General features: G+C 42.5%; 8 protein-coding genes across 14 annotated transcripts; 5 read left to right on the top strand and 3 right to left on the bottom strand.

The window, feature by feature from the left end:
- The first annotated feature begins 5,122 nt into the window (after window positions 1-5,122).
- nos1 (nitric oxide synthase 1 (neuronal)) lies at window positions 5,123-72,259 on the top strand. 3 transcript variants are annotated; one of them, XM_046346741.1, is made up of 29 exons: window positions 5,123-5,284; window positions 11,945-12,712; window positions 17,713-17,842; window positions 20,809-20,946; window positions 22,657-22,802; window positions 24,092-24,254; window positions 25,723-25,814; window positions 32,052-32,193; window positions 32,487-32,626; window positions 34,324-34,498; window positions 52,128-52,229; window positions 52,488-52,682; window positions 52,870-52,955; window positions 53,901-54,045; window positions 55,153-55,257; window positions 55,393-55,451; window positions 55,884-56,000; window positions 57,040-57,214; window positions 60,369-60,504; window positions 60,658-60,736; window positions 60,916-61,112; window positions 61,391-61,560; window positions 63,440-63,650; window positions 65,675-65,762; window positions 66,129-66,250; window positions 66,517-66,665; window positions 67,549-67,743; window positions 68,449-68,567; window positions 69,133-72,259. In XM_046346741.1, exons 2-29 carry the CDS (start codon window positions 11,976-11,978, stop codon window positions 69,146-69,148), a joined length of 4,329 nt encoding a protein of 1,442 aa, XP_046202697.1. In that variant the 5' UTR covers window positions 5,123-5,284; window positions 11,945-11,975; the 3' UTR covers window positions 69,149-72,259. The 3 variants fall into 3 exon arrangements, with proteins under 3 accessions (XP_046202697.1, XP_046202698.1, XP_046202699.1); XM_046346742.1 differs by having other exon boundaries at window positions 60,919-61,112; XM_046346743.1 differs by lacking the exons at window positions 5,123-5,284; window positions 11,945-12,712; window positions 17,713-17,842 and adding an exon at window positions 18,579-18,679.
- Window positions 72,260-72,756: 497 nt separating this feature from the next.
- On the top strand, window positions 72,757-88,947 carry lrrc74b (leucine rich repeat containing 74B). 2 transcript variants are annotated; one of them, XM_046345175.1, is made up of 11 exons: window positions 72,757-73,068; window positions 73,412-73,610; window positions 77,367-77,509; window positions 78,214-78,346; window positions 78,992-79,198; window positions 86,589-86,698; window positions 87,107-87,222; window positions 87,508-87,586; window positions 87,816-87,911; window positions 88,039-88,155; window positions 88,350-88,947. In XM_046345175.1, the coding sequence occupies exons 1-10, from the start codon at window positions 72,907-72,909 to the stop codon at window positions 88,153-88,155; spliced, it is 1,362 nt and encodes a 453-aa protein (XP_046201131.1). In that variant the 5' UTR covers window positions 72,757-72,906; the 3' UTR covers window positions 88,350-88,947. The 2 variants fall into 2 exon arrangements, 1 of the variants encoding a protein (XP_046201131.1); XR_006838338.1 differs by lacking the exons at window positions 87,508-87,586; window positions 88,350-88,947.
- Window positions 88,948-103,444: 14,497 nt separating this feature from the next.
- On the top strand, window positions 103,445-140,943 carry LOC124034046 (cytosolic arginine sensor for mTORC1 subunit 1-like). The gene is made up of 9 exons (XM_046346745.1): window positions 103,445-103,738; window positions 132,254-132,324; window positions 135,336-135,529; window positions 136,060-136,195; window positions 137,932-138,055; window positions 138,323-138,433; window positions 138,657-138,739; window positions 138,847-138,941; window positions 139,611-140,943. Exons 1-9 carry the CDS (start codon window positions 103,626-103,628, stop codon window positions 139,677-139,679), a joined length of 996 nt encoding a protein of 331 aa, XP_046202701.1. The 5' UTR covers window positions 103,445-103,625; the 3' UTR covers window positions 139,680-140,943.
- An 11,921-nt stretch (window positions 140,944-152,864) lies between these two features.
- Window positions 152,865-156,250, bottom strand: LOC124034049 (SREBP regulating gene protein-like). Its single transcript, XM_046346749.1, has 5 exons — window positions 155,565-156,250; window positions 154,884-155,040; window positions 154,490-154,641; window positions 154,058-154,171; window positions 152,865-153,933 (listed from the first exon to the last, which is right to left on the bottom strand). The coding sequence occupies exons 1-5, from the start codon at window positions 155,655-155,657 to the stop codon at window positions 153,850-153,852; spliced, it is 600 nt and encodes a 199-aa protein (XP_046202705.1). The 5' UTR covers window positions 155,658-156,250; the 3' UTR covers window positions 152,865-153,849.
- A 3,612-nt stretch (window positions 156,251-159,862) lies between these two features.
- LOC124034050 (RING finger and transmembrane domain-containing protein 2-like) lies at window positions 159,863-167,256 on the top strand (the record flags this gene model as incomplete). Its single annotated transcript, XM_046346750.1, has 7 exons — window positions 159,863-160,142; window positions 160,416-160,489; window positions 160,708-160,808; window positions 161,037-161,065; window positions 161,305-161,440; window positions 163,258-163,323; window positions 166,746-167,256. Coding segments are annotated over 7 exons (747 nt in total), but the record flags the coding sequence as incomplete, so codon positions are not given.
- Window positions 167,257-167,436: 180 nt separating this feature from the next.
- fbxw8 (F-box and WD repeat domain containing 8) lies at window positions 167,437-197,075 on the top strand. Of its 2 annotated transcripts, none has more exons than XM_046346746.1 (11): window positions 167,437-168,025; window positions 168,115-168,219; window positions 168,386-168,550; window positions 168,717-168,805; window positions 171,333-171,490; window positions 171,779-171,975; window positions 172,283-172,528; window positions 178,072-178,199; window positions 192,753-192,926; window positions 193,269-193,385; window positions 195,432-197,075. In XM_046346746.1, the coding sequence occupies exons 1-11, from the start codon at window positions 167,576-167,578 to the stop codon at window positions 195,595-195,597; spliced, it is 1,995 nt and encodes a 664-aa protein (XP_046202702.1). In that variant the 5' UTR covers window positions 167,437-167,575; the 3' UTR covers window positions 195,598-197,075. The 2 variants fall into 2 exon arrangements, with proteins under 2 accessions (XP_046202702.1, XP_046202703.1); XM_046346747.1 differs by having other exon boundaries at window positions 172,298-172,528.
- Window positions 196,976-210,357, bottom strand: tesca (tescalcin a). Its single transcript, XM_046346748.1, has 8 exons — window positions 210,099-210,357; window positions 203,000-203,069; window positions 201,942-202,022; window positions 201,526-201,665; window positions 201,029-201,090; window positions 200,722-200,829; window positions 200,024-200,071; window positions 196,976-198,028 (listed from the first exon to the last, which is right to left on the bottom strand). The coding sequence occupies exons 1-8, from the start codon at window positions 210,160-210,162 to the stop codon at window positions 197,945-197,947; spliced, it is 657 nt and encodes a 218-aa protein (XP_046202704.1). The 5' UTR covers window positions 210,163-210,357; the 3' UTR covers window positions 196,976-197,944.
- A 342-nt stretch (window positions 210,358-210,699) lies between these two features.
- LOC124034051 (F-box only protein 21-like) lies at window positions 210,700-221,319 on the bottom strand. Of its 3 annotated transcripts, none has more exons than XM_046346754.1 (13): window positions 221,064-221,319; window positions 219,126-219,261; window positions 218,750-218,844; window positions 218,334-218,455; window positions 217,843-217,989; window positions 217,424-217,560; window positions 214,453-214,589; window positions 214,050-214,229; window positions 213,923-213,937; window positions 213,695-213,827; window positions 213,202-213,392; window positions 212,766-212,923; window positions 210,700-212,255 (listed from the first exon to the last, which is right to left on the bottom strand). In XM_046346754.1, exons 1-13 carry the CDS (start codon window positions 221,288-221,290, stop codon window positions 211,978-211,980), a joined length of 1,956 nt encoding a protein of 651 aa, XP_046202710.1. In that variant the 5' UTR covers window positions 221,291-221,319; the 3' UTR covers window positions 210,700-211,977. The 3 variants fall into 3 exon arrangements, with proteins under 3 accessions (XP_046202710.1, XP_046202707.1, XP_046202709.1); XM_046346751.1 differs by having other exon boundaries at window positions 218,750-218,859; XM_046346753.1 differs by lacking the exon at window positions 213,923-213,937 and having other exon boundaries at window positions 218,750-218,859.
- Window positions 221,320-231,469: the final 10,150 nt, after the last annotated feature.

Genomic DNA, 231,469 nt, shown 5'->3' on the forward strand with positions numbered 1-231,469 from the left:
CTAAATTCCATATTAAAATTCACAGAAGAAGATGGGATGAAGGAGAAGAGATTAATCAAAGAAAACCAAAAACTGACTAGATTTTCCCCTTTTATCTGCGGATTAATTGTCAGAGTAGAGAACACACAATTTTGTATGATTCAAAATGGGCCAAAATTCTACATAAGATTCAGCTAAAAAATGGACCATAAGCATTTCAGGTAAAATAACAACCCAATGTTTCTCTCCCAGGACAAATTAACTAGCAACAGCAAGCTATCTAAATGTCCATGAATCTTTCTTGTGTGTTTCGACCTGTCCCCAAATGAATATAGTTGGTTCACAGTATGTTTTGGTATTTTAACCTACCGTTTCATGAATGCATCTGGTGGGGATAGACAAAATCAACATGGCGCTTGCAGACACACGCGTGGAGACGTTTTTTTTGGAACCCTGTGAGGCCACGGAGACTTGGTATAAGGTGCTCTTTGAAAAGGGTAGTCTATGACTGGCAGAGAAAACAAGGGAGATAGAAAACCAAATATGTATAAAGATGAATTGTGGGGCTTACTTTTCCCATCAAGGCACTCTGTGGTTATAGTTCTAACATACTAAACCTCTGCAGGGTTGTTATTCTTTCTTCTCTTAAGCAAGATGATGATCAAGTAATCAAAAGCTACCTCAAACCGATGTAAACACAATCCAATGGATTCCAATTACCTGACACGGCCAATAATAGCATCCATCCATCAAAAGACATATACAAACAAAACACAGTGAGAAAGAAATGTATTTTGGTGTAACTGGCAATAACGAGAAGGATCCAACAGAGATACCTACACCAAAAAAACATTATGAAAAAGTTGCCATAGTAACCAAAAAATTGAAAACACTTCAAGGGATGTCATGGATATCACACCTGACCAATTAAGTGAGCTCTATCCATAGTTTGACGTTGAGTCAAATGTTGAGAACAAGGAAGTGAGAAAGGAACTAAGTATGTGTCATGCCTTCCTAATATTGAGTTGCACCCCCTTTTGCCCTCAGAACAGCCTCAATTTGTTGAGCGTGGACTCTACAAGGTGCCAAAAGCATTCCACAGGGATGCTGGCCCATGTTGACTCCAATGCTTCCGACAGTTCTATCAAGTTGGCTAGATGTCCTTTGGGTGATGTACCATTCTTGATACACACGGGAAACTGTTGAGCGGAGGAAAAAAAGTTATTGACACACTCAAACAGGTGCTCCTGGCACCTACTATCATACCCCATTCAAAGGCACTTAAATATTTTGTCTTGTTCATTCACCCTCAGAATGCCACATATACACAATCCATGTCACAAGGCATAAAAATCCTTCTTTAACCTGTCTCGTCCCCTTCATCTTCACTGATTGTAGTGGATTTAACAAGTGACATCAATAAGGGATCATAACTTTCACCTGGATTCACCTGGTCAGTCTAGGTCATGGAAAGAGCAGGTGTTCCTATTGTTTTGTACACTCAGTGTATGTTTAGGTATCATATATGTCAATAACCCATGCATGGAATGCGTGAATCTGGATGAAGTCATCATATTTTATCATGAGAGGATCATGTGACGCAACCCTCCCTCCAAAAATGACCCCCTTGTCATCACTTTCTGCACACACCTATGAACGTACACACACACCCTCAATCTCTCTCTCTCACATTCTCTCTCTCTCTGTCAATATTCCAAAGACCTCGCTGGCTTGGTTTCCAAAAAGGAGGGTGGCAGGGGTGAATAGGGTGAGTATAAAAAGTAACAGATGTAATTTTAGTTTGGCTGGTGAGTTGGTGAGTCTTAACTCTAGTGATGTGATATGAGGCCCAGCAGCCGGGCGGCTGGTGGGGCTAAGCGGGGGCTTTGCACAGTGATCCGCGGCGCGTGGCTTTATTAGAGGGCAGATGGTACCACTCAAGCAAGAAGTGATTGACATAATGACACGGCCGGGGAAGTAGGCTGAGTGTGTCAGGCACAGGAGGCTGCTGAGGGGAGGACGACTCATAATAATGACTGGGATGGAGTGAATGGAAGGAATTCGATACCATTCCATTTATTCTGTTCCAGCCATTACTATGAGCCGTCCCCCCCAATTAAGGTGCCACCAACCTCCTGTGGTGTCAGGATGTGTGTTTGAGTGTCAGTGTGTTTGTGTGTTTGTGTGTGAGAGTGTTATGTTTTTCACTGCAGCACAGAAATGTACCAGACTTATAAGTTGGGTTTCTATCCAACTGGCGACAGATTTTCATGCAAGTATTATAAATACAAATTTTTCCACCAGAGATGTATTTCCATCAAATTGACCTGTTTCGGATTAAAGGCTGTGCGTGATGATGTAGTGCACATACCCTTTACAGTTAAATTCCCAGGTACCAAATAAAGAATACAAGTTAAATGGGTTTCCATCACTTTTTGAACTCTACTGATGGTTTTGTCAGCAAACATAAAACGGTTACAGTACATTGTGAACGTGTCCACTCTGGTCTTGGCACATGCCTTCTAGCCAACAGCTCGCAGATCGGATAGTCTACATCAGCGTTTCCCTAACTCGGTCCTCGGGATCCCAAGGGGTGCATGTTTTGGTTTTTGCCCTAACACTACACACCTGAATCAAACGATCAAAGCTCGTTGATTAGTTGATTATTTGAATCAGCTGTGTAGTGCTAGGGCTAAAAACAAAACGTGCACCCCCTGGTGTCCCGAGGAACGAGTTTGGGAAACACTGGCATGAAATTATGGACAAAAGAGAAAGATAATTGTTATTTGTCAAAAGGCAGCCAAGCATCGGTCATCATGTCTCCAGAATAAATCCCTCGATATTTATTGGAAAGGAGCATCAATCACTGCGTGCACCACGGGAGGTTGCTGAGGGGAGGACGGCTCATAATAATGGTTGGAACAACGCAAATGGAATGGCATCAAACACGTATGTGTCTGAAGTATTTGACACCATTCCACAAATTCTGCTCCAGCCATTACTATGAGCCTGTCCTCCTGTGGCGTGCACGTTCACCACCTTGTGAAGTTCATCAAAACTTATTTCATCTGTAGCCTAATAAACTGCATTCTTTCCCGAGTCTTAGTGGAAGGACCACACAACATATCACAACATACATTAACCTAGAAGCCAGTCGCACCGCAATGTGTCAGAGGAAACACTGTTCAACTGATGACCGAAGTCAGCCTGCAGGCGCACGACCTGCCAAAAGGAGTCGCTAGAGCGCAATGAGCCCAGTATAGCCCCCCCGGCCAAACCCTCCCCTAAGCAGGACGATGCTAGGCCAATTGTGCACCGCCCTATGGGATTCTGGTCACTGACGGTTTTGACACAGCCTGAGATCAAACCCGGGTCTGTAGTGACGCCTCAAGCACTGCGATGTAGTGCCTTAGACTGCTGCACCATACAGGAGGCCTGCATAATTAATTTTACAGATGCAAAAAGATCCCACCTTGTCTAGCATATTTTCTTTTCTTTGTTGACATTCGGAAAGTTTAACGACAAATTTGCTGTTTCCATCAGGCCTGTCGTGACATTTCTTTTTATCTGACAGCTAGGGAGCAAGTTGGGTCAAAAGGCCAATGCTGATTGGCAGGCAGTAATGCATACAGCATCCTTTGTCCCATATGCTTTGCTAGTCAGTGTGGACAGCAGTGACCTTAACATCTGAGTAATGTAGAAGAAGCTCTTATTCAAAGCGACTTAGATGGTGAGTACAAACATGGCTTTGCAAGCACCATGCTTTACCAAGTGATCCACACAGGACACTCTTTAGCTGTGGTTGCACCAACCCAATGCTTTTAACTGTGAGGGGGAGTGAATGAGTGGACACTTCTGAGTGAAGGGAAAGGAACTGAAATGTAATCCTGGTCTCTTACCATTAAATACCAGGGTTGACATCCTTGAACACTGTGACAGCTGGGTATTCCTGGAGAGTAACTGCCTGAGAATTAAAAAAAACTATACCCCAGTCACAAAATATGATTGGAGTTCAATGTCAAGGAACTCCATGACTGGTGAAATCTGTATCATTATCTAACGTGAAGGTGACGCTAACCCACCTTCACGTCACCTTTTCAAACACAGGATTTCCTCTTTAATTGGTTGTTATATCTGTGAGGTCAAAATGGCCTCTCCTCTACCTGGGCAGATAACAACATTGGACAGGGAAAAATAATTGGAGAGCCAACCGAGGCAGTTTATATACAAACAGATTACATTAATTAATTTATCAGATACTCTCATCCAGAGCAACTTTTGTAAGTATAGCCTTTTTCTTTAGTTACTCTACTCCAATGTGAACTGATGGCTAAGGGCATTGTTTTGCCTATTCCAAGGAGATCCTTCAGTGGGCTATTGTTGGAAATAAAGGTTAAGTTTGTGTCACATAAGGAAAAAACAGGGTTGTGGTGTGTGTGTGTTTGACATTGGCAATGACATCACTTATCTGTGCAAGGAATTTTGAACATTTGCCACATTCAAAACAACTGGGAACTCGGATATCTCTGAATTCCAACTTCAGTGCATTCAAGACAACTGAGAACTCTGAAAAAAACGAGCTCTGACTGGGAAAAATCGTTTTTGAAAATGTCATCCAACTCAGAATTCCAAAGTCATGACGTCATGATTTGACCTCGTTTTTATCTGAGTGCCCAGTTGTCATGAAGGTACCAATAGTACATACAAGTGTCCCACTGGCTATTAAATGCCATAAACCTATAGTCCTGATCAATCATTTCAATTAATATAACACATGCAAGCAAATGTAGTCTAAAATAATTTCACGAATTGATATCAAGGGCATGGGCCACACAATTGGCAGAATTGCTATTTTGGTGCCATTAAGCAATCTCCTTATATTGCCTACACACAAGTCAAGTTTTGAAGTTTAAAATGGAGTAAACAACATGTGGGTAAATACAAATATTGGCAATAACATTTGCAATGGGTGGGACGTGTGTACTCAGAAGGGACTAGTGTAGTTTGGTGATTAAAGAAGTGGAAACTACACCGACCAGGGTATAAATGCCCGCGCACGACCCAATCTGCGCTCGTCACAGTGTCTCTCGTGCTCCATATTTATACGGCACCCTGGCGCGCAGAGAAGCACAGGCATGCCGCGACTCTAATGAGACAACGCACACAAGTGGGACTTGAGGAGCTCGAGCGAAGCGGACAACCTGTGTGTGCAGATTCCGAGGACAACGAATACGCACGAGAGGAGTTCATCTGTCACTTGTATTTGCAACAGTTCGTTGTGCAAGTGAACTTGTTGTTCTCTGAGGTGAGTTTCTTGAATTATTCAAACAACGCACCATACAGAAAATTACGCATTTTATGACGGTTTAGTGCTGTTGATTATGCATCACTATCGTTGCTGTTTCACACATTATATACTGTCAAATCGAATGTAACAACTGCTCAGTCTTACTGTTTATTTCTTTGTCGGTTAATAGCTTTCCAAAAATAGTGGATAGCGCATTACTTTGACAATATTTACTTTGAACTGTGGCACCAGTTAAATCCAATAATAAACTGTCTGCCAAAGTCTCACCTTGATTAAATGATCACACTTGTGCCTTTAAAAAAAGTGAATTTAGAACATCTGAACATGCATGGAAGGATGAGGAAATTACGGTTAAAGGGGCAATCTGCAGTAGCTACATACATTTTTAGACTTAAATGATACTGTATAGCCATTGATTATTGACGAATATAACTTATATGTGCCTTGTGAGTTTAGTTGAACTGTTGTACCACATCAGCACCAAAAATATAAGCTTGTTTTTCTCCTTTGTTTGTAAACAATGTACATGTAAAAACAACAAATCTGTATAGCAGGGGTATTCAACTCTTACCCTACAAGGTCTGGAGCCTGCTGGTCTTCTGTTCTACCTGCACCTACCTGGTGTTCCAGGTCTAAATCAGTCCCTGGTTTAATGTAGTCCCTGGTTTAATGTAGTCCCTGATTTAGAGGGCAACAATGAAAGGAAACGCAGTGGATCTGGCTTTCGGTTTCAGAGTTGAGTTTGAGGGCTGTATAGCCTCAAAGCATGGTAACACTATCATTTTGATATCATGAATGTTCAGTCCTTGTATCCACAGCTCTGTCCATGAGTTTGAGTGGTTACATTTCTCCAGCCCCATCCCTCAGCTTTTTACCAATCTAGTGGTGGGGTGATTATTTTTCATTGTTAGAACTACAGATTGCCGCTTAAAAGATGCAAGAGCTGACTACTTCTCACATTGTTCTCTAAACTCCCACAATTCTAAAATTCTGATTACAACAATTGAGCGTGACCTGTTTTATTTTAATTGAACGTTTTTTAAACTAGTCAAGTCAGTTAAGAACAAATTCTTATTTACAATTACGGCCTACACTGGCCAAACCCGGATGATGCTGGGCCCGCCCTATGAGACTCCCAATCACGGCCGGTTGTGGTACAGCCCTGACCTCTGCAAACAGTTATTACGATCCTTTACAGAAAAGTACAAAAATATTAGATCCCAGATTGAAAGTAGCCGGCACCGTACCATCATTTCTGGTCAGGGGGCACTTGAGGCAACTACTGCTTCCTTTCACTCAAATATCCTTTTGAGTTTCTCCTTGATACTGTAGCTCCCATAAAGACCTCCTGCCTCTTGGAAGTGATCCTTTCAAGATGACTAACAGTTTATTTATTTTAATTAGGCAAGTCAGTTAAGAAAAAATTCTTATTTTCAATGACTGCCTAGGAACAGTGGGTTAACTGCCTATTCAGGGGCAGAACGACAGTTATTACGATCCTTTACAGAAAAGTACAAAATTAATAGTTCCCAGATTGACAGTAGCCGGCACCATACCATCATTTCTGGTCAGGGGGCACTTGTCAGCTCGGGGGTTTGAACTTGCAACCTTCTGGTTACTAGTCCAACGCTCTAACCACTAGGCTACCTTACCGCCCCATCATGCCTACAGTTGTCCCCAACATTCTATTGTAAATAGCTCCCTCACTGCTGTGATTCAACCTCTCCTTAAAATGCCCAATCTAGACCCCTCCTCACGGAGTAATTATAGACCTATCTCCAAATGTCTTTTTGAAAAATTTTTAAAATCTAAGATTTTACAAAAATGTGTTTTTTTCTAGCAATAGTTGGCTTATTTGAGTATGAACAACTTCCAGTCGGGCTTCTGCTCACTTCAAAGCAAGAACTCTGCTTTATTGAAAGTCAGTAATGATCTTCTGTTGTCTGTCGGTGAATGCGCTATTTTAGTTATTTTGATCTCAGTGCCGCATTTGATACTCTTGATCTTAACATCTTTGTTGACCGGCTGGGAGAGGTGAGTGGGAATCTCCAGCATTGCCCTCGACTGGCTCAGGTCATATCTGTGGCAGACGTTTCTCAGTGAGCATGGGTGGTTCAGTAGGGTCCCCAGCACCTTTTCACTATGGTGTCTCTCAGGGGTCAGACTGGGCCTCATCCTTTTTATCTGTCATGCTTCCCTTGGTGACATCATCCGCAATCATAACGTTCAGTTCGCTGCAATGCGTATGACACACGGCTCTATTAACCAATCAGACCCAAAGACTATACCCTTCACAAGTGTCTTGCTGACATCAAATGTCGGATGACTGACATTTTTCTCCAGCTCAATGATAAGAAATCAAAGGTTGTTTTATTGACCCCCCCCCCCGTCTTGCTAGAACACAGATTGTAAATAACCTTGGTCATTTGTCCACTAATGTAAAGCCTATGGCCAGAAACCTTGACCATGACCTAAACCTCAAGCTGCATGTAAAGAAGGTTGTCCTGTCCTGCTTCTGTATAATCTAATAAATATAGCTAAAGTCAAGTCTTATTTCAGTCACTGATCTGTAAAAAGTTATGAACTCAGCAAGCATCCTCTCACTGTCAACTGCGTTTATTTTCAGCAAACTTAACATGTGTAAATATTTGTATGAACATAACAAGGTTCAACAACTGAGACATAAACTGAACAAGTTCCACAGACATGTGACTAACAGATATGGAATAATGTGTCCCTGAACAAAGGAGGGGGGGGTCAAAATCAAAAGTAACAGTCAGTATCTGACATTGCCACCAGCTGAATTAAGTACTGCAGTGCATCTCCTCCTCATGGACTGCATCAGATTTTCCAGTTCTTGATGTGAGATGTTACCCCACTCTTCCACCAAGGTACCTGCAAGTTCCCGGACATTTCTGGGGGAATGGCCCTAGCCCTCACCCTCTGATCCAACAGGTCCCAGACATTTATTTGACCTTTATTTAACTAGGCAAGTCAGAAGAACAAATTCTTATTTTCAATGACTGTCTAGGAATAGTGGGTTAATGACAGATTTGTATCTTGTCAGTTCGGGGGTTGGAACTTGCAACCTTTCGGTTACTAGTCCAACACTCTAACCACTAGGCTACCCTGCCACCCCAAGACATGCTCAGTGGGATTGAGATCCGGGCTCTTCGCTGGCCATGGCAGAAGACTGACATTCCTGTCTTGCAGGAAATCATGCACAGAACGAGCCCATAGGTGACATTGTTGCCGGTGATGTCTGGTGAGGACCTGCCTTACAACAGGCCTACAAGCCCTCAGTCCAGCCTCTCTCGGCCTATTGTGGACAGTCTGACCACTGATGGAGGGATTGTGCGTTCCTGTCCCGCAGGTGTGATGTTCGGATGTACCAAACCTGTGCAGGTTACACGTGGTCTGCCACTGTGAGGACGATCAGCTGTCCGTCCTGTAGCACTGTCTTAGGCATCTCACAGTACAGACATAGCAATTTATTGCCCTGGCCACATCTGCAGTCCTCAGGCATGCTGCAAGGAGGCATAAGGCACGTTCAAGCAGATGAGCAGGGACCCTGGGCATAATTATTTTGGTGTTTTTCAGAGTCAGTAGAAAGGCCTCTTTAGTGTCCTAAGTTTTCATAACTGTGACCTTAAATTCCTACCTTCTGTAAGCTGTTAGTGTCTTAACGACAGTTCCACAGGTGCATGTTCATTAATTGTTTATGGTTCATTGAACAAGCATGGGAAATAGGGTTTAAACCCTTTACAATGACGATATGTGAAGTTATTTGGATTTTTACAAATTATCTTTGAAAGACAGGGTCCTGAAAAAGGGACTTTTCTTTTTTTGCTGAGTTTATTTACATGTGTGGTTTGGATAAAGTGCACTAGTCCCTTGCCATGCATAGTTATCCTCCATTTTAGGTGTACCTGACCTTAAATGTTTGCTACCAAGTTGATTGCTTAGGTTGATGCCAGGTGTGGTGAGTTAGGTAATTAGCGAGCAGCTCACCCAAGCTTTGTTTCTGAGTACTATCTCTAATCATGTTCTACTTAATGTAGCACTGTCTTTTAAACTATAGGGTACTGGACTAAATATGGTTATTTAAAGTAATGAATGTGTTTTACTTAAATCATGTTTTTCCATAGGATTGCCTGGTCTTAATTAACAATGTAACATTTGGCTAATTAAATGTACATTCTCATTGGTGAATCATTATGGGTGTGGTTTAGGTGCTACGATATTTATATATATATTTTAACTACATGCTGTCCTTTTCTTCTCCTTGGGGTTGAGCCCAATTTTACAATGTTTGTTGAATCCTTTATGAACTTGCAGTTGATTTTAGATGTCCTGGTAGACTCTTTAGTCCCAGTGAGGGGGAGAGTTGGGCTCTGTTGAGAGTTGAAATCGCTAGTTATGCTGTTTAGCATTTAGTCCTACTCTTACCTGCAGTAGAAACCCTATTGAAGGGCTGAGGTTAGACTCGCCGTCTTCCGTCATTTTTGTATCCTGGATGTTACTGCTATGGACAACTGTTTGTCAAGTCACGTCCTGTTTGCTGAAGTCTACAATAAATCAAGTTCTAATACATCAAGTACTTTTCATCTACAATAAATCAAGTACTATTTTTCTACAACCACGGGTCTTCCTCATTCCCACCAGTCACCTCCCTTGGATATCCAGGGTCCGTTTTGCTACACATGCAAAGCTTTGTTTTAAAAAATCAGAAAACGGATGCGTGTTTCGCAATTAGCGCAATAGGAAGATGCACTTGCTGCATAAAAGTAACAAACTTTAGGTTGCATGGCCACTGGTGCTAACTATATACACCATAGCCTTGTGCTCTCAAACTCAACTCTGGAACTCAAAGCCAGTTGCAGTGCATTTTTATTCATTGTTCCCCTCTAATCAGAGACACCAGGTGTGTTCAGTAAATTATCAGAGAGCACTGAAAACCAGCAGGCTCTGGACCTCGTAGGGTCGAGTACCTCTGCCTAGGGTATGTACAGTGCCTTTGAGAAGTATTCAGAACCCGGGACTTTTTCCACATTTTGTTAAGTTGCAGCCTTATAAAATGTATAAAATAGTTTTTCCCCCCTCAATCTACACACAATGCCCCATAATGACAGGGCAAAACCAGTTTTTTTGAAATTCTTGCTTATCTATTAAAAATAAATTGAAATCACATTTACATAAGCATTCAGACCCTTTACTCAGTACTTTGTTGAAGCACTGTTGGCAGTGATTATAGCATAGAGTCTTCTTGGGTATGACGCTACAAGCTTGGCACACCTGTATTTGGGAATGTGATCGAGGAGAAGTAGGAAGATCAGGGATTGCCATGAAGAGTTTTCATTGTGTCTGGGGGAATATGAACTGAGCAGTCGAACAAGTGCTCTTTGGTTTCCCCAATGGGCAGGATATAAAAAAATAATGAAAAGAACCAAACTTCAAATAATTCCAGTGGACAAACACTGATCTTTCTGGTTCTTTCACTTTGTCTAAGCGATAGACAATGTCTGGCATTTCTGCGTGTGAACAGCTAACTTACATTTTTGGGAAAGTGATTGTAATTTTCAAGAAACATTTAACACTAAATTTATGATACCGTTGGTTACAAACAATACATACTCGTCAAAATATTTAAACGTTTAAAAAATGGTTACGTGAAGCTAGAGAACCCTGAACGAAATTGTAATACATTAAGGGATAATGAGCGACGTCCGTGGTGCTGGATTGGTTATATGCCATAGGGAGCTGTCCTTGGTGCTCTCATTTAAAAAAAAAAAATTATTGATACTTTACCACCCACAAGGACATGTCACCTCACCTCAGTCATACAAATGTAGCCAATTGGAACATTTTGAAAAGCATTTGAAAAATAAAAGAGAAGTGTGGTGAACACTGCTAACTATGTATACTATGTTTTGAAAGTGGTTTGTAACCCAGCCCATCTGCCGTGCAATGTTGTCTGCTGTTTTTCACTCAGCTCAGAGTTGCATAGCCATACAAACGTATGATTTTTCTGTCTGACGAGGGTATCGCTATAAACAAGATGAGTCATCTTGCATTGAGGCCTTTATCTTACTCACTATTTCTAAATAGATAAGAAAATAAATATGTTATTATATCAAACAGATCACGACTATAGCCAACGTTACCAGGGTTTGATATTTTTTTTGTGACAAACTGTCTAAAGCACTTTCCACTGCTCAAACACAACAACCTTACAGCTAAGAACTTAACAGTCAATCAGAAACTGAAATACTGTATGTTACAACACATCCAGAAGAGCAGGGAGAGAAATCGAATAGGTAGAAGTTCACTACTGATCCAGGATCAGATCATTAGTACAATAATACCCCTACAAGTCATTGATAGCTACAGTTTTCATTCAATTAGACAGACTGCGATTTAAAGGGATTGACAAGAAGTCAATATGTGCCAGCAGGCCCAGACGGTAACATACTGGATTATTTCCACAACTAAAATGACTCGAAGACTGTAATGTTCAGTGTAAAATCCTGTTTCTATGATGACTCACATCGGCATCTGTAAACACACTATCAAACAGATCACAAAGTGAAGTCCATGTCCTCTTTTACTAACACAACTTGACTTCACTCCCATTAATTCTTCTTCTGTATGCTACAGATCCCTGAGTGGAAATACACCGCCAGACACCATGCAGGAGTCTGAGCCCACAGTGTGCCAGCTGCAGCCCAACATCATCTCGGTGCGTCTCTTCAAGAGAAAGGTGGGTGGGCTGGGCTTCCTTGTCAAGCAGCGCGTCTGCAAGCCGCCCGTCATAGTGTCCGACCTGATCCGGGGCGGGTCTGCCGAAGAGTGTGGCCTGGTCCAGGTGGGGGACATAGTACTGGCAGTCAACAACAAGCCCCTGGTGGACCTTAGCTATGAGCGGGCCCTGGAGACCCTGAAGAATGTGTCCCCTGAGAGCCACGCTGTCCTCATCCTCCGGGGCCCAGAGGGCTTCACCACCCACCTGGAGACCACCCTGACTGGGGATGGACATCAGAGGACCGTCAGGGTCACCAGGCCAGTCTTCCCCGCTTCCAAGTCCTACGAGCGCTGCTGTCCGTTAAGCCCCCTTATCCCGGGGCAGGGGGGCAAGGACCCACAGCAGCTGAGGGCCATCGAGAACCTGTCCTCCCCCTCGGTGACCCCGTTCCACAGAGAGGCCATGGTCCAGAGGGGAGGGGTGCAGGCACTGATCGCAGCCCAAGATCCCATGCTCAGAGACAGGGGCTGCGGGGCGCTGCTTCTGAACGGTGTGGAGGAGAACAACGACATGCTGAAGGAGATCGAGCCGGTGCTGCAGCTGATCAAGAACAGTAAGAGGGAGATCAACAGAGAGGAACAGAGGACCATAGAGCGCAGGGACGCTGAGGTGCAGGTGGACCGGTGAGCTGACCTATTGAACCCGACCGTACATACATACACATCACAACGCCACAACACAGTGATCAGTTAGTTGGTTAGATGGTATAATGAGAATATTACTGCAGGCTAATTATAGATCTCTACATTTCTAGTGTGTTTGTTTCTATTCACATCAGGGAGCAATTGGTCTGTGACTGAAACCTTTTAATCCATCTGATTCTTGTGGTTATTTTCTTTGGAGAGTTCCTATTGTTGACTGTAACCCACTCAAAGGCCTGCAGTAGTGATTATACTGTAGACACTGACATCTTACACCTCCTGTGTACATGTATCCAATCAAAATCTGAGAGAGCATGGTACATACAGTACCTCAATCAATAGCACTGTGTCAACCCCCTATGTGTGCTCTGCTGGTTCACATCCTCAAATTAATCATAGCATCTTTGGAAAACAGATGTAAAAATGTACTTTAAGTCTACCTCAAAACAAAGCACTGTGGAAATTCTATTGTGGTTGATAAATGAGCTATGGTACTTAACAACAAATTAGCTTGAAATGCCTCCTGTATTTTAGAAGGGCAGACTGAAAACGTGTTGGCATTTGAGACGGGAAAGATTTGGCAAGCTAACCTGATTTCCTTGTTAGGGTTATGATGACGTTCAGACACTGCAAAGCTCAATCACTAAAGAGGCTCTCCAAAGAGCACCCAATAGAGGTGAAGGATTATAGAAAATGAAATGGCGGTATTGACTCAGGGCAGGCTTTCACTGTTATCTCTGACTATTTGCGCAGTATCATCTCGCTAATAAGTTGATAGCTGTTGAATTGAAATAGAACAGCATATTAACTAGAGCTATTTACCAAAAGCTGTTTTCACGCTTAGGGCTCTATTTTCGGCTGGTGCTACAGCGACGCAAGTGCCAAACGCATTAGTTTGCAATTTCGGCACGCTCTGGCGTTTTCCGCACCAGGTTCAGCAATTTACCTGTCTAATATCAGCTTGCTTGCGTTGATGTGGGAGGGGTAGCAATATCTGAAGTGGCCTTGAAAACAAGCGCAAAACTGAGAATTTCATGCAGCGCATGTTGGGAGATTTAAGACCAGCGTAAAGCAGGTCATAGAGGTAACGTGGTTGGTACATTTAAAAAAATAACAAATAAATCCATGTAGGCTACATGTGTCCATATGCCCATCATGCAATAAGATGATACTGGTTGACCTTATATTTAGAACGTAGTTTCATGTAACAATTGCTTGTTTTCCATTTCATATGATTTTAAAAACTAAAACCCTCCGTAGGCTACCCTTGACGTATGCCTAAAGGCTATAACGAAGGTTGGTTAATTACATTTGATTAAAAACCAAAGTTATTCACCATCCTGGTTTTATGATGAGAACTTCCAGTTTGCGTGCAATGGAATTTAGGGCCGTGTGAATGTGGTCTGTAACATGGTTCCAGTATGTTTATAAAACATTTATATTTGGGAGCAGTATAACGGTGAGTGGATATTTTCTTTTTATATTGGATCTTTGTCCAGCTTCTGTGAAAAGTTTTAACGTGGGTAAAACCTTCCATTGTCAGCATTGCCTTAATGGTATATACCCACAGGGAGCAATTATGGTGCCTGTAGGCCTAACAGTATTTTGATGGCCTATTTAAAACAAGTTTGTTTCATTTTGATTTAAATTATTCATTCTCTTGCTTATTAACGTTTGGGATATCCATGGCTCCGCTATAACACAATTTAAAGTAGGCCTAGGACCTATATCAATGTGAATGCTCTGTTTAACAATATATTTCCACACTGAAGCCATTCAGTTATTTAGAAAAATGTGGACTGAAAACATGTTCAATGTATTTAGCAAAGATGGGATAGGCCTATATTTGGTTTCTGTAGCCTATTTAACAACCTAGGATTTAGCGGACTAACGTTCGAAATTGTAGTTGATTATAAAAGTAAATACACTATTTGAACTTTGTGTGTGCCATGGAGCATGTTCTGATTGGCCAGTGAGAGGTCAAGCTTCAAACTTATTTATTCATCAAAAGCCAGCCCTTTTTCTCTAATGCGCTCATAATTCCCACAAATATTTCTAACACACCCTTGACCTACAGTATAGCGCTAGGATTTACCATTGCGTTAGGTTCGTTAAAATAACACCCTGAAACCCACTACAATATAATTGAGTCAGAGTCAATGACAAACTATGCATAGTGCATTCGGAAAGTATTCAGACCCCTTGACTTTTTCCACATTTTGTTACATTACAGCCTTATTCTAAAATTGATTAGATTGTTTTAAATCCCTCAATAATGTACACACAGTACACCGGCAAAAACCCTTTTTTTCCCCCAGACCTTTTACTCAGTACTTTGTTAAAGCACCTTTGCCAGTGACTACAGCCTTGAATCTGCTTGGGTATGACACTACAAGCTTGGTACACCTGTATTTGGGGAGTTTATCTAATTACCTCTCTGCAGATCCTCTCAAGCTCTCAGGTTGGATGGGGAGCGTCGCTGCACAGCAATTTTCAGGTCTCTCCAGAGATGTTCAATTGGGTTCAAGTCCGGGCTCTGGCTGGGCCACTCAAGGATATTCAGAGACTTGTCCCGAAGCCACTCCTGCGTTGTCTTGGCTGTGTGCTTAGGGTCGTTGTCCTGTTGGAAGGTGAACCGTCACCACAGTCTGAGGTTCTGAGCGCTCTGTGACAGGTTTTCATCAAGGATCTCTCTGTACTTTGCTCCATTCATCTTTCCCTCGATCCTGACTAGTCTCCCAGTCCCTGCTGCGGAAATACATCCCCAAACTCCAAGCTGGCTTTCACGTGAATTCTACTGAGGAGTAGCTTCCGTCTAGCCACTCTATCAAAAGGCCTGATTGGTGGAGTGCTGCGGAGATGGTTGTCCTTCTGGAAGGTTCTCCCATCGCCAAAAAGGAACTCGAGAGCTCTGTCAGAGTGACCATCAGGATCTTGATCACCTCCCTGACCAAGGCTTTTCTCCCTCTATTGCTCATTCTGGCCGGGCGGTCAGCTCTAGGAAGAGTCTTGGTGGTTCCAAACTTCTTCCATTTAAGAATGATTGAGGCCACTGTGTTCTTGGGGGCCTTCGATGCTGCAGAAATGTTTTGTTACGCTTCCCCAGATCTGTGCCTCAACACAGTCCTGTCTCTGAGCTCTACGGGCAATTCCTTCGACCTAATGGCCTGGTCAACTGTGGGACCTTATATAGACATGTGAGTGCCTTTCCAAATCATGTCCATTCAATTGAATTTACCACAGGTGGACTCTAATCAAGTTGTAGAAACATCTCAAGGATAATCAATGAAAACAGGATTTACTTGAGCTCAATTTCAAGTTTCATAGCAAAGGGTCTGAATACTTATGTAAATAAGGTATTTCTGTTTTTTGTTTTGAGTAAATGTGTGAAAATGTCAACCTGGTTTTCACTCTGTCATTAGAGGTATTGTGTGTAGATTGTCAAAAACAAATAACGTAATATATTTTGGAATAAGGCTGTAACATAACAAAAGGGGTTTGAATACTTTCGGAATGCAATGTATAATAACTACTCTAGTTTTTTTTTGTTTCTGAGTAGGTCTACAGAATTGTGGAGGCGATGAATATGGTTGTTTAGCAAATTGAAGGAATTAATTGTACGCAGTGTGAGGGAGAGACTGTTTGGCGCCCTGTGGTGTGTTTTAGGGCGAGAGAAATGATCTGACGTGCGACTGAAGATTTACAATTAGCGTGGACATGCGCTCATGAGAGAGGAGATGTGTGGGTGTTGTGAAGCAATGCAAACCTCAAATCACACGCCGATGAGTTTGCTGCTGTGATTATTCACGTCTCATGGGGTTTCCACTGCACACAAAGGCTATGAAAAAACCCATCGTCTATCTAATCTCTGCTTGGACATAGATGGGTCGTTCCACGAAATGAGTCCCATTTGGGTAGTGTAATTTGTTAATTTTAACACTCTGTCATGAATAGCACATGTTCAACTTAATAAACATGTTTTCCCATCACGAGTTACATTTCATATTTTTTTTACTATATTAAGTGCCAAATAAAGTAACAGGTTTGACTTTTCTTCTTAAATCAGCCATAAATTATCTTGCGACAGGCGGAATGGAATCTTATGTGTAATGCAGGCTTCACCAAAAAAAATCTAAATGAATTGTTAACATTTCCAGCCTGTATCTATGGGTAATCCACTAAATATTCCACCACAAAACACCAGGAAATGGCCAAAAAGACGAGAACCAGCTCGCCTACTTTTACACTGATTTAACTATTCGATGCTCAATGTAAAACATTTAAAGTTCAGTCCACGTAACAGGGTTGACCTTAAAATGAGGGAGAGGTTTCTTTTGTTTTTAGCCTGAAATGAATCCGTAATGAAATAAATAATCTTCAGAAATGAATGTCAAAGCAACCAAAATAATTAGGGCCTTACAATGATAGTGAAAACCCAAACATTTCTCCAGTTTAAGTGAGTTAAAATCTTCTACAGTAGAAAGTCAGAGGTACATAACAAAATGCATAATTTTTGCACTTTAACGAGTCTTTATTCATATAAAAAGTATACATTTTCCATATTAAATGGAACTTAATTTAGCAGGCTTTTACAATTCAATATTGGTGCATAATTTCTACTTAACATATCGAAAGAGACTAATTTCATGGAAAGACCCAGATGTTCGATGTAGTTCTGCTTGCCCATAGATCTTAGTTAGATATACTTCCTCTGTATGTTGTTTTAGTGGAATTGTTTCTCTTAGTGCTTTTTGGTTATTGTTTCTATTCTATATGTTTGTCACCACAGCAACTGTCACTGTATTCGTAGTAAATGAGTATGTTAAGCAATTGTTTGGCAAGTTCTCAGTGTTTTTGATTTAGTTCAAGGGAGCATTTCATCTATGTTTTGATCTCGTCTCTCAAAGTGAAGACGTAAATAGTGGGTTTTAATACCAGATGTTAACACACCTACCTTTCACGGAACTGTATGTGCCTTGCAGGGACCTTGGTATGGGAAATGGTATGTCACCCCAGCTGGCGTCTGATAAGAACAGTGTGTGTGAAGACCTGTGGAGGAAGGACAACAACATGCAGACGGTGCTCACCAACCCTTACTCTGAGAAGGACGAGGTAAAAACACTCAACTATGTTTGTGTGCGTGTGCACTCTTCGGTTCTAGTTAGCACCTTTTTTTCCCCAAAGGGTTCTTTGGCTGTCCACATTGGAGAACCCTTTGGGAAAACCCTTTTTTGCTTCCAGGTAGAACTCTTTACACAGACTATTCTTCATGGAACCGCAAAGGGTTCTCCTATGGGGACAGCCGAAGAACCCTTTTGGAACCATTTTTTATAAGTGTGTGCATATGTTTATGAATGTGTACTTACATGCCTTTCGAGTGAACCCGCTTGTGAAAGCCTATCCTCCCATATGTGTGTGTAAGTGCATGCTAGCCCATGGCGATCCCTCTAGAGTCGCACATGACATATGCGTCTAGAACCCCCTAATCTATATATTGTGTGTTCCTTGTTCTTGGAACTCTTAGAGCTTTCTACGAGTGTGACTGTGAATGCGGGTCAATGTGTATCATAACAACAAGGCAAAGCCCCTCTTGGCTCAAGATCTCATCACCTGGGCATTCGATCCTTCCGGCTGATAGCTGACAGAGCATGAAAGCCAGTTTACACGTCTGATATGGAGAGTCAGGTTGTAATTGGAGAGAGAGAGCCAGGGGTCTGGGTTGTGTGTGTGTGTGTGCGCGTCTACACATGCACGTTTGCGTCATAATCCGCACATGGTCCCATGATCCACCCACTTGTGACGTAGGCTGGGCTGCTTGAGCCCCCTGCTCTCGTAGTGAATGAGGCCGGATGGAGAGACATGATCGAAGGAATTAATGAATGTGTGCAGCTGTGGTTGCAGAGGGAGCTGATTCATCTTTCTCCTCTGATTTGGCCCTCTCCAAATTAGGTATTTTGAGGTCCCCTCCATTTAGGTCTTTGAGGTCTGGAGGGATATGTGCGTGTGTGTGTGTGTGTGTAGTGGGTATGGGGGAGGTGTGTGTCTCAGCCAGGCGTACTGGCGCCATCGTAGGTGGCCTACAGTATGTGTGTGTGTCTGCCATGACTTCTGACTCATAGGAGAGTGTAGAGGTGTATGACTAACATGTAAAAAGTCTGAGATAAATATATGATTGTTATAAATTACCTTTTGATTCTCTCAGCCATTTTCCATATTTCCTTGAGAATATGGTGAAGCAGGACACCCACTTGTTGTGCAATATGTCATTCTCCATCCTACAAGAGACGGGAGGCTACAGAACTACCAAATGACACGGTTGTAGAGTTGAAATTCGTATTTCATTTAGACTGAAAGGGCTTGATGACATGATGATAGGCTTGGAATGATTATTTCTTACTTTATGGGGAGGACTGTCCTGGACTCTGGCTGTGTCTTGTGCTGAGCTCACTGCTAAAGCTTCTACTGTATAATTGACTGGTTAATAAGTAGAAGTGGCAGAATGTTCTGTCACGATACCGCCACCGGGTTCTGGAGATGTCGCTTGGCTCTCCTTTGATGCACCTCAGGATAAGAATAAGTAGCACCGTGGCAGAAGTTCTCTTATCCTGTGCTCTTCTGCATAATGTCACTGAAAAGAGTTCAACCAGTCAAACTCTGTCAACTGATAAAAAAAAAGAATAATTCCCCCAATTAATGATTCATGTTCTTAATGTTAAGTTAAGAACATGTTCTCTCTCTTGTTCTCTCTCCTACTTAACATGTAAAGTGTAATTGTACTCGTCTGCCTTCCTCTGGCTGTTTGACTACAGGGGTAATAAGCTCTCTTTCTGCGGCCTAGCTGCACAAAAGGCTTTCTGTATAGAGGAACTTGGAGATGACAATGGCACATGTTTGTATGCATCCTATCGCTGTCTGGGTGGGTGAGCATTTCGTAATGGGCACAGAATCACTTCTCTCTCTGAGGAATCAAATGAATTCAGATGGGTCTCCTCCTATTCTCTAAAAATTCAATGGGCCTCGATTGACGTTTTGCTTTCATCCCCTCAGCGAGCACTACAATTTACGCCTGTTGTTTGAGGTGCTTTCACCACGTGGTTTTGCAATAATGTCTTGAGAGATGATGATGAGCGGTATTACAAGGTGTGGGATTGATTTCCTTTTGATTTGAGGTTCAGCCGCATGGAGAGACCTGAGCACTTCAGAATCAATTCAATACAACAATGAAACTTGTGGTAAATTACATTCATTCAAGCGATCATCACTTAATAACCACAGAGTAGACAAGCTGAGAGAGCTGGCAATTAGCAGTCAATCATGCTAGTGTTAAGGATGCTGATTACCTTTCTACCTTTCTACCTGATGGGGGTGTGTTTCTCCTGTCTCTCACTGGCTGCGTTTACACAGGTGCCCAATTATGACGTTTTTGGCTCCCGAATGGATGCTGTCTAAGGCACCGCATCTCAGTGCTAGAGGCATCACTAAAGACCCTGGTTCGATTCCAGGCTGTATCACAACTGGCTGTAATTGGGAGTCCCATAGGGTGGCGCACAATTTGCCCAGCTTTGTCTGGGTTAGGTTTTGGCCGGGGTAGGCCGTCATTCTAAGTAAGATTTTGTTCTTAATGAACTTGCCTAGTTAAATAAAAAAATTGTCAAAAGATCTGATCTGATTCGTCAAAAGACCAATTGATGGCAAAAAGGTAAGAATTGGGATTCAGACGGCTGAGAAAAGAATGCTGCTGGTGGATTTATGTTGGAGCTCACGTTTTCAGTCCATGATATGGACTTTCTCTATCGGTCTCTGGCTGCGTTTACACACAGCCCAATACAACAAAAAAAATTGTGGATGAGTTTTATTGCCAAAGATCTGCTCTGATTGGTCAAAAGACCAATTAGTGGCAAAAGATCAGAATTGTCAACACAGCCTCTCTCTCTCCTTTTCCCTCTCTACCTAAAGTTGTTATCATCTCAAACCTCTACTCAGAGGTGGGTTAAAAGGCCATTACAGTAGAAGCTTTATGCGCTACTCTACAGACTAAAATGTATTAATTCTCTTAAACATCCGTCTCATCCCTCTAGCCTCCAACACAGGGGAGGATCTCCCCTAACAAGGCTCTTATGAATGGAAGCCCCTCCAAATGCCCACGCTTCATGAAGATCAAGAATGTGGAGACTGGAGTCACTTACAATGACACTCTACACCACAGCTCTAGTAAGGTACGGAACTGGCTTTTCTTCTTGTCTGGTGCTTAACTGCAACCCCCTGGAGCAAGACCTAAGCATTTAGTCATTTATCCGAACAGATAACTGCAGCGTCGGCTTGGTGTTTTTACACCAGCCTAGCTAATTGCTTCAGCAACTTATCGGACGACAGCCTACTATGTATCCCAATGAATAGGATTCTAATGGTGCATCTTCAGAAGTATAATGTATCACAGAATGTTCTGTCTAAGCCATAAAGGACAGCTGTGTGGCATGAATGCTCAGAGCCTTATGGCGAGCGGATGTAGTCAGGCGTTGGATTTGTTTTGTTTTATTTTGAACACTCTGACTCTGCTCATCACCCTCTTTTCCTTTCCCTCTTTCTCTCTTAATATATCTCTTTCTCGCTCTCTCCCTTCCATCACCTAGTCATGCTCACCGGCCATGTAATTGTGCATGTTGTTTACTTCTGGGACTCGCAACTTTAGCGAGCGTCATGTTGAATTGGATGGCTGGGTTGTTTGAGCAGAGCAAGGGGGGGGGGGGGTTTGGGACAAAACCTGACTGGCTGGACAGTGCGAGTGGGTGGCTGGTTCAGCCAGCGTGACTAGACTGCCCATTTTAGCAGCAGCGCTGTTGAGTTACTGTTAAATTTCCACTCTGGGTTTGTGCTCGGGTGACCGTTTTCTCCCTATTTCCTCCTCTGCCTCTAATCTGGCGAATGCATTAACAGCTACCCAAAGTGACGGCGCACTTCACTTATAATTGTATTCCTCTGACCACACAAAGTTGGTCTGGGTGGTGATCAGTCTCCTTTTTTTTCTGTCTCTGTCTCTGTTCCTCTTTCTTCTGGTCTCTTTCCGTTTCTTCTCCGGTCTGTGTGTTCTCTGCTCAATTGAAGGCTGCCACTATGACTCCATGACTAATTCAGCCCTTAGCAGGCACCCGGCCACTCTTTTGGGGAAAAAGCTGAGGGATGGGTTTAGACAAATGTAACTGCTCTCAGATTCGTAGACAGAGCTATAGATGCAAGGAATGACCATCCATGATATCATAATTCAAGTCTTAACCATGGTTTGAGGCGATGTTGATTGACCTTGACGCAATGCAAGCTTATATTTTGGGTTATGATGGGGTACAGTTGAACTAAGCTCATTGGGCATAAGTTATATACCCATTGATTCTTGAATAATTTGTCATTCAAAATGGATGTACCAATTTGCATATTTAATGGAATGGTAAATGAGTGGGCATCATGACGGCAGGGTAGCCTAGTGGTTAGAGCTTTGGACTAGTAACCGGAAGGTTGCAAGTTCAAATCCCTGAGCTGACAAGGTACAAATCTGTCGTTCTGCCCCTGAACAGGCAGTTAACCCACTGTTCCTAGGCTGTCATTGAAAATAAGAATTTGTTCTTAACTGACTTGCCTAGTAAAATAAAGATTAAAACATTTTTTTAAATGACATTTAAGTAAAGCACACTGACTGGTTGTTCTGACAGGACTAGGGGGGTGGGAAGCATTACTCTACTTTAGTCTTACATTAATACATCTGTAGGAGAGAGAGCGTGATAGAGGGAGAACAAGAGATGGGAGGGAGAAGTATTTTCCAGGTGTTATGGAATCCATGTGAACTGAACGAAGGACATGCGTCAGGAAACCACAAGGACATGCAGTGCTTTATGTCATCAGAGCCTTGACGTGATGTCATCCACATTGCCTTTCAGTTGCCGCTCTGCACTGAATGTGTGTGTTTCGGGTCCATCATGACACCTAGCCAGGGGAGCCGCAAGCCAGACGAATCTCGAACCAAAGAGGAGCTGCTGCCGCTGGCTACTGACTTCATAGACCAGTACTACACCAGCATCAAAAGGTAATGAAGTTACACTTACCATATACTTTAGCTACTTTAATAACCTTTGGATGTACTTGCCTGCATCCCTCGTTGCAAACATTCCCATCAGTAGTACAAATGCCATTTTGTTTTTCCTCACATACATTTTATTTAAATATTACTCTAAATGTGTTATTTTAGAGTATTTCTCTCTGTGCTTCTCATGCATCTGTGTACAATGTTTTGATAAAATTTTATTTGTCACATACACACGGTTAGCAGATGTTAATGCGAGCATAGCGAAATGCATGTGCTTCTAGTTCTGACCATGCAGTAATATCTAACAAATAATCGAACCTAACAACTTAACAACAACTACTGTCTATACACAAAAGTGTAAAGGAATGAATAAGAGTATGTACTTAAAAATATATGAATGAGTGATAGCCGAACGGCATAGGCAAGATGCAGTAGATGGTATAGAGTACAGTATATACATATGAGATGAGTAATGTATGGTATGTAAACATTATATAAAGTGGCATTGTTTAAAGTGGCTAGCGATACATTTATTACATCAATTTTCCATTATTAAAGTGGCTAGAGTTGAGTCAGTATGTTGGCAGCAGCCACTCAATGTTAGTGATGGCTGTTTAACAATCTGAGACATAAGCTGTTTTTCAGTCTCTCGGTCCCAGCTTCGATGCACCTGTACTGACTTCACCTTCTGGATGATAGCGGGGTGAACAGGCAGTAGCTCGGGTTGTTGTTGTCCTTGATTATCTTTTTTGGCCTTCCTGTGACTTCGGGTGGTGTAGGTGTCATGGAGGGCAGGTAGTGCAGACCTCACTACCCTCTGGAGAGCCTTGCGGTTGTGGGCGGAGCAGTTGCCGTACCAGGCGGTGATACAGATTGTGCATCTGTAAAAGTTTGTGTTTTTGGTGACAAGCCGAATTTCATCAGCCTCCTGAGGTTGAAGAGGCGCTGCCGCGCCTTCTTCACCATGCTGTCTGTATGGGTTGACCATTTCAGTTTATCCGTGATGTGTACGCCGAGGAACTTCTCCACTACTGTCCCGTCGATGTGGATAGGGGGGCTGCTCCCTCTGCTGTTTCCTGAAGTCCACGATCATCTACTTTGTTTTGTTGACATTGAGTCTTTATTTTCCTGACACCGCACTCCGAGGGCCCTCACCTCCTCCCCGTAGGCCCACTTCGTTGTTGATAATCAAGCCTACCACTGTAGTGATGCAAGAAATACTCGAAATCCAGTTCTTTTTACATGTCCTTTGTGTTACTTCTCTCTGTCCTCGTGGCTGTGTGCATCAGGTTTGGCTCGAAGGCCCACGTAGACCGGCTGGAGGAGGTGACTAGGGAGCTTGAGGCCTCAGGGACGTACCAGCTGAAGGACACTGAGCTGATCTATGGAGCCAAGCACGCCTGGAGGAACGCTGCCCGCTGTGTAGGACGCATTCAGTGGTCCAAACTACAAGTAGGAAACTCAGATTAAATGCGCTGTGTAGGCAGAATTCAGTGGTCTAAGCTATAGGTCAGAAACTCGATGCTCAATGTTAAAGTAACTGCCCATTGTTTACTGATTTTTATTAAATATGACCTATAATTACATACAATATAAGTGAGGTGAAGTTTCCCTTCCAATTTAAAAAAAATTAAGTATGTTAAAGATGCACTATTCAAAAGCACTCCTCCATATCCTGGTTGCTCAAATTCTAATAGTTAGGCTAATTTCAGTTTATGTGAAAAATCAAGCAAGCATAGTGTAGAGAATCATTGTACCATCTAAACCACTGTGAAATACATTTTCCATAACCGGAAATAAGACGCAGAAACCAAAGCACAGGAAACGTTAGAAATGGCACACCTAGAATAGATCTACCTTGCTTTCAATGAAATGACAGATCTATAACTAATTTCTATGTGAATTTGGTTGGGTTACCCAAAAAAGCAACATATTGCAGCTTTAAAAATTCTGTGTTGGAATGGTGTGGGCGTACGTACCCCAACAACAGAATGGTGTGGATGTATACCAGTCATAAAAAATATCCATGCAAGGAGACTACTGATTGGCCAGCTCATTCTCCTCAGGGAGATGACATGTTCTATGAGAAAATGGCTGTTTGAGGTGTGGTTTTTGAAGTGTTTTTATTGTTTCAAATGTATGCTTTGGCCACATAAGTTGACAACATTATTTGGGTATGAGTTAACAGAATATAAACTTTTAAAGTGAGATTTTCACTGGGCAGTCGATTTAAAATAAAATCTTCCTAAGCCAATATGATATCAAGTATGATAAACTTTGCAAATCAACTTGGCTGGAGGATCACAACACATTCCCCACCTCTCGTCATGATCCGTGTAATCTTCATGATCTGTGTAATATAGCAATATCTGTGACGAATGTGCACTGAATTCTAAAAGTTCAAATAAATGCATTGCAGAGTGATGTTTCACTATTTCAAGAACATATTGTCTGTGATGTCGCTACACACGTTGATGGAGGCAGGCCAGGCATTGCAGGTCAAGCGTTAGTAGTGAAACAGTCAAATAAACGCTGATGATGAAAGTGATATCTAAGGGGAATCAAATCACGCTGTTGTGGAGTATGCCGCTATTCAATTTTTTCCCCCCTAACGATATAGTGTAAATGACAACATGCTTTCACTGAGGTCCTTGGAGTCTTTGTGTTGAGTTGTTTTATGAGTGACTAAGACCTTCAGGTCAAAGCATTGCACTCAAACTGTGGTAGCATTTAGTATCCCACCGGGCACAGACGTCAACGTTTAGTTTTGATTTACATTTAGTTGAACAAATGTAGTCAGTTTTCCACGTTAATTTAATGTCCTCACATTGATGGTGGGTTAAAATGACGTGGAAACAACTGTGATTCAACCAGTTTTTGCCCAGCGGGATCTTTATTTCATTACATGTTTTTCTAACAGGTATTTGATGCCAGAGACTGCACAACGGCTCATGGAATGTACAATTACATCTGCAACCACATCAAGTATGCCACTAACAAAGGCAACCTGAGGTGAGTCGGCACTGCTCTGTCTATCCCCGTGACTTTTACTCAATGTTGTCTTTCTGTGTCATTTCCTCTGCTCGTCTGGTCTGTCACCCTCTTCTCTTTGTCCAGTTTCTCTTTCTGTTTTACCTTTCCCCCCTCCCTTTCTGTCACCTTGAACCTCCCTCTTTCTGTCTGTTCCTCTATGTTCCCTGTCAATGTCAACGGCGTCACTCTAGTCTGGTTGACTACTCCCAGCCAGGATCAGTCCTTCATATGTCCAATACAGCTGTGCCAAGCCTAAACACACGTCATGACACCACGTCTTTACTCCCCAATGAGTAAACATCATAGGAGAGAGGGGGTTAGTTGGCCCCACTTTGGTTTTAGGAAAGCATACACAAAAGGGCAGAAACAGATTTTCACTAAGTCAAATTCATTTGTTATACAGTGGTTCTTCCTATAAAAGTTGTCGTACTGCAGCACACCTTGCGGGCTGCCGCAGAATTCTATAACACGTTATTTGTCAGCCATTGTTGCCGTTAATGCTAGTTTGACCACCAGAGGACATATTTGAGAAGCATTTGACAGTCTTTAATATTGGCTGTACTAGAGAATTTAAATCCTTTTTTTTTGTAAGAAAATAGTATATGGGATTGATTTTTAAGAAATGTTGCTTAATTAAAAAATAAACCCTCTGGGTTTTACAACGTGACCGGTTGGGAGTAGGCTACAGAACTAAGAGCAAAATAATCCTAACGTTTCTACACCCAAATTGTAGTCTAACCAATACCCAAACAGAGAAAAAACATCATTGATTAAGCAAGACCATTCCCCGTGCTTGTCTCAGAGCAGTGCAAAATGGTACTGAAATAGTTGACCACACACGGGTAGGCTATTGCTTCAAATCATATTGTTTATCTTCAATATGCTTTAAATGCCACAATGACGCAAATAATTGAACACACATAATTTTTAACTCTGAGAAGGGTAATAGGAGGTGATCTGCACTGCATATTAAACTGACATTCTTATTGATATATTCCACACGTTACTGTGTTTTGATGCTCTCTCTCTCGCACATGCACTTGCTGTCTTGACCTCTGAATGCTCGGCTTTGAAAAGCCAACTGACATGTACTCCTAAGGTGCTGTCCGGTTGCACCTTCTATAACCACTGTTTGTATTATTTGACCCTGCTGGTCATCTATGAATGTTTGAACAGCTTGAAAAATTATCTAGCCTTTATGGCCATGTACTCTTATCTCCAACCTGTTTGCATTTAAGTATAACTTTTGTATGACTGACGCCTTTAGTGAGAGGTCTAATGCTTTAATATTGAATCATTTCTGCCCTCCGAATTCATATTCATTATATAAATAGGCCCATGTGCACCTTGATATTGGGGGTGCACCATGTGGCCGTGCCTAAAGGGGAAAGGGGGGATTGAGCCGGTCGGGCACAACCCAGGCGAAAAGGAGATGCGGGGATCCGAGCTCGGGCGAGAGCCGAAGCCACCCTCCCGGCCCAGAACCCCGCGCAGAGGGAAGGGAGAAGCGGAGGGCATGGGGCCCCTACCCTACCCAGTCCTCAGAGTCATAGATACTCCAGCCATTTACCCGTGCTCCATTGGTCTGTTTCGCTTGATGGCCTTCCAATCTGCACTTGTTAGATGGCCCTCCAACTTGCAATTCTACGGTTATGTGTTCCCTTTCTTGGAGTGTGTCTTATTGCCCGTTTTACTCTCGTCCTGGGCTTATAGATCGAATCAATCCTTCATCAGGTGAATCGCAACATGATGGCTAAAGCGATTGAATTCATGAATGCATTTGAATGTTTTTAATATTGTGATAGTGAAGAGCAAAATTCCTCTCAAGAGCATCAACATTATAGTTAATAATAATAATAATATATGCCATTTAGCAGACGCTTTTATCCAAAGCGACTTACAGTCATGTGTGCATACATTCTTACACCAACTGGTAGGCTAATCATTGTACAACATGGTAAGAGATCTTGGGAAGGCAGTTACCCATCTACATACACCTTTCTTCACCTCAATCTCTAAATTAAAATACTGGCAGATACATAAGATCCTTGCACAGTAGTATATCTAATTCAATTTAGAGGATTCTAAATGAATATCTAAGGGTTTTTTATAGAATAATGCAGGGGTAATTAAACTGTTTAAAAATGTATATGTTTATTAAGTCGTCTTGCTTGTCTCAGAGCAGTGCGAAACGGTGCTAAAATAGTTGACCACACGCGGGTAGGCTTTTGCTTGTTGGGGGGATTTTCACACTTGCAGTAGCTGGGCTATTAAAGTAATCGTTGGATAACAGATTGGCTCTCGGCGCTCAATTAGCACGTTACTGTGTGTATCAAGAGATATGCTGGACCCTATGTCAGAGTTGTTTTTGGGACCACATCGTGTCTATTGTCCTGCTAATAGCCGTTGTGAAAAACAAATGTTTGAAAAAAGAAATTTCCACTTGCCTCTTCCATTCATTTTGAAAGAGTATTTTCCAGTAAGCAACAATTTGTTTACCTTCATTAGCCTACTTTGTTCCAAAATTTCCAGTCATTCAGTGATATTTATTCCCATAGTAATTAGTTCCATTTTATTACACAGTATGCCTACACATTGATAGGCTATATAAAACATTTTTTTTAAAGAAAATCCACTGAGGCCTCCCGAGTGGCGCAGTGGTCAAAGGCACTTTATTTTTTAAATGCACTGAAACCAAAATACCTTTTAAGTTTTGGTGATCAGCTCAGGCTCATTTCCATGTCTTCTGGTGGTTATAGTCCTAAACATGGAACGGGTAGCACCATAAAAAGAGTCTGGCTCTATAACTGTCTGTAAGCCGGAAAAGGGTGTTCTCGGACCAAAACACACTGCCGCCCAGATTTGCATTACAAAGGAGGGCATAAACTGGGTCAAGATGCAAGCAGAGTAAGTAAACCTTTTATGTAGTAAAATAAAGGTTAAATAAATGAAAGACCTACAACACCAACGGTAGGCCTACAGTATTTCTAAAAAATATATTTTCGACATGTTGGTCTCCTGATTTTAAACTCGATCGAACTTGTTTAGCATCAACTGAAAACATTAATCTGTAACTCCCCCAAGCCTACAGCCCTTTTTGATATTGTCTGGCATGCCTTTCCAAAAAAATGTAATATTTTTTATATAATTTAAATAGGTTGTTCTCAACCTGACTCTCCTCTTATTTTAGTTAAAGACCGTGCTTATTTGAGACCAAAACTAGCGATCAATTGTAGGGTCGTGACTTTTTATAATCGCTTATACAGTATTTTACATTTTTCACGATCAGAAAATGTTGGTGCCAAGGCTATACGACTGCACCATCAACTTGATTATTTAGCAAACACCACTTGCTGAATATATTCAGTCAACACATATATTTTAAGAATATCTTGGAATATAATTGAACATGTTAGTTTCTCTTAGAATAAAAACATTAGCTTACAGCTTCGTCTGACCAAGTAGAAACAACGTGTATTTATTTCCGGTGTGCGTGCAGGACAGAGGAATAGCAATTCTTACACTATTGTTCTAAATTCAATCACCTTCATCCATCATTCAGTTAAAATATTCCCCATCCCGGATTCATGACAAAATTAGCATAACAATGGACATAAATATCCCTAGAAAATATTCCTATTCATGAAAATCACAAATGAAATATATTGAGACACAGCTTAGCCTTTTGTTAATCACCCTGTCATCTCAGATTTTCAAAATATGCTTTACAGCCAAAGCTAGACAAGCATTTGTGTAAGTTTATCGATAGCCTAGCATAGCATTATACCTTGCTAGCATGCAAGCAACCTTGTCACAAATAGAAAAGCAATCAAATTAAATTGTTTGCCTTTGAACTTCGGATGTTTTCACTCACAAGACTCCCAGATAGCCAAAGTTCATTTTTTCCCAAAGTATTATTTTTGTAGGTGAAATAGCCCCGTTTGTTCTTCACGTTTGGCTGAGAAATCGCCCGGAAAATGCAGTCACGAAAACGGCTAAAAATATTCCAAATTAGCTCCATAATATCGAACGAAACATGGCAAATGTTGTTTATAATCAATCCTCAAGGTGTTTTTCTAATATCTATTCGATAATATATCCGTCGGGACAATTGGTTTTTTAGTAGGACCGATTGGAAAAATGGCTACCTCTCTATTTTACGCGAGAATCACTCTGAGAGCCATCAGGTGACCACTTACACAATGTAGCCGCTTACGGGTATTCTTCAACATAAATGCGTAAACTACGTCACAATGCTGTAGACACCTTGGGGAATACGTAGAAAAAGTAATCTGGTTGATAGCCCATTCACTGCTCAATAGGGACGCATTGGAACGCAGAGCTTTCAAAACAGGAGGCACTTCCGGATTGGATTTTTCTCAGGCTTTCGCCTGCAATATCAGTTCTGTTATTCTCACAGACAATATTTTTACAGTTTTGGAAACTTTAGAGTGTTTTCTATCCTAAGCATCTTGTCCTGACAAAATATCCCGTTTAAAACGGGAACTTTTTATTTCCAAAAATGAAAATACTGCCCCTAGAGTCGCAACGGGTTCATTGAAATTCAATTTTGAAGTCGTGCACAATTATCAGTTTCTATTTGGTTTATCGCCCATTCATTGTCATTTAGCGCCTTGGGGCCCAAAAGCATAATCAGTGCTATAACTCCCCCTTGCTCCAGACCAAGCAGTGACGCATGGTAACGTACTAAACCACAAATGACCTCTTAAGTGCCGTGGCATAATCTCAAAACTTTTAATTGAGTAACCACTGTAGGTTTCCTGATGCTATAAACCGAGCATCAAAGTGCATCCTTGTAGCTCTGTGGACTAATATAGTAAAATAGTTTGTCTTTGGGTTAGCTGAGCAAATGGCCACTGTCGTGATTTGACATTAACATTAATCTGAAGATTAATCTTTACCTAAATATTTTTAATTGTTACCAGATTTTAAATGAATCATGTAACAATTAACTCATTAGGATCTGGGGCACCATGAGAGCAGTTCTATAAAGAGTTACCATCTCACAAATTAAACTTTTAAACTCTTTTACCTATCACATCTAACAGTCAACTTATTAATCATAACCTTGTATCATATCATCATTCTGAACAGTTGTAACCTCCTTGCATCTGCAAAAACGTGGAAACATCCCTGTCCCAGACAACTGGTGAATAAATGGAAGGCTAAGTGATATTGAACAGGGATATCTATATCAGAATGTAGGCATACATTTATGATATACCACAGCCCAATTCCATTAATTAAACCTACCATCACCCACTATCACAGGACACTATCACTCACTTACCCCAAGGCGGTTCAACTTACCCTGTCCCTATGCTCAATTTAGCCCATAAGTTGTGCCAAGAGACCGCTTTTTTATGGACAAGCTATGTTTTCAAAACACATGTTTTACATGAATTCTGATTATTTTCAGGGATACAAGACATCCTGAAATATGTAGTTATCTTTCTTAGAAAGAATGATGATTTCCCTTGACGTAGTGGTGCTGAATGTAAAAAATGGCTCAACATACCCCACTCTTCCCTACTGTATGTGTCTGACTCATCACTGCACTGAGTTAGTCACATCACATTCCCAAAGACTGCTGATGCTGTACATCAAATAATACTTAGCCACTGTAAGCATGTAACAGAAGGCTGATGGCATATCAGTTTGCTCTTAAGCCTCTGTCGGGTTTGTGTACGGCATAACAACAAATGAAGGAGTTGGCTGAAGCACAAACTGATCTGCAGCCAGGCTGCTTCTGCTTAGATTCAGACCCCAAAACAATTTGAGTTTTATATAGTAAATTCTCCTCTCATTCTTTGGGCTTGTATTGACTATAGAGGACACTAGTTTCTCCTCTGTAAGGCAAGCATAGAGATTGGTGCCCAGAGATATTTGGGTCCTTTGGGACGAAGACTTACAGCCAGATTAGTAGAATCAACCCTTTTGCCCAGTCATGGCATTAGCTTAACCCAACAGGATAGGTTCAAGTAGTGGGGGACTAAAGGTAACTGAGCTTTGGCCCTGTCAGACTTCCTAGCCTGCCTTACCCACGACCTCCTAAATTAAACTGCCCTAAACCATTAGATGCTATGTGGTTGGGTAGACATTCATTTGTTTCATTGCTAATCTATAGATACTGTCTTTAAACTCTCGTCATTTAAACTTTCTCTCTCTGGGGGCTGGTGGGTTATTTCTATCCAGATCTGCCATTACCATATTTCCTCAGAGGACAGATGGCAAGCGCGACTTCCGGGTATGGAACACACAGCTGATTCGCTATGCCGGTTACAAGCAGCCCGATGGTCAGATTCTGGGAGACCCAGCCAGCGTGGAATTCACTGAGGTAGAGTAAAAAGACCCTGGTCACTGTTATTCAAAGTGAATTATTGTTCGTAACAGCATGGAATATGTGTCCCTCGTGGGATTTGAATCCTCAAACTTTGCCTTGTCAGGTTCAACCCACTGAACCACTTACAGTAGATCACAAAACCTGAGTGTGTTCAATGTCTTTATATAGCATGCCTCCGAGCAAGGCCAAAGCTCTGACTAAAACTGGAGTGGAAACCACCAAACAGGAGTTACACATCTACTTTAGTGAGTCCACGTAAAATGTTTATTAAATGTTTTGGTTACTAGATCTGCATCCAGCAGGGCTGGAAGGCTCCCAAGGGTCGATTCGACGTGCTGCCCCTCCTGCTGCAATCCAATGGGAACGACCCAGAGCTGTTTGAGATCCCTCAAGACCTTATTCTGGAGGTGCAGATCACCCATCCCAAGTGAGTTAGACCACACACACACACACGCATACACGTCCAAGTTTCATAACAGTGATACAGGAACAGAGGCTGGGTTGGGGTGTGTTCCAATTGTCACGCTAACATACCACTAACATACCACACAGACACACACTCGCAATGTCACCAGTCTTCAGGCACAGGGGGAGTTTCATCCCCTGCATATGGCATCCTCTATCAAACAAGCTCCCAGAACTGTCCTTCGCCACCCCCCATCTCCCCCTGCATCAGTTTAGTTGGCCTCAACTCTGTTGCCATGAAGCTGATGGCTCTCTGCTACTGCGTAGACTGTCCCCCATGGGCAACTCCGAGCCTGTGTAGCACCAGGTAGATGGATGTAGGGCCAGTAATTTCAGAAGTGATTGCAGGTGTTTTTGCTGTGAGCATGTGATAATGTTAGTTTTGGCTGCGCTCCTGTACTTCTTGGCTGTGTATCTATTAACTACAGTGTAGGAGCAAATTGCCTTGTAGAACAATACACTCCACATCACAGTAGGCAGATATCTAGAATCTCTTGGAGAAATCCTTTGTACATGCATTTCTTTGTACATGCATACAGTATTTTCTTTCCCTTGACGTGCTATACAAACCTTCAATATCAGAATGTAAGCTTTGTCACTAATCTCTTCCCACGGCTTTTTGCAGTTTGTTGTCATGAATCTTGTCCTGGAGGCACAACTGAGTGATTTCCGCTTAGATAGGCCAACTGCAAAGTCAAAATGGGCTATATTGTAAAAACGTAGCAGTGTGGTTTAAAGTCAGATTTGATGACTGGCTGTGCCAACTACTGGCCGCTTTGCAGAGCTGCCTCCAGAACAAGATCCATGGTAATATGTCTGTTATGCAGGTGAATGAGGACCCAAAAGCGACTTGGCGAAAACAGAGTTTTTAATCCAGTAAAGATACTTTACAAAACAAAAGGCATAATACTACTCGTAAAGACGAGAACAGACTGGAGACTTGATCAAGAACTGCAGGTTGCCTCGGGAAGGCACTTGAACCTAGCAGACTCAGACACCTGCTCACCACGCAGCATCTGAGGGAAACACGACACGACAGGGCAATACATAGACACAGCACGGTGAATTATAGACAAGGATCCGACAGGGCAGGAACGGAAAACAAGGAGAGAAATAGGGACTCTAATCAGGGAAAAGGATCGGGAACAGGTGTGGGAAGACTAAATGATTGATTAGGGGAATAGGAACAGCTGGGAGCAGGAACGGAACGATAGAGAGAAGAGAGAGCGAGAGAGTGAGAGAGGGAGGGGGAGAGAGAGGGATAGAAAGAGGGAAAGAACCTAATAAGACCAGCAGAGGGAAACGAATAGAAGGGGAAGCACAGGGACAAGACATGATAATCAATGACAAAACATGACAATGTCGGCTTTTCACCTTGATAAGAATGCACTTTTACATCGATTCAGAATGTAAAATGTTCAACTCTTAGCAGTATAGAATTGTTGAGATGGAAGCACCTTGAGTTGAACAACAGGAGCCAAGTCAGCTTCAATTAAAGCTGTATATAATATGTACCCTTAAACATCCTCTACATACCTTGAAAACGAACCTATTTATTTGAATCAATTAGTCAAGATATGTCACATTCACCATCACTCCTCCAAAGTTTGACTGTTCATTTGAACGTATCTCTTTGTCTTTCTATGCTTGTGCATACAGGTATGATTGGTTCAAGGACTTGAATCTGAAGTGGTACAGCCTACCTGCTGTATCTAGCATGCTGCTAGAGGTGGGGGGGCTGGAATTCACCGCCTGTCCGTTCAGTGGCTGGTACATGGGTACAGAGATCGGAGTCAGGGACTTCTGTGACAGCTCTCGTTACAACATCTTGGAGGTATTATGATCATTTTCTAAAGCATTTCTAAACATTTCTAAGCATCCCTTTGGTGGTTGGTACATTGGCACCGAGATTGGTGTCAGGGACTTTAACAGCTCTCGTTACAATGGTTAAATGCCACTATTTTGACATTCTAATGAGAGGTATTACATGAGGTATTAGTGGTTACATATGTTATGCATGGGGTTTCGAAGGGAATTTGCAAGAGTTGTGAGTGGACTTTTTACTATACAATTTACTATGATAGAAGTAAATCTAGAATCTATAATATGTTTTACTGTAATCTGTTAGGGCTTTTAAATAAATGTTATGATACGTCTTCAATACTTACCAGTGTGGCGGATTAATCTGATACCATGACAGCATACATGCAGAGTTAACATTCATCACTTGTACTTTCAATATTCATGCAATAGGTTTCCATAACACATCAAAATATACCAAACAATATACCAAACATTAAGAACACCTGCTCTTTCCATGACAAACTAACCAGCTGAAAGCTATGATCCCTTATGGAGGTCACTTGTTCAATCTTCTTCAATCAGTGTAGATGAAGGGGAGGAGACGGGTTAAAGATGGATTTTTTTTAAACCTTGAGACATGGATTGTGTATGTGTGCCATTCAGAGGGTGAATGGACGAGACAAAATATTTGAGTGCCTTTGAATGGGGTATGTGTAACGGCGTTCGTCTGTTGTAAGAAGAGAGTCGGACCGAAATGCAGCGTGTAGGTTACTCATGACTTTAATGAAAGAATTGCGGTACATGAAATAACTGAAACTAAATACAAAAACAACAGAACGAAAGTGAAACTAATTACAGCCTATCTGGTGACACAACACAGAGACAGGAACAAACACCCACAAAATACAAAGCGAACTCAGGCTACCTAAATACGGTTCCCAATCCGAGACAACGAGAATCATCTAACTCCAATTGAGAACCGCCTCAGGCAGCCAAGCCTTACTAGACACACCCCTAATCATACACAATCCCAATGCTAATAAAACCCCAATACGAAACACAACATATAAACCCATGTCACACCCTGGCCTACCCAAACATATAACAAAAACACAAAATACAATGACCAAGGCGTGACAGTATGGTGGTAGGTGCCAGGCGCACCAGTTTATGTCAAGAACTGCAACGCTGCTGGGTTTTTCATGGTCCAGAGTTTCCCGTCTGTATCAAGAATAGTCCACCACCCAAAGAACATGCAGCCAACTTGACAACTGTGGGAAGCATTGGCCTCAACATGGGCCAGCATCCCTGTGGAACACTTTAGACACCTTGTAGAGTCTATGCCCTGAATAATTGAGTCTCTGTTCTGAGAGCAAAAGGGGGGGGTGTATAATATTTTAATTAATTTTAATTATTTTATTTGTTTGATATCAAAATGGATAGTTTTCTTGGAAGCAGCAAGTCTTCACTCTATTGTTGGTCTGACGATATCTTGTCTTTTCACAAACTGTATGCTGTAGCACGGTGACTAGAGCATTGTCAAGCTTAGAGGCTGTAGATATAATACGTGGATAAAATATGTACGGATCTGGTTGTGCTGTTGGTATTCAGCCAACGTTTTAGCATAACCATTATAATGGCGGTAATATTTTGTTTTCAGTTCCCAGGCGTAGAGTAACTTGAGCTGTTCTCAGTCATTTCCCCTCGTCTCATGTTCCCATCTCAAGCCCCATGCACTCCCTTCTGCTAAATGCAGGTTTACCCATATACAAAATTATGATATTGTGAGCTACTATGGTAAATGTTCTTATTTTTTGATGCAGAATATGAGGCACTTCTAAAAGGGTTGTTTATTTTAATTTGAATGTCTCCATTTTTAGAACATTTCTCAATTTCTAGAATGTAAAATTATGTCTTTAGGGTATTCGGGCTAATTGTGAAATGTGATTTGATACTGACTGCAACCACTTACCCGTCACTCAGGATAACCTAATCACAACCTGCTCACATGAGGGATAACATTAGTTGCTTGTCTTCTATATACTGTATTGGATTGTCCATTTTCTATGTAGCTTTACAAACATCAGGACTTACCTGTCACAGGTTTTTCACACTAGTTTACTTGAAGGATAATGTTGAATGCTTATCTTCAATGTAACAGTGAATACGATCGCATTTTGTGAACAGCGATAAGAAGAGTAAAATGTCACCCTAATTGAAATCTCACTTATCCTGTTTGTGCCTTCTGGCAGATAAGGCAGAGACATGATCTCTCCACTTCTGATGGTCTAAAGCTTGTTTGGCAGTATGGCCCCAACTTAGCTTCAGTTCTTTCAATTATCTGTCACCGTGGGGATAAACCAGAATTTTTCAAAGTACCTCGAATAACCAATCATACCCGTCTGTTCGAGACAGACTGGTCGATTTGCGAATGAGGGAGCCCCTAACCTCATATTAATGAGCCACTCGCCTGCCCTCTGGTCATTTTCACCTCTCTTCCTCACAGAACAGTTATACTTAGCTCTCTTCAGCACGGCTCGATGGGTTTTCCTGTAACTTTTCAGTGCCATTAAGGTTACACCGCCGAGTGCAGGGTTATCTTTATTGTTGGGTGACTTCACCAAAAGGAACAGTTTTGCTTCAGGTAGGAATTTGCTTCACCGCTTTTATTCCTTCATCTCCTGTTGTAGCTAGCATCACACTGCTAGCTGCTGAGACTTGGATAGCTTAGCTGCAAGGCTTAGCTAACCTGGCTAGCTCTCGGCAAGGCTAGCTATCCTACCGACTAGCTAATCTACCTGGAAGGGTAGAATTACTAGTTTGCTCGTACGTTTTGTTAAACCCTCCACCGGCGTTGAGTAGACTGTCCATCCTAGCATCACTGCTTATTGGTCGAGAGCCACTCTTTTGTTTGTAAGAGCAATAGCTTCCTTTGGATAACTTTGTGCTAACTAGCTATGCTACCAGCCCATGTGGTGATCGCCAGCTATGTTCACATTGTTTACAGGATTAGCTTATCCTGATAGCACTGTGCTAACTAGCTAGGCTTCTAGCCCAAGTGGCGAACGCTAGTCTCTTTTCCCTTTGTTCTCGGATTAGCTGTTTCTTGGAATCATGGAACCTGCTAACTCGGCCCAGTGGGTACCAAGCAAGGCCCCTGTACAAGCACAATCTTGTCAATGCAGGGTGACCATTTTAGGTAAGGACACACTCCCTGTATGTCGTCTGCCTGGGTGTCTAACACGCGGAAGCAGTGTTCAGTGCCATGCATCCATTGTGTGTATTCTTTGCTGTGAACACCCTCTGCCGTAGAGTGCACAGAGCAGCCCAATGTGGTTCGTCCCACTCTTAACTCAAGCGATGAGACTGCCTCGCAGACCCATCCCTCATGGGCTGGCATCATGATGGCTACCCCAAGGAATTTCACCGACTTTTCCAGGGCTTGGCCCCAGGAGAAGGGGGGGCTCTTCATCGACTAGACAGCAGCGAAGGACGAGGGGCAAGCCGCTCTTCCCCTATAGCGGAGCATCAATGGCATATGGCAAACTCCTCATAGCTATCCCCAGCTTGCCTTGGGAAGATAAATGCAATTGGTATACACCTTTAAGAGGCACGGTCCAAACCAGACTTGTGTGTTTTTAGGCCACCTTTACTCCACACACAGAGACGCGTACACTGCTCTCCCAAGCCCTACATTTGGCAAATCTGACCATAACTATCCTCCTGCTTACAAGCAAAAACTAAAGCAGGAAGTACCAGTGACTCGCTCAATACGGAAGTGGTCCGACGATGCAGATGCTACACTACTGTTTTTCTAGCACAGACTGGAATATGTTCCGTTCATCCAATGGCATTGAGGAGTATTGACGTTGTCCCCACAGTGACCATACGTACATGTCCCAACCAGAAGCCATTGATTACAGGCAACATCCTCACCAAGCTAAAAAGCTAAAGCTGCCTCTTACAAGGAGCAGGACACTAATCTGGACACTTATAATAAATCCTGCTATACCCTCAGATGAACCATAAACAGGCAAAGTGTCAATATTGGACTAAGATTGAATCCGACTACACCGGCTCTGCAGTTCGTCAGATGTGGGTTTTCAAACTATTACGGACTACAAAGGGAAACCCAGACGTGATTTTCCCAGTGACGCGAGCCTACCAGCGGAGCTAAATGCCTTTTATGTTCGCTTCGAGGCAAGAAACACTGAAGCATGCATGAGAGCTGTTCCGGATGACTGTGATCACACTCTCCATAGCCGGTGTGAGCAAGACCTTTAAACGGGTCAACATTCACAAGTCAGAGGGGCCAGACGGATTGCCAGGGCGTGTACTCCGAGCATGCACGGACCAACTGGCAAGTGTCTTCACTGACATTTTCAACCTCTCCCTGACTGAGTCTGTAATAACATGTTTCAAGCAGACCACCAGTCCCTGTACCCAAGAGTAACCTGCCCAAATGACTAACCAACCCGTAGCACTCACGTCGGTAGCCATGAAGTGCTTTGAAAGACTGGTTATGGCTCACAGCACCATCATCCCGGAAATCCTAGGGCCACTCCAATTCACATACCGCCCCAACAGATCCACAGATGACGCAATCTCAATCGCAGTCCATACTGCCCTTTCCCACCTGGACAAAAGGAACACGTATGTGAGAATGCTGTTCATTGACTACAGCTCAGCGTTAAACACCATAGTGCCCACAAACTCATCACTAAGCTAAGGACCCTGGGACTAAACACCTCCCTCTGCAACAGGATCCTGGATTTGGTAAGGGTAGGCAACAACATATCTGCCACGCTGATCTTCAACACCGGTTCCCCTCAGGGGTGTGTGCTTATTCCCCTCCTGTACTCCCTGTTCACCCTTGATTGCTTGGCCAAGCATGACTCCAACACCGTCAGTTTGCTGATGACACAACAGTGGTAGGCCTGATCACCGACAACAATGAGACCGCCTATATGGAGGAGGTAAAAGACCTGTCAGTGGTGTGCCAGGCCAACAATGTCTCCCTCACTGTGAGCAAGACAAAGGATATGATCGTGGACTACAGGAAAAGGAGGGCTGAAAAGGCCCCCATTTACATCGATAGGGCTGAAGTGGAGCGGGTCGAGAGTTTCAACTTCCTTGGTGTCCACATCACCAACAAACTATCATGGTCCAAACATACCAAGACAGTCATGAAAAGGGCACGACAACAACTTTTTCCCCCTCAGGAGAATGAAATAATTTGTCATGGGTCCCCAGATCCCTCAAAGTTCTACAGCTGCAGCATCGAGAGCATCCTGACCGGTTGCATCACCACCTGGTATGGCAATTGCTCGGTATCTGACTGTATGGCGCTACAGAGGGTAGTGCGTACCGCCCAGTACATAATTGGGGATTCGCTTCCTGCCATCCAGGACCTACAGTGGTTCCTCCTTTAAAAGTTGCGAGCTTGCACCGCGGGACTTAGAGGTACCCTGCGTCATGGCTTCATTGCACCAGACCACCACAAGGGGTAGTTAGAGCACTCATTATGCATTTGGGTCCCAAGGTTTTTATATGACCAATCATATTGAGTGGTTCCAATGACGAATTTTGATGAGAGCTTTCCTTGTGGCGTTCTTCAACAAAGGTGGCTGACAAAACATTACGGTGGAACCAGATGTAAGTTGTTATAACATCATAATGAGTCAAGCAAAACATTTACAATTGAGAGGAATATGTTAGTTAATGTAGAGACAAAAGTTTGTGCATATTCCTTTGTCATTAAGTTAATTTACGCAAATCACTATTTAGCAAGTTATCTGACTAGCTAACATTAGCCAGCTAGCTAGTGTTAGGAGAATGAATTTGTAATTCGTGTTTAATGTTTTTGGGACTCCTGAGAACCAGCAAACCAGGCTGTTATCTTGTGAAAAGGTGGATGTAAAGAATCTAGCTAGCTAAAGCATTTACTGCAAATGAAATGTACAATTGTGTAAGCTTGCCTTGCAATGCAGTTGAAGTAACATAGCTAGCTAACTATTTACTTGATTATTGTGTAGTGGAGGATAAAAATAACTATGCCTATGGATGTGTAGCTAGCTACAGTATGTAACCATTCTGTGTATGGACCCTAAAACGTTAGATTGGTATGAATATTAGTTCAGAACCTATGAACCTCAGCTATTATTGTTGTTGTATCAACTTCAAGTCTGAATGGCATTAATGAAGCCTATGGATAGAGTAGAATATAATAACTGTATTGTGCCAAGGATGCAAGTCCTATATACACATGTACTGTAGTTATTACCACGCATGAGATTCCCACATTGTAGCCTGTACATTGAATATATTCACTGATCATGTACTCTTCCTTGGCAAATAAAGGTGCGATTCAGGTATGAATCTCTGAGACATTATTTTTCAGTCATATCAAACACCATTATTTGAATGATGCTGTGTCTGCTTGTATGTATTACAATTATACACTTCAACAGTGTTTACCGCTCCTGGGACATCAATGATTACACATGGTAACTATGCAATAGACTAGAAACATGATTGATTTGTATACATATATACAGAAAAAAAACTATGCATATCTAACTCCCTTCATCTGCATTAATCTGAGGACACAGGATATTAGTTCAATGAGATACTTAATTTTAACCAGTGGAGAATGTGAAACCCTTTATTGAAAGAAGTTCATTTTCCAGGTGTTATAAATGCATTATAATAATTGTAATATTATAAATACAAGTTCATTCTGTACTTCAATGCACATATGGTGTGCATTTTAAAACGAGGAAGAAAGATGAGGTGGGGAGAGAGGTAAGAACAGCAGCAGACAGCATGTGATTCATGAATTACAGTGCTTCCCCAATATTCTCTCAGTTCATCACAATTGCAGTGTCTCCTAACCAGCCTTGGGTCCCCAGTTGGCCCGAAGGTTACCTTAAGTGCGGGTGAGGTGGCGATGACGGGACTGGCTTCCTCTCTCACATCAAAACATACCTGCAGACGAGAGAGCATGATTAAGCCTTTTTTTAAATGTATTCTAACACGGTCAGTCAACTTAAATCAGGAGGTGAAATGCAAAACTGACATTGGGTCATTAACTCTGGGACTACTACATCTCTGTCTATATTTCAATGTAAAGCATCTCTTTAATAATACTTCCTTTTGACCCGACCAAGTGACATCTCACCTATGATCATGCTGTGCCCTCTGTGTCAGCCAGTTCAGATGTGGGAAGGGTTCACCAAAACAGCTGATATAACCTAGATGATTTAGGGAGAAGGGGAGAGGGATGAACATGTACAACAAGACAGGCAGAGATGGAGAAAAAGAACACAGAACAGTTTAATTACCTCTGGTTGTGGACACTTTTGCCAGCAATAAAGCTTCCACCGCCTGTTTCTCAGAGAGTGAACATCTGGCAATATCTACATTTTCGACCCCTTGGTCAGCTCACTCTGAAAGTAAAGAAAACAGAGATATGAAAACAATAACTGAGATATGACCGTTCAATCTAAAGCAGCAGCTGTCATTTTTAGGATACGTCAATACAGCCCAGTGCTGCTTACCCGAGATGCCATCTTCGTAGGTGTCCGCTTTGACTTCCTTTGTGTCGGAAGAAAGTTGCTTTCAGAACAGTTATTTTTTATTGAAAATAAAAAAGGTTTTGCTCTCGACAAAAAGACACAAATGTACCTCCATAGCATATAACAATTTGCCTGTGAATAACCACACCTTCATACAAACCTGCTACAGTATGGAGGATTTGAGACGCACAACCGAAAATGCTGCCATATCCTGCAAGCACGCCCACAAGCGGGCCACTCAGGAGTAGAATGATGATGTGTGGAAGAGGGAAAGGAATGCGATATGAACAGCAATTTGTTGGGGAGCAGGGCTAATAGCTGAACAATAGACTATTCAAGCTTTACTAAAGAATAGTCTAATAGCCGAGCTAGGTGTGAACCACCCCCCCCCCCCTCCTATCACAGACCAGATTTGCCCTAACGACCAAGGGGTAACTTTCTACTCAATGTCATAAAGTAATGACTTTTCAAATAAGTTACCTTGCACGTTATGTTGGCTGACAATTTGTTAGCTACGTTGTCTTTACGAACCACATAGCATATCATTACAACAGTACATCTTCAAATAATATTTTTGTACGAATCTCCTTGCAAATTATTTTGCCGAAGATTGTATCTCCGCCAGGCTGGGCAACCTGAGCTTTTGCTATCTCAAAAATATGTTAGCTAGCTACCTAACGTTAGTAGTTCTAAATCAAACTTGCCAGTATATTTCCATCCCTAACTATAACTTTCCGACAAGATAGAACTCCCAAAGGGGGTGGGGTTAGCCTGCAGAGTTCTGTCTTACTCTCCAGGTCTGTGCCCAAACAATTTGAGTTTCTATTTTTTTTAATCCACCTTGCTAGAAACAAGTCACTCACCGTTGCCGCTTGCTATAGACCACCTTTTGCCCCCAGCTGTGCCCTGGACACCATATGTGAATTGATTGCCCCCGTCGATCTTCAGAGCTTGTGCTGTTAGATGACCTCAATCTCACACAAATGATCAATGAACCTACCAGGAACAACCACAAATCCGTAAACATGGGCACCCTCATAGGTCCTAACCAACCTGCCCTCCAAATACACCCTGCTGTCTTCAACCAGGATCTCAGCGATCACTGCCTCATTGCCTGCGTCTGTAATGGGTCTGCGGTCAAACGACCACCCCTCATCACTGTCAAACGCTCCCTAAAACCCTTCAGCGAGCAGGCCTTTCTAATCGACCTGGCCCGGGTATCCTGGAAGGATACTGACCTCATTCCATCAGTAGAGGATGCCTGGTTATTCTTTAAAAATGCTTTCCTCACAATCTTAAAGCATGCCCAAAAAATATAGAAACACACCTGACTGCCCTTGACCAGCACAAAAACATCCTGTGGCGTACTGCATTAGTATACCCCCGTGGTATGCAACTTTTCAGGGAAGTTAGGAACCAATATACACAGGCAGTTAGGAAAGCAAAGGTTAGCTTTTTCAAACAGAAATTTGCATCCTGTAGCACAAACTCCAAAAAGTTCTGGGACACTGTAAAGTCCATGGAAAATAAGAACACCTCCTCCCAGCTGCCCACTACACTGAGGCTAGGAAACTGTCCCCACCGATAAATCCACGATAATTGAGAATTTCAATAAGCATTTTCCGACAGCTGGCCATGCTTTCCACCTGGCTACCCCTACCCTGGTCAACAGCCCTGTACCCCCACAGCAACTTGCCCAAGACTCCCCCATTTCTTCTTCACCCAAATCCAGATAGCTGATGTTCTGAAAGAGCGGAAAAATCTGGACCCCTACAAATCAGCTGGGCTAAACAATCTGGACACTCTCTTTCTAAAATTATCTGCTGAAATTGTTATTACTAGCCTCTTCAACCTCTCTTTCGTATTGTTTGAGATCCCCAAAGATTGGAAAGCTTCCGCTGTCATCCCCCTCTTCAAAGGGGGAGACACTTTAGTCCCAAACTGTTAGACTTATATCTATCCTATCCTGCCTTTCTAAGGTCCTTGAAAGCCAAGTTAACAAACAGATCACCGACCATTTCGAATCCCACCGTACCTTCTCCTCTATGCAATCTGGTTTCCGAGCTGGTCATGGGTGCACCTCAGCCACGCTCAAGGTCCTAAACGTTACCATAACCGCCATCGATAAGAGACAGTACTGTGCAGCTGTATTCATCGACCTGGCCAGGGCTTTCGACTCTGTCAATCACTACATTCTTATCGGCAGACTCAACAGCCTTGGTTTCTCAAATGACTGCCTCGCCTTGTTCACCAACTACTTCTCTGACCGAGTTCAATGTGTCAAATCGGATGGCCTGTTGTCCGGGCCTCTGGCCTTCTCTATGGGGGTGCCACAGGGTTCAATCCTCGGGCCAACTCTTTTCTCTGTATACATCAATGATGTCGCTCTTGCTGCTGGTGATTCTCTGATCCACCTCTACACAGACGACACCATTCTGTATACTTCTGGCCCTTCTTTGGACACTGTGTTAACTAACCTCCAGATGAGCTTCAATGCCATACAACTCTCCTTCCGTGGCCTCCAACTGCTCTTAAATGCAAGCAAAACTAAATGCGTGCTCTTCAACCAATCGCTGCCCGCCTGTCCAGCATCACTACTCTAGACGGTTCTGACTTATGTGGAATATTTGGACGACAACAACAACATACCTAGGTGTGTGGTTAGATTGTGAACTCTCCTTCCAGACTCACATTAAGCATCTAATCCAAAATTAAATCTAGAATCAGCTTCCTATTTCGCAACAAAGCATCCTTCACTCATGCTGCCAAACATACCCTCATAAAACTGACTATCCTACCGTTCCTTGACTTCGGCGATGTAATTTACAAAATAGCCTCCAACACTCTACTCAGCAAATTGGATGTAGTCTATCACAGTGCCATCCGTGTTGTCAACAAAGCCCCATATACTACCCACCACTGCGACCTGTATGCTCTCGTTGGCTGGCCCTCGCTTCATATCCGTTGCCAAACCCACTGGCTCCATGTCATCTATAAGTCTTTGCTAGGTAAAGCTCCACCTTATCTCAGCTCGCTGGTCACCATAGCAGCACCCACCAGTAGCACGCGCTCCAGCAGGTATATTTCACTGGTCACCCCCAAAGCCAATTCCTCCTTTGGCCTCCTTTCCTTCCAGTTCTCTGCTGCCAATGACTGGAACGAACTGAAAAAATCACTGAAGCTGGAGACTCATATCTCCCTCACTAGCTTTAAGCACCAGCTGTCAGAGAAGCTCACAGATCACTGCACCTGTACATAGTCCATCTGTAAATAGCCCATCCAACTACCTCATCCCCATACTGTTATTTATTTTGCTCCTGTGCACCCCAGTATCTACTTGCACACTCCTCTTCTACACATCGATCACTCCAGTGTTTAATTGCTATATTGTAATTATTTCGCCACTATGGCCTATTTATTGCCTTACCTCCCTTATCCTACCTCATTTGCACACACTGTGTGTATATATACACTTTTTCTATTGTATTATTGACTGTACGTTTGTTTATTCCATGTGTAACTCTGTGTTGTTGTATGTGTCACACTGCTTTGCTTTATCTTGGAAAGGTCGCAGTTGTAAATGAGAACTTGTTCTCAACTAGCCTACCTGGTTAAATAATGGTAAAATAAAAAATAAAGATGAACTATAGGCTATCTAACTTATTGACTTGATTATTCTCGTCCATCTTAGCTAAATGGTGTAGTCTTTGTGCTTTCTCAATGGATATTCGGGTGCTTTTGTAAATTCGCTCTGGCTATCTATAGGCTGGACAATAGAGCGAGTCAAAATTCACCCAAGGCTGAAAAATGGCTTAAGAAAGTTGGCTAAACTGGAACACTAGTGCGAATCCATAAAAATTAATTAAATCTAACATTCGCAGAGCCTGTTTTGACTGGAGTGATGCTTGGAATTCCATTAAATGTATCCCTTTTTATTTTACCACTACAATCTGTTTGTCGGACAAAACTGGAAAAAAAGACTTATGTAGAAAGTAAACATCCGCACCTCGAAAGGTGTCAACTGTGCTTATGTCTGCGTAATGAAACATTATGGAAAAAATAAGCATTTCTAATTATTTCTGGTCTAGGGATCGATGACAAACAAGCTCACTACCCAGACTTACATAATTACAAAGAGGAGATTCTCCTGATTTTAAAATGGCACCCGTGTAACAGTTTTAGCTTTCGTTCCTCTCCTTGTCCCTACCTGGGCTCACACCAGGGACCCTCTACACACATAGACAACAGCTACCCTTGAAGCATCGATAACCATCGCTCGGCTAGAGTTGAGTCAGTATGTTGGCAGTAGCCACTCAGTTAGTGATGGCTGTTTAACAGTCTGATGGCCTTGAGATAGAAGCTGTTTTTCAGTCTCTCGGTCCCCGCTTCGATGCACCTGTAAATCAAATCAAATCAAATCAAATCAAATTTATTTATATAGCCCTTCGTACATCAGCTGATATCTCAAAGTGCTGTACAGAAACCCAGCCTAAAACCCCAAACAGCAAACAATGCAGGTGTAAAAGCACGGTGGCTAGGAAAAACTCCCTAGAAAGGCCAAAACCTAGGAAGAAACCTAGAGAGGAACCGGGCTATGTGGGGTGGCCAGTCCTCTTCTGGCTGTGCCGGGTAGAGATTATAACAGAACATGACCAAGATGTTCAAATGTTCATAAATGACCAGCATGGTCAAATAATAATAAGGCAGAACAGTTGAAACTGGAGCAGCAGCACAGTCAGGTGGACTGGGGACAGCAAGGAGCCATCATGTCAGGTAGTCCTGGGGCACGGTCCTAGGGCTCAGGTCCTCCGAGAGAGAGAAAGAAAGAGAGAATTAGAGAGAGCATATGTGGGGTGGCCAGTCCTCTTCTGGCTGTGCCGGGTGGAGATTATAACAGAACGTGGCCAAGATGTTCAAATGTTCATAAATGACCAGCATGGTTGAATAATAGTAAGGCAGAACAGTTGAAACTGGAGCAGGAGCATGGCCAGGTGGACTGGGGACAGCAAGGAGTCCTCATGTCAGGTAGTCCTGGGACATGGTCCTAGGGCCCAGGCCAGTTGAAACTGGAGCAGCAGCATGGCCAGGTGGACTGGGGACAGCAAGGAGTCATCATGTCAGGTAGTCCTGGGGCATGGTCCTAGGGCTCAGGTCCTCCGAGAGAAAGAAAGAGAGAAGGAGAGAATTAGAGAACGCACACTTAGATTTACACAGGACACCGAATAGGACAGGAGAAGTACTCCAGATAAACAAACTGACCCTAGCCCCCCGACACATAAACTACTGCAGCATAAATACTGGAGGCTGAGACAGGAGGGGTCAGGAGACACTGTGGCCCCATCCGAGGACACCCCCGGACAGGGCCAAACAGGAAGGATATAACCCCACCCACTTTGCCAAAGCACAGCCCCCACACCACTAGAGGGAAATCTTCAACCACCAACTTACCATCCTGAGACAAGGCCGAGTATAGCCCACAAAGATCTCCGACACGGTACAACCCAGGGGGGGGGGAACCCAGACAGGCCGACCACAACAGTGAATCAACCCACCCAGGTGACGCACCCCCCAGGGACGGCACGAGAGAGCCCCAGCAAGCCAGTGACTCAGCCCCGTAACAGGGTTAGAGGCAGAGAATCCCAGTGGAAAAAGGGGAACCGGCCAGGCAGAGACAGCAAGGGCGGTTCGTTGCTCCAGAGCCTTTCCGTTCACCTTCCCATTCCTGGGCCAGACTACACTCAATCATATGGCCCACTGAAGAGATGAGTCTTCAGTAAAGACTTAAAGGTTGAGACCGAGTTTGCGTCTCTGACATGGGTAGGCAGACCGTTCCATAAAAATGGAGCTCTATAGGAGAAAGCCCTGCCTCCAGCTGTTTGCTTAGAAATTCTAGGGACAATTAGGAGGCCTGCGTCTTGTGACCGTAGCGTACGTGTAGGTATGTACGGCAGGACCAAATCAGAGAGGTAGGTAGGAGCAAGCCCATGTAATGCTTTGTAGGTTAGCAGTAAAACCTTGAAATCAGCCCTTGCTTTGACAGGAAGCCAGTGTAGAGAGGCTAGCACTGGAGTAATATGATCAAATTTTTTGGTTCTAGTCAGGATTCTAGCAGCCGTATTTAGCACTAACTGAAGTTTATTTAGTGCTTTATCCGGGTAGCCGGAAAATAGAGCATTGCAGTAGTCTAACCTAGAAGTGACAAAAGCATGGATTAATTTTTCTGCATCATTTTCTGGATGATAGTGGGGTGAACAGGCAGTGGCTCAGGTGGTTGTTGTCCTTGATGATCTTTTTGGCCTTCCTGTGACATCTGGTGTTGTAGGTGTCCTGGAGGGCAGGTAGTTTGCCCCCGGTGATGCATTGTGCAGACTTCACTACCCTCTGGAGAGCCTTAAGGTTGTGGGTGGAGCAGTTGTGGTACCAGGTGGTAATACAGCCCGACAGGATGCTCTCGATTGCATCTGTAAAAGTTTTTTTTTTTGGTGACAAGCCAAATTTCTTCAGCCTCCTGAGGTTGAAGAGGCGCTGCTGCGCCTTCTTTGCCACATTGTCTGTGTGGGTGGACCATTTCAATTTGTCTGTGATGTGTACGCCGAGGAACTTTCCACCTTCTCCACTACTGTCTCGTCGATGTGGATAGGGGGGCTGCTCCCTCTGCTGTTTCCTGAAGTCCACGATCATATCCTTTTGTTTTGTTGACATTGAGTGTGAGGTTATTTTCCTGACACCACACTCCGAGGGCCCTCACCTCCTCCCTGTAGGCTGTCTCGTCGTTGTTGGTAATCAAGCCTACCACTAGTGTCGTCTGCAAACTTGATGATTGAGTTAGAGGCATGCATGGCCACGCAGTCATGTGTGAACAGGGAGTACAGGAAAGGGCAGAGAATGCACCCTTGTGGGGCCCCTGTGTAGAGGATCAGCGCAGTGGAGATGTTACCTACCCTCACCACCTGGGGGGCGGTCCGTCAGGAAGTCCAGGACCCAGTTGCACAGGGCGGGTCGAGACCCTGGGACTCAAGATTAATGACAAGTTTGGAGGGTACTATGGTGTTAAATGCTGAGCTGTAGTCGATGAACAGCATTATTACATTATTACATAGGTATTCCTCTTGTCCAGATGGGTTAGGTAAGTGTGCATTGTGAGTGCGTTGTCTGTGAACCTATTGGAGTGGGTCTAGGGTGTCAGGTAGGTTGGAGGTGATATGGTTCTTGACTAGTCTCTCAAAGCACTTCATGATGACGGAAGTGAGTGCTACGAGGCGGTAGTCATTTAGCTCAGTTACCTTAGCTTTCTTGGGAACAGGAACAATGGTGGCCCTCTTGAAGCATGTGGGACCAGCACTGGGATAAGGATTGATTGAATATGTCCGTAAACACACCAGCCAGCTGGTCTGCGCATGCTCTGAGGACACGGCCAGGGATGCCGTGCGAGGGTTAACACGTTTAAATGTTTTACTCACGTTGGCTGCAGTGAAGGAGAGCCCGCAGGTTTTGGAGTTGGCCGTGTCGGTGGCACTGTATTGTCCTCCAAAGAGAGCAAAGAAGTTGTTTAGTTTGTCTGGGAGCAAGACATCGTGGTCCGCGACGGGGCTGGTTTTTCTTTTGTAGTCCGTGATTGACTGTAGACCCTGCCACATACCTCTCGTGTCTGAGCCGTTGAATTGCGACTCTGTCTCTATACTGATTCTTAGCTTGTTTGATTGCCTTGTGGAGGGAATAGCTACACTGTTTGTATTCGGTCATGTTTCCGGTCACTTTGCCCTGATTAAAAGCAGTGGTTCGCGAATGCTGCCATCAAATCCACGGTTTCTGGTTGGGGAATGTTTCAATAGACGCGGGTACATCGTCACCGATGCACTTGCTAATTAACTTGCCTTCCGAATCAGCTAATTCATCAATGTTGTTTGACGCTATGCAGAACATATCCCAGTCCACGTGATCGACGGAATCTTGAAGCGTGGAATCCGATTTGTCGGACCAGCGGGTGCTTCAGTTTCTGTCTATAGGCTGGGCGCAACAACATGGAGTCGTGGTCAGCTTTTCCGAAAGGCGGGCGGGAGAGGGCTTTATATGCGTCGCGGAAGTTAGAATAACAATGATCCAGGGTTTTGCCAGCCCGGGTCGCGCAATGAATATGCTGGTAAAATTTATGGATCCTTGTTTTCAGATTAGCCTTGTTAAAATCCCCAGCTACAATAAAAGCAGCCTCAGGATATGTGGTTTCCAGTTTACATAGAGTCAAATGAAGTTCTTTCAGGGCCGTCGATGTGTCTGCTTGGGGGGAATATATACGACTGTGATTATGATCAAAGAGAATTCTCTTGGTAGATAATGCGGTCGGCATTTGATTGTAAGGAATTCTGAGTCAGGTGAACAAAAGGACTTGAATTCCTGTATGTTGTTATGATCACACCACGTCTCGTTGATCATAACGCATGTATACATACCTGCAATTCCACACTGGTTACACCTGACTTGAAAAAAATCTAAATTTACACATTGCAAGATATTTGGCCAAATAGACAGACATGCTTATATTTCCCCCATAGAAAACAATGGGAAGACCGCAGAGTTCCAATATTATTTTTGTTTACATTTGAACTATAAAACAACGTGAGCAGGTCTCATTGCCAAAAATAGCGAAGCAGGCATTGTCACGTTGAACAATAAGCTGGGAATAGAACGTTCGGAAGGCGGGTTGGTGCCACGGTGCTCAATTGAACTAATAGGAGCTGTCAGGGTGAAGAATGCACTAAAATAAAGCCTGTTTTTTTTGTGATTACTTCAAAACGACTGCTTTACCAGCTCTGCTAGGGTGAGTAAAATGGTTAGTGGTCTCATTTGTGTCTGGAAGTAGCTAGCCAACATTAGCTTGGGTGCTTGACTGCCGTCAACGCTCAAATCAACCCTACTCTTCAGGGCCCGAACGTCCAGTGTGCGCTCCGAGAGCGAAACGGTCTGAATTTACAAACTGACAAATTTTCTCTGAATGGAAACACCATAATATTAATGAAATGAATTAAGCCAAATTTCTTAATCAAATCCCATATACTATGTTATTACAAAAAAGGTTTTAAATTCTCTGGTAATGCCAATACAGAATACAGTAATGAAACAGGCAGGGAGCAGGTCTCAAACCTTCTAGCCTGAAGTCCAGCTGTGCCGCAAAAGCATGTAGACTCAATCTACTAGAGACCTCCTGGGCACTGTTCAAGGGCATCTTCTTGCAGGAGATTTGTGATGCGGCTTGTTGGGCATCCCCTCCTACTTTTATGAAGTTCTACCGACATCACTGTGCCTTCATTGGCGCATACTTTTGATTTACTGTACTCATGGCCTCTGGGTTAATATTGAGACTGTCCTTCTTCGTAGAGCATGTGTGATTACAGGAGTTGGTCATATCCCACAGTGAGATGTTAAAGCAAATAGTTGAAAAAGTATGTTGATATTATGAGTGAGACATCTCACTTGAGCTGGGCGTCATTGTCAAAAATCCATGTCGCGTTAAATTGCCTGAATTGATGCGTTAACAATACCTAAATATACGTTTATAACATTAATGTGCACCTGTTTTTTTTTTGTACTACTACTACTACGGTGGTTGTAGCTATCAGTTGTCCCATTAACAATTACCCATATTAGCAAATTTATTTCATTTCATCATTTCAAACTTCACATTTCTATAGTATAGGCTACTTATCGTAATGAACGATATCAGCTAAATGCCTGCGATAAGTGATCGGTATGGTCGGTGTCGATCATTTTGGGTTTATCGTCCCAGCTCTACATCTCACCACATTCCCCTACTCGCAAGAGTGTAAGGAAGTTTGACACACTCAAGAATGATCAGAGGGCAGGCGAGGGGCTTTTTTTAGTATGAGGGGAGAGGCTCCATCATTTCCCCACTCGACCTGTTGGCCTCCAACAGACGTGTATAATTGTTCCTTCAAGCTACTTCTGGTGAATCGGCATAGTGCGATGTCTCACTCGTAATATCGGAGAACTGGGGTTACGCAAATAACCTTAATTAAGTTCTCAACAACAGTTATCGTTATTACAGTATTGTCTTGCCCTGTCCAATAGGAAGTGGCCAGTCTGATGGCTCTGGATACCAGAAAGACCTCTTCTCTGTGGAAGGACCAGGCACTGGTGGAGATCAACATAGCAGTCCTCTACAGTTTTCAGGTGATTGCCAAGTGTTCTTCTATTGTATTATCTGCACATTTCTAGACTGTATATAAATTAAAGCCTAAAGCATTATTCTTTAGAAGTCTTTACATTATGTTAGAAATTGTGGAATCTCGGCACCCAGAACCAATGTTAAGGCTGTCACGAGGGACGAGAAATAACGGTGAAATAGTATGTACTACTAAATGTCAACCTGAAACAATTGCAATGGTTGAATTCCTCAGACAGGAACTGATCGCCATTATATGTTCCCAGTCTTCTAAGGTAACCATAGTGGACCACCACTCTGCCACAGAGTCCTTCATGAAGCACATGGAGAATGAGATCAGGGTGCGGGGGGGCTGCCCGGGGGACTGGGTCTGGATTGTACCCCCAATGTCTGGAAGCATCACCCCAGTTTTTCACCAGGAGATGCTCAACTATCGCCTCACGCCATCCTTTGAGTATCAGGTGAGGAGGAAGGAGAGTTTGTGTGGCCAGGTCAAAGTAAAATATTTTCTAATACTTTAGCAGTGTATTTCACATACAGTATGTATTTGACCCCAGGTCAGGATCAGAATATGTCCTTCAAATGTACAGTAATGCCATCCAATGACCTGTATGCTAAGACTATTGTAACTATGTCTCTCTGCTACAGGCTGACCCATGGAATAACCATGTGTGGAAAGTAAACAATGGGACACCCACCAAGAAAAGAGCCATTGGCTTCAAGAAACTGGCCAAGTGAGTAGAGAGAGAGAGAGAGTCTTTTCATTACGCCTTAGGACAACATTATGCTTCACCTAGATTGGGGTCAGAGGTCGCCTGTGCAGCCCTGCTTGCTTTTTAGACTGAAGTGCCCACTTGTTTCCTAGTCATCCATTTGGGACTGAGAACTATGACTAAATATAGTATGTTAGTGATTTTGTATCTTATTAGCTCCACTGTAATGTCCAGAGTTCTAGACAGTCATGGAAATGTATTGTACATGTTGTCTATTTATAGTCTTTGTCATATCAATACTCTGGATTATTCACTACACAACTAGAAATATTAAGTTTTTCCAAAACAGAGATTTATGGTTCTTCGGTTGAAGGGTACAATTATATTATAAGGGGGCCTGCTGGTCACCTTTATGTCTGTTTATCCTCCACTTGCTCTTATGCTCCTTTTTTTGCCACTCGTTGAATGGGATGGGATGAGACGAGGTAGTGGTACAGACACAGGGAGGAGAGGAAGATGATCTACTCAATGGTGTAATTCACTCAATCAACCCCAAAGGGAGTAATCAGAACAATGGTGAAATATAAGTGTTTAGCTTTTTTCGTTCTTTCGTGCGTTGGGTGGGTTCTGAGTTATTATTGGAATTGCCCCGAGGATACGACGAGCTATGATTGCCATCCGCTGTTTAGTCATGACATGCAGCACTGCCTGTCTGCTCGAGCGAACCACACGAGCACGGAAGGAAGCTAGTAAGCTACAGTAGGCATCTGAGTTTAGAAGACTTTGGGGGGGGGGGTGTAACGAGGTCTGTTTTGCCCTTGATTACAGGTGCCTATGATTTAACTTCCGTTTTTTATTTCTGGTTACATGATATCAAACCTTTCATGAATGAACCATTTTAAAGTGTTTATTTATAGCCATTTTATTATGTTGTGAATTATAAATGTATTGTCTCTGTGTGTGCAGGGCTGTGAAGTTTTCAGCCAAGCTAATGGGCCAGGCCATGGCTAAGAGAGTCAAAGCTACGATCCTATTCGCCACCGAGACCGGAAAGTCTCAAGACTATGCAAAAACCTTATGTGAGATTTTCAAGCATGCCTTTGATGCAAAGGTAACTTTTTAAATGTTTCATACAGCTACCACACAAGTTCAATTTGAGTTGATGTGTCATGTCTATTTGTGATCTTGAATAAAACCTAAAAAAAAGCCTACTTCAAAACTTCCCCCTTAACTCCTTTGAGATTTTGAAGCATGCCTTTTTAAGGCAAAGGTAAACCACACAGTTTGACTGAGTTTGTGTCATGTCTTTTTTGGGGGGGACTTTCTTGAATGACAAAACTGAGGCCTGCAGATTTGAAAAAAAAAGCGAGGAGACAGTTTTCACACCAAGTAGGCGAAGTTGCACGGAAATGTGTCTTTTGTCACTTTCCCATTCCCTCTCATGCAGCAAAGCGCCAGGGGACACAGCGACGGAATCAACCCAGCCAAGCGTTGAGCTGTAGTTTAAGATAAGATCATAAAACACTGCGGGCTGTGTAAATGTGTTTGGAAAAAAAAATCACTATAAAAACACACAGCTCTGCGGTTCTCAATCATCTAGTGTTTCCCTCCAGGACATCACATCTTCTGTTTCTTCTTCCTATTTGTTAATGTAATCAATCATACGAGAGGAAAGGATCTTCTTGTACTTGAGTCAGACAGGCAGATGCAGAGCGGATGAATGACTGGGCTGGGTTGTGCATTTCCTCTTTTCCTCCCTGTTGTCTTGTCCATCCCCTGTTTCCTCTCGTTCTCTCAGCATGATGACCCGTAGGCATGAAGGCTGCTAGAGTCAGATGGCGAGTCTGATGCCTGGGTGTTAATTGTATTGCGGCACATTATCACCTTGTTAATGCAAGTAGTGTTCATTAGATACTAGTGCTCTATGGCCTCAGGTCCTGGGCACATGACCTTGTGGAATGTTTATGTGGTCTTTGACAGAGGAGGGAAAGGTTGGAAGATAAGTTACTTCCTGGTAACTCGAAATGTGTAACTTGAAATTTGGTTTTGTCCTTAGTGTCTCTGTGGTATTTTGGTAAAACTGAGTATTTTTCTGTCTTGAATATCTGCCGTTTTTTGTTTGTGGGAAATTTTAAATGCGTTTTCTATTTTGTTTCATTTCAAAATGGCTCTGGTTCACATCACAATGATATCTTATTGACACGCTGCACTACTATAGGTAATGTCAATGGATGAGTACGACATGGTGGACCTGGAGCATGAAACACTTGTGTTGGCGGTGACCAGCACCTTTGGTAATGGAGATCCACCTGAAAATGGAGAGGTATGATTGACCAGTACTGTGTGTGTGTGTGTGTGTGTGTTTAATTCACACAACTACAGTATATAACATCTGTATTTTGGTTACGTTTACATAAGGTAAACCTGCAAATGATTGACTGAGTGTGTTTGTGTATAGAAATTCGGAGCTGCCTTGATGGAGATGAGACATCCAACATCTAACACAGAGGACCGAAAGTGAGTGCCCATTTTTTATGGTATATGTCCCAAATGGCACCACATTCCCTATATAGTACACTACTTTTGACCAGGGCCCATAGTGGGTAGTGCACTATATAGGGAATAGGGTGCCAATTGGGATGTAATCATGGCTGCAGTAATCCTCAGACATCCTCATACAGATTCACAGCTTTACTTCTAATCACTTAACTGCAATAGATATTTTTCTGTGAGAGGGAGTGTACTTGTGCCCTTGCATAAGACCATTAACCCCTAAAATAGCTCCAGGGTGCTGCACTGCGACTGACCCTGTGCTCCTCCAAAAATGGGTGTTTGTTTTTTGCCTGGGGTTGGGTGGAGAACAGAAGTATTTGTCTCTGCAATGGACTAATAAAGTACTATTCTATACTGCGAGTGTACTTGTTGTCCCTGTATCTGCCTCTCTCTCAGGAGTTACAAGGTGCGTTTCAACAGCGTGTCCTCCTACTCAGACACCCGCAAATCCTCCAGTGATGAACCTGAGCCCAGGGTCAACTTTGAAAGCACCGGACCCCTCGCCAACGTCAGGTACAGTAAGCAAGCCCAAGATTGTCAAACAAAATCTGATTGGATGGAAGGGCTAGATTCTATCAGCTCCACACTAGGTGACACCTACATAGTGGTTGTTTTGGCATCGGAGGTGGAACTGCGTTAGATGGAACTGCGTTAGAGCTATCAAATCCTATAATAGGGAAGGGAGTGGTTTGTGACACACAAGCAGCCACTCACCAATAATTACACCTCCAACACTGCCAAAACATCAGCTATGGCGATGTTGGCCAGTGTGTCTTATAGCAAATTCTGCTTGAATCTAGGCATAAATATATTTTTTTTGCATGTGCAGAGTTTAATAGGTTAACAAAACATCCAGACATGTGAGTACAGGTGATAGCCAAGGTGTTTGGACTGATATGACAGGGAGACAAGCCCCTCTGTCTGAGGAGAACCCCCAGGACATGTCTTCTTGAACCTGATGTCTTTTGATGGGTGTACGGTGATGGGAATGTCTCCTTTTACCATCTTCACCTCTGTGTTTCCCAACACAGACGGGATAGACTGCCTGTCTGTATAGAGTTCTGTGAATACTGAGGAAGGAAGAAGGCTATTTTGATCAATTCCCTTGTATGGAGATGGAAAGTGATTTGACAATTTCAAACACAATACAACGACGCATTTAAAATCATCAAAGATGACACACAAACGTTTGAAAAAACACATTTCCATTGTGGTCCTTTTAATTAAATGGTTCAAAAACTTTGCCAACATAAACATAGCATTCTTAGACTACACAGTAGACCTAGCTTACTAGGCATAAATACTTTGGTTACACATTTAACACATAACAAAACATAAGACAGGATGACATTGTCATAGCCATAGAGTATGACTCACTCTGTAGATCAGCAATATCAGGCTCCTATACTGAGCTTGATGATGCAGTTGATGCCAGATCATGGTGATGTATGGTTGTCTGAATCAAATCAGTGTGTCTTTGCATGCCTGTGTACTTGTCATTTTCTCGCTCGTTCTCACTCGTTCTTTCTTTCTGTTCTTTCTCTCTCTCCAGGTTCTCAGTGTTTGGCCTTGGCTCAAGAGCCTACCCACACTTCTGTGCTTTTGCCCACGCTGTGGACACGCTGCTCGAGGAGCTGGGGGGGGAGCGCATCCTACGCATGGGGGAGGGAGATGAGCTGTGTGGCCAGGAAGAGTCCTTCAGAAACTGGGCCAAGAAGGTTTTCAAGGTGGGGTGACTGGGCGATTCCTTTTGGGGCATATAACGCACACACATGCATGAATGTAATGCACATGCATGAATATATATAATACCAGTCAAAAGTTTGGACACATCTACTCATTTAAGGGTTTTTCTTTATTTGTACTATTTTCTACATTGTAGAACAATAGTGAAGACATCAAAACTATGGAATAACACATATGGAATCATGTAGTAACCAAAAACGTATTAAACAAATCAAAATATATTTTTCCTTGATGACAGCTTTGTACACAATTGGCATTCTCTTAACCAGCATCAGGAGGTGGTCACCTGGAATGCATTTCAAACCTGCATTTCAAACCTGAAATTCTTTTTCAACAGTCTTGAAGGAGTTCCCACATATGCTGAGCACTTTTTGGCTGCTTTTCCTTCACTCTGTGGTCCAACTCATCCCAAACCAGGTGATTGTAGAGGCCAGGTCTCTCTCCTTCTTGGTAAAATAGCCCTTACACAACCTGGAGGTGTGTTGGGTCATTGTCCTGTTGAAAAACAAATGATAGTCCCACTAAGCTCAAACCAGATGGAATGGTGTATCGCTGCAGAATGCTGTGGTAGCCATGCTGGTTAAGTGTGCCTTGAATTGTAAATAAATCACTGACAGTGTCACCAGCAAATATCTCCACACCATAACACCACCTCCTCCATGCTTTACAGTGTGAAATACAAATGCGGAGATCATCCGTTCACCCACACCTTGTCTCACAAAGACACGGCAGTTGGAACCAAACATCTCAAATTTGGACTCCAGACCAAAGGGCAAATTCACACCGGTCTAATGTCCATTGCTCATATTTCTTGGCCCAAGAAAGTCTCTTATTTTTATTGGTGTCCTTTAGTAGTGTTTTCTTTGCAGCAATTCAACCACGAAGGCCTGATTCACATGCTCTCCTCTGAACAGTCGATGTTGAGATGTGTCTGTTACTTGAACTCTGTAGCATTTATTTGGGTTGCAATTTCTGAGGCTGGTAACTCTACTGAACTTATCCTCTGCAGCAGTGCCTTGCAAATGTATTCATTTTTCCTATGTTGTTGCATTAAAGCCTGTAATTTAAATTGATATTTATTTGGATTTCATGTGATGGACATACACAAAATAGTCCAAATTGGTGAAGTGAAATGAAAAAAATGACTTATTTCAAAAAAATTCTAAAAAATAAAAACCTGAAATCTAAATAAGATCTGGTGCAACCAATTACCTTCAGAAGTCACATAATTAGTTAGATTGCACACAGGTGGACTTTATTTAGTGTCACATGATCTCAGTATATATACACCTGTTCCGAAAGGCCCCAGAGTCTGCAACACCACTAAGCAAGGGGAACCACCAAGCAAGTGGCACCATGAAGACTAAGGAGCTATCCAAACAGGTCAGGGACAAAGTTGTGGAGAAGTACAGATCAGGGTTGGGTTATAAAAAATTATCAGAAGCTTTGAACATCCTACTGAGAACCATTAAATCCATTCTAAAAAAAATGAAAGGGGGCCTCCCGGGCGGCGCAGTGGTGCCACCAGAGACTCTGGGTTCGCGCCCAGGCTCTGTTGTAACCGGTATGGCCGGTAGGGATGTCCATGTCTCATCGCGCACCAGCGACTCCCGTGGCAGGCCGGGTGCAGTGCGCGCTAACCAAGGTTGCCAGGTGTTTCCTCCGGCACATTGGTGCGGCTGGCTTCCGGGTTGGATGCGCGCTGTGTTAAGAAGCAGTGCGGCTTGGTTGGGTTGTGTATCGGAGGAAGCGTGACTTTCAACCTTCGTCTCTCCCGAGCCCATACGGGAGTTGTAGCGATGAGACAAGATAGTAGCTACTAAAACAATTGGATACCATGAAATTGGGGAGAAAAAGGGGTAAATCCCCCCCCCCCCATTTTTTTTTAAATGGAAAGAATATGGCAACACAACCAACCTGCCAAGAGGGCATTAATCAGAGGCAACAAAGAGACCAAAGACAACCCTGAGGGAGCTGCAAAGCTCCACAGCGGAGATTGGCATATCTGTCCACTTTAAGCCATACACTCCACAGTGCTTAGCTTTATGGAAGAGTGGCCAGAAAAAAATAAGCAAACATGTTTGGCGTTCGCCAAAAGGCATATGGGAGACTCTCCAAACATATGGAAGACGGGTCAGATGAGACTAAAATTTAGATTTTTGGCCTTCAAGGAAAACGCTGTGTCTGGCACAAACCCAACACTTCATCGCCCCGTGTACACCATCCACACAGTGAAGCATGGTGGTGGCAGCATCATGCTGTGTGGATGTTTTCATCTGCAGGGACTGGGAAACTGGTCAGAATTGAAGGAATGATTGATGGCGCTAAATACAGGGAAATTCTTAAGGGGAAACCTGTTTCAGTCTTCCAGATTTTTGAGACTGGGACGGACGTTCACCAGCAGGACAATGACTCTAAGAATACTGCTAAAGCAACACTTGAGTGGTGTAAGGGGAAACATTTACATGTCTTGGAATGGCCTAGTCAAAGCCCAGACCTCAATCCAATTGAGAATCTGTGGTGTGACTTAAAGATTGCTGTACACCAGCGGAACCCATCCAACTTGAAGGAGCTGGAGCAGTTTTGCCTTGAAGAATGGGCAAAAATCCCAGTGGCTAGATATTCCAATTTATGGAGACATACCCCAAGAGACTTGCAGCTGTAAACTCATCAAGAAGGAAAGAAACTCCACAAATTAACTTTAAACAAGGCACACCTGTTAATTGAAATGCATTCCAGATGACTACCTCATGATGCTGGTTGAGAGAATGCCAGTGTGCAAAGTGTGTGCAAAGCTGTCATCAAGGCAAAGGTGGCTATTTGAAGAATTTCAAATATAAGATGTATTTGGATTTGGTTAACACTTTATTGGTTACTAAAGGATTCCATATGTGTTATTTCAAAGTTTCGATGTCTTCACTATTATTCTACATTGAAGAACATTGTAAAAACAAAGAAAAACCCTTGAATGAGTAGGTGTGTCCAAACTTTCACTGGTACTGTGTGTATACTGTACACACACGTACACACACACATACACATACATACACACTCTAATGGTAAAGGTCTTCATAATGGACTATACACAGATATGATTACTTGTCCTTACAAGCGCCTATGGTTGTCTGTCTGAAGGCTGCCTGTGATGTGTTCTGCATTGGAGACGTGAACATTGAGAAGGCACATGATTCGTTGATCAGTAATGATCGAAGCTGGAAGAAGAGCAAATTCCGCCTCACCTACACAGCTGAGGCCCCTGCACTAACACAAGGTAAACAAAATACAACACAAGTTAAACACTGTTTCAATGAGGACTTTGTAAACAAAACCTAACTTTTTAGGTCTAATGTAGCCTCCGTAAACCCTTTAAGGCTTCCAATGTCATATTATGGATGCTTCATATTGTGAATGTGTCCTCCAACAGCACTCTACAGCATCCACAAGAAGAAGGTCTACGGAGCCAAGATCTTACAGAGCGAAAACCTACAAAGTTCCACATCCAAGTGGGTGGATTTTGTTACAATACTGTAGACTAGACTGGAGAACATTTTGAAATAGGACTTTTCTTAGTCTCAATCAGTTGTAGCAAATTGTACTTCATACGCAATTTACTGTAGATTTACTGTAGAACTCCAAACTCAAAAATAGTTACAAACTGTAACCACTGTTCTGAATCCCCTAGCAGTCGCTCCACCATATTTGTTCGACTTCACACAAATAACGAGGACAGCCTGACGTACCAGCCCGGCGACCATCTGGGCATCTTCCCTGGCAACCATGAGGACCTGGTTACGGCCCTTATAGAGAAGCTAGAGGATGCCCCACCTGTCAATCAGATCGTCAAGGTGGAGTTCCTAGAGGAGAGGAACACAGCCCTGGGTTAGTAGTCTACTGGGTCCAAGTTTCATAATCTTAGCCAGCAATGCCCTTGCAGACAAAAACATGACCTTGGCCTGGACACCTTTGGGAAAAGAGGTCTTCTAACATCAATGGGACTTGAATGAATTGAATAAAGCTGAGTTTGATACCAGATGCAATCCTCCAATCATCTTAGGGTAATGTAATACACACAAAAAAAGGCTAATACTGTACTATCAAACTTTTGATGCATCTCTTCTGGCGTTTTTCTTTCCCTGTTTATTTTTGTCCTTCTGAAGGTGTGATCAGTAACTGGCTAGAGGAGCCCCGGATTCCCCCCTGCACCATCTACCAGGCCTTCCAGTACTTCCTGGACATCACCACACCCCCCAGCCCTGTCCTGCTGCAGCAGTTTGCCTCCCTCGCCACCAATGACAAGCAGAGGAAGAAGTTGGAGACTCTCAGTAAGGTAATGAAGGGTTTTAACTGTGTAGTTCAGTACAGTTTATATGAAGTAATTCAGTGTTAGGAAGACTCATGCAACCGACCCTGGCTTCTCTCCCCATTGCGCAGTAGACTGAATCCCGGTGACATCCAGGTGTTTACTACCAATATTACAAAGTATTTATTGTGTAGGCTGCTTGGCCACGTTATCTACCGCTGGCGACATGAGATACAGCTGCCCAGTGGGAAGCAACTCACGTTGGGAAGCACCTTGATACAAGGTGCACTGGTCATTTGCACCGGCTTGTCATGCCTTCCGTGGGCAGTATGTAACGTTAGCTAATAATAGGCATGTGATGGTGACCGATATTACAACTTTTCGCCCTCGCCCATGAAAATAAACAAAACTAACTTTTACAAGTTTTAGCCACTGATGAAAGGGGAAATGTGCCAGGCTGTTGCTGCTGGCTATCCAGCAGGGCTTGGTAGGTTTGTTTGAATTCTGAGCAGAGATAATGGGGAGATTAAGGCTTTCTTTACCAACTCAGGTCTTAGTTCAGACTGTGGGTGTGGTCTTTGAACTGTCACTCCAAATGTATTGACCAATAGTAACAGTTTTTTGTTCGGCCACCTTCTAAACCACACCCCCACGTGAACATTGGTTCAAAAATGAAGGCGTAGGAAAAAAGTATTGTAACCGTAGAAATCTGAGTCGAAGAAAAGACCTGAGAAAGGCAAATGTAGGTGAGGAACACTTGCAAACAAAGCAAAGCAGATTGTTGTAAATGACACACATATATATATATACACATACACATACACATACACATACACATACACATACACATACACATACACATACACATACACATACACATACACATACACATACACATACACATACACATACACATACACACACACACACATATACACACACACATACACACAAACACATATACACACACACATACACATACACACAAACACATACACACATACACATACACACACACATACACACACACACATACACATATATATTATAAAAAATCCTGTTTCCTATTTTTTGCTTGCAATTCCTGGATTTGTTTTTGTTTACAATGGTGACGTTTTTCCTTACAATAATTTGTTTCCTCTCGATATGTATTGGACTTTACAATATTTATTTTTCTGTTTTAAAAATCCCAAAGTTTAACCCAGGGTTATTTTTAAAAATCATTAATGGGATGCCATAGACTTTGCTCTTGTTGAAAATAACCTTAGAGTAGGTGAGTTTTGGCTGGCTCAGACACTATGGAATTTAAGCCCCACGCCTGGTAAACCGCAGGCCTATTCTCTCCCCATACAGTGACTCCCACAGAAGAAGAAAAAGCACGTCCATTGTGTTAAAAACGTTACATTGGCCAGGCGAGTAAGTGACTCACTCTTCACGGTTCAACTCATTCTTAAAAAAACTAAAAAAGAGAATAGAATTTGAAGGGAGGAGGAATAACAAACAACAACAAGCCACAGTGGGATCTTTAGCTACTGGCTGTCCTTGCTATTTCTTTGTCTGTTCAACTCCAGAGCTGCATGGCCCCCAGTGTCTGTGGGTTACACAAGGTAGTCAGGCTAAGTTTATATGACTAAAGCCAGAAAGCCCAAAAATATGTAAAGTCTATAATACATCATTTAATCACATCAGGAGAGGCATTAGATTAGCTTGTTGTGAGTGCCGCATCTGACTGGAATATGTCTGGAATACCTAACTGGAATACCTCTAGGTGCGTGGAGTTGGAGGAACAGCCATAATAACTCCTTTTCTCTGAAGCAATACATTAAAAAAAAATTCCATGGCTCCTTACATTAGTGTATATTGAATGTACAAGACAAACATACCTTCTCCCCTCTTTCCTCTCCAGGGCTTGCAGGAGTATGAGGAATGGAAGTGGTACAACAACCCGACTATGGTGGAGGTTTTGGAGGAGTTCCCCTCTATTCAGATGCCATCCACCCTGCTGCTGACCCAACTGCCTTTGCTCCAGCCCAGATACTACTCCATTAGCTCCTCACCGGATGTCCACCCTGGGGAGATACACCTCACCGTGGCCGTGGTGTCATACAAAACCAGGGGTAAGGGCTGACTACTAGGCTTGGTTTAGAGGTGTAGAATGAATTATGTGTAGATGGGGTATTGTGTATAGATTTATGAAGAAACATTTTTTTTAATCCATTTTAGAATAAGGCCATAAATTTTTTAAAATGTAACTTTAAAAAAAAATCCTCAGCAACCTACACACAATACCCCATAATGACAAAGCGAAAACATGTTTGCAAATGTATTAAAACCGAAATACCTGATTTATATTGGGATTCAGACACTTTGCTATGAGTTTTGAAATTGAGCTCAGGTGCATCCAGTTTCCATTGATCATCCTTGAGGTGTTTCTACAACTTGATTAGAGTCCACCTGTGGTAAATTCAATTCATTGGATATGATTTGGAAAGGCACACACCTGTTTATGTAAGGCCCCACAGTTGACAGTGCGTATCAGAGCAAAAACCAAGCCATGAGGGCGAAGGAATAGTCCGTAGAGCTCAGAGACGGGATTGTGTCTAGGGACAGATCTGGGGAATGGTACCAACATTTCTGCAGCATTGAAGATCCCCAGGAACACAGTGGCCTCTAAAATTCTTAAATGGATGAAGAACCACCAAGACTCTTCCTAGAGCTGGAAATCCAGCCAAATTGAGCAATCGGGGGTAGAAAAGCCTTGGTCAGGGAGGTGACCAAGAACTCAATGGTCACTCTGACAGAGCTCCAGAGTTCCTCTGTGTAGATGGGAGAATCTTCCAGAAGAACAACCATCTCAGCAGTACCATCTCAGCACCAATCAGGCATGTATGGTAGAGTGGCCAGACGGAAGCCACTCCTCAGTAATAGGCACATGGCAGCCTGCTTGGAGTTTGCCAAGAGGCACCTAAAGGATTCTCAGATCATGAGAAACAATATTCTCTGGTCTGATGAAACCAAGATTGAACTCTTTGGCCTGAATGCCAAGCATCACGTCTGAAGGAAACCTGGCACCATCCCTATGATGAAGTATGGTGGTGGCAGCATCATGCTGTGGGGATGTTTTTCAACGGCAGGGACTGGGAGACTAGTCGGGATCGAGGGAAAGACAAACGGAGCAAAGTACAGAGAGATCCTTGATGAAAACCTGCTGCAGAGCGCTCAGGACCTCAGACTGCCATAAAGGTTCACCTTCCAACAGGACAGCGACCCTAAGCACACTGTCAAGAATTCAGGAGTCGCTTTGGGACAAGTCTCTGAATGTCCTTGAGTGGCCCAGCCATAGCCCAGACTTGAACCTGATCGAACATATCTGGAGAGACCTGAAAATAGTTGTGCAGAGACGCCCCCCATCCAACCTGACGGAGCTTGAGAGAATCTTCAGAGAAAAATGGGAGAAACTCCCCAAATGCAGGTGTGCCTGTAGCGTTATACCCAAGATGACTCAAGGCTGTAATTGCTGCCTAAGGTACTTCAACAACTTATGTAAATGTGATATTTTAATTAGATTTTTTTATAAATTAGCAAACATTTCTAAAACTGTCTTTGCTTTGTCATTATGGGGTATTGTGTGTAGATTGAAGGGGGGGGGGGGATAATTTAATACATTTTTGAATAAGACTGTAACAAAATGTGGAAAAAGTCAAGGGGTCTGAATACTGGACAATAACGTCTAAGATCTCTATATTTGGACATATGCTTTACTGGTTTTGGGTTAGTTGGTTTCTGTTTATATGTTTGTATTTGTGCATGCTATTACACTAAATACATTGTAAGTAACCACAAAGATGATTTCTCATGCTTCGACGTGACTTAAATCGGCACCAATTTACCTCAACCGACAGTTATTAAACACAAACAGCTGGGCGACAAGCATCTTTCTAGCTGTTTCTCGTTCTCCGAGATGTGCGTGATGCTGAGAGTGATGGTTTAATTAGCCATTTGCCTACACTGGAGACAAACACCCTTTTAGCCCAGGGACGGCATTATGTGTACTCTACTTCAGTGTTCGTTTGCGTGGTGCGTAGTGGAGAGGAGGAGGTACGCAAGTAAAGTGGATGATGGGCAATTGCCTCTCTTTCAGATGGAGAGGGCCCTATCCACCATGGAGTGTGTTCATCATGGCTCAACAGAATAGAGGCAGAAGAAATGGTCCCCTGCTTTGTTAGAGGGTATAAAACGTTGCTTCGTGTGTGTGCGTGTGTGATATTGCTGCATGATGGGTTTTACTCGTTGAATGGAATACGTGTAATTCTATGATTGTGGTGGTTTGGAGAATATCTTGGACTGTAACAAATGTCAACATTGTCACATGGTGTATTCATAATATATGATTGCACCATATATGATTCATATACAACATTGACTCTGTGTGTGTGTATAATACAATCATTGAGGAAAAACACTTTGATGCTAGGGCTATTAAAAATGGCCTGATTCGTAGTTGAAATTGTGTTTTCTACAATCATTTTGTAAATGTATTTTTTTAATGTTATGTCTTGAATTGTAATTGGATGGGGAAATGACTTTGATTGTAGTGCTCCTACATTCCGATTGCCAAAGGACCACAGAGCTCCGTGTATCCTAGTTGGTCCAGGCACTGGGATCGCCCCCTTCAGAAGCTTCTGGGAACAGAAACTTTTCGATTATGAACGCAATGGTTTGTTTATATTTTAGAATAGGAAAAGCAGTTACTCACCTGATCTCACTTGTATACGTGTGTGTGGAAATGATTTGATAATGATTTGATAAGGACTTAAAAGAAAAGGAGAACCCACACACTGCTGCCAGTATCACTTGTGTTTATTCAACTTTACAGAGCTTGAACACATACATAAACACTAGTCTAGATGACTCCAACATTGTAATTCAGTGAAAGATGAAGTTCGGATCTGAACTTACAAAGTAATGTGTTTGTTACCGTAGGGATCAAATCCTGCCCTATGATCCTGGTATTTGGGTGCCGGCAGTCCCAGATAGACCACATCTACAAGGAGGAGACTATCCAGGCTAAGAACAAGGAGGTGTTCAAAGAGCTCTACACAGCCTACTCCAGAGAGCCTGGTAGACCCAAGGTACTGTTAACATTAAAGATTTAGTTAGCCTAGTAGACTTTAAATGGACTAACGTATGGAATTGTTGTAAGATGGTCATACCAAGGATCGTTTAGCTATTTGATTTTGAATTTTAGGACCCATTTTAGGTATCCCCTCAAAAATGAAATGCAAATCATTCCCATATTAGTGTTTAGCCCAAACTGTTCGAACACTACAGACATAAGTTGTCAGATTTGGCGGTACCTACGTCAGACGAGTCCCGTGACGCTTGTGGGGGTCGTAGAACAAAATCACTGACGCGTACGTGTTTGTAAGTGTTATCTTTTTACAGTGGTTATATTAGTTTGTTGTGCAAACCTGTTCGGACACGACATACATTTTCGGTGAGAAGACCAATGTTTTTTTAGTTTTTTCTCGGGATGTCTCCTGGTTTGTGAAACACCGCTGTAGCTTGACCTCACTCCACCACAGATATTGGAGGATGTGTCGGATTGAGCACAGCTCATCCAAAAAAAACACATCTTTAGCTTAAACAGATTTTTATGGGGATGTTTTTATTACGCTAATTAGATTTCATCAGGGACAAAAATGCACCTGAGGGTTAAACACGAACATGTGTCTCTGACAGTAAAGACACAGCAACACAGACAGAGGTCATGTGGGAGATGTATGTGTGCATGTGGATTTATGAATTTGTGTATCCCTTTTGTTTCCCCTTCACTCCTCACATGGAGCACCATTTTATGCACAACTATCCTCAACCCCAACGCACAATCACTACAATCTGTTCATTGCCTTCAACTGTCTATGAGCCTGTATCTTTCTCTCCCTGTTAATCGCTATATGATTCTATTAAATCTCTCTCATTCGATCTCTTTCTTCCCCTATGTCTCTGACACAGAAATATGTGCAGGATGTGCTTCGTGAGAAGCTGTCAGAGACTGTGTACCAGTGTCTGAGGGAGGAGGGAGGACACATCTATGTGTGTGGGGACGTGGGTATGGCCGGGGATGTCCTCAAGACCGTCCAGCAGATCATCAAATTGCAGGGAAACATGACACTGGAGGACGCTGGGTTCTACATCAGCAAACTCCGAGTAGGGACAATATGCTTCACTATATTGTACAACTGTTAACAAACGAACCAACCTGACGGACAAAACATACAAAGTAACTAAGTCGAGCAATTTAGATTTAGACCTTGGAAGGTTCCCTTTGTGAGACGACTACACTCCTTAAATACCTACTTGTGGATGATTTTCAGAATGTGACCGACGCATTCAGAATGTTGTTCAGTGGGATTCAAAAGAGAACTGAAAGGAGGGCTCTTACATTTAATGACTCAAAGAAAGGGAAACCAAAAACACAACTTTCAAAGATTTTAATTAGCCATTTTAAACCACCAGACAACCAACTGTACAGACTGCGTACTGCACGTAAAATATTGAAATCAAAGGGTCACATGAGCAAAATGGCTAGGTCACTTTTGACTAAGCAGAGGGGGTATATAATCATACACATTTTGAAAGCGCTGCCTGCAACATAAAATGTCCAATTTATTATTGATCAACTGATGAAAGCTTTTATCTAACCCTTGGGGATTTGAACCATTTTTTTAAATGCAATGCTGTACTGTACAGTGACAGTGTAGTGACACATCACTGTATCTGTCTTTTCTATCTGTCCACAGCTCACCACACTGAATCAATGGTATCTTCCTGTGTCCGTGTAACCTCATTTTGTTTATTGTATCATTCTGTGCCCCCATCTTATCTCACAAATCTTATCATCTCTCCTCGCAGGACGAGAACCGTTATCACGAGGACATCTTCGGTGTCACGCTGCGTACCTATGAGGTCACCAACCGGCTGCGTTCAGAATCCATCGCCTACATCGAGGAAAGCAAAAAGGACTCTGACGAGTGAGTCTAGAGTTTACCCCCCCCCCCACAGCTTCCATTCTGTTCCCTTCTAGTTCTTTCACGGTGACCAATTGTCGCCAAGACGTCTTTGATGTCTTTGCATGTTTGTGCCATACTTGTAGGAGGGACCTGCAAAGCTGTAGATACACTGGAGATACAGCCTCTGGTTTGATTTACGACCGTTTTCAAAATGCAGAACGGGTAACCATAGAAATCAGTTGAAAAGGGCTCCAACTCAACTAACCGGATTGCAGTGTTAGCGAGGGGCTCTGTTATGTTCTCCACTCACTCTGCGTTTGTGCTTTTAAAGATAAGAGCCTCCTTTTTTTTTATTCATATACACTTGTCATATGAGGAGTGGAGAATTAAGGCTGACTTGCACAATGCCTCATTAAAAAGCTGCAAAATAACGTATGGTGGCTTGTATAGGCCAGCCACAGTGGTTCTGTGTGAAATGTCACTTGAATTTCTCAGTGTTGTGATCAAAAAACCCTTGTTACTAAGTGAGCTGGATGAGTAATGCCTGTAACCTCTCTCTCACTTGCCCTCTCTCTGTTTCTGTCAGGGTGTTCTGCTCGTAGAACCATAAGTGGGGCTTCCGGATCTTTCTGATGTGGACCAATTGGAAGGGCCGTATGCAGCAGTGGAGCAGGGAAATGAGTGACACTACAGCTGGTCGATAATACTGTGCCAAGTTTTGTACTGTAAAGAATATCTTTGGGTTTGTTTTTGTTCTCTTTTATACCAGTTCTGCTTCGTCATGGTCAGTCAGGCTCTGCACTTAGTCTGTAGTAACGTTTGAAATATTTTATTTTACAAGAACATTGATGTTTTGTTCAATTGATTACTTTCTGATTTCATTATGCATCATAATGTGCACCCAGTATTATACCTGCCACTTTGTTGATGCATGAGCAAGATGAGAATATTAGTTAATAAATATATCATACTGTTTGTTAGCTATTTAATGTTAGTCAAAACCTTTTGCTAAACTTTTATATTTGCAGGACTACTTGTGGTACCTGGAAACAAGGTCACAATGCTTTGATTGGCGAATCAGTTTAAGTTCCATTCCCAACCAACTGACTCTGGGGCATTTCAGTGTATACAAGGCCAAACCCATGTCAGTCAGAGCTGGTCTAGCCTGCTTTGGTGTGTATTGTTCATAACTGGGATTCCAGTTTATTTTTTAAATTATTTTTTTTAAAGGTTTTGTAAGAGTGTGGGAGTGAGAGAAAGGGATGGAGAGAATGAAAGAGGGAGAGAACTAGATACAGACAGGCTATGCTCAGAGAGCAGTGAAAAACTATGAACTGGATTTGGTTAACCTATAACCTCAACCTTCCGGCCACACGGTCATCCAAAACTACAATAGTGTTCAGACTCTCCTTGAAAGTCCATTAAAATGCATCTGCTTCTCTTGTCAGCTTTCTCTGTTTCCTGCCTGTCTGTCTCTCCGTCTGCCTGTCAGAGTATAAGTTGTGTCGCCATTTTGTGGTCTGGTTTCACAACAGTAACTGCATATAGATGTGGATGAAAGCCATTGAAATGTTTGAAATGTCCTGTCATGCCATGGGAAAGCCTATGCATGTGTATCTCTTGTATACATTCTCATAACCAATATTTAAGTATATTACACACAAAAACAACTATGTATAATCTAGAGGGCTCTGCATCTTATAAATGGTATACAATATTATCAAAGGAAAAGTCCATGGTACATATCTGACTGCCTTCCTATCCTATTTATTCGCTAAGACCAAATGCTGAGGTATTGGGGTGCTGTCTAATGGCTTGAAAGTAATTTGCATAGTATTTACAATGGGGAAAGAGGAAGGAACGGATTCATGATTTCAAATTAATCAAGAGGTTGGGTTGCTATACTTTGCTGGTTCTCCTTGACCAACCAATACCATATCCTTGCGATCTCCATTTTTACCATCATTATAACCTTCCAGAGTTTCATACATGGCTATCTGTATGTAACTATCCATGTGAAGGAACCCTGCAGTGTCTTGTCTTATCTGATCTGGATTTAGAGTAGATTGGCGTAAATCTCACGAAGGCATAAATCTCGAATAGAAGAAATCTCAAACAGCAGAAATCTCATGTTATGGTTTTATCGTTCCTTCATGTCTGTCTGCCTCTGTCTGTCCGTCTCCCGGTCTTTCACTCAGTAACTCTATCCCTCTTTCTCTCTGCCACCACCTCCAACTGCCTGCCCACATGACTTGTGATGCTGCCACAGCTCCCCCTCTCCTCCCTGAGACCTGACACCTGTCTGAAGGTCTATCAAGTGCTGTGTGTGTGCGTGCATGCGTCCATGAATGCTGTGTGATAACCACGACAAAATACTAAAGTACTTTTTGCGAAAAACAAAAAGTATTTTGTCTGCATGCATTCTCCAGTCGCTGGAACCATCCACTTTATACCCTTGCATGCTCTTTGTCGAGAATTAAATGAACCTTCCTTCTGCCTCCCCCCTGCACACACACCAACCTTGAATGCTACAGCATGTGTGCCCTCTGCAAACCCAAACAATTCTGATTTGCATTCTCAAGGTCAAGAAATAGATCATACAGGTCATTGCGTTTGAGTGTTGTCATTACAATTCAACTATGTTGAGTTTACTTAATTATTAAATAAGGTTAAGGATGATATCTTAATTCAAATGATATGTTTATTGCTGACGGGTTTGCGGCGCAAGCTCGTGTTAAAGCACTGTTTTTACTTCGTTTCCCACTTTTCACTGAGCATCATTTGAAGGCCATGCCTTTGCAGGGCTGCTGTTTCTATTCTAAACATGTCATTGACGTTTTGTGGTAACATTGGTTATCAGTGGTAACCAACTCCGCAGTAACCTGTGGATTTTCTTTTCTTCCTTAAGTACTTCCTTTGTTTCCAAACTAAAATGGCCACCAGCATGATTGAAACGTAATGGCTTTCTGTGTTCTATCTCTCTGTTACTTACTGGCGCATATAGAGTACGTTTTTAATGGGGGAACATTTTTGTTTTTGTTTTGGGGATAAATAGGCAAACCTGTTTAATTGTTCCTCTTGCTGAATGTTTTCTTCTTCCACATTAATTTGTTTAAGCAGGTTTTGGGGGAATTGAAATGAGGGCTGCCAAAACTCTGTAAAACGTGCAACAACAACAAACAAACACAAACAAACAAAACAAAATATATAAATATAGCATATATACTAAGACAAAAACAAAACTAAACTATTTGAACTAACTTTTTCTAAGAATGTATTTTGATGATTTAATTATTATTATTATTATTATTGTTATGTCTCTTCTGCTTGGTAAAAAAAGAACCCATCATAAAACAAACAAGGACTACAGTGGTCTCCCTGATATCCTTTAGGCACGGGAAAAACCACAGCACCAGCTGAATGCATGATGTACTGTACCTCTGTCCTCCTTTAAAGAAAAGCTCTGTCTACCTACCAGCACTTGTGTCACTCATTACGACTGTGACTCCATCCATCCATACAGTGTGATGGGACAGACGGTTGATGTGCTCAAGGGGTTTCTGTGTTTGTATCGCTGCTGCTAAACTCCAACAACCCAAACAGCCTCTGCTATATGCTCCTTGGTGTGGAATTGATCGACCTTGGCGGTTTCCATTTTAGTGCATACTGCAAGGAACTTTGCATTTACTTAATAAAAAGAAGCATTAACAATATGTCAATACCGTGTTTGTATTTTCTTTCGTTTTTTAAAACTAGTGTCATGGGACCAAAAATGAGTGAGATGTGGATAGTGAAGTTTAAGGTCAGCTTGGATTGTTGTTTCAAAGATTAAGTATGTATAGGAGATCTATTGTGTACAATCCATGTCCTGTGCCTTTTTATGTGTTGAACTGATTTATAATTACTGCAATCTAGCCAGCTCTGTGTGCTTCCTGCTCTTGTTGTCATTCTCAAAGCCTTCACAACAGGGTAGGGACTCTGGTACAATACAGGCACCGAGATGCAGAGTGTAGGCAGTGGCACTCAGCTAGAAATACAATCCAGCACCATGGTAACCTAACAACAAAGTAAATTAGTCCAACATTAAATCAGCCCCTGTGTCCTCAGCCTCCTGTGGATTGGTGGGTGTGAGCCAGAGTGAAAAGCCCACAACTTCCTAATTAGCTGAATCGCTTGCCAGTCAATAGTTTTTACTAGGTTGACCCTCCTACTGAGCAAGGTATGTTGCGGCAGCAGCCAAAAAGTTTACTGCACTGATTTCTAACACACTTAGAGTTACATCAGCAAAACTACCTGTGAAAGCTTACAAGCAGCAACATCTATTGGGTGGAAGACAAGCCAAGTCCATTGTGTTGGAACCATGGTCGTTGGGAAGAAGTTGGCCAAAGAGTCCCTGCTGCCGTCTGTGCTGGAGGATGATGACGCGGAGACGGAGAGCGAGAGAGCGCAGCTGGGTGGGATAGGGAGCCGACCACCCAGCAGACCCAGGAAAGCTTTCAGTAGGGGAAGTGTTGACCGACAGGTAAATGAGCAGGTGGATCTGACTTGAGAGATTAATAGATGGAGGATATAGATTTGGTAGTGTGCCACTGGAAAATGTTTTTTCGTCTCTTGTCTTTTACTTTTGTCAATATCCACTTTGAGGGACACAGTCCTACTGGTTTGCTTGATTCGTCTCTGGTTAAAAGGCATGAATAAATACCAGTGTACTACAGCTCTCGAGAGTTTGAGTTATGCCGCCCTGTACTTAGAGTACATCTCTAATACAGGGATGCCTCCACTATTATTCTAAAACCAGCTGCTACAGTATGATCAGTGTCTTTTATTTGAGCCTCAGCCGCATTCTCTCCCACTCCCTGCTGCAGACAGTGACCCGGTCAGGGTCCGGCCGCCACTCTAGCCCTGAGGGGGAGGTGTCAGTCAGGGGTGAGAGAACGGAGGATGAGGGGGAGGAGGAGGAAGAAGAGGGCAGTGGAGTTGGCGATGGAGACTCACAGGAGAGGGGGAAGGAATGTGTCATCACAGCTTCAGATGAGGACTATGACACAGACTTGGAGCTGGGAGGTAGGTAGCACATCATAGCCCTGCGAGTTCTTAATAAAAGAGAGAATGAGAGAAAGGTAGGTGAATCACAAGTTCTGATAAAAGGGTGTACGAGAGCTAAGGGGCAGAGCGTGCGTGTGGTTTGCCACTCTCATTTATGAGAAATGGCTAACTGATGAGTCGTGTTTGACATGAACCTTTTCATCTCTGATAGATCATCACACTTTCACATGCTCTTTCTGTTTGTATCTCTCTCTCTCTCGCTCTCTCTCACTTTCTGGAAAGACATCGTTTACACTTTCATATTCCCTCTCACACTTTCATAGAAAATAAACCTCATCTTCTTTCTGAAGCCCCTACTGTGATCATTTGATCATATTTAGATCATGCATTGAACATGAGCAACTGTCCCAATAAGTCTCTCTCTCTTTCCATCTCTCACTTCCCCTCCCCCTCTTCGCTTTTCCTACTGATCAGTTGAAGGGATGCAGAAACAAACACCTACACACACTCCTGCTCAAACATATATTCCTGTTCTGCATCTTAATTACTTCATCTAGGCTTTGTAGTAAGGCCTCTTTCACCATAAGTGAAGGCCATCTGGTACATGAATGAGCTATAACCCACTACCCAGTCCCCAGACGTGGTGAAATCAACCGCAAGGGACTTTAACGACCAAAGTCACATTGACAGCTTAGAATGCCTCAGAGGGATATGTAGAGATGCCAAGTCCTTTAACTCAATGTTTTGATAGTGAGCGGCTCTGTTGGAGAAACGTATTGCTGGTTTAGATCTGGGTTCAGATACTATTTGAAATCTTTCAAATATTTTGAGCATTTGCCTTAGTTTGTCTGAAGTGCTCAGTGGACGGAGTTTGCTGTGTTGGGACTATTCTATTGGTTCCATTTTCAAGATGGCGCCGTACTGTATGTCTGCCGTCTTGTGAGCTCTGACCCAACTATTTTGGCGTTTATCTTTATTTATTTTGCACAGAATGCATCCGTTATCATTTATTATGCTCGAAAATAACTTTTGAACATCACGTTTACTAACCTCAATTCTGGCTTCAACGTCCACTTCAACCCATCTGCCCTGGGCTCTTTGTGTAATTCAAGAGGAAACGTCAGCAAAAAAGAGACAGGAGAGGGAGAACCCTGGGGAGATTAAGGTGAAGGGAAAACCGCCCTCCATTCTATTGGCCAATTTCCAGTTTCTTGATAATAAGATGGATGACCTCCGATCGCAGATTTGCTTTCAACGGGACTCTCTGCCATTCTGAAGCATGGCTTTCGGACAAGATACCCCCCAAAGCAATACAGTTTGATGGATTCTCCATTCACCGAGCAGAGGATATTGGATTCAGGGAAATCGAGAGGGGAGGGGTATGCCGCTTCATCAACAGCAAATGTTGTGCTGACTCTAGTGTCTCTAAGTCTTGACCCATTGTTAACCCGTCTTGGAATACCCTTCTACCTCCTGAAAGAGGTTTCAGCTGTTATCGTGACTGCTCTAAATATTCCACCTCAGGACAAGAAAAACAACAAGCTAGTACTTAATGAACTGTACGAGGCTATAACCAAGCAGAAAACCTTGCCTCTGGAGGCTGCTTTCCTTGTTGGCGGTGAATTGAATTCTGCGTCATTAAGACACAATGCCCAACTTCCATCAACACATCTCCTTCGCCACTGGAGGTGATAATGTCCTAGACCGCTGTTACTCTACCCACAAACAAGCGTACAAGGCCCTCCCTCATCACCCCTTTGGCAAAGCAGATCATGACTCTATACTCCTGCTTCCTGTTTACAAGCAGCCGCTCTCAAACAGGAAGCACCCGTGATGCACTCTGTTGAGAAATGCACTCTGTTGAGAAATGGCCCTCCAAATCGGATGCTACGCTACAAGACTGCTTTGCTAGCGCTGACTGGAATATGTTCAAGGACTCCGCCAATAGCATCAACTAGCTAACCACCGCCGTCACCAGCTTCATTAGGAAATGCATCGCTGACGTCCCCACAGTGAAGGTTCGGTGCTTCCCCAATCAAAAGCCCTGGATTAACACCGAGGTTGGTGCTAAACTGAAGGACAGGGCTATTGCAGCAAACCCCAAGGCTACGGCTGAGGATACGAACAAGTACAAGATGTCCAGCTGCAACCTTCGCAGAGCATGCAGCTGGTAGGCATATTCACAATCATTTTCAACCTCTCCTTGTCCCATTCTGTGATCCCCATCTCAAGCTGACCACCATCATTCCTGCTCCCAGGAACTCTAAGGCTACCTGCTACAATGACGACCACCCTGTAGCACTCACATCTGTGATCATGAAGTGCTTTGAAAGGTTGGTTATGGCACACATCAACTTCATCATCTTAGACACCCTAGAGCCACTCCAATTTGCATACCGCGCCAACAGATCCATAGATGAAGCAATCTCAATTGCACTCCACACTGCCCTAGACCACCTAGATAAGAGGAATACCCATGTGAGAATGCTGTTAATTGATTAGAGCATAGTCCCTTCCAAACTCGTCAACAGGCTTGGGACCCTGGGACTGACCACCTCCCTCTGCAACTGGATCCTGGACTTCCTGATGGGCCGACACCAGGCAACATCACTTCTGCCATATTGAACGTCAACACGGGGGCCCCGCAGTGGTGTGTGCTTAGTCTCCTCCTGTACTCTCTGTTCACCGACGCCTGCATGGCCACGCACGACTCCAACATCATCATCAAGTTTGCTGATGATACAATCACCGGCGACGATGAGACAGCTTACAGGGAGGAGGTCAGTGACCTGGCAGAGTGGTGCCAGGAAATAGTCGCCCCCTCAATGTCAGTAAGATCAAGGAGCTGATTGTGGACTACAGGCAATGGGGGGGAGGGGAAGGGCTGCAGTGGAGCGGGTCGAGAGCTTCATGTTCCTCGGTGTCCAAATCACTAAGGACATAAAATGGTCCACACTCAAGCAAATCCTCAAAAAGTTATACAGCTGCACCATTGAGAGCATCTTGACTGGCTGCATCAATGCTTGGTATGGCAACTTCATCCCCCTTGATTGCATGGCGCTACAGATGGTGGTGTGGACAACCCAGTACATTACTGTGGTCGAGCTCCCTGCCGTCAAGGACCATATGAGTCAGTGTGAAAGGAAGGCCCGGGAATTTGTTGAAGACTCCAGGCACCCAAGCCATGGACTGTTGTCACTGCTTCCGCACAGCAAGCGATACCAGAGCAACAACTCTGACACCAACAGGCTCCTTAACAGCTTCTATCCCCAAACCATAAGACTGCTAAATAGCAAACAAAATGGCTACACAGACTGTCTGCACTGACCCTTCTGTTTCATTTTGTATTTTTGCACTGACTCTATGCACACTCACATACTCGCTCTACACACTCGCTCATTCACACTGACACTCCAATACACACACACACATACTTAATTTGCTCACATACATAACACGCACACACATTCCTACTGAATCTAGACACACACACACTCACATAGAAACATCATATACGCTGCTGCTACTCTGTTTATCATATATCCTGATGACTAGCCACCTTAACTCTAAACATATCTTCCCCTACCACTCCAGCATCCCTTCACATTATAAATATGGTATTGGCACTGACCCTGGAACTGACCCTGTAGCTTACTTACCTTCTTCTACTTCCCGTGTGTTTATATTCTACTTAGAACTTGAGACATTGTGTCAGGCAAGTTCATTCATGCCCAGCTAAAGCATATGTATTGTGTCTGCTTGGTTCTGTTGCAGATGTGAAGGAGGCGTATGACCCGACGGGCCAGACTCGATACAGGGAGGCGTGTAGAATGTTCAACGTAGTCCCTGTATCCTATTTCCTGAAACACATGGGCAATACTGAGCTAACCATGATGCACCATGGCCTCGGGCCTCAAGTAAGACTGACCAGACCAGTGCCCTGTTTAATAATGCAAAACGTTTCCCTTCCACGGTCTCTTCCCTCATTCAGTTACTCTTTACTTAACTCTGTATCATTGAGGCTAACGCTACCTTGCATCTGCAAAAGCTGTGCACTTAAAACAGCACTGAAATACCACAGTAGCCAGCCATATGCTTGTTATCTAAATGCTAAGTAGATAGTTGTATGTTCTGGATACTATTTAACACCAAATGTACTGATACGGCTGACTGACTGGAGCCTGAAGCTATCTTTCATATCATCTGCACAGCCATGTACTCTCTCTTTAGCCAGGCAAAACTACAATTTCTTAGACTGTCTCATTCCCTGAACCCACGCCTCCCTCCATGTGACCTCTGTCTGCTTCATTAGTCTAAACCATGGAGCATCTCTTTTATTATTAAACTGTGCAACAAAAGCCTAGAGGATATGAGAGGTCCTTCAATAAAGAACAAGGTCATTCTGGCACCCATTAGATGGGTGAGGTGTTTTCATTATAGGTACCTGGTAAAAGAGGCAAAAACCCACACATACAGGCACACACCTGCTCTCGAGAGCACATACTATTTCCATTTTTAAAAAAGAGGGGGAAAAAACAACAGGAGACGAAAGAGAGAGAAAAAGACAAAAGAGAGAGAGAGAAACAAACTAAATAGTCTTTGTGTGAAATGTGTTCTGTAGGGCACCAAAGCACTGGCGGTTTCCTTGGTAACCAACACTTCCCTCCTGAAGCTGAACCTCAGGGATAATTGCATGGAAGGGACTGGCGGGGCTGCCATGGCCGAGATGTTAAAGGAGAACTGTTACATCACAGGTGGGCACTCCACCAACCTCCAATCCGAGGCCCCGGGGACCCAGGAAGGCGGCGGTGCCACCCACACCCATCCGCGCGCCGACCTCACTCACTGCCATCCTTGTCGTGCCTCGACACCTCGGGACCTATTTAACATTCAGTCAGTGTCTAGTTAGCAGCAAGCTCCGTACACAGTTCATGATCCAAGGGAGAAATTGTTTCACCGCTGAGTGTGTCATTAAATCCACAACCACAATTCCAATGGTTCTAATTCAGAACTAATAAATGTCATTCACAATGCCTTTATGACACTGCTATTAGAATAATAGGTTAACTGTTGCCAACGAAAGTGGAATGTGATGCTTTAAGGTGATGTATCTCACCTGAACAAAAGATGGCAGATGACTCATTCGATTACATTCGATTTTAAACATGTAGCTTTGATGAGAGAACAAAGTGGTCTCAACAAATACAAATCAATTGAATAATCTTTATAATGTGGCAGGCAGACAACATTACAACAGGATTAATACATTAATGACAACCTATACCATATAAGAGGATAGGACAGATACTCACAAACTACAACTAACAGCTCAACCTTCTGCTCTACTCTAACCCTGTATGACCTCAGACCTCTCTGTGACATGTCTGTCTCCTTCTCAGAGGTGGACCTGGGGGAGAACAGGCTGGGGGAGTGTGGTGCCCAGACCCTGTCCAGTATGCTGCAGGAGAACACCACACTGGTCTCACTCAACATGTCTGGGAATGAGCTGGCTGACCGGGCCGCACTACACCTGGCCCAGACCCTGACCTCCAACACTAAGCTGGAGACCCTAGACCTCAGTCACAACACCATAGGAGATGCAGCAGGTAGGGTTTGGGCAGTGTGTGTGTGTGTGTGTGTGTGTGTGTGTGTGTGTGTGTGTGTGTGTGTGTGTGTGTGTGCGTGCGTGCGTGAGTGAGAGAGACCTTAGCCACAACATGATGGGAGACACAGCAGGTACAGTAGGGTTGTAGGAGTGTGTCTATCTAACCCAAACCCTGGACATACATACATACACACATACATACAGTACATTAGGGGTTGGATACCCTGGGCATGAAGAGGTGACGGAGAGGGAAAGAGTTTGGGTAGGGTACCCACCTCAGCCACAACACCATGGGAGGTACATAATTTAATAGTTGTGTGTCTTGGATTGGGTGAGGTGGTAATTGGAGAGGAATTGTGCATTTAAGCAATAAGGTACGAGGGGGTGTGGTATATTGGCCATAAACCACAAACCCCCGAGGTGCCTTATTGCTATTATAAACTGGTTAACAACGTAATTAGTGCAGTAAAAGTAAATGTTTTGTCATACCTGTGATACACGGTCTGATATACAATGGTTGTCAGCCAATCAGTATTCAGGGCTCGAACCACCCAGTTTATGATTATTCCATTCAAGAAGTTCATTTCATTGAAGGTCTCAGAGAAATTACATATATTTTTCTAAAGAATACTGGATAACAACCTCCACTCTACAGTCACCTCTGGTGTATTTCACAGCACTTGCATGTTAGATAAACAAATTAATGTAATCCACTATAACTCCCAACAAAAGTGAATCACTTCAATTTCAAGCTCTAAATGCCCTTATCAATCGCTCAAATGTATCTGTTTATCGCTATCCAGTGGGGCGTAGAAAACAGTTCCCGACAACTGAAATCTGTTCCAGACAACTGAAAAGACTGCAGCCAGTGAGTTTATGAAACACACAGACACACACCGGTGGTGACATATTGATGCAGAGCGGCTAGACACAGACCACATATTTTGTAGCAGATTGTGGCATTCAAAGGTCAAGAAATCTCCTTCATTATGAGCCCACTCAATTAGGATGTGGTTGTGGATGAGATTTGTAACAAAAACCTTTACCTGACGCAGAGTATATGACAAACCAGACCGTGGGGCTTCAGGCAAGGCCTGAGAAATGGAATATATACACATTTTTAAAATACAAAAAAATTATAATAATATACTTCAAATACGAGATGTATTTTTCTAGTATATGTGAAATATACTAGAAATATAATATCATTGCACTTCCATACACTTATTAAAAGTGTACTTTATATTCATAGTATTTTTTTCAGTCTTTTAGTACACTAGAAATATACATTAAACTTAAACACACTCATTAAAACTGTACTTAAACTTCAAACACTAATTGTAATTTATTATATTAATTGAAAATACACACTGTTTTTAAGTTGAAACATTTTTTTTTTTTATGAAAGTGATCAAGTACACTAAGTAGGCAGTGCCTTGCTAAAGCATTCATACCCCTTGGATTCCTTCACATTTTACTGTGTTACAAAGTGGCATTAAAATTGATTTAACTGTCATTTTTTGTCAACAACGAACTCAATATACTCTGCAATGTCAAAGACAAAGTAAAATAATAAAAAATAAGATTAATAAAAATTAAATAACTAAATTATAGTCATTGCATAAGTATTCAGCTCCTTTGTTTAGGGAAGCCTAAATTACTGCAGGAGTCAAATTTGGCTTAACAAATCACAGAATATGTAACATGGACTCTGTGTGAAATAATAGAGATTGACATGATTTTTTCATGACTAACCCTTCGTCTGTTCCCCATACATACAACATCTGTAAGGTCCCTCAGTCGTGTATTGAAATTCAAGCACATATTCAACTACAAAGACCAGGGAGCCTTTCGAAAGCTTCATAAAAAGGGCAGTGATTGGTAGATCGGTAACAATATCAAATCAGACATTGAATATCTCTTTAATAAGGTCAAGTTAATAATTATGCTGTGGATTATGTATTAAACGACCCAGACACATCAAAGACAAGACAAGTAGGACCTTCTGAAATGAGCTGCAGCACAGGAATGAAACTGCTCAGGGATGTTACCATGAGGCCATTGGTGATTGTAAAACAGTTACAGAGTTCAGTGGCTGTAATGCGAGAAAACTGAGGATGAATCAACAACATTGTAGTGACTCCACAATGAATAACTTAAATGACAGAGTGAAAAGAAGAATATAAATATACAGAATAAAAATATTCCAAAACATACATATTGTATGTAACAAGGCACTAAAGAAATATTGCACTAGCCTAAAATACAAAGCCTTATGTTTGGGGCAAATCCAACAACACATCACTGAGTAACTGCCGCCTTATTTTAAAGCATGGTGGCGGCTGCATCATGGTATGGGTATGCTTGACATCGGCAAATACTTGTTAGTTTTTCCGGAAGAAAAGAAACAGGTTGAGCTAAGAGCAGGAGAAATCCTAGAGGAAAACCTGATTCAGTCTGCTTTACAACAGACACTGGGAGAGGAAGTCACCTTTCAGTAGGTCAATAACTCAGAACACAATCTACACTCACCAAGAAGACAGTGAATGTTCCTTGAGTAGCCAACTTACAGTTTTGATTTAAATCTGATTGAACATCTATTGCAAGACTAGAATATTGCTGTGTAGCCATGAGCACCAACATCTTACAGAGATTGAAGATTTATGAAAATAATAAAGGGCTAATATTGCACAATCCAGGTGTATAAAGCTCGTAAAGACTTACTCAAGAAGACTCACTGCTGTAATCACTACCAAAGGTGTTTCTAGCATATATCGACTCCGGGGGTTGAATACTTGTGCAACGACTATATTTTAGTTATTTATTTTCTATCAATCTTTATAAATTTTATTTAGAGAAATCTTCCACTTTGAGATTAAAGTATTTTGTGTAGATTGTTGACTAAAGAAAATACAATTAAATTCATTTGATGTGATTTAATTTCTATCAATCTTTACCATTTTTGGGGGGAGAAATCTTCCACTTTGAGATTGGAGTATTTTGTGTAGATTGTTGAAGGAAAAAATTACAATTAACAATAATTTGTAACAATAAAATGTGAAGAAATCCAAGGTGTATGAATGGTTTTGCAAGGCACTGTAGTTTCAGTGCCAATAATGAGTTTTGAAGTACTTTCTGAATTCCTGTTCAGAAGAGGGCAGAGAAAGTTGACAAAGATCGTTTATTCCACATAAGCAAACATGTACAGCTGAGGAACATGTTTCTTGAGAGTATACTTTTTTATGTCTCAAGAAAATATACAAATGAAAACACACTCCCCTCAATAATACATGTGCACAATAATTTGCATATTACCCAGCATCCTTTTCTGCCGCTGATGTTTTGATTTATTACATGATCTTGTTCCTCATATTTAGCTTATTTAAATGTTTTGATGTTCATTTTCAAAATTAATAATATTGTACTTTTAATTATACCTTATATATTACTTATTTTATTAAAATGTAAATGTATTAGCGTAATATGAACAACTAAAGAGTGAAATCCCAATAGTGCACTTTGTGATTTACAGTACTGATGACTCACCAAAAACAGATGAATATTTTTTTCTCCTAAACATCTTCTTGAAACAATATGTTTTCGAAATGTATGAAGTTGAACTGTTTGAAAAATGTTTGGTGTTAAAATAGTTTTAATTCAATTATTAAATGAAACCATACACTACCTTACCCACAATGTATTTAAAAATGCATTGGTTTGTTATGAAAAATTATGCTATTGAACATTTGCATTTAAAGTATATATTTTTAATGTATATAAACAAAGTGCATTTACATCTAACCATTCAAAACTAATACAATCTGAACAACATAATAATGGAATATTGCACCATATCAAATAAAAATAAATAATGTGCAAAACTGCAGCAACCCACTTAAAACATTAAAGTAGTCCCTCTTATCTCTCTTCTTTAGTGCCATTTTATAGCCAGCAGCACACATCAATGCTGACCATATTTTACTTTTATGAGAGTTTTGCATTCAGAAATGCAAGCTGCCTCACTTGAGGGGCTGATGCGGTTTCTCCTCTTAGTAATTATTTGTCCCATTTTTGAGAAGACCATCTCAGAGGGAATTGATGTGGCCACCATGCAGTCTCCCTGTCATGAATTCAGTAAGCCGTGGGTAGACAGAGGCCTTGTTCTTCCACCAGCTCAGAGGATCTGCAGATCTTTGTAGGATGAGCTCCTCCAAATAGGATCGGACCTCCATTATGGCATCTACTGAGGGATTCCTTCGTGCTTCATCCCCAGTTGCTCTCTCGTCAAACAGCATCCAAACAGCAGACGTGTGTGGCACTAGTGCTGGTGCTTCTGCTCCATCTGATCCCTCGTCATCCTGTTGCTCTGGTGCCTGAGCCAACTGACTGCTGGGGCTGTCCCTCCCGGCTGCTGAGGTTATTCTTTGAAGAGCCTCATCAATCGCTCTGGCATCACTGAAGGCTAACTTCTTAAACCTGGGGTCAAGTGCAGCAGTTTCTGATAGCACGTGATTATATTCCATTCTGTGGAACTTTCTGTCCATTGATGAAAATAGGGTGTCCTGTGGTTACATTTGCTTCTGTCTAGTGGCTGGGTGTGATTCGCTGCAGACCCTATCACAGGAATATAATTTGAGGCTGTCACATAGCTGAAAAAAGAACAGTAACTTATTAGTTCATGTTTTGTCTACTGATACTACATTCTCATCTACTGCTCATATACATATATAATACTGGATTAAATAATGATGTAGGAAGAACTGCTTACTGTACCTCTCCACAGTGACCTGCTCAAAGGGTTCCTGGACTCTGCACACCTCCTCCACCACCTCCCATTCCTCTTGGGTCAGAGCATCAACAGGTGCATTGACACTGGTCAGGGTAGAGATGATGGCATCCTTTGACTCAATAAACCGCTTAAACATATAAAATGTTGAATTCCACCTTGTAGTGCAGTCTTATTTAGGCCTCAGCTCAGCTATCCCCATCTGGCGTTCTGTAGACTTTAGTTTTTCAGCACCTACTGTGCTCCTGTGGAAGTTTTCCACAGCTGCTTTCACTTTGTCCACAGTGGGCTTCATCACCTTCAGAGCATGTCTTACAATCAGGTTGATTGTGTTGGCAAGAGATGGATGATGGGTCCATTTGAACATTTACGGCTTTGGTTATGTTAGCTGCATTGTCGCTAATACAGCAGACCACTTTTCCATCTACTTGCCATTCTCTGGCCACTCAACAGTTCCTCTGCCAAGTTCTCTGAGGTGTCTGTCGCTGAACACAAAGCAGACCAGAAGACAGCTAGACATAGAAAAATGTTCAATGAAGTGACATGTAACCGACATGTAAGAAGTGGTTACCCTTGATATCCAGCAGTCAGTGGTAATGCAAACTGCAGTAGCTTTTTGGACTCTTTCCCGCACTGAAGCCTGTGTGCTCTCTTACAGTTGTGGAATAAGTGATTTTGAAAGGGTTTTGCTGCTTGGAATTGTGTACGTTGGATTTCTTAAACCTATAATTTCTTAAACCTCTGTCCTCCACGATTGAAAATGATTGGAAATCGGTTGCAATCGTTTTAGCCAATGCAATATCAATTTGGCCTTGTTTTGCTACAGACAGACTTTGTCATAAACCGGTCAATAGAAGACTGTGTTGCTGTGGGTCGTGGAGTAGGCCTACTTGACTGAGTGGATACATCTCCACGTGTGGAGGTGCTGGCTCCACCACTATCACTAGGAGGCCCGCTAGTTTCTCGAAGCTCCGCTACAACTAGCTTCAAAGTTGGGTGCACAGTTCACCGGTGTAGGCTGTGCGTAGAACTGGCTTTGTATGAGATTTTGTTTTGGCAAATTCTACACCGTGCTCTAACATTGTCTACATTATTAAAATGCATCCAAATGCTACTGTGCTTCTGACTAATTTTCCAGCTGTTGTTTTCACAGCTGTCCTTCCTCTCTGTCCTCGGCTGCTAAGTGTGTGACTATGAGTGAATTGGCTCAGTCATCCCTCCTTCTTTGGTTCATTGGTTGACACTGTGTCTGATTGACAGGAACAACGGGTGAGGCTGTTAGTCTGAGCAGACAGTCAGAACGAATGCGTGCGCTTGAGCATTTAGGCCTATATTATTTTATTTCTTTTTTCATTCTTTGAATTAGTTAATTCTATTCATTTAAATCTATTGATTATTCATATCTTAATATTTTTTTATATTTTTATAAAAAGATTTGGCTCTTCTGATATGTGAGCCGGCTCCCAACGTTCACCTACGACCCATCACTAATTTGTAGCTATGGCCACAACTGCTTCAATCAAGGTGACCTTTACGTGACTACTTACAATAGCTGATGTGGTTAATAAGTGGAAGTGTAGTTGCAAAAGAATACTTGAATACTACCTACAGCACCAAGACAACTTGTCAATTGTATTGAAGAACTACAGTACTTGTACTTTACATCTTAGCTTGTGGAAATGGGTATTGCATTTTTGGGAACATCATGATCTGTATAAATTATATAATGCTTTCACATCCTATCTGTACTGTGTACATTTCTATATGGTCTGTGTTGGACCATGTGTACAGATAATAGGGCCTACCCACCAGACCATCACACACATATTTGTAGTTGCAAAAGAATACTTGAAATACATTATAAATATACTTTTTATGTAAAGAAAATACAGGAATTCTAATTCAAATACCATTTTAGTATAATTCTAATTATTGAGAAATATACATAAAATGTTTTTCCCACATGGGAAGTGTCTTCCACGTGTGGGTGGAGGGGGTAGTATGTGTGTTCGTATTATCTTCACTGTCTCTTCTAAAAGGATCCGTGTGTATTAGTTTTGAATCATACACTCATATCAGACACTTAGTACTCTTCCCATCTCTGATTTAATAAATTATATATCCTTTTCTCATACGTTGTGATCGTTGTCATAGGAACACCAGTCTTGAATATTGACCCATGATGATTAACAGTGTCATTGAAGATACACTCACATTAAATTCGTTTTTCTTGACTGTTATTGCCTTTCCACAGAGCAAAATTAGGTAAATAGAGAGCCATCACTGTCTATAACAGTGAATTATATGTGTTGAAAGGAGACATGATCATTGTGATAGAAATGCATTACTCCTCAATGAGGATAATCCACTCTCTTGGGGTGCATCTCCGTTTCAAGTGGCATTCCTTTCCTTCTCTTCTCTCCTTCATATACACTGACAGAAAAGAAAGGTGGACAGGTGAAAGCAAATTCCTGGTAGTGGTAGGGATCCACCATATTGCTTCCAGGTTACAAGAAGAGGAGACAAGGGGGACACATAAAACTGAGGAGGCCATTGAGGAGGCCACTTAAGACTATTGAGACACAGATTATTTTTCTCTCATCAGGTCAGGTCCTGGGACATGCTATCGCTGAGAACACAGGGCTGAAATCATTGAGTCTGGCCTGGAACTGTATACGTGGGAAAGGAGCGGTGGCTTTGGCTAAAGGCCTTGGGGTAAATCACATAACCTTGCGTACATGTTATGAAATCTAGGTCTAGTCCATAGATAGGTATCTGTTGATTTCAGGCGGCTTTGCAGTAACATACCTAGTCCTCACTTTGTGAATGCCTGAGGCTAACACAAGACGTAATAACCTTTATAATAGATCATTTCAACCCATTTATACATATTATGATATTATGATATTTGATAAAACTTTGCTTTTCATCTAATCTCTTGTGAACAGATGTACAAGCTCTGGCACTAGATTTTGGTTCTGGGTTGCCGAGATGACATCTACAGTATCTGATCTTGTTCAAATGATTTCATGAAACTCTAAATGAGCTCAGTTAAATCAGATATTCTGTTCCGGAGTACTGTGAAATAGTTTGTAATAATACCATTCACTTGTAATGTCCCAGGCCAACATATTCCTCAGAACACTGGATCTGTCTTACAACGGCCTGGGTAAGGATGGAGCCGTAGCTTTAGGAGAGGCTCTCAAAGACAACAACACTCTAGAGGACCTCAATATAAGGTACAAAGGTTTTTGCCTGTATTTAATTGTAATGCTTATACACTTTTCTCAATTAACATTAAAAGTTATTAAACAGATGGTCCTAATATAGGCAGTACGGTATGGCGTAAAGCTTTTTATTTCGACGGATGACTACTTACTACCTGTTGAAATTTGTTTGCAAAACTTTCTACAAGACAACTGCTATCATATCAAAATGTGAAGACGTCATTTGAAAGGCAACAGTTTTATATTGCTCGCCCACCCCCCCCAACACTTATTGTTTTTTTTATATATCTCCCACAGTAACAATCGAATACCCCCTGAAGGTGCGATCCGCTTCACCATGGGCCTCAAAGTAAACAAGACAATAAAAAAACTCAATGTAAGCCAGAAAAAAAGAGATTGGCTGTAGTATGGAAAGCAGTGGGGGATATGCGTGAGGGAGAAAATGGTAAAAGTGGGATAAAATGGCTCATCACTATATTTTTCAAGATAAACACCCAAGAAGCAGCCCCAAAAACATGGTCGTAGAAAGACAAAAAAATGATACTTGATACTATGTCTATTAATATCTTTGGTGATTCTATGTTAATTGACCTGCCTTTGGTCAGATGGGGAGGAATCCTATACAGACTGCCGGGTGTTACGGAGTCCTGAAAGCAATCCAGGGAAACGCAGAATCAGCTATGGAGTGCCTGGACTTTTCTGTAGGTCATGGATTTTCACTTGTGTTATTGTCACTTGGATAAATGACCCTTTCACAACACACCACCTACCTATTGATGCAAAGCCACTCACCTGATAATGTGTGTCTCTGTATACTTTAACCTCTAGGACATAACAGTGAATCAGGACTTTGAGGATTTGTACGTTGCCTTAAAAGACATATTCCCAAACATCAGAGTCAAACACGGAGGAAGAATCGACACATTCAGAAAACCAAAGGCCTAAGTGAGAGGTTTTCCATTTGATTACTTTGCATTACCAAGCAACTACCCAAAGTCTATATTGTTTTTGCAAACCAGTGAAACATTACAATGGTTTGTTCTATTAGAGAGAATCACCAACCATGAAGGGAGTCTGAATGAAACAAGTTAATAGTTGTTAGACTAATACAGTTTTGTTTTTATGTTTTATTTCCTTAGTGGCCTGGTTTGACCCATCAAGAGGAAATACTTTCTTCAAGACAGCAAAGCATCTGGAATATCAGATGTTTATGAATTCTAGGTGAATTGAATGCACAATGCATTGACAACCTTTCTCACCTACAGCACCAAGACAACTTGTCAATTGTATTGAAGAACTACAGTACTTGTACTTTACATCTTAGCTTGTGGAAATGGGTATTGCATTTTTGGGAACATCATGATCTGTATAAATTATAATAATGCTTTCACATCCTATCTGTACTGTGTACATTTCTATATGGTCTGTGTTGGACCATGTGTACAGATAATAGGGCCTACCCACCAGACCATCACACACATATTTTCAACCTGGACTCAGGGGTAGACGTTATATAGTAAACAAAATCCTGGGCACTCCAATTAGGGTGTGAATGTTATTTGTAATTAGATAGAGAAAATCGGACCTATCTGATATGAAAATGGATGGCCATCCCTTCAGCGAAGTTTATTTGACCTAAACCCTCCCTAGACGTTTGAAAAATAACAAGTGACCCTCCCCTAGACCCAAAAGAATAATGAAAACATAAAGTGGATAGCAAAGAACATCCTTACCTCACTTCTTCGTTTTAGAAACTGTTCTTAGTCCTGTAAGCATTACATGGCAACACATGGCTTGGGGGCCAGAAGATTATGGGTTCACAGACCACGGACAACTATGGACGTCAGTAGGGGTGGGAAAAGTATTGAATTGATGTATCATTGTATTTCCAGGTCTAAGAGAGAAATTTGCTTTTTGTCATGCAATTCTGCATAATTTTACATACTGAATTTACAAAATATTTTTTAATACCACACAAATTACTGAAATTACAGGCTAAGAATGGACAGAGAGATAGGCCTATGTGTTCTTCTTATCATATTCCTCCAATGCCAAATCAGTGTGTCTTATTTGCAACGAAACTCTCCCTGTTTGCAAATAATGAAATCAGAAATGTCATAAGGAATCTGAGCATGGTAGTTTCAAAACTTAGGTCTACCTTTCCACCCCAGACAGTAGGCCTAACTTTCCACCCCAGACAGTAGGCCTAACTTTCCACCCCAGACAGTAGGCCTAACTTTCCACTCCAGACAGTAGGGCTACCTTTCCACCCCAGACAGTAGGCCGACCGACTCAGACAAATGTAAGCTTTAACTGCTGGCTACTCTTCTTCCTTGGCTTAACCCAACAGAGGTAACAAGTGTTTTCTAAAAGCTGTCTGAGTTTAAACATCTTCTATTGTACAGAATGTAAATAGCTTAATCAATTGATAATTACAGAATGTCAAAGAAATTAAACAATGATATCCCCCATATGCATTCATCTCTTTCCGGTGTATTTTACAGGTTGTTTCCAGCATAAAGCATTGCGGACCAATGTTATTGATCACTTTATAACATTTTTGCAAAATCTTAAACTAACAATGTGCCTGTACTTTTTGCATTTTCTTTAATAAAAGGTAGGCCTATGGCATACCCTCTCATATCCCGTCAATTCGAGTCCTGGTTTTAACTTAACAGCCTGTCACTGACATGGAATTTAGGCTATTTGAAGAGTGCATGGAGGGTGGAGGAATTGGCCAACAAATCTACATATGTCAAAAAGAAAGGAAGACCAAGGCTCTCTCTCCATACAGTTAATTAAAATATATTTGTATGGCATGTTCAATGGAAACAAAGATTAAAAACTCAGATGCATTTTGGCTGCATGGCCTTCGTCAATGTCCTCTTTTGAACACCTTTTTCCAATCAATCCTGATTTGAAGACGGAGTGATTACAGAATTCATTGGACAACACCTAGTAAGCAATACTGTACATATAAAAAAGTGAAATACTGTAGATATGTTATCAAAATGCAAATCAATGCTACAAGCACCAACCCCTATAAAAGTAGTTCTAACCTTGAATGTGACTGGGCAATGTGGTAACAATAGGAGAGCCACCAATTTTATAGTACACTAGATTACAGCAAATATTGACCACCGCAGTCTAAACATACCTGAGGGCAATAGAGCAATATGTCCACTAGATGACAGCAAAGGGGCCTCTCACGACCGTACAAGAAATGTGAGAAATCAATATCTTAATTTAAACCAGGGTAATTCGTGGCCTGTAGTTTTTAAATCACAAAACATTCCCTCTGGTTTAGCTGTTTAAGATGGTCCCCTTTTCTAATTGAGGCCGGAACATGATCAATACCCATAGCTTGTATGTAGGGAGGCAGGGTCGCCATGGTGTAAGGACTTGTAGTACCTTGGCATAGGTTAGTCTTCGTTGCCTCCCCCGTATGGCCTACTTGTGTTCCGCTAAGCGGTCTTGAAGGCATCTCTTTGTCTGTCCAATGTAGAACACATTGCACTGTGGACATTCCAATCTGTAGATGACATGAGTGGTTTTGTAGTTAATGAAATGCTTGATTTGATACTCCGTTTTAGAAGCTGTGTCAACAAAATACTTTTTTTCTGTGCAATATTTCTGCACTGGTTGCATTTAAAAGAGCCCCTGGGCTTGTGGTCTGGCCATGTTTTCTAAGAGTCACCAGGAATATAGCTGTGGACTAATTTGTCACTTAGGGTAGGACATCTCTTAAAGCTTATAACTGGTGGCTTTGGGAAGACTTTGAATGGTAGTGTATCATTTTGGATGATTCCCCAATTATTTTAATGATTTTTGTAATGTTCTCTGCTTCAGAGATATATTTTGTAACAAAGTAAACCCTCTCTGATGTGTCACAAGACACTCCCCTTCGCAAACAAGTTCTGTCTGTCAAGTCATCCGGCCCTTGTACCTGCATCTTTCAGGATCTGAGCGCTGAAGCCCCGATTCAAGAAGCGATTCTCCAATTCAGCAGATTTGACACTGTAGTCTGTTTCCTGATCGCAAATTCTGCAGATTCTTTGCAATTGGCCTTATGGAATGTTCTCATTTAGCCTTTTGGGGTGAAAGCTGTCTGCCATCTGTAGGCTTCCTAAAGATCGTGTGTAAACAACCTTTGTCATTTTTACTGATGTCAAGGTCCAGAAAATGAATGTTATGATTGCTGTACTCCGTAGTTAGTTTGATGTTAGGGTTAATGTTGTTAAGGTATTGGTGGAAGGAAATAAGTTCATCTTCTGAGCCGGACCAAAACAGTCAAACATCATCAATATAGCGTCCCCACCATGTAATCCGGTCAAAGAACAGTTTTTTTTATAGGGATCCTAAATGAAATCATTTTCCCATTTACCTAAGTACAAACCAGTGTAGGAAGCTCCCATGGCACATCCTTTGACTTGTTTAAATCTATGTATGTACTGTATACTGTATAGCAGCCAATAGCCTAATTTCATCTGTCAAACAAGTATATTCTCATAATTTGGGGTTCAACAAGGATTCTTCTTAGGGTTCCTAGCTCTGAAAAGGAGGTGGGGTTCATTGAGGAACCTCCTTAGTTGGTGGTGGTTCTTGCAGGAACCTATCTGCCCAAATGAAACATTTCAATTTGAGAGGACAGCAGGTGCAGGCACTTAACTGAAAAATGTAAAGGTCTCCTCAATTTAAGGTAAGTTGTGTCCCTTATATGATCTACATTGATATTGTTTTATGATGATGATACAATCTATCGTTTCATATTTGTGCCAATCTTTCGAAAACAGAAAATGGACACAATTCAATGGATATCAGTCAACAAAGAGGTAAGAATATGCAGGCTATAACAATATGTTGAAGGCTAGCTCTATTGCGTGCAGATGACTGAACTGCTCACTTTTGTGTCTGTGTCTGCATGTATTCAGAGGAGGCATACACAGGTATGTCAACTGGTATTGGTATGTTATGTAGATCACATTTACCATCCTGCTCCCTTACCTCCAATGAATATCCCATAGGCCTCTTCATTATGGACAAGGTATGTGTATGAAAACTATGATCAAAACAGTTTTGCTTTTTTAGTCACATTCTCCACAAAAATCAAAGGTATGAATTTTGTCATGTGCATGTTTTGTTAATCATCTGTATAATTAAAAAAAAATGAATTCCCAGACTTCACCCTCTCCCTACCAGACCTCTGAATATAACAGGAAACCTGTTCGATCACCATACACTGCAAAATCATTCTGGATATGGATGCGGAGAACATCAACCCATCAACATCAACATGCCAGAGGATATACCCATTGGACTTTGGGCTCTGCTTGGAGTTTACCAAATTTATTTTTGTTAATTGTGCTTTGCTACTAAAATCATAATAAACACTGAGAACTAAAATAATGTGTTATTGTTGTTATTGTTATGCATATTATTATTAATAAATACTACTACTAATAATAATAATAATAATAGTTCAAAAATGTACCCCAAAAGGTTCTTCAAAATGTTCTTCGAGGAGCCATTAAAAAGGGTTCTTCAAAGAACTTCTCGGGGTTCCCCCATAGTTTCAATTTGAAGAACCCCTAAAGGACTCTCCAGGAGCCTTTTCTTTTTAGAGTGTAGGCTAGTCCGGCACGCAAGATAGTACATTTTTTGGACAAGGCCGAATTAAAAAAAAAATATTCTGAAGAATTCTTTGACTCTCCTGAAATGCCACTGTAGGCCTAGACAGCACAGCATTGGTTAGGAATCACAAAAGAAAAACATTTTGTTCAGCAATAGCGGCCTTCTTCCATTACACACAGGTGTTCGGATCATGCTAGATAGCTAATTAGCACAGGTGGTCCATCAGTCTTCTGTCTGTCTTCCGTAAACATGCGTTGTAACATGGAGATATGACAGTGTGGGAACACTAACCCCAACCCTATAAAAGGTGTGTATCAATTTAACCTTTTGTTTTTTGAAAATTATTTATCGCTGATATTAAAGATAAGGTCCTTATGCTTCCAAAAAGGTATCGCAAGCGAAGCGTGTTCATGATCAGTCCGAGCATCGGGGCTCATAGCCCTTTCCTGCAGTCAATGACTGCATTCTTTGGCCTCATGGTTGAAATGTTATTAATATTTTTCATAATTATATAATTAATAAAGATTATTAAAAACATTTTAAAATGTGTGTGAGGTGTATAGTTTTGTTTCAAAATAGATTTGTTTAACAATACCAATAATCACCCTGTCTGACCCTGATTTAAATCAATGCATTGAAAGGTTAACAAAACTCCCCTGTACGGAAGACTGAGACCCATGATCGCAGGCTAGCTGTCAAGTTGCAGGTCATAAGGTAAAGGGAGACTTTACTTGGAATTTGGAAGTTTTAAATGCTTACATGTTACTTAAATCTTACATAGTGCAACGAAATACTTTGAGGTTATGAACAGAACCGCAATTATTGTACCAACTTTGAATCGCAACCTAATTATAAGGGTGCTCAGTGTCCAACAAATAATGGTCTATTGAATGTTTAGGCAATATTGAATCTAATAATTAAGAACAAGGAATGAGAGGTTACAGTACAAGTACAATAGCAGTGCAGTGGATTAGAGCAATTTCGTGGGGGTAATTGGGGGGGGGGGGGGGGGTAAAACAGCTAGACTGAACAACAATAGAAATGCAACATGTAAAGTGTTGGTCCCATGTTTCATGAGCTGAAATAATAGATCCCAGAAATGTTCCAAATGCACAAAAATATTATTTCTCTCAAATGTTGTGCACAAACTCCAATCCAAAGTTAAATCTAGAATCGGCTTCCTTTTTCACAACAACGCCTCCTTCACTCATGCTGCCAAACATACCCTCGCAAAACTGACCATCCTACCGATCCTTGACTTCTGCGATGTCATGTACAAAATAGCCTCCAACACTCCACTCAGCAAATTGGATACAGTCTATCACAGTGCCATCCGTTTTGTCACCCCATATACTACCCACCACTGCGACCAGCATGCTCTTGTTTGCTGGTCCTCGCTTCATATTCGTCGCCAAACCCACTGGCTCCAGGTCATCTACAAATCTGCTAGGTAAAGCCCGCCTTATCTCAGCTCACTGGTCACCATAGCAACACCCACCCGTAGCACGCGCTCCAGCAGGTATATTTCACGGGTACACTCCAGGCCAACACCTTCTTTGGCCGCCTTTCCTTAAAGTTCTCTGCTGCCAATGACTGGAACGAATTGCAGAAATCATTGAAGCTGGAGACATATCTCCCTCACTAACTTTAAGCGTCAGGTGTCAGAGCAGCTTACCGATCGCTGCAGCTGTACACAGCCCATCTGTAAATAGCCCATCCAACCAAATATCTACCTCATCCCCATATTTTTTGTTTTTCTGCTCTTTTCTGCTCTTTTTTATCATTCCAGTGTAAATTGCTATACTGTAATTACTTCACCACTATTGGCCTACTTATTGCCTTACCTCCTTGCTTCATTTTGCACACACTGTATACAGATTTTTCTATTGTGTTATTGACTGTATGTTTGTTTATCCCATGTGTAATTCTGTGTTGTTGTTTTTGTCGCACTGCTTTGCTTTATGTTGGCCAGGTCACAATTGTAAATGAGAACTTGTTCTCAACTGGCCTACCTGGTTAATAAATAAAGGTGAAATAAAATAAATATATATATTCTACTATTACAGCTTTCAAGAGTAAGTTGAAAGCTGGAATGAGTTCCACATTTTTTAAATACAATATGATTTTTTATTATTATATTTTTTTTTGGGGGGGGGGACACTCATGCCCACTGTAGGTGCACACCACACCATTTGGGAACCACTGCTCTCCACTGCGATTCAGGGTCAAACATAGCCTAATTTGTACAGCAAATTATACTGAATTGGATTCAGTGCACAGCATAGCCTCTGTTTGACATTTCATCATACGGCTCAGTGAAATTATTATTCTAATTCAATGCATATTTCACAGAGGGACCTACTACAGGAAAATAATTGCAGCACCAACATGGCTAAATAAAGTGAAAACGTGTAATTACATGACAAAAATGTATTTTTCATTTCTGCTTCTCATTTTACATTCATTTTGTTCTTTTTGAGCCATTATTTGTTGATTTTTGATTGTCTCAGAAAGGCTTACAGTTGCAAGTATCTTTGATGGTTTGTTAGTTTGTGCACTGACCAGTGTCTGTCAGTAGCTTTGTTCAACTTGACATTGGAATTACACCAGGGAAATTGGGTTGGAAAGATGATGATCCTAAATGATTGCAGAGGCAATAACACATTAGTCCAATAAAATACTGTACAGAGGAAGCTGATGAGTATGTGATATCATTTTTTTATAGCCTAATGTCCACCCACTGTAATTCTGTTCCTTTCTCTCTCAGTTCACAATGTCAAGACTGAGTTTCTGCAGGCATATAAGATTCATCTTTAATTTTTAGTTTATTCTCCTGTGTGCTGTAAATGCTAACTGACTCCTCTCTTGGGCATTCACATATCTTTCACTGACTTGACTTCACAGTAGAGGGTGATACAGGCATATCCCGCTATCTGTGGATATTGTGTCTTTTGACCTTTTCCTGTGAACTCAGGGCTGAGGTGCAGAGCAAGCTCCACTTAGACCAGGACTATTCCTGTGAGTTGGTGGGGAGCTGGAATACCTGGTACGGGGACCAAGCGGGTAAGTAGTGACAGAAACAGTCAATTCAGGTGTCAGTGCAATTTCAAACGAGGCAGTGAAATCTCATGAAACCCTAATCTTAACATTATCCAATGTTTTTCTTTGAATATGTAACCAAAAGTTATCTTATGTTAACCCTGATCTAATATGAATGGTTATCACAAACCTTTTCGTGGCGAATGATGACACTCAACTTTCTCTCTAGTCTAGCTTGGTCTAAATAGTTTGACCAATGCAACAGTGACACCAGCTGGTTTGTTGTTACAGTGCACCTATGCGGTATACAGCAGGCTACCCCAAATTGAACAATAATCAAGTAGGGGTTTAAAAAATATATTTTAACATGGACAAATCATTATATTTGGATAAACCAATATCACAATGTATCATTCAAAATACATATCAAGTGATCTCAAATCTAACCTTTTGTAAGAGTATCCTGTCATTGTTTTACAACCTGGACACATACCATAGTAAATTCAAATCCGGGACACTCAAATTAGTTAGATATGTTATGTTTGGTATGGTATGTATTAATTTGTGGATGTCCATCATCGATTTCGTATATGTTATGAATGACAATTTGTATGATATGTTACGAATTACAAGTTGCCTGATATGTTACAAATTGCAATTCGTTCAATATGTTACGAATTTGCAATACATATGATATGTTATGAATTCCAATTGGTTGTGGCTAATGTTAGCTAAGTCAGATGGCTAGGTGGCTAACGTTACATTAGGCTGGCGGTTAGGGAAAGGGTTGGTTAACATGCTAAGTAGTTTCAGAATAGCTAAAAAGCAGTAAGTAGTTGCTAATTAGCTAAATTGCTAAAGTTGTCCGTGATGAGTATCGAACACAGAACTTTTGGGTTGCTAGACGTTCGTGTTATACGATCAGTAACCTTCTTTCTTATGTAACCTTACCAAACTTAACATATCATACTAGAGGGGTTGAGTTAAATGCTGAAGACACATTTGAATACATTCAGTTGGACAACTGACTAGGTGCCCCCTTTCCCCTAATTTTACTGTCCTGTATTTTCATTGACTATGTTATGTCTAGTCTATAAGACCAGGTAGTGATTTCTGTAAAAAGCATTGTCCGGCTGGCCGAAGTGGCAACTTTGGTAGACTAATTCCTAAATCTCAAACATTACGTAACTGTTTGAAGGAGTATCTGGAGTTCCAGAAGGAGATGATAAATTGCTCGTCTCACGCAGAACCAGCTTCTCTTAGAGTTCTGTTTCTGGAATGAGCCATCACCCAGACTGGGACAGAACATTTTAAAGATACATTCATACAAACTCAAGGTAAGTCCTGGCATGAACCAAATATACAAAATGAGCTCATACAAACTCAAGGTAAATCACTACCCTTTGTAATAATGTTTCATTCTATCTAGAACATTAGTCCCTAGTTCCTCCAGAGACATGAAACATGATTATACCCGAGGAAATCCAGAGACATATACAATCTATGGTCATAGAGAACATACCCAAGAAGATAAACATCTATCTTCAAACAAAACCCACAGGTCTGACTTAACTGTGTATGTAATGAGAATGTAGGCCTGCCTCACATTCCATTGTTTACAGTACTGTGTGTTTGGATTGCAGAGCCTGACTGTCAATGAGTATGGTGTGTCATAAGGTGAATGCACCAATTTGTAAGTCGCTCTGGATAAGAGCGTCTGCTAAATGACTTAAATGTAATGTAATGTGTGTGAATCTGATGCTGTTGTGCATCCAGTGTGTAAAGGCCACAGGTGGTTATGAAGTTCAAATCTCTGTCTGTCTTCATACTTTATTGTTGTGTGTCTCTTTTTAAGCCCGGAACAATGATCGAATGAGGGAATCACTGGTAAGACTTTGATGAGACCTCAACTTCTCTTTGTTTGAAATACAGGTGCAGTTTATCAAAATGCATGTCATTTATGTACACAATACCTAACCAGTAAATGTTTCACTAGAATGTCAAATTTGTCCAATATCAACTGTATTTATAAATAATCTTGCTAAGGCACGGGCGATCAAATACAGACAGGAGAATGACGAGGCAGTTGGAGGGTTCTTCTCACAGGTAGGAGACCTGTATGAAGTTCATCATCTGTGGGGTGAGTAGGCAGGCTGATGATGGTAGTGGCAATGTATATAATATATCAAATCAATTGAAAAGAAAAGATTGTGCACATAGCTGGACTTACTTTTCTTATTTACTGTAGATGGTTGATGAAGCAATGGACTCACATTTTCTCACATCATTCACATAAAATATGAGAAAAGATGCTGTGGTTTTTCATGACATTGAGTTATCAAAACTACTGACAGATATGTTCATACTTATCCATGTGTACTCATATCTCTATGTCATTAGTTAATCTCTTCAGTTTATAAAGACCTCCAGTCCAGAGATGAGACCAAAAACTTTCTTGCTGAAGGAGGGATGGGATTCTAGTGTATATCACAGGTAGGAGAGAACACACACACACACCTCAGAATGTTTTATTTTTTTATTTCACCTTTAGTTAACCAGGTAGGCTAGTTGAGAACAAGTTCTCATTTACAACTGCGACCTGGCCAAGATAAAGCAAAGACACAAACAACAACACAGAGTTACACATGGAATAAACAAACATACAGTCAATAATACAATGAGAAAGTCTATATACAGTGTGTGCAAATGAGATAGGATAAGGGGGGTGAGGCAATAAATCGGCCATAGTGGTGAAATTATTACAATATGGCAAATTTAACAATGGGGTGATAGATGTGCAGAAGATGAGTGTACAAGTAGCAGTACTGGGGTGCAAAGGAGCAAAATAAAATATATAAATAACAATATGGTGATGAGGTAGTTGGATGGGCTATTTACAAGTTGGTTATGTACAGGTGCAGTGATCTGTGAGCTGCTCTGACAGCAGGTGCTTAAAGCTAGTGAGGGAGATATGAGTCTCCAGCTTCAGTGAATTTAGCATTTAGTTCCAGTCATTGGCAGCAGAGAACTGGAAGGAAAGGCGTCCAAAGGAGGAATTGGCTTTGGGGGTGACCGGTGAAATGTACCTGCTGGAGCTCGTGCTGCGGGTGGGTGCTGCTATGGTGATCAGTGAGCTGAGATAAGGCTGGGCTTTACCTAGCAACGACTTATAGATGACCTGGAGCCAGTGGGTTTGGCGAGGGATATAAAGAGAGTGCCAGCCAACGACAGGTCAGTCACAGTAGTGGGTAGTATATGGGGCTTTGGTGACAAAACAGATGGCACTGTGATAGACTTCATCCAATTTGCTGAGTAGAGTGTTGGAGGCTATTTTGATCGGTAGGATAGTCAGTTTTACTAGGGTATGTTTGGCAGCATGAGTGAAGGATGCTTTGTTGCGAAATAGGAAGCCAAATCTAGATTTCATTTTGGATTGAAGATGCTTAATGTGAGTCCGAAAGGAGAATTTACAGTCTAACCAGACAGCTAGGTATTTGTAGTTGGTATTTGTAGTTGTCCACATTTTAATTTTTTTATTTGTACATTTATTTTACTAGGCAAGTCAGTTAAGAACAAATTCTTATTTTCAATGACGGCCTAGGAACAGTGGGTTAACTGCCTGTTCAGGGGCAGAACGACAGAAGTGAAGTGTTTTAGGTAGCGTTTGACAATGATGAGGGGTGGTCGCTTGACCGCAGACCCATTACGGACGCAGGCAATGAGGTAGTGATCATTGAGGTCCTGGTTGAAGACAGCAGAGGTGTATTTTGAGGGCAGCTTGGTTAGGATGATATCTATGAGGGTGCCCGTGTTTACGGATTTGGGGTTGTACCTGGTGGGTTCATTGATAATTTGTGTGAGATTGTGCTCAAGCTTATATTGAAGGATGGCCGGGGTGTTAAGCATGTCCCAGTTTAGGTCACCTAGCAGGACAAGCTCTGAAGATAGATGGGGGGGCAATCAATTCGCATATGGTGTCCGGGGCACAGCTGGGGGCAGAATGTGGTCTATTCCAAGCGGCAACGGTAAGAGACTTGTTTCTGGAGAGGTGGATTTTTAAAAGTAGAAGCTTAAATTGTTTGGGCACAGACCTGGATAGTAAGACAGAACTCTCCAGGCTATCTCTCCAGTAGATTGTAACTCCACCCCCTTTGGCAGTTCTATCTTGTTGGAAAATGTTATAGTTAGGGATGGAAATTTCAGCGTTTTTGGTGGTCTTCCTATACCAGGATTCAGTCACGACTAGGACATACGGGTTGGCAGAGAGTGCAAGGGCAGTGAATAAAACAAACTTAGGGAGGAGGCTTCTAATGTTAACATGCATGAATCCAAGGCTTTTTCTTTTACAGAAGTCAACAAATGAGATCACCTGGGGAATGGGAGTGGAGATAGGCACTGCAGGGCCTGAATTAACCTCCACATCACCAGATGAACAGAGGAGGAGTAGAGTAAGGGTACGGCTAAAGGCTAAAAGAACTGGTCGTCTAGTACTTTGAGAACAGAGAGTAAAAGGAGCAGATTTCTGGGCACGGTAGAATAGATTCAAGGCATAATGTACAGACAGGGGAATGGTAGGATGTGAATACAGTGGGAGTAAACCTGTGCATAGGGTGACGTTGAAGAAGATATTGTCTCTAGAAATATAATTTAAACCAGGTGATGTCACCGCATGTGTGGGAGGTGGAACTAAAGTGTTAACTAAGGCGTATTGAGCAGGGCTAGAGGCTCTACAGTGAAATAAGGCAATAATTACTAACCAAAACAGCAATGAACAAGGCATATTGACGTTAGGGAGAGGCATGCGTAGCCGAGTGATCATAGAAGTCCAGTGAGTGACTTCAGGCAGATAGCGGGCCAGGGCTAGCAGAAGGGCCTTTGAGGGATGTCGCGACGGAAGAAAGTCTGTTGTGGCCCCCTCATGCTGTTACGTCAGCAGACGGATCAGCAGGGCTCCGTGTGGTAAACCAGGCCAGTTGGCAAAATAGGTATAGTGGCCAAAGATTTTGTCCGATGGGCCTCTTAAGCTAACAGTCCGATGTGCACTAGACAGCTAGCGGGCCGCGGCTAGCAGGCTAGCAGATGGGCATTCAGGGGATGTCGTGATGCAGGAGCCATCACGACATCCCGTGGGCGAATCACGTCGGTAGTCCAGTCGTGATGGGTCAGTGAGGGTCCATGCCAGTCGGCAAAATAGGTATTGAAGCCCAAGGAGTGGCTGATGGACCTCTACGGCTAGCCGAGAGATGGGTCTTGCAGATGGGCCTAGCTAGGCAAGCTCCAGGCTAATTGGCTCTTGCTTCGGGACAGAGAGTGGCCACTCGGATAGCAGCTAGTTGCTGCGGTGATCAAGGTGGGGGGGAAAAAAAAGGTTCAGAGCTTGCGGTAGGAATCCGGAGATATGGAGAAAAATAAGTCTGATTTGCTCTGGTTTGAGTCACGCTGTGCAGACTGGCGAGAGTTGTCCGGGCTAAAGGTAGCTGATGACCGCTAGCTGACTACTAGCTAGTAGCTAGTTAGCTGGCTAGCTTCTGTTGGAATGACAGGCTTGTGGGCAGTTAGTAAGTTAGTATTAATGTTAGCCATGTAGGGCATACATCATTTAACATTTACATTTAAGTCATTTAGCAGACGCTCTTATCCAGAGCGACTTGTAAATTGCTTCAGTCTGTTAGGATTAGGGTTGCAAAGCTACCGGTAATTTACCAAAGTTGACACGATCTAGGTAATCTAAGGCAGTCTATGATTACTTTGTATTGTATTTTAATAACTTTTAATAAAATGTATTCATATATAGTATAACAATGTTTATCTGTGTCCATATTGTCCATTCATTTCTAGTAGATGGACCATATGGTTCAAGAGAAAATGGCCTAATTCATGAAAAAAGCATCTAATCAATAATGGCATTATTTTATCTATACCTCTGCCACTAGTTTGGCCCCAAAACATTTACAACAAAGACATACGGACAGAGTAAAATCAATAAAAGTGTATAAAACTAATAAAGGACATTTCATGCTGAAACCCTCATATTAAACACCAGTGATATTCACCAAATTGTGATGTTTTATAGCTTTGTCATTCAACTGTTTTATTTTATAATCATCTCATTTGATTGCTTTATATACTGTATATATTACATGTGATAAGGCCACAGAGGGCCAGAGATAATGACAACATATGTGATCATTTGAAATACGCAAAAAGGCCACTCGATGCCATCTGATAAGATTCCATATATTCCTAGAAAGTTTCCAGTAATATACCCTCCCTTTGCAACCCTAGTTAGAATAGACCAGAAATAAATGCATGCTTCAGATCAGACTGACTGACTGATCATCATTTCAGACCCTTTTATTTCATGATCATGTAATACTTTGTCTTGACATATAGAGTATAGGCTGCAAGTGTCTTGTAAAGACAGCCATAGCTTGATGTTAAAGTCAAGGGGTATGAATACTTTCTGAAGGCACTGTACACACACACACACACACACACTTTCACACTCACCACATTTGCTGCTGTAGGAGGACGGGCTCATTGTAATGGCTGTAATGGAATTAATGGAACGGAGTCAAACGTGGTTTCCATGTGTTTGATACTATTCCATTCATAACATTCCAGCCATTACGTTGAGCCCATTTGAACATGGATTATTAGAGGTTATGTAATATGTTTTTATTGATTGTGTGTTTTGTCTTGTGATTAATTATTTCATGTTCATCTATTTATCAACATTTGTTATGCATATTATTTGACCAGTGAATTTATTAAATATATGGAAACATGCTTTTGCAGTGATGGTATTGCAGACCCTGCCCCAGTATCTGTGCATTGGAGATGTGGATGTGAAATGCCTCCTCTCTAATGCCCGGGAAGCTCTGATTCAAACTCCCTTTAAACAGCTATGCAAGTTTTATAATGCCAAAATAAGTTTGTCACTCACAAAATATGGAGTTTCGCTGAGCAATAATCTTCATTTGCTCCCGTTAAGGCCTGTGTGTACGTCCAAAAAAAGGTGTAAATAAAAATGTAGAAGCAACCCCAAAAAAAAGCCTATTCAGCACTTCCAATCACTCATTGCTGCCACACACAGGTTGGGAAGTCTACTACAACAGCTCAATATACATTGGAAGTGCCAAAAATGCATTTTTATGGTTGTGGAAATACATCAGAGGTAACGGGAGTAAGTGAAAGTTCAGTGAAACTCAATATTTGTTGAGTGAAGAACATATTTTGACATTGTAATGCTTGCAGAGCTGTCGAATGGAGAGCTGTCTAATGGAAGTTTGAATCGGAGCTTCCATCTCACTCATCTCAAACACATAGATACTGGGGCATGCAGACCCGAAGTTGCAAGCACTGTTCACTGTTCTAGAATTGCAAATGTTTTGGGGTTATGGATGTGATAAATAGGCTACTATGAATATCCGATAGGCCTATTTTATAACTTTCACGTTTATTCATTTTATAATATATTAGCTTCCTCTGTAGCTTTAAGACCAGTGGGCGTGTTATTATATGAGGCCGTGTCTTTTATTTGAATATAGAGTAGTTGAGTGGAGTCGGATTGCGTAGCATGTTTTTCTCTGTATCGGTGACTGACTGATGCAAGACACGGGCGCTTGTAATCCAAGGGAATTATATAACACAGTCAACATTAATTAATCAATTTTTTATTGGATCGTGCCTGGAACTGAATGATTTTCTAGACAGATTCAGGCAGGATTGCGCTATTCAGAACCATGGATTTGCACATTTTGGATCACAGACTGCGAGTGACCAGAATTTGCAAAAATGGGTTGGTGAATTTCACTCACCCACTGATCAAACTCATATTTCTGCGGAAAAGAACAAGGTAAGATTATTTGTGTGAAGAGATCTGTTCATTTGAAGCCGTCCGCGATCCCAAAACGTGCAAAAAGTATAATAATTAAAAAAAACATTGCCAGGTCGCTGTTGATGGCAGACGAGCTCATGATCATGACTCTGTGCCATTAGGTTACATTAAACATAAGGGTCATTGGAAGAAGGCGTCTTCTGTAGGATAAATTTCGTGATCCTTGACGCTCAGTCTGAACATTCACATACATGTACGGTTTTGCAAACATAAGGACCTTAACTTTAATATCAGCGATATATATATTTTAAAGGTATAATTTATACACACCGTGATAGGGTTAGTGATCCCACCTGGCCATTTCTCCTTCCATGTTACAGCGCTTGTTTATAGAAGACAAGAGGGTCCTAACACCTGTGTGTGAACTTAACTGGAAGCGTACTATAGTTTAATCGGATGGAGGCACCCATAGAGCGGCATAGATCTGTGTTACACTTCACTGTAGCAGTTCATCTTTTTTATTTGAAGGATTCTTTATTGCAGATGAAAGATAAGGGCCATATGTTTCAAAAGCCTTTTCACATGCGATAATTAACGTTTCAAAATGTTAAGACACAACCTCAGGATTGTAGTTAACATCAGGCAAGTCCTGGGCTAAGGTAATAGTTGAGAACTGTAGGGAGAAAGCAAAATGCCGCCTAGAGTTTTCGAGAGGTAATGGCAGACATTCTAGCTTGGACCTATGTGAAGATGGCCACAATAAGGATTAGCCACAAGAGTGCAATTGTCTTTCGCCTTCAAAATACAAGTCCCCATTTGAAAGTGACTCAAACGTATGCAAATACAATTGTATTGGTCACATACACATATTTAGCCGATGTTGTTGTGGGTGTAGCGAAAAGCTTGTGTTCCTCGTGCTAACAGTGCAGTAGTATCTAGGGTTGCAAAGGGTCGGAAACTTTCCAGGAAATTTCCGGAAATTTTCCATGGGAAATTAAGCTTGGGAATTTTGGAAATTTTGCTTAAATTCATCTAAAAGGTTAGCTTATAAAAGCTTTTTGTGGGATACACAAGGCAATTCTTGGTCTTGTGGCATATTTTGGTTAAACTATCCCCAATTCAATGAAATTGCAACTTTCTGCATGCACAGTGCATTCTTCCATCACATGTAAAGCTGATTCTCAAGATCTTGCACACTAATGAGATGCTATTGAGCCCACACTACCACACTGTCTGAGCCAAGGACTACTAGCTTTCTGGTAAGTTTTTAAAATATTATTATTATTTTTTTTTTACAATACTGGGTGGGGTGAATATTTTATGACACATTATTTTTTTGTTAACTAGTAAATAGTAGCCTACAGCAAAGTGTGTTTAAATAATTTCTGACATGTTAACAATTTCTGCTAATTTGTTTTTGCTACGATGTGTGTTTTAGCTTACATGAGCCTGCTAACTGAGGAGTGTTAATTCACCTGTTTCCATACATGTTTAATTTAAAATATTTATCTTACAAAGGAGTTGTTTAACATAACTGCTTAACTATTTATCTGTACATGGATTTGTATTTTTTTTTAATTTACCATTTTTTCCCCCTAATCTTTACAGGAAAATGCCACGGGCACTATCTGATGTGTGGAGACATTTCACTGCAGCTAATGTAGAAGGAAAAGTTGTGTACATTTGCAAATACTGTGCCAAATCATATGCGAAGAATGAAACAAAGATGCAGAATCATCTGGCGAAGTGCATAAAGTTCCCTCAGCGTTCACAACAAGCATCCTCTGTCATCACTACCGTGTCTCGCCACCTTGGCCTGGATGAGGGCAAGGTTCTTGGCAGTCTGGCGAAGTACACTTCCAAGCAAGGGCTTTGGGATGGAGATGCAATATGGCAGTCGTTCCAACATATCTCATCAGCCACCTGGTGGAAGGGACTTTGTGGCTCTTTCCCCTGTTGCCTCCATCATACTCCCACCAACATCAACCGCCTCGGAGCGCAACTGGTCCTTGTTTGGGAACACATACACCAAAGCGTGCAACAGGCTGATCAATACAAAGGTTGAGAAATTGGAGGCCACCCGGACAAATGTAAGGCTTTTTTGAGCCTGACAACGAGTTATCCTCAACAAGGTTGGAAAGTGACAGTGAAGTTGAGGCCTCAGTCTGATATTCAAGAGGTGGACATTCAGGAGGTCTAGGGAGAAGACATTGAAGCCTGAGAGGAAGACAACCAAATCTTTAGTTTCTAGACTATCATTTTACAGATGTATGTTAAATGTTTTTGGGAGATGGATGGATCATTGGGGATCATTCAATATTCTCTTTTGTTCAGTGAAATCATCCCATGTAAAGCGTTAACTCATTTAATTAAAGTTAATTTCAACACTGAATTGTTTTTTATTTCTATTGGAAGGATTTAATACTTTGCAATTATGTCTACTTATGATAAGGTATACAGTTTGTTTCTGTCTCCATGTGATATGGTATATATATCCAATGCAAAAAACATCTACATTTTAAATGGTATTAATTTTCATATTTCCGTCAATTCCCACGGAAAGTTTCCGCCTCTGAGTACTCCCCAAAATGTGCAGCCCTAGTAGTATCTAACAGTGCTGTAGTATCTAAGAACGATTCACAACAATACACACATCTAAAAGTGAAAGAATGGAATTAAGAAATGTATAAATATTAGATCAAGCAATGTCGGAGTGGCATTGACTAAAGTACAGTAGAATAGAATACAGTATGTACACATGAGATGAGTAATGCAGTATGTAAACATTATTTAAACATTATTAAGGTGACTAGTGTTCCATTATTAAAGTGGCCAGTGATTCCAAGTCTATGTATATAGGGCAGCAGCCTCTAAGGTGCAGGGTTTCATAACCGGGTGGAAGCTAACTGATGGCTATTTAACAGTCTGATGGCCTTAAGATAGAAGCTGTTTTTCAGTCTCGATCCCTGCACCGACCTCGCCTTCTGGATGATAACAGGGTGAACAGGCAGTGGCTCGGGTGGTTGACGTCCTTGATGATCTTTTTGGCCTTCCTGTGACATCGGGTGCTGTAGGTGTCCTGGAAGGCATGTATTTTTGCCACAGCTGGCTGTATTAAAGTAGTCAAAAGTTTGGTATTTGTTACCATATTCCTAGCACGCAATGTAGAGTCACAAGTTTGATGTAGTCATTGTGTGCTAGGAATATGGGACCAAATACCAAACATTTGACTACTTTAATACACCAGTGAATTTGTCCCAATACTTTTGGTCCCCTAATATGGAGGGACCTTGTACAAAAAGTGCTGTAATTTCTAAAAAGATAACCCAATAAGGATGAAAATACCCTCAAATGAAACCTGACAGTCTGCACTTTGACCTCTTATAGTCATTGTATCATTTCAAATCCAAAGTCCTGGAGTACAGAGCCAAAACAACTCAATTGTCACTGTCCCAATATGTTTGGAGTTCACTGTATATACATTTGAAGTCGGAAGTTCACATTAGAGGTTGACCGATTTAATCGGAATTGTAGATTTGAATTAGGGCCGATTTCAAGTTTTCATAACAATTGGAAATCTGTATTTTTGGACACCGATTTGGAAGATTTTTATTTATCTAACATTTACATTTTTTACACCTTTTATTTAACTAGGCAAGTCAGTTAAGAACACATTCTTAATTTCAATGACTGCCTAGGAACGGTGGGTTAAGTGCCTTGTTCAGGGGCAGAATGACAGATTTGTAACTTGTCAGCTTGGGGATTCAATCTTGCAACCTTACAGTTAACTAGTCCAACGCTCTAACCACCTGCCTCTCATTGCACTCCACGAGGAGTCTGCCTGTTATGCGAATGCAGTAAGAAACCACGGTAAGTTGCTAGCTAGCATTAAACTTATCTTATAAAATCAATCAATCAATCCTAATCACTAGTTAACTACACATGGTTGATATTACTAGTTTATCTAGCATGTCCTGCGTTGCATATAATCAATGCGGTGCGCATTCGCGAAAAAGGACCGTCGTTGCTCCAACGTGTACCTAACTATAAACATCAATGCCTTTCTTAAAATCAACACACAAGTATATATTTTTAAACGTGCATATTTAGTTAATATTGCCTGCTAACATTAATTTCTTTGTCACTTCTCTTGCAACAGAGTCAGGGTATATGCAGCAGTTTGGGCCGCATCGAACTGTGTGAAGACTATTTCTTCCTAACAAAGACAGACAACTTTGCCAAACGGGGGAAATACACAGAAGTATATATTTTTAAACCTGCATATTTAGCTAAAAGAAATCCAGGTTAGCAGGCAATATTAACCAGGTGAAATTGTGTCACTTCTCTTGTGTTCATTGCATGCAGAGTCAGGGTATATGCAACAGTTTGGGCCGCCTGGCTCGTTGCGAACTAATTTGCCAGAATTTTACGTAATTATGACATAACATGGAAGGTTGTGCAATGTAACAGGAATATTTAGACTTATGGATGCCACCCGTTAGATAAAATACGGAACGGTTCCGTATTTCACTGAAATAATAAATGTTTTGTTTTCGAGATGATAGTTCCCGGATTCGACCATATTAATGACCTAAGGCTCGTATTTCTGTGTGTTATTATTTTATAATTAAGTCTTTGATTTGATAGAGCAGTCTGACTGAGCGATGGTAGGCACCAGCAGGCTCGTAAGCATTCATTCAAACAGCAATTTTGTGTGTTTTGCCAGCAGCTCTTCGCAATGCTTCAAGCATTGCACTGTTTATTACTTCAAGCCTATCGAGCCCAGGTAAGAGCGAGGAGAGGGACGGAAGCTATACTGTTACACTGGCAATACTAAAGTGCCTATAAGAACTTCCAATAGTCAAAGGTATATGAAATACAAATCGAATAGAGAGAAATAGTCCTATAATTCCAAAAATAACTACAACATAAAACTTATTTCCTGGGAATATTGAAGACTCATGTTCAAAGGAACCCGCTTTCATGTGTAATATGTTCTGAGCAAGGAATGTAAACGTTAGCTTTCTTACATGGCACATATTGCACTTTTACTTTCTTCGCCAACACTTTTGTTTTTGCAGTATTTAAACCAAATTGAACATGTTTCATTATTTATTTGAGGCTAAATCAATTTTATTGATGTATTATATGAAGTTAAAATAAGTTCATTCAGTATTGGTGTAATTGTCATTATTACAAATAAATGCCCCCCCAAAATCGGCCGATTTAATCGGTATCTGCTTATTTTTGGTCCTCCAATAATCGGTATCGGCGTTGAAAAATCAGAATCGGTCGACCTCTAGTTCATATACATCTTAGCTAAATACATTTAAACTCAGTTTTTCACAATTCCTGACATTTTAATCCTAATAAAAAACTCCCCGTCTTAGGTAAGTTAGGATCACCACTTTATTTTAAGAATGTGAAATGTCAGAATAATAGTAGAGAGAATAATTGATTTATTTCAGATTTGATTTCTTTCATCACATTCCCAGTGGGTCAGAAGTTTACATGCACTCAATTAGTATTTGGTAGCATTGCATTTAAATTGTTTACCTTGTGTCAAACGTTTTGGATAGCCTTCCACAAGCTTCCCACAATAAGTTGGGTTAATTTAGCCATTTCCTCCTGACAGAGATGGTGTAACTGAGTCAGGTTTGTAGGCTTCCTAGCTCTCACAACATTTTTCAGTTCTGCACACAAATGTTCTATGGGATGGAGGTCAGGGCTTTGTTATACCTTGACTTTGTTGTACTTAACCATTTTGCCATAACTTTGGAAGTATACTTGGGGTCATTGTCCATTTGGAAGACCCATTTGCGGCCAAGCTTTAATAACTTCCTGACTGATGTCTTGAGATGCTGCTTCATTATATCCACATAATTTTACACCCTCATGATGCCATCTATTTTGTGAAGTGCACCAGTCCCTCCTGCAGCAAAGCACCCCCACAACATGATGCTGCCACCCCTGTGCATCACGGTTGGGATGTTGTTCTTCGGCTTGCAAGCATCCCCCTTTTTCCTCCAAACATAATGGTCATTATGGCCAAACAGTTCTATTTTTGTTTCATCAGACTAGTGGACATTTCTCCAAAAAGTACAATATTTTTCCCTAATGTGCAGTTGCAAAACTTAGTCTGGCTTTTTTTTTTATGGTGGTTTTGGGGCAGTGGCTTCTTCCTTGCTGAGCAGCCTTTCAGGTTATGTCGCTATAGGACTCCTTTTACTGTGGATATAGATACTTTTGTACCTGTTTCCTCCAGCATCTTCACAAGGTCCTTTGCTGTTGATTTGCACTTTTCTCACCAAAGTATGTTCATCTTTAGGAGACAGAACGCGTCTCCTTCCTAAGCGGTATGACTGCTGCTTGGTCCCATGGTGTTTATACTTGCGTACTATTGTTTTTACAGCTGAACATGGTACCTTCAGGCGTTTGGAAATTGCTCCCAAGGATGAACCAGACTTGTGGAGGTCTACAATTGTTTTTCTGAGGGCTTTGCTGATTTCTTTTGATTTTCCCATGTCAAGCAAAGAGGCATTGAGTTTGAAGGTAGGCCTTGAAATACATCCACAGGTAAACCTCCAATTGACTCAAATGATGTCAATTAGCCTATCAGAAGCTTTTAAAGCCATGACACAATTTTATGGAATTTCCAAGCTGTTTAAATGCACAGTCAACTCAGTGTATGTAATCTTCTGACCCACTAGTATTGTGATACAGTGAATTATAAGTGAAATAATCTGTCTGTAAACAATTGTTGGAAACATTACTTGTCATGCACAAAGTAGATGTCCTAACCGACTTGCCAAAACTAGTTTGTTAACAAGAAATTTGTGGAGTGGTTGAAAAACTAGTTTTAATGACCAACCTAAGTACGTAAACTTCCGATTTAAACTGTATAGGCTAATATGTTTTGTCATACCCATGGTATATATATTTTTTTTTTAGATTTAATCTTTATCTAACTAGGCAAGTCGGTTAAGAACAAATTCTTATATACAATAACAGTCTAGGAACAGTGGGTTAACTTCCTTGTTCAGGGGCAGAGCGACAGATTTATACTTTGTCAGCTCGTGGATTCGATCTAGCAACCTTTCGGTTACTAGCCCAACGCTCTAACCACTAGGCTACTTGCAGCCCCGTATGGTCTGATATACCACCGCTGTCAGCCAGTCCGTATTCAGGGCTCGAACCACCTAGTTTATAATGCTCAACGTACACAATAGGCTTACATACTGAAGTTTGCCTGTCTTTAAATGGGAAGAAATGCCATTCATGCCAAGTGGGAGAAGACAGTTTAAAACGTTATTTTATAGGCCAGATCTCACTTTATGTGAGGTCCAAGCTGCACTACCGGCTGTCTTCAAGGACTTGCTTATCAACAAAAGTTTTACAGATCAGTCCAGGAACTTCAGTCTGCCAGCTTGGGCACCACACTCTTCTGGCAAGCGTCATCGACGTTAGATTTGGCCTTTGCCCCTTGACTACCTTCTGACATCCAATTCTGGCGCATGATGGACCTTTTTAGATGTTTAGACATGTATACAGCGGATATATTGCTCAATACATTCTAAAGGAATTTCTCAGTGACTCCATTCACTGAGTCCGTAGTAGGCTATTAGTTGTACCTGTTGACCTATTGCTATGGGTACACTACATGACAGTACATCTAGGGTGTTTGTCCTAGAATGTGGTGAATCCAAAAAAAAAAAACAATCTGAATGCAATAGAATTGCCATGGCCTAGCCTGCAGTAGCCGTTTAGGGACTCTGGCTGTGTTTTTGTCTTTTGACATGCTTTGTATCTGTCATATTGCCATATCATTCTGTTGTGTCCTGACCTTGACGTTTTCCTGTTTTTGGAGTGGGGGTCAGGCCATGTGGAGAAGGGGAGGGTTTATGCTGAATTGTTTAGACTAGAGTTACCATGAATGCATTTGGGGAACATATCAACAAACCCTAATGTAAACCATGTTATTTTTTGAACAGCCTTATAATTGCATTAGGTTTTTGAATTCTCCCTCTTACAGGCCTCTAGCTGCCATTAATTAGTCCTATAGTAGGCCACCCAAGAAAGAGCACAAAATCGGCAAAGGCAAACAACCAGGTTTTTTTAAGGAGGTTAACAAACCACTCAGAAGTCATTACCATGCATAGAAAGCAAGCAAAGCTTAAGTAACCTGTTTTTTTGTTGTAGCTCTGTCTGACCATTTCTTCAGTAGCACAATTCTCATTCCGCATTGCTATTCTAGAAAAGCCATATGAGTGTGTGCTCAACAATAATTAGCGAGTAAAGGTGTCTTTATTAAGCCTTGTCAGTTCTTTCTCTATTTCAGGTTATGTTTGAGGCCTTACTTTTTTTCTATTCTTCTGGTGAAAATTAGCACCACTAGCCTACATAAGGGTTTGACAAAAAGGATAAGGAAGAGGATGCAGTTTCTCTCACTCTCAGCTGAGAGTCTGCTAAGTGTTAAATTATGATGGATGTGTGTGCGTGGAGATGATGGAAAAAGTCCCCACCATCATACTTGAGTAAAAGTAAAGATGCCTTTTAATAGAAAATGACTCAAGTAAGTCACCAAGTAAAATTATACTTGAGTAAAAGTATTTGGTTTAAAAATATACTTAAGTATCAAATATAAAAAATAATTAAAAAATCCTTATATTAAGTGAACCAGATGGCAAAATGTTCTTGTGTGTTTAGTGAGTCCGCCAGATCAGAGGCAGTAGGACTGACTAGGGATGTTTGGTTGATAAGTGTGTGAATTTGACTATTTTCCTGTCCTGCTAAGCATTAGAAATGTAAGTACTTTTGAGTGTCAAGGAAAATGTTTGGAGAAGAAAGTACAATATTGTCTTAAGGAATGTAGTGAAGTAAAAGTAGTCAAAAATACAAATAGTAATGTACAGATACCAAAAAAATGACTTAAGTAGTACTTTATAGTATTTTTACTTAAGTACTTTACACCACTGTGTGTGTTTATGTGCGCGCGCACACTGTTAGCCTATGTTGCTACTGTGTTAGTCGATGAAGGCCGTGTGTGTGCACTGTACAGTGTTAGCCTTGTACAGTGTTAGCCTATGTTTCTGCCTTCCCTATAAATACTGGCGATTCCGTGTAAAAGGCAACCTGAGCATGTGCAAATAAGGTTAGTCATTTCCAAAAGAAAACAATTTCATAATTACCCTTAAGGTCTATATGTTGGAGTTCAGTTTAAGTAGGAAGTTGCATGCATTTTGACCATTTACAGAGTAGGTGGCCAAGTCTCAGGCTTTTCAGTCAATCATATTTCATGGCTTTTAGAAAGGGCTCAGTGTGCTTGTTTTTACACTAAGCTGAACCCCAGTATTTGTTATGAAGATGAGATATTAATGACGCAATACAGATCAAATAGAAGTGTCTTGAGTTTTGTTTGCGTGTTCTGCAGTCTTGTAATGGGAGGTGGGGGTGGGGGTGGGGGGGGGGGGGTGACTGGTACAGGCAATGTAACATCCATAACCTTTTTTAGGAACATCTGATTATCTTGATCTTCCTCTGTTAAGCTAACTTTCGTCAAGCTTTTGTGTGGTCTATAATTGGTTTCTATTCATTGTCAGTATCCTTTTCCAGCATTAGGATGTGATGGATCATATTTTGGCTTTAGAAGCTTGTGCATTCACCATTTTGTGTGCTTATTCTTCAGAATTTCACTAGTGTGCTAGCTAAGATTCTCTTGGAAAATATATGCTGAAATGTATTTGTCATATGGCAGTACTGTTTTAAAACATTTAAAAAAAATATCAAGTGGTTTTTGATAGTCTGTGAATAGGGCTTGGAATTGCAAGGGATTTCACGATATGTTATTTTCACGATACTTGGGTGCCGATATGAAAATGTATTGCTCACTATATGTCTGCTGAAAAGCGAGCATGAGAACACATTTTGATCAGTAATGCCTACAGATAATTAGTTAATTTGACATAGTGGGATGTTTTTGTTTGGGTAAAATGTATTATGCCAGAAATTGCAGTAGAAGCGCCTTTATGCGCAAATGCTGATATAATAACCCTCATATTGAAGCAAACTTGGAGTCACGCGATGAAATGGTGTGTGTGGTCCTCCCACTACGACTCGGAAAACTATAGTTTATTAGGTTGAGATGAAGTAAGTTATGATTAACTTCACAGGGTGTTGAAAGTGCACGCTATAAACTTAATCTACCTTTCCAATAAATATAGATTTTTATTTGGCATATGAAAACTTAAGTGAAAAATTACATTTTGTAATGCACTACATTTTCTTTTCAAGTCAGTTTGGTGTAAACACACTACTGCAGGGAAAATGCAAATATTTTCTTTATGCGTATTAGAATATTCACATGAAAATCTGTCACCAATTGGATGGAAACCTAGCTAGTCAGAGACATAGAAGTCCTGAACATATTGGCTCACTATTTAAAAAGAATATGGAGGAAAAGCTTTAGGATGAAAAATACCAGCGTTTTGGTGCAGGTACAGCTGACTCGTGCTAGTATAACACTACCTATATCGATATATCGTCCAAAAATAATATTGAAATATTTAACGTGATTTTTCACCCCCATCACGAGTCCTGGAGTGTCTTTATCAAATGAACGCCAAAGTATACAGACTTCATCCAGTGTCCAGAAAAGTGGATTGTCAGTATAGTATACAGTAGGCACATTTTTATATTTATGTATTTTTTAAATATATATATATTTTTTTTTACAATATTCCAGAAATTGTAATACCTCCAAAAATTGTATTTGTGTCTAAATTGGTAAACTGATAAAGGTATATTTTGAGATATGAGAAAATATCATATAACCTATTAGGGTGTGTTGCCTGGTCTTGTATACTATTCAGTCTACCTGTAATTCTACTCTCCAATCCGTGGGTACTATGCCTTCTGCTGCCATTTTTTTCTAAACATTACATATGACAACCAATGTGTTATAATAGATTTTGATCAAGACATCTTTAAGATGTTAATGCCCATTTCAGACTGTAACATCCATTAGTTGTTTTTCCTCCTAAAGTAATAATGGAAATGTCAGTATTTTCAAAATTATATAGTTTTGTGTTCAGCCAAGCCTTTCCTTCAAAATGGCAATCCATGTTTTGACTTAAGACTTACAAACTCACAGACCTTTGCTAATATGTTCAGTCTCCCCAAAAAGCCTGTCCATTTCATGTAAAATCCATGACACTTCTTATTTGCTTATGTCAGTATTTACAAGTCTGCTTTATTGGGTATACACGCCCCCAAGGGGTACTATAGACACTCGCACACATTTTTTATTTATATTTTGTTTGTCCATTCTGTGAGACATTAAAGTTTTGATTTATTTTACAAATGATATGTCCATAATAATGGAATCTTCCATAAACGGAATAGGACTACTCTCCAATCTGTGGTACAAAGACCGAAGGGCAAGGCAAGTTTTTCTCTGCAGCTTGCTAACGAGAGAGCATGGGTCGCAACAATGCCGCCTCTGAGCCAAAAACAATGGAGACCTTTCCACTTGCCTGCTCCAGTAGGCAGTCAAGGTCGGTGCCCAAGGTTTATACTGCGATTGCCCAGGGCCCTGGGCTAGCAACGGTAAACTGGGTAAACTTTAGCCATTGTTTAAGAGAAGACACTTGCTATACACTGAGTGTATAAAACATTAGGAACACCTACCTAATATTGAGTTGCACCTCCTTTTTCCCTCAGAACAGCCTCTTTGTCGGGGCATGGACTCTAGAAGGTGTCAAGTGTTCCACAGGGATGCTGGCCCATGTTGACTCCAATGATTCCCACAGTTGTCAAGTTGGCTGAATGTCCTTTAGGTGTTGGATCATTATTGATCCACAGGAAATTGATTGTGAAAAACCCAGCAGCATTGCTGTTCTTGACACACTCAAACCGGTGCGCCTGGCACCTAATACCATACCCCGTTCAAATGCACTGAAATATTTTGTTTTACCCATTTACCCTCAATGGCACAAATACACAATCCATGTCTCAAGGCTTAAACATCCTTCTTTAACCTGTCTCCTCCCCTTCACCTACACTGACTGAAGTGGATTTAACAAGTGACATTTAAGGGATCATAGCTTTCACCTGGATTCACCTGGTCCATTTTTCATGGAAAGAGCAGGTGTTCCTTATGTTTTGAACACTCGGTGTATAGCAGGTGCAGCGACATGCTTATGTTACTAGCTCCAACAGTGCAATAGAATGTCTAGCAAATAACACAAATACACACACAATAAAACAAATCAAAACAAGAAATCAAATGTCAAATTAACAATCTAAAGTAATATATTAGTGAGCAGTATCAGAATCCAGGATATAAATATGCGGTGTGTGTATGGACAGTATATAATTTGGAAAATAAAATGGTATGTACAGTAGTAGTTCATTCTAATATACCTACAGTATGTCGAGAATACAGTATACATACACTGTGAGGAAGCAACCGTATATAAACAGTACATAGATTGTAGAAGTGACCAGTGTTGAATATCTCTATATACTTGGGGCATTAGTCTCAAGGTGCAGGGCAGAGGACCGAGCAGGTAGCCGGCTTGTGATGCCTGTTCAACAGTCTGGTGGCCTGGTGATGGAAGCTGTTTCTCATGGTCCCGGCATTAATGCACCTGTACCGTCTGTCTGCTAGCTGGTAGCAGGGTGAACTAGAGCTGTGGCGGTCACAAAATTTAATCAGCCGGTGATTGTCAAGTAACTGTCTGTCTCACGTAATTTATCATTAATTAACAAACACATTTAGTATCTCCTGGAATCCACACAGCCTACAAGTCATTTATAAAAGAAATCTAAGAAATCAATGTAATATAGCCTACACCTTCCCAAGAAATCTGATTTATTTTAGACCGGTCTAAATAAGCATGGTATGAGGAAAATGTAGTATATTTCAGAAGAAAATAATAGCATACTCTGAGTTGTCCTGATGTGGCTATTACAAATGGCTGTGGCTACGCTAATTCAACACCATAGTGCCCTCAAAGCTCATCACTAAGCTAAGGACCCTGGAACTAAACACCCCCCTCTGAAACTGGATCCTGGACTTCCTGACGGGCCACCCCCAGGTGGTAAGGGTAGATAACAACACATCCACCACGCTGATCCTCAACACGGGGGCCCCTCAGGGGTGTATGCTCAGTCCCCTCCTGTACTCCCTGTTCACTCATGACTGCATGGCCAGGCACGACTCCAACACCATCAAGTTTGCTGATGACACAACTGTGGTAGGCCTGATCAACGATGAGACAGCCTATAGGGAGGAGGTCAGTGACCTGGCTGTGTGGTGCCAGGACAACCTCTCCCTCAACGTGATCAAGACAAAGGCGAATATTGTGGACTACAGGAAAAGGAGGACAGAGCACGCCCCCATTCTCATTGACATGGCTGTAGTGGAGCAGGTTGAGCGCTTCAAGCTCCTTGGTGTCCACATCACCAACAAACTAACATGGTCCAAGCACACCAAGACAGTTGTGAACAGGGCACAACAAAACCTATTCCCCCTCAGGAGACTGAAAAGATTTGGCATGGGTCCTCAGATCCTCAAAAGGTTCTACAGCTGCACCATTGAGAGCATCACTGCCTGGTATAGCAACTGCTCTGCCTCTGACCGCAAGGCACTACAGAGGGTATTGCGTACGACCCAGTACATCACTGGGGGCAAGCTTCCTGCCATCCAGGACCTCTATACCAGGCGGTGTCAGAGGAAGGCCCTAAAAATACATTAAATAAAAATGCAGGACAAAACACACATCACGACGAGAGACAACACTACATAAAGAGAGACCTACGATGACAACATAGCATGATGACAACAACATAGTAGCAACACATGGCAAGATCCCGGTCAAACCAAGGGCTGAACCTGTTTTTTAATTCTCAATTTTTTTATGGGGACGTTTGTTAACAATATTACTGTAGATATCAAAAAAGAAGATCCAAGTTTCTTTGACAGAGGGGATCAAGCTGATTCTATACCAATTTAGAGGCCAGGTCATGAAGGAAGGCTTGCTCATTAAAGTTTTTTAGCATGCGTCTATGACAAATCAGGACAGGACGTTTCACTGAGCAGCCATTATGAACACAGACTGTAAAACAGTGATTACTAAGGTACCAGTCTAGTGTTTTCTGTAATGACCTATCAGGATTATTTGTGAGGAGAACATTGAGGAGAGTAGCCTTTTCTGGGTGTTTGGAGTTATACCTTGTGGGATTGGTAATAATCTGAGAAAGATTTTGGGAGTCTCATTGCTTTATGACTTGGTCAGGTGGTTTAAGCATGTCCCAATTTAGGTCACCTAGCAGGACTAATTCAGACTTACACGGAACCCAAACCGGCTGCGTGTGTGCGCTATCGTGCATAAATGTATTTTGTCCCCCTACGCCAAACGCGATCACGACACGCAGGTTAAAATATCAAAACAAACTCTGAACCAATAACATTATTTTGGGGACAGGTCGAAAAGCATTAAACATGTGTGGCAATTCAGCTAGTTAGCTTGCACTTGCTAGCTAATTTGTCCTATTTAGCTAGCTTGCTGTTGCTAGCTAATTTGTCCTGGGATATAAACATTGAGTTATTTTACCTGAACTGCACAACTGACAAATTAATGCACACATAAAACGGCCAACCGAATTAACTGTTTTTATTTCTCTCCCCCTTCCAGACTTTTTCATATTTGAATTTATATGGTGATTGGCATCCATCCCTTTTACCACGACAACCGGCAAAACATTTAGTCTTTCAATCACTCACGTGGGTATAAGCCAATGAGGAGATGACACGTGGGTACCTGCTTCTATAAACCAATGCGAAGATTGGAGAGGCAGGACTTTCAATGTGATCTGTGTCAGAAATAAATGGGGTTCTATTTTTAGCCCTTGGCAACGCAGACACGCTAGAGCAGTGTGGGTGCAATAATTAAATAACATAGATATCTAAATTTATTTTGTGAAGCACGCAACGTGTCCAGTCTGGTCAGCATGTTAGTGTAACCGACAACCGAGCACTGAAGGTGATCCTTGGTAAAGATTGCCACTCTCCCACTTTTGGAAGATCTTCCTTGCTGAAAAAGGTTATAGCCAGAAAGGTTAACATCAGTATTCAAAAAACTCTTTTTAAACCACGTCTCAGTAATGATCAACACATCTAGATTGGAGCTGTAAACCCACACTTTCAATTGATCCATTTTGGGTATTAAGCTTCTAGTGTTAACGTGCAGAAAACCCAGGTTTTTACGAGAGCAGAAATCAGAGAAACAGATATCAGAGCACAAGTCAGAATTGGGGCTAGCAAAAGTAGATGGGCCAGGGTGTACATGTATATTTCCAGATATCATCAACAGTAATCCAATCAAGGCACGGCAAAGGACAGGGAGAGCTCTGCTGTGTTGCTTTATGACATTTGAATGTGCATTAGATGGCAGCAGGATCATAAACAGAAATTTAGTCAGGTAGCATGCGAGTGGTGGTTAGAACGGGATGGGTGGCCAAAAGTCAGTGTAACCAATAGAGACAGAGTCCCGAGTGTGGGAACAAACAGTCTGTCCCACGGTAGGGTAAACAAAGTTCATAGTCAACAAAGCATGCTGGAGTCATGAGGCAAATGGCAATGGCTAGCCCCCAAATAACGACTTGGGGATAGCCATCTCACTCGCATGGCTCTCCTTCACGTGATCGGGTCTTTCTCGAAGTGAAGACTGACACATCGGGGACGCAACTGCACGTGTCCTTTTCTGACTGTCCACATTTACTTTTCGTCAGCCAACAAGATGAGTATGCCTAACGGCAAAACCACTAGCCTATGTCAATCTACTATCCCCCATAATATAGAAGTCGACCTATTCTGTGCAAGAAATAAATATTTCAAACATACTGTAGTCTGGGACGGTGTGGGATGCGATAGATCCCAAATGAATACAACCACTAGCATAAAAAAATAAAATGTTTTTATGCAATGTGGCTGATGCAACCGATCAGAACGTTTAACTTAATGTTGATAGGCTATATATTCACATTGTACGTGCAGCAATGCACACATGGTAGGAGGCTATAAGCGCAAATGCTCCGTTAGCGGAAAAACACCTTTATCACTTTTATTATAAAGGTGCATTTTTATGGTGAAAAATGATCTTCCCCAAACTGAACTCACACGCTGCTTATGTATGCCAGCCCCTTGTAAAGTGGAGTAATTGTGCTTAATTTCTATAAGTTATTTGGCCATTTTAGTTGTGATACAAACCTTGTTAAAACATATAGGCCTATGGGCTAGGCTATATGAGGTGTGCGACTGATTAGAAAAAGTCGCAAAAAAAAGACATTGTTTCTTATGCTGGGCATCATTTACAAGTGATAATGTATAATTCACAAGTGACAATATTGTCACCCATCAGACTATTCTTGATTTAATCTTGTCTTTACATATATATTTTTAAAAAGTGTGATGTTTTTGATTTAGAATGGACCATTTATCATGCACCTGTATCGAACCGGGGCAGCATTTCGATACAGGTGCATCTATGCACTTAAATAGTGAATGGAGGATGCTTTTCCCCATGGTTTATTTTCATTCCAGCCAGGTCGGTTATACTCCTGTTGTAAATATAAGCAATGTGCTTAACATTAGGAAAGTTGAGAAATATAGTAGGCCTAGCATATAGAATGCTGATCCTCATCTTTTTATTAGTGGCCATCAGTGTTTTCTCCCGCAATTGAATAGCCTATAGAAATGTTGCGCAACATGAGCTCATGGGCTCTCATGGAGTGTTTGATTAGATTTTTGAATACATTTGCATTGATGTCAAAGTGATTAGAGGGACAATGGAGTACCAGGCAGTTAGCAAGTTTGGTAGGCTACTAATGAGCAGCATCAGCAGAGATTGGAGAAGCCTAATTACCGTGACTGAACGGTCATGTGGAATTTGACTGCCTTCATGACTAGTGACCGCCGGTTTGACGGTAATATGGTCACCTCAACATCAACAGCCCTTGGGTGAACAGACCATGGCTTGGGAGGCTGAGGTCCTTAATGGTCTTCGTTTGGGCTGACCGCACCACACTCTGGAGAGCCATAGGGTTGAAAGCGTTGTAGTTGCTGTACCAGGCGGTGATGCGGCCCGACAGAATGCTCTCAATAGTGCATCTGTAAAAGTGTGTGAGGGTCTTACAGGCCATGACAAATTTCTTCAGCCGCCTCCGTTTGAAGAGGCACTATTGCGCCTTCTTCACCACGGTGTCTGTGTGTTGGAACCATTTTTATGTCCTCGGGATGTGCACGCCAAGGAACTTTTTTTTCTTTTGACCCTGTCCACTGCGCCTCAGTTAATGTGCACGCTCACATACACACCATTGTCACTAGCAATGGTGAGCGATTGTTCATTACAGAATGACATCATCATATCTCACATCCTTCCCACTTCTTCCAATGAAACATCAGTTGCAAAATCAAGTTCTCTCATTTCCCCTTACTTCATTGGTAAAAACAGCATTTTGAGTGAAATTCTTCGATGCTCGCTCACTCTCTCTCCCTCTCACAAATGTACTGTACGTCTGCTCACTCAACACCACCAAAGAAATAACTAGTTTTTTCTTGTTCATCACCAATCATGAAGGTATGACTGTGCCTTTGTTGCTACATGCAGTGAACTGGGGACATAATAGAGTGGAATGCTTAGTTTTCTCATCTAAGCCTAGAATATAGAATTATAATGTTGTATCTCCCTGTCAGTACCTCAGATGTTTTGAAGAAGCTTCATAGAAAGATTTGAATGACCACAGAAACAGGAAACTAACCCATCAACGGTGTTACGCAGATAGGGGGTTGAAGACCCGGCTCCAAACCATTAAAGTGCCTGCTTAAATTAGGGGGGTAACGACTTACTTTGACTACATATCCATAATGCATTTATAACACACAGGCATTTCATGAATGTGTGATAACGGGTCCCAACCGCATTATTAAAGCTTAATAAAATATATCATAGTATATCTATAGTGCATTCATATCATTCTATGCAAGAGCTCATATTTGGGTATCTTAATAGATGCATCAAATCAAATCAAATTTTATTTGTCACATATACATGGTTAGCAGATGTTAATGCGAGTGTAGCGAAATGCTTGTGCTTCTAGTTCCGACAATGCAGTGATAACCAACAAGTAATCTAACTAACAATTCCAAAACTACTGTCTTATACACAGTGTAAGGGGATAAAGAATATGTACATAAGGATATATGAATGAGTGATGGTACAGAGCAGCATACAGTAGATGGTATCGAGTACAGTATATACATATGAGATGAGTGTGTAGACAAAGTAAACAAAGTGGCATAGTTAAAGTGGCTAGTGATACATGTGTTACATAAGGATGCAGTCGATGTTGTAGAGTACAGTATATACGTATGCATATGAGATGAATAATGTAGGGTAAGTAACATTATATAAGGTAGCATTGTTTAAAGTGGCTAGTGATATATTTACATCATTTCCCATCAATTCCCATTATTAAAGTGGCTGGAGTTGGGTCAGTGTCAATGACAGTGTGTTGGCAGCAGCCACTCAATGTTAGTGGTGGCTGTTTAACATTCTGATGGCCTTGAGATAGAAGCTGTTTTTCAGTCTCTCGGTCCCAGCTTTGATGCACCTGTACTGACCTCGCCTTCTGGATGATAGCGGGGTGAACAGGCAGTGGTTCGGGTGGTTGATGTCCTTGATGATCTTTATGGCCTTCCTGTAACATCGGGCGGTGTAGGTGTCCTGGAGGGCAGGTAGTTTGCCCCCGGTGATGCGTTGTGCAGACCTCACTACCCCTGGAGAGCCTTACGGTTGAGGGCGGAGCAGTTGCCGTACCAGGCGGTGATACAGCCCGCCAGGATGCTCTCGATTGTGCATCTGTAGAAGTTTTTGAGTGCTTTTGGTGACAAGCCGAATTTCTTCAGCCTCCTGAGGTTGAAGAGGCGCTGCTGGCCTTCTTCACGACGCTGTCAGTGTGAGTGGACCAATTCAGTTTGTCTGTGATGTGTATGCCGAGGAACTTAAAACTTGCTACTCTCTCCAATATTGTTCCATCGATGTGGATAGGGGGGTGTTCCCTCTGCTGTTTCCTGAAGTCCACAATCATCTACTTAGTTTTGTTGATGTTGAGTGTGAGGTTATTTTCCTGCCACCACACTCCGAGGGCCCTCACCTCCTCCCTGTAGGCCGTCTCGTCGTTGTTGGTAATCAAGCCTACCACTGTTGTGTCGTCCGCAAACTTGATGATTGAGTTGGAGGCGTGCGTGGCCACGCAGTCGTGGGTGAACAGGGAGTACAGGAGAGGGCTCAGAACGCACCCTTGTAGGGCCCCCGTGTTGAGGATCAGCGGGGAGGAGATGTTGTTGCCTACCCTCACCACCTGGGGGCGGCCCGTCAGGAAGTCCAGTACCCAGTTGCACAGGGCGGGGTCGAGACCCAGGGTCTCGAGCTTGATGACGAGCTTGGAGGGTACTATGGTGTTGAATGCCCAGCTGTAGTCGATGAACAGCATTCTCACATAGGTATTCCTCTTGTCCAGGTGGGTTAGGGCAGTGTGCAGTGTGGTTGAGATTGCATCGTCTGTGGACCTATTTGGGCGGTAAGCAAATTGGAGTGGGTCTAGGGTGTCAGGTAGGGTGGAGGTGATATGGTCCTTGACTAGTCTCTCAAAGCACTTCATGATGACGGAAGTGAGTGCTACGGGGGCGGTAGTCGTTTAGCTCAGTTACCTTAGCTTTCTTGGGAACAGGAACAATGGTGGCCCTCTTGAAGCATGTGGGAACAGCAGACTGGTATAGGGATTGATTGAATATGTCCGTAAACACACCGGCCAGCTGGTCTGCGCATGCTCTGAGGGCGCGGCTGGGGATGCCGTCTGGGCCTGCAGCCTTGCGAGGTTTAACACGTTTAAATGTCTTACTCACCTCGGCTGCAGTGAAGGAGAGACCGCATGTTTTCGTTGCAGGCCGTGTCAGTGGCACTGTATTGTCCTCAAAGCGGGCAAAAAAGTTATTTAGTCTGCCTGGGAGCAAGACATCCTGGTCCGTGACTGGGCTTGGGTTTCTTCTTGTAGTCCGTGATTGACTGTAGACCCTGCCACATGCCTCTTGTGTCTGAGCCATTGAATTGAGATTCCACTTTGTCTCTGTACTGACGCTTAGCTTGTTTAATAGCCTTGCGGAGGGAATAGCTGCACTGTTTGTATTTGGTCATGTTGCCAGACACCTTGCCCTGATTAAAAGCAGTGGTTCGCGCTTTCAGTTTCACGCGAATGCTGCCATCAATCCACGGTTTCTGGTTAGGGAATGTTTTTATCGTTGGTATGGGAACGACATCTTCGACGCACGTTCTAATGAACTCGCACACCGAATCAGCGTATTCGTCAATATTTTTATCTGACGCAATACGAAACATGTCCCAGTCCACGTTATGGAAGCAGTCTTGGAGTGTGGAGTCAGCTTGGTCTGACCAGCGTTGGACAGACCTCAGCGTGGGAGCCTCTTGTTTTAGTTTCTGCCTGTAGGCATGGATCAGCAAAATGGAGTCGTAGTCAGCTTTTCCGAAAGGGGGGCGGGGCAGGGCCTTATATGCGTCACGGAAGTTAGAGTAACAATGATCCAAGGTTTTACCACCCCTGGTTGCGCAATCGATATGCTGATAAAATTTAGGGAGTCTTGTTTTCAGATTAGCTTTGTTAAAATCCCCAGCTACAATGAATGCAGCCTCCGGATAAATGGTTTCCAGTTTGCAAAGAGTTAAATAAAGTTCGTTCAGAGCCATCGACGTGTCTGCTTGGGGGGGATATATACGGCTGTGATTCTAATCGAAGAGAATTCTCTTGGAAGATAATGCGGTCTACATTTGATTGTGAGGAATTCTAAATCAGGTGAACAGAAGGATTTGAGTTCCTGTATGTTTCCTTCATCACACCATGTCTCGTTAGTCATGAGGCATACGCCCCCGCCACTCTTCTTACCAGAAAGATGTTTGTTTCTGTCGGATAGCGTCTTCCCAGTGAGCCATGTTTCCGTGAAGCAGAGAACGTTGCAGTCTCTGATGTCCCTCTGGAATGCCACCCTTGCTCGGATTTCGTCAACCTTGTTGTCAAGAGACTGGACATTGGCAAGAAGAATGCTGGGGAGTGGTGCGTGATGTGCCCTTGTTCGGAGTCTGACCAGAAGACCGCCTCGTTTCCCTCTTTTTTCGGAGTCGTTTTCTTGGGTCGCTGCATGCGATCCATTCCGTTGTCCTGTTTGTAAGGCAGAACACAGGATCCGCGTCGCGGAAAACATATTCTTGGTCGTACTGATGGTGAGTTGACGCTGATCTTATATTCAGTAGTTCTTCTCGACTGTATGTAATGAAACCTAAGGTGACCTGGGGTACTAATGTAAGAAATAACACTTAAAAAAAAAAAAAAAACTGCATAGTTTCCTAGGAACGCGAAGCGAGGCGACCATCTCCATCTCTCCATAATGACAGCGTAGTGTCATTATGGGTGTTCTCAAAAGTGTGCTTTTGCTGTACCAGCTCTTAGTGAATATGTCAAAAGGCCAAACCATATCTATATATATATATATATATATATATATCTCATTTTACAGATCAAATTGTGTAGTTGAGGGTCATATCATAACTCTTTCATAACTCATTAATAGCCCTCCTCCACATTCCAACTAACTTGGTCATACTGGTCTATAACGCACACATGAAAGATCTATGTATGAATTCTATGCAGTCAAAGTAGTCATTCTTTTCCCATTCATAAAGCATTTATGGCTATGGTAATTAACTGTGCAGTTTGCCACTATGATCTAGAACACCATCATTAAAGGTCTATTTATAAATTATATGCAGTCAATGTACTGTTATTTCTATTTAACCATTCATAAAGCATTTTCAATTGCATTTATAAACATGCCTCACTTATCAAAAGGAATACGGACACAACACAGAATGAATGTTCAAGGAAATACAACATTTTATTACAATTTTCCAGATGTAGCTAGCACATAAATCAATTGCTGAGGACATCGTCAAAGAATCCTACTATTGGCATTTATCTGTATAACTTTTCTTTAAGATTTAACAAAGGTTAATATTCAAAGATTCAGACTCATAACTATTTTTGTGAGTAGAACATAATCACACAGGGTGGTAAAGCAAGCTAGCATTTCCCCCTTATTCATTAAGTAATTTAGCTAGCGGCTAGTTAAGCCCCTGGCACAATGTCAACACGTTTTCCAACTCTGTAAATAAAAGTTACAAATTTGTCATAAAACTAATGAAACATTTTGTTAGGTAGCCATTTCACTATTTACATTGTACTTCTTTCTGCACATTACAAACCTTTTAAAAACAGGACATACAGTTGAAGTCAGAAGTTTACATACACCTAAGTTGGAGTTATTAAAACTCTTTTAATCAACCACCACTAATTTCTTGTAAACAAACTATAGTTTTGGAAAGTCGTTTAGGACATCTACTTTGTGCATGACACAAGTCATTTTTCCAACAATTGTTCACATACAGATTATTTCACTTAGAATTCACTGTATCACAATTCTAGTGGGTCAGAAGTTTACATACACTAAGTTGACTAATTTACATCATTTGAGTCTTTTGGGGGTTTACCTGTGGATGTATTTCAAGCCCTACCTTCAAACTCTGTGCCTCTTTGCCTGACATCATTGGAAAATCAAAAGAAATCAGCCACGCCCTCAGAAAAGAATTGTAGACCTCCCCAAGTCTGGTTCATCCTTGGGAGTAATATCCAAACGCCTGAAGGTACCACGTTCATCTGTACAAACAATAGTACGCAAGTGTAAACACCATGGGACCACGCAGCTGTCATACCGCTCAGGAAGGAGATGCGTCCTGTCTCCTAGAGATGAACGTACTTTGGTGCGAAGTGCAAATCAATCCCAGAATAGCAAAGGACCTTGTGAAGATGTTGGAGGAAACAAGTACAAAAGTATCTATATCCACAGTAAAACAAGTCCTATATTGACATAACCTGAAAGGCTGCTCAGTAAGGAAGAAGACACTGCTCCAAAACTGCCATAAAAAAAGCCAGACTATGGTTTGCAACTGCGCATGGGGACAGAGATCGTACTTTTTGGAGAAATGTCCTCTGGTCTGATGAAACAAAAATAGAACTGTTTGGCCATAATGACAGTCGTTATGTTTGGAGGAAAAAGGGGGATGCTTGCAAGCCGAAGAACACCATCCTAACCGTGAAGCACGGTGGTTTTGGGGGTGCTTTACTGGTGCACTTCACAAAATAGATGGCGTCATGAAGATGGAAAATTACGTGGAAATATTGAAGCAGCATTTCAAGACATCAGTCAAGAAGCTAAAGCTTGGTCGCAAATGGGTCTTCCAAATGGACAATGACCCCAACCATACTTCCAAAGTTATGGCAAAATGGCTTCAGGACAACAATGTCAAGGTATTGGAGTGGCCATCACAAAGCCCTGACCTCAAACTTATAGAGCATTTGTGGGCAGAACTGTAGAACATTTGTGGGCAGAACTGAAAAATTGTGTGCGAGCAAGGAGGCCTACAAACCTGACTCAGTTACACCAACTTTATCAGGAGGAATGGGCCAAAATTCACCCAACTTATTGTGGGAAGCTTGTGGAAGGCTACCCAAAATGTTTAACTTGGGTCAAACTAGTGGTCCTGTGTAGCTCAGTTGGTAGAGCATGGCGCTTGTAACGCCAGGGTAGTGGGTTCGATCCCCGGGACCACCCATACGTAGAATGTATGCACACATGACTGCTTTGGATAAAAGCGTCTGCTAAATGGCATTTATTATTATTATTATCAAACAATTTAAAGGCAATGCTACACTCAATTAGTATTTGGTATGTAAACTTCTGACCCACTGGGTCAACCTAGTGTTATTTTGGCTTCTTATTAGCTATTTGTTTTTTTTCATGTGCAAACATACAATGTCTGTCATGAACTCGTATTGGTTGTTGTTAGTGAATCTTTGTTAGTTCCCCCTTCTGTTTGAGTGGCAATTTTTAGTTTCTTGCTTGGGAACATCCCTGTCAGTGAAACCAAAAATAGTTAATCAAACGGAAGGGAGAACGAACAAGTTCCTAACAACAAACAAAATGAAACAGGTCGGGTTCTGGGAGGGGTTCTGAAAGCTACTCATGGGGTGTCCACTGAAAGATGACTAGCAACAACAACTGGGACCTTAAACACCCACCAGGAGGGCCCAATACATTTGCCCAAGAGGCATACAAAAATAAAAACCACACCAAATTTAGACTGGAAGCAAACCAAAAAGTGGAGCAAAAGAAAAACGAGGTTAAATAAAAAATAATACATTTAAGAAGTCAAATGGGGCGAGCTAACTGAAGGTTTTATCCCTCCCCAACTCAAGTTAACTGGAGCACTGGGCCAGCAGCTCTTATATATCACCTGTGCCAACACAGATGAAACACCTTCTCACTAACGAGATGACACTAACGAGATGACAAGCCAACACAGGTGTAACACATACTGACTAACGAGGTGACACCAGTCGGTATGCCCAAAGTGCTAAAGTCCAACCTTGAAATATAAATGGAAAAACCAAATCCTGTAACACCTTCCCCCTTAAGACAACATATATATATTTTGTTGGACAAAACCAACAGAAAACAACTTCAATTTCACAACATGATCCACTTAAATGCGACACTATTTAAATGCATTGCCTTGTCCAATATAAACATGGCGTTTACTGGCTGTCAACACTTCGACAAAACAAATCATACATACACACACAATACAAGTCAAATTTGGAAACAAATTTGAAATAACACATATGGAACAATAACACATATGGAATCATGTAGTAACCAAAGAAGTGTTAAACAAATCAAAATATAATTTATATTCTTCAAATAGACACCCATTGCCTTGATGACAGCTTTGCACACTCTTGGCATTCTCTCATACAGCTTCATGAGGTCGTCACCTGGAGTGCATTTCAATGAACAGGTGTGCTTTGTTAAAAGTTCATTTTTTGGAATTTCATTCCTTCTTAATGCGTTTGAGCCAATCAGTTGTTTTGTGACAAGGTATGGGTGGTATGCAGAAGGTTGCCCTATTTGGTAAAAGACCAAGTCCATATTATGGCAAGAACAGCTAAAAATAAACAAAGAGAAACAACAGTCCATCATTACTTTAAGGCATGAAGGTCAGTCAATCCAGAAAATTTCAAGAACTTGCAAAAACCATCAAGCGCTATGATGAAACTAACTCTCACGAGGGCCGATACAGGAAAGGAAGAAGTTAACTGCACTTAAATGTTTCACTTAAATGTTTCAGAGTTCAAGTAACAGACTAGAGGGGAACCGATTAAAATCGGCATGGAATGCTGCATCAGATGACCTGGCCTCCACAATCACCCAACCTCAACCCAATTGAGCTGGTTTGGGATGAGTTGGACCGCAGAGTGAAGAAAAAGCAGTCAAGTGCTCAGCATGTGGGTACTCCTTCAAGGCTGTTGGAAAAGCATTCCAGCTGAAGCTGGTTGAGAGAATGCAAAGAGTGTGCAAAGCTGTCATCAAGGCAATGGGTGTCTATTTGAAGAATATAAATTATATTTTGATTTGTTTAACACTTCTTTGGTTACTACATGATTCCATATGTGTTATTTCATAGTTTTGATGTCTTCACTATTATTCTACATTATAGAAAATAGTACAAATAAAGAAAAACCCTGGAATTAATATTTTCTTTTAATAAACATTGTTTCCATTTTATTGTTAATATAGCAGCCTAAAACTAATGTACATTTCTATAACTCTCACCCCCTTGGTACAAGCCCAACCAAAACAAACCTTATCTAAAATATGGCAAAACGTTCAGTCAAAACAAAATGTGTGCCAGGGCTACATACTGGCTAAACACAAAACTTATTGACTGCCCATCCATGGAAGACAATCAGCAACCAGGTTGTCCTTACCATGGACATGTCTGATTTCAAGGGGAAACTCCTGTAATATTAATATTAAAAAATGTTTTTTATTAAAAATGTTTTACAAAATAAGTGCGAGGTCACCAGGAAGTGACATTAAAGTGACCTCTCACTCTGTCCTCCTGGGTCATCACTAGTTTCCACAAAGTCATAAACCCCACCTATTTCTCTTCGAAAATGTGATTGTAAACCTAACATCATTTTACATTAAGACCAAAAAGATAATTTTCATGTTGACATAGCCAGGGGGATAGCTAGCTACATTAGTAAGTCAATTTTAGCCATCTTTACCACCCTGTCTTAGTATGTTTTGTCACTTAAATAATTATTGCTATGGGTCTGAAATGGGGAATTAAATTTTAATGCTTTGAATATTTTTGTAAAATTTGAACCTTTTTATTTAACTAGGAAAGTCAGTTAAGAACAAATTCTTATTTACAATGACGGCCTACCGGGGAACAGTGTAACCCACTGCCTTGTTCAGGGGCTGAATTACAGATTTTTACCTTGTCAGCTTGGAGATTCGATCCAGCAACCTTTCGGTTACTGACCCGACACTCTAACCACTAGGCTATTAATCGTCTTTTTTTTAAATACTAAATTAATACTGAAAAATGGCAATAGTAATATTCTTTGGCGATGTCCACATCGAATGTGCTAGCTACATCTGGAAAATGTCTGTGCTCTTTTTGATAAGTGAGGCATGTTTATAAATTCATGTTTTATGAATGGAAAAATAGAAATTACATTACATTGACTGCATATAATTCATACATAGACCTTTCATGTGTGCGTTTATAGACCAGTATGGCCAAGTTAATTGTGATGTGGAGGGCTGTTAATGCGTTGCGAAAGAGTTATGACATGACCCTCAACTACACGAGTTGATCCGTAGAATTTACCTTGAGGATTCAAGGGTCTGTACTGACCAGTGGGGGAAATGGAGCTGGTACAGGCCGGCTACATATTAGCTAAATTTTCTAAACGTGATTTGGCCTTTTTGTCATATTCACTAAGAGCTGGTATGGCAGAACCACAATTTTGAGAACAGCCATAATGACACTACGCTGTCATTGTAATGATGCATCTATTAAGATGCCTAAATATGATCTCTTGCATAGAATGACATGAATGTGCTGTGGATATATTTCATTAACCTTTAATAATGTGTTTGGGACCTGTTATAACAAGTTCATGAATTGTTTATAGTTAATTAATTAATTGATTGTTTATAGTTCATTAATGTTATGAATAGGAAGTCAAAGTAAATTGTTACCAATTAGGCTCACTATAATGCACTCTCCCACTCGTATATTTTTTTTTTAGCTTTTAATGCTTTTTCCATGAGAAGGCTAGCCTAAACAAAGCAGACAAGAGGGTTGCTAGCACTGTCCTCTCTCCCTTCTTGCGGGCTTAACAATAACAAGTGGAAAACCTATCAGGAAGACAGCATGGGAGGTCAACGGGAAGGACTGGCTAGGAGGTGGCAGGAGACAATGGGCTGCTAAGTTAGCTCGCTACCTTGCTCGCTCTACAGTCGGCTGGGTGGCGCTGTCTTTTTTTTGGTTGCGTCCAAAATGGCTCCCCTATTCTTTACTGAATGATGTGCAGTGCTCTACTTTTTATACACTACCATAGGGCTATGGTCAAAGTAGTGCACTATGTAGGGAATAGGGTGCCATTTCAGACACACCACTCTCTTTTGGAAACAATGGATAACATTTTGCTGAGTAGGACTGTATTCTAGTGTAATGCAGCTGGTGGGAGATGGGATGAGGATGGGGGGATGTTGCTGAGGGGACTAAAGGGAAGTATGTTGCACAGTTTAATCATCCAGAAGATTAGATGGTCTGACTCTGCAGCTTTGCACTGATGACAATGACCATAGAAGTTGACTAGTATATAGACCTAGAGCACAAACTGATCTGGCACTAGGCTGTGTCTGTTCTCTTTCGTTTTGCAACTACCAATTTGCAGGGGAGAGGGGTGGGGTTTAATGAGACCCATATCATTATTCTTTCAGTACATTCCTGTATTCTGCCCAGGGTCCAATCTCATCCCATAGTTCTCCTGAATGGATCTCTCTCCTGCTGGGCAGGGGACCGCCTGCCACAAAGACAACTGTGTCCCTGAAACTCCCCCTGTCTCAAAATCTGAGACTTAAGTATTTTGGGTTCAGGCCTGAAGTGAATCCAGTCCAAGTTCCCTGCTTACCTTAATGTCCCCAGTGCTCCCACTGCTAGGCTGTACAGCAATCGGCCTAACAAGTGGGGCCCTCGAAAGAATGACTGTCCTGCCATCCCATCTTAAAACAGGTCTGGCTCTGCTCTCTCCAGGATCGTTTAAAAACAACTGTGGGTGATTGAAGCAGAGCAGGACCTTGTTGGATTGGGTACACACATTGTGAGCAGAACAGACCAAGCCGGGGGAAGACTAGAGCTTGGCTTGGTGATTGGCCAGCGGTTTGCCTCTTGTCTATCCCTTTCGCTCTTTCTCCGTCTCTCTCAGATGCAAGTTCTTCAGTCTGACAGAGACCCCAGAGAACTTCACTGTCGTCCTCGATGAAGAGGGATTTAAAGGTAAATGATTCCCCTACTTCGTACCAAGTTAACCAGAGGCACCACTTAACAAACCTCCATTCATGGTCTATTCTCAATCACACTCCCTTAACATGCTGTAACAACTTCAACATCACATCACATGTTTTTTTATGGCCCATTCTTATCTTTGAGTCATATTATTCCCGGTGTCTTTTTCTCACCGATGTAGTTTATATTACTGGCGCATACTGCCTCCGGGCCTTCTCTCTTTCTATTTTAAGAGGTGAAAGCTGGTGCAGTGAAGCCGCAAGGGGCTTCTTCTGACAAATTATTCTAATCAGAACAGTGACCCTTTGAAGGGGAATAGGGAGATGGAAAGGGGAATGACAGAGCGAGAGCAATAGGGGGGTGAGAGGGAGGGGATGAGAGAGTGATGTTTCATTCGTGATTTGAGGGTCCTGGAACTGCCTGTTAATGTTGTGAATAAACCATTTAGTTTCCCAGTCAACAAGTGTTCAATTACTTCAGGGGATGAAGAACAAGAAGTTCACTTCACACATTTGAAACATAATGCTATAGAGCATAAAGTAACATAGCAACAAACAAATTTCCTTTAGAAAACTCAGAGCTGAATGCATACATGGTTCAATCCAGTACAATTAGCCTGTGTCTAACTACATAAACAGTTGGAAGTCGGAAGTTTACATATATTTAAACTCAGTTTTTCACAATTCCTGACATTTAATCAGAGTAAAAAGTCCATGTCTTAGGTCAGTTAGGATCTCTACTTTATTTTAAGAATGTGAAATGTCAGAATAATAGTAGAAAGAATGATTTACTTCAGCTTTTATTTCTTTCATCACATTCCCAGTAGGTCAGACGTTTACATACGTACACTCAATTAGTATTTGGTAGCATTGCCTTTAAATTGTTTAACTTGGGTCAAACATTTTGGGTAGTTGTCCACAAGCTTCCCACAATAAGTTGGGTGAATTTTGGCCCATTCCTCCTGACAGAGCTGGTGTAACGGAGTCAGGTTTGTAGTCTTCCTTGCACACACATTTTCTATAGGTTTGAGGTCAGGGCTTTGTGATGGCCACAACAATACCTTGACATTGTTGTCCTTAAGCCATTTTGCCACAACTTTGGAAGTATGCTTGGGGTCATTGTCCATTTGGAAGACCCATTTGCGACCAAGCTTTAACTTCTTGACTGATGTCTTGAGATGTTGCTTCAATATATCCACATCGTTTTCCTTTCTCGTGATGCCATCTATTTTGTGACGTGCACCAGCCCCTCCTGCAGCAAAGCACCCCCACAACATGATGCTGCCACCCCCGTGCTTCATGGTTGGGATGGCGTTCTTCGGTTTGCAAGCCTCCCCCTTTTTCCTCCAAACATAACAATGGTTATTATGTTCAAACAGTTCTATTTTTTTGTTTCATCAGACCAGAGGACATTTCTCCAAAAAGTACAATCTTTGTCCCCATGTGCAGTTGCAAACCGTAGTCTAGCTTTTTATGGTGATTTTGGCGCAGTGGCTTCTTCCTTGCTGAGCGGACTTTCAGGTTATGTCGATATAGGACACATTTAATTGTGGATATAGATATTTTCGTACCGGTTTCCTCCAGCATCTTCACAAGGTCCTTTGCTGCTGTTCTGGGATTGATTTGCACTTCACACCAAAGTATGTTCATCTCTAGGAGACAGAACGTGTCTCCTTCCTGAGCGGTATGACGGCTGTGTGGTCCCATGGTGTTTATACTTGCGTTCTATTGTTTGTACAGATGAACGTGGTACCTTCAGGCATTTGGAAATTGCTCACAAGGATGAACCAGACTTTTTTCTTGGGCTGATTTCTTTTGAGTTTCCCATGATGTCAAGCAAATATGCACTGAGTTTGAAGGTAGGCCTTGAAATGCATCCACAGGTACATCTTCATTTGACTCAAAGGATGTCAATTAGCTTGTCAGAAGCTTCTAAAGCCATGACATAATTTTCTGGAATTTTCCAAGCTGTTTAAAGGCACAGTCAACTCAGTGTATGTACATTTCTGACCCACTGGAATTGTGCTAGTGAATTATAAGTTAAATAATCTTGTCTGTGAACAATTGTTGGAAAAATTACTTGTGTCATGCACAAAGTCGATGTCCTAACTGACTTGCCAAAACTATAGTTTAATAACAAGAAATTTGTGGAGTGGTTGAAAAATGAGTTTTAATGACTCCAACCTAAGTGTATGTAAACTTCTGACTTCAGCTGTACATCGTGGTTGTGCACCAGGACCACCCTACTCGGTGAATTTCATACAAATAAAAATTGTGAAACATTAAAGTATGCAACTATAGGAAATATATTCACTTTTCACCAAATATCTGATTAAAACGCTGTTTTGCAATGAAGGTGAGGAATGAGCAATATCCTGCTTGTGGGTCAGTTTAGACCCTCTAGGCCCAGTAGGGAACAGTGTTGTTTTCCCTGGCCCATGCCCATCCAGTGTGAATAGACTGATACAAACACAGCGGAGAGTTAGAGGAGGGTCTGGTTGAACCCTGACTCTTGACCCCTGTCCAGACCCCCCCACACACACACACACACACACACACACACACACACACACACACAATAGCCATCAAGCAGTCGAGTGATCGAAGTAGCCTACTGCTCCAGAATCACCTTACCCTCCCCAAATCTTAATCTCAACCACTTAGAGGTACAACTACGAAACTGACTTTAGATCTTGGGGAAACGCCATCCTAGTCTCAACTTGTTTCTATGTCATGACATAGGATCCACTTCCTGGTTGTAACTCAGCTGAGTGATAGTTTATAAATAGCATAGGTATTTTAGACCCCCATGAAGGAAGGCACTGGCAGTGGGGTGGAGTTCAGAGGAAATTACTTAAAGCAGCTGTGTAGACATGGCTTGAGGCTAGGTTGGTAAAATAACAACTTTGCATTTGGCCTGTGTCCAATTTTGTGTGTGTTGTTTGCGTGCATCTGGTCCCTGTCCTGACGTGACCCTCACCCCTCCCATACTCCCCCCTCCAGAGCTACAGCCCTCGGAGCACCTTCAGGTGGAGAGTTCTGTGTGGCTGCCACTCAACGTCATCTCCAACGGCAACGCTTCCAACAGCTCACAAGCGGTGGGCGTGACCAAGATCGCCAAATCCGTCATCGCCCCGTTGGCCCAGCAGCACGTGTCAGTCTTCATGCTGTCCACCTATCAGACGGACTTCATCCTGGTGAGTCCGCAAACTGCGGCTGTAATTCAGACCAGTGTATACCTGGGGCTGATTGGGTTGGCTGATGCGATTGTATTTATTGTTCTTCTACAACATAATGGGCCTTAATGTCCAGACAGAAATTCTGTTTTGTTACACCCTCCTAAACATGGCCTTGGTGTCTAACTGTGACAGTTGCTAAGCGATAGGTTGTATTATTTGTCAACTTGACATTTTAACAGGTGAGGTATTAACAGCCACTGTACTGAGAACCGGAACTTAGCTGAATATTCTAATAGCAGTTGTTGACATTCTCACCAGTGAAAGTGTTAAGTGGGCAGAAATAACAGACGTAGTGCCAGATGGCCCCGTCAGCAAATATGTTAATTCCTGACATAGTTCTCAGAGTTCATGGGCTCTGTTAAGGCAAAAGACTGGTTGTGTCAAAAGAGGGAGGGAGCGTATTACACGAGGGTGGTAGTGTTTAGCCAGGTAGGCAACTAGTCTATTTTGATGACAAAGTAAGCTTTTTTTTGTTGTTGTTTCCTCAGGTGCGGGAGAAGGACCTGGCTGTAGTTATCCACACTCTGGAGGAAGAGTTCAACATCTACAGAGAGGTGGGGGGAGAGTACTCAGCTGTACTCAGCCAAGATGTCCGCAATGGCTTCCAGAAGAACGGCAAAGAAGGTACGGTTCAGGAGAGAGGGGTGAGGTAGGGGGAAGGATGGGGAGAGAAGGATAGAGGGAGACTGATGGAATGTGCAACAAATGTACATTAACACGAAAGTTAACCCGTTTTGGATTCGACATGCAGTTAAATCCATTATCTCTGACTCATAGCTGATGCATACAGTGCATTTTGAAAGTATTCAAACCGCCTTTTCCATGTTTTGTTACAGCCTTATTCTAAAATTGAAATACATTGCAAATGTGTAAACAGTTAATTTTTTTATTTTTACTGATATGACATTTATTCAGACCCTTTACTCAGTACTTTGTTGAAGCACCTTTGGCAGTGATTACAGCCTCGAGTATTCTTAGGTATGACGCTAAAAGCTTGGCACACCTATATTTGTGGAGTTTCTCCCATTCTTTTCTGCAGATCCTCTCCAGCTCTGCCAGGTTGGATGGGGTGTGTTGCTGCACCACTATTTTCAGGTCTCTCTAGAGATGTTAAATCGAGTTTGAATCCGGGCTCTGGCTGGGCCACTCAAGGACATTGAGACTTGTCCCGAAGCCACTCCTGGGTTGCCTTGGCTGTGTGCTGAGGGTTGTTGTCATGTTGGAAGGTGAACCTTTGCCCCAGTCTGAGGTCCTGAGTGCTCTGGAGCAGGTTTTCATCAAGGATGTCTCTGTACTTTGCTCTGTTCATCTTTCCCTCGATCCTGACTAGTCTCCCAATCCCTGCCGCTGAAAAACATCCCCACAGCATGATGCTGCCACCACCATGCTTCACCGTAAGGATGGTGCCAGATTTTTTCCAGATGTGACGCTTGGCATTCAGGCCAAAGAGTTCAATCTTGGTTTTACCAGACCAGAGAATCTTGTTATTTGCCTTTTGACAAACTCTAATCGGGCTGTCATGTGCCTTTTTACTGAGGTGTGGCTTACATCTGGCTACTCTACCATAAAGGCCTGATTGGTAGAGCGCTGCAGAGATGGTTGTCCTTCTGGAAGGTTCTCCCATCGCCACAGAAAAACTCTGGAGCTCTGTCAGTGATCATCGGGTTCTTGGTCACCTCCCTGACGAAGGCACTTCGACCCCTAATCAGCTCTAGGAAGAGTCTTAGTGGTTCCAAACTTCTTCCATTTAAGAATGATGGAGCCTACTGTGATCTTGGGGACCTGCAGACATTTTTTGGTATCCTTCCCCAGATCTGTGCCTCAACACAATCCTGTCTCAGAGCTCTACGGACAATTCCTTCGACCTCATGGCTTGGTCTTTGCTCTGACATGCACTGTCAACTGTGGGACCGTATAGAGACAGCCTTTCCAAATCATGTCCAATCAATTGAATTTACCACAGGTGGACTCCATTCAAGTTGTAGAAACATCTCAAAGATGATCAATGGAAACAGGATGCACCTGAACTCAATTTCAAGTCTCATACTTCAGTAAATAAGGTATTTCTGTGATTTGATTAATTTCCAAAAATGTATACATCTGTTTTCGCTTTCTTCATTATTGGGTATTGTGTGTAGTTAGGGGAGAGAGAGAACATTTATTTAATCAATTTTAGAATAAGGCTGTAACTTAACAAAATGTGGAAAAGGCCAAGGGGTCTGAATACTTTCAGAATGCACTGTAGCTACTGTCTTTACTGCTTTTCAGACCACTCTCCAGTCCCAGTGCTTAGGGTTCATTCACACATGGTTGAAATTTGTAAATGAAAACCAACTCTATATTCTCCTTTTTGTTTCCAGCCCCCCAGCCTACAGTGCACCCGGTGCTGATACCACCGAACCAGTTCTGTGTGATGAGTCTAGACCCAGACACTCTGCCTGCCATTGCCACCACACTTATCGACGCGCTCTTCTATTCCAGCAGGTGAAACCTGCTCTTGCATGCAATGCCCTTCCTTGTTGACCTTTTCTCAGTTATAGCCTTACTAATACAAAAGATGACCACTGTGTAAAACCAGTCATTAACACGGAGTTGATCGTAAAATAGGGGGTACATTTTACCTTTGAGCAAAATATCCGGTAAACTATTTGATAATGAACTAATTAATAAGGACTGGAAAATGTTTTTGTTGTTTGTGTCTGGAGACATTAACCCTACAGTCCTGATAGTGTCAACTATTTTCTCCCCCAGTCCTAAAGAGGGCGCTCTACCCAGCCAGGATCTGGACTGTATCAAGTTCTTCTCCTTCTCCCTGATCGATGGCTACGTCTCTCTGGTCATGGACACTGAGGCACAGCGACAGTAAGACTCATCTCCTTTCACCTCTCTTAAATCTGAGCTGCCCTGAAGCTCTCACGTGACACACTGGGTTATCTCGCTCACCAGAATCTGGGCGCACCACTACTGTGGCAGGGAGAAGAGACTACCGGTGGTCCCTGCTGTTGCATCTGTGTGTCGGTGGGCAGTTGGACATATTAGGTTGGTAACAGCAGTGTGTGTGTTTTGTTCTCTCTCTTCTTGTTAGGTTCCCTGCTGATCTTCTCTTCACAAGTTCTTCCGGGGAGCTGTGGAGGATGGTGCGCATTGGGGGACAGCCTCTGGGTTTCGGTAGGCCACCCTTTGAATCCCAATCCCATATTATATTATTAACAATTAGGATTAATCACAACCACTAATATTTTAGTGTATCTCTCTCTCTGCGTCTTGTTTTCCAGATGAATGTGGCATTGTTGCCCAGATATCCCAGCCTTTAGCCGACAGTGACATCTCCGCCTATTATATCAGCACCTTCAGCTTCGACCATGCCCTGGTGAGTAAGCCTTAAACTGCTGATGTGAGTTACACCAAGCATTACTCCTTGCAACTTGGCATTCAGAACTCTAGAAGGGGGTATTTTCTGATTCTGACCAGTGGAGGGCACCGTTTGCCAGAGTTTCAGGCTAGTGTGTAATGAATGCCATGATAATTTATCTAAGGCTAAACTACACTAGCAGGTTTTTGTGTAACAAGACTTTGACATATCTGGTTACAGAAATTACAAGAATGTCAGCAGCTCTTTAATACATATTTAATTTCTGATTTGTCATAGAAGTATCAACACCAGATAATGCTAAATCATCGGCTTCCCTTAGACTTTACAACGTGACGTCAGCAGTGACTTTCTGCGCGATCTACATAGTTGGCACTTGAATGACACTGATAGTTTGACGTGAGGAGGTGAATGTCTGACTTAACAAACTGTTTTAAACTCCCCCTAGCCTTTTATCTTCAAATGTCAGTCAACAAGCCCAAGATAAAATGCTTTTACTAATATGATGTGTTATTAAAATACCCCTGTGGTCTATCCTATGTAGGAAAACCCCACAGAAACCTTACACTTGATGGCGATGAGCCATCCATTAGAATGCTTCTCATGCTGAAGATGCTGATGGCATTGGAATAGGAATTGCAACCTCGTCTCTCCTGTGTTCTACTCTAGGTCCCTGAAGAGGACATAGTGAGTGTGACTGAGATGCTCCAGCAGCACAGGAAAGAGCCAGCCTGCTGATGGCGGCCTGGTCCGTACTACGCCCCTCTCCGTGTCTTGGGCCTGGGGCAGTACAGGGCTGGAGGGAGATGCTAACTCTGTGCCTAGACTAGCACTGCAGCATGAGCAGTATTAACTATGAACTTTGTTGCCATGACCATGCACCGATAAGCGAATTGGTGAACTTAAAGTCCAGTTGTGATGCTGGTAAAACTGTACTTAAGGACTGCAGGTATAATGAATGCATTCTAAGACTTGTTATAAGCCTATATAACCCCCTTATGTCTTATCACGCCATAACAAGAGCTGACTAAATAACAGCAATTTTGAGTCAGTTGTAAATGTCCTACATAGAGCGATATAACATTAAAGGGAAAGAGAAAGGGGATACCTATCATAGCCTAAGCCTTGTCATAACGCATTATTATAAAGGCGCATGCACTCTTATAACGAGCAATAACACATTATACCTGTAGCCTTTTTAGAAAGTGTTACCGTGAGGACCTTATGTTACTTTCCTGCTTGCCGCAGGGCACAAACATGTTACTAGGACTGTAAACAACACGGCTGAGTCTTCCAGTGATGTTTATATCGTAATAGTATGTGTCAAAGACCCCCTTTGTGTCAAAGGTCAAATTAATTGTGTGAGTGAATTAGGTGAAGCACAACTTATGCTTGGTTATAAAACATTCTCCATTGGTGCGTCATATTCGCCACATCTTCACAAATTCTACGTGTAGTAGGGCACGTACATTTCCTAATCGCACCCCCAATAGCTGAAGACACTCTTTGAATTCTCAGCACCGAGTGTTATTTTGGCCAATTATGTTTTTTACGACATTCAAAAAGGTTTAAACTTAAAGTGTATTTGTGGAAATGATTATGTTAATAATTGTTAAAAACAAATCTATCAGAATTGTATTTTCTTGGAAAATATGCAGGCAATACTACAAGAGATATTACAAAAATCCCACGTTAAGTGCGGTTTTATTCAATGCCGTGATGCAGTTCCAACATCAATAAGTTACTCAGATTTTTTTTAAGGGTCAACATTTCTTTACTTTTGTAGCTTTGATACGATCAACACTGTCTTAGTTACAGTTTGTTTTTCAATTTGCACAATAAACAACTTTTGTTTTTCATTTCCTTGTAGACTGATATTGAAGCTACTAATATCATTAGAAATATATATATTTTTTGGTACAATGACATTTTGTACAATAAAAAACAAAATGTTCTGTGAAATATTTGTAAAATGTACTGCTTTATTCAATAAAGACTATTGAATGAATTCATGTATTTCTGGACTTCATTATGAATACATTGTCACCAATTTTTTAAGATAACATTTATAGTAACATTTACTTTGTTTTGAATGAATTTACACAACAAATACCTTGGACATGGGGTGAGACATATTACACATACTTTGTCACACTATTTGGTGATGCAATGTCTTCATGACAACCATTATGTGATTTTTTTTTTTTAACAGTACATTTTTGTTTCCATCAGAATGCTTCTTGTTTTAGAGACACCAGTCATACGGTATTAGTCGATCAACCCACCATTAGTGTCTCCATGGCTCACCAGCATAGAACAACTCTAACAGACTTTGGTAAATATGTATACTTAATATTTGTGTATATTAATCCCTTGTCACATACTTTTCTTGGTAATGGAATAATCTATGGTTTCGTGATTTGGTCATTTTGCTGGTGACTAGATACACAGCATTTATTATTATTTTATTTTTTACGTGTGTGCGATCATGTTCCTAAGTGTTCATTCGTGCTGTGTCCCATCATGTTCCTAAGTGTTCATTCGTGCTGTGTCCCTTACATTGTACATTTTGAATTTCCCCAGTGTTCATATGTGTTCTCCTTGTGATCAAGTTGGAGACGGTACGAGCTGCACCCCACTCTGGGGACATGGACAAGTGTCAGAAGGCTTTAGACAAGATCGTAGAGCTTTCCAACCTGTTGGATCACGAAGCTGGCATCCTCCTGACTACTTACGTAAGTAACGAGATGCAACTGAGTTGGTTCAGTGAATATCTTTGTCTGAAACTTGACCCGATGCCTGGCCTTTAGCTCAGTGGGCTAACACAATCTTGAGGACCACAGGGGATCAGGGTTTAAACCTTGGATTGGTCACAGTGACAATCGCGAACTCCCCACTAAATAACTAAAGATTGCGTGGTGTTATCTCAGAACAATATTTCAAACACTGTGGTGTATTATTCCCGGGAAAGTTATACCTGTAACTGCATTAATCTACCAAAACAAGTACTGTTCACTTGCAAGAGCGTTGAGGGATAGTCAAGCTCTTAGCTCGCCTGTGTAACTACTGTGTATTATTATTGTCTACCAGCCATCTCTCTGTTAAATTCGGTAGCAATTAGCCTGGGGAAGAGGTTAACTGTGGAATAATCATTGCTTTGTTTATTATAAACTTTAGCAGTATATTTTATGCTGCTGTGTTTACTACCAAGCTGAAAATAATGTGCAATTGAAATGAAAGTCCACTGTTTTATGTGCTTCCAGATCAAAACAAATGGCTTCCCAACCGATCAGCAGGCCCCAGGCGTGGATGGAGTCCCACCAACAACCATCACTGGCTCCACCCATAAGGTGAAGCTACAGAACATCCACAACAGAGCCATGCTCTTCCACTGGCACATAGACACAGTAACCAAATACATGACTGACCTGTTGGAGGCCTCAGATAATGAGACTCAGATACTCCTGCGGCTCCTGAGGGATTCCATGAACCATCTCCAGCACCTCTTTGGCCGCGTAGAGAAGCTCTTGCAGATCCTGGACTCAAATACCACTACTGTGTCCACCAAGGTGCCCCAAGACGTGTCCCGTGAGGAGTATGAGAAGAAGATTTATGGCTGGGCAGTGCTAGACCGGCATAAGGACTTTCTGGCCACGGTGTTGGAAGTTGCTGGCTTTAAGGCTAATACTGTATGTGAGGGTTAGAGCGAGTGATTTTCTTTAGTCACTTAAGGGTGATTTTAGGATATTTATTCAGGAATTTCATGTAAATCAACAATAAGGGGACACAGGCCCATCGCCAGTAATGTGAATGTGAAAGAAGATTGTGGTTTGATTACTGCACAGTATATATTTACATCTATTTATTTGAGTTTGTTTTCAGTTTAGGTTCTAATTTATTTTCTAAACAAATCGAGGACCGCAAGGAACACTATCAAATTTGTTATTCACTTTTAAGTTATTCAATTCACTCGTCATGGAGAGGAACATAGACATTTCCATCCCGGTCTTTGCTGTCCCTACTGCTCCTCATCTATGGAGCCTAAATTAGGCTAGGTTGAGGGAGCATTTGAGAGCTGTGGTTGGTGAGGGGGTAGAAGAACAGGAAGTAGTACTATGACGTCCAGGAAGGTCAGAATTCTCCAGAGATTGAGAGCCTGTGTCCCAAATGACACCCTATTCCCTATTTAGTGAACTGCTTTGAGCAGAGCCCAAGTTGTTCACTAAATAGGGAATAAGGTGCCATTTGGAACACAGCCACTGACTCCCCTATTATTCACATCTCATGACGTCCTCCTTGCATCCTCAGAACAAACATAACAGGCTGACACTATACCAAAGTGTTAGTAATGCCATAAATATTTAATGTATACTAAAAATGTATTCATTCATGTACTGTAAGTTATTTTGTATAAATGTGTCTGCTATATGGGTTTGTGTTTAAATTTGGAACTTTTGGTGTCAGCTATATCAAGTTAAGTCTCGATGGCCTTTTTTTTTTAAACTGCACACTGTCAATTTGAAATTTGTAATTATTTATTCGTTATGAGATTGATATGAACAGAGAAGTCATGACCATAGGGGGCACAAGTGCACATGCCCTCTTAGAGTCGTCCTGTTTAAAATGATGTATTTCTTTGTTTAATTATTTATTTTAAAGTTGTTTCTCTGTAATAGTACACCGAACAAAAATATAAATGTAACATGCAACAACAATTTCAAAGATTTTACTGAGTTACAGTTCATAAGGAAATCAGTAAATTGAAATGAGTTAATTAGGCTTGCTCCCAGCTAAACACCTTCATCCGCTTTGAAGATAACGGTGCCCCCGATGCAGGCTGCTCCCAAGGACTGTAAGCTCTTGTTCTCTGTGGCAGTCATGAGTAAGACATCTAAGCGTGTTAACTAGAGCAACGCTGCCAGACAAGGCGGCATCCCTAGCCGAATGCGCAGACCAGCTGGCCAGAATGTTTACGGACATATTCAATCTCTCCCTATCCCAGTCCGCTGTCCCCACTTGCTTCAAGATGTCCACCATTGTTCCTGTACCCAAGAAATCAAAGTTAACTGAGCAAAATGACTATCACCCCATAGCACTCACTTCTGTTATCATGAAGTGCCTTGAGAGGCTAGTTAGGGATCATATCACCTCCACCCTGCCCTAGACCCACTTCAATTTACATACCGCCACAATAGATCCACAGACGATACAATCGCCATCGCACTGCCCTTTCCCATCTGGACAAGAGGAATACCTATGTAAGAATGCTGTCCATTGACTACAGCTCAGCCTTCAACACCATAGTACCCTCCAAGCTCATCATTAAGCTCGGGGCCCTGGGTCTGAACCCCATCCTGTGCAACTGGGTAATAGACCAACCTGACGGGCCGCCCCCAGGTGGTGAAGGTCCACAACACCTCCACTACACTGATCTTCAACACAGGGGCCACTCGAGTGTGTGCTCAGCCCCCTCCTGCACTCCGTTCACCCGTGGCCACCCACACCTCCAACTCAATCATCAAGTTTGCAGACACACAACGGTAGTAGGCCTGAATACCAGCAATGAAGAGGATGTGCCTTGGCGGAGTGGTGTAAAATAACCTCTCACTCAACATCAACAAAAGGAAGGAGCTGATCGTGGACTTCAGGAGACAGCAGAGGGAGCATGCCCCCATCCACATCGACGGGACCTCAGTGGAGAAGGTGAAAAGCTTCAAGTCCTCAGCGTACACATCACTGACAATCTGAAATGGTCCACCCACACAGACAGTGTGGTGAATAAGGCTCAACAGCCTTCTCAGGAGGCGGAAGAAATTTGGCTTGCCCCCTCAGACCCCCACAAATCTTTACAGATGCACAATTGAGAGTATCACTGCCTGGTACGACAACTGCACCGCCCGCAACCACAGGGCTCTCCAGTGGGTGGTGCAGTCTGCCCAATGCATCACCCGGGGCACACTGCCTGCCCTCCAGGACACCTAAAGCACCAGATGTCACAGGAAAGCTAAAAAGATCAACAAGGATATAAACCACCTGAGCCACGGGCCTGTTCACTCCGCTATCATACAGGAGAGGTCAGTACAGGTGCATCAAAGCTGGGACAGAGCGACTGAAAGACTGCTATCTCAAGGCCATCAGACTGTTAAATAGCCATCACCATCCGGCCTCCACCCAGTACCCTGCCCTGAACTTAGTCACTGTCAAGAGCTGGCTGCCACCCGGTTAGTCAACCCAGCACCTTAGAGGCTGTTGCACTATGTACATAGACATGGAATCACTGGTCACTTGAATAATGTTTACATACTGTATTCTAGTCAATGCCATGCCGACATTGCTCATCCTAATATTTATCTATTTCTTAATTGCATTCTTTTACTTTGAGATGTGTGTATTGTTAGATACTACTGCACTTCTGAAGCAAGGAACAAAATCATTTTGCTACATCTTCAATAACATCTGCTAAATACGTGACCAATACAATTTGAATTGATTACACTCAACATGACTCAGGTCATGAAGCAATTGCATTACTTTGGTAGTAGTTGCATCACTTTCTTGCCCGTAAACTTCCTGAAGTTGAGAAACCGCTAAATTGAATGAGAAAAATAAAGGATGATTCAGTGGAGGGTTAGACATGTAATTCATAAGCCAACAAACTCAAAATTGTGTTTAGTTGACCAAATAAATATTTAAAAAGGAAACATATTGATTTATTTTTCTGATGGGGTTTCACCTATTATGATAGCACATTGTAAGATACTGTATGAAGGAAGTTTGCCACATCGACAGTACTTTTTGTACCATATGATGAAGCAAGATGAATATAAGACTGGCCACACTCACTTGGCTAAGCAATTCATTCTTAGCTATATTACTGACAACATAAGCAATAAAAACTGAAGACATGGCATATGAGATTTTCTATATGAAGTCAACAGCAGGTTATATTATGCAACGTGTGCCCACAGCTACACTCCATTACAACACATTTAATTATATTAGATTGAAAAGTATACACAAAAAGAAAGTACTACTATCCGACACTGTGCACTTTCATGTCTTTCAGTATTTTAAAATATTGTTGCGAGGAAGCAGTCCCGGGACATGTGGTTTGGGTGGAATCTATAGTCGATTCCAGAGTACCATAGATTCTAGAAGCCCTAAATCCTGGTGAGAAGAATCAGGTCTCAGGATTCACTCATTTTGGAGGTCGGCAATACTATTTATTTTTAAATCATATTTTATTTATTAAAATTTTAATGTACTGTATTTAAGAAAACCCTGGAATGAGTCCAAACCTTTGACTGGTACTGTATATAATATATAACATCTATTGAATATATATTGTACCAGTCAATATTACAATGCAGTAATAACCAACAAGTAATCTAACTAACAATTCCAAAACTACTGTCTTATACACAGTGTAAGGGGATAAAGAATATGTACATAAAGATATATAAATGAGTGATGGTACAGAGCAGCATAGGCAAGATACAGTAGATGGTATCGAGTACAGTATATACATATGAGATGAGTATGTAAACAAAGTGGCATAGTTAAAGTGGCTAGTGATACATGTATTACGTAAGGATGCAGTAGATGATATAGAGTACAGTATATACGTATGCATATGAGATGAATAATGTAGGGTATGTAACATTATATTAGGTAGCATTGTTTAAAGTGGCTAGTGATATATTTTACATCATTTCCCATTATTAAAGTGGCTGGAGTTGAGTCAGTGTCAGTGTTTTGGCAGCAGCCACTCAATGTTAGTGGTGGCTGTTTAACAGTCTGATGGCCTTGAGATAGAAGCTGTTTTTCAGTCTCTCGGTCCCAGCTTTGATGCACCTGTACTGACCTCGCCTTCTGGATGATAGCGGGGTGAACAGGCAGTGGCTCGGGTGGTTGTTGTCCTTGATGATCTTTATGGCCTTCCTGTAACATCGGGTGGTGTAGGTGTCCTGGAGGGCAGGTAGTTTGCCCCCGGTGATGCGTTGTGCAGACCTCACTACCCTCTGGAGAGCCTTACGGTTGTGGGCGGAGCAGTTGCCGTACCAGGCGGTGATACAGCCCGCCAGGATGCTCTCGATTGTGCATCTGTAGAAGTTTGTGAGTGCTTTTGGTGACAAGCCGAATTTCTTCAGCCTCCTGAGGTTGAAGAGGCGCTGCTGCGCCTTCTTCACGATGCTGTCTGTGTGAGTGGACCAATTCAGTTTGTCTGTGATGTGTACGCCGAGGAACTTAAAACTTACTACCCTCTCCACTACTGTTCCATCGATGTGGATAGGGGGGTGTTCCCTCTGCTGTTTCCTGAAGTCCACAATCATCTCCTTAGTTTTGTTGACGTTGAGTGTGAGGTTATTTTCCTGACACCACACTCCGAGGGCCCTCACCTCCTCCCTGTAGGCCGTCTCGTCGTTGTTGGTAATCAAGCCTACCACTGTTGTGTCGTCCGCAAACTTGATGATTGAGTTGGAGGCGTGCGTGGCCACGCAGTCGTGGGTGAACAGGGAGTACAGAAGAGGGCTCAGAACACACCCTTGTGGGGCCCCAGTTTTGAGGATCAGCGGGGTGGAGATGTTGTTGCCTACCCTCACCACCTGGGGGCGGCCCGTCAGGAAGTCCAGTACCCAGTTGCACAGGGCGGGGTCGAGACCCAGGGTCTTGAGCTTGATGACGAGCTTGGAGGGTACTATGGTGTTGAATGCCGAGCTGTAGTCGATGAACAGCACATAGATATTCCTCTTGTCCAGATGGGTTAGGGCAGTGTGCAGTGTGGTTGAGATTGCATCGTCTGTGGACCTATTTGGGCGGTAAGCAAATTGGAGTGGGTCTAGGGTGTCAGGTAGGGTGGAGGTGATATGGTCCTTGACTAGTCTCTCAAAGCACTTCATGATGACGGAAGTGAGTTCTACGGGGCGGTAGTCATTTAGCTCACTTACCTTAGCTTTCTTGGGAACAAATTGCCTTGTTCATTTGTGGAATTTCTTGCCTTCTTAATGTTTTTTGAGCCAATATGTTGTGTTGTGACAAGGTAGAGGTGGTATACAGAAGACAGCCCTATTTGGTAAAAAGGCAATCAAAAGGTGCCCCGTGTCCCACAGCTGAATCAACTTTAGGAGATGGTCCTGGAGCTTGCTGGACTTTCTTGGGTGTCCTGAAGCCTTCTTCACACAATTGAACCGCTCTCCTTGAAGTTATTGATGATCCGATAAATGGTTGATTTAGGTGCAATCTTACTGGCAGCAATATCCTTGCCTGTGAAGCCCTTTTTGTGCAAAGCAATGATGACAGCATGTGTTTCCTTGCAGGTAACCATGGTTGACAAAGGAAGAACAATGATGCCAAGCACCACCCTCCTTTTGAAGCTTCCAGTCTGTTATTCAAACTCAATCAGCATGACAGAGTGATCTCCAGCCTTGTCAACAATCACACCTGTGTTAACGAGAGAATCACTGACATAATGTCAGCTGGTCCTTTTGTGGCAGGGCTGAAATGCAGTGGAAATGTTTTTGGGGGATTCAGTTCATTGTCATGGCAGAGGGACTTTGCAATTGCAATTAATCTGCTCGCTCTTCATAACATTCTGGAGTATATGCAAATTGCCATCATACAAACTGAGGCAGCAGACTTTGTGAAAATTAATATTTGTGTCATTCTCAGAACTTTTGGCCACGAATGTAGTATTGTGTAGAGGCTTTGCGGGCATGCACCCACCCCCCCAAAATTAGGAGTTTTCCCCACCAAGATTTACATGCTAAAATCGCCACTGTCCCTATCCCCTCGGGATTTTGGCAATGGGCACATTTCCGAAGGAAGCTTTCTGATCGGCATCTCGGATCCCTCGATGAGCCAATGTCTTGGATGCAATAATCAGCTAAACTAACAGTAACATACTGGGCTCCCGAGTGGTGCAGCGGTCTAAGGCACTGCATCTCAGTGCTAGAGGCGTTACTACAGACACCCTGGTTTGAATCCAGTCTGTATCACAACCGTCTGTAATTTGGAGTCCCGTAGGGTGGCACACAGCTGGCCCATAGTCGTCCAGGTTTGGCCTGTGTAGGCCGAATTTGTTCTTAACTGACTTGCCTGGTTAAATGAAGGTTATTAATGTTTTTTAAAAATACCATCGCACAACTGGATGGAGTCAAGAGGGGTGTTTGCCATGCCGCCATCAATGGGTTCCCAAAAATAAACAGAGAAATAGACAGCATCCACATGGCCATGAAATCATTTTGGGATTGTGATTTTATCTATGCATGTGAACAGAAAAAACTTCCACACTTTGTGCATTTGATAGGTTATGTGATTCTCAAAAGACACTGTTGAATAAGGTGGCCAGGTAGAACGCACGACTCGTTAATTCTGCAGAACAGCAATGTTGGCTTATAAGTCTACAAGATAGCTTATTGTTGAGTGTTTTTTACTCATTTGTAGTATTTTGCCATTGCTAAAGCAACCTGAATTGTCCTAATGGTCCTCTTTTGTAGCTATGCTTTTATTTTTACTGGTTAAGCCACAACTGAATGAGCGAAATAAAAAAAAATTTGTTTGAACTCAATCGCAGACATTAGCACCTCTATTTTGAATTTTATGGTAGGGGGTTGTATATTCCCCATGTGTTAAAGGGATTATTTTGACCAATTTCGAAACAAACAGCCATGGTCACTCACGAGCACTGAGGCTTTGAGAACAATATTGGTATTTATCTATGGTTATCTCCTACCAGTGTGTGCATGACGCTCGTAAAATTGTTTGATAAATCACACTTTTTCTATGCTAACACACATTCTAAATTCTGTTCCTAAGTATTATTTTCAAATCAAATTTTATTTGTCACGTGCCGAATACAACAGGTTACCATGAAATGCTTACTTACAAGCCCTTAACCAACAATGCAGTTCAAGAAAGAGTTTTGAAAATATTTCATAACTAAAGTAAGAAATATAAAGTAACACAACATAATAAGGCTATATACGAGGGGTACAGGTTAGTCGAGGTAATTTGTACATGTAGGTAGGGGTAAAGTGACTATGCATTGATAATAATCAGCGAGTAGCAGCAGTGTAAAAACAAAGGGGGGCAATGTAAATAGTCCGGGTGGCCATTTGATTAATTGTTCAGCAGTCTTTTGGCTTGGGGGTAGAAACTGTTAAGGAGCCTTTTGGACCTAGACTTGGCACTCCGGTACCGCTTGCCATTCGGTAGCAGAGAGAACAGCCTATGGCTTGGGTGACTAGAGTCTTGGACAATTTTTTGGGCCTTCCTCTGACACCGCCTAGTATATAGGTCCTGGATGTCAGGAAGCTTGGCCCCAGTAATGTACTGGGCAGTACGCAATACCCTCTTTAGCACCTTGCGGTCGGAGGCAGAGCAGTTGCCATACCAGGCAGTGATGCAAACAGTCAGGATGCTCTCGATGGTACAGTTGTAAAACCTGTTGAGGATCTGGAGGACCCATGCCAAATCTTTTCAGTCTACTGAGGGGGAAAAAGTTTTGTCGTGCCCTTTTGACGACTATCTTGGTATGTTTGGACCATGATAGCTTGTTGGTGATGTGGACACCAAGGAAGTTCAAACTCTCGACCCGCTCCACGACAGCCCCGTTGATGTGAATGGGGGCGTGTTCGGCCCTCCTTTTCATTGTAGTCCACGATCAGCTCCTTAGTCTTGCTCACATTGAGGGAAAGGTTGTTGTCCTGGCACTACACTGCCAGGTCTCCGACCTCCCTATAGGCAGTCTCATCATTGATCAGGCTTAACACTGTTGTGTTGTCAGCAAACTTAATGATGGTGTTGGAGTCATGCTTGGCCATGCAGTCGTGGGTGAACAGGGAGTACAGGAGGGGACCCCGTGTTGAGGATCAGCGTGGCAGATGTGTTGTTGCCTACCCTTACCACCTGGGGGCGGTCCGTCAGGAAGTCCAGGATCCAGTTGCAGATGGAGGTGTTTAGTCCCAGGGTCCTTAGTTTAGTGATGAGCTTTGTGGGCACTGTAGTGTTGAACACTGAGCTGTAGTCAATGAACAGAATTCTCACATTTTGTCCAGGAGGGAAAGGGCAGTGTGGAGTGCGATTGAGAATGCGTCATCTGTGGATCTGTTGGGGTGCTATGCAAATTGGAGTGGGTCTAGGGTTTCCGGGATTATGGTGTTGATGTGAGCCATTACCAGCCTTTCAAAGCACTTCATGGCTACCGACGTGAGTGCTACGGGGCAGTAGTCATTTAGGCAGGTTACCTTTGCTTTCTTGGGAACAGGGACTATGGTGGTCTGCTTATAACATGTAGGTATTACAGACTCAGTCAGGGAGAGGTTGAAAATGTTAGTGAAGACACTTGCCAGTTGGTCGGCGCATACTCTGAGTACATGTCCTGGTAACCCGTCTGGCCCCGCGGCCTTGTGAATGTTGACCTGTTGAAAGGTCTTGCTCACACTGGCTAGAGTGTGATCACACAGTCATCTGGAACAGCTGGTGCTCTCATGCATACTTCAGTGTTGCTTGCCCTGAAGCGAGCATAAAAAGGCATTTAGCTTGTCTGGTCGGCTTTCTTTACTGGGCAGCTCGTGGCTGGGTTTTCCCTTTGTAGTCCGTAATAGTTTGCAAGTCCTGCCATATCCGACGAGCATCAGAGCCGCTGTAATAGCATTCAATCTTAGTCCTGTATTATGCTTTGCCTCTTCTATGGTTCGTCTGAGGGCATCGCTTGATGTATTATAAGCGTCCGGATTAGTGTCCAGCTCCTTGAAAGTGGCTGCTCTAGCCTTTAGCTCGGTGCGGCGTTGCCTGTAATCCATTGATTCTAGTTGGGATATGTATGTTCGGCCACTGTGGACGTCGTCGATGCACTTATTGATGAAGCCGGTGACTGAGGTGGTATATTCACCAATGCCATTGGATGAATCACGGAACATATTCCAGTCTGTGCTAGCAAAACAGTCCTGTAAGCGTAGCATCCGCGTTATCTGACCACTTCCGTATTGAGTGGGTCACTGGTACTTCCTGCTTTAGTTTTTGCTAATAAACAGGAATCAGGAGGATACAATTATGGTTAGATCTTCCAAATGGAGGGTGAGGGAGAGCTTTGTATGCATCTCTGTGAGTGGAAAGGTGGTTTCAATTTTTTTTTCTTCTTGTTGCATGTGACAGGCTGGTAGAAATGAGGTCAAACGGATTTAAGTTTGCCTGCATTAAAGTCCCCAGCCACTAGGGCCGCCGCTTCTGGATGAGCATTTTTCTTGTTTGCTTATGGCCTTAAACAGCTCGTTGAGTGCGGCCTTAGTGCCAGCATCGATTTGTGATGGTAAATAGACTGCTCTTGGTAGTTAGTGTGGTCTACAGCTATTCATTAGGTACTCTACCTCAGGCTAGCTATACCTCAAGACTTCCTTAATAATAGACATTGCACACCAGCTGTTATTGACAAATAAACACACACCCCCACCCCTCGTTTTACCAGACGTAGCTGTTCTGTCCTGCCGATGCACGGCAAACTCAGCCAACTGTATATTATCCGTGTCATGGTTCAGCCATAATAACATAAGATATTACCATTTTTTATGTCCCGTTGGTAGGATAGTCTCAACGGAGATCCTCCAGTTCATTCTCCATTGATTGTACGTTGGCCAATTTTTTAAATGTTTCTATATTGCATAGAAACTGAGGCCCCTGGTGTCCAATCACTGTATCACTGATCCGAACAGTTAGAATGTGTTCGATTCTAGAAATTGTCAGGGAGGTACTCAAATCAGATCGACTCACTGCAAAAAAGAACCTCGATGGGGGTGGCGTAGCAGTTGACTGCAGCAAGGACTTTGCGTAGCCAGGCAATTATAGCATAGGCAGATGGACAGAGCATGGTAAAGCAGATCAAGCTGTTAAACCCATGTCAAAATGATAGGTAACAATAGCACAGCAGAAAGAAAATGTATGTATATTGACAATGAAAAAAACAATGTTGAAAAAGTTATTTTGTCATATATTCAATCAAAATATGCAAATTCTACATGTTGATACAGCGCTCTGACCCCAGATAAACTATAGGGTCTTTAGTCATCATAATATAGAATTCTTTCATAGTGTAAAATAGATACAATTTCTATACAAAATGCAATACTGTTAATTATTCTGAAAGGGTCTAAAAAATAGACATTGCAACGTAAACCATGAGCCGATTACTTTCAGTCACGTTATTAAATAGCCGTCAGCCAATATGCATGCACAACTACACACAAGTGATGACACATTCTTTGTAGTTTGTTTCTCAACAATGAAGACTTAACAAAAACCATCCTTCAGTACATTGATCAGGCTTGAAATGAAAACCTTTATAACATGGGCCATGTTCATTTGGAAGAAAACAACTTAAACAGGGAGGGACTTAACCAATAAGAAACCCACATTTTAGTTCTGTTGCAAAACATTGTAAAACACTTTCAGTTGCATGCCCTAATGAACACGCCCATGATGTGAAACAATGGGCAGCATGAGGCAAATCCCAACTGGTGAGTGAATGAGACCTGATGATCATCACTGATGAAGTTATGAAGCTATGCACTTATGAAGTGTAAATAATATAGAAAAATCATAAAGTATTTGTCCATAGTTGTGAGGTTACGATAGTGTTCTTCAGAGCCATATGTCGAGACGATTACTCACATTATTATATCGAAAGGTTCAACATGGTGTCCGTTGTCGTCAGTCAAAGTTTGCCAAACTCCCTCTATACAGTATATAGCTCTGGTGTTCTTGATGGCACTGTATGGTATCAGACTGTTCAAGGCCAGTATGGGACACAAGATGAAGCCAGTCTTCTCAAGCAGCATCAAGGTGTGTCCCCTAGCTCTTAGTTGGACTATTATTCGTTTATTTTCAGTCTCGTAGGTCCCAGAGGATCGAACAATCATATTGGCAAGAGTTCAGGTGGACTTTCTCCATAACAGTATTTTGCTTGTGGATTTCTGTAGGTATTTTCATGTTGGACACTCTGCATTAGCAAAATGAGAAGGTAAACACAACCATTAGAATGTTTTTCTTACCATCTCTGCATGAAAGCATGTGGGAAGGGTCAGGGAGGTATGCATTTGTTTCATGTACACAACTCAACATACCTGCGATGAAGTTCGACACTTAGCTAAACACAGCTCAAAGTGGTCCTCCACGGCGGTGAAGAGGTTCTGAAAGCCGTCTGCAGCTCTGTTCAGGAAATGCTCTAGTAGAAGTTGCTGAGAGAGGGAGAAAGAGAGAGGGCAAGTAGTGACTGAGGGAGAGAGAACATCAAAAAGAAAGGGAAATTTGGGTGAAGAGATTAGAGAGAGAGGTGTAAAGGTCAGATCAAAATCTGGAATTTCTAACATGGATTAGTTATAACTCAACCACTACAAAAGGTTAAGATGAAAACAATGTAGAGTTGAAGAGTCAAAGGTAAGATAGAGATATGATATCACTGACTGAAAAGTCATGCATCCTCCAGCAAATTCTCATTTGGAACAAACAATTTAGCTATTGGGTGCAGCACAACAAGAGTGCCACAGTTTGAATACCTTGTCAGGCTGGAGGCAGCAGGACACACAGTACTCGTAGATGTTACAGCAGCCATTGGCCAGACAACTTTTACAGATGTACTGTCTGGAGCTCAGAGCGTTGACATTACAGCAACCGTTCACCAGCAGATCCTTCCTCTCGCACACATAACCTGGTGGACCATTACATACAATAGATTAGTCAGTGACTTGAATATTGAAGTTGTATTTCATGATAGGGGCTTTTCTTAATTCAGCTTTCCTTGAATCCCATCTCATCAAAACACATTGGAGAAGAAGGTCCGGTGGGAGGAGACAGGATGTAAGGAATTGTGGAAATACAGATTGAGATAAAGCCATTATTTCCTAAGGGATTACAAGTGAGTGAATGAGTCCAGTTAGGTTAATAACTTACCCAGTTCATCTGTGAGCAGTGACTTGCCCTGAATGGAGTTCCGGCACTGAGTGATTGGCCTGCTACTGTTGCCCAGGTTAAACCTGACCTTCCATGGGATCCGGTGGTCCGGATCCCTGGCCTCCAACAGGGTGCGATCCCTTATGGCTCTCTCCTCCTGCATAACACAACACAATTCATCTCACAGGTTTTGTATAGCCAAAGGGTGGGTATAATTTGTGGAATGTTCCAACAGGAATCTGTTTTAAAAACTTCGTAAATAACAAGGTTGTCAACAAACCACGCATACTAAGAGTTGTATAGCGGCAGAATAAGATACCAGGTAGGGAGCTGGCTATTTAATTACGTTTTTCACTCACCACGTTAATTCCGTAAAATGTCTGTCCTCACTCTGGTAGCCTATGGACAAACCTTAAAAATAAGCTACGTGGTGAGTTGATGCCTATTCGTCAGCTAGCTGAATTGATCATGCGACTTTGTATGCGTTTGTTGGCAACTTGTAAGTTACTTTACGGAGTTTTTGGAACAGATTCCAGTTAGAACGTTCCACAAATTATACCCACCCGAGCTGGACCTCAGACTCTCTGTCTAGGCTAACGTAGGCCTGTACAGACAAATATAATATCTGTTTTCCAGTTATTTGAGCTGGACATAAAGCTGATATGTCAAAAGTTTAAATACCTGTTTCAGGGTGTTGGTTAAGAAGTATATCAAAGAAAGTCCAAACACCACACCTAGCACCCAACGTTTTCTCAGTAATCTTCGTAGCACCATGGCATGACCTTAGGAGATCCCCGCGACCACCCTGTCCAGCCAGAGGAATTTAATTGCAGGAATGCTCCAATAACAAGCAAGCTGGATAAACTGTTCAGTAGAGACTTGCAGTTGAACTGGGGTGTCTGGCTATGACAGAGGAACTGTTTGGTCAACACCATAACCGCAAACTAACCCATTTTGCTAGCTAGCTAGCAATACTAGGCTTGAAAACGTGGTAGCTGTGAATACATGAGCTGTAAAAAAAAATATTTCCGTAGTGCTAGGTAGCTAGCTAAAAAAGTAAATATTAGCAAACCGTTTTGGATAAAGACTGCTTTGTTAGCCTGTGGACACGCTATCAACACTGGGCTAGCTACTGTACTCATCCAGCTGCTAGAGTTAGCATTAGCTAGATAACGTTAGTAGCCTGCTGTAAGATTCATCGCTAACTGGCTATAACTCTACAAGAGACACCCGTTGCCGACATTCACTTCAGAGAAATTACAGAGAAAGCCTCGGCAATAAACGAACATTTTTTTAAATCTGACGTCCACCATCAAAACATTTTCCAAACTCGGATGTGGCGTGGTGGGAAAGTGAACGCTAGTTGGTTGATTTACAATTTCACTGACGTCATCACACAGGGAAAACATAGTTGCGTGCCTGGCAGCCGCAGGGGTGTGTGCTACAGGGGTATGATAATTATAAATAAAACGATGATTCAGGTGAGCTTAACAATTTCCTTGCAAAAATATGCATTTAGGAAGCAACCATATACATCTGAAAAATCAGTAAACCACCACAATCTATCTAATATATCTGCGGCTAGCTATAATGTAGCAATAAAAGGCTAGCCAACCATTGATACCCCCCCCCCCCCCCCCCCCCCCCCCCCCCCCGATGCTCTACCGTATTCACTCGTTGCCATCTGTGTGTCTGTCTGCACCCTACCACCTGCCTGGATCAAATGGGGATGGACTGGATGTGCCATGCAGAGGAGGCAATAGCAGTAACACCGATGGCATGCCCTCAGAAAGGTTCGAGTCTACATTCTAGGACACAGACCTCTGCAGGTTCATCATAACCTGAAATTTCCCACTAAAGAGGAAGGTAGATAAGACATGTTACATTCAGGAACCAAATTCATTGAAAGGCAATGCAGCAAATGGACTAGACAACAGTCTTTGAACCGTCAAAAGATGTAGCTGATCCCCTCTGCTCTCCAGGGCCCATAGCCAAACCCTGGGATCATAAAGCAGCCTGGACCAAGGCTTGTTTGACTGTCTGAAGCCTGACTCTCCTACCTCCCCCAGCAGCTCTTCTCCGGCCTGGTTGGGGTCGGGGTTCCCTCTGGTCTGGCGTGCCCTCAGCTAACTTCCAGGCAGTTGGCCTGGTTCTGGGGACTCTCCAAGACGATCACCCTACTCTGGTGGTCCCAGCGCGCACGACCCACGTGGAGTTCCAGGTCTCCGGTAGCCTCTGGAACTGCCAATCTGCGGTCAACAAGGCAGAGTTCATCTCAGCCTATGCCTCCCTCCAGTCCCTCGACTCGGCACTGACATGGATCACCACAGACAACACTGCTACTCCTACTGGCACTGTTCTCGCACACCCCGCGTCTGGCAGCGGGGTGGTGGCACCGGGACCTCATCTTTGGTCATTCTCTCTTTCTCCCCTTACCCATCTGTCTATGCTGTTCCATTCACAGTTACTAACCATCATCATTTATCGCAACTCCATCAATGAGCTCCAAGTCTCCTGACCACTGCCTTCACAGTTCTGGGCGATCCTCCCCACGTTTCCTTTCCTCTCTGCCTCCTCATCCAACACCTCCCCCCTACTCACAAGGCAGCCCCCTCATCTTTACTAGATGCTGTTCTTCCACTAACCTCATTGCAACTCCCTCCCTCCGACCTGCCTTGTATCCTTTTCCCTCTCTCATCCCCACCTCCCACACTGCCCCTCCTCTTCCATCCTCCTATCATCTCTTCCCTCCGCTCAAACCTTCTCCCACCTATCTCCTGATTCTGCCTCCTCAACCCTCCTCCCTCCCTCTGCATCCCTTGACTCTCTATGTCCCCTATCCTCCAGGCCGGCTCGGTCCTCCCCTCCCGCTCCGTGGCTCGATGACTCATTGCGAGCTCACAGAACAGGGCTCCGGGCAGCCGAGCGGAAATGGAGGAAAACTCGCCTCCCTGCGGACCTGGCATCCTTTCACTCCCTCCTCTCTACATTTTCCTCCTCTGTCTCTGCTGCTAAAGCCACTTTCTACCACGCTAAATTCCAAGCATCTGCCTCTAACCCTAGGAAGCTCTTTGCCATCTTCTCCTCCCTCCTGAATCCTCCGCCCCCCCCCCTCCTCCCTCTCTGCAGATGACTTCGTCAACCATTTTGAAAAGAAGGTCGACGACATCCGATCCTCGTTTGCTAAGTCAAACGACACCGCTGGTTCTGCTCACACTGCCCTACCCTGTGCTCTGACCTCTTTCTCCCCTCTCTCTCCAGATGAAATCTCGCGTCTTGTGACGGCCGGCCGCCCAACAACCTGCCCGCTTGACCCTATCCCCTCCTCTCTTCTCCAGACCATTTCCGGAGACCTTCTCCCTTACCTCACCTCGCTCATCAACTCATCCCTGACCGTTGGCTACGTCCCTTCCGTCTTCAAGAGAGCGAGAGTTGCACCCTTCTGAAAAAACCTACACTCGATCCCTCCGATGTCAACAATTACAGACCAGTATCCCTTCTTTCTTTTCTCTCCAAAACTCTTGAACGTGCCGTCCTTGGCCAGCTCTCCCGCTATCTCTCCCTGAATGACCTTCTTGATCCAAATCAGTCAGGTTTCAAGACTAGTCATTCAACTGAGACTGCTCTCCTCTTTATCACGGAGGCGCTCCGCACTGCTAAAGCTAACTCTCTCTCCTCTGCTCTCATCCTTCTAGATCTATCGGCTGCCTTCGATACTGTGAACCATCAGATCCTCCTCTCCACCCTCTCCGAGTTGGGCATCTCCGGCGCGGCCCACGCTTGGATTGCGTCCTACCTGACAGGTCGCTCCTACCAGGTGGCGTGGCGAGAATCTGTCTCCTCACCACGCGCTCTCACCACTGGTGTCCCCCAGGGCTCTGTTCTTGGCCCTCTCCTATTCTCGCTATACACCAAGTCACTTGGCTCTGTCATAACCTCACATGGTCTCTCTTATCATTGCTATGCAGACGACACACAATTAATCTTCTCCTTTCCCCCTTCTGATGACCAGGTGGCGAATCGCATCTCTGCATGTCTGGCAGACATATCAGTGTGGATGACGGATCACCACCTCAAGCTGAACCTCGGCAAGACGGAGCTGCTCTTCCTCCCGGGGAAGGACTGCCCGTTCCATGATCTCGCCATCACGGTTGACAACTCCATTGTGTCCTCCTCCCAGAGCGCCAAGAACCTTGGCGTGATCCTGGACAACACCCTGTCGTTCTCAACTAACATCAAGGCGGTGGCCCGTTCCTGTAGGTTCATGCTCTACAACATCCGCAGAGTACGACCCTGCCTCACACAGGAAGCGGCGCAGGTCCTAATCCAGGCACTTGTCATCTCCCGTCTGGATTACTGCAACTCGCTGTTGGCTGGGCTCCCTGCCTGTGCCATTAAACCCCTTCAACTCATCCAGAACGCCGCAGCCCGTCTGGTGTTCAACCTTCCCAAGTTCTCTCACGTCACCCCGCTCCTCCGTTCTCTCCACTGGCTTCCAGTTGAAGCTCGCATCCGCTACAAGACCATGGTGCTTGCCTACGGAGCTGTGAGGGGAACGGCACCTCAGTACCTCCAGGCTCTGATCAGGCCCTACACCCAAACAAGGGCACTGCGTTCATCCACCTCTGGCCTGCTCGCCTCCCTACCACTGAGGAAGTACAGCTCCCGCTCAGCCCAGTCAAAACTGTTCGCTGCCCTGGCCCCCCAATGGTGGAACAAACTCCCTCACGACGCCAGGACAGCGGAGTCAATCACCACCTTCCGGAGACACCTGAAACCCCACCTCTTTAAGGAATACCTAGGATAGGTTAAGTAATCCCTCTCACCCCACCCCCCCTAAGTTTTAGATGCACTATTGTTAAGTGACTGTCCCACTGGATGTCATAAGGTGAATGCACCAATTTGTAAGTCGCTCTGGATAAGAGCGTCTGCTAAATGACTTAAATGTAAATGTAATGTAAATGTCTTCATCCAGATGACCGTCTCCTCCAGGGAGGAAAGGGGTCCACACCACACTGAGGGTGGGCAATACCTCCCCCGCCCGCCCTCGCAACTTCATCACCACCAGCCACTCTAGCACCGTACCTCCCTCGGCTGCAGGGGCCATAGAGAGACATGGGAACAGGAAGGTGGTCTCGGAGGAGCCCTCTACACTAGCACCAGCCATATCGGATCTGAAGTCTGTAGTCACCTGGCTGCAGAGGGAATTCCCATTCCTCCTGATCCTCCTAAATAAAGTTTGTTTTCAGCACAAGCTGGGTAAGACTGGTTTTAGATTACAAATAAATTAAAGGGACTCTTATACCAATGTAGAAACACAAATTACTACTCTGATTTCTAATGTTTTTGTTGCCTAGTCAAATAGTTTTCATACTAAACTATCTTCTTGGCCTAATAGTAGTTAGTAGTTTCTTTGTAATTGTATAGTAATGGAGTTTTGTGGAATAGGTGGAATAAGGAACATTTGGGAACTTGGGAAGTGTCAGATAGTGTGTGTGACTGACTGATAACTATTTTGTATCTCTCTGGTAGGTATTGCTGTATGCTGGGATGGCCAGCACGTTTCCTTCGCCAATTCAACATTCAAGCACCTGGTGTCGCTACGGGTAGTCTTCACATTTTATACAACTTCAATCTGAGACCATAACTCTTATGGTTTTGAGGTTTTTACATTTATAAACATTTGAGCATATTTCTTGAGTGTTATCTAGTCTACATAAATAGCTAGCTTGAGAATTGGTTCTGGCTCAGCTCGTGAGAACATACATACATTATTGATTAATAATGCATTTGATTATTTACTATTTGTCTGTCTGCGTATCAGGAGGAGAGGTCTGTGGTTGTAGCACTGTGGATGATCATGCTCCTATCTAGAAAAATATTGTATCTCTACTACACATTCAATGCTGCGCAGTTGTACAACAGGTATGGTAAAACCATGTTTCTTTGGTTGTCTCTTCATATGGCACTATAAAAATGTGACATTGTCAACCACTGAATGTTTAGGCCTATACATTAGGTTAACTGATTTTGCTTGACATTGTTGTCGTTGATTTGGTTTTCTTTCTTATCTGTGTGTGTACAGAATCCGTGTGGTAATTTATTCATACATTTTTGTCCTTTATGCTCCAATGTCATTTTCATTGTCTTTAGGCATATGTCACCATGTGACTACGTTTCATGTGAGTATTGATTTTGTGTTTATTTATAATTTCACCTGTTATCACATTTAGTTTTGTTTTATGAAATTTGAGTTACCTTGTTCATTTTTTGTTACTAAATCTTCTGTTGATCAATGAAAGTTTCCCTTGTAACCAATAGAGACTAGACATAATGTATCACGTCTATCCATGATCAAACCTCAACCTGTACAGAACTGAAGTCTCATGTCTCATCGCTGCTGTTTTTCCCCCCACCTCAGCCCAATGTTTGCAAAGCCCAAAATCAACAGCTTTGACTTCTTTGATCTGGGCGATGGGGATCACTGACTTTGTTCTCAAGTACTTCACCATCGGCCCTGTTTCTGCCCAAGATCCTCCGTGGCCTTTAAATCAATGGTAAGAGCCTGTGTGAGTGTGTGTTATATTCATACTATTTTCTGGTGTCCTGAGGGACACAGCTTGTGTGTGTTTTATATTCATTAAAGTTTCACTTATGTCCTGGGGGTCACAATGTGGGAGCGTGTGTGTGTGTGTTGATTTTGGTGTCTTATCCACACGAAAGTGTTGTTTATAACATGTTGTGGTCACAGAAAGAGTGTGTATTTGTCATTGTCTGTCTATCTGTTGGTGTTCTATCTGCGTGCAGGTTTTGCCCGTTGGGGTCACAGAGTGTATTTTGACTCGGCTGATAAACAGGCCAATCAGAGAGTGAGGCTGCTGCCACTGAGCTCATTTCTCCCTGGGGGGGGTGCAGAGGTGAGGTCATCCTTCCCTGGGGCTGGACCATTACTGCTGTGTGTGCTCCCACTCCTCCTCGGCTGCTGGGGTACCCGCGCCACGCTATCATTAAACCAACCGACCAACCAACCCCCACCTTTCCCACCACCCTCTGCCCCAACCAAACCTTGTCCTGAAACAGGCCCAAGTGGCCCACTTTCAGCCGATGAAGTCATGGCCACACATCAGCCAATCATTCTGCTTCGTGCTTTTGCTTTTGCTTCCATCCACGGAAGGACTGATTTAATGATCTCACAAGCACAAACATGCAAGTCGGTACAAGTGGAGGCCTACAGAAAAAGACCAGACTCTTGTACATTGATTTACTGTATACCGTGGTGGGTTGTAAATGTATTTGATTTACTTTGCTCTACTGTTATTTTAACATTGCTTGTTGGCTACATTTTTGGCACTGTCAGTGCACTCCCACTTCAGGGAAATGTATTTTCTAATAACCATGCAGCAAGATTGAATGAAAACATGCTTTTAGCAGCTGATAGGAATTATTTATAATGGTGGTGTACCCAACTGCTGGGTAGGCTATGATTCGTAGGTTGAGAGGTCAGCGTCACTAATGAAACAAAACAAGCAGAAAGTTCCAGAATGCTTTAGAACTGCTTCTGTGGCTCAACGTTTCTGGCTGGAGTCCAGTTTTAGTTTGACATATCAAGTGTGTGTGTGTGTGTGTGTGTGTGTGTGTGTGTGTGTGTGTGTGTGTGTGTGTGTGTGTGTGTGTGTGTGTGTGTGTGTGTGTGTGTGTGTGTGTGTGTGTGTGTGTGTGTGTGTGTGTGTGTGTGTGTGTAGCCAGGACTAGGGGCAGGAAGGGACAATGAGGAAATAAGCTGCAGCCTGTGGAGCCTAGGCCAGGGGCAATGCTTAGTCTGGAGCGTGCTGCTTTAAAACTCTTATAGTGTGCTGCTCTTAACCCATAAAAGTCTAAGCCCTGTCAAAGCTGGGGGATGATCATTTAGCTATTTGATTTTGAATTTTTGACCCCTTGAAGTATATAAAAAATTTAAAAAATGAATTGAATAACAAATTCACCACATGGAACAACATATTTTATATGTATTTAACCCCTTAGTTCATGAGAACTTGGAGAAATTGAGTCAGAACTGTTCACAGAGGTGTGTCCTCAGAATATTGCAAAATGGGACAGGACACTGCCCATCAGTGAGTGGTTAAAGAATAGAAAATGAGAGAGAGTGGGGCCGGGTTTGAGTCATTAAGTCGAGCAGAAAGGGAATCATAAAAAAGTAATCACTAGGGCACTGTATTCAGGGAAGAATTTGTAATGTTTCAGAGTGAGAGTTTCTCATGTTTTAAGGATATTATATAGTGGTCACCAACCTGGTCCAGAGGCAGGCTTTTGTTCCAGGGCTGCACTAATGCACCCGATTCTAGTGCCTTGACTGTGTAATATGTTTATCTTTCAGTCGTTTGACCTCTGTGGACGAGTATCAGCCATACGCAGGGCTATGGAAATTCTCTGCAGTTCTCAGGTGAGAAATGATTACATTCTGTAAAGAAAAGTATCAGGGCCAAATACCAGCCCACATCACTGCCCTATAACACTACTAGGTACAGTTGTAAACCTTCAACGTCAGTGGGTTTTGCCTGATCTTGCACTCTGATTGAATCATCTTACTACATGTACCGTATTAAATTGCAACATCAGAATAAAGATACTGTATACAGTTGACCCTGTATGTCAGGGTTCCCCAACTGGTGGCCTGCGGGTGTTTTATTTGGCCCCCCGGGTTTTCAGAGCAAAACAAATTGAGAATGATTATTATTACATTTTGGGGGGCATACAAAACTGTAAAAACACCAGGAAATCAGCTCCAAGTTATTTTAATTTTGGAACTCTGTTCCCAAGTATTTCCATAATAGGGAGACACGTGATCATAAACAAATGTAAGCAAGGGTTGAAATGATTATGTTTTAGTCAAATATTATATCTGTTTGGGCTTCTTGTGGTCAATTTGCAGTCTTCAAATTATTTGTATTTACTGTATGTTCCGGGGGCCCCGACCACCCGCTCAAGAAAAGTTTGGGCCGCGGCTTAATCTAGTTGATAATCCCTGCTGTATGGTATGGGAATGTAAACACAAGCTTTGTCTCCTTGTGACCACCTACCTGATGCTCTATCACCCATAGAGTTTAAGGTGTGAGGGCCAGCAGCCAGCAGTGCAGTGAGGCTGGAGATGTGTACTATTTGTCAGGGTGACTTCAGAAACCCCATAGCTCTTCTCTGGCATGTGAGAGTACATGCATCAAACCATAAGCTCTGCTACTACATACTTTACTATAACACCATTCTCCGGTGTTAACCATGATAACCACAAGTCGGCTAACAGTATGGGCTGTATCACAACCGGCCATGATCGGGTGTCCCATAGGGTGGCGCACAATTGGCCCAGCATTGTCCGAGTTAGGGGAGGGTTTGGCCGGGGTAGGCAGTCATTGTAAATAAGAATTTGTTCTTAACGGACTTGCCTAGTTAAATAAAAGTTACATTTAAAAAATGGTTTTATATGACCCTTAGTGTGGTGTAGCTTGATGCTAAAGTCACTGTCCATGACTCTTTTGTTTCTTTCTGTGGCCTTACTGATCAATACTGTATTGAATAACTGACCAATACTCAATGCATACTCCTTTTGGTAAACCAAAGTGAATGTGAGTGTAAAGCCCATGTGTTTGTCTCTCCCACCTAGCATGTGTTCTGTGAAGAGTGTCTGTATTTGTGGTTAGACCGTGAGCAAACATGCCCACTCTGTGGTCATAGGCACCACCTCTGCCCACTTCCAGATCTACTAGCTGGGATTGACAGCCATTAGCTTCCACTGGAGGACATTACAGAGGAATAAGTCATTTAAGTATGCCCTTACTGTGTTGCCCGTTGGAGTCTAAACTCTACAGTCTATACAGTGGTCTCATCCATCCTTGCAAAGAAATAGAATGTGAACTTATCTCCGTGCAGCACAGCAGTGTGGTATTGGTCTGTATTATTGTACAGGGTAGCTTATGTCAGCACATGAATTGCTCATTTGCTGATGTATTTCGTAGATCTTTCACTAATGTTACCATTCTTGCAACAATTTACGCGTTATACATTTCACCTGAGTTCTAGTAAAGATACAGCTTATGTTTGATGACATCAGACCTACCAAAACATTTGAGAAACTCAAACACAAGTTGTGTGTTTTCAGTATGTATCAGATTTTTCAATGAAACCATGGTTGAAGCAGGATTGTTAAGCATTTGTTGAATGTTATGTTGTCATTACTTTTTGCCAAACAATGATAGCATGAAAGCATTTTTACTTTGAAACTTTTATTATCCAGAGTGAGCACAGAATTCACAATGTAATACAAATGTAAATAGCATGTAAAGAACACATTCTTTATAAAAGACACAGATTCAGCACTGCAATTGAAAACTACAGTTTTTTTGCGATATATAAAAACAGCTTATGTACTGTAAACATGAATAGCATGCCCTTATTTTTGCACACAAGATTTCTTGCATGGTTTCATAAACATTATCTGCCTTAACAATGCTGAGCCCCCAGCCAATTTCAAAAGTTCAAAAAATAGAACAGTTGATTTGACTTATTTTTTTCGTTATCAATATTTGATACAACTAACATCATTATTCACCTAACAAAAATTACTGCAGAAAAAAACCTTTACAAATTGACTTTCATATTTATTAAGGATATAATCCAGACTTTGCATGGTCTCTAATTATTACAGAAGCTTATGTAAAAAGTAGTGCTATTTCTCCACAGAGCACCATTTCCAGATTGCTCAAATGAGACAGTCGTCTAAAAAGTAGAAACGTGTATTTTTTTCATACAAATAAGCTTTTTCAGTTAGGTAATTGACATCGTGTATTAGTGCATCGATAATTCAAGTGTAAGGTCGTCCACATATGACAGTCGCGTGGGCAATTCGAGTACGTTTTTCCTTTGGTAACGGTCAATGGAGGATGACGTCACCGTTTTATTCTCGGAAAAATTATATTATTATATTATACTAACACAATTTATGTCTGTTAAATCCTACTGAATTCCAAGCAGTGAGTCAAACAATAAAATAAACTGGGAAATAACGCAATTAAAAATGTATTCACACAGTACTACATTTTATACCCATAAAACAAGAACTGAAAATGTTACTTAATCTCTGTGACATAATGTTATGTCACATGAATTCCGAAGCACAACATTTTCCTTAGCCAACAAAGTACAAAAAATGTACCCTGTTCCGAACTGTCTTGCCGATTTTGGGGCATGGTTATTATGACCTCGGTGCACACTGAACCTCGGCTGGCTGTGGCTGGCTGTCATCCTTTTTCTCAGTGCAAATATTCTGACAGCTCTCTCTCCTCAGGATCCTGAAGGCACCATCTACAGTGGATAAATATTAATTGCTTTGAGCGTATAATAAAACATTTAGATCATATTTAGAATAAGTTTATCCTCAGTGAATAGCCCAACATAGTTGTATGAATGACTCCGTGATACATACTCATTGAGATAAAACCCCAATTGTATAGATAAATAATCATCAATGATACATACTAAATTGTAAATAAACTAAATCTCACACCAACTATAATTACATATCTTTAACCACATGTTCACAAATCACATGCTGAACATTGTTGGGAAGGTCGAGAATAAAGCGTCTTCACCCGCAACCAAGTTTGTTTGCATTACTCATAGCCAAACCAACATGTGATGGGCACCTGTGAAGCTCACCTGTTGCTGGTTTTGCCGTTGCAGTGACTTACATCTACAGGTGTCGCTTTCTAAGAAATATTATGAGGACGGTGATTTGTATTGCTGTGCATACAAAGCCTCTAAAGCGGGCTTCTCTATTTAACCCAAGTTTCTTATTATATCTGTTATCTCGAGATCCAACCGTCCAGTTTTTATCCATCTCATCCCCTATCCACCTGAGGCGAGAGGCGAGTGACTGGGTCCCGGAGCATGGTGAGGTTCCTTGGGCACAGACCATCACGTCGCCGGGTAGAGGCAGAGGCTCGTCTATCGGGAGCCAGCACATCTTCTCTACAAATCGCTCTATCTTCTTTATATGTCCCCTCCTCTGATCCGCTCTTATATAAAATTATCCTCTTTACTGTCCGGATCTGATCAGATCTGGGCTGTGTTTTCTCTCTCTCTTTCTCGCTCTCGTTATACACGATTAAAGAGTCACATGGTGTGAGGGGTTTACATCATCTTTTCCCAAGAGAGAGGTAATCATTAACTCTTAAAAAAACGTCGTCTCATCTTATCTGACGAGCCTTTTGTTTGATAGGATGGAGGAATAGCGATGTCTAATTGGATAATCATAGGATTTAAAATCAGTACAATACAGGCTACTGCCCCTAGACATTTTACACAATCGGAATTTTATGCTATTTGATAATGATGTATTTTCATGTCAATCTTATTAATTGTACCAGTTATTCTATTTGTAAATTAAATATTGTAATAATGCACCACAGTTCGCAACGCCTAAAATAAACAATGAGGAATTAAACATCGCGGAACTCTTAAGACCGCAAAGAATCTCTAGTCGGACAGTTTTTGTTCCAGGACTTCAGTGTTTGTTTTAGTTTTAGCATGAGCTATATAAGTTACCTAGCCAGCTGCTAACAATTTAACCCTACCAATTTGTAATTTTGTCTAAAAATAACAAGTCAACTATATGTATGTTGTTGTAACTATGTTAGAAAAACATGGCAGAAGACGAGCTTCTGGCGTTCAGAGAGCATTGGAAGCAAGAACTGACGATTAAAAACGAGGCGCATTCGAACTGTAACGTTACTCTTCAACCAAGTCGGGAAGACTCTAAATTAAAACGGTACTTTGAAGATTTTGGTCAGAACAGAAGTGAACCAGAAAAAAGACAGGATTCGACATCACAGGGGAGCAGTAAGGGAGGACAGGATGCATTTTTGTCTGCAGCAAAAACTCCAAAGGAGGACCAACCCGAGTATGTGTCGATAGCCGAGGGCTTGCTAGATGGAAGGACCAGTCCCTTGTTGGAGAGGATCCAGGAGGAGAGGACTCGAAGGAAGAGACAATACCACAGTCTGACAAGCGCCTGTAACACCTCCTCCCAACAACAACCCCAGAGGAAAATTAACAAGGGTGACAAATTAGTGGATCAATTAATTCAAGACCTGGTAAGATGAGGGTGATAGTCTTTGTGAGGCAGCCTACCACTAGACATTGTGTGGATCTCGATTTCATTGGCATTTTCCTATTTTTGCAGAATGAGACAAATGACATTCCCTTCTTTGACATTGAGTTGCCCTACGAGTTAGCTCTGAAGATCTTCCAGTACCTCAGTCGGACAGAGCTGGGGCGATGTGCTCAGGTAAACTGATTTTCAATCACATAAAAATCATAATGACTCTGTTGTCACTTGAATGACATTCAAGTGGTCTGAATATTGACTTTACACTGATTTGTTTAATCTATTCTGATATACAGTATATGATGATCAATGAGTATTCATTATAGCCTCTCTGATACTTTCACAGGTGAGCAAGGCGTGGGGGGTCCTGGCAGAGGATGAGGTGCTGTGGTTTAGGATGTGTCAGACAGAGGGTTATCACCACGGGGCCTCTGTCTCTGACTCCCCCTGCTGGAAGAGCATGTTACGAGACTGCAGGAACTCTGAAAACACTGTGCGCTCCAACTGGAAGGTAGGGGTTCAGTTAACTAAATGCTTTTCTGAGATGACACTTTGGCAACACTTCACCTGAAGTTGCCCTTACACCCATCAAACTAGAGTATTAACTGTAGTAACAGCATTGTAATTACATAGGGATGTCTAGAAACGACATGTTTTGTGTCTCTTCATACTCCTAGAATCGTGTTGGATCAATCAGCCAACTGCAGTACGAGCTGGGGAAAGTGTTGTGTGATGTCAGTTCCTGTGACAGCTATGTTGTTGCTGGGTAAGATATAACATAACCTGTTTTTAGTAGGGATGGGCACGGTTAATCAAATATCTGGATATCCGATTGGATGTTAGTATTCCAACACTTTTTTTAATGCTTATTTTGACACTGAAAAAGCTTCGTCTGAATTAAATTGTCCATGTTAAGTTGTTACACAAGGATATATCATGACATTTGAAATGCATAATTTGATAAAACAACAAACTTTAGAATGTAGTGTCTACGTATGGCACATTGAGCTACTGCTGCTTCAGACGTCACATGGCTTTGACAGAAAATTATTTACAGTTTTACACTAAATGTAGATTACAGTTCAGAGGATATACAATGGGATTGTTTTCTTTTCAAGCTAATTTTCTCTCTCATGCTCTATGGGTTGCATTTTAAATTAAAGGGCATTTTACTATCATAGCACATTTATCCCTCCGGTCAGCCCTGACAACGGTATGGTATTTTTCCCACTTCAAATAACGATTAGCCTATAAGCGCGCACCAACGCAGGGTTCCACAAGACCTGACACATATCAATGCGAAACACTCACCAGAAAACACAACATTATATGATGGAGAGCATCAGACTTCTTTCACTGTTACTATTCACCTAGGCTACTGTTAGCCAAAAACTACTGATATTGTACCCTGAAAACAACTGAGCACTGTCTGCTGTTGTGGCACGTTGCATCATTCTGATTGGTTAAGAGAGTAGAGCAAAATATGTATATTTTTTATTTATTTAGACTATCCGGATTCCAAAACAAACCATGATATTATTTGAATAGTGAAATCATTTAAAATGCCCATCCTTAGTTTTTAATGTCAGCAGTTGTGGTGGTCAGCACAGTTTCAGCCCAATAAATGGTGATCGATAGAAATTGAGCTGCTGAACTGACTTTGTACTAAAATAGACCCACCACTTGTCTTTGGACTCCTTTTTTTCTCAAACTCTTTAAATTCAACCTGTTGTAAAAAAAATTGCAAGTTACTTGTAAGCTACTTAAACTGACTGGGCCCATTACTGTAGGATGATAGCGTGACTTGAGTACTCAGCTGCTGAAATGAATCTGGTAAACGTTGTATCAGGAGGCTGGTGCCCAGGGGATGGTCTGATTAAATTCTCCCCTGGCCCCGGTGAACTCTCAGGCTGTGTCCCAAATGGCATCCTATTCCCCACATAGATATTACACTGCTTTTGACCAGAGCCCTCTACGGGCCCTGGTCAAAACTAGTGAACTATATAGGGAATAGGGTTCCATTTTGAGAGACAGTCTCAGCCAGACAACAGAGGCCTGCCTGCTGCTGCAAATTCTTTTTACCTACATCTATTCACACCTAGAGATTTGGATGACTGATTTTCTAAGATACTCATTGTAGATTTTAGCAACCCTTTGAAATTAGGATCCTTTTTTAACCAAGGTTGCTTTTTTGTGGACATTTTGTAATGACACACAAGGTAATATTTCTCTCACTTTTGTGGGATCTTATAGATGCACTGATGAAGCAGAACTGTAGGTTGTTATCTTCCTTGGAATTGATATGTCAGAAGTTTCCAGAGATTATTTGGATGTAGAAAAGTGCCAGCTGGGGCATACATTTCTCCTGTTGATTCTTGGCTGAAAGATAATGCACTAATTATGTAGAGTGTGCGCCTGTTGTTACCTTCCTAACAAACCCTGAGATGTCAGATGGAGTGTTTTAGCCCCCTTTCCCCCTCTCTATCTGTCTCTCTCTGTCTCTCGTTTCCTCATGTTGGGATACGGATGCTGATTGAAGTAGGTGGTACAGTAGCTAGCTGATGTGGTTTAAGTTAGTCGGGGGGAAGCTAGCTATCATGCCATGTTTGTGCCACAGTGTTGTTAGTAGCTAAATAGCTGAAAGGTTTTATCCAGCAGCCCTTTGGTGCCACTCTCTGTGGTTGTCAGTCTGCAGCTGCCCAGCTCAGCACGAATCCTGAACCACATCCAGGCTCCAGCACCAGAAAGGGTCTCGGTCTGTCTGAGGCAGCCCAGGGCAGCTGGTGCTGGGGTATATGGCTGTGCCTGGGGTGGCGTGGCTCGTCCCAGGCCGTCTGTGAAGGACTCAGCTGCCACCATACCCACCCCCTGGAAAGGCTGTGTTATCTCTGCCATGCCTCCAATTGACTGAGACTCACAGATACTCACACATTTGAACCACATCATCACCCACCCATTTACTGTCATGTTGCCCATAAGCACACAGACATCCACTCATATTCACATAATAATGCACGGATGGTTACCATGGTACACAGTTAGCATATTTAATGGGGAAAATTAAGATGCATCCTCATGCTTCATAGGTTGTGTTTAGACATGCAGTCCAGTTCTGATCTTTTTTTCCACTAATTGGTCTTTTGACCAATTGCATAAGATATTTTAACATCCAATTTTTTTCAGAAGACCAATTAGTGAAAAAAAATATCAACTGGGCTGCTTGTTTAAATGGAGCCTTAGGTCATTTCAAAATAAAAATTTAGCGTCGCTTACATTGTTTTTTGTCCCCTCAGGTACACGTCAGGGGACGTGAGACTGTGGGACACCCTCCACTGGGACTCTGCAGCCTCCTTCCTGAAGCCAAGCCCCCTGACGGCAGACGTCACCCCCAGACCTCACGTCAGTCACATCCGGGTCAACAACACTGTGGCTGTGGCTGCCTATGACGATGGTGAGTGAGGGTCCACAACTCTGCAGTCAACTTAGTGGCTATTTTACTGGCTAGCCTTCTAGTTTAGGGCATTGAAAAGGAGCGCCACCTGTTGGTCGGTGGTCTTTGCCGGTTTTGATAGGTATAACCACCCTGGTGCCTCTGTTAGAAAGCATGATAATGACCGGCAGGAGGCAGATGTACAGTTCACACTTTATTACCAAGTTCCCCTAAGGTGTATGGACACATGGATGGCCACACTGAGAAGTCTTTGAGTACATGTTAACTGTATATTCTGCTCCTGTGTAGGATGTGTGGATGTGTGGAGCACAGAGACGGGACAGGAGCCCGTCCACCACTTCCAGATCCCTGGGAGGGTCCACGCCCTGGCTCTGAGCCTGGAGAGCCCCACCTTGGCTACTGCTGCTGGGCTAGACGTCCGGCTGGACCAGCCTGATGAGAGGGGCTACTGGAGGACCCTCTGCCAGGCCACGCTACCCAAACCTGTGAGTCTGCCTTGCTCTCTTTACCTCTGTCTATCTGTCTGTCTTTGATTTGTCTGGAAAAGCACCATCAGCTTTATAATTTTAATGAGGATTATGATACAATTCCCTGTAGCAATGATAGGGTGTCTACATTGATCCAGTGTGCTGTTGTGATTTCAACTTTATGTCACAGTCAATCCATTATACCATATTAGTTTGTTCATTAACAGTGCAACTGAACTTTTCATATGGGAGCTACTTTAGAGGTTTCACTCCCTGTGACAGTAGTCAGCAGGCTGGATAAATTTGCTATAACTTGTTCTAACAGAGACTCTGGTCCCAGGTGGAGTCTATGGTCGTGGTGCCATGGGCCGGGGGGCGAGGAGGGGACAGTGTCCCCCTGGTGGCCCTGTCTGCTGGGGAGACGGTGTTCCTGCTGGCCCCTGAGGACTTGGAACCCCGGGTGCTCCACACCGTCTACGGCCACCCCATCACCTGTCTGGATGCCTCGGCCTCTCACGCTGCCCTGGGGGTCAAGAGCTGTGGCTGGGCCATGAACGATGGAGGCAACAAGGTGGGTGCATCAACAGTGTACTAAAATATTCTTTTTACATGGTCCTATTCATCAGGGCACAACTTTTCAAATAAAGATAAGGTTGTCCCCTTCTGTTCCAGGCCGTTTTCCACCATTTTTATTTTGATGCCTAATGAATACAACCCAGCTGTGGCTTTTGTTCTACTGTCCTTGGAGTTGGGAACAGGGTTAAATTGAGGTAGCTATGCCAAAGCTATGCGCAAAGCCAAAACTGAAGCCCACACCATTATGTTTCTAAGCACTCAACACATTTGGACGGCTACAAATTGGCCAACCTTGAATTAGGCTTTTATTGATGTTAGTATAGGGTTGAATTGCAGTCCTAAATTAATTGCAACCCTATTATGTCACCCCAAAACCTGCATCTCTCTGAGTTTGAGTAGCAATACACCAATCTGAGTGTATTTAGAGTCTCTGGGACCCCAATGGGGTGGTGCATCCCAACTTGGGGAATCTGGGACAGAAATGGGGCCACCCACCGAGGATTGTGGGCATAGAAATAGCTGAACTACTCCTACTGGGTATTGTTCCTAATTACTGTAGTATTTAGTTTACTCTCTTAATGCACAAACTCTCTCACACACACGCACACTAAACAAGTTTAGTCTCTTGTTCCCAAAGAAGTTGCTGTTTGCGTCTATTAATGTCTTGTATCTAAGGACCCTGCTCCTAACGGAGGCTCATACCTTTATTTATCCCTCTGCAGATTACATACCCAGGAGACAAAAGAGTTGCTCAGGGATCAGGTTTGGGTTTCAATACGAAACCATTGTCATGCTTTCCAGTGTATTTCAAGACAATTTTTTGCAAGGAGCTGTTTTTTCTGTTTTGTGACCAAAGGAATATCTCACTGTTTCAAAAAATCCACTTAGATAAAAACCTCAGTCTGTCTCTCTCCTCTTAAAAGTTTTATGTTTTGTTTAGCACCGATACTGGTACTTAAGTAATTAGTCAAGTGACTAGGGACCGGCCCCAAATGGAGCCTCTCTCTGTTGGTTCGACAGGTCTTTGGCAGACTCTCCCCCTGACATCATTACAATGTTCTCATTGCTGATGTTATTATATTAGCCCTACAGCACCACATAGTGGACCTTAGAGAAAGTCTGAGGGATAACTTTACTCCTTCCTCTCAAGGTTACAGCTAAACTGATCTCCCGTGGGCAGTTTCTGCATGTAGACCAAAGAATCTGCCGGGATTGAATGGGATGCGTGAGATAACGAGCGGCATTCTTTTAATTTTTTGGGGTATCGTCACTGGTTATTTGGACGTATCAGGATTGGGCGAAGGCGATGCTTCTACTGCTTTGCCTCGAGTGCTTTGCGTGTGTGACCAAACAGATCGGAAGGGGGGGACTTTTGCCTGAACTATCAATTTCTAACTTTTCAATTTCTAAGTATGAACACAGTTGATCACGCATTGGACCAAATTACACTCGATTTTACTGCTTGGTTAACAGAGATTACAGCTAAACTAAATCATATTATGAACTGGAGTTCTGCTTTTACAATCGAGACCACCAGCTCCATAGATCTTGGTACACGTTTTGTTGGTGTGTCTTTCCGTCCAAAATAATGCCGGCTTTTTCACTATCCAATCAAGTAATCTAAGGCAACATCTCTAAGTTTGTATATTTGATATGGTATTGGTCATTGAGCATTGAGTTTCTTTTGTTTTCATTCTCTACTATAGACCTAGCTAGCTCATCGTCACAAAATTATGCCAATTCATGATTGTCACATTTTCCCTTCACTAATTAAACTTAAAAAATTACAACTTTTAATCCGCTTTAACAAGTCTATCGGCTTCATAGTGTTTCTGACAGCATTTTCCTACTGCGAAGAGGGAAGTAAGAATTGCCAACAGACTCTGGCGAGGCAGAATGTGTTATATGCTATTTAATGAGAAGACATATGCCTAATTAAAAGCTGTCAAAGAAATGGTGGTGGCATCCAGACATGTTATCTCTCTTTTCACACTGAAAAGTGAGTCATCACAATGATTGGTTGCTTTTCTACTAGCTAAATGTTTTGAATGTATTATGACATGAATTGTCTTTGTTATCCAGGTCAAACAATGTGCCACTCTTCTCTTGTCTGTCTGTCCGTTTGCCTTTCCTGTCTCTGTCTTTTACATGTGTCTGTCTGTGTCTTATGTCTAGATCTGTGTCTTGTTCATGACTGTCTATTGGACTGTTTATGTCTGGTGTCTGCGAGAGTCAGCCAGTCAGCTAGCAGTCAGTCTCCAGGTCCTCATTACTACTACCTCTCCCCTGCCAGGGGACCTACACGCCAAACTCCCCAATCCTTCCCTTGCTAGTGGACCTGGGGGTCTGGACATCTGCTCAGCTGCTCTCTACTGGGCTCCTGTTACCCTGTACCCTGCAGCCACTCAGATAGAGCTGGTAAAACCACAGGCGGCACAGCTTATAGACCTAACACGGAACACAACCATTACATAGGTTACACAGAACACAACCATTACGTACACGGAGGGTACATAACCTTCTTAATATTGATATGCACCACCTATTGCCCTCAAAACAGCCTCAATTAATCTGGGCATGGCCTCTACAAGGTGTCAAGCGTTCCACAGGAATGCTGGCTCATGTCGACTCCAATGCTTCCCACAGTTGTGTGAAGTTGGCTGGATTTCCTTTGGGTGGTGGAGCATTCGTGATACATAGGGGAAACTGTTGATTGTGAAAAACTCAGCAGCGTTGTAGTTCTTGACCCACTCAAACTGTTGCGCCTGGCACCTACTACCATATCCCGTTCAAAGCCACTTACTGTAAATCTTTGTCTTGCCCATTCAGCCTCTGAATGGCACACATACACAATCCATGTCTCAATTGTCTCAAGGTTTCAACATCCTCCTTTAACCTGTCCCCCCCTTCATCTATACTGATTGAAGAGGATTTAACATGTGACATTGATAAGGGATCATAGCTTTCATAGCTGGATTTACCTGGTCAGTCTATATCATGGAATAAGCAGGTGTTCCTACTGTTTTGTACACTCAGTGTATATTTGTTCAGGGGAAAGTGTGACCTCTTCCGTTTGTCGTTTAGATAAATGTTCTTGATTCACTTCCGACCGGTTGCTTTGTAGGCATATCTTCAAACTCTGAGTGAAATTTATGTCCATGTCAGTCTTGTTTAAAAGCATTAGCTTAAAGCCTCCATGCTGTCTTTGTAATTATGTTTTTAAGTCACCAATGTATGCCTAACAAATCACTGTGTGTTTATATCATGAAACTAACTACAGAATATATGTGTTATCATTTATTTCCCTGAGCCTCCTTTGGCCCTTGAAATGCTCAGTCTGTGTGGGCGTTCGGAAAGAAATGTGAAGATATTTACACACACAGCCCTGATTGGCTGATAGCATGGTCCAGGGTCCACCCCCTTTCCCAGATAAACAGTCATTGGTCTATTATAATCAGATCACCTTGTGACGTCATGATGTGGGCCAAAAGTTCCATCCCATTTCATGAGGCTGAAATTCCAGGATTTTTTTTCTTCTAACAGCTCTTACACAAAAAATGGCATTTATCATCATTTTCACAATTTCAGAGTGTTATTTCGACCTCATAGTGTGGAAATATGAGAAAATCACGTTTAACTGCACTGCCCCTTTAAACAATGCACCTGAAAGTCTAATGCAACATGAACTCATCAACTCATTGCATTATTTGACAATAGATAAGGGACATATGTGTTTGTTTTCCAAACAAAGGGACTGGTGAAGGGAGTGGGTTAGGACAAATTATAGATTAGCGGTTCCTTTTTTTCTTTTTTTTTCTGTCAGGCACATTAACCCGATGACTGCTGTAGCCAAGCCATGATTCCTTTCATCAACACATGCTGAGGTGCCCACTTAACTGGTTGGACATTAGCTTTAAACTGCCCTGATGGCTCCTCCACATAATTGCTGGTTTGGGATGCTTTTTAATCAAACCTCCCAAAAAAAGGTGATGATTAATTGAAAAAAAGACATGCAGGCAGACAGCCCCCCTTTACCGCTCCTTCCCTTTCATCCTACCCCCCATCAAGCTGCTCCACTCAGGGCCATCTCACAATTAAGGCTATGTGGCCCAAATAGGGGACACAAAACAGCTGGCACTGTCTCAAGCCTTTACATCATGCTGCCTGCTCTCTTTCCTCTTCATCTCTATCTCTCTCCCTCTTTCGGTTCCTTTCCCTTTCTCTTGCATACTCTCTTTCCTCTCCCCACTCTCTCTCTTATATTTCTCTCTCTCTCTGACTGGAGGGAGCACACTCAATTGTTCTATTTGAATTAATAGGGATGTTTGTGGGTCAATTGCCCTCCTATCATTGTCAAACTTGTTTTAATTTAGTTTTGCAATACTGCATTCTTAGCTGAATCTTTTTTTGCAAAGGAAAGGTAGTGTTTATGATTATTGACATGGAACCATTGCATTTCTTTTAGATCTTAATTTCCCCACATTTGAGCATTCTTCTCTGTTCACTCATTCATCCTGATAACCTGTCGGTATTGATCCAAGTACTGTGTTTGGCTCTCCGCACTGTGTTTGGCTCTTCTGCCTGTTAACAGAACCTATTGATCCAAGTACTGTGTTTGGCTCTCCGCATACCCGCCTGAACTCAGTCTAGAATCTGTTACAAAGCATTGTCTTCTGCCTGTTAACAGCACAGAGATTAATTCCTTTGTAAATGTGAGGTGAAGGAAAGTGTTGTGAGAAGTCTATGAGCTCAGACAGACAGACAAGTGTGAGTGATTCTCAGTGGGCTTTTAACTCGGCACACTTCTGAAAGGCATCTTAGGAGATTCATAATGGCATGCATAATTCAGTAGCTCTCAGACTTTGCCAATAGTGCTGTGTGTGTATTAGGGCGTGTTGGTGATAGAGCTGGGACGATAAACCGAAAATGAGCGACACCGACTGAACCAACCACCTATCGTGGACATTTTGCTGATATTGTTCCTTACGATAAGATGCCTATACTGGAGAAATGTGAAGTTTGAAATGAAATAAGTCTACTAATATGGGTGATTTGTTAATGGGACAATTGATAGCCACAACGTTCAAAGTAATAATAGTAGCCTAGTTTTAAGGGGATATAAAAATGTAAAGAAAATGTAGAACTGGTTCACATTAATGTTATAAACATATCTTTCTATTTATCGTTATTGTGATAATTCGGTCAATTTATCGTGATATGGATTTTGTCCATATCGTCCAGCCCAGTGTGTGCATGACTAGAAAGTTGTGAAGATCAACTTGTCTTTACTGCCTTAAGTCTGACGCTGTTGCTGGATTTAGAGTACATTGTGACTATTTACTCCGCTGTTTCCACTACGACATTTTATCTGCTCATATGCAGGTGCTGTCTAACTCCTGCTGCAGTGTATAGGGATGAGTAAATATGTCTGTAGCAACAGAAGCCATTGTCAACTAACTTCTATGTGTTGCCTCTGGTGCTAACTTTTGCAACCGTAGTGAATGAGTCTTAACTGTGTTGGTGTGTGTGTGTGTTCAGATCCATGTGTACAGCCTAGAGACGGGCCAGTCGGAGATGTCTGTGGGGAACTCAGCGGGAGACTTCTCCTGTGTCAACCTGAGAGACAGCCCTCCTCACATGCTCATCTGTGGAAACAAAGATAGGAGGTATGGGACCGCTGTATGTGTCACCACACCAGCTGGGTACACACACACACACACACACACACACACACACACACACACACACACACACACATAGGCACTATGGTGTTAAAATCTGTCTCACATACTTTTGTCTGACAAGTTTGAGAACCACCGTAGTGCCTGTGGCTCCCTTGGGTATACCTTCCAGGTTCAAGTCAGATGCAATAACTGTTTATCACAACACGATATTCCTCAACACATAATTACAACTGATTAGGAATATTGGAACGTGGAGGTGCAAATCACAGCGTACTTCTCGGGGGATCAGGTGTTTTGCAAAGTTGTGAAAAGAAAAGCAATTTTTCACACCACTGGCATACCTTGAAAAACAAAGCATAAAAATTGTTTATGAGAGAGAGGGAGGGGGGACCTAATTAATGATTGGAAGTGAAATACTCTTTGTGAAATACTCTTTGTGGCAACGAGCGTCGGTCGGGGTGGACAGTGTGTTATCTGAAGCCAGCCCATCACCTGGGGGTATTTGTGAAGGAAACAGCAGGGTGGCAGACGATGGCAGTCTCCACATTGCTGTCCAGTGGCCTCGCCATTCAGCCGCTGTATACACACACACACGCTGCATCTGCAACCTGGCCGTCAGTATGGGGAAAGAAAGACACAAAAGAGAGCCATCCTCATCTGCACTTGTCCCTGACAGCGGGACAGGAGTTGGCAGGTGAAAGCATAGCACTTTTGGCAGAATCCTTACAAATCAAACTCCTTCACCAAATTCATCAGGCCTTAAGTAGACAGCCAAAAGCGAGGAAAGCATGTGTAGCACTACATCTCGTTGGGCACAGCCGTTCTCGTAAAGTACGACCCCATCTGTAAGAATAATAGACAACGTAGGAGACTCTTACCTATGTCCCTCTCTCTGATTAAGTAGTCTTGTACGTAGGCAGTCGGAGGCCAACTTGGCTGTGACCATTTGGCCTTGTCTGATGTGCCAGGGACAAAGGGGCACGAGGGAGATGAGAAGGCAGGCAGCGGGTCTGCTCTAGCTGTCCATTAGGATGGCCAAAGGCCAGGGCCTAATGCGTCTCTTCCTCCTCTCCGTCTCTCTTCTCTCCAAATTAGTTGCTCTCTCACTCTCGTTCTGAAGTTTTTAGGGCGCAAACGAGGGTCCTGATAAGGCCGGGGCTGTCTGGAATACTGCCTTGATCATAATTGCCTGGGCCACGTCTGAACAAACAGGAAGGATTTTGGGGACTGGCGAGGGAGAGAGGAAGGGATGGGGGGGTGGAATGGAGAGAGAGCCATGGTCGTGCCCAGTAGTCCTGTACCCATAGGAAATAACAAACCACAACCATAAAACAAAGAAAAATATACTGTCTGCTTTGTCTCCTCTATTAGCCTTTCCATTTTATTGAATCAAGTGTAATCTCATGCATTTTGTGGTAAAAACGTTCAATAATTGCCAGTCTAGTTTTAAACATACCTTTATTGAGCTCAACTGGTGTTAAAGGTCCAATACAGCCATTGTTATCTCAATATCAACTAATTTCTGTGTAACAATGAAGCACCTTACTATTTTCAATTAAAATGTTCAGAAAGAAGCAAAGATTCTCTCAAGTCGTATCCTGATGTCGACAGCAGATGATAGTTGGATTCATAATATAGCAAACCTAGCTAGCTAACATACATTTCGAGAGAACAAAGTTATATTAACTGGCTGGCAGCATCATGTTGTGGGGGTGCTTTGCTGCAGGAGGGGCTGGTGCACTTCACAAAATAGATGGCATCATGAGGTTGGAAAATTATGTGGATATATTGAAGCAATATAATAATAATAATAATATATGCCATTTAGCAGACGCTTTTATCCAAAGCGACTTACAGTCATGTGTGCATACATTCTACGTATGGGTGGTCCCCGGGGATCGAACCCACTACCCTGGCGTTACAAGCGCCATGCTCTACCAACTGAGCTACAGAAGGACCACGACATCTTAAGACATCAGTCAGGAAGTTAAAGCTTGGTCGCAAATGGTTCTTCCAAATGGACAATGACACGAAGAATACTTCCAAATTTGTAGCAAAATGGCTTAAGGACAACAAAGTCAAGGTATTGGAGTGGCCATCACAAAGCCTTGACCTCAATCCTTTAGAAAATGTGTGGGCAGAACTGAAAAAGCGTGTGCGAGCAAGGAGGACTACAAACCTGACTCAGTTACACCAGCTCTGTCAGGAGGAATGGGCCAAAATTCACCCAACTTATTGTGGGAAGCTTGTGGAAGGCTACCCAAAATGTTTGGCCCAAGTTAAACAATTTAAAGGCAATGCTACCAAATACTAATTCAGTGTATGTAAACTTCTGACCCACTGGGAATGTGATGAAAGAAATAAAAGCTGAAGTAAATAATTCTAATTTATTATTCTGACATTTCACATTCTTAAAATAAAGTGGTGATCCTAACTGACCTAAGACTGACTTTTTTTTACAAGGAATAAATGTCAAGAATTGTGAAACGGAGTTTAAATATATTTGGCTTAGATGTATGTGAACCTCCGACTTCAACTGTATGTCTGTAGTCTTATCAGGCCATTTCATATTGTTTTCACTTTCTGTCGCTGAGAGAAAATGTCCCCACATATCAAAGGTAGCGAGTTTATAATTAATTTGACAAATCATTCTTTCATATGAAGCTGTTTCTGCCAAGGCCACATACAATTCCTTATAAGACGGATGGTCCTTCTCCCTCCAGTGTCTCTGTATGACTCGTTTGGCTGTGGTTAGAGCAACTTTTAGCCAGTTTAAACATGAGCTTCTCAGTCCATCAATATCCTTAGTGATATTCAGTAAAAGCAAAGCAGGATTTACAAGTATTGTGGTACCCAGAATATCCCCAATCTTTTCCAATACCTTCTGCCTAAAGGTATGTAAGCTTGGAAAGTTAGAGAACATATGGATCATGTCACCTCTACTTAACTGACATCTTCAGCATAGTCTGGATTCTATCAAACCTATTCTGTTCAACCTCAGAGGAGTCCAATAAATCCTATTGAACACTTTTTAAATTGAATCAGCTTGGACCGGGCATCTCTCATAGGGAGAGATATTCCATTCCTCCTCTCCAAATGTTAGGTATTTTTCCCATACATCCTTTAGACCCTTACTAGTTCCATTAAATGCACCTATAAGGTGGCTGTTTACAGTGGGGCAAAAAAGTATTTAGTCAGCCACCAATTGTGCAAGTTCTCCCACTTAAAAAGATGAGAGGCCTGTAATTTTCATCATAAGTACACTTCAACTATGACCGACAAAATGAAGAAAAAAAATCCAGAAAATCACATTGTAGGTTTTTTATTGAATTTATTTGCAAATTATGGTGGAAAATAAGTGGTCACCTACAAACAAGCAAGATCGCTGGCTCTCATAGACCTGTAACTTCTTCTTTAAGAGGCTCCCCTGTCCTCCACTCGTTACCTGTATTAATGGCACCTGTTTGAACTTGTTATCAGTATAAAAGACACCTGTCCACAACCTCAAACAGTCACACTCCAAACTCCACTATGGCCAAGACCAAAGAGCTGTCAAAGGACACCAAAAACAAAATTGTAGACCTGCACCAGGCTGGGAAGACTGAATCTGTAATAGGTAAGCAGCTTGGTTTGAAGAAATCAACTGTGGGAACAATTATTAGGAAATGGAAGACATATAAGACAACTGACAATCTCCCCTGATCTGGGGCTCCACGCAAGATCTCACCCCGTGGGGTCAAAATGATCACAAGAACGGTGAGCAAAAATTCCAGAACCACACGGGGGGACCTAGTGAATGACCTGCAGAGAGCTGGGACCAAAGTAACAAAGCCTACCATCAGTAACACACTACGCCGCCAGGGACTCAAATCCTGCAGTGCCAGACATGTCCCCCTGCTTAAGCCAGTACATGTCCAGGCCCGTCTGAAGTTTGCTAGAGAACATTTGTATGATCCAGAAGAAGATTGGGAGAATGTCATGGTCAGATGAAACCAAAATATAACTTTTTGATAAAAACTCAACTCGTCGTGTTTGGAGGACCGGTTCCGGTTGGAGCGAGTGGTCGCATCTGCACGTCGCTCCAACGGGTAGTATAACTTTTTCATTATATTTCATTATATCACAACGGTTTGATTTGTCTTATCTTAGCAATTTCTTCTCAGCTAGCTACATAGCCGTCTTTGTATCAAAGATAATTGCGTATTTATTGTATTTCGCCGTCCTAACGTAGTCTTCACTAGCCAGCTAGCTAACGTCCACTGATTAGCTGCACTGAGAAACTATTACTATTACACTCAACTGAACGACTCGATTAGTTTAGTGTTAGCTACCTACATAGCTGTCTTTGCTGTCTTCGTATCATCGTATCATCGTATCCAAGATAATTGTGTTGTTTAGGTTTAGAGTGTGTAGTCTTAGAGTGATTATCTTAATTTACCGAGGTTAGCTAGCCAGCTATTTGTCGTCCTTAACGTAGGTGACTCTGCTAGCTAGCCAACTCTGCTAGCTAGCCAACAGCTAGCCAACGCTAGCCAACGTCTTCTGTATAGAACTCAACTACCCGGTCGCATTCACAGGTTGTATCACTTTTTCACTTCATTTCATTACAGTACAACGGTTTGATTTGTTTGATCGTAGCTAGCTACTTAGCTAGCTACATAGCCGTCTTTGTATCAAAGATAATTGTGTAGTCTAGAGCGATTTTCTAGGTTCGCTAGCCATCTATTGTCGTTCTTTTAACGCAACGTAACGTAAACAACACTGCTAGCTAGCCTGCTAGCCCCGAATAGCAACACTGCAGAAACTATTACACTCAACGGAACGACTTGATTAGTGTAGTGTCAACAACGCACCCACTGCCAGCTGGCCTACTTCAGCAGTACTGTATCATTTTAATCATTTTAGTCAATAAGATTCTTGCTATGTAGCTTAACTTTCTGAACATTCGAGACGTGTAGTCCACTTGTCATTCCAATCTCCTTTGCATTAGCGTAGCCTCTTCTGTAGCCTGTCAACTATGTGTCTGTTTATCCCTGTTCTCTCCTCTCTGCACAGACCATACAAATGCTCCACACCGCGTGGCCGCGGCCACCCTACTCTGGTGGTCCCAGCGCGCACGACCCACGTGGAGTTCCAGGTCTCCGGTAGCCTCTGGAACTGCCAATCTGCGGTCAACAAGGCAGAGTTCATCTCAGCCTATGCCTCCCTCCAGTCCCTCGACTTCTTGGCACTGACGGAAACATGGATCACCACAGACAACACTGCTACTCCTACTGCTCTCTCTTCGTCCGCCCACGTGTTCTCGCACACCCCGAGAGCGTCTGGTCAGCGGGGTGGTGGCACCGGGATCCTCATCTCTCCCAAGTGGTCATTCTCTCTTTCTCCCCTTACCCATCTGTCTATCGCCTCCTTTGAATTCCATGCTGTCACAGTTACTAGCCCTTTCAAGCTTAACATCCTTATCATTTATCGCCTCCAGGTTCCCTCGGAGAGTTCATCAATGAGCTTGATGCCTTGATAAGCTCCTTTCCTGAGGACGGCTCACCTCTCACAGTTCTGGGCGACTTTAACCTCCCCACGTCTACCTTTGACTCTTTCCTCTCTGCCTCCTTCTTTCCACTCCTCTCCTCTTTTGACCTCACCCTCTCACCTTCCCCCCTACTCACAAGGCAGGCAATACGCTCGACCTCATCTTTACTAGATGCTGTTCTTCCACTAACCTCACTGCAACTCCCCTCCAAGTCTCCGACCACTGCCTTGTATCCTTTTCCCTCTCGCTCTCATCCAACACCTCCCACACTGCCCCTACTCGGATGGTATCGCGCCGTCCCAACCTTCGCTCTCTCTCCCCCGCTACTCTCTCCTCTTCCATCCTATCATCTCTTCCCTCCGCTCAAACCTTCTCCCACCTATCTCCTGATTCTGCCTCCTCAACCCTCCTATCCTCCCTCTCTGCATCCCTTGACTCTCTATGTCCCCTATCCTCCAGGCCGGCTCGGTCCTCCCCTCCCGCTCCGTGGCTCGATGACTCATTGCGAGCTCACAGAACAGGGCTCCGGGCAGCCGAGCGGAAATGGAGGAAAACTCGCCTCCCTGCGGACCTGGCATCCTTTCACTCCCTCCTCTCTACATTTTCCTCCTCTGTCTCTGCTGCTAAAGCCACTTTCTACCACGCTAAATTCCAAGCATCTGCCTCTAACCCTAGGAAGCTCTTTGCCACCTTCTCCTCCCTCCTGAATCCTCCGCCCCTCCCCCCTCCTCCCTCTCTGCAGATGACTTCGTCAACCATTTTGAAAAGAAGGTCGACGACATCCGATCCTCGTTTGCTAAGTCAAACGACACCGCTGGTTCTGCTCACACTGCCCTACCCTGTGCTCTGACCTCTTTCTCCCCTCTCTCTCCAGATGAAATCTCGCGTCTTGTGACGGCCGGCCGCCCAACAACCTGCCCGCTTGACCCTATCCCCTCCTCTCTTCTCCAGACCATTTCCGGAGACCTTCTCCCTTACCTCACCTCGCTCATCAACTCATCCCTGACCGTTGGCTACGTCCCTTCCGTCTTCAAGAGAGCGAGAGTTGCACCCCTTCTGAAAAAACCTACACTCGATCCCTCCGATGTCAACAATTACAGACCAGTATCCCTTCTTTCTTTTCTCTCCAAAACTCTTGAACGTGCCGTCCTTGGCCAGCTCTCCCGCTATCTCTCTCTGAATGACCTTCTTGATCCAAATCAGTCAGGTTTCAAGACTAGTCATTCAACTGAGACTGCTCTCCTCTGTATCACGGAGGCGCTCCGCACTGCTAAAGCTAACTCTCTCTCCTCTGCTCTCATCCTTCTAGATCTATCGGCTGCCTTCGATACTGTGAACCATCAGATCCTCCTCTCCACCCTCTCCGAGTTGGGCATCTCCGGCGCGGCCCACGCTTGGATTGCGTCCTACCTGACAGGTCGCTCCTACCAGGTGGCGTGGCGAGAATCTGTCTCCTCACCACGCGCTCTCACCACTGGTGTCCCCCAGGGCTCTGTTCTTGGCCCTCTCCTATTCTCGCTATACACCAAGTCACTTGGCTCTGTCATAACCTCACATGGTCTCTCTTATCATTGCTATGCAGACGACACACAATTAATCTTCTCCTTTCCCCTTCTGATGACCAGGTGGCGAATCGCATCTCTGCATGTCTGGCAGACATATCAGTGTGGATGACGGATCACCACCTCAAGCTGAACCTCGGCAAGACGGAGCTGCTCTTCCTCCCGGGGAAGGACTGCCCGTTCCATGATCTCGCCATCACGGTCGACAACTCCATTGTGTCCTCCTCCCAGAGCGCCAAGAACCTTGGCGTGATCCTGGACAACACCCTGTCGTTCTCTACTAACATCAAGGCGGTGGCCCGTTCCTGTAGGTTCATGCTCTACAACATCCGCAGAGTACGACCCTGCCTCACACAGGAAGCGGCGCAGGTCCTAATCCAGGCACTTGTCATCTCCCGTCTGGATTACTGCAACTCGCTGTTGGCTGGGCTCCCTGCCTGTGCCATTAAACCCTTCAACTCATCCAGAACGCCGCAGCCCGTCTGGTGTTCAACCTTCCCAAGTTCTCTCACGTCACCCCGCTCCTCCGTTCTCTCCACTGGCTTCCAGTTGAAGCTCGCATCCGCTACAAGACCATGGTGCTTGCCTACGGAGCTGTGAGGGGAACGGCACCTCAGTACCTCCAGGCTCTGATCAGGCCCTACACCCAAACAAGGGCACTGCGTTCATCCACCTCTGGCCTGCTCGCCTCCCTACCACTGAGGAAGTACAGCTCCCGCTCAGCCCAGTCAAAACTGTTCGCTGCCCTGGCCCCCCCAATGGTGGAACAAACTCCCTCACGACGCCAGGACAGCGGAGTCAATCACCACCTTCCGGAGACACCTGAAACCCCACCTCTTTAAGGAATACCTAGGATAGGTTAAGTAATCCCTCTCACCCCACCCCCCCCCTAAGTTTTAGATGCACTATTGTGACTGTCCCACTGGATGTCATAAGGTGAATGCACCAATTTGTAAGTCGCTCTGGATAAGAGCGTCTGCTAAATGACTTAAATGTAAATGTAATGTAAATGAACACCATAGCTACTGTGAATCATGGGGGTGGAAACATCATGCTTTGGGGCTGTTTCTCTGCAAAGGGACCAGGACGACTGATCCGTGTAAAGGAAAGAATGAATGGGGCCATATATCGTGAGATTTTGAGTCAAACCTCTTTCCATCAGCAAGGGCATTGAAGATGAAACATGGCTGGGTCTTTCAGCATGACAATGATCCCAAACACACTGCCTGGGCAACGAAGGAGTGGCTTCGTAAGAAGCATTTCAAGGTCCTGGAGTGGCCTAGCCAGTCTCCAGATCTCAACCCCATAGAAATTCTTTGGAGGGAGTTGAAAGTCTGTGTTGCCCAGCACCAGCCCCAAAACATCACTGCTCTAGAGGAGATCTGCATGGAGGAATGGGCCAAAATACCAGCAACAGTGTGTGAAAACCTTGTGAAGACTTACAGAAAACATTTGACCTCTGTCATTGCCAACAAAGGGTATATAACAAAGTATTGAGAAACTTTTGTTATTGACCAAATACTTATTTTCCACCATAATTTGCAAATAAATTCATAAAACATCCTACAATGTGATTTTCTGGATTTGTTTTCCTGATTTTGTCTGTCATAGTTGAAGTGTACCTATGATGAAAATTACAGGCCTATCTGATCTTTTTAATTGGGAGAACTTGCACAATTGGTTGCTGACTAAATGCCCCACTGTATAAGCCCTGCGGTATGTAGTAATTTGCATAGGATCTTAATGCTTATATCGGAATGTACTAGGAATTTGTTGTTGTTTTAACTTACCAAAGTTGGAGATGCCTTCAAAAGTCCTGTTTCTGTATTATACCTGGACCTCAGCTCTTCAAAAGAGGTAAAAGTGTTTTCTTGATACAGACAGCCAATGTTCTTTATCCCCTTTCTATACCAACCTTTCCAGAAAACCATGTGTCCCCCTATTTTCAATTTAGGGTGGTTCCATAACGAAGCATAACTTATCAAGAAAGGTGAAGATCTCTCTCTTATGAATCTGGCTCCATATATTTTTTTAGTATGGGACAGTATTGATTCTGGAGTCCCACCTTTTGTTGACTCAAATAATCTGATGCTCCGAAATGGGGCATTAAGTTCTTCCTCCATGTCCACCCAGATTGGCCTAGTCGAGTTCTCAATACAGAGAGAGCCTATTTGGGAAGCTACAAAGACTTCTTAATACAATTGCATGTTAGGGAGCTTTATTCCTCCCTTCTCAGTCTTTGCTTGTAATCACACTAGTTTCATCCTGGCCTTTTTACTGGCCCAAACAAACTCAGTAATAATTTTGTCCATGGATTTAAAAGTATAGACCGGTATGGATAGTGGTAACATGCTGATGACGTAATTCAGTTTAGGAGCTATGACCATCTTTATAACCTGTATCCTACCCCATAATGAGATTTGTACTTTATCCCAGCTCTTAAACTGGAGTTGAATTTTGTTCAATAGTGGGCCAGGATTTTCAGAAATTTACATTTATATTTAAGTCATTTAGCAGACGCTCTTATCCAGAGCATGTTCTGTAGACCAGGAATTAACACGATCCCCAGGTACCTCAAGTTTTTAGGGACCCATTGAAACCTCCAGCTGAGGAGGTAATTTCTCAGAATGTTTTGATAGAGGCATTACTTCAGATTTGGTCCGGTTTTACTTTATAGCCCGATATCTCTGAGAATGCATTTACAAGGTCCAGTAAAGGTGGTATGGAGAGTTGGGGGTCTGATATTAATAGTAATATGTTGTCTGCATAATGCAGTAGTTTATTCTCCCTACCTCCCATATTAGTCCCTTTGATTGACTGATGCAGCCTAATAGCTTTTGTTAATGGTTCTAATGCTATGATAAATAGGAGGGGCAAGAGACAGTCACCTTGTTTCGTGCCTCGTCCTACAGAAAATGGAGATGGGACAATTTTCATCACAATTTATCAAAGAAATTGGACAGTAGCTCCCACACTTATGGGGATCCTTTCCCTTTTTGAGGATTAGGGTGATTACTGCATCACTCATAGAAGGTGGAAGCTCACCTGTGTCAATCGATGTTTTCAATATTACTGGGCTAAGCTGCTCTGCAAACCTTTTATAGAAATCACTAGGTATCCCATCCAACCCTGAAGTTTTACCACTGGGTGCTTGTCTTATAGTTTCGGTCAATTCCTCCAAAGTAATAGGGCGGTCGTGCCAATTCCTGTCTTTCTCTGTTAATTTAGGAAGGTTCAGATTCTGAAAGAAGGCCTCTGCTTTCTGCATATCTAAAGGACCGTCTGAAGTATAAAGGTCCTGAAAGAAGTCTTGAAATATTGTTTTTCTTTATGATTGGTAATCGGCTGCCTGTCTTATTTCTGATTCAACCTATTTGCCGAGCTGTTTCTCTAGATTTCAATTGACTGGACAACAGTTTTCCTGCCTTCTCATTAGATTCGTACCATCTCTATTTCAGCCTGTACAGGGAATATTATTATATTATATTTAATATTATATTTTTTACTGAATAAAATATTCAGCTTTTGTTTGTCAGATTTACCAGAGAAATGTTGCTAGGATTGGACCAATATTCCCTCTCGCATTTTAAGCTCTGTTACAAGTTTGTACATTTTCTGTTTATCTAATTTCTTAATGGTAGCTGATCTTTGTATCATTACTTTGTGTATGTACGCTTTAAAAGCTTCCCAGACATGTACCTGTTTCGCACTATTGTTGTTTGTTTCAAAGAATATCGTAAAGTGTGTTTTAAGGAATTCAAAAAAACGCCTTGATCTGTAAGAGGCTGGTGTTCATTTGCCAATATTTCAACAGTCAGATCAATGGGTGCATGATCTGTCATAGCTATCGTGCCCACATTGTAAGCACCCACTTTATCTATGAGAGAGTGTGAGATCAGAAAGTAGTCGATGCATGAATAAACAGTGTGGCTTTTTGAAAATAATGTGTAATTGATCAATCCAACCGCTTGCAATCTCCATATATCATAAAGACCAACATCTTTACAGACTATTTTAATTGCTTCTTGAGTTTGAGGTCCTGGTTAGACCCATTTGGATTTATCTAAAAAAGCATCAGAGATCTGATTTATAATCCTCCCCAGTACCAGAGGAAAACCACCTAAATGAATCAATCAAAACATCCAACATAAAGACGGGCTGATCGTTATTCTCGCAAAGAGAAGAGATTACCTTTCTCGTGAAGACTGATACATGAACTGTATAGATCCAAAAGACAGGAATGTAAACTGAGGTCAGCTACAAAAGAGGGACCGCTATAAGTCATAAAGTCATAAAGTGATGGCTGCCCGCTCCATCGGTGTGCCATGAAGGCGTCGCTCTCTGATCAAATATGGTATCCTACAGGATATATTACACCCCTAATGAAATAGCGAAGTCTTGTTACCTTCTAGGATCTCTGAGGAATAGATACAAATGTGATTTGACTCGTTGAAACAATATTTAGGGTGAGATTGTCAGATTATTTTCTTTGCAAATTGAATGACTGGAAATACAAAATCGATCGTGCCTTCTATATGGACTTTTTTAGGATATAAAATTATTTTATCTAACAAAACAACACTTCATGTTATCTGTGGGACCCTTTTGGATAATAAATCAGAGCAAGATTTATGAATGGAAGTACACATTTCACCTTCAGAGGTGAATTTATCAAACCTATTGCGGTGAAAAAACAGTATTGTTGTTAGGAGCTCTCCTCAAACAATAGCATGGTATTTCTTACGCAGTAATAGCTACTGTAAATTGGACAGAGCAGTTATATTAACAAGAATTTAAGCTTTCAGACGATGTAAGACATTTGTTGATACTCTAAAATATGTAATCTTGACATAACTCGCTGAATGATTTGCAACTGTCCTCTCTGTGGTTACGGTTTTAAAAGTTATTAAATCTTACGTAGGCTAGTAGTCTATTAAACTTGGCTGTGGCCAGAGTCATGGAAGCTCTGTAGCCACAGTGATTTAAGCTGTCCGATTGGGCAGCGCAGTAGGTGCACTCAATTTTAGTCACAGATTTGCCGGTCAGCCGGGTAGGCGGATTTTGTCTCAGGGGAAACTTTGCTTTTGAATCAAGTGCACCTACGGTAACAGTTTAACACAAATGTTAAAAAGGAGCGCCTTAATCGTTCGTTGACTTTTCTACAGAAATATATGGTGATTGACTAGGAATGCCTTAAAGATCGACCATTCAATTACAATCGACCGGTTGGCGACCACTGTTTTAACGGATGCAGCAATACTATACTGAACAAAAATATAAACGCAACATGCAACAATTTCAAAGATTTTACTGATTTACATTTCACATGAGGAAATCAGTCAATTGAAATAAATTCATTAGGCCCTAATTTATGTATTTCTCATGACTGGGCAAGGGCCCACCCACTTAATGCTCATGACTGGGCCTTGAAGGGTATAGGCACACTCACTTGGCAGCCAGGCCTACCCAGTAGGGAACCCAGCCAATCAGAATGATTTTCCCCCTAAATTGGCTTTATTACAGACAGAAATACTCCCCAACACCGTGGTCCTGGGCTGGCAGGGTACACGTGGTCTGCGGTTGTGAGGCCGGTTGAACGGCCTCAAATTCGCTAAAACGACATTGGAGGTGGCTTATGGTGGAGACATGAACATAAAATTATCCGGCAACAGCTCTGGTGGACATTCCTGCATGCCAATTACACGCTCCCTCAAAGCTTGAGGCATCTGTGGCATTGTGTTGTGTGACACAACTGCACATTTTAATGGCCTTTTGTTGTCCCCAGCACAAGGTGCACCTATGTAATGATCATGCTGTTTTGTCAGCTTTTTATATGCCACACCTGTCAGGTGAAGGGATTATCTTGGCAAAGGAGAAATGCTCACTAACAGTGATGTAAACATTTTAGAGAAATAAGATTTTTGTGCATGTGGAAAGTTTCTGGGATTTTTTATTTCAAACATTGGACCAACACTTTACATGTTGCGTTTATATTTTTGTTCATCGTAGTTTCATCTCACTGTCATATTCTCAGCCGGATTTAGCTCTCTCAACATAAAAAAGAAAACTAAATAATTTCATAGAATTGAACTCACCATTCATATATGATTTGTATATTCTCGTAATATTTGTACTATATACTTGAGTTTGTCCTCAAAAGTGAGTATTATTATTTTTTTATTACCAGAAGGGTGAGTTCCTGACCTTTCTAAAACTATGCAACGTTACCAGTTACTGGTTATGGCCATCTCATGGGGAACAAAACGTGTTTGGGTATGTTTATTTTGGTGGAATATATATTTTTCCCCTATCATTCAACTGGTTAGTAGAAAACAAGGATCATGCTGATTAATGTGAAATAGCTTGTCCACTGGCAGCTCAGTGAAGACCAGGGCTCGCTCCAAACATTAGATTTATGACTGTCGGAGGCTGCCAGACAGTAACTTTTAAACCCCTCTGCTGAAGCGTGAGCGCCCATGAAACAACACTACTCAGCAGCCATGTCAGTGTGTCAAATGTCACCCTATCCCCTATATAGTGCACTACTTTTGACCAGGACCCATAGGGCTCTGGTCAGATGTAGTGCACTATATAGGGAGACTAGGGTGCCATTTGGGACGCAACTCATGTCTTACCATACGTCTTAGTTACAATGCTAATGCCCATTTAGCTATGCAACCCTGATTCGTTTAATTTATTGAAGCGGAAATTAAATCTGCTCACCCCCAAATAAATTAAATTTGGGTAATGAACTTTTGGAAAGCTTTTTGCATGAAGTCATCCTCCGGCTGCTGTGCGGTGGGACCCAATAAACTAAAGCAGTGATGGCAACAGATGGAGCTGGAGGTCCGTGGGGCATGTTTGGCTCGTCAAACCAGACCCAAGAATCCTCCTTAGTTCTATTAATGCTACAACAGCACCGTGTTTAATCAGTTCAAAACATCTTCAATATTTGTAGCTTTGGTGCTGTGAGTGAATGAGTGTTATTGGTGGCTAAAGTAATTAAACGTACGTTTATAAGTGGTCTAAAGTAGAGGAAGCAGATGAAATCCCCTCAATGTCACCTAGTGTTGGTGTTTATTACTGTCTTTGTTGGCCTGTCTTTTCTGATCATGTCTTATAGGTTTTCTGTTGTTGTTTTTGTAATGCATTGTTCGGAGGCACCAAGTTTCCTCTGGTAACCTAGTTACGATGAGGCCCGAGTGCCGGTCTGTTGGTTCTATAATGCCAACTCCTTGTTGGCACTCATTGTCGTCCCATGGCTTGAAAATAACAACAATAGAGGTGGCAAGAGCACAAACAGATCTGGGACCAGCCTAGGAAAGATGCATCCTTTCATGTCTTCAGTAGTGGAGCGAATCGACCACCTTTGTCTGACCTACTTCCTGCAACATCACTTCCTGAGATGAAATGACTACTTGATTTTGCTGTGTTCTGTTTCAGGGTGAGGGTGTTTGACCTGCGCACCGGCTCCTCTGTCACATCGCTGTATGCCCACCACATGGGCGTGACCTCCGTGCAGGCAGACGATTGGAAGATTGTGAGTGGCGGAGGTGAGGGATTGGTCTGCGTCTGGGAGATGAGGATGGGAGCTAAACTGTGGGAGATGCACAACAGGTGGGACAGCAGAGTTCTTTATATTGGTTGCTCATACGTCTATTTGTTTGTGCCACAAAAGGCAGGTAGAATTCTTACATGTGCTATTCAGTACTTGAAATATAAAAATGTAAGTGTCTTGCCGTTCCTGTCACTTTCAAGTATGCATTGCTAAAATATTCAGCGATACGCAACATTTACCTATCAGGCTGACATTGGCAGCAAACCAAACAGGCACATCAGTATTGATTGATCCCTTTTCAGCTCGTTAGTGAATTTGTGTGTTTGTGTGTGTGTGTGTGTGTGTGAAAATCAAATTGTTAGTAATAAAAAATGGTGTTTCTCCCTCCTATCTGTTTACAGGCACCCAGTCAGACACTTGAGATTCAACACTAGCACTCTGGTGACAGCCAACATCCCAGACGAGAAGTCTCCACGAGGGGCCTGCATCACAGATGACGACCTCACAGCCCACCGCAGGTCCCTAATAACACCACCCAAAATTCTAATTTATACATTTAGAGTTTAGCAAGATACTTGTTTATTTTACTGAAGATTCCATATTACACAGAGATCAGTGTCTGCATAGATGTGCTTTCAGAAAGTATTCACACCCCTTTACTTTTTCCACATTTGTGTTACAAGGTGGGATTAAACTGTTTACACTTGTTTTTTACATGGTCAACGATCTACACAAAATAGTCTGTCAACATTTGTAAAACATGAATGAAAATATAATACTAATATATCTTGACTACATAAGTATTCAACCCCCTGATTCAATACATGTTAGAATCACCTTTGACATCGATTACAACTAAATATTTTTGGGTAAGTCTCTAAGAGCTTTGCACACCTGGATTGTACAATATTTGCACGTTTATTATTTAAAAAATACTTCAAGCTCTGTCAAGTTGGTTGTTGTTGTTTTTTTTTTACCTTTATTTAACTAGGCAATTCAGTTAAGAACAAATTCTTATTTTCAATGACGGCCTAGGAACAGTGGGTTAACTGCCTGTTCAGGGGCAGAACGACAGATTTGTACCTTGTCAGCTCGGGATTTTGAGCTTGCAACCTTCCGGTTACTAGTCCAACTCTCTAACCACTAGGCTACCCTGCCGCAAAGTTTGAATAAGAAATTAAATGAAAAGCTTGATCATTGCTAGACAGCCATTTTCAAGTCTTGCCATACATTTAAAGCCAATTTAAGTCAAAACTGTAACTAGGCCACTCAGGAACATTCAATGTCGATTTGGTAAGCAACTCCAGTATATTTGGCCTTGTGTTTTGTTATTGTCCTGCTGAAAGGTGAATTTGTCTCAGTGACTGTTGAAAAGCAGACTGAACCAGGTTTTCCTCTAGGATTTTGCCTGTGCTTAGATCTATTCCATTTATTTTTATCCCAAAAAACTCCCTAGTTCTTGCCGATGACAAACATACCCATAACATGATGCAGCCACCACCATGCTTGAAAATATGAAGAGTGGTACTCAGTGATATGTTTTGTTGGATTTGCCCCAAACATAAAGCTTTGTATTCAGGACGTAAAGTTAATTTCTTTGCCACATTATTTTGCAGTTTTACTTTAGTGCCTTATTGCAAACAGGGTGCATGTTTTGGAATATTTTAATTCTGTACAGGCTTCCTCCTTTAAACTCTGTCATTTAAGTTAGTATTGTGGAGTAACTACAATGTTGTTGATCCATCCTCCATCACAGTCGTTAAACTCTGTAATTGTTTTAAAGTCACCGTTGGCCTCATGGTGAAATCCCTGAACTTTTTCCTTCTCTCCGGCAACTGAGTTAGGAAGGCCACCTGTATCTTTGTAGTGACTGGGCGTATTGATACACCATCCAAAGTGTAATTAATAACTTCACCATTGGAAAACCACCCTGGTCTTTGGGGTTGAATCTGTGTTTGAAATTCACTGCTTGACTGAGGGACCTTACAGATAACTGTATGTGTGGGGTACAGAAATTAGGTCGTCATTCAACTCACTTGGGCTCCCGAGTGGCGCAGCGGTCTAAGGCACTGCATCTGTGCTAGAATCGTCACTACAGACCCTGGTTCAATTCCAGGCTGTATCACAACTTGCCACGATTGGGAGTCCCATAGGGTGGTGCACAATTGGCCCAGCGTCGTTAGGGTTTAGCCGGGGTAGGCCGCCATTGGAAAAAAAAAAATCTTAACTGACTTGCCTAGTTAAATAAAGGTTAAATAAAATGATTAAAAATAAGTTATGTGAGTGGTTAACCACATTTTTACTTTAGGCTTTCCGTAGGGGTTGAATACTTATTGACTGAAGACATTTCAGCTTTTCATTTTTAATTCAAACTTTGACATTATGGGGTATTGTGTGTAGGCCAATGACACAAAAACTTAATTTAATCCATTTTAAATTCAGGCTGTAACACAACAAAATGTGGAAAAAGTCCAGAGATGTGAATACTTTCTGTTTAATTCTATGAGAGTCTGTTTGTTGTTTTGTTTTTTAACTGCCCCAATTCTTGTGTGTCCACATTATAGACATAGGGGAGTGATTTGCCACTATGACTTCTCAGAGGACTCCACCTCCCAGGACCATGTTCTGCCCATCTGCAGGTCCAACTATGTGGAGTCATCTGGCTACAACTACAACATTGGCCTGACCGTGCCCTATGACATCCTGTCTGGTTCTCACCCCTCCCACTGACCCTTATCACCAGCCCTTCAGACCCCAACTACTAGTACCATCAGCCCTGCCTACCCCTTCCACCAGCCCATGTTCTGCCCATCTGCAGGTCCAACAATGTGGAGTTATCTGGCTACAACAACAGCATTGGCCTGGCCGTGCCCCTACCACCAGCCCTTCAGACCCCTTCCACCAGCCCTTCAGACCCCTACCACCAGCCCTTCAGACCCCTACCACCAGCCCTTCAGACCCCTACCACCAGCCCTTCAGACCCCTACCACCAGCCCTTCAAACCCCTTCCACCAGCCCTTCAGACCCCTACCACCAGCCCTTCAGACTCCTTCCACCAGCCCTTCAGACCCCTACCACCAGCCCTTCAGACCCCTACCACCAGCCCTTCAGACCCCTACCACCAGGCCTTCAGAACCCTTCCACCAGCCCTTCAGAACCCTTCCACCAGCCCTTCAGACCCCTTCCACCAGCCCTTCAGACCCCTACCACCAGCCCTTCAGACCCCTACCACCAGCCCTTCAGACTCCTTCCACCAGCCCTTCAGACCCCTTCCACCAGCCATTCTGACCCTTACCACCGACCCATCAGACCCTGCAGACCCCTACCACCAGCCCTGTAGACAGTATGTACAAAGCAAATCAGCTTTTATATATGCTTTTGATTTTTCAAACTGAATCTGATTTTTAATTCGTAGCTGTCCTTATTTTTAAAAGAAGGTCATGTTTCCTTGGACTGTTAAGGAGTTTGATTTAATCTTGCAATTTTTTCCTAGAGCAATGAATTCTGAATGGATTTCATCTTATGATGGGATCATGTTTTGTTAAAGATCCAGTGCAGTCAAACATGTGATTTTTCTGTGTTTTATATATATTTCCACATTGAGGTTGTGAAATTTGAGCATGATGATATTGCTCTTTTAGTGTTTGGTTAGTCTGTTCTGTTTTGGTGGCATAGATGTTTGGTGAAATCACCATGCTGTAAATTAGTTAATAGAGCAATAAGAAAGATGGTTTCAAAACCCTGCCAATAATAGCTAATTTTCAGTTTTCTCCTTACCACTCCCAGTTATTCCTAGCTAAATTTTTGCTTGAGAAATTTCTCTTTGCTAAGAAGCTACTTCTGTTAATCTTTTACCATTTTACTGTGAAACAATCACAGTAAGGTACTTAATTTTTACCCAGAAATGATTTGATATTGAGATAGAAACTGCTGCATTGGACCTTTAACTAGACATTGAAGTTGGTACTGACATCCTCCATAAATTGATGGGCAACAACGGTCACATGGTCCTTTCACTTAATTTACTTCAGTGGAATTGCAGATGGCAGTCTTATGTCTTCACAAGAAGATGGAAGCAAAACACAAGTAACTCCAACAATTCTTCATCTCATAATTTCTTTATTTTTAATTAATGACTACAATATGCGTATACATTATTGCAAAGGCTATTACAGGTTCTTTGGATATAAAGAACAATATTCATCTAATGTGTTTAAACATTTATTTTAAGGATCAATGTTTTCAGCATGAGTAATACATAACCACTTTTATTTGTAAGTGGTCTTTGATTTTAGAGGGTAGAATGGTGAGACTCCACTGAAAGGACACAGGAATAATGAAGCTTGGCGAACTAAATAAATGGAGTCTTCCGTGTATTCTGAAGCCCTGTCGGAATGCACTGTGCCCCACAGAGCCAGAATAAAAGTGACCCTGGATGCCAACCCCGGTCCTCTCAGTGATCCACATGGCGGGTGAACCTCTGTCTGTACTGTTATGTATACATAACGCTGACATGAGAGAGTGGTAATGAAGGGATTCATCTGGGGCACTGGAGGTGTATGCGTTTACTTTTAGCTGAAAGCATGTTAGTATTCAGTCACAGGCAAGCACTAAATATTGCAAGGACATTGCACGGCACTGAAATGGATGCAAATGTCTAACCCAAACCTTCAAAATATAGTTCAGCATAGTTTGTCATTTTAAAATGTACAACATACGGTATGTAGACAATATTGTACACTTACAGTGCCTTCAGAAAGTGTTTACACACCTTGACTTTTTCCACATTTTGTTGTGTTACAGCCTGAATTTAAAACGGATTGTTGACATTTTTGTCACTGGCCTAAACACAATACCCCATTATGTCAAAGTCCAAAGCTCGCCGCCATTGGACTCTGGAGCAGTGGAAAAGGCAAGGGGTATGAATACTTTCTGAAGACACTGTATATCACAGTGGATCTCCCATCAATCATTCATAAGTTTTAAAAAAGGTATTCGGCTTCATCTCAGAGAAAGACTGGAGATATTCATTTTGTAAAAACATCAGTACCAGATGTATTTTAAAGGAGACAGGGACTCATTTTCCACATCGCATGGTTGCAGTGTCCATGTTTAAAAAGCGAACGTGCATCCTTGTCTCAATATCGAAGGTTTTAAGAATCTGTGGGGAGAACATGTAGGGGAATATAAGACTGATATGGTAGTATTCAATATATGAAGTATAGCAGTATATTAAGACACCAAATGTCACTGTGTTGTAATAGCATTCTTTTGCATAACTCAAAAGTGAAATGGCATTTCCTTTTTTCAACTAATATATCAATAGCCAATTTGAATAGCTCGTGAAATGGGGAAGTGGGTGAAGTGATAAATACACAGTGTACACAGTGTATACAGTTGTACACAGTGTACAAAACATTAGGAACACCTTCTTAATATTGAGTTGCACCTCTTCCCCTACCCAAACCCTCCCCTTTTCCCTCAGAACAGGCTCAATTCGTCAGGGCATGAACCCTCCTTGGTGTCGAAAGCATTCCACAGGGATGCTGGCCTATGTTGACAATGCTTCCCACAGTTGTGTCAAGTTGGATGGATGTTTTTGGGGTGGTGGACCATTCTTGATACATACGGGAAACTGAGTGTGAAAAACCAAGCAGCGTTACAGTTTTGGCACCTACTACCATACACTTAAATATTTTGTTTCGCCCATTCACCCTCTGAATGGCACACATACACTATATATACAAAAGTATGTGTCCAACCCTTAAAATTAGTGGATTTCGATTTCAACCACACCCGTTGCTGACAGGTGTATACAATCGAGCACACTCCATAGACAAACATTGGTATTACAATGGCCTTACTGAAGAGCTCAGTGACTTTCAACATCACACCGTCATAGGATGCCACCTGTCTAACAAGTCAGTTCATCAAATTTCTGCCCTGCTTGAGCTGCCCTGTCAACTGTAAATGCTGTTGTTGTGAAGTGGATACATCTAGGAGCAACAATAGCTCAGCCGCAAAGTGGTAGACCACACAAGCTCACAGAACGGGACTGCCATGTGTGCCATTCAGAGTGCCGAAGCCCGTAGTGCGTAAAAATTGTCTGTCCTCTGATGCAACACTCACTACCGAGTTCCAAACTGCCTCTCGAAGCAACGTCCGCACAAGAACTGTTTGTCGGGAGCTTCGTGAAATTGGTTTCCATGGCCGATCATCCGCACAAAAGTCTAAGATTACCATACGCAATGTCAAGCGTTAGCTGGAGAGGTGTAAAGCTTGCCTCCATTGGACTCTGGAGCAGTGGAAAAGCGTTCTCTGGAGTGATGAATCACATTTAATAATAATAATAATATATGCCATTTAGCAGACGCTTTTATCCAAAGCGACTTACACCATCTGGCAGTCTGACGGATTGGGTTTGGCGGATTCCAGGAGAACGCTATCTGCGCCAATGCTTAGTGTCAACTGCAAAGTTTGTTGGAGGAGGAATAGTTAGTTCCAGCAAAGGGAAATCTTAACGCTACAGCATTCTAGACGATTCTGTTCTTCCAACTTTGTGGCAACAGTTTGGGGAAGGCCCTTTTCAGCAGGACAATGCCCCTGTGCACAAAGCGAAGTCTATACAGACACGGTTTGTCGAGATCTGTGTGGAAGAACTTGACTGGCCTGCACAGAGCCCTGACCTCAACCCCATCAAACACCTCTGGGATGAATTAGAACGCCGACTGCGAGCCAGGCCTAATCGCCTAACATCAGTGCCCAACCTCATTAATACTCTTATGCCTGAATGGAAGCAAGTCTCTGCAGCAATGTTCCAACATCTAGTGGAAAGCCTTCCCAGAAGAGTAGAGGCTGTTACAGCAGCAAAGGGGGGTACCATCTCCATATTAATGCCCATGATTTTGGAATGAGATGTTCGATGAGTGTCCACATACTTTTGGTCATGTTGTGTACACAATCCATGTCTCAAGGCTTAAAAATCCTTATTTAACCTGTCTCCTCCCCTTCATCTACACTGTTTGAAGCGGATTTATCAAGTGGCATCCAATAAGGGATCATATGTTTCACCTGGTTATTAGTCTGTCGTGGTAAGAGCAGTTGTTTCTAATGTTTTGTACACTCACTGTATACTCTACTGTATATACAACCATACCTGAAGAAAATTTTCAAAAGTGATTCCTTCATAGAATTCATCAGGTTCCTGAAAAACAAAGTAACCCAATTTTAAAGGGGAAATCTACAATTGCTACATACATTTTTACATGGGGTTGCAAAGGGAGGGTATATTACTGGAACTTTTCAAATGTAACAGTAAACTACCAGAATTGAGTTAACTTTCAATGTTTCTTTCGAATTGTATAAAATTACATTTAGGGCCTTTTGGGTACTTGAGATGATCACTGGTGTCTAATAATATATGTCTCTCTGTGTGGCCTTATCACGTGTACAATATATGAAATAATCAAATAAGATGATAAAAAATTTTTTTTAAGAATTATAGTATCAAAGCTGTACAAATTATCCGAAATATAAATCATCAACTTAGTGAAAACCATTGGTGTTTAATAGTAAGGTTTCAGCATAAAATGTCCTTTTTATTTTATTGTACACACGTTATTGTTTGAACTGCAGTTTGCCACTTTAAGCAATAAGGCATGAGGACCTGTGGACTATCATGAATAACAGACGGCCAAGGGTTGTTCTTAGGCACAAAGCAGAGCAGTTCTTTGCACTTAAAAATAAGGTGTGGTTCACTGTAATCAATTGTGTTATCGTTGTATCTTACGCACTTTATGAACTCTTTGGTCATAAGGGTACGAACAATAGTGATTAAGTGATAACCCCCGTTACCATTTTGCCCCTTGTGGTGCTCGCAACTTCCAGCATGGCGGCGTCTGCAATGGCTTTTGCGGTCTCCTGCCCGATTGTGCCAGCCTTAGACAGGAGCTCTTCTACCGCCTAGAGGAAGAAAAGAGCACATCAGGTGTGCTGACATAGGATCAGTTTTGCCTTTTTTTTATCATAATGAATCATATTACATGGACAAGGGAGAACCTGATTTTAATACAGCACTACTACTCTGAGATGCTTTGTGAATACACGCCCTGGGGCCCATGGAGGATTAGGGTGAGGAGAGAGTAGAAAAGGGCGGCCTTACCCGTCTGTACTCCTCCAGAGTGATGGTGCCGTCACTGTCTGTGTCATGCATGTTGAACACAACTGAAGACGAACAAGCAAAATAGGACATTTTTACTAACTATTTTATCCCCAAAGAGAGTGTAACAGGTCTCTACTATGATTTCTATTCATCATCGACTGGGAAGGGTTCCAGGGGCAGGATAGGGGCCTAATGGCTCATTTCACATCAGGGTGGATGAAGAAGTCATGATTATGAGAATTGGCTTTCTGAGCTGCATCCATGATAAGAAGGAGCAAGACAGACTGGCTGGTCTACTCCAGACCCAATCTTGACTCTACACTAGAGTATGATTAGAGAACTGAATCAATGTTATGATTCTATCTAGAATAGCCCTTATAGAAAACATGCATGACTCAGTCAAGACCACACTAGCCCACTGAGCTAAAGCCTAGGCATTAGCTCTGGGCACAAACACAAGTCTCAGCAAAGTCACTCTACTCATCACCAAACCATACAGCGTAGTTTTTCCCGCCTCAGTTTCTCCCTCTCCTCCTCTGTGATGTGCATAGCTGCCGGACGAAAGTGAGACATGACCATAAGGAACTCCTCAAAGCCAATCACCTGGACCGTACCCGCCTCATTCTGACGGAGGTTTCTAAATCAAGTAAACACAGAGAGGCATTAGTCTGGTTAAACCAGACTAACCGGTGAGGTTACCAAGGCTACAGGTATAGAGTTACATGTATATGTGAATTCACTCCGACTGCCCTGCGTTGAACATGCTTCAAAACTAAGGCCTTTACAGCATCACTGATTACCTCATGAACAAAACTGTCCTCTGTGTAAAAACATGGTTTTCACAGTTAATGACAGTAAATACAGTATGTATTAAACGAGAGATTTCAATATTGTACTTCTGCTATATAATCACCTTTTGTCAAAGAAGGCATTAATAATTTGAGTCCGGAGTGGATTGTTATCTAGAGCAGAGATGCTCGCCAAATCCTGTCGACTGCAAAAGAAAACATGACATGAAAATATGTTAGTAATAACTACATTATCATGTGAGATGTTTACCGCCTTTTGCCAAAGGCCAAGGTTACTGTTAACAAGTATTATATTAAGGTTACTGTCAACAAGCATCAATTACATTGATACAGCCCTCTTACTAACAGGTAGGACAAATGTAGCCTCTTACAAGGCACGCCTCATATGTTTATGTACCAGAAACAACAATACCATATTAGAAATACTTGTTTCATTTCAAATGTCTCCAGTATAGGCTTATTGTAACGGACGGTATCAAGAAAATGTCCAGGATAAGTGGTCTTTGCAAGCAGGTTTGCTGCTAGGTAATGTGTTTACATTTTACAGAATACCAATGACTGCCAACTTTGAAGCCTGTGTTAAGTCCTCCAGAAATGTAAGTGTTATAAAATGCCAAATGTTGCACTTACACTTCTAGAGGCATTTAACAAAGGCTTCCATACAGTGACTACTTAGCAAAGGCAAATACTCAACCATTAAAGGTTTAAGACTTGCTTCCATTCCAATCTGTCCCCTATAGACATTTAGTTGATGGGGTACTACTACTACTACATATCAATTAAATTGGTACAGCACAAATGTAGCCAGAAACAACAATACCATGCACCCACTAGTGGTCAAAAGGATTTTGGCACACCAAAAATACAATACGGTAACGTATTCTTTGGGGTGGAATTACAAGCCATTTGAAATACAACAAAACCTTTTTCCCTCTTTAGAGGATGTGCTTTTATTTATTTTTTGACCTTGTACTCTTTGTGTGACATTTTATTTTGTACATTCACAAATACAGTAAGTGAACTGCTACTATATTTTACGTAACATATTTTAAGGTAAATTCCAAAATACATAATATTTCCAGAATGGTTTTACAGTATATGAATAGATGAGATGGGTAACAGCCGATGATGTACTGTAAATATATGGTGTTGGTGACACTACCTTAGTGTCTCCTCATTCTTGCTCAGCTGTCTGAATCTCTTGTTGAGGTTGCCAATCTGCTCCAGGGAAACTGAATGGAAACAATCACAGTAGTTTGGAGGAGTAAATTAGCATGAGCAACTTAAGACTTATTAAAGGCATAATAACTTGAGGGTAGATACCCCACCCTTCAAGACTAGCTGGATATCTTTACCAAATATTTTCTGGTATGGTATGTATTGGTTTTGAAGTGTAAAACATGTAAATGACCTGTAGCAATTATGAACTTTGGATTCGGGTGCAAAAGGGTACAGAACAGATAAACCTCTTCAGAAATGGCCAGAATTGTGACAACAATAGGCCTACGACACAATCCGCATAATGATTTTTGTTTTTTTAACACAATCGGCCTAATAGAAAAACAAACATACTCGAGTGAGATTGTATTTGCTTTCAAAGGGAACTTTGAATTATTGAAAAGAAAGAAAAAAAAGTTATACCATATGCACAAGGACTACTTTTATCAATTTTTACTGACATTTTTACAAAAACACATTTACTCAAATGACAGTGCAGATTTGATAACATACTTAAGGTAAAATCTCCCTCAGTTTTTTTGTGACCACATTTTCCAAAAGTTCTGTTAAATATCTACTCTGAATTAAGACTTTTTCTGTTTGCCAAGACCCCTTGTCCATCTGTTTGACCAGAAATCAGTGCCTTATTCTACATTTTTAGGATGGAAAATAGTTAAAGAATTTATAAAAGCCTTAATAAAAAACAATATATAGACTCTTCGCTTCTGTAGCTCAGTTGGTAGAGCATGGCGCTTGTAACGCCAGGGTAGTGGGTTCGATTCCCGGGACCACCCATATGTAGAATGTATGCACACATGACTGTAAGTCGCTTTGGATAAAAGCGTCTGCTAAATGGCATATATTATTATATATTATTATATATTATATATATTATTTGACACCAAATTTGATGTGCTCCTATGAACTTCACGTTAGTGCTTATAGGACATGGAAATGCCCTTGACAAGATTAATGTTTGCAGTAGCAACAACTACTGAAGGTGAATGCTTCAGCAACCACACAGAACAATGCCACACACTAAACTATTGCACAGGCAGGTTTATAGACTTACGTGGGTGGTGTGTATGCAGCAATACAGCAATATTGCATATTGCATTTCAGACTCTTCTGTTTTCCCTCTCAACCCTTTGAGTTGCATCTGTATTCAGCCAACCTTGACTTTGCACTGCAAGCTCATGGCTCAACTCTTAATCCATGTTTGTGAACAGAGATATCAGTGCAATTACTGCAACAATGTAATCACAGGAAGGATAACAGATTTGTTAGTCATGTTTTCAAGCAGATAATAAAAATCCTTGAATTGCTAAATCCTCAAGCCTCTCAGGCACGGGCTTGTGTGTGGAATGACTTAAGCAAAGGACATGTTGCTATAGTGGTATCAGTATTTATCAGACATGTTGCTATAGTAGTATCAGTATTTATCAGACAAAGCCGAGACCTATAGGTATTTGTGAGACATTACATGAGTGTGTCGCCCAGATAGCACAGTGAAACGGGGTCGGTTTTTTGCAGAAATTGCCCCACTATGCTGTTTACTTTCTGCATCTATGTCACACTGCTGAGTCTACCTTTTTAACGTATCGTCTCTACACTAACATCACAAAAAAAGATAACTTTATTTTGATGGGTGTTTGTTTTGTTGAATTGAAAAAATAATTGAATAGAGTTGAAATGTTTACGAATTAGATGCTCTGAAATGAAAGCAACCTTCAAAAATGAACACTGATTATAGTGATATTATGTCTGATCTCACAAACAATGTAAAGAATGTGACAACAACAGTCATTAATGAGGCAGTCTAGACAGCGCAGGTTAGTGCAGATAGGCCTAGACAGAGCAAGTTTTTGGTGGTTTCAGCCCAGTTCCACCCATTTATGTTAATGTATGAATACATTGCATTCGGAAAATATTCAGACCCCTTTAATTTTCCACATTTTGTTACGTTACAGCCTTATTCTAAAAGGGATTAAATCGTTTTTTTCCCTAATCATCTACACACAATACCCCATAATCACAAAGTAGGAAAAGGGGTTTAGACATTTTTGCTAACTTATGTAAATGTGACATTTCAGTCTTTTATAACTATTCAGACCCTTTACTCAATACTTTGTTGAAGAACGTTTGGCAGCGATTACAGCCTTGAGTCTTCTTGGGTATGACACTACAAGCTTGGCACACCTGTATTTGGGGAGTTTCTCCCATTCATCTTTGCAGATCCTCTCAATCTCTGTCAGGTTGGATGGGGAGCGTCGCTGCACAGCTATTTTCAGGTCTCTCCAGAGATGTTCGATCGGGTTCAAGTCCGGGCTCTGGCTGGGCCACTCAAGGACATTCAGAGACTTGTCCCAAAGCTACTCCTGCATTGAGTTGGCTGTGTGCCTAGGATTGTTGTGCTGTTGGAAGGTGAACCTTTGCCCCAGTCTGAGGTCCTGAGCACTCTGGAGCAGGTTTTCATCAAGGATCTCTCTGTACTTTGCTCCATTCATCGTTACCTCGATCCTGACTAGTCTCCCAGTCCCTTCCGCTGAAATACATCCCCACAGCATGATTCTGCCACCACCATCCTTCACCGTAGGGATGGTGCCAGGTTTCCTCCAGGCGTGACGCTTGGCATTCAGTTCAATCTTGTTTCATCAGACCAGAGAATCTTGTTTCTCATGGTCTGAGAGTCCTTTAGGTGCCTTTTGGCAAACTCTAAGAGGGCTGTCATTTGCCTTTTACTGAAGAGTGGCTTCCGTCTGTCCACTCTGCCATAAAGGCCTGATTGGTGGAATGCTGCAGAGCTGGTTGTCCTTCAGGAAGGTTCTCCCATCTCCACAGAGGAACTCAGAGGGCCCATCTCCCCCAATTGCTCAGTTTGGCCGAGCGGCCAGCTCTAGGAAGAGTCTTGGTGGTTCCAAAGTTCTTCCATTTAAGAATGATGGAAGCCACTATGTTCTTGGGGACCTTCAATACTGCAGACATATTTTGGTACCCTACCTCATATCTGTGCCTCAACGCAATCATGTCTCAAAGCTCTACGGACAATTCCTTCGACCTCATGGCTTGGTTTTTGCTCTTACATGCACTGTCAACTGTGGGACCTTATATAGACAGGTGTGTTGCTTTCCAAATCATGTCCAATCAATTGAATTTACCACAAGTGGACCCCAATCAAGTTGTAGAAAAAACTCAAGAATGATAAATGGAAGCAGGATGCACCCTGTTTCCCGACATTTCGATTCTCATAGCAAAGGGTCTGAATACTTGTGTAAATAATAAATACATTTGCAAAAAAAAGTCAAAAATACTCATTTTCATTTGTCATTATGAGGTATTGTGTGTAGATTGCTAAGGAAAAGGTTTTATTTAATCCATTTTAGAATAATAAGACTGTAACGTAACAAAAAAGGGAAGGGGTCTGACTACTTTCTAAATGCACTGTATATGCAAATCCTGTATACCCAGTGTATTTATGCAAATAATGCACTTATATTTGTATTTATTTTAACACACAATATTTACAAAATACCTGATTACCATTTGAAAATGTTTATATTAGTTTATTCTAAGAAAGAAAAGGTGACATCTGACAATAAATTGAATACCTGAATTCCCACCAAAATCCTTCAACCCTGATTCATTATTTGTCCGTGCCAGTAAAATGTTTTATGTGCTATAATACAGTCAATATCTGATGGATTAAAAACATTGTAGTTTAGTTGTATCTTCATCCATTGTTCGATTGGTCAACTGTTGCATTTATTAAAATTGTTTGTAAAACATTTTAACAATTTTGATGACCGTTGCTACTGTGCTCGCTCAATCAGCCTAGGTGATTTTGCATTCAACAATTTTACTTTGGCCAACTCTAGAAAGCTAAACGTAGGTATGAGTTTTTGGTTGTTTAGTCAAATAAACAATACCCATTTCTAGCTTATCTTTCAAAAAAATAAAAAAGTTATTTCAGAATATATACCTGGCTAACTTATTGATCCTGCTTTGTAGTATACCCCTCAGAAATGCAATAGTTATTTCTGGTTGTTTATCAAGTTAGCAGGCTAACTGCGAACTGCTTTGTACAGATGTAGGATCTTAATTTGATCACCCTATTGCAGGATGACTTTCCAGCAATGCAGGACATTTTTTAATTGTTATTGTATTTGAGGTTTAAAAAGGCTTCTGAAGTAAGAAATGTCTAATTGTAAATTACAAACTTGATTTTCCCTTACGAATGTATAAAAGAAAACATATAAACTCCTACAAAAACGTCCATTAATTATAATAATCCACATAATAATTCACATTTCCTTTTGATGCAGGATTACTTTCATGCTGTAGCAAACTGGATAAAATTTAAGATCCTACATCTGTAGTATACCCCTTTGGTCTTCATATTCTGCTTTGGCTAATGAACTGAAGCAATGTCTTAGCTTTTACCATCGAGCTTTCTTTATCTCAGGCAATGTGTTGATGTTGAATATTTTCCACCCTTGTTTTACAGAATTTGTGGCTCACAGCTTCCACCAGGTAATGGTTGCTGTTGACATCTGGTGGTGGACCTTGTCATCCTATAGAGACCTTTGGCAAGTCCCGTTGATATTGATGTGGTCGATTTGGTTGACAGTGTGAACATCTGGGGATCTTCATGTTCATTTATGGATGTCTTTGTGAGGGAAGAGTGTGCCACCAATCACACAGCTGTTATTGAGGAAGAAGTCGGCAAGCCTTTCACCGTTGTTATTGACGGTCCCACAGCCGTGTTGCCCCATGGCCTCCTCATAGTCGGTGTTATCGGCTCCAACCTTCGCATTCACATCTCCAGTTATCAGGAACACATTGTATTGTGGGACATTGGATACAGCTTGCAGTAGCTTCTCATACCAGTCATCCTTGTCCTCTTCCTCTGTCTCGTTGGTGGGGGCATAGCACTGCAGGATGGTGACCTTGCAGTTGAATATTGCTCTGATAAGCTGGTCACTGACGGGTTCCCATTCCAGAGAGAGATTTGGCAGTTGTTTCGCTAACAATGAGAGCTAAACCACTGGGGTGGGCATCGTCCTTTCCTGAGAAGAAAATTGTTGAGCCATCACTTGTCACCTTGCGCCCTTAACCAGTCCATCTGCTTTCACTTACACACGGGATGTCCACATTGTACTTGTCTATCTCCCTGATAACTTGAGCTGTTTTTGAAGTTTCAAACATGGTGCAGACGTTCCATACTCCAAGACGGACTGTAGTTATGGGCCCTGAGAAAACTCCTCAACGAGCTCCCGATTTCCAGGGTATGGCTTTCATCTAAAGCCGTCAAAGTGCCTACAGATTGGCAAGAGTTTCCTGAATTTTGGAAGTTGTTGCGGTTTCTGTAACATGGTGGTTTTTACTGGGTGGGGTTGTTAGCCCCACGCCCAACCCCCAACCTGGAGGGCCAGGTGTTTTGTCTGGCCTCTCACCTGGAACCTGCCCAGCATTGTTGAACCTTCCTGAGATCGAAACCACACCTGTATAGCTTTCAGGATCACTGAAAAACACAAGCTTCCCCACAAATGCCATGGAAGCAGCACTCAGGGAAGACATGGTTATGAACTTCAGTTCAAATACTTGCATACCATTCAGCTGCATAATGCGCAACATGTTTCTTCACCATTATCTTACTTTAGGAGTTATCACACTCTGGATAACCAACATGCTGTATTAAGTTATTACACTTATTACAATCTAAACATTTTAAGTTGAACATTGGAAATCAGAGTATTGCTTTATGTCTTGATTGACCTCTCTCATCCTTCTACACTGTGGGAGGAGGAAGCACAGTTCTCCCATTTATAACAGAAGCCAGCTGATGAGAATGAACAGATCAATGTTCCAAGCACAACAAATGTTGTTGCAACAGACCAAATTTGCAGAACATCATCCTATCACAAATGAGTAATTAATCCACTTTAAAAAAACAGATATTTTTTTGCCCTTGTCACTTCCAAAAATAGTGTGATATTTGACTGTCAATGGATTTGAGTTACATAATTTACAGTAATACTGCAATAATCATCACAAATTCTACTCCAATAGGAAATTCACCATACATGGCACCATATTGGCAAGTAGCATGGCATTCAATTCAACTTGTTACATAAACAGTTGTCCATCTGTCCTTTAAGCGTTTTGGAAGGAGTAGTCTACCACTCTTAGATGTTTAATGGAATGACAGAAGGACAATCCAACTATTGTCTATTCATGTGAAAACAGCTACAATACAGTGTCTTATTGTATGCTCTTCGGAAGACTCACTACAAAGCCATTCATAATTCCAGTTTGAACTATGAAATTGAGGCATTTATGCTATTTGTCCCTTCATCTAAGGATAAGCTATTTATTTTCGCGACAAGATCAAATTCGTTTTTTGTATTTGATAATAATCCAATAGAAACAGTGTAATCTAAGTGCATCGAGGACGTCGTCCCCAACCTGACTATACAAACACACCCCAACCAGAGGCCATGGATTACTAAAAGGTAGAGCTGCCACTTTCAACGTGTCCGCCCCCCCCCCCCCCCTCTTTTACGCTGCTGTTATTCTCAGTTTATCATGTATGTATAGCCACTTTAACTATACCTACATGTATATACTATCTCAATTAGCCTGACTAACCGGTGCCCCCGCACATTGGCTACCCGGACTATCTGCATTGTGTCCCGTCACCCCCCTTTTTTACGATACTGCTACTCTGTTTATCATATGTGCATAGTCACTTTAACCATACATGTACATACTACCTCAATTAGCCCGACTAACCAGTGCCCTTATATAGCCTCGCTATTAATATTCACTGTCTTTTTTTATTATTGTCTTTTTACTGTTTTTTATTTCCTAACTTCTCTATTGTTCAACAATACCAATGTTTTACTTTAAAAAAATGCACTGTTGGTTAGGGCCTGTAAGTAAGCGTTTCACTGTAAAGTACCTGTTGTATTCGGCGCACGTGACAAATACATTTTGATTTGAATAATACTTAGTTTGAGCATAATATAGCCCAGGCTACTTACATCCAGTTCGATCAGCCAGATCTTGGAACTCATGTTCAGTGCGCGCAGACTGCGAGGCTCCCATTGCCGTTTTTCCCCAAAAGAGCGACACTTGCGCATTGAAATTATTACAAGAGTGTACTACGATTTTTGCCGCAGGTGAATCTACGAGTTATGTGGACTTTTCGCGCTCCTACTGTACTGTGCTCCCTACCAACTAGCGATTCCCTCTGCTGTCATAAAGAAGTTAGTAACACATGCACTCTTTATTATGGTCTGTCGGGAGGGATGCTTTGCTGTTATCCCCAAGGTCCTAATCTCCCGTGGGCAGATTCTCCGTGTAGTTAGTTGACCAATAACTGTCACTTCTGGGATTAAAGGTCCTGAACACATTTGTCCAGAAGTGAATGCAGAATGAATTAAATTAATTGTCCTTAAATTTGGAACATACATACATTTAGAACATGAACCACTAGTCATTAATAGCAACTGCAGCACAATTTGCATTTCATCAGAACGTTACTTCGTCAAAAAATACACAGGCTACTAGAATGTCTATTCTTTAGTACGCTCTTGAAGCGACAATACAAAAGTTTGTAAATAACATAGAACGACCAAAATAAACCTTGAAACATTTTATTTTTTCCTTTCATTTCATCCAGTCTCACCACTCTACTGTTTCAAGTCATTGTAGTCCTAGTGGTTTTCTTTTTACACAGCTCATCTGTGAGCCCTTAAGTCCTACAATGTTTTACTTGGAAATGTACAGAAAAGAAAAAAAAAAGTATAACATGTTCTTGAAATTCGAAAGTCATCCTTTCGTAAGTGCATGAATCATTATTATAATGTAAGATGGAAAGAGATATTGTAACAGAAATGTTAATTTTCACATTGCTTCATACTGTAACGTTCATTTTGATAGTGTTTCATGTGGAGGTAAAAGAGAGAGGGTGATGGTCTGGGAAGAACTTGACGGAAGGTGAAGAAAGTAGATTGAGAGCGAGAGTAAAGGAGACAAGCTTGGTAAATCTTCTTGAAGGTGGATGAAGGTGGAGAGAAGGGGTTTTGGCTTTTACTGGCGTTGGTTGGCAATCGGTGGTACAGCACATGATCCAGGTACTGAAGCATTCCAGGGCACTCATTCATAAATCGCTTTAGACTAGGAGTGATGATCTAGGATCAGTTTAGCATTTTAGATCATAGTGAATACGATTATACTGACAGCTATGACCTGATCTGAGATCAGCACTACCTACTCTGAGATTGTTTGTGAACAGGGGCCCTGATGGTTCTGGACAGGACGTTGTCAAGTAAAGGAATTGGATGGGGAAGAGAGGGGGCTTAAAATCTAGAAACAACCCCTAGCCCAGGGTTCCCCAACTGGTGGCCCATGGGCTGAATTTGGCCCACAGTAGGCTTTATTTGCCCCCCCAATTAAAACCTGAGCAACCAAATATATATTTCTGTATCTTTTTTTGCATTTTCATTGTTGGACATACAAAACTGTAAAAACACCAGGAAATCAGCTCCAAGTTATATTAATTTGGGAAATAAGTTCAAGTATTCCCAAACATATGATCGTATACAAATGTAAGAAAGGGTTTGAAATTATGTTTTAGTCAAATATTATATCTGTTGGGCTTCTTGTGGTCAATTTGCAGTTTACAAATGATTTGTAATTATGTTCCAGCTCCTCAAGAAAAAAAAGAAAAGAAATCCGCTCGCGGCCGAATCAATCCCTGCTGAAGGGTCTAGTAGTAGCTCCACTATGCCCTATGATAGGCTAGTTGTAATTCTGACATTGTTTATACCCATCCAATCCTTTCAGATCTACACAGATGCCTAGGTGGTACGGGCTAGGGGTTGTTTTGGAAAGGGCAGAGAAGTAGTGGACGCTAAGCTACATGGGCATAGCTTCCTGGTTCTCCTGGCTCTTCTGGTCCTGGGAGGAGCACCCGGTGCCTTTAGGGCTCTCCTGTTGCTCTGAGGCCTGCCCTGAGGAGGGAGTCAGTCTGTGGTAGAGGTCCCGTACAGTGCCCAGGGTCTCTGCCATGTCCTCTGGGTAGCGTGTCTGCAACTCCTCGTTGGCAACGTAGTGGCTGTCATGGAACTCTGAGAAATAGCGGCCCACCTCCGGATGGGCGATCTCCAGAGGAGCGGAATGAGGCTCCAGGTTTTCTGGGAGATGGGAGAAAGAGGCGGAAAGATACTTTTTTATTTTTTTATTATGGTATCATGTGACATCAAATCTTAAACTGAGTGGAGGCAAGTTAGTGTACAACAGTAGTTCCCAAACAGGGATACTAGGACCCCCGGGGGTACTTGGTCTATCCACAGGGGGTACTTGAAGTCTCTCATAAGACCATATGCCTACTGGTAAAATGCACATGAGGGGGTACTTCAGGGGTACTCAGAGCAGAGCAAAATTGAGTTGGTGGAACAGTAACCGAAAAAGGTTGGGAACCACTGCTGTACAAGACAGCTGCATATTCTGTGTGTTAATGCAAAAACATATAGGCTTACACCTTAGCAGATAGGTATTCTACTCATCCAGCATGTAGAACTCTTCAATAAGCATTTCAAGTACTACATTTGTCAAGTTTCTTACATCTTAGAGCACCTTCTTAACTAACTACCACTGCCCTGACACAATGAGAATGTATGTTAGTGTGTCTAGAGGAGACGTACCCTGGGCAGCGTATCGACAGGTACCGTCCTGCACTAAGACGTTGTAGAATGGCTGGTTGGCCCCGCTGGACAGCTGGTGGACCCTCATTGTGGTGATCCACTCCTGGCTCATGGTGCACTTGGGGTCCCAGCCATAGATCACACAGTTGTAGCCAGACCTGGCAATGAGGGGGAGGGGGGGCAGCCACTCAGTGTCAAGAGAGATGGGGTACAGTGTAACACATGGGCTTTATGAATACAAAACACCCGAGTCACACTACAGGGCAATACTATACAAACTTAAACTCATAGGAATGTAGTAAATAGATACTCTAAAAAAAACAAATGTCTGCATTTATCAAAAAGGTGTAGTGGAGTATGGACAGATGGAAAGAAGACCAAAATAATAAAGGAAGTGGAAAGAGTGACTGACTGCCTCGTCAGAACTCAGACGCACCTCTTGTGTTTCATGATCAGGCCTACGCTGTACTGCACTTCTACGTGCTCGGAGGCGCTGCGTCTCTTCACCTCTGGCTCCACTGGGTGCTTCTTGTGCTGGATGTGCTCCAGGGTGTGCTGCACCAGATAGCCTACCGCCCCATGCTGGGACGGGTCCAACGCCTGGATGTGCTGCAGGATGTCTAGGACCTGGAGGAGGAAGGGAGAGGGGTGAGACATCAAGCAGACACCAATCATTATCAGTTGGGGAAACTTGTCCTCTGCACCGTAGTAAGAATGTAGAGGCAGCTCGTCCTGGATGTTAGAGAAGCAGACCAATAGCCAAATGATAGAAGACAAATTATTTCTTACAAAAATGGATTGCCCAATAAAATAAAATAAACTCTAAATGTGCTGCATCTTTGAACATGATCAAAGCCAAGGTAAAAGGCATATGGTCCAATTACATGTACTTGGGTTCATGATGTGCCATCTTGAGAAATCATGCTAACCTTCTCAGGCCAGATGCCCAGGTGGAAGTAGAGTCTGGCCTGTAGTAGAAGGTATTGAACGTTGTCTGGGTTGATGGTGAGGTAGAGATCCAGAGAGTCTCTCAGCAGCTGGTAGGATTTTTCATTGCCTTCCCTGCATGACACAGCACAGTGATACACAATGTTATTTCATACCAGAGCAGCGACAGTTGAGTGTAGGAATGTATTTTTGACCAACTCTAACATTACCTCAAGGATGAGATCCTGAGGACAACATAGAAAATAAGAAAAAATAAGATTCTGGATGTACAGATAGATGTCAGAAAAATTACTGATTAGTTTAAGAAAAATCACATCCTAAGTCCACAACTCTTACCCTCGCTTGCCGATGTTGAGCAGATTCCCCACCATCCTTAGCAGCACTTCTGTGGTACTGATGGCACTGTAGTAGTCTGCAGTCACCTGGTGACCGATGAGGTACTCACACTCCTTAGCAGTCAGCTGCTTGCCTTTACCGAAAGCGTCAATGTACACAAAGTCATAGATGTCCCCACTCCTGGAATAAGATGTGTAGCTTTATCAATACAATTTAAAAAATAAGTACCTTTGAGGCAATTTTTTGTATGCAACGCAGACGATGCCACATTAGGTATATTGAAACCCAGACATTTTGGGAGAGCAATGCTGCATTTCACCCAATCATGAACTAGTTCTGAACTAAAGGCTTATCATTAAAGTATATGCCTTACGTTCACTTCCTCTCACACTCTGGCCCTTACCCTCTTTGATGCTGGCACCAGCGAAGCAGGAAGTGATTGGGGAAGTTTACGGGCTCCAGCTGAACCCCCAGTTTCCTGGCCAGGGTCATGTACAGGACAGACAGGCTGATGGGAATGCCTGTCCGGCGGAGCAACACCTAGGTAGGGAATAGAAGACATGGGACTGTAAGGAAGAGCCACAGAGTTCAAAGAGCCACTTTGTCCATTAAAAGGTGAGGATAACAGTATCAATAGACTCACTTTATTTAAATAATAAAGGGCCCATATTCAAAAAGACTCAAAGTAGGAGTGCTGATCTAGGAAGTTCAGCAATCCTACTCTGAGACGCTTACAGGCCGAGGATAACATCTATAGCTCTAGCTGGAGGACTCCTTGAATCTCTAGGATGGATAAGTATAATTTTTGTCTTAATCTGTTGTTGTCTAGTAAGGTCTTCTTGCTAGCTAAGGCCATCTACTTTAAGTGCTGCCTGTCTTCCCAGTAGCCTACTTAGTGTGTGCACTGCTGACTGCTCATAATTTGCAGATGATTGTTGACACGTCAACCAAGAGTATCTTACCTAGTTATTTTCAGATGATCTCATTTTGCTCTTTTGTAGCTTTGGCAACTATGCACTTTTTTCTATCCCAGTTCGCTCCTCTCTGTGTAGGCTTTACAGACGCTCCCCACCCCTTGGCTGAAATCCTTCTAATTTACCCTGCATGCACAACCCAGTGGAACTCCTGGACTCCGGCAGTGTTTGATCATTAACTTCTCCCATTCCTGACCACTGTCCCCGACCCTTTGACTTTAAAATGTCCTGAGTCTCTCCCCTCCACGAGAAACCAACACTTGACCCCTCTGACCGGTATCCCTTCTTTCTTTTCTTAGTCAGAGCATTCAGTCTCTGACTAACTCCCTCGCTATCTCTCTCAGAATTATGTTCTTGACTCTAACCAAGATGGGTCACTCAACCGTGACTGCTTTTCTCTGTACTACAGAGGCTCTCTGCACTGCCAAAGTTGACTCTCTTTCCTCTGTTCTTATCCTCCTAAATCTATCTGCTGCCTTTGACACTGAACCATCAGATCCTCCTCTCCACCTTCTCAGCGCTGGGCGTCTCAGGCTCTGTACACTCATGAATCCTACCTGGCAGGCCGCTTCTACCAAGTGACGTGGAGAGGATCTGTGTCTGCACCACATACTCGCACTACTGGTCTCACCCAGGGCTCCGTTCTTGGCACTCTCCTCTTCTCCCTATACACCAAGTTACTCGACTCCATCATATCCTCACATGGTCTCTCCCATCATTGCTATGCGGATGACATGCAATTACTTTTCTCCTTTCCCCCTTATGACACCCAGGTGGCGACATGCATCTCTGCATGCCTGGCAGATATCTCAGCTTGGATGTCAGTCCACCACCTCAAATTCAACAAGACAGAGCTACTCTTCCTCACAGCGAAGGTCTGCCTGCTTCAAGACCTCTATCATAGTTGACAACTCCATGGTGTCCCCCTCCCAGAGTGCAAAAAATCTTGATGTGACCATGGACAACACCCTGTCGTTCTCTACAAACATCAAAGCAGTGACTTACTCCTGCAGGTTCATGCTCCATAACAGTGGTCACCAACTGGGCGATGGACTGGTCGATCTTCAAGGCATTCCTAGTCGACCACAAAACATTTCTGTAGTAAAGCCAACAATAAAGACCTAAAGGTTTGCACCCCTTTTTTCATTTTTTTTCCTATTCTGAGATCTCAGCTTGCTTTTTGACTGCAAAAGTATCTTGACTGGAGGACTGATTGATGACTGGGGGGCGCCCGAGTGGCGCAGCGTTCTAAGGCACTGTAGTGCTTAGGGCGTCACTACAGATCCGGATTCGATCCTGGGCTGTGCCGCAGCCGACCACGACTGGGAGACCCAAGAAGCGACGTAGACTTGTCCCAGTGTCGTTCGGGTTAGGCCGGCCGGGATGTCCTTGGCCCATCGCTCTCTAGCGACTCCTGTGCGCATGCACGCTGACACGGTTGCCAGTTGTACGGTGTTTCCTCCGACACATTGGTGCGGTTGGCTTCCGGGTTAAGCAAGCAGTGTGTCAAGAAGCAGTGCGACTTGGCTGGGTCGTGTTTCGGGGAGGACGCATGGCTCTCGACCCTCACCTCTCCCGAGTCCGTACGGAAGTCGCAGGGATGGGACAAGACTGTAACTACCAATTTGATATCACGAAATTGGGGAGAAAAAAAGTAAACAAATTTATAAAAGGTTGGTGACCACTATTCTACAACCCTACCTCACACAGGAAGCGGCACAGGTCCTAATCCAGGCACTTGTCACATCCCGTCTGGACTACTGCAATTCGCTGTTGGTTGGGCTCCACGCTTGTGCCATCAAATCCCTGCAACTAATCCAGAACACTGCAGCACCGTCTGGTGTCAACTTTCCCAAATTCTCCCATGTCACCCCACTCCTGTGCACACTGCACTAGTTTCCAATCGAAGCTCGCATCCACTACTAGACCATAGTACATGCCTATGGAGCAGCAAAATGAACTTCCCCTCCCTACCGTCAGGCTGTAACCAATACACCCCAACCCTAGTATTCTGTTGTGCCACCTCTGGTCTCTTGGCCCTCCCACCCCTACGGGAGGGCAGCTCCCGCTCAGCCCAGTCCATCTGAAACCCTACCTCTTCAAAGAGCATCTTCAATACTCACACATAACCCCCCCGCACCCCCACCCCCCCAAAAATAAGCATTTAGTAAACTAACACTCGTACTTAACTATTTTCCCCCTTACTAGCTCTGGCTTTGCTGATAGACACTTAATTGAGGAAGAATTTACTTGCTATAACTGTGATATGGGGTTGTCCCACCTGGCTATCTTAAGATGAATGCACTAACTGTAAGTCGCTCTGGAAAAGAGTGTCTGCTAAATGACACAAATGTAAATCACCATCCAAGACCTCTATAGCCTCTCGATGAAAGCACCTACCTGGTGTATGTAAGAGTTGAGAGGATTGTAGTAATCACATTCGTTTCCCTTGTACTGAAGCTGCTCGTACAAAACAGCATTGAGGGCAACCACCACCTGCCTCTCGAGCTCAAAGTCCTCCACAGCAAAGCAGTCACCTAGACAGAACACATCGTTAAGTATTAGCAAATAACGGTGCTGAGAATGCACGAAGGTCAAATACAATGGTACAATGTAATACACTCACAAGCTCTAGGTTAGATAGTGAACTTTAATAGTTAACTACAAAATCTACATTTGTCGACGTGAAAATGCACTAAAATCGACATTAGACTACTTTTGAGGTCTGACAATGCCTGACTTTATATTAGCTCTTTGTATTAATTCCTGAGAGACAAACAGAACATTCCAACATGTGTTTCTCTCCAGCTCAGACCAACCTTGTGTGACCCTCAGGCTTGGATGAGAGGAATTCTTCATCCGCAGCATCTTCTTGACCTTGTCAGTGATCTCCTCCAGCTGGGAGGATATACCGTCCAACGACACATCTGCCAGAGGGTTACAATACTGGTCCACCAGCACAGCTCCTACAGCAGGAGAAAATAGAGGACTGTAAAAAACACATGTTATACACTACATTTCTTTATGGCTTTGTTATTAACACTCTCTATGGGTTTAAATGCAAACGGTGATGCAATCATAGGACTTCAAAAACCACAATGGGGGGAAAACGGCCATTGTTTGTTTTCTTCTCCAAACACTCAGTATTATAATAATAATAAGTATGGCTAGGCCCATGTTCAGCTGTCTGCCTTACTTAATTTAGGCCTACACTGAATACAAGTCATGAGAGTATGATACATATAAATGCAGTGTATGAATAGGCCCACTCCACATGTACTACAGTAAGTACACCATATTCATGACTCACCCTCTAGTGCTGACTGCTGCTCTGCAGGCTGCTCCAGAAACATCTTTAAACTCCTCAGAATGTTCTGCTGGCGAAGGAAATAAAGGATTTTCTTTGCATAGTACTTCAGTGTCAGGCTTTTCCTATGGGAGTGGGATGAGAGAGAGGAGGGATGGAAAGAGATAAGGCACAAGAAAGAAAGAGACAGAAGGCACAAGAAAGAGAAAAGGTGAGAGAGGGCAAGCAAGGTGAAAATGAGAGAGATTAATAGGGAGAGAGAGTGATGGAGAAGGCAAGAGAGGGAGAGAAGAGATGGAGAAAAAAAGATTGTTACAATGGACATAAAACAAAGCTCCAGGGAGCATTAACACATAAAACAGAACCAATGACCAAAGATAGATTTTTGTACTGGACTGGAGTGTAGACATGGCTCTTACCTCCTATCTGAGTTCAGTATGGAAAGCAGCTCGTCTTCACAGAAGTGCTCAGGGGCCCCGAGGGACTCAATCTCAGCAAAGCTGTCCCCCAACACCTGGCCAACGCAAGGCTGTGTTACAGATCTCTGGGTTAGTGCTAACCAGGCCAGCCAACCTCACACACACACAAAAACGCATGATTACGTGTGCAGTTGCACACAGCAGCTAAATCACGGACACCATGATGTGGTGGATTAGTATGGCCAAGAGATGACTGTCACTAACTTCTTTACAAGTTCTTACAATGTTAGTAACACTAGTTCAGTCTCCACAAACTAGCCTGGCTAAGTCAGAATGGCAATAACCATGACAGCTTACTGCTAATGTCATTACTTACAACTTCCGTGAAGAATCTCTTTGAGATGGATACAACAGTTCGTCGTATTTGTAGACCAACAGTGTGTCGCGTTCTGTATTCTTTCAGCCAATCGCAACACTCATTCTGCCGGTAATGCTTCTGCAATCTTGGCCATCTGGGGAGTGTAGGAAAAGAGATTGCAGTCAGATACAGTGAATTTCATTGTACGTGTCAGATTAGTAGAGTTGAGTTCAGTGAACAATTAGTAGGCTAATGGATGTTGGGTGCAAATTCATAAATAAACTTAGCAAAATAAAAACGCCCCTTTTCCAGGACCCTGTCTTTCAAAGATAATTCATAAAGATCCAAATAACAGGTACAGAATGGCAATAACAGCTGCCCGAGTTACACCAGGAACGCATAATCCCTCCATCAGTGGTCAGACTGTCCACAATAGGCTGAGAGAGGCTGGACTGAGGACTTGTAGGCCTGTCCTCACCAGACATCACCAGCAACAATGTCGCATATGGGCACAAACCCACCGTCGCTGGACCAGACAGGCCTGGTAAAAAGTGCTCTTCACTGACGAGTCGCGGTTTTGTCTCACCAGGGGTGATGGTCGGACTCATGTTTACCGTTGAAGGAATGAGCATTACACCGAGGCCTGTACTCTGGAGAGGGATCGATTTGGAAGTGGAGGGTCCGTCATGGTCTGGGACGGTGTGTCACAGCATCATAGGACTGAGCTTGTTGTCATTGCAGGCAATCTCAACGCTGTGCGTTACAGGGAAGACATCTTCCTCCCTCATGTGGTACCCTTCCTGCAGGCTCATCCTGACACGACCCTCCAGCATAACAATGCCACCAGCCATACTGTTTGTTCTGTGCGTGATTTCCTGCAAGACAGGAATGTCAGTGTTCTGCCATGGCCAGCAAAGAGCCCATATCTCAATCCCATTGAGCACGTCTGGGATCTGTTGGATCAGAGGGTGAAGGCTAGGGCCATTCCCCCCAGAAATGTCTGGGAACTTGCAGGTGCCTTGGTGGAAGACTGGAGTAACATTTCACAGCAAGAATGGGCAAATCTGGTGCAGTCCATGAGGAGATGCACTGCAGTAATTGATGGCCACACCAGATACTGACTGTTACTTTTGATTTTGACCCCCCCCCCAATTTGTTCAAGGACACATTCCAGTTCTGTTAGTCACATATCTGTGGAACTTGTTCAGTTTGTCTCATTTGTTGAATTTGTTGGTTATGTTCATACAAATATTTTACACATCTTAGGTTTGCTGAAAATAAACACAATTACCAGTGAAAGGACATTTCTTTTTTGCTAAGTTTATTATTAGCCCATCACTTGCATGGTACAGAATGACACTAAACATTCCTTTAAGGTCTAATTACTATGAAGTAACAAGTGGCTGGCTTACAAATAATTATTCCAATAGATTCAAAATCAGCAGTGGTTTGCCATAACTTTAACCATACAGAGGACTCAGTCAGAGAAAAAAACTACCAGCAAGCCAACTGATTTTTGGCAAGAACTGCACAAGACCTCAATCACAATTTCCAAGCATTCAAGGTCACACAACTTTACTGTCTGTCCTCAGAGGCACGATAATGTGCAAGGCAAGAATTGTGAAATGGTTAATTGTGACCTAGATATTTTAGTAGCTTCTTATATAAGCCCCTGGACATGGTAGCTACCTAGCTAGGCTGGATACATAACGTTAGTTAGCTAGCTATTAACATTACTTTGCGTGATGTCGAATTTGGTGCATCAGCCGAATGTCAACGGCCGTTTGACAGCTCCCTTGCGACAGTAGCTCGCCATGACGGATATGTGCTGACTGTACTGCTAGAAATAATTTTGTATTTTAGAGGGGCAACTGCGATTTAGATGCCATCTAGCATTAGATAGCTACGTCTCTCGCTAGCTCGTGGGATTATGCAAGCAAGCTAATGTCAGTTCACCTGAGTTTGTACTGGTGTCCCCAGACCTTCCCCCTGCCGTGGCAAACGTCGTGTAACCGCTTGCAGCTGCAGGAAACGTTGCAAATGTCGACATGCTTGAGGACAGGGAAGCATAAGATGTACTCGAGTAACTCGGCCGGTAGGTCTGTCATTATTTTGTGTTCTGTCTCGGAAACGATCCCGTTCAGGCCGGAGTACCCCTCTCCTCCTGCTCCAGATGTCGCCATCTTTACTGTTTACTCCGGTTACCTCATTGTACAAGCCACGCCTATTTCTGGCGCAGGGGGCTGAACTTCGAGATAACCCAAAACCGAGGGGAGGGGAATGACTCAATAAAAAACCCGAATTTTATATATTTATATTATGCAGTAAATTTGTATTTCATAAAATAAAATAGATGTTGTTAGCAGCAGGACAAGTATATGCTGTATACAGTAGTGATTAGTAGTTGGTTAAAGGCTTGTATGTCACGGTAACATGGGAGCAATTTCCAAACACCTGAAGGTACCACGTTCATCTGTACAAACAATAGTACGCAATTATAAACAGCATGGGACCACACAGCTGTCATACCACTCAGGAAGGAGATGCATTCTGTCTCCTAGAGATTAACATACTTTGGTGCGAAAAGTGCAAATCAATCCCAGAACAACAGCAAAGGACCTTGTGAAGATGCTGGAGGAAACAGGTACAAAAGTACCTATATCCACAGTAAAACGAGTCCTATATCAACACAACCTGAAAGGCTGCTCAGCGAAGAAGAAGCCACTACTCCAAAACCGCGATTAAAAAAAACCAGACTACGGTTTGACACTGCACATGGGGACAAAGATCGTACTTTTTGGAGAAATGTCCTCTGGTCTGATGAAACAAAAATAGAATCTGTTGGCCCTAATGACCTTCGTTATGTTTGGAGGAAAAAGGGGGAGGCTTGCAAGCCGAAGAACACCGTACCAACCGTGAAGCACGGGGGATGCCACATCATGTTGTGAGGGTGCTTTGCTACAGGAGGGACTGGTGCACTTCACAAAATAGATGGCATCACGAGGAGGAAAATGATGTAGATATAATGAAGCAACATTTCAAGACCTCAGTCAGGAAGTTAAAGCATGGTCGCTTATGGGTCTTCCAAATGGACAATGACCCCAAGCATACTTCCAAAGTTGTGGCAAAATTGCTTAAGGACAACAATGTCAAGGTATTAGAGTGGCCATCACAAAGCCTTGACCTCAATCCTATAGAACATGTGTGGGAAGAACTGAAAAAGCATGTGCAAGCAAGGCCTACAAACCTGACTCAGTTACACCAACTCTGTCAGGAGGAATGGGCCAAAATTCATCCAACTTATTGTGGGAAACTTGTGGAAGGCAACCCGAAACGTTTGACCCAAGGTAGCATTTAAATGTAAATTGTTTAACAAGTACTAATTGAGTGCATGTAAACTTATGACCCGCTGGGAATGTGATGAAATAAATAAAAGCTGAAATAAATCAATCTCTCTACTATTATTCTGACATTTCACATTCTTAAAATAAAGTGGTGATCCTAACTGACCTAAGACAGGGATTTTTTTCTAGGATTGAATGTCAGGAATTGTAATATATATATATACAAAGAGTTTAAATGTATTTTGCTAAGGTGTATGTACATTTCTGACTTCAACTGTACACCTGTTGTATTCAGCGCATTGGACATTTTATTTATTTGATTTGATATATGAATATGGTATGGTTCATGTTAGGAATCCAAACTCAATTCAATTGTGCAAAAGTGACAAGCACTGAATTTGATCCCAGGCTTCCTGCACATCACAAAACTGTGTAAACCTGAAAGTTAAAATGCAAACATAGCTCGCATTACCTCCGTTACCAAGGCATGTATAGCAAAGTGTTAATAGTGGCAGGAGTACACACACAGTACATAGTAACAACAGCACTTCAGACACAAACAGTATCATGCAGAGACGTATCTCTTAGCTCACAATAACCTAGGCCTACATGTATGAGTTAACATGCAATGTTTTCAGCAGTCATACTCCACCACAATGTGTTTCAGATAACCAGTGGTTACCTGAGGAGTAGTCCCGGTCATGAAAATGTGTGACATTTGATGTCAGAGAGAGGGATGTAGGGTCTGAAGTACAAAGTGACCTGATGAATCTGCTCTGATCATGAATAGTCTGAAGCTTTGGGCATCTGGACTTCTCATCACGCTGCAGATACTACTACCAGGTAAAACACACACACACGCTGGGTGCGCACACACACACACACACACTGGGTGCGCGCGCGCACACACACACACACACACACACACACACACACACACACACACACACACACACACACACACACACACACACACACACACACACACACACACACACACACACACACACACACACACACACACACACACACACACACTCTCTCTACATACACTGAGTATACCTGACATTAGGAACACCTTCCTAAGTTTGAGTAGCACCCCCCACCCCCTTTTGCCCTCAGAACAACCCCAATTCATCAGGGCATGTACACTACAAGATGTCGAAAAGTGTTCCGCAGGGATGCTGGCCCATATTGGCTTCAGTTCTACACACAGTTGTGTCAAGTTGGCTTGATGTCCTCTGGGTGGTGGACCACTCTTGATACACACAGGAAACAATTGAGTGTGAAAAATCCAGCAGCATTGCAGTTCTTGACACAAACCGGTGCACCTGGCACCAACTACCATATACCGTTCAAAGGAATTTAAATATTTTGTCTTGCCCATTCACTCTTTGAGTGGCACACATACACAATCCATGTAAAAATCGTTCTTCAACCTGTCTCCTCCCCTTCGTCTACACTGATTGCTTCCTCCTGAATTCATCTGGTCAGTGTATATCATGGAAAGAGCAGGTGTTCCGAATGTTTTGTGTATACAGTGCAGTCCTAAATTATTGATAAAGATTAGCAATAATGACTGTATAAAATAAATAATTCACATAATGTATGCTTTAAAAAAGTGGAAATAATACAATGTTATACTAATACAAATATATTAGAAATAGATAGGCAAATAGAAATAGATATTTTTTTAACAAGTAATACCACTAGGATATCCCTAGTGGGGACCCAGCACCTCTTCTCTGGGCCATAACCCTCCCAGTCAACCAGGTACTGGAATCCCCGGTGGACAAACATCTGAGCAGAGGGTTTGCCGACTTCCTCCTCTTGCTCCGGGAAGAGTGGGGGCTGATAACCCAGGGAACACTCGAAAGGCGAGAGACTAGTGGAAGAGTAGGGGAGGGTGTATTCAACCCACACAAGTTGCTGGCTCCAGGTGGTGGGGTTGGCGGAGATGAGGCAGCAAAGAGTCGTCTCCAGATCTTGATTGGCTCACTCCGAATGGCCGTTGTACTGATGGTCCAACCCATAGGACAGGCTGGCCAACAACCCGCCTTCCAGAACCTGGGCGAGAACTGAGGGCCCAGGCGGAGAACATGTCCACCGGGAGTCCAAGGATCCGGAAGACGTACTGCACCATGCTCTGGGCTGTCTTTTTGGCAGAGGGTAGCTTGGGGAGAGGAATGTAGTGGGCGGCTTTGGAAAACCGGTCCACTACTGTCAGGATGGTGGTGTTGCCATCAGATGGGAGAAGACCCGTTACGAAGTCTAGGGACCAGGGACCGTGAGGGACAGGCAGTGGTTGAAGGAGAACACCCGGAGCTTGCCGAGGAGTCTTGTTCTGCACACAGACCATGCAGGCGGCGACGAACGCCGTGACGTATAGCCCATGATGGCACCAGCAGTCCAGTCTATGAGGGGATTGTATCGCTGGGGCCAAAATAATCCCAATACCACGGGAACCTTAGGAGACTGAATTAGCATAAATTGGATTGCCTTACTTTGGTTCCCTGACACTCGTAGGTTGATGGGAGTGGTATTGTGGGTAACCTGGCCTATAGAGCGCCCGTCCAGCGCTCTAACGTCCATGGGAATGGAGAGGGGCTGAGTGGGGATGAACAGATTCCGACTGGTTCCCCCACAGCAGGATGGCATGGAAAGGGATGCGAGTAAGGGAAGAGGAAAAGTTATCCGTATGGCCCACCAGAGTACTCGCCCCTACTGGTGAGCCTGGTCTTTTAGTGGACAGGAGGACACGAATTGAACAGTAGTGCCGCAATACGGACAACTCTTTGTGTGAAGCTGGTGTAGACGTTTGGCTGGGGACAGTCTAGCTCTGCCTAGTTGCATCGGTTCCGGAGGAGGTAACTCATCAGACTTCGGAGACACGCGGTGGAACTCGGGTAACCTCGGGTCCTCTCTGTAATTGAGACGTCGAGGACTTCTGGGATGCCTCGGAGGCGAGATGGAATCCTTTGGCAGGCGAGTGGAGTCGGACCTACTCTTCTTCCTATGTTCTCGTAGCCGCCCATCGATCCAGATGGTCAAAGTAATGAGTGAGTCAAGATCCGTCGGTAGTTCCCGGACTGCTAATTCATCCTTAACTTCCTCCGATAATCCGTGCAGGAATGTGTCAAACAGCGATTCTGGGTTTCAGTCACTCTCAGCTGCCAACGCGTTTAAATTCACCGCATAGTCTGCTACACGGCGCAGCTGGAATTCCCGTTGTAGTCCGTAATAGTTTTCAATCCCTGTTACATCCGACGAGCATCAGAGCCGCTGTAGTAGGATTCAATCTTAGTCCTGTATTGACGCTTTGCCTGTTTAATGGTTTGTCTAAGGGCAACTATACAAGGGGTCAAGGCTGGCAAGGAAGACCGGGAAGCCACTCCCACAAAATTTTTTTTTTTTTGGGGGGCGACACGGGGAGGTTGGTGGAGCTAACTCCCCGTGCTCACGGCAAGGAGTGTGGTACTGGTCAGGCACCATGTTATGCGGTAAAGCCCGGTGCGTTACATTCCGGCTCCCCGCATTGGACGGGCTAGAGTGGACATCCAGCCAGGACGGATGGTGCCGGCTCAGCGAGCCTGGTCTCCAGTGCATCGCTTCGGCCCAGGATATCCTTCGGCCCTGGATATCCATTAATGAGAAGGGGATTTCCTGTGGTATCATTGTAAGAAATAATACACAAAAAAAACAAAATACTGCATAGTTTCAGAAGAACGCAAAGCTAGGCGACCATCTCTGTCGGCGCCATGTTGCATTTGGCTGCCGGCCCAAAATAATAGAATATGTTTCCAGTTTGCAAGTCCAGTGAAGCTCCTTGATGGCCGTCTTGGTATCCGCTTGTGGGGGGATATACATGGCTGTGACGATAACCAAGGAGAGTTCTCTTGGGAGATAATACGGTCTATTTAATTGTGAGGAATTTTAGGTCAGGTGAACAAAAGGACTTGAGTTCCAGTATGTTGTTACAATTACACCATGAGTTGTTAATCATGTAACATACACCCCCGTTTATTCCTGTCGGCGCAATTCACTGAAAATCCCATTGGCTGTACTGACTCTGACAGCATGTCCCAAGCTAGCCATGTTTCCGTGAAACAGAGTATGTTAGAATCCCGGATATCACTTCGGAAAGCAACTCTTGCCCTGATTTTGTCAACTTTGTTAACTAGGGACTGGACATTTGCGTGTAATATACTCAGAAGCAGTGGGGGAGTGTGTGCGCATCCGAAGCCTCACTAGAAGAAGTCTCCGGCACCCTCTCCTCCAGCAGCGTTGTTTTGGAACATCCTCTGGAATTAGTTCAAATGCCTTGGGAGGTGCAGGCAAATGATCCGCTTTGGGAAAGTTGTATTCCTGGTTATAATGCTGGTTGTGCTGGTAAGTTAACGTCTCTCTGATTTCCAATAGTCCTTCCCGGCTGTATGTAATAACACATAACCTCTTACAGAGGTGGCAGGGTAGCCTAGTGGTTGGAGCGTTGGACTAGCAACTGGAACGTTGCAAGTTCAAACCCCTGAGCTGACATCGTACAAATCTGACATCCTGCCCCTGAACAGGCAGTTAATCCACTGGTCCTAGGCCGTCATTGAAAATAAGAATTTGTTCTTAACTGACTTGCCGAGTTAAATAAAGGTAAAATAAATTACAGCTACCCCCCTACTTTTTCAATTTCCGCCTGAAGACACACCCAAATCTAACTGCCTGTAGCTCAGACCCAGGACCAAGGATATTCATATTCTTGGATTCATTTGAAAGAAAACACTCTGAAGTTTGTGTAAATGTGAATTGAATGTAGGAGAATATAACACAATAGATCTGGATTAGATAATACAATGAAAAAAAACATACGTTTTTTCATTTTATTGTTGTATCATCATCTTTAAAATGAACAATACAAAACAGACATTCAGAGAGGATGATGGGGACAATTTCAGTGAAAAACATAAGAGGGCAACAGTACTTGTGCAAAGTTTCAGAATGCTAACTTCCAAAATCAGTGTGCTACATGACATTCATCATGAAGTCACCCAGGTGTCCCACACAAGTAGCCCAAATGTACCCAAGTGGCCAAATTGGTGAAGTGATACATTTTGAATGGAATAACTATATACAAAATACCAAAATGGTATTCTAACACACCCCCCCCCCCCCCCAAAAAGACTAGTCATTCAACTGAGACTGCTCTTCTCTGTATCACGGAGGCGCTCCGCACCGCTAAAGCTAACTCTCTCTCCTCTGCTCTCATCCTTCTAGACCTATCGGCTGCCTTCGATACTGTGAACCATCAGATACTCCTCTCCACCCTCTCCGAGTTGGGCATCTCCGGCGTGGCCCACGCTTGGATTGCGTCCTACCTGACAGGTCGCTCCTACCAGGTGGCGTGGCGCGAATCTGTCTCCTCACCATGCGCTCTCACCACTGGTGTCCCCCAGGGCTCTGTTCTAGGCCCTCTCCTATTCTCGCTATACACCAAGTCACTTGGCTCTGTCATAACCTCACATGGTCTCTCCTATCATTGCTATGCAGACGACACACAATTAATCTTCTCCTTTCCCCCTTCTGATGACCAGGTGGCGAATCGCATCTCTGCATGTCTGGCAGGCATATCAGTGTGGATGACGGATCACCACCTCAAGCTGAACTTCGGCAAGACGGAGCTGCTCTTCCTCCCGGGGAATGACTGCCCGTTCCATGATCTCGCCATCACGGTTGACAACTCCATTGTGTCCTCCTCCCAGAGCGCTAAGAACCTTGGCGTGATCCTGGACAACACCCTGTCGTTCTCAACTAACATCAAGGCGGTGGCCCGTTCCTGTAGGTTCATGCTCTACAACATCCGCAGAGTACGACCCTGCCTCACACAGGAAGCGGCACAGGTCCTAATCCAGGCACTTGTCATCTCCCGTCTGGATTACTGCAACTCGCTGTTGGCTGGGCTCCCTGCCTGTGCCATTAAACCCCTACAACTCATCCAGAACGCCGCAGCCCGTCTGGTGTTCAACCTTCCCAAGTTCTCTCACGTCACCCCGCTCCTCCGCTCTCTCCACTGGCTTCCAGTTGAAGCTCGCATCCGCTACAAGACCATGGTGCTTGCCTACGGAGCTGTGAGGGGAACGGCACCTCAGTACCTCCAGGCTCTGATCAGGCCCTACACCCAAATAAGGGCACTGCGTTCATCCACCTCTGGCCTGCTCGCCTCCCTACCACTGAGGAAGTACAGTTCCCGCTCAGCCCAGTCAAAACTGTTCGCTGCTCTGGCTCCCCAATGGTGGAACAAACTCCCTCACGACGCCAGGACAGCGGAGTCAATCACCACCTTCCGGAGACACACACTGAAACCCCACCTCTTTAAGGAATACCTAGGATAGGATAAAGTAATCCTTCTCACCCCCCTTAAAATATGTAGATGCACTATTGTAAAGTGGCTGTTCCACTGGATGTCATAAGGTGAATGCACCAATTTGTACGTCGCTCTGGATAAGAGCGTCTGCTAAATGACTTAAATGTAAATGTAAATGTAAAAAAAAAAATAGAGAAAAAACATGAAAAAATATATATACATTTACAAAATAACACTTTCAATATTTGGAAGACCCTCAGTCCTCTACACAATATTGTACTGCTGATGCCAGGTGCCATAGCAGTCTCTTTCTGCTGTAAAGCAGAGGGTCACCAAGCATGTGGTGCAGGTGATGGGGGACTTCATTTTGCAAAGAACACAGCAACGCCTCCATGCTGTGCCCTTTTGGCCCTGAGGCACATCCATGCCTGCAGAAATAAATTTGTGCAGATGAACACCACTTGTGGCAGGAGCTAGATGAACTAGCTTCAGTGGGGGGATGGACACCTTGGCACTGGGGGCTCCCATTCGGAGTCAGTATCACTGTGAAAGAAAATGTTCAGTTAGAATAGTTTCACATATGAGCCCTGTATCAACAGGTATAATAAACAGATATATATAGAGTACAGGGAACATAAGGTTGAATATATTATTTTAGACCTGCTAGATCTACTGTCTCATTTATATTATGACAGACCTGCTAGTTCTACTGTCCAAAGCGGTGTCCTCTCCGTTCAAAAAATATTCCTCCATTTGGGAATCGCTAAACGAGTCGTCCTCCAACAATCTCTGTCTCACTTTCTTGATCAATTTATTCTAAAATTGTGTGTACATCTGTATATCTAGACTTAGATTTAGCTTTCCCTGACTTAGTCGCCATACTGATTGATATATAAACAGCTGAAGATGCGCTTTACCAAAACAATGCTGTGCGTAACATCCGTGGCTCCTTCCGGAATGACCCTCTTTACACCGGAGTTTACTACATGGGTTGGTCCTCCAACACATAAACATTACATATTGCCGTTTACCTCAGCTCATTGGCTATCTAACCAGCTAGATTTCAAGACGATCAGTGGTCATTGGGTTAAAATACAGTCAATTAACGAAACAGCGGTCATATCATTGGTGCACAGTGATGTCAATACTTGTTGTCTTCAAATCGATTTATTTCAGTCAATGCATCCCGCAAAATGACCCATCAGGTTTGGTTGTGTTACAAACAGAGCAGTTGATTGCAATGAAACCAAACAGGACTGGAAAAGTCACGTTTAGTGTGTGTATTTACATCGAATGTGTCGACTAAAATGGAATGAGACGGAATTCACTACACAAGCTGTTCACAAAATGTTTCGTGTTAGGCTATAAAAATGGATTTTATCAAACAAAAGACCATTCATTGTGTAACAATGAGCATTGGGATTGCAAACAGAGGAAGATCGTCAAAGGTAGACAATTTATTATATTGCAATTTGTGATGTTGTTACGCCTGTGCTGTTTGAAATAGTTGTTTTTTATGGGACTTTGTTCTCAGATAATTGTATTGTATTCTTTCGCAGTAAATCCTTTTTTAAATCTGACAACGCAGTTGGATTAGCAAGATTCTAGGCTTTCGACCCATGTGAGACACTTGTAGTTTCATGAATGTTTAATATGACTATTTATGTAGTGGGTTTGGTGCACAGAGAGGTTAAGGTTTTCTGGGCTAACAATGTAAGAAATAATACATAAAAAACAGTTTTATGTTGCAGTTTCCTAAGGACTAGAAGCGAAGTTGCCATCTCTATCGGCGCCATCTTTTCCAAATAGCCTACAGTTCTTTGAAATACATTTAATTTCATATTCTGTTACCTAAGACCTTCATAAACACAACCAAATTATTATTTTTGTGATGGAATATATTAAATGTATTTATGGTGAGAATGTTGACATTCAAAAGACCATCATTGGCCTGAAGGTGACTGCCCTCCCGAAACATCTTAAAAGTCGGCGCCAACGGTCAGTTAACAATTTGGCAGTGCATGTAGCAACACTTCAGGCTGAGGAGTAAGTTTCACACACCCCATGAGCTCATGTGCTACATTAACAAGACAGAAAAATGGTCCAATTCACACACTTACAGTGTTTTCATAAAGCATTCATACCACTTGACATATTCTGTATTTTGTTGTGATACTGCCTGAAATTCAAAATGGATTAAATCATTTTTTTTCTCATCCATCGACACACTATACCCAATTATGACAAAGTAAAAACATGTTTTTATTTGCCGCAAACATAACACTTTGTTTTCAGGACAAAGTGAATTGCTTTGATTAAAATGTTTTGCAGTATTACTTTAGTGCCTTGTTGCAAACAGGATACATTTTTTTGAATATTTTATTCTGTACAAACTTCCTTCTTTTCACTCTGTCAATTTACATTTACATTTACATTTAAGTCATTTAGCAGACGCTCTTATCCAGAGCGACTTACAAATTGGTGCATTCACCTTATGACATCCAGTGGAACAGCCACTTTACAATAGTGCATCTAAATATTTTAAGGGGGGTGCCGTTCCCTTCACAGCTCCGTAGGCAAGTACCATGGTCTTGTAGTGGATGCGAGCTTCAACTGGAAGCCAGTGAATTTGGTTAGTATTGTGGAGTAATTGCAATGTTGTTGAT

The sequence above is a fragment of the Oncorhynchus gorbuscha genome, linkage group LG04 (genome assembly GCF_021184085.1).
Source record: "Oncorhynchus gorbuscha isolate QuinsamMale2020 ecotype Even-year linkage group LG04, OgorEven_v1.0, whole genome shotgun sequence".
NCBI lineage: Eukaryota > Metazoa > Chordata > Actinopteri > Salmoniformes > Salmonidae > Oncorhynchus > Oncorhynchus gorbuscha.

What these genes read in the sequence shown, in the direction of transcription:
- nos1 (XM_046346741.1), top strand. Translation starts at nt 11,976, where the DNA reads ATGCAGGAGTCTGAGCCCACAGTGTGCCAGCTGCAGCCCAACATCATC. An exon ending in GCTGAGGTGCAGGTGGACCG is followed by an intron (nt 12,713 to 17,712) that starts GTGAGCTGACCT and finishes TGTGCCTTGCAG; the next exon opens with GGACCTTGGTATGGGAAATG. An exon ending in GGGCCAAGAAGGTTTTCAAG is followed by an intron (nt 57,215 to 60,368) that starts GTGGGGTGACTG and finishes GTCTGTCTGAAG; the next exon opens with GCTGCCTGTGATGTGTTCTG.
- lrrc74b (XM_046345175.1), top strand. Translation starts at nt 72,907, where the DNA reads ATGGTCGTTGGGAAGAAGTTGGCCAAAGAGTCCCTGCTGCCGTCTGTG. An exon ending in CACAGACTTGGAGCTGGGAG is followed by an intron (nt 73,611 to 77,366) that starts GTAGGTAGCACA and finishes GTTCTGTTGCAG; the next exon opens with ATGTGAAGGAGGCGTATGAC. An exon ending in CACCATAGGAGATGCAGCAG is followed by an intron (nt 79,199 to 86,588) that starts GTAGGGTTTGGG and finishes TTCTCTCATCAG; the next exon opens with GTCAGGTCCTGGGACATGCT.
- LOC124034046 (XM_046346745.1), top strand. Translation starts at nt 103,626, where the DNA reads ATGGATTTGCACATTTTGGATCACAGACTGCGAGTGACCAGAATTTGC. An exon ending in GACACTGAGGCACAGCGACA is followed by an intron (nt 138,434 to 138,656) that starts GTAAGACTCATC and finishes TCTTCTTGTTAG; the next exon opens with GTTCCCTGCTGATCTTCTCT. An exon ending in GGGACAGCCTCTGGGTTTCG is followed by an intron (nt 138,740 to 138,846) that starts GTAGGCCACCCT and finishes CTTGTTTTCCAG; the next exon opens with ATGAATGTGGCATTGTTGCC.
- LOC124034049 (XM_046346749.1), bottom strand. Translation starts at nt 155,657, where the DNA reads ATGGTGCTACGAAGATTACTGAGAAAACGTTGGGTGCTAGGTGTGGTG. An exon ending in TAACCAACACCCTGAAACAG is followed by an intron (nt 155,041 to 155,564) that starts GTATTTAAACTT and finishes TGTGTTATGCAG; the next exon opens with GAGGAGAGAGCCATAAGGGA. An exon ending in ACTGCTCACAGATGAACTGG is followed by an intron (nt 154,642 to 154,883) that starts GTAAGTTATTAA and finishes ATGGTCCACCAG; the next exon opens with GTTATGTGTGCGAGAGGAAG.
- fbxw8 (XM_046346746.1), top strand. Translation starts at nt 167,576, where the DNA reads ATGGCAGAAGACGAGCTTCTGGCGTTCAGAGAGCATTGGAAGCAAGAA. An exon ending in AGCTGGGGCGATGTGCTCAG is followed by an intron (nt 168,220 to 168,385) that starts GTAAACTGATTT and finishes ATACTTTCACAG; the next exon opens with GTGAGCAAGGCGTGGGGGGT. An exon ending in GACAGCTATGTTGTTGCTGG is followed by an intron (nt 168,806 to 171,332) that starts GTAAGATATAAC and finishes TTGTCCCCTCAG; the next exon opens with GTACACGTCAGGGGACGTGA.
- tesca (XM_046346748.1), bottom strand. Translation starts at nt 210,162, where the DNA reads ATGGGAGCCTCGCAGTCTGCGCGCACTGAACATGAGTTCCAAGATCTG. An exon ending in GAGGCGGGAAAAACTACGCT is followed by an intron (nt 201,091 to 201,525) that starts GTATGGTTTGGT and finishes GTTCGTCTTCAG; the next exon opens with TTGTGTTCAACATGCATGAC. An exon ending in GCACCACAAGGGGCAAAATG is followed by an intron (nt 200,072 to 200,721) that starts GTAACGGGGGTT and finishes TTTGTTTTTCAG; the next exon opens with GAACCTGATGAATTCTATGA.
- LOC124034051 (XM_046346751.1), bottom strand. Translation starts at nt 221,290, where the DNA reads ATGGCGACATCTGGAGCAGGAGGAGAGGGGTACTCCGGCCTGAACGGG. An exon ending in AAGCCTGAGGGTCACACAAG is followed by an intron (nt 217,561 to 217,842) that starts GTTGGTCTGAGC and finishes TGTTCTGTCTAG; the next exon opens with GTGACTGCTTTGCTGTGGAG. An exon ending in TCAACTCTTACATACACCAG is followed by an intron (nt 214,590 to 217,423) that starts GTAGGTGCTTTC and finishes TTCCCTACCTAG; the next exon opens with GTGTTGCTCCGCCGGACAGG.